The sequence below is a fragment of the Meriones unguiculatus genome, chromosome 21 (genome assembly GCF_030254825.1).
Source record: "Meriones unguiculatus strain TT.TT164.6M chromosome 21, Bangor_MerUng_6.1, whole genome shotgun sequence".
Classification (NCBI taxonomy): Eukaryota; Metazoa; Chordata; class Mammalia; order Rodentia; family Muridae; genus Meriones; species Meriones unguiculatus.
The window spans coordinates 1,577,384-1,865,741 of NC_083368.1; positions in this window are offsets into that span (position 1 = coordinate 1,577,384).

Consider the following 288,358-nt stretch of genomic DNA (forward strand, 5'->3'; position numbering starts at 1 on the left):
ATTATTATAATAGGAAAACTGAAAAGTTATATAACCCTAACCCTAACCCTAACCCTAAGGCCCTAACCCTAACCCTAACCCTAACCCTAACCCTAACACTAACCCTAACACTAACACTAACCCTATCCCTTATCAAGCCCTAACCTAAACCTAACCCTAACCCTAATCCTAACCCTAACCCTAACTTGTTCCTAAAAGGAACAAGTTTCCAAGGAAAGAATGTGAATGAAAAGCACTACTTTGTAAACTGAATCACATGTGTGTCACTCGCTCAATTAGGAATACAGGAAAACCGAAAAGTGTTATCTCGCACTGTACGGCACAGAAACTTGTTTCCATCGAAAGAACAGAAAAGCAAAGCACAACTTTGTAAACTAAATCACATACGTGTCGCCCGTTCAATTATTACAACAGGAAAACTGAAAAGTGATATATCACACTGTACAGCACAGAAACAAGTTTCCAAGAAGAACAGAAACCCAAAGCACTACTTTGTAAACTAAATCACATGGGTGTCGCTCACTCAATTAGGAATACAGGGAAACCGGAAAGTGTTATCTCACACTGTATGGCACAGAAACACGTTTCCAAAGAAAGAACAGAAACGCAAAGCACAACTTTGTAAACTAAATGACATACGTGTCGCCTGTTCAATTATTATAAGAGGAAAACTGAAAAGTGATATAACACACTGTACAGCACAGGAACATGTTTCCATCGAAAGAACAGAAACGCAAAGCACATCTTTGTAAACTAATTCACATATGTGTCGCCTGTTCAATTAATATAACAGGAAAACTGAAAAGTGATATATCACATTGTACAGCACAGGAACAAGTTTCAAATGAAAGAACAAAAAAGAAAATCACTAATTTGTAAACTAAATCACATATGTGTCGCTCACTCCATTAGGATTACAGGAAAACTGAAAAGTAATATATCTCACTGTACAGCACAAGAACAAGTTTACAACGAAAGAATAGAAAAGCAAAGCACTACTTTTAAACAGAATCACGTGTGTCGCTCGCTCAATTAGGAATACAGGAAAACTGAAAAGTGTTATCTCGCACTGTACGGCACAGAAACAAGTTTCCATTGAAAGAACAGAAACGCAAAGCACAACTTTGTAAACTAAATCACATAGGTGTCGCCCGTTCAATTATTACAACAGGAAAACTTAAATGTGATATATCACACTGTACAGCACAGAAACAAGTTTCCAAGAAGAACAGAAACGCAAAGCACAACTTTTTAAACTAAATGAAATACGTGTCGCCTGTTCAATTATTATAAGAGGAAAACTGAAAAGTGATATAACACACTGTACAGCACAGGAACATGTTTCCATCGAAAGAACAGAAACGCAAAGCACAACTTTGTAAACTAATTCACATACGTGTCGCCTGTTCAATTATTGTAACAGGAAAACTGAAAAGTGATATATCACATTGTACAGCACAGGAACAAGTTTCAATTGAAAGAACAAAAAAGAAAATCACTAATTTGTAAAATAAATCACATGTGTGTCGCTCGCTTCATTAGGAATACAGGAAAACTGAAAAGTAATATATCTCACTGTACAGCACAAGAACAAGTTTCCAACGAAAGAACAGAAAAGCAAAGCACTATTTTAAACAGAATCACCTGTGTGTCGCTCGCTCAATTAGGAATACAGGAAAACTGAAAAGTGTTATCTCGCACTGTACGGCACAGAAACAAGTTTCCATTGAAAGAACAGAAACGCAAAGCACAACTTTGTAAACTAATTCACATATGTGTCGCCTGTTCAATTATTATAACAGGAAAACTGAAAAGTGATATAACCCTAACCCTAACCCTAACCCTAAGGCACTAACCCAACCCTAACCCCTAATCCTAACCCTAACCCTAACCCTAACCCTAACTTTAACCCTAACCCCTAACCCTAACCCTAAACCTAACCCTAACCCCTAACCCTAACCCTAACCCTAACCCTAACCCTAACCCTAACGCTATCCCTATCTCTTACCCAGCCCTAACCTAACCCTAACCCTAACCCTAACCCTAACTTGTTCCTAACAGGAACAAGTTTCCAACGAAAGAACAGAAAAGAAAAGCACTACTTTTAAACAGAATCACCTGTGTGTCACTCGCTCAATTAGGAATACAGGAAAACTGAAAAGTGTTATCTCGCACTGTACGGCACAGAAACAAGTTTCCATTGAAAGAACAGAAACGCAAAGCACAACTTTGTAAACTAATTCACATATGTGTCGCCTGTTCAATTATTATAACAGGAAAACTGAAAAGTGATATAACCCTAACCCTAACCCTAACCCTAAGGTCCTAACACAACCCTAACCCCTAACCCTAACCCTAACCCTAACCCTAACCCTAACCCCTAACCCTAACCCTAACCCTAACCCTAACCCTAACCCTAACTTGTTCCTAACAGGAACAAGTTTCCAACGAAAGAATGTAAATGAAAAGCACTACTTTGTAAACTGAATCACATGTGTGTCACTCGCTCAATTAGGAATACAGGAAAACCGAAAAGTGTTATCTCGCACTGTACGGCACAGAAACTAGTTTCCATCGAAAGAACAGAAAAGCAAAGCACAACTTTGTAAACTAAATCACATACGTGTCGCCCGTTCAATTATTACAACAGGAAAACTGAAAAGTGATATATCACACTGTACAGCACAGAAACAAGTTTCCAAGAAGAACAGAAACCCAAAGCACTACTTTGGAAACTAAATCACAAGTGTGTCGCTCGTTCAATTAGGAATACAGGGAAACCGGAAAGTGTTATCTCACACTGTATGGCACAGAATCAAGTTTCCAAAGAAAGAACAGAAACGCAAAGCACAACTTTGTAAACTAAATGAAATACGTGTCGCCTGTTCAATTATTATAAGAGGAAAACTGAAAAGTGATATAACACACTGTACAGCACAGGAACATGTTTCCATCGAAAGAACAGAAACGCAAAGCACAACTTTGTAAACTAATTCACATACGTGTCGCCTGTTCAATTATTGTAACAGGAAAACTGAAAAGTGATATATCACATTGTACAGCACAGGAACAAGTTTCAATTGAAAGAACAAAAAAGAAAATCACTAATTTGTAAACTAAATCACATGTGTGTCGCTCGCTTCATTAGGAATACAGGAAAACTGAAAAGTAATATATCTCACTGTACAGCACAAGAACAAGTTTCCAACGAAAGAACAGAAAAGCAAAGCACTACTTTTAAACAGAATTACTTGTGTGTCGCTCACTCAATTAGGAATACAGGAAAACTGAAAAGTGTTATCTCGCACTGTACGGCACAGAAACAAGTTTCCATTGAAAGAACAGAAACGCAAAGCACAACTTTGTAAACTAATTCACATATGTGTCGCCTGTTCAATTATTATAACAGGAAAACTGAAAAGTGATATAACCCTAACCCTAACCCTAACCCTAAGGCCCTAACCCAACCCTAACCCCTAACCCTAACCCTAACCCTAACCCTAACCCTAAACCCTAACCCTAACCCTAATCCTAACCCTAACCCTAACCCTAACCCTAATGCTAACCCTAACCCTAACCCTAACCCTAACCCTAACTTGTTCCTAACAGGAACAAGTTTCCTAACAGGAACAAGTTTCCAACGAAAGAATGTAAATGAAAAGCACTACTTTGTAAACTGAATCACATGTGTGTCACTCGCTCAATTAGGAATACAGGAAAACCGAAAAGTGTTATCTCGCACTGTACGGAACAGAAACTAGTTTCCATCGAAAGAACAGAAAAGCAAAGCACAACTTTGTAAACTAAATCACATACGTGTCGCCCGTTCAATTATTACAACAGGAGAACTGAAAAGTGATATATAACACTGTACAGCACAGAAATAAGTTTCCAAGAAGAACAGAAACCCAAAGCACTACTTTGTAAACTAAATCACAAGTGTGTCGCTCACTCAATTAGGAATACAGGGAAACCGGAGAGTGTTATCTCACACTGTAAGGCACAGAAACAAGTTTCCAAAGAAAGAACAGAAACGCAAAGCACAACTTTGTAAACTAAAGGAAATACGTGTCGCCTGTTCAATTATTATAACAGGAAAACTGAAAAGTGATATAACACACTGTACACTACAGGAACATGTTTCCATCAAAAGAACAGAAACGCAAAGCACAACTTTATAAACTAATTCACATACGTGTCGCCTGTTCAATTATTATAACAGGAAAACTGAAAAGTGATATAACCCTAACCCTAACCCTAACCCTAACCCTAACCCTAACGCTAACCCTATCCCTTACCCAGCCCTAACCCTAACCCTAACCCTAACCCTAACTTGTTCCTAATAGGAACAAGTTTCCAACGAAAGAACGTAAATGAAAAGCACTACTTTGTAAACTGAATCACATGTGTGTCACTCGCTCAATTAGGAATACAGGAAAACCGAAATGTGTTATATCGCACTGTACGGCACAGGAACTAGTTTCCATCGAAAGAACAGAAAAGCAAAGCACAACTTTGTAAACTAAATCACATACGTGTCTTCCGTTCAATTATTACAACAAGAAAACTGAAAAGTGATATATCAAACTGTACAGCACAGAAACAAGTTTCCAAGAAGAACAGAAACCAAAAGCACTACTTTGTAAACTAAATCACATGTGTGTCGCTCGCTCAATTAGGAATACAGGGAAACCGAAAGTGTTATGTCACACTGTATGGCACAGAAACAAGTTTCCAAAGAAAGAACAGAAACGCAAAGCACAACTTTGTAAACTAATTCACATACGTGTCGCCTGTTCAATTATTATAACAGGAAAACTGAAAAGTGATATAACCCTAACACTAACCCTAACCCTAAGGCCCTAACCCTAACCCTAACCCTAACCCCTAACCCTAACCCTAACCCTAACCCTAACCCTAACCCCTAACCCTAACCCTAACGCTAACCCTATCCCTTACCCAGCCCTAACCTAACCCTAACCCTAACCCTAACCCTAACCCTAACCCTAACCCTAACATGTTCCTAAAAGGAACAAGTTTCCTACGAAAGAATGTAAATGAAAAGCACTACTTTGTAAACTGAATCACATGTGTGTCACTCGCTCAATTAGGAATACAGGAAAACCGAAAAGTGTTATCTCGCACTGTACGGCACAGAAACTAGTTTCCATCGAAAGAACAGAAAAGCAAAGCACAACTTTGTAAACTAAATCACATAGGTGTCGCCCGTTCACTTATTACAACAGGAAAACTTAAAAGTGATATATCACACTGTACAGCACAGAAACAAGTTTCCAAGAAGAACAGAAACCCAAAGCACTACTTTGTAAACTAAATCACAATTGTGTCGCTCGCTCAATTAGGAATACAGGGAAACCGGAAAGTGTTATCTCACACTGTATGGCACAGAAACAAGTTTCCAAAGAAAGAACAGAAACGCAAAGCACAACTTTGTAAACTAATTCACATACGTGTCGCCTGTTCAATTATTATAAGAGGAAAAATGAAAAGTGATATAACACACTGTAAAGCACAGGAACATGTTTCCATCGAAAGAACAGAAACGCAAAGCACAACTTTGTAAACTAATTCACATACGTGTCGCCTGTTCAATTATTGTAACAGGAAAACTGAAAAGTGATATATCACATTGTACAGCACAGGAACAAGTTACAAATGAAAGAACAAAAAAGAAAATCACTAATTTGTAAACTAAATCACATGTGTGTCGCTCTCTTCATTAGGAATACAGGAAAACTGAAAAGTAATATATCTCACTGTACAGCACAAGAACAAGTTTCCAACGAAAGAACAGAAAAGCAAAGAACTACTTTTAAACAGAATCACCTGTGTGTCGCTTGCTCAATTACGAATACAGGAAAACTGAAAAGTGTTATCTCGCACTGTACGGCACAGAAACAAGTTTCCATTGAAAGAACAGAAACGCAAAGCACAACTTTGTAAACTAATTCACATATGTGTCGCCTCTTCAATTATTATAACAGGAAAACTGAAAAGTGATATAACCCTAACCCTAACCCTAACCCTAAGGCCCTAACCCTAACCCTAACCCTAACCCTAACGCTAACCCTATCCCTTACCCAGCCCTAACCCTAACACTAACCCTAACCCTAACCCTAACCCTAACCCTAACCCTAACCCTAACTTGTTCCTAACAGGAACAAGTTTCCAACGAAAGAACGTAAATGAAAAGCACAACTTTGTAAACTGAATCACATGTGTGTCACTCGCTCAATTAGGAATACAGGAAAACCGAAAAGTGTTATCTCGCACTGTACGGCACAGAAACTAGTTTCCATCGAAAGAACAGAAAAGCAAAGCACCACTTTGTAAACTAAATCACATACGTGTCGCCCATTCAGTTATTACAACAGGAAAACTGAAAAGTGATATATCACACTGTACAGCAGAGAAACAATTTTCCATGAAGAACAGAAACCCAAAACACTACTTTGTAAACTAAATCACATGTGTGTCGCTCGCTCAATTAGGAATACAGGGAAACCGAAAGTGTTATCTCACACTGTATGGCACAGAAACAAGTTTCCAAAGAAAGAACAGAAACGCAAAGCACAACTTTGTAAACTAAATGAAATAAGTGTCGCCTGTTCAATTATTATAAGAGGAAAACTGAAAAGTGATATAACACACTGTACAGCACAGGAACATGTTTCCATCAAAAGAACAGAAACGCAAAGCACAACTTTGTAAACTAATTCACATACGTGTCGCCTGTTCAATTATTATAAGAGGAAAAATGAAAAGTGATATAACACACTGTAAAGCACAGGAACATGTTTCCATCGAAAGAACAGAAACGCAAAGCACAACTTTGTAAACTAATTCACATACGTGTCGCCTGTTCAATTATTGTAACAGGAAAACTGAAAAGTGATATATCACATTGTACAGCACAGGAACAAGTTACAAATGAAAGAACAAAAAAGAAAATCACTAATTTGTAAACTAAATCACATGTGTGTCGCTCTCTTCATTAGGAATACAGGAAAACTGAAAAGTAATATATCTCACTGTACAGCACAAGAACAAGTTTCCAACGAAAGAACAGAAAAGCAAAGAACTACTTTTAAACAGAATCACCTGTGTGTCGCTTGCTCAATTACGAATACAGGAAAACTGAAAAGTGTTATCTCGCACTGTACGGCACAGAAACAAGTTTCCATTGAAAGAACAGAAACGCAAAGCACAACTTTGTAAACTAATTCACATATGTGTCGCCTCTTCAATTATTATAACAGGAAAACTGAAAAGTGATATAACCCTAACCCTAACCCTAACCCTAAGGCCCTAACCCTAACCCTAACCCTAACCCTAACGCTAACCCTATCCCTTACCCAGCCCTAACCCTAACACTAACCCTAACCCTAACCCTAACCCTAACCCTAACCCTAACTTGTTCCTAACAGGAACAAGTTTCCAACGAAAGAACGTAAATGAAAAGCACAACTTTGTAAACTGAATCACATGTGTGTCACTCGCTCAATTAGGAATACAGGAAAACCGAAAAGTGTTATCTCGCACTGTACGGCACAGAAACTAGTTTCCATCGAAAGAACAGAAAAGCAAAGCACCACTTTGTAAACTAAATCACATACGTGTCGCCCATTCAGTTATTACAACAGGAAAACTGAAAAGTGATATATCACACTGTACAGCAGAGAAACAATTTTCCATGAAGAACAGAAACCCAAAACACTACTTTGTAAACTAAATCACATGTGTGTCGCTCGCTCAATTAGGAATACAGGGAAACCGAAAGTGTTATCTCACACTGTATGGCACAGAAACAAGTTTCCAAAGAAAGAACAGAAACGCAAAGCACAACTTTGTAAACTAAATGAAATAAGTGTCGCCTGTTCAATTATTATAAGAGGAAAACTGAAAAGTGATATAACACACTGTACAGCACAGGAACATGTTTCCATCAAAAGAACAGAAACGCAAAGCACAACTTTGTAAACTAATTCACATACGTGTCGCCTGTTCAATTATTATAAGAGGAAAAATGAAAAGTGATATAACACACTGTAAAGCACAGGAACATGTTTCCATCGAAAGAACAGAAACGCAAAGCACAACTTTGTAAACTAATTCACATACGTGTCGCCTGTTCAATTATTGTAACAGGAAAACTGAAAAGTGATATATCACATTGTACAGCACAGGAACAAGTTACAAATGAAAGAACAAAAAAGAAAATCACTAATTTGTAAACTAAATCACATGTGTGTCGCTCGCTTCATTAGGAATACAGGAAAACTGAAAAGTAATATATCTCACTGTACAGCACAGGAACAAGTTTCCAACGAAAGAACAGAAAAGCAAAGCACTACTTTTAAACAGAATCACCTGTGTGTCGCTCGCTCAATTAGGAATACAGGAAAACTGAAAAGTGTTATCTCGCACTGTACGGCACAGAAACAAGTTTCCATTGAAAGAACAGAAACGCAAAGCACAACTTTGTAAACTAATTCACATATGTGTCGCCTGTTCAATTATTATAACAGGAAAACTGAAAAGTGATATAACCCTAACCCTAACCCTAACCCTAAGGCCCTAACCCAACCCTAACCCCTAACCCTAACCCTAACCCTAACCCTAACCCTAACCCTAACCCTAACCCTAAACCAAACGCTAACCCTAACCCTAACCCTAACCCTAACCCTAACCCTAACCCTAAACCAAACGCTAACCCTAACCCTAACCCTAACCCTAACCCTAACCCTAACCCTAACTTGTTCCTAACAGGAACAAGTTTCCTAACAGGAACAAGTTTCCAACGAAAGAATGTAAATGAAAAGCACTACTTTGTAAACTGAATCACATGTGTGTCACTCGCTCAATTAGGAATACAGGAAAACCGAAAAGTGTTATCTCGCACTGTACGGCACAGAAACTTGTTTCCATCGAAAGAACAGAAAAGCAAAGCACAACTTTGTAAACTAAATCACATACGTGTCGCCCGTTCAATTATTACAACAGGAAAACTGAAAAGTAATATATCACACTGTACAGCACAGAAACACGTTTCCAAGAAGAACAGAAACCCAAAGCACTACTTTGTAAACTAAATCACAAGTGTGTCGCTCACTCAATTAGGAATACAGGGAAACCGGAAAGTATTATCTCACACTGTATGGCACAGAAACAAGTTTCCAAAGAAAGAAGAGAAACGCAAAGCACAACTTTGTAAACTAAATGACATACGTGTCGCCTGTTCAATTATTATAAGAGGAAAACTGAAAAGTGATATAACACACTGTACAGCACAGGAACATGTTTCCATCGAAAGAACAGAAACGCAAAGCACAACTTTGTAAACTAATTCACATACGTATCGCCTGTTCAATTATTGTAACAGGAAAACTGAAAAGTGATATATCACATTGTACAGCACAAGAACAAGTTTCAATTGAAAGAACAGAAAAGAAAATCACTAATTTGTAAACTAAATCACATGTGTGTCGCTCCCTTCATTAGGAATACAGGAAAACTGAAAAGTAATATATCTCACTGTACAGCACAAGAACAAGTTTCCAACGAAAGAACAGAAAAGCAAAGCACTACTTTTAAACAAAATCACCTGTGTGTCGCTCGCTCAATTAGGAATACAGGAAAACCGAAAAGTGTTATCTCGCACTGTACGGCACAGAAACAAGTTTCCATTGAAAGAACAGAAACGCAAAGCACAACTTTGTAAACTAATTCACATATGTGTCGCCTGTTCAATTATTATAACAGGAAAACTGAAAAGTGATATAACCCTAACCCTAACCCTAACCCTAAGGCCCTAACCCAACCCTAACCCCTAACCCTAACCCTAACCCTAACCCTAACCCTAACCCTAACCCCTAACCCTAACCCTAACCCTAACCCTAACCCTAACCCTAACCCTAACCCTAACTTGTTCCTAACAGGAACAAGTTTCCTAACAGGAACAAGTTTCCAACGAAAGAATGTAAATGAAAAGCACTACTTTGTAAACTGAATCACATGTGTGTCACTCGCTCAATTAGGAATACAGGAAAACCGAAAAGTGTTATATCGCACTGTACGGCACAGAAACTAGTTTCCATCGAAAGAACAGAAAAGCAAAGCACAACTTTGTAAACTAAATCACATACGTGTCGCCCGTTCAATTATTACAACAGGAAAACTGAAAAGTGATATATCACACTGTACAGCACAGAAACAAGTTTCCAAGAAGAACAGAAACCCAAAGCACTACTTTGTAAACTAAATCACAAGTGTGTCGCTCGCTCAATTAGGAATACAGGGAAACCGGAAAGTGTTATCTCACACTGTATGGCACAGAAACAAGTTTCCAAAGAAAGAACAGAAACGCAAAGCAAAACTTTGTAAACTAAATGACATACGTGTCGCCTGTTCAATTATTATAAGAGGAAAACTGAAAAGTGATATAACACACTTTACACTACAGGAACATGTTTCCATCAAAAGAACAGAAACGCAGAGCACAACTTTGTAAACTAATTCACATACGTGTCGCCTGTTCAATTATTATAACAGGAAAACTGAAAAGTGATATAACCCTAACCCTAACCCTAACCCTAAGGCCCTAACCCTAACCCTAACCCTAACCCTAACCCTAACCCCTAACCCTAACCCTAACCCTAACCCTAACCCTAACCCTAACCCTAACTTGTTCCTAACAGGAACACGTTTCCTAACAGGAACAAGTTTCCAACGAAAGAATGTAAATGAAAAGCACTACTTTGTAAACTGAATCACATGTGTGTCACTCGCTCAATTAGGAATACAGGAAAACCGAAAAGTGTTATCTCGCACTGTACGGCACAGAAACTTGTTTCCATCGAAAGAACAGAAAAGCAAAGCACAACATTGTAAACTAAATCACATACGTGTCGCCCATTCAATTATTACAACAGGAAAACTGAAAAGTGATATATCACACTGTACAGCACAGAAAAAATTTTCCAAGAAGAACAGAAACCCAAAACACTACTTTGTAAACTAAATCACATGTGTGTCGCTCGCTCAATTAGGAATACAGGGAAACCGAAAAGTGTTATCTCACACTGTATGGCACAGAAACAAGTTTCCAAAGAAAGATCAGAAACGCAAAGCACAACTTTGTAAACTAACTGAAATACGTGTCGCCTGTTCAATTATTATAAGAGGAAAACTGAAAAGTGATATAACACACTGTACATCACAGGAACATTTTTCCATCAAAAGAACAGAAACGCACAGCACAACTATGTAAACTAATTCACATAGGTGTCGCCTGTACAATTATTATAAGAGGAAAACTGAAATGTGATATAACACACTGTACAGCACAGGAACATGTTTCCATCAAAAGAACAGAAACGCAAAGCACAACTTTGTAAACTTATTCACATACGTGTCGCCTGTTCAATTATTATAAGAGGAAAACTGAAAAGTGATATAACACACTGTACAGCACAGGAACATGTTTCCATCGAAAGAACAGAAACGCAAAGCACAACTTTGTAAACTAATTCACATATATGTCGCCTGTTCAATTATTATAACAGGAAAACTGAAAAGTGATATAACCCTAACCCTAACCCTAACCCTAAGGCCCTAACCCTAACCCTAACCCTAACCCTAACCCTAACCCTAACCCTAACGCTAACCCTATCCCTTACCCAGCCCTAACCCTAACACTAACCCTAACCCTAACCCTAACCCTAACCCTAACCCTAACTTGTTCCTAACAGGAACAAGTTTCCAACGAAAGAACGTAAATGAAAAGCACAACTTTGTAAACTGAATCACATGTGTGTCACTCGCTCAATTAGGAATACAGGAAAACCAAAAAGTGTTATCTCGCACTGTACGGCACAGAAACTAGTTTCCATCGAAAGAACAGAAAAGCAAAGCACCACTTTGTAAACTAAATCACATACGTGTCGCCCATTCAGTTATTACAACAGGAAAACTGAAAAGTGATATATCACACTGTACAGCAGAGAAACAATTTTCCATGAAGAACAGAAACCCAAAACACTACTTTGTAAACTAAATCACATGTGTGTCGCTCGCTCAATTAGGAATACAGGGAAACCGAAAGTGTTATCTCACACTGTATGGCACAGAAACAAGTTTCCAAAGAAAGAATAGAAACGCAAAGCACAACTTTGTAAACTAAATGAAATAAGTGTCGCCTGTTCAATTATTATAAGAGGAAAACTGAAAAGTGATATAACACACTGTACAGCACAGGAACATGTTTCCATCAAAAGAACAGAAATGCAAAGCACAACGTTGTAAACTAATTCACATACGTGTCGCCTGTTCAATTATTATAAGAGGAAAAATGAAAAGTGATATAACACACTGTAAAGCACAGGAACATGTTTCCATCGAAAGAACAGAAACGCAAAGCACAACTTTGTAAACTAATTCACATACGTGTCGCCTGTTCAATTATTGTAACAGGAAAACTGAAAAGTGATATATCACATTGTACAGCACAGGAACAAGTTACAAATGAAAGAACAAAAAAGAAAATCACTAATTTGTAAACTAAATCACATGTGTGTCGCTGGCTTCATTAGGAATACAGGAAAACTGAAAAGTAATATATCTCACTGTACAGCACAAGAACAAGTTTCCAACGAAAGAACAGAAAAGCAAAGCACTACTTTTATACAGAATCACCTGTGTGTCGCTCGCTCAATTAGGAATACAGGAAAACTGAAAAGTGTTATCTCGCACTGTACGGCACAGAAACAAGTTTCCATTGAAAGAACAGAAACGCAAAGCACAACTTTGTAAACTAATTCACATATGTTTCGCCTGTTCAATTATTATAACAGGAAAACTGAAAAGTGATATATCACACTGTACAGCACAGAAACACGTTTCCAAGAAGAACAGAAACCCAAAGCACTACTTTGTAAACTAAATCACAAGTGTGTCGCTCACTCAATTAGGAATACAGGGAAACCGGAAAGTATTATCTCACACTGTATGGCACAGAAACAAGTTTCCAAAGAAAGAAGAGAAACGCAAAGCACAACTTTGTAAACTAAATGACATACGTGTCGCCTGTTCAATTATTATAAGAGGAAAAGTGAAAAGTGATATAACACACTGTACAGCACAGGAACATGTTTCCATCGAAAGAACAGAAACGCAAAGCACAACTTTGTAAACTAATTCACATACGTATCGCCTGTTCAATTATTGTAACAGGAAAACTGAAAAGTGATATATCACATTGTACAGCACAAGAACAAGTTTCAATTGAAAGAACAAAAAAGAAAATCACTAATTTGTAAACTAAATCACATGTGTGTCGCTCGCTTCATTAGGAATACAGGAAAACTGAAAAGTAATATATCTCACTGTACAGCACAAGAACAAGTTTCCAACGAAAGAACAGAAAAGCAAAGCACTACTTTTAAACAGAATCACCTGTGTGTCGCTCGCTCAATTAGGAATACAGGAAAACCGAAAAGTGTTATCTCGCACTGTACGGCACAGAAACAAGTTTCCATTGAAAGAACAGAAACGCAAAGCACAACTTTGTAAACTAAATGACATACGTGTCGCCTGTTCAATTATTATAAGAGGAAAACTGAAAAGTGATATAACACACTTTACACTACAGGAACATGTTTCCATCAAAAGAACAGAAACGCAGAGCACAACTTTGTAAACTAATTCACATACGTGTCGCCTGTTCAATTATTATAACAGGAAAACTGAAAAGTGATATAACCCTAACCCTAACCCTAACCCTAAGGCCCTAACCCTAACCCTAACCCTAACCCTAACCCTAACCCCTAACCCTAACCCTAACCCTAACCCTAACCCTAACCCTAACCCTAACGCTAACCCTATCCCTTACCCAGCCCTAACCTAACCCTAACCCTAACCCTAACCCTAACCCTAACTTGATCCTAAAAGGAACAAGTTTCCAACGAAAGAATGTAAATGAAAAGCACTACTTGGTAAACTGAATCACATGTGTGTCACTCGCTCAATTAGGAATACAGGAAAACCGAAAAGTGTTATATCGCACTGTATGGCACAGAAACTAGTTTCCATCGAAAGAACAGAAAAGCAAAGCACAACTTTGTAAACTAAATCACATACGTGTCGCCCGTTCAATTATGACAACAGGAAAACTGAAAAGTGATATAACCCTAACCCTAACACTAACCCTAAGGCCCTAACCCAACCCTAACCCCTAACCCTAACCCTAACCCTAACCCTAACCCTAACCCTAAACCAAACGCTAACCCTAACCCTAACCCTAACCCTAACCCTAACTTGTTCCTAACAGGAACAAGTCTCCTAACAGGAACAAGTTTCCAACGAAAGAATGTAAATGAAAAGCACTACTTTGTAAACTGAATTACATGTGTGTCACTCGCTCAATTAGGAATACAGGAAAACCGAAAAGTGTTATCTCGCACTGTACGGCACAGAAACTTGTTTCCATCGAAAGAACAGAAAAGCAAAGCACAACTTTGTAAACTAAATCACATACGTGTCGCCCGTTCAATTATTACAACAGGAAAACTGAAAAGTGATATATCACACTGTACAGCACAGAAACACGTTTCCAAGAAGAACAGAAACCCAAAGCACTACTTTGTAAACTAAATCACAAGTGTGTCGCTCACTCAATTAGGAATACAGGGAAACCGGAAAGTATTATCTCACACTGTATGGCACAGAAACAAGTTTCCAAAGAAAGAAGAGAAACGCAAAGCACAACTTTGTAAACTAAATGACATACGTGTCGCCTGTTCAATTATTATAAGAGGAAAACTGAAAAGTGATATAACACACTGTACAGCACAGGAACATGTTTCCATCGAAAGAACAGAAACGCAAAGCACAACTTTGTAAACTAATTCACATACGTATCGCCTGTTCAATTATTGTAACAGGAAAACTGAAAAGTGATATATCACATTGTACAGCACAGGAACAAGTTTCAATTGAAAGAACAAAAAAGAAAATCACTAATTTGTAAACTAAATCACATGTGTGTCGCTCGCTTCATTAGGAATACAGGAAAACTGAAAAGTAATATATCTCACTGTACAGCACAAGAACAAGTTTCCAACGAAAGAACAGAAAAGCAAACCACTACTTTTAAACAGAATCACCTGTGTGTCGCTCGCTCAATTAGGAATACAGGAAAACCGAAAAGTGTTATATCGCACTGTATGGCACAGAAACTAGTTTCCATCGAAAGAACAGAAAAGCAAAGCACAACTTTGTAAACTAAATCACATACGTGTCGCCCGTTCAATTATGACAACAGGAAAACTGAAAAGTGATATAACCCTAACCCTAACACTAACCCTAAGGCCCTAACCCAACCCTAACCCCTAACCCTAACCCTAACCCTAACCCTAACCCTAAACCAAACGCTGACCCTAACCCTAACCCTAACCCTAACCCTAACTTGTTCCTAACAGGAACAAGTTTCCTAACAGGAACAAGTTTCCAACGAAAGAATGTAAATGAAAAGCACTACTTTGTAAACTGAATCACATGTGTGTCACTCGCTCAATTAGGAATACAGGAAAACCGAAAAGTGTTATCTCGCACTGTACGGCACAGAAACTTGTTTCCATCGAAAGAACAGAAAAGCAAAGCACAACTTTGTAAACTAAATCACATACGTGTCGCCCGTTCAATTATTACAACAGGAAAACTGAAAAGTGATATATCACACTGTACAGCACAGAAACACGTTTCCAAGAAGAACAGAAACCCAAAGCACTACTTTGTAAACTAAATCACAAGTGTGTCGCTCACTCAATTAGGAATACAGGGAAACCGGAAATTATTATCTCACACTGTATGGCACAGAAACAAGTTTCCAAAGAAAGAAGAGAAACGCAAAGCACAACTTTGTAAACTAAATGACATACGTGTCGCCTGTTCAATTATTATAAGAGGAAAACTGAAAAGTGATATAACACACTGTACAGCACAGGAACATGTTTCCATCGAAAGAACAGAAACGCAAAGCACAACTTTCTACACTAATTCACATACGTATCGCCTGTTCAATTATTGTAACAGGAAAACTGAAAAGTGATATATCACATTGTACAGCACAGGAACAAGTTTCAATTGAAAGAACAAAAAAGAAAATCACTAATTTGTAAACTAAATCACATGTGTGTCGCTCGCTTCATTAGGAATACAGGAAAACTGAAAAGTAATATATCTCACTGTACAGCACAAGAACAAGTTTCCAACGAAAGAACAGAAAAGCAAAGCACTACTTTTAAACAGAATCACCTGTGTGTCGCTCGCTCAATTAGGAATACAGGAAAACCGAAAAGTGTTATCTCGCACTGTACGGCACAGAAACAAGTTTCGTTTGAAAGAACAGAAACGCAAAGCACAACTTTGTAAACTAATTCACATATGTGTCGCCTGTTCAATTATTAAAACAGGAAAACTGAAAAGTGATATAACCCTAACCCTAACCCTAACCCTAAGGCCCTAACCCAACCCTAACCCCTAACCCTAAACCTAACCCTAACCCTAACCCAAACCCCTAACCCTAACCCTAACCCTAACCCTAACCCTAACCCTAACTTGTTCCTAAAAGGAACAAGTTTCCAACGAAAGAATGTAAATGAAAAGCACTACTTTGTAAACTGAATCACATGTGTGTCACTCGCTCAATTAGGAATACAGGAAAACCGAAAAGTGTTATGTCGCACTGTAAGGCACAGAAACTAGTTTCCATTGAAAGAACAGAAAAGCAAAGCACAACTTTGTAAACTAAATCACATACGTGTCGCCCGTTCAATTATTACAACAGGAAAACTGAAAAGTGATATATCACACTGTACAGCACAGAAACAAGTTTCCAAGAAGAACAGAAACCCAAAGCACTACTTTGTAAACTAAATCACAAGTGTGTCGCTCGCTCAATTAGGAATACAGGGAAACCGGAAAGTGTTATCTCACACTGTACGGCACAGAAACAAGTTTCCAAAGAAAGAACAGAAACGCAAAGCACAACTTTGTAAACGAAATGACATACGTGTCGCCTGTTCAATTATTATAAGAGGAAAACTGAAAAGTGATATAACACACTTTACACTACAGGAACATGTTTCCATCAAAAGAACAGAAACGCAGAGCACAACTTTGTAAACTAATTCACATACGTGTCGCCTGTTCAATTATTATAACAGGAAAACTGAAAAGTGATATAACCCTAACCCTAACCCTAACCCTAAGGCCCTAACCCTAACCCCTAACCCTAACCCTAACCCTAACCCTACCCCTAACCCTAACCCCTAACCCTAACCCTAACCCTAACCCTAACCCTAACCCTAACTTGTTCCTAAAAGGAACAAGTTTCCAACGAAAGAATGTAAATGAAAAGCACTACTTTGTAAACTGAATCACATGTGTGTCACTCGCTCAATTAGGAATACAGGAAAACCGAAAAGTGTTATGTCGCACTGTACGGCACAGAAACTAGTTTCCATCGAAAGAACAGAAAAGCAAAGCACAACTTTGTAAACTAAATCACATACGTGTCGCCCGTTCAATTATTACAACAGGAAAACTGAAAAGTGATATATCACACTGTACAGCACAGAAACAAGTTTCCAAGAAGAACAGAAACCCAAAGCACTACTTTGTAAACTAAATCACAAGTGTGTCGCTCGCTCAATTAGGAATACAGGGAAACCGGAAAGTGTTATCTCACACTTTATGGCACAGAAACAAGTTTCCAAAGAAAGAACAGAAACGCAAAGCACAACTTTGTAAACTAACTGAAATACGTGTCGCCTGTTCAATTATTAGAAGAGGAAAACTGAAAAGTGATATAACACACTGTACATCACAGGAACATGTTTCCATCAAAAGAACAGAAACGCAAAGCACAACTTTGTAAACTAATTCACATACGTGTCGCCTGTTCAATTATTATAACAGGAAAACTGAAAAGTGATATAACCCTAACCCTAACCCTAACCCTAAGGCCCTAACCCTAACCCTAACCCTAACCCTAACCCTAACCCTTACCCCTAACCCTAAACCTAATCCTAACCCTAACCCTAACCCTAACGCTAACCCTATCCCTTACCCAGCCCTAACCTAACCCTAACCCTAACCCTAACCCTAACCCTAACTTGTTCCTAAAAGGAATAATTTTCCAACGAAAGAATGTAAATGAAAAGCACTACTTTGTAAACTGAATCACATGTGTGTCACTCGCTCAATTAGGAATACAGGAAAACCGAAAAGTATTATCTCGCACTGTAATGCACAGAAACTAGTTTCCATCGAAAGAACAGAAAAGCAAAGCACAACTTTGTAAACTAAATCACATACGTGTCGCCCATTCAATTATTACAACAGGAAAACTGAAAGGTGATATATCACACTGTACAGCACAGAAACAATTTTCCAAGAAGAACAGAAACCCAAAACACTACTTTGTAAACTAAATCACATGTGTGTCGCTCGCTCAATTAGGAATACAGGGAAATCGAAAAGTGTTATCTCACACTGTATGGCACAGAAACAAGTTTCCAAAGAAAGAACAGAAACGCAATGCACAACTTTGTAAACTAACTGAAATACGTGTCGCCTGTTCAATTATTAGAAGAGGAAAACTGAAAAGTGATATAACACACTGTACATCACAGGAACATGTTTCCATCAAAAGAACAGAAACGCAAAGCACAACTTTGTAAACTAATTCACATACGTGTCGCCTGTTCAATTATTATAAGAGGAAAACTGAAAAGTGATATAACACACTGTACAGCACAGGAACATGTTTCCATCAAAAGAAGAGAAACGCAAAGCACAACTTTGTAAACTAATTCACATACGTGTCGCCTGTTCAATTATTGTAACAGGAAAACTGAAAAGTGATATATCACATTGTACAGCACAGGAACAAGTTTCAAATGAAAGAACAAAAAAGAAAATCACTAATTTGTAAACTAAATCACATGTGTGTCGCTCGCTTCATTAGGAATACAGGAAAACTGAAAAGTAATATATCTCACTGTACATCACAAGAACAAGTTTCCAACGAAAGAACAGAAAAGCAAAGCACTACTTTTAAACAGAATCACCTGTGTGTCGCTCGCTCAATTAGGAATACAGGAAAACCGAAAAGTGTTATATCGCACTGTATGGCACAGAAACTAGTTTCCATCGAAAGAACAGAAAAGCAAAGCACAACTTTGTAAACTAAATCACATACGTGTCGCCCGTTCAATTATGACAACAGGAAAACTGAAAAGTGATATATCACACTGTACAGCACAGAAATAATTTTCCAAGAAGAACAGAAACCCAAAACACTACTTTGTAAACTAAATCACATGTGTGTCGCTCGCTCAATTAGGAATACAGGGAAACCGAGAAGTGTTATCTCACACTGTATGCAACAGAAACAAGTTTCCAAAGAAAGACCAGAAACGCAAAGCACAACTTTGTAAACTAACTGAAATACGTGTCGCCTGTTCAATTATTAGAAGAGGAAAACTGAAAAGTGATATAACACACTGTACATCACAGGAACATGTTTCCATCAAAAGAACAGAAACGCAAAGCACAACTTTGTAAACTAATTCACATACGTGTCGCCTATTCAATTATTATAACAGGAAAACTGAAAAGTGATATAACCCTAACCCTAACCCTAACCCTAAGGCCCTAACCCTAACCCTAACCCTAACCCTAACCCTAACCCTAACCCCTAACCCTAAACCTAATCCTAACCCTAACCCTAACCCTAACGCTAACCCTATCCCTTACCCAGCCCTAACCTAACCCTAACCCTAACCCTAACCCTAACCCTAACTTGTTCCTAAAAGGAATAATTTTCCAACGAAAGAATGTAAATGAAAAGCACTACTTTGTAAACTGAATCACATGTGTGTCACTCGCTCAATTAGGAATACAGGAAAACCGAAAAGTGTTATCTCGCACTGTAATACACAGAAACTAGTTTCCATCGAAAGAACAGAAAAGCAAAGCCCAACTTTGTAAACTAAATCACATACGTGTCGCCCATTCAATTATTACAACAGGAAAACTGAAAAGTGATATATCACACTGTACAGCACAGAAACAATTTTCCAAGAAGATCAGAAACCCAAAACACTACTTTGTAAACTAAATCACATGGGTGTCGCTCGCTCAATTAGGAATACAGGGAAACCGAAAAGTGTTATCTCACACTGTATGGCACAGAAACAAGTTTCCAAAGAAAGACCAGAAACGCAAAGCACAACTTTGTAAACTAAATGACATACGTGTGGCCTGTTCAATTATTATAAGAGGAAAACTGAAAAGTGATATAACACACTGTACAGCACAGGAACATGTTTTCATCAAAAGAACAGAAACGCAAAGCACAACTTTGTAAACTAATTCACATACGTGTCGCCTGTTCAATTATTATAAGAGGAAAACTGAAAAGTGATATAACACACTGTACAGCACAGGAACATGTTTCCAACGAAAGAACAGAAACGCAAAGCACAACTTTCTACACTAATTCACATACGTGTCGCCTGTTCAATTATTGTAACAGGAAAACTGAAAAGTGATATATCACATTGTACAGCACAGGAACAAGTTTCAAATGAAAGAACAAAAAAGAAAATCACTAATTTGTAAACTAAATCACATGTGTGTCGCTCGCTTCAATAGGAATACAGGAAAACTGAAAAGTAATATATCTCACTGTACAGCACAAGAACAAGTTTCCAACGAAAGAACAGAAAAGCAAAGCACTACTTTTAAACAAAATCACCTGTGTGTCGCTCGCTCAATTAGGAATACAGGAAAACTGAAAAGTGTTATCTCGCACTGTACGGCACAGAAACAAGTTTCCATTGAAAGAACAGAAACGCAAAGCACAACTTTGAAAACTAATTCACATATGTGTCGCCTGTTCAATTATTATAACAGCAAAACTGAAAAGTGATATAACCCTAACCCTAACCCTAACCCTAAGGCCCTAACCCTAACCCTAACCCCTAACCCTAACCCTAACCCTAACCCTAACCCCTAACCCTAACCCTAACCCTAACCCTAACCCTAACGCTGACCCTAACCCTAACCCTAACCCTAACCCTAACCCTAACTTGTTCCTAACAGGAACAAGTTTCCTAACAGGGACAAGTTTCCAACGAAAGAATGTAAATGAAAAGAACTACTTTGTAAACTGAATCACATGTGTGTCACTCGCTCAATTAGGAATACAGGAAAACCGAAAAGTGTTATCTCGCACTGTACGGAACAGAAACTAGTTTCCATCGAAAGAACAGAAAAGCAAAGCACAACTTTGTAAACTAATTCACATACATGTCGCCTGTTCAATTATTATAAGAGGAAAACTGAAAACTGATATAACAAACTGTATAGCACAGGAACATGTTTCCATCGAAAGAACAGAAAAGCAACGCACAACTTTGTAAACTAAATCACATACGTGTCGCCCGTTCAATTATTACAACAGGAAAGCTGAAAAGTGATATATCACACTGTACAGCACAGAAACAAGTTTCCAAGAAGAACAGAAACCCAAAGCACTACTTTGGAAACTAAATCACAAGTGTGTCGCTCGCTCAATTAGGAATAAAGGGAAACCGGAAAGTGTTATCTCACACTGTATGGCACAGAAACAAGTTTCCATTGAAAGAACAGAAACGCAAAGCACAACTTTGTAAACTAATTCACATATGTGTCGCCTGTTCAATTATTATAACAGGAAAACTGAAAAGTGATATAACCCTAACCCTAACCCTAACCCTAAGGCCCTAACCCAACCCTAACCCCTAACCCTAACCCTAACCCTAACCCTAACCCTAACCCTAACCCTAACCCCTAACCCTAACCCTAACCCTAACCCTAACCCTAACCCTAACCCTAACCCTAACTTGTTCCTAACAGGAACAAGTTTCCAACGAAAGAATGTAAATGAAAAGCACTACTTTGTAAACTGAATCACATGTGTGTCACTCGCTCAATTAGGAATACAGGAAAACCGAAAAGTGTTATATCGCACTGTACGGCACAGAAACTAGTTTCCATCGAAAGAACAGAAAAGCAAAGCACAACTTTGTAAACTAAATCACATACGTGTCGCCCGTTCAATTATTACAACAGGAAAACTGAAAAGTGATATATCACACTGTACAGCACAGAAACAAGTTTCCAAGAAGAACAGAAACCCAAAGCACTACTTTGTAAAATTAATCACAAGTGTGTCGCTCGCTCAATTAGGAATACAGGGAAACCGGAAAGTGTTATCTCACACTGCATGGCACAGAAACAAGTTTCCAAAGAAAGAACAGAAACGCAAAGCACAACTTTGTAAACTAATTCACATACGTGTCGCCTGTTCAATTATTATAAGAGGAAAACTGAAAAGTGATATAACACACTGTACAGCACAGGAACATGTTTCCATCCAAAGAACAGAAACGCAATGCACAACTTTGTAAACTAATTCACATACGTGTCACCTGTTCAATTATTATAACAGGAAAACTGAAAAGTGATATATCACATTGTACAGCACAGGAACAAGTTTCAAATGAAAGAACAAAAAAGAAAATCACTAATTTGTAAACTAAATCACATGTGTGTCGCTCGCTCCATTAGGAATACAGGAAAACTGAACAGTAATATATCTCACTGTACAGCACAAGAACAAGTTTCCAACGATAGAACAGAAAAGCAAAGCACTACTTTTAAACAGAATCATCTGTGTGTTGCTCGCTCATTTAGGAATACAGGAAAACTGAAAAGTGTTATCTCAAACTGTACGGCACAGAAACAAGTTTCCATTGAAAGAACAGAAACGCAAAGCACAACTTTGTAAACTAATTCACATATGTGTCGCCTGTTCAATTATTATAACAGGAAAACTGAAAAGTGATATAACCCTAACCCTAACCCTAACCCAAAGACCCTAACCCTAACCCTAACCCTAACCCTAACCCCTAACCCTAACCCTAACCCTAACCCTAACCCTAACCCTAACCCTAACGCTAACCCTATCCCTTACCCAGCCCTAACCCTAACCTTAACCCTAACCCTAACCCTAACCCTAACCCTAACTCTAACCCTAACTCTAACTTGTTCCTAACAGGAACAAGTTTCCAAGGAAAGAACGAAAATGAAAAGCACTACTTTGTAAACTGAATCACATGTGTGTCACTCGCTCAATTAGGAATACAGGAATACCGAAAAGTGTTATATCGCACTTTACGGCACAGAAACTAGTTTCCATCGAAAGAACAGAAAAGCAAAGCACAACTTTGTAAACTAAATCACATACATGTCGCCCGTTCAATTATTACAACAGGAAAACTGAAAAGTGATATATCACACTGTACAGCACAGAAACAAGTTTCCAAGAACAGAAACCAAAAGCACTACTTTGTTAACTAAATCACATGTGTGTCGCTCGCTCAATTAGGAATACAGGGAAACCGAAAAGTGTTATCTCACACTGTATGGCACAGAAACAAGTTTCCAAAGAAAGAACAGAAACGCAAAGCACAACTTTGTAAACTAATTCACATACGTGTCGCCTGTTCAATAATTATAAGAGGAAAACTGAAAAGTGATATAACACACTGTACAGCACAGAAACAAGTTTCCAAGAAGAACAGAAACCCAAAGCACTACTTTGTAAACTAAATCACAAGTGTGTCGCTCACTCAATTAGGAATACAGGGAAACCGGAAAGTGTTATCTCACACTGTATGGCACAGAAACAAGTTTCCAAAGAAAGAACAGAAACGCAAAGCACAACTTTGTAAACTAAATGACATACGTGTCGCCTGTTCAATGAGTATAAGAGGAAAACTGAAAAGTGATATAACACACTGTACAGCACAGGAACATGTTTCCATCGAAAGAACAGAAACGCAAAGCACAACATTGTAAACTAATTCACATACGTGTCGCCTGTTCAATTATTATAACAGGAAAACTGAAAAGTGATATATCACATTGTACAGCACAGGAACAAGTTTCAAATGAAAGAACAAAAAAGAAAATCACTAATTTGTAAACTAAATCACATGTGTGTCGCTCGCTCCATTAGGAATACAGGAAAACTGAACAGTAATATATCTCACTGTACAGCACAAGAACAAGTTTCCAACGAAAGAACAGAAAAGCAAAGCACTACATTTAAACAGAATCACATGTGTGTTGCTCGCTCAATTAGGAATACAGGAAAACTGAAAAGTGTTATCAAGCACTGTACGGCACAGAAACAAGTTTCCATTGAAAGAACAGAAACGCAAAGCACAACTTTGTAAACTAATCACATATGTATCGCCTGTTCAATTATTATAACAGGAAAACTGAAAAGTGATATAACCCTAACTCTAACCCTAACCCTAACGCTAACCCTAACCCTAACCCTAACCCTAACCCTAACCGTAACTTGTTCCTAACAGGAACATGTTTCCTAACAGGGACAAGTTTCCAACGAAAGAATGTAAATGAAAAGCACTACTTTGTAAACTGAATCACATGTGTGTCACTCGCTCAATTAGGAATACAGGAAAACCGAAAAGTGTTATCTCGCACTGTACGGCACAGAAACTAGTTTCCATCGAAAGAACAGAAAAGCAAAGCACAACTTTGTAAACTAATTCACATACGTGTCGCCTGTTCAATTATTATAAGAGGAAAACTGAAAAGTGATATAACACACTGTACAGCACAGGAACATGTTTCCATCGAAAGAACAGAAAAGCAAAGCACAACTTTGTAAACTAAATCACATACGTGTCGCCCGTTCAATTATTACAACAGGAAAACTGAAAAGTGATATATCACACTGTACAGCACAGAAACAAGTTTCCAAGAAGAACAGAAACCCAAAGCACTACTTTGTAAACTAAATCACAAGTGTGTCGCTCACTCAATTAGGAATACAGGGAAACCGGAAATTGTTATCTCACACTGTATGGCACAGAAACAAGTTTCCAAAGAAAGAACAGAAACGCAAAGCACAACTTTGTAAACTAATTCACATACGTGTCGCCTGTTCAATTATTATAACAGGAAAACTGAAAAGTGATATATCACATTGTACAGCACAGGAACAAGTTTCAAATGAAAGAACAAAAATGAAAATCACTAATTTGTAAACTAAATCACATGTGTGTCGCTCGCTCCATTAGGAATACAGGAAAACTGAACAGTAATATATCTCACTGTACAGCACAAGAACAAGTTTCCAACGAAAGAACAGAAAAGCAAAGCACTACTTTTAAACAGAATCACCTGTGTGTTGCTCGCTCAATTAGGAATACAGGAAAACTGAAAAGTGTTATCTCGCACTGTACGGCACAGAAACAAGTTTCCATTGAAAGAACAGAAACGCAAAGCACAACTTTGTAAACTAATTCACATATGTGTCGCCTGTTCAATTATTATAACAGGAAAACTGAAAAGTGATATAACCCTAACCCTAACCCTAACCCTAACGCTAACCCTAACCCTAACCCTAACCCTAACTTGTTCCTAACAGGAACAAGTTTCCTAACAGGGACAAGTTTCCAACGAAAGAATGTAAATGAAAAGCACTACTTTTTAAACTGAATCACATGTGTGTCACTCGCTCAATTAGGAATACAGGAAAACCGAAAAGTGTTATCTCGCACTGTATGGCACAGAAACTAGTTTCCATCGAAAGAACAGAAAAGCAAAGCACAACTTTGTAAACTAATTCACATACGTGTCGCCTGTTCAATTAGTATAAGAGGAAAACTGAAAAGTGATATAACACACTGTACAGCACAGGAATATGTTTTCATCGAAAGAACAGAAAAGAAGCACAACTTTGTAAACTAAATCACATACGTGTCGCCCGTTCAATTATTACAACAGGAAAACTGAAAAGTGATATATCACACTGTACAGCACAGAAACAAGTTTCCAAGAAGAACAGAAACCCAAAGCACTACTTTGTAAACTAAATCACAAGTGTGTCACTCACTCAATTAGGAATACAGGGAAACCGGAAAGTGTTATCTCACACTGTATGGCACAGAAACAAGTTTCCAAAGAAAGAACAGAAATGGAAAGCACAACTTTGTAAACTAAATGACACACGTGTCGCCTGTTTAATTATTATAAGAGGAAAACTGAAAAGTGATATAACACACTGTACAGCACAGGAACATGTTTTCATCAAAAGAACAGAAACGCAAAGCACAACTTTGTAAACTAATTCACATACGTGTCGCCTGTTCAATTATTATAAGAGGAAAACTGAAAAGTGATATAACACACTGTACAGCATAGGAACATGTTTCCATCGAAAGAACAGAAACGCAAAGCACAACTTTGTAAACTAATTCACATACGTGTCGCCTGTTCAATTATTGTAACAGGAAAACTGAAAAGTGATATATCACATTGTACAGCACAGGAACAAGTTTCAAATGAAAGAACAAAAAGGAAAATCACCTATTTGTAAACTAAATCACATGTGTGTCGCTCGCTTCATTAGGAATACAGGAAAACTGAAAAGTAATATATCTCACTGTACAGCACAAGAACAAGTTTCCAACGAAAGAACAGAAAAGCAAAGCACTACTTTTAAACAGAATCACCTGTGTGTCGCTCGCTCAATTAGGAATACAGAAAAACTGAAAAGTGTTATCTCGCACTGTACGGCACAGAAACAAGTTTCCATTGAAAGAACAGAAACGCAAAGCACAACTTTGTAAACTAATTCACATACGTGTCGCCTGTTCAATTATTATAACAGGAAAACTGAAAAGTGATATAACCCTAACCCTAACCCTAACCCTAAGGCCCTAACCCTAACCCTAACCCCTAACCCTAAGCCTAACCCTAACCCTAACCCTAACCATAACCCTAACGCTAACCCTAACCCTAACCCTAACCCTAACCCTAACCCTAACTTGTTCCTAACAGGAACAAGTTTCCTAACAGGGACAAGTTTCCAACGAAAGAATGTAAATGAAAAGCACTACTTTGTAAACTGAATCACATGTGTGTCACTCGCTCAATTAGGAATACAGGAAAACCGAAAAGTGTTATATCGCACTGTACGGCACAGAAACTAGTTTCCATCGAAAGAACAGAAAAGCAAAGCACAACTTTGTAAACTAAATCACATACGTGTCGCCCGTTCAATTATTACAACAGGAAAACTGAAAAGTGATATATCACACTGTACAGCACAGAAACAAGTTTCCAAGAAGAACAGAAACCCAAAGCACTACTTTGTAAACTAAATCACAAGTGTGTCGCTCGCTCAATTAGGAATACAGGGAAACCGGAAAGTGTTATCTCACACTGCATGGCACAGAAACAAGTTTCCAAAGAAAGAACAGAAACGCAAAGCACAACTTTGTAAACTAAATGAAATACGTGTCGCCTGTTCAATTATTATAAGAGGAAAACTGAAAAGTGATATAACACACTTTACACTACAGGAACATGTTTCCATCAAAAGAACAGAAACGCAGAGCACAACTTTGTAAACTAATTCACATACGTGTCGCTTGTTCAATTATTATAACAGGAAAACTGAAAAGTGATATAACCCTAACCCTAACCCTAACCCTAAGGCCCTAACCCTAACCCTAACCCTAACCCTAACCCCTAACCCTAACCCTAACCCTAACCCTAACCCTAACCCTAACCCTAACGCTAACCCTATCCCTTACCCAGCCCTAACCTAACCCTAACCCTAACCCTAACCCTAACCCTAACCCTAACCCTAACCCTAACTTGTTCCTAAAAGGAACAAGTTTCCAACGAAAGAATGTAAATGAAAAGCACTACTTGGTAAACTGAATCACATGTGTGTCACTCGCTCAATTAGGAATACAGGAAAACCGAAAAGTATTATCTCGCACTGTAATGCACAGAAACTAGTTTCCAAAGAAAGAACAGAAACGCAAAGCACAACTTTGTAAACTAATTCACATACGTGTCGCCTGTTCAATTATTATAAGAGGAAAACTGAAAAGTGATATAACACACTGTACAGCACAGGAACATGTTTCCATCCAAAGAACAGAAACGCAATGCACAACTTTGTAAACTAATTCACATACGTGTCACCTGTTCAATTATTATAACAGGAAAACTGAAAAGTGATATATCACATTGTACAGCACAGGAACAAGTTTCAAATGAAAGAACAAAAAAGAAAATCACTAATTTGTAAACTAAATCACATGTGTGTCGCTCGCTCCATTAGGAATACAGGAAATCTGAACAGTAATATATCTCACTGTACAGCACAAGAACAAGTTTCCAACGATAGAACAGAAAAGCAAAGCACTACTTTTAAACAGAATCATCTGTGTGTTGCTCGCTCATTTAGGAATACAGGAAAACTGAAAAGTGTTATCTCAAACTGTACGGCACAGAAACAAGTTTCCATTGAAAGAACAGAAACGCAAAGCACAACTTTGTAAACTAATTCACATATGTGTCGCCTGTTCAATTATTATAACAGAAAAACTGAAAAGTGATATAACCCTAACCCTAACCCTAACCCAAAGACCCTAACCCTAACCCTAACCCTAACCCTAACCCCTAACCCTAACCCTAACCCTAACCCTAACCCTAACCCTAACCCTAACGCTAACCCTATCCCTTACCCAGCCCTAACCCTAACCTTAACCCTAACCCTAACCCTAACCCTAACCCTAACCCTAACTCTAACCCTAACTCTAACTTGTTCCTAACAGGAACAAGTTTCCAAGGAAAGAACGAAAATGAAAAGCACTACTTTGTAAACTGAATCACATGTGTGTCACTCGCTCAATTAGGAATACAGGAATACCGAAAAGTGTTATATCGCACTTTACGGCACAGAAACTAGTTTCCATCGAAAGAACAGAAAAGCAAAGCACAACTTTGTAAACTAAATCACATACATGTCGCCCGTTCAATTACTACAACAGGAAAACTGAAAAGTGATATATCACACTGTACAGCACAGAATCAAGTTTCCAAGAAGAACAGAAACCAAAAGCACTACTTTGTAAACTAAATCACATGTGTGTCGCTCGCTCAATTAGGAATACAGGGAAACCGAAAAGTGTTATCTCACACTGTATGGCACAGAAACAAGTTTCCAAAGAAAGAACAGAAACGGAAAGCACAACTTTGTAAACTAAATGACATACGTGTCGCCTGTTTAATTATTATAAGAGGAAAACTGAAAAGTGATATAACACACTGTACAGCACAGGAAAATGTTTCCATCGAAAGAACAGAAACGCAAAGCACAACTTTGTAAACTAATTCACATATGTGTCGCCTGTTCAATTATTATAACAGGAAAACTGAAAAGTGATATAACCCTAACCCTAACCCTAACCCTAAGGCCCTAACCTTAACCCTAACCCTAACCCTAACCCTAACCCCTAACCCTAACCCTAACCCTAACCCTAAACCTAACGCTAACCCTATCCCTTACCCAGCCCTAACCCTAACCCTAACCCTAACCCTAACCCTAACTCTAACCCTAACCCTAACTTGTTCCTAACAGGCACAAGTTTCCAACGAAAGAACGAAAATGAAAAGCACTACTTTGTAACTGAATCACATGTGTGTCACTCGCTCAATTAGGAATACAGGAATACCGAAAAGTGTTATATCGCACTTTACGGCACAGAAACTAGTTTCCATCGAAAGAACAGAAAAGCAAAGCACAACTTTGCAAACTAAATCACATACATGTCGCCCGTTCAATTACTACAACAGGAAAACTGAAAAGTGATATTTCACACTGTACAGCACAGAAACAAGTTTCCAAGAAGAACAGAAACCAAAAGCACTACTTTGTAAACTAAATCACATGTGTGTCGCTCGCTCAATTAGGAATACAGGGAAACCGAAAAGTGTTATCTCACACTGTATGGCACAGAAACAAGTTTCCAAAGAAAGAACAGAAAGGCTAAGCACAACTTTGTAAACTAAATGAAATACGTGTCGCCTGTTCAATTATTATAAGAGGAAAACTGAAAAGTGATATAACACACTGTACACTACAGGAACATGTTTCCATCAAAAGAACAGAAACGCAAAGCACAACTTTGTAAACTAATTCACATACGTGTTGCCTGTTCAATTATTATAACAGGAAAACTGAAAAGTGATATAACCCTAACCCTAACCCTAACCCTAAGGCCCTAATCCTAACCCTAACCCCTAACCCTAACCCTAAACCTAACCCTAACCCTAACCCCTAACCCTAACCCTAAACCTAACCCTAACCCTAACCCTAACCCTAACCCTAACGCTAACACTAACCCTAACCCTAACCCTAACCCTAACTTGTTCCTATTAGGAAAAAGTTTCCTAACAAGAACAAGTTTCCAACGAAAGAATGTAAATGAAAAGCACTACTTTGTAAACTGAATCACATGTGTGTCACTCGCTCAATTAGGAATACAGGAAAACCGAAAAGTGTTATCTCGCACTGTACGGCACAGAAACTTGTTTCCATCGAAAGAACAGAAAAGCAAAGCACAACTTTGTAAACTAAATCACATACGTGTCGCCCGTTCAATTATTACAACAGGAAAACTGAAAAGTGATATATCACACTGTACAGCACAGAAACACGTTTCCAAGAAGAACAGAAACCCAAAGCACTACTTTGTAAACTAAATCACAAGTGTGTCGCTCACTCAATTAGGAATACAGGGAAACCGGAAAGTGTTATCTCACACTGTATGGCACAGAAACAAGTTTCCAAAGAAAGAACAGAAATGCAAAGCACAACTTTGTAACCTAAATGACATACGTGTCGCCTTTTCAATTATTATAAGAGGAAAACTGAAAAGTGATAGAACACACTGTACAGCACAGGAACATGTTTCCATCAAAAGAACAGAAACGCAAAGCACAACTTTGTAAACTAATTCACATACGTGTCGCCTGTTCAATTATTATAAGAGGAAAACTGAAAAGTGATATAACACACTGTACACTACAGGAACATGTTTCCATCAAAAGAACAGAAACGCAAAGCACAACTTTGTAAACTAATTCACATACGTGTCGCCTGTTCAATTATTATAACAGGAAAACTGAAAAGTGATATAACCCTAACCCTAACCCTAACCCTAAGGCCCTAACCCTAACCCTAAACCTAACCCTAACCCTAACCCCTAACCCTAAACCTAACCCTAACCCTAACCCCTAACTCTAACCCTATCCCTTACCCAGCCCTAACCCTAACCCTAACCCTAACCCTAACTTGTTCCTAACAGGAACAAGTTTCCAACGAAAGAACGTAAATGAAAAGCACTACTTTGTAAACTGAATCACACGTGTGTCACTCGCTCAAATAGGAATACAGGAAAACCGAAAAGTGTTATATCGCACTGTACTGCATAGAAACTAGTTTCCATCGAAAGAACAGAAAAGCAAAGCACAACTTTGTAAACTAAATCACATACGTGTCGCCCGTTCAATTACTACAACAGGAAAACTGAAAAGTGATATATCACATTGTACAGCACAGGAACAAGTTTCAATTGAAAGAACAAAAAAGAAAATCACTAATTTGTAAACTAAATCACATGTGTGTCGCTCGCTTCATTAGGAATACAGGAAAACTGAAAAGTAATATATCTCACTGTACAGCACAAGAACAAGTTTCCAACGAAAGAACAGAAAAGCAAAGCACTACTTTTAAACAGAATCACCTGTGTGTCGCTCGCTCAATTAGGAATACAGGAAAACTGAAAAGTGTTATCTCGCAGTGTACGGCACAGAAACAAGTTTCCATTGAAAGAACAGAAACGCAAAGCACAACTTTGTAAACTAATTCACATATGTGTCGCCTGTTCAATTATTATAACAGGAAAACTGAAAAGTGATATAACCCTAACCCTAACCCTAACCCTAAGGCCCTAACCCAACCCTAACCCCTAACCCTAACCCTAACCCTAACTTTAACCCTAACCCCTAACGCTAACCCTAACCATAACCCTAACCCTAATGCTAACCCTAACCCTAACCCTAACCCTAACCCTAACCCTAACCCTAACCCTAACTTGTTCCTAACAGAAACAAGTTTCCTAACAGGAACAAGTTTCCAACGAAAGAATGTAAATGAAAAGCACTACTTTGTAAACTGAATCACATGTGTGTCACTCGCTCAATTAGGAATACAGGAAAACCGAAAAGTGTTATCTCGCACTGTACGGCACAGAAACTAGTTTCCATCGAAAGAACAGAAAAGCAAAGCACAACTTTGTAAACTAAATAACATACGTGTCGCCCGTTCAATTATTACAACAGGAAAACTGAAAAGTGATATATCACACTGTACAGCACAGAAACAAGTTTCCAAGAAGAACAGAAACCCAAAGCACTACTTTGTAAACTAAATCACAAGTGTGTCGCTCGCTCAATTAGGAATACAGGGAAACCGGAAAGTGTTATCTCACACTGTATGGCACAGAAACAAGTTTCCAAAGAAAGAACAGAAACGCAAAGCACAACTTTGTAAACTAACTGAAATACGTGTCGCCTGTTCAATTATTATAAGAGGAAAACTGAAAAGTGATATAACACACTGTACATCACAGGAACATGTTTCCATCAAAAGAACAGAAACGCAAAGCACAACTTTGTAAACTAATTCACATACGTGTCGCCTGTTCAATTATTATAAGAGGAAAACTGAAAAGTGATATAACACACTGTACAGCACAGGAACATGTTTCCATCGAAAGAACAGAAACGCAAAGCACAAAGTTGTAAACTAATTCACATACGTGTCGCCTGTTCAATTATTGTAACAGGAAAACTAAAAAGTGATATATCACATTGTACAGCACAGGAACAAGTTTCAAATGAAAGAACAAAAAAGAAAATCACTAATGTGTAAACTAAATCACATGTGTGTCGCTCGCTTCATTAGGAATACAGGAAAACTGAAAAGTAATATATCTCACTGTACAGCACAAGAACAAGTTTCCAACGAAAGAACAGAAAAGCAAAGCACTACTTTTAAACAGATCACCTGAGTGTCACTCGCTCAATTAGGAATACAGGAAAACCGAAAAGTGTTATATCGCACTGTACGGCACAGAAACTAGTTTCCATCGAAAGAACAGAAAAGCAAAGCACAACTTTGTAAACTAAATCACATACGTGTCGCCCGTTCAATTATGACAACAGGAAAACTGAAAAGTGATATATCACACTGTACAGCACAGAAACAAGTTTCCAAGAAGAACAGAAATCAAAAGCACTACTTTGTAAACTAAATCACATGTGTGTCGCTCGCTCAATTAGGAATACAGGGAAACCTAAAAGTGTTATCTCACACTGTATGGCACAGAAACAAGTTTCCAAAGAAAGAACAGAAACGGAAAGCACAACTTTGTAAACTAAATGACATACGTGTCGCCTGTTTAATTATTATAAGAGGAAAACTGAAAAGTGATATAACACACTGTACAGCACAGGAACATGTTTCCATCGAAAGAACAGAAATGCAAAGCACAACTTTGTAATCTAATTCACATACGTGTCGCGTGTTCAATTATTATAACAGGAAAACTGAAAAGTGATATAACCCTAACACTAAACCTAACCCTAAGGCCCTAACCCTAACACTAACCCTTATCCCTAACCCTAACCCTAACCATAACCCTAAACCTAACCCCTAACTCTAACCGTAACCCTAACCCTAACGCTAACCCTATCCCTTACCCAGCCCTAACCTAACCCTAACCCTAACCCTAACCCTAACCCTAACTTGTTCCTAACAGGAACAAGTTTCCAACGAAAGAACGTAAATGAAAAGCACTACTTTGTAAACTGAATCACATGTGTGTCGCTCGCTTCATTAGGAATACAGGAAAACTGAAAAGTAATATATCTCACTGTACAGCACAAGAACAAGTTGCCAACGAAAGAACAGAAAAGCAAAGCACTACTTTTAAACAGAATCACCTGTGTGTCGCTCGCTCAATTAGGAATACAGGAAAACTGAAAAGTGTTATCTCGCACTTTACGGCACAGAAACACGTTTCCATTGAAAGAACAGAAACCCAAAGCACAACTTTGTAAACTAATTCACATATGTGTCACCTGTTCAATTATTATAACAGGAAAACTGAAAAGTGATATAACCCTAACCCTAACCCTAACACTAAGGCCCTAACCCAACCCTAACCCCTAACCCTAACCCTAACCCTAACCCTAACCCTAACACTAACCCTAACCCCTAACCCTAACCCTAACCCTAACTCTAACCCTAATGCTAACCCTAACCCTAACGCTAACCCTAACCCTAACCCTAACTTGTTCCTAACAGGAACAAATTTCCAACGAAAGAATGTAAATGAAAAGCACTACTTTGTAAACTGAATCACATGTGTGTCACTCGCTCAATTAGGAATACAGGAAAACCGAAAAGTGTTATATCGCACTGTACGGCACAGAAACTAGTTTCCATCGAAAGAACAGAAAAGCAAAGCACAACTTTGTAAACTAAATCACATACGTGACGCCCGTTCAATTATTACAACAGGAAAACTGAAAAGTGATATATCACACTGTACAGCACAGAAACAAGTTTCCAAGAAGAACAGAAACCAAAAGCACTACTTTGGAAACTAAATCACAAGTGTGTCGCTCGTTCAATTAGGAATACAGGGAAACCGGAAAGTGTTATCTCACACTGTATGGCACAGAAACAAGTTTCCAAAGACAGAACAGAAACGCAAAGCACAACTTTGTAAACTAAATGAAATACGGGTCGCCTGTTCAATTATTATAAGAGGAAAACTGAAAAGTGATATAACACACTGTACAGCACAGGAACATGTTTCCATCAAAAGAACAGAAACGCAAAGCACAACTTTTAAACTAATTCACATACGTGTCGCCTGTTCAATTATTATAAGAGGAAAACTGAAAAGTGATATAACACACTGTACAGCACAGGAACATGTTTCCATCGAAAGAACAGAAACGCAAAGCACAACTTTGTAAACTAATTCACATACGTGTCGCCTGTTCAATTATTGTAACAGGAAAACTGAAAAGTGATATATCACATTGTACAGCACAGGAACAAGTTTCAAATGAAAGAACAAAAAAGAAAATCACTAATTTGTAAACTAAATCACATGTGTGTCGCTCGCTTCATTAGGAATACAGGAAAACTGAACAGTAATATATCTCACTGTACAGCACAAGAACAAGTTTCCAACGAAAGAACAGAAAAGCAAAGCACTACTTTTAAACAGAATCACCTGTGTGTCGCTCGCTCAATTAGGAATACAGGAAAACTGAAAAGTGTTATCTCGCACTTTACGGCACAGAAACAAGTTTCCATTGAAAGAACAGAAACCCAAAGCACAACTTTGTAAACTAATTCACATATGTGCCACCTGTTCAATTATTATAACAGGAAAACTGAAAAGTGATATAACCCTAACCCTAACCCTAACACTAAGGCCCTAACCCAACCCTAACCCCTAACCCTAACCCTAACCCTAACCCTAACACTAACCCTAACCCCTAACCCTAACCCTAACCCTAACTCTAACCCTAATGCTAACCCTAACCCTAACCCTAACCCTAACCCTAACCCTAACCCTAACCCTAACCCTATCCCTTACCCAGCCCTAACCTAACCCTAACCCTAACCCTAACCCTAACCCTAAATTGTTCCTAACAGGAACAAGTTTCCAACGAAAGAACGTAAATGAAAAGCACTACTTTGTAAACTGAATCACATGTGTGTCACTCGCTCAATTAGGAATACAGGAAAACCGAAAAGTGTTATCTCTCACTGTACGGCACAGAAACTAGTTTCCATCGAAAGAACAGAAAAGCAAAGCACAACTTTGTAAACTAAATCACATACGTGTCGCCCATTCAATTATTACAACAGGAAAACTGAAAAGTGATATATCTCACTGTACAGCACAGAAACAATTTTCCAAGAAGAACAGAAACCCAAAACACTACTTTGTAAACTAAATCACATGTGTGTCGCTCGCTCAATTAGGAATACAGGGAAACCGAAAGTGTTATCTCACACTGTATGGCACAGAAACAAGTTTCCAAAGAAAGAACAGAAATGCAAACACGACTTTGTAAACTAAATGACATACGTGTCGCTTGTTTAATTATTATAAGAGGAAAACTGAAAAGTGATATAACACACTGTACAGCACAGGAACATGTTTCCATCGAAAGAACAGAAACGCAAAGCACAACTTTGTAAACTAATTCACATACGTGTCGCCTGTTCAATTATTCTAACAGGAAAACTGAAAAGTGATATATCACATTGTACAGCACAGGAACAAGTTTCAAATGAAAGAACAAAAAAGAAAATCACTAATTTGTAAAGTAAATCACATGTGTGTCGCTCGCTTCATTAGGAATACAGGAAAACTGAAAAGTAATATATCGCACTGTACAGCACAAGAACAAGTTTCCAACGAAAGAACAGAAAAGCAAAGCACTACTTTTAAACAGAATCACCTGTGTGTCGCTCGCTCAATTAGGAATACAGGAAAACTGAAAAGTGTTATCTCGCACTGTACGGCACAGAAACAAGTTTCCATTGAAAGAACAGAAACGCAAAGCACAACTTTGTAAACTAATTCACATATGTGTCGCCTGTTCAATTATTATAACAGGAAAACTGAAAAGTGATATAACCCTAACACTAACCCTAACCCTAAGGCCCTAACCCAACCCTAACCCCTAACCCTAACCCTAACCCTAACCCTAACGCTAACCCTAACCCTAACCCTAACCCTAACCCTAACTTGTTCCTAACAGGAACAAGTTTCCTAACAGGAATAAGTTTCCAACGAAAGAATGTAAATGAAAAGCACTACTTTGTAAACTGAATCACATGTGTGTCACTCGCTCAATTAGGAATACAGGAAATCCGATAAGTGTTATCTCGCACTGTACGGCACAGAAACTAGTTTCCATCGAAAGAACAGAAAAGCAAAGCACAACTTTGTAACCTAAATCACATACGTGTCGCCCGTTCAATTATTACAACAGGAAAACTGAAAAGTGATATATCACACTGTACAGCACAGAAACAAGTTTCCCAGAAGAACAGAAACCCAAAGCACTACTTTGTAAACTAAATCACAAGTGTGTCGCTCACTCAATTAGGAATACAGGGAAACCGGAAAGTGTTATCTCACACTGTATGACACAGAAACAAGTTTCCAAATAAAGAACAGAAACGCAAAGCACAACTTTGTAAACTAATTCACATACGTGTCGTCTGTTCAATTATTATAAGAGGAAAACTGAAAAGTGATATAACACACTGTACAGCACATGTTTCCATCGAAAGAACAGAAACGCAAAGCACAACTTTGTAAACTAATTCACATACGTGTCGCCTGTTCAATTATTATAACAGGAAAACTGAAAAGTGATATATCACATTGTACAGCACAGGAACAAGTTTCAAATGAAAGAACAAAAATGAAAATCACTAATTTGTAAACTAAATCACGTGTGTTTCTCGCTCCATTAGGAATACAGGAAAACTGAACAGTAATATATCTCACTGTACAGCACAAGAACAAGTTTCCAACAAAAGAACAGAAAAGCAAAGCACTACTTTTAAAAAGAATCACCTGTGTGTTGCTCGCTCAATTAGGAATACAGGAAAACTGAAAAGTGTTATCTCGCACTGTACGGCACAGAAACAAGTTTCCATTGAAAGAACAGAAACACAAAGCACAACTTTGTAAACTAATTCACATATGTGTCGCCTGTTCAATTATTATAACATGAAAACTGAAAAGTGATATAACTCTAACCCTAACCCTAACGCTAACCCTAACGCTAACCCTAAGGCCCTAACCCTAACCCTAACCCTAACCCTAACCCTAACTTGTTCCTAACAGGAACAAGTTTCCTACCAGGGACAAGTTTCCAACGAAAGAATGTAAATGAAAAGCACTACTTTGTAAACTGAATCACATGTGTGTCACTCGCTCAATTAGGAATACAGGAAAACCGAAAAGTGATATCTCGCACTGTACGGCACAGAAACTAGTTTCCATCGAAAGAACAGAAAAGCAAAGCACAACTTTGTAAACTAATTCACATACGTGTCGCCTGTTCAATTATTATAAGAGGAAAACTGAAAAGTGTTATCTCACACTGTACGGCACAGAAACAAGTTTCCATTGAAAGAACAGAAACGCAAAGCACAACTTTGTAAACTAATTCACATATGTGTCGCCTGTTCAATTATTATAACAGGAAAACTGAAAAGTGATATAACCCTAACCCTAACCCTAACCCTAAGGCCCTAACCCTAACCCTAACCCTAACCCTAACCCTAACCCCTAACCCTAACCCTAACCCTAACCCTAACCCTAACCCTAACCCTAACCCTAACCCTATCCGTTACCCAGCCCTAATCCTAACCCTAACCCTAACCCTAACCCTAACCCTAACTCTAACCCTAACCGTAACTTGTTCCTAACAGGAACAAGTTTCCAACGAAAGAACGTAAATGAAAAGCACTACTTTGTAAACTGAATCACATGTGTGTCACTTGCTCAATTAGGAATACAGGAATACCGAAAAGTGTTATCTCGCACTGTACGGCACAGAAACTTGTTTCCATCGAAAGAACAGAAAAGCAAAGCACAACTTTGTAAACTAAATCACATACGTGTCGTCCGTTCAATTATTACAACAGGAAAACTGAAAAGTGATATATCACACTGTACAGCACAGAAACACGTTTCCAAGAAGAACAGAAACCCAAAGCACTACTTTGTAAACTAAATCACAAGTGTGTCGCTCGCTCAATTAGGAATACAGGGAAACCAGAAAGTGTTATCTCACACTGTATGGCACAGAAACAAGTTTCCAAAGAAAGAACAGAAATGCAAAGCACAACTTTGTAACCTAAATGACATACGTGTCGCCTTTTCAATTATTATAAGAGGAAAACTGAAAAGTGATAGAACACACTGTACAGCACAGGAACATGTTTCCATCAAAAGAACAGAAACGCAAAGCACAACTTTGTAAACTAATTCACATACGTGTCGCCTGTTCAATTATTATAAGAGGAAAACTGAAAAGTGATATAACACACTGTACACTACAGGAACATGTTTCCATCAAAAGAACAGAAACGCAAAGCACAACTTTGTAAACTAATTCACGTACGTGTCGCCTGTTCAATTATTATAACAGGAAAACTGAAAAGTGATATAACCCTAACCCTAACCCTAACCCTAAGGCCCTAACCCTAACCCTAAACCTAACCCTAACCCTAACCCCTAACCCTAAACCTAACCCTAACCCTAACCCCTAACTCTAAGCCTAACCCTAACCCTAACGCTAACCCTATCCCTTACCCAGCCCTAACCCTAACCCTAACCCTAACCCTAACTTGTTCCTAACAGGAACAAGTTTCCAACGAAAGAACGTAAATGAAAAGCACTACTTTGTAAACTGAATCACACGTGTGTCACTCGCTCAAATAGGAATACAGGAAAACCGAAAAGTGTTATATCGCACTGTACGGCATAGAAACTAGTTTCCATCGAAAGAACAGAAAAGCAAAGCACAACTTTGTAAACTAAATCACATACGTGTCGCCTGTTCAATTACTACAACAGGAAAACTGAAAAGTGATATATCACATTGTACAGCACAGGAACAAGTTTCAATTGAAAGAACAAAAAAGAAAATCACTAATTTGTAAACTAAATCACATGTGTGTCGCTCGCTTCATTAGGAATACAGGAAAACTGAAAAGTAATATATCTCACTGTACAGCACAAGAACAAGTTTCCAACGAAAGAACAGAAAAGCAAAGCACTACTTTTAAACAGAATCACCTGTGTGTCGCTCGCTCAATTAGGAATACAGGAAAACTGAAAAGTGTTATCTCACACTGTACGGCACAGAAACAAGTTTCCATTGAAAGAACAGTAAAGCAAAGCACAACTTTGTAAACTAATTCACATATGTGTCGCCTGTTCAATTATTATAACAGGAAAACTGAAAAGTGATATAACCCTAACCCTAACCCTAACCCTAAGGCCCTAACCCAACCCTAACCCCTAACCCTAACCCTAACCCTAACCCTAACCCTAACCCTAACCCCTAACCCTAACCCTAACCCTAACCTAACCCTAATGCTAACCCTAACCCTAACCCTAACCCTAACCCTAACCCTAACTTGTTCCTAACAGAAACAAGTTTCCTAACAGGAACAAGTTTTCAACGAAAGAATGTAAATGGAAAGCACTACTTTGTAAACTGAATCACATGTGTGTCACTCGCTCAATTAGGAATACAGGAAAACCGAAAAGTGTTATCTCGCACTGTATGGCACAGAAACTAGTTTCCATCGAAAGAACAGAAAAGCAAAGCACAACTTTGTAAACTAAATCACATACGTGTCGCCCGTTCAATTATTACAACAGGAAAACTGAAAAGTGATATATCACACTGTACAGCACAGAAACAAGTTTCCAAGAAGAACCGAAACCCAAAGCACTACTTTGTAAACTAAATCACAAGTGTGTCGCTCGCTCAATTAGGAATACAGGGAAACCGAAAAGTGTTATCTCACACTGTATGGCACAGAAACAAGTTTCCAAAGAAAGAACAGAAACGCAAAGCACAACTTTGTAAACTAAATGAAATATGTGTCGCCTGTTCAATTATTATAAGAGGAAAACTGAAAAGTGATATAACACACTGTACACTACAGGAACATGTTTCCATCAAAAGAACAGAAACGCAAAGCACAACTTTGTAAACTAATTCACATACGTGTCGCCTGTTCAATTATTATAACAGGAAAACTGAAAAGTGATATAACCCTAACCCTAACCCTAACCCTAAGGCCCTAACCCTAACCCTAACCCTAACCCTAACCCCTAACCCTAACCCTAACCCTAACCCTAACCCTAACGCTAACCCTATCCCTTACCCAGCCCTAACCCTAACCCTAACCCTAACCCTAACTTGTTCCTAACAGGAACAAGTTTCCAACGAAAGATCGTAAATGAAAAGCACTACTTTGTAAACTGAATCACATGTCTGTCACTCGCTCAATTAGGATTACAGGAAAACCGAAAAGTGTTATATCGCACTGTACGGCACAGAAACTAGTTTCCATCGAAAGAACAGAAAAGCAAAGCACAACTTTGTAAACTAAATCACATACGTGTCGCCCGTTCAATTATGACAACAGGAAAACTGAAAAGTGATATATCACACTGTACAGCACAGAAACAAGTTTCCAAGAAGAACAGAAATCAAAAGCACTACTTTGTAAACTAAATCACATGTGTGTCGCTCGCTCAATTAGGAATACAAGGAAACCTAAAAGTGTTATCTCACACTGTATGGCACAGAAACAAGTTTCCAAAGAAAGAACAGAAACGGAAAGCACAACTTTGTAAACTAAATGACATACGTGTCGCCTGTTTAATTATTATAAGAGGAAAACTGAAAAGTGATATAACACACTGTACAGCACAGGAACATGTTTCCATCGAAAGAACAGAAATGCAAAGCACAACTTTGTAATCTAATTCACATACGTGTCGCGTGTTCAATTATTATAACAGGAAAACTGAAAAGTGATATAACCCTAACACTAACCCTAACCCTAAGGCCCTAACCCTAACACTAACCCTTATCCCTAACCCTAACCCTAACCATAACCCTAAACCTAACCCCTAACTCTAACCCTAACCCTAACCCTAACGCTAACCCTATCCCTTACCCAGCCCTAACCTAACCCTAACCCTAACCCTAACCCTAACCCTAACCCTAACTTGTTCCTAACAGGAACAAGTTTCCAACGAAAGAACGTAAATGAAAAGCACTACTTTGTAAACTGAATCACATGTGTGTCGCTCGCTTCATTAGGAATACAGGAAAACTGAAAAGTAATATATCTCACTGTACAGCACAAGAACAAGTTTCCAACGAAAGAACAGAAAAGCAAAGCACTACTTTTAAACAGAATCACCTGTGTGTCGCTCGCTCAATTAGGAATACAGGAAAACTGAAAAGTGTTATCTCGCACTTTACGGCACAGAAACAAGTTTCCACTGAAAGAACAGAAACCCAAAGCACAACTTTGTAAACTAATTCACATATGTGTCACCTGTTCAATTATTATAACAGGAAAACTGAAAAGTGATATAACCCTAACCCTAACCCTAACACTAAGGCCCTAACCCAACCCTAACCCCTAACCCTAACCCTAACCCTAACCCTAACACTAACCCTAACCCCTAACCCTAACCCTAACCCTAACTCTAACCCTAATGCTAACCCTAACCCTAACCCTAACCCTAACCCTAACCGTAACCCTAACTTGTTCCTAACAGGAACAAATTTCCAACGAAAGAATGTAAATGAAAAGCACTACTTTGTAAACTGAATCACATATGTGTCACTCGCTCAATTAGGAATACAGGAAAACCGAAAAGTGTTATATCGCACTGTACGGCACAGAAACTAGTTTCCATCGAAAGAACAGAAAAGCAAAGCACAACTTTGTAAACTAATTCACATACGTGTCGCCTGTTCAATTATTATAAGAGGAAAACTGAAAAGTGATATAACACACTGTACAGCACAGGAACATGTTTCCATCGAAAGAACAGAAACGCAAAGCACAACATTGTAAACTAATTCACATACGTGTCGCCTGTTCAATTATTGTAACAGGAAAACTGAAAAGTGATATATCACATTGTACAGCACAGGAACAAGTTTCAAATGAAAGAACAAAAAAGAAAATCACTAACTTGTAAACTAAATCACATGTGTGTCGCTCGCTTCATTAGGAATACAGGAAAACTGAAAAGTAATATATCTCACTGTACAGCACAAGAACAAGTTTCCAACGAAAGAACAGAAAAGCAAAGCACTACTTTTAAACAGAATCACCTGTGTGTCGCTCGCTAAATTAGGAATACAGGAAAACTGAAAAGTGTTATCTCGCACTGTACGGCACAGAAACAAGTTTCCATTGAAAGAACAGAAACACAAAGCACAACTTTGTAAACTAATTCACATACGTGTCGCCTGTTCAATTATTATAACAGGAAAACTGAAAAGTGATATAACCCTAACCCTAACCCTAACCCTAATCCTAATCCTAACCCTAAAATAATTCACATACGTGTCGCCTGTTCAATCATTATAACAGGAAAACTGAAAAGTGATATAACCCTAACCCTAACCCTAAGGCCCTAACCCTAACCCTAACCCCTAACCCTATCCCTAACGCTAACCCTAACCCTAACCCTAACCCCTAACCCTAACCCTAACCTTAACCCTAACCCTAACGCTAACCCTAACCCTAACCCTAACCCTAACCATAACCCTAACTTGTTCCTAACAGGAAAAGTTTCCTAACAGGAACAAGTTTCCAACGAAAGAATGTAAATTGAAAGCACTACTTTGTAAACTGAATCACATGTGTGTCACTCGCTCAATTAGGAATACAGGAAAACCGAAAAGTGTTATCTCGCACTGTACGGCACAGAAACTTGTTTCCATCGAAAGAACAGAAAAGCAAAGCACAACTTTGTAAACTAAATCACATACGTGTCGCCCGTTCAATTATTACAACAGGAAAACTGAAAAGTGATATATCACACTGTACAGCACAGAAACACGTTTCCAAGAAGAACAGAAACCCAAAGCACTACTTTGTAAACTAAATCACAAGTGTGTCGCTCACTCAATTAGGAATACAGGGAAACCGGAAAGTGTTATCTCACACTGTATGGCACAGAAACAAGTTTCCAAAGAAAGAACAGAAACGCAAAGCACAACTTTGTAAACTAAATGACATACGTGTCGCCTGTTCAATTATTATAAGAGGAAAACTGAAAAGTGATAGAACACACTGTACAGCACAGGAACATGTTTCCATCGAAAGAACAGAAACGCAAAGCACAACTTTGTAAACTAATTCACATACGTGTCTCCTGTTCAATTATTGTAACAGGAAAACTGAATAGTGATATATCACATTGTACAGCACAGGAACAAGTGTCAAATGAAAGAACAAAAAAGAAAATCACTAATTTGTAAACTAAATCACATGTGTGTCGCTCGCTCCATTAGGAATACAGGAAAACTGAACAGTAATATATCTCACTGTACAGCACAAGAACAAGTTTCCAACGAAAGAACAGAAAAGCAAAGCACTACTTTTAAAGAGCATCACCTGTGTGTCGCTCGCTCAATTAGGAATACAGGAAAACTGAAAAGTGTTATCTCGCACTGTATGGCACAGAAACAAGTTTCTATTGAAAGAACAGAAACGCAAAGCACAACTTTGTAAACTAATTCACATATGTGTCGCCTGTTAAATTATTATAACAGGAAAACTGAAAAGTGATATAACCCTAACCCTAACCCTAACCCTAGCCCTAAGGCCCTAACCCTAACCCTAACCCTAACCGTAACCCTAACCCTAACCCTAACACCTAACCCTAACCCTAACCCTAACCCTAACCCTAACACTAACCCTATCCCTTACCCAGCCCTAACCCTAACCCTAACCCTAACCCTAACCCTAACCCTAACTTGTTCCTAACAGGAACAAGTTTCCAACTAAAGAACGTAAATGAAAAGCATTACTTTGTAAACTGAATCACATGTATGTCACTCGCTCAATTAGGAATAAAGGAAAACCGAAAAGTGTTATATCGCACTGAACGGCACAGAAACTAGTTTCCATCGAAAGAACAGAAAAGCAAAGCACAACTTTGTAAACTAAATCACATACGTGTCGCCCGTTCAATTATTACAACAGGAAAACTGAAAAGTGATATATCACACTGTACAGCACAGAAACAAGTTTCCAAGAAGAACAGAAACCAAAAGCACTACTTTGTAAACTAAATCACATGTGTGTCGCTCGCTCAATTAGGAATACAGGGAAAACGAAAAGTGTTATCTCACACTGTATGGCACAGAAACAAGTTTCCAAAGAAAGAACAGAAACGCAAAGCACAACTTTGTAAACTAAATGAAATACGTGTCGCCTGTTCAATTATTATAAGAGGAAAACTGAAAAGTGATATAACACACTGTACAGCACAGGAACATGTTTCCATCGAAAGAACAGAAACGAAAGCACAACTTTGTAAACTAATTCACATACGTGTCGCCTGTTCAATTATTGTAACAGGAAAACTGAAAAGTGATATATCAAATTGTACAGCACAGGAACAAGTTTCAAATGAAAGAACAAAAAAGAAAATCACTAATTTGTAAACTAAATCACATGTGTGTCGCTCGCTTCATTAGGAATACAGGAAAACTGAAAAGTGTTATCTCGCACTGTACGGCACAGAAACAAGTTTCCAAAGAAAGAACAGAAACGCAAAGCACAACTTTGTAAACTAAATGACATACGTGTCGCCTGTTCAATTATTATAACAGGAAAACTGAAAAGTGATATAACCCTAACACTAACCCTAACCCTAACCCTAACCCTAATCCTAACCCTAACCCTAAACTAATTCACATACGTGTCGCCTGTTCAATCATTATAACAGGAAAACTGAAAAGTGATATAACCCTAACCCTAACCCTAACCCTAAGGCCCTAACCCTAACACTAACCCCTAACCCTATCCCTAACCCTAACCCTAACCCTAACCCCTAACCCTAACCCTAACCCTAACCCTAACCCTAACGCTAACCCTAACCCTAACCCTAACCCTAACCCTAACCCTAACTTGTTCCTAACAGGAACAAGTTTCCTAACAGGAACAAGTTTCCAACGAAAGAATGTAAATGAAAACACTACTTTGTAAACTGAATCACATGTGTGTCACTCGCTCAATTAGGAATACAGGAAAACCGAAAAGTGTTATCTCGCACTGTACGGCACGGAAACTTGTTTCCATCGAAAGAACAGAAAAGCAAAGCACAACTTTGTAAACTAAATCACATACGTGTCGCCCGTTCAATTATTACAACAGGAAAACTGAAAAGTGATATATCACACTGTACAGCACAGAAACACGTTTCCAAGAAGAACAGAAACCCAAAGCACTACTTTGTGAACTAAATCACAAGTGTGTCGCTCACTCAATTAGGAATACAGGGAAACCGGAAAGTGTTATCTCACACTGTATGGCACAGAAACATGTTTCCAAAGAAAGAACAGAAACGCAAAGCACAACTTTGTAAACTAAATGACATACGTGTCGCCTGTTCAATTATTATAAGAGGAAACCTGAAAAGTGATATATCACATTGTACAGCACAGGAACAAGTTTCAAATGAAAGAACAAAAAAGAAAATCACTAATTTGTAAACTAAATCACATGTGTGTCGCTCGCTTCATTAGGAATACAGGAAAACTGAAAAGTAATATATATCAATGTACAGCACAAGAACAAGTTTCCAACGAAAGAACAGAAAAGCAAAGCACTACTTTTAAACAGAATCACCTGTGTGTCGCTCGCTCAATTAGGAATACAGGAAAACTGAAAAGTGTTATCTCGCACTGTACGGCACAGAAACAAGTTTCCATTGAAAGAACAGAAACGCAAAGCACAACTTTGTAAACTAATTCACATATGTGTCGCCTGTTCAATTATTATAACAGGAAAACTGAAAAGTGATATAACCCTAACCCTAACCCTAACCCTAAGGCACTAACCCAACCCTAACCCCTAACCCTAACCCTAACCCTAACCCTAACCCTAACCCTAACCCTAACCCTAACGCTAACCCTAACCCTAACCCTAACCCTAACCCTAACCCTAACCCTAACTTGTTCCTAACAGGAACAAGTTTCCTAACAGGAACAAGTTTCCAACGAAAGATTGTAAATGAAAAGCACTACTTTGTAAACTGAATCACATGTGTGTCACTCGCTCAATTAGGAATACAGGAAAACCGAAAAGTGTTATCTCGCACTTTACGGCACAGAAACTAGCTTCCATCGAAAGAACAGAAAAGCAAAGCACAACTTTGTAAACTAAATCACATAAGTGTCGCCCGTTCAATTATTACAACAGGAAAACTGAAAAGTGATATATCACACTGTACACCACAGAAACAAGTTTCCAAGAAGAACAGAAACCCAAAGCACTACTTTGTAAACTAATTCACATGTGTGTCTCTCGCTCAATTAGGAATACAGGGAAACCCGAAAAGAGTTATCTCACACTGTATGGCACAGAAACAAGTTTCCAAAGAAAGAACAGAAACGCAAAGCACAACTTTGTAAACTAAATGCCATACGTGTCGCCTGTTCAATTATTATAAGAGGAAAACTGAAAAGTGATATAACACACTGTACAGCACAGGAACATGTTTCCATCGAAAGAACAGAAACGCAAAGCACAACTTTGTAAACTAATTCACATACGTGTCGCCTGTTCAATTATTATAACAGGAAAACTGAAAAGTGATATATCACATTGTACAGCACAGGAACAAGTTTCAAATGAAAGAACAAAAAAGAAAATCACTAATTTGTAAACTAAATCACATGTGTGTCGCTCACTCCATTAGGATTACAGGAAAACTGAAAAGTAATATATCTCACTGTACAGCACAAGAACAAGTTTCCAACGAAAGAACAGAAAAGCAAAGCACTACTTTTAAACAGAAATCACCTGTGTGTCGCTCGCTCAATTAGGAATACAGGAAAACTGAAAAGTGTTATCTCGCACTGTACTGCACAGAAAAAAGTTTCCATTGAAAGAAAAGAAACGCAAAGCGCAACTTTGTAAACTAATTCACATATGTATCGCCTGTTCAATTATTATAACAGGAAAACTGAAAAGTGATATAACGATAACCCTAACCCTAACCCTAAGGCCCTAACCCTAGCCCTAACCCCTAACCCTAACCCTAACCCTAACCCTAATCCTAACCCTAACCCTAACCCCTAACCCTAACCCTAACCCTAACGCTAACCCTATCCCTTACCCAGCCCTAACCTAACCCTAACCCTAACACTAACCCTAACCCTAACCCTAACCCTAACCCTAACCCTAACCCTAAACCTAACTTGTTCCTATCCAACGAAAGAACGTAAATGAAAAGCACTACTTTTTAAACTGAATCACATGTGTGTCACTCGCTCAATTAGGAATTCAGGAAAACCGAAAAGTGTTATTTCGCACTGTACGGCACAGAAACTAGTTTCCATCGAAAGAACAGAAAAGCAAAGCACAACTTTGTAAACTAAATCACATACGTCTCGCCCGTTCAATTATTACAACAGGAAAACTGAAAAGTGATATATCACACTGTACAGCACAGACACAAGTTTCCAAGAAGAACAGAAACCCAAAGCACTACTTTGTAAACTAAATCACATGTGTGTCGCTCGCTCAATTAGGAATACAGGGAAACAGAAAAGTGTTATCTCACACTGTATGGCACAGAAACAAGTTTCCAAAGAAAGAACAGAAACGGAAAGCACAACTTTGTAAACTAAATGACATACGTGTCGCCTGTTCAATTATTATAAGAGGAAAACTGAAAAGTGATTTAACACACTGTACAGCACAGTAACATGTTTCCATCGAAAGAACAGAAACGCAAAGCAAAACTTTGTAAACTAATTCACATACGTGTTGCCTGTTCAATTATTATAACAGGAAAACTGAAAAGTGATATATCACATTGTACAGCACAAGAACAAGTTTCCAACGAAAGAACTGAAAAGCAAAGCACTACTTTTAAACAGAATCACCTCTGTGTCGCTCGCTCAATTAGGAATACAGGAAAACTGAAAAGTGTTATCTCGCACTGTACGGCACAGAAACAAGTTTCCATTGAAAGAACAGAAACGCAAAGCACAACTTTGTAAACTAATTCACATATGTGTCGCCTGTTCAATTATTATAACAGGAAAACTGAAAAGTGATATAACCCTAACCCTAACCCTAACCCTAAGGCCCTAACCCTAATCCTATCCCTAACCCTAACCCTAAGCCCTAACCCCTAACCCTAACCCTAACCCTAACCCTAACCCTAACCCTAACCCTAACGCTAACCCTATCCCTTACCCAGGCCTAACCTAACCCTAACCCTAACCCTAACCCTAACACTAACCCTAACCCGAACCCTAACCCTAACTTGTTCCTAACAGGAACAAGTTTCCAACGAAAGAACGTAAATGAAAAGCACTACTTTGTAAAGTGAATCACATTTGTGTCACTCGCTCAATTAGGAATACAGGAAAACAGAAAAGTGTTATCTCGCACTGTACGGCACAGAAAGTAGTTTCCATCGAAAGAACAGAAAAGCAAAGCATAACTTTGTAAACTAAATCACATACGTGTCGCCCGTTCAATTATTACAACAGGAAAACTGAAAAGTGATATATCACACTGTACAGCAGAGAAACAATTTTCCAAGAAGAACAGAAACCCAAAGCACTACTTTGTAAACTAATTCACATGTGTGTCGCTCGCTCAATTAGGAATACAGGGAAACCGAAAAGTGTTATCTCACACTGTATGGTACAGAAACAAGTTTCCAAAGAAAGAACGGAATCGGAAAGCACAACTTTGTAAACTAAATGACATACGTGTTGCCTGTTCAATTGTTATAAGAGGAAAACTGAAAAGTGATATAACACACTGTACAGCACAGGAACATGTTTCCATCGAAAGAACAGAAACGCAAAGCACAACTTTGTAAACTAATTCACACACGTGTCACCTGTTCAATTATTATAACAGGAAAACTGAAAAGTGATATAACCCTAAACCTAACCCTAACCCTAAGGCCCTAACCCTAACCCTAACCCTAACCCCTAACCCTAACCCTGACCCTAACCCTAACCCTAACCCTATCCCTAACCCCTAACCCTAACCCTAACCCTAACCCTAACCTTAACCCTAAAGCTAACCCTATCCCTTACCCAGCCCTAACCTAACCCTAACCCTAACCCTAACCCTAACTTGTTCCTATCAGGAACAAGTTTCCAACGAAAGAACGTAAATGAAAAGCACTACTTTGTAAACTGAACCACATGTGTGTCCCTCGCTCAATTAGGAATACAGGAAAACCGAAAAGTGTTATGTCGCACTGTACGGCACAGAAACTAGTTTCCATCGAAAGAACAGAAAAGCAAAGCACAACTTTGTAAACTAAATCACATACGTGTCGCCCGTTCAATTATTACAACAGGAAAACTGAAAAGTGATATATCACACTGTACAGCACAGAAACAAGTTTCCAAGAAGAACAGAAACCAAAAGCACTACTTTGTAAACTAAATCACATGTGTGTCGCTCGCTCAATTAGGAACAGAGGGAAACCGAAAAGTGTTATCTCACACTGTATGGCACAGAAACAAGTTTCCAAAGAAAGAACAGAAAAGCAAAGCACTACTTTGTAAACTAAATGACATACGTGTTGCCTTTCAATTATTATAAGAGGAAAACTGAAAAGTGATATACACACTGTACAGCACAGGAACATGTTTCCATCGAAAGAACAGAAACGCAAAGCACAACTTTGTAAACTAATTCACATACGTGTAGCCTGTTCAATTATTATAACAGGAAAACTGAAAAGTGATATAACCCTAAACCTAACCCTAACCCTAAGGCCCTAACCCTAACCCTAACCCTAACCCTAACCCTAACCCTAACCCCTAACCCTAACCCTAACCCTAACCCTAACCCTAACCCTAACCCCTAACCCTAACCCTAAACCTAACCCTAACCCTAACCCTAACTTAACCCTAACGCTAACCCTATCCCTTACCCAGCCCTAACCTAACCCTAACCCTAACCCTAACCCTAACCCTAACCCTAACCCTAACTTGTTCCTAACAGGAACAAGTTACCAACGAAAGAACGTAAATGAAAAGCACTACTTTGTAAAGTGAACCACATGTGTGTCACTCGCTCAATTAGGAATACAGGAAAACCGAAAAGTGTTATCTCGCACTGTATGGCACAGAAACTAGTTTCCATCGAAAGAACAGAAAAGCAAAGCACAACTTTGTAAACTAAATCACATACGTGTCGCCCGTTCAATTATTACAACAGGAAAACTTAAAAGTGATATATCACACTGTACAGCACAGAAACAAGTTTCCAAGAAGAACAGAAACCCAAAGCACTACTTTGTAAACTAAATCAGAAGTGTGTCGCTCACTCAATTAGGGATACAGGGAAACCGGAAAGTGTTATCTCACACTGTATGGCACAGAAACAAGTTTCCAAAGAAAGAACAGAAAAGCAAAGCACTACTTTTAAACAGAATCACCTGTGTGTCGCTCGCTCAATTAGGAATACAGGAAAACTGAAAATTGTTATCTCGCACTGTACGGCACAGAAACAAGTTTCCATTGAAAGAACAGAAACGCAAAGCACAACTTTGTAAACTAATTCACATATGTGTCGCCTGTTCAATTATTATAACAGGAAAACTGAAAAGTGATATAACCCTAACCCTAACACTAACCCTATGGCTCTAACGCTAACCCTAACCCTAACCCTAACCCCTAACCCTAACACTAACCCTAACCCTAACCCTAAACCTAACCCTAACACTACCCCTATCCCTTACCCAGCCCTAACCTAACCCTAACCCTAACCCTAAACCTAACCCTAACTTGTTCCTAACAGGAACAAGTTTCCAACGAAAGAATGTAAATGAAAAGCACTACTTTGTAAAGTGAATCACATGTGTGTCGCTCGCTCCATTAAGAATACAGGAAAACTGAACAGTAATATATCTCACTGTACAGCACAAGAACAAGTTTCCAATGAAAGAACAGAAAAGCAAAGCACTACTTTTAAACAGAATCACCTGTGTGTCGCTCGCTCAATTAGGTATACAGGAAAACTGAAAAGTGTTATCTCGCACTGTAAGGCACAGAAACAAGTTTCCATTGAAAGAACAGAAACGCAAAGCACAACTTTGTAAACTAATTCACATATGTGTTGCCTGTTCAATTATTATAACAGGAAAATTGAAAAGTGATATAACCCTAACCCTAACCCTAACCCTAAGGCCCTAACCCTAACCCTAACCCCTAACCCTAACCCTAACCCTAACCCTAACCCCTAACCCTAACCCTAACCCTAACCCTAACCCTAATTCTAACCTTAAACCTAACGCTAACCCTATCCCTTACCCAGCCCTAACCTAACCCTAACCCTAACCCTAACCCTAACTTGTTTCTAACAGTAACAAGTTTCCAACGAAAGAACGTAAATGAAAAGCACTACTTTGTAAACTGAGTCACATGTGTGTCACTCGCTCAATTAGGAATACAGCAAAACCGAAAAGTGTTATCTCGCACTGTACGGCACAGAAACTAGTTTCCATCGAAAGAATAGAAAAGCAAAGCACAACTTTGTAAACTAAATCACATAAGTGTCGCCCGTTCAATTATTACAACAGGAACACTGAAAAGTGATATATCACACTGTACAGCACAGAAACAAGTTTCCAAGAAGAACAGAAACCCAAAGCACTACTTTGTAAACTAAATCACATGTGTGTCGCTCGCTCAATTAGGAATACAGGGAAACCGAAAAGTGTTATCTCACACTGTATGGCACAGAAACAAGTTTCCAAAGAAAGAACAGAAACGGAAAGCACAACGTTGTAAACTAAATGACATACGTGTCGCCTGTTCAATTATTATAAGAGGAAAACTGAAAAGTGATGTAACACACTGTACAGCACAGGAACATGTTTCCATCGAAAGAACAGAAACCCAAAGCACAACTTTGTAAACTAATTCACATACGTGTCGCCTGTTCAATTATTATAATAGGAAAACTGAAAAGTGATATAACCCTAACCCTAACCCTAACCCTAAGGCCCTAACCCTAACCCTAACCCTAACCCTAACCCTAACCCTAACCCTAACTTGTTCCTAACAGGAACAAGTTTCCAACGAAAGAATGTGAATGAAAAGCACTACTTTGTAAAGTGAACCACATGTGTGTCACTCGCTCAATTAGGAATACAGGAAAACCGAAAAGTGTTATCTCGCACTTTACGGCACAGAAACTAGTTTCTATCGAAAGAACAGAAAAGCAACGCACAACTTTGTAAACTAAATCACATACGTGTCACCTGTTCAATTATTACAACAGGAAAACTGAAAAGTGATATAACCCTAACCCTAACCCTAACCCTAAAGCCCTAACCCTAACCCTAACCCTAAGGCCCTAACCCTAACCCTAACCCTAACCACTAACCCTAACCCTATCACTAACCCTAACCCCTAACCCTAACCCTAACCCTAACCCTAACCCTAACCCTAACGCTAACCCTATCCCTTACCCAGCCCTAACCCTAACCCTAACCCTAACCCTAATCCTAACCCTAACCCTAACTTGGTCCTAACAGGAACAAATTTCCAACGAAAGATCGTAAATGAAAAGCACTACTTTGTAAACTGAATCACATGTGTGTCACTCGCTCAATTAGGAATACAGGAAAACCGAAAAGTGTTATATCGCACTGTATGGCACAGAAACTAGTTTCCATCGAAAGAACAGAAAAGCAAAGCACAACTTTGTAAACTAAATCACATACGTGTCGCCCGTTCAATTATTACAACAGGAAAACTGAAAAGTGATATATCACACTGTACACCACAGAAAAAAGTTTCCAAGAAGAACAGAAACCCAAAGCACTACTTTGTAAACTAATTCACATGTGTGTCGCTCGCTCAATTAGGAATACAGGGAAACTGAAAAGTGTTATCTCACACTGTATGGCACAGAAACAAGTTTCCAAAGAAAGAACAGAAACGCAAAGCACAACTTTGTAATCTAAATGACATACGTGTCGCCTGTTCAATTATTATAAGAGGAAAACTGAAAAGTGATGTAACACACTGTACAGCACAGGAACATGTTTCCATCGAAAGAACAGAAACGCAAAGCACAACTTTGTAAACTAATTCACATACGTGTCGCCTGTTCAATTATTATAACAGGAAAACTGAAAAGTGATATATCACATTTTACAGCACAGGAACAAGTTTCAAATGAAAGAACAAAAATGAAAATCACTAATTTGTAATCTAAATCACATATGTGTCGCTCACTCCATTAGGATTACAGGAAAACTGAAAAGTAATATATCTCACTGTACAGCACAAGAACAAGTTTACAACGAAAGAACAGAAAAGCAAAGCACTACTTTTAAACAGAATCACCTGTGTGTCGCTCGCTCAATTAGGAATACAGGAAAACTGAAAATTGTTATCTCGCACTGTACGGCACAGAAACAAGTTTCCATTGAAAGAACAGAAACGCAAAGCACAACTTTGTAAACTAATTCACATATGTGTTGCCTGTTCAATTATTATAACAGGAACACTGAAAAGTGTTATATCACACTGTACAGCACAGAAACAAGTTTCCAAGAAGAACAGAAACCCAAAGCACTACTTTGTAAACTAAATCACATGTGTGTTGCTCGCTCATTTAGGAATACAGGGAAACCGGAAAGTGTTATCTCACACTGTATGGCACAGAAACAAGTTTCCAAAGAAAGAATAGAAACGCAAAGCACAACTTTGTAAACTAAATGACATACGTGTCGCCTGTTTAATTATTATAAGAGGAAAACTGAAAAGTGATATAACACACTGTACAGCACAGGAAAATGTTTCCATTGAAAGAACAGAAACACAAAGCACAACTTTGTAAACTAATTCACATACGTGTCGCCTGTTCAATTATTATAACAGGAAAACTGAAAAGTGATATAACCCTAACCCTAACCCTAACCCTAAGGCCCTAACCCTAACCCTAACCCTAAGGCCCTAACCCTAACTCTAACCCTAACCCCTAACCCTAAACCTAACCCTAACCCTAACCCCTAACCCTAACCCTAACCCTAACCCTAACCCTAACCCTAACCCTAACGCTAACCCTATCCCTTACCCAGCCCTAACCCTAACCGTAACCCTAACCCTAACCCTAACCCTAACCCTAACCCTAACCCTAACTTGTTCCTAACAGGAACAAGTTTCCAACGAAAGATCGTAAATGAAAAGCACTACTTTGTAAACTAAATCACATGTGTGTCACTCGCTCAATTAGGAATACAGGAAAACCGAAAAGTGTTATCTCGCACTGTACGGCACAGAAACTAGTTTCCATCGAAAGAACAGAAAAGCAAAGCACAACTTTGTAAACTAAATCACATACGTGTCGCCCGTTCAATTATTACAACAGGAAAACTGAAAAGTGATATATCACACTGTACAGCACAGAAACAAGTTTCCAAGAAGAACAGAAACAGATTGCTGGGTTTTGTTTACGTATCCATTCTGTTAATCTGTGTCTTTTTATTGGAGAGTTGAGTCCATTGATGTTGAGAGAGATTAATGACCAGTGGCTGTTAGATCTCTTGATTTTGATGTTGGCTGTGGTCATCAGGTTGTGTGTTTGGTTGCTTTTTGTTTTACTGAAGTGAGGTTATTTATTTCCTGTGTTTTCTTGAATGTAGCTAGCTTTCTTGGGTTGTATTTTCCCTTCCAGTGTCTTCTGTAATGCTGGATTTGTTTGTAGGTATTGTTGAAATTTGTTTTTGTCATTGAATATCTTGTTTTCTCCATCTATGAGGACTGAGAGTTTTGCTGGGTATAGTAGCCTGGGCTGACATCTGTGTTCTCTTAGGGTCTGCATGATATCTGTCCAGGCCCTTCTGGCTTTCATAGTCTCTGTTGAAAAGTCAGGTGTGATTCTAATGGGTTTGCCATTATATGTTACTTGGCCTTTTTCCCTTGTAGCTTTTAGTATTTTTTCTTTGTTCTGTATACTTACTGTTTTGATTATTATGTGGCGGGAGGATTTTCTTTTCTGGTCAAATTTGCTGGGTGTTCTGTAGGCCTCATGTATTCTAATTGGCCTCTCCTTTAGCTTGGGGAAATTTTCTTCAATGATTTTGTTGAAAATATTTTCTGGGCCTTGGAGAAGGGAGTCTTCTTTTTCCTCTATACCTATTATTCTTAGGTTTTGTCTTTTCATATTGTCTTGCATTTCTTGGACGGTCTGTGTCAGGAATTTTTCAGATTTAACATTTTCTTTGACAGATACATCGATTTCTTCCATTGTATCTTCTACACCTGAGATTCTTTCTTCCATCTCTTGTAGTCTGTTGGTTATGCTTACCTCTGTAGTTCCTGTTTTCTTCCCTAGATTCTTCCTTTCCATTATTTCTTCCATTTGTGTTTTCTTTAATTTTTCCAATTCTATCTTCAGGTCTTGAGTTGTTTTGTTTACTTCCTTCACCTGTCTGATTGTACTTTCCTGTTTTTCTTTTAGTTCCTTCAACTCTGTTTCTTTCATTTCATTCAGTGTTTTAAGCATTTCCTTTCTAAAGGCCATAAACTGTTTGGCTGCAGCTTCCTCTATTTCTTTACGGATGGCAATATTCTGTTTGAGTTTATCTTCCTCTATGTCTTTACGAATCTTATTTGTTTCCTCTGTTATCATCTTCATGAGCATACTTGTTAGGTCATCTTCTTGGATTTCAGTTATGGTGGGGTGTCCAGGGCTACTTGCCCCTGGGTAACTGGGTTCTGGAGATGCCATATTGCTCTGTCTTTTGTTGCTTGAGCTTTTACGCTGGCCTCTACCCATTGTGTTATCTTAGGAGTTTGGGGTTATTTTCTGGTGGTTCCTGGGGATCCTGTGGTGGAGAGAATCCCCTTTGCAGAAAGCTGGATTTTCCTGAAGGATGTCTTCTCAGCTTTTTGGGTATAGTCCCTGGATGGCTGGTGTTTTTTCAGGAGTTGCTCACCTCAGGGATATAGACCTGAGTGGTAACTGTGGTCTTTGTTAGTCGAGAGGGTTCTCCTCTCACCCAGGGAAGTCCTGAGGGCAGCTGCCCTGTTTCTGGGTTTCTTGTTGCAAATTTAATGATCAGCTGCTGTGACCCAGTTGGACATCAGGCGTGCCTCAACTGTTTGTGCTTGTGTCTGGAGCACAGCTGAGTGCTGGCGCCTCGGCCCTACTAGACTACTAGACTTTTTCTAGGGAAGGATTGGGTGATTTAGATCAGTACAGTTTCCTTCCTTCCCCGTGGATTCTCTGGAGACACGGACTCCTAGTGTTTTTTTTTTGCCCTGGTGCACAGTGCTCAGTGTCCGCCAGCTTGCTGGCCACAGAAATTTGCCTGTGCCTGGAGCACAGCTGTGTGATGGCGGCTCAGTCTCTGCCAGCTGTCTGGTGCGCAGAAACTGCCTGTGTCTGCCTTTGTGGCTTTTGGGAGTCTGAGTGGCTCCCTAAGCTGGGTAATTTTCCGGGGACCTTTTCAGGTTGGGGGTGAGCTGAGTGCTCTGAGATCAGACCCGCCGTTTCTATCTCTGGCGGCGAATCAGGCGCGCAGGCAGGCAGGGCTCTGTGCGGGAACCTGGGTCCCCGGCTCTGGCTCCGGGCTGGCTCCTGGGGTGCCCGTGGAACCCGCCCGAGTCTTTTCCAGGGGATGTCTGGGTGACCTAAGGCCGGTCCCAATCGTTTCCTGTACCCTGGGGTTATCTCTCGACTGAAAATTCCAGTCTCTGATAGTGTGGTGCCCAAGGTTCAGTCTGGGACCGTGACCAGAGACACTGGCTTGTGGCTCTGGGCTGGGGCTGGGGCTGGCGGCCGGCAGCCAAGCGTCTGGCGGAACCGGGATCTCTTCCGCGGTTTAGCCGGGTGAGTTAAAAGCTGATTGAATCCCCCACCATGGGATATCCTCTCACCTGGGAAACACAATGACTGTGTTTTATGGGCGAGAGTTCTGATTGCTGTTCACTGTGCTGATCCTGCTGTGCTGCTGCTCAGAATGAGAGTCCTCCCTGCGCCGCCATCTTGCCCCTCCCCTCCAGCACTACTTTTAAACAGAATCACCTGTGTGTTACTCGCTCAATTAGGAATACAGGAAAACTGAAAAGTGTTATCTCAAACTGTACGGCACAGAAACAAGTTTCCATTGAAAGAACAGAAACGCAAAGCACAACTTTGTAAACTAATTCACATATGTGTCGCCTGTTCAAATTATTATAACAGGAAAACTGAAAAGTGATATAACCCTAAACCTAACCCTAACCCAAAGGCCCTAACCCTAACCCTAACCCTAACCCTAACCCTAACCCCTAACCCTAACCCTAACCCTAACCCTAACCCTAACCCTAACGCTAACGCTAACCCTATCCCTTACCCAGCCCTAACCCTAACCCTAACCCTAACCCTAACCCTAACCCTAACTCTAACTTGTTCCTAACAGGAACAGGTTTCCAAGGAAAGAACGTAAATGAAAAGCACTACTTTGTAAACTGAATCACATGTGTGTCACTCGCTCAATTAGGAATACAGGAATACCGAAAAGTGTTATATCGCACTATATGGCACAGAAACTAGTTTCCATCGAAAGAACAGAAAAGCAAAGCACAACTTTGTAAACTAAATCACATACATGTCGCCCGTTCAATTATTACAACAGGAAAACTGAAAAGTGATATATCACACTGTACAGCACAGAAACAAGTTTCCAAGAAGAACAGAAACCAAAAGCACTACTTTGTTAACTAAATCACATGTGTGTCGCTCGCTCAATTAGGAATACAGGGAAACTGAAAAGTGTTATCTCACACTGTATGGCACAGAAACAAGTTTCCAAAGAAAGAACAGAAACGCAAAGCACAACTTTGTAAACTAATTCACATACGTGTCGCCTGTTCAATTACTATAACAGGAAAACTGAAAAGTGATATATCACATTGTACAGCACAGGTACAAGTTTCAAATGAAAGAACAAAAAAGAAAATCACTAATTTGTAAACTAAATCACATGTGTGTCGCTCGCTCCATTAGGAATACAGGAACACTGAGCAGTAATATATCTCACTGTACAGCACAAGAACAAGTTTCCAACGAAAGAACAGAAAAGCAAAGCACTACTTTTAAACAGAATCACCTGTGTGTTGCTCGCTCAATTAGGAATAAAGGAAATCTGAAAAGTGTTATCTCGCACTGTACGGCACAGAAACTAGTTTCCATTGAAAGAACAGAAAAGCAAAGCACAACTTTGTAAACTAATTCACATACGTGTCGCCTGTTCAATTATTATAAGAGGAAAACTGAAAAGTGATATAACACACTGTACAGCACAGGAATATGTTTTCATCGAAAGAACAGAAAAGAAGCACAACTTTGTAAACTAAATCACATACGTGTCGCCCGTTCAATTATTACAACAGGAAAACTGAAAAGTGATATATCACACTGTACAGCACAGAAACAAGTTTCCAAGAAGAACAGAAACCCAAAGCACTACTTTGTAAACTAAATCACAAGTGTGTCGCTCACTCAATTAGGAATACAGGGAAACCGGAAAGTATTATCTCACACTGTATGGCACAGAAACAAGTTTCCAAAGAAAGAACAGAAACGGAAAGCACAACTTTGTAAACTAAATGACACACGTGTCGCCTGTTTAATTATTATAAGAGGAAAACTGAAAAGTGATATAACACACTGTACAGCACAGGAACATGTTTTCATCAAAAGAACAGAAACGCAAAGCACAACTTTGTAAACTAATTCACATACGTGTCGCCTGTTCAATTATTATAAGAGGAAAACTGAAAAGTGATATAACACACTGTACAGCACAGGAACCTGTTTCCATCGAAAGAACAGAAACGCAAAACACAACTTTGTAAACTAATTCACATACATGTCGCCTGTTCAATTATTGTAACAGGAAAACTGAAAAGTGATATATCACATTGTACAGCACAGGAACAAGTTTCAAATGAAAGAACAAAAAAGAAAATCACCTATTTGTAAATTAATCACATGTGTGTAGCTCGCTTCATTAGGAATACAGGAAAACTGAAAAGTAATATATCTCACTGTACAGCACAAGAACAAGTTTCCAACGAAAGAACAGAAAAGCAAAACACTACTTTTAAACAGAATCACCTGTGTGTCGCTCGCTCAATTAGGAATACAGAAAAACTGAAAAGTGTTATCTCGCACTGTACGGCACAGAAACAAGTTTCCATTGAAAGAACAGAAACGCAAAGCACAACTTTGTAAACTAATTCACATATGTGTCGCCTGTTCAATTATTATAACAGGAAAACTGAAAAGTGATATAACCCTAACCCTAACCCTAACCCTAAGGCCCTAACCCTAACCCTAACCCCTAACCCTAACCCTAACCCTAACCTGTAACCCTAACCCTAACCCTAACCCTAACCCTAACCCTAACCCTAACCCTAACGCTAACCCTAACCCTAACCCTAACCCTAACCCTAACCCTAACTTGTTCCTAACAGGAACAAGTTTCCTAACAGGGACAAGTTTCCAACGAAAGAATGTAAATGAAAAGCACTACTTTGTAAACTGAATCACATGTGTGTCACTCGCTCAATTAGGAATACAGGAATACCGAAAAGTGTTATATCGCACTTTACGGCACAGAAACTAGTTTCCATCGAAAGAACAGAAAAGCAAAGCACAACTTTGTAAACTAAATCACATACGTGTCGCCCGTTCAATTATTACAACAGGAAAACTGAAAAGTGATATATCACACTGTACAGCACAGAAACAAGTTTCCAAGAAGAACAGAAACCAAAAGCACTACTTTGTTAACTAAATCACATGTGTGTCGCTCGCTCAATTAGGAATACAGGGAAACCGAAAGGTGTTATCTCACACTATATGGCACAGAAACAAGTTTCCAAAGAAAGAACAGAAACGCAAAGCACAACTTTGTAAACTAATTCACATACGTGTCGCCTGTTCAATTATTATAAGAGGAAAACTGAAAAGTGATATAACACACTGTACAGCACAGGAACATGTTTCCATCGAAAGAACAGAAACGCAAAGCACAACTTTGTAAACTAATTCACATACGTGTCGCCTGTTCAATTATTATAACAGGAAAACTGAAAAGTGATATATCACACTGTACAGCACAGAAACAAGTTTCCAAGAAGAACAGAAACCCAAAGCACTACTTTGTAAACTAAATCACAAGTGTGTCGCTCACTCAATTAGGAATACAGGGAAACCGGAAAGTGTTATCTCACACTGTATGGCACAGAAACAAGTTTCCAAAGAAAGAAGAGAAACGCAAAGCACAACTTTGTAAACTAAATGACATACGTGTCGCCTGTTCAATGAGTATAAGAGGAAAACTCAAAAGTGATATAACACACTGTACAGCACAGGAACATGTTTCCATCGAAAGAACAGAAACGCAAAGCACAACTTTGTAAACTAATTCACATACGTGTCGCCTGTTCAATTATTATAACAGGAAAACTGAAAAGTGATATATCACATTGTACAGCACAGGAACAAGTTTCAAATGAAAGAACAAAAAAGAAAATCACTAATTTGTAAACTAAATCACATGTGTGTCGCTCGCTCCATTAGGAATACAGGAAAACTGAACAGTAATATATCTCACTGTACAGCACAAGAACAAGTTTCCAACGAAAGAACAGAAAATCAAAGCACTACTTTTAAACAGAATCACCTGTGTGTTGCTCGCTCAATTAGGAATACAGGAAAACTGAAAAGTGTTATCTCGCACTGTACGGCCCAGAAACAAGTTTCCATTGAAAGAACAGAAACACAAAGCACAACTTTGTAAACTAATTCACATATGTGTCGCCTGTTCAATTATTATAACAGAAAAACTGAAAAGTGATATAACCCTGACCCTAACCCTAACCCTAACGCTAACCCTAACCCTAACCCTAACCCTAACCCTAACCCTAAACCTAACTTGTTCCTAACAGGAACAAGTTTCCTAACAGGGACAATTTTCCAACGAAAGAATGTAAATGAAAAGCACTACTTTGTAAACTGAATCACATGTGTGTCACTCGCTCAATTAGGAATACAGGAAAACCGAAAAGTGTTATCTCGCACTGTACGGCACAGAAACAAGTTTCCATCGAAAGAACAGAAAAGCAAAGCACAACTTTGTAAACTAATTCACATACGTGTCGCCTGTTCAATTATTATAAGAGTAAAACTGAAAAGTGATATAACACACTGTACAGCACAGGAATATGTTTTCATCGAAAGAACAGAAAAGAAGCACAACTTTGTAAACTAAATCACATACGTGTCGCCCGTTCAATTATTACAACAGGAAAACTGAAAAGTGATATATCACACTGTACAGCACAGAAACAAGTTTCCAAGAAGAACAGAAACCCAAAGCACTACTTTGTAAACTAAATCACAAGTGTGTCGCTCACTCAATTAGAAATACAGGGAAACCGGAAAGTGTTATCTCACACTGTATGGCACAGAAACAAGTTTCCAAAGAAAGAACAGAAACGGAAAGCACAACTTTGTAAACTAAATGACACACGTGTCGCCTGTTTAATTATTATAAGAGGAAAACTGAAAAGTGATATAACAAACTGTACAGCACAGGAACATGTTTTCATCAAAAGAACAGAAACGCAAAGCACAACTTTGTAAACTAATTCACATACGTGTCGCCTGTTCAATTATTATAAGAGGAAAACGGAAAAGTGATATAACACACTGTACAGCACAGGAACATGTTTCCATCGAAAGAACAAAAAAGAAAATCACCTATTTGTGAACTAAATCAAATGTGTGTCGCTCGCTTCATTAGGAATACAGGAAAACTGAAAAGTAATATATCTCACTGTACAGCACAAGAACAAGTTTCCAACGAAAGAACAGAAAAGCAAAGCACTACTTTTAAACAGAATCACCTGTGTGTCGCTCGCTCAATTAGGAATACAGAAAAACTGAAAAGTGTTATCTCGCACTTTATGGCACAGAAACAAGTTTCCATTGAAAGAACAGAAACGCAAAGCACAACTTTGTAAACTAATTCACATATGTGTCGCCTGTTCAATTATTATAACAGGAAAACTGAAAAGTGATATAACCCTAACCTTAACCCTAACCCTAAGGCCCTAACCCTAACCCTAACCCCTAACCCTAACCCTAACCCTAACCCTAACCTGTAACCCTAACCCTAACCCTAACCCTAACGCTAACCCTAACCTTAACCCTAACCCTAACCCTAACTTGTTCCTAACAGGAACAAGTTTCCTAACAGGGACAAGTTTCCAACGAAAGAATGTAAATGAAAAGCACTACTTTGTAAACTGAATCACATGTGTGTCACTCGCTCAATTAGGAATACAGGAAAACCGAAAAGTGTTATCTCGCACTGTACGGCACAGAAACTAGTTTCCATCGAAAGAACAGAAAAGCAAAGCACAACCTTGTAAACTAATTCACATACGTGTCGCCTGTTCAATTATTATAAGAGGAAAACTGAAAAGTGATATAACACACTGTACAGCACAGGAATATGTTTTCTTCGAAAGAACAGAAAAGCAAAGCACAACTTTGTAAACTAAATCGCATACGTGTCGCCCGTTCAATTATTACAACAGGAAAACTGAAAAGTGATATATATCACACTGTACAGCACAGAAACAAGTTTCCAAGAAGAACAGAAACCCAAAGCACTACTTTGTAAACTAAATCACAAGTGTGTCGCTCACTCAATTAGGAATACAGGGAAACCGGAAAGTGTTATCTCACAATGTATGGCACAGAAACAAGTTTCCAAAGAAAGAACAGAAACGCAAAGCACAACTTTGTAAACTAATTCACATACGTGTCGCCTGTTCAATTATTATAAGAGGAAAACTGAAAAGTGATATAACACACTGTACAGCACAGGAACATGTTTCCATCGAAAGAACAGAAACGCAAAGCACAACTTTGTAAACTAATTCACATACGTGTCGCCTGTTCAATTATTATAACAGGAAAACTGAAAAGTGATATATCACATTGTACAGCACAGGAACAAGTTTCAAATGAAAGAACAAAAAAGAAAATCACTAATTTGTAAACTAAATCACATGTGTGTCGCTCGCTCCATTAGGAATACAGGAAAACTGAACAGTAATATATCTCACTGAACAGCACAAGAAGAAGTTTCCAACGAAAGAACAGAAAAGCAAAGCACTACTTTTAAACAGAATCACCTGTGTGTTGCTCGCTCAATTAGGAATACAGGAAAACTGAAAAGTGTTATCTCGCACTCTACGGCCCAGAAACAAGTTTCCATTGAAAGAACAGAAACGCAAAGCACAACTTTGTAAACTAATTCACATATGTGTCGCCTGTTCAATTATTATAACAGGAAAACTGAAAAGTGATATAACCCTAACCCTAACCCTAACCCTAACGCTAACCCTAACCCTAACCCTAACCCTAACCCTAACCCTAACTTGTTCCTAACAGAAACAAGTTTCCTAACAGGGACAAGTTTTCAACGAAAGAATGTAAATGAAAAGCACTACTTTGTAAACTGAATCACATGTGTGTCACTCGCTCAATTAGGAATACAGGAAAACCGAAAAGTGTTATCTCGCACTGTACGGCACAGAAACTAGTTTCCATCGAAAGAACAGAAAAGCAAAGCACAACCTTGTAAACTAATTCACATACGTGTCGCCTGTTCAATTATTATAAGAGGAAAACTGAAAAGTGATATATCACACTGTACAGCACAGAAACAAGTTTCCAAGAAGAACAGAAACCCAAAGCACTACTTTGTAAACTAAATCACAAGTGTGTCGCTCACTCAATTAGGAATACAGGGAAACCGGAAAGTGTTATCTCACAATGTATGGCACAGAAACAAGTTTCCAAAGAAAGAACAGAAACGCAAAGCACAACTTTGTAAACTAATTCACATACGTGTCGCCTGTTCAATTATTATAACAGGAAAACTGAAAAGTGATATATCACATTGTACAGCACAGGAACAAGTTTCAAATGAAAGAACAAAAAAGAAAATCACTAATTTGTAAACTAAATCACATGTGTGTCGCTCGCTCCATTAGGAATACAGGAAAACTGAACAGTAATATATCTCACTGAACAGCACAAGAAGAAGTTTCCAACGAAAGAACAGAAAAGCAAAGCACTACTTTTAAACAGAATCACCTGTGTGTTGCTCGCTCAATTAGGAATACAGGAAAACTGAAAAGTGTTATCTCGCACTCTACGGCCCAGAAACAAGTTTCCATTGAAAGAACAGAAACGCAAAGCACAACTTTGTAAACTAATTCACATATGTGTCGCCTGTTCAATTATTATAACAGGAAAACTGAAAAGTGATATAACCCTAACCCTAACCCTAACCCTAACGCTAACCCTAACCCTAACCCTAACCCTAACCCTAACCCTAACCCTAACCCTAACTTGTTCCTAACAGGAACAAGTTTCCTAACAGGGACAAGTTTCCAACGAAAGAATGTAAATGAAAACACTACTTTGTAAACTGAATCACATGTGTGTCACTCGCTCAATTAGGAATACAGGAAAACCGAAAAGTGTTATCTCGCACTGTACGGCACAGAAACTAGTTTCCATCGAAAGAACAGAAAAGCAAAGCACAACTTTGTAAACTAATTCACATACGTGTCGCCTGTTCAATTATTATAAGAGGAAAAGTGATATAACACACAGTACAGCACAGGAATATGTTTTCATCAAAAGAACAGAAAAGAAGCACAACTTTGTAAACTAAATCACATACGTGTCGCCCGTTCAATTATTACAACAGGAAAACTGAAAAGTGATATATCACACTGTACAGCACAGAAACAAGTTTCCAAGAAGAACAGAAACCCAAAGCACTACTTTGTAAACTAAATCACAAGTGTGTCGCTCACTCAATTAGGAATACAGGAAAACCGGAAAGTGTTATCTCACACTGTATGGCACAGAAACAAGTTTCCAAAGAAAGAACAGAAACGCAAAGCACAACTTTGTAAACTAAATGACACACGTGTCGCCTGTTTAATTATTATAAGAGGAAAACTGAAAAGTGATATAACACACTGTACAGCACAGGAACATGTTTTCATCAAAAGAACAGAAACGCAAAGCACAACTTTGTAAACTAATTCACATACGTGTCGCCTGTTCAATTATTATAAGAGGAAAACTGAAAAGTGATATAACACACTGTACAGCACAGGAACATGTTTCCATCGAAAGAACAGAAACGCAAAGCACAACTTTGTAAACTAATTCACATACGTGTCGCCTGTTCAATTATTGTAACAGGAAAACTGAAAAGTGATATATCACATTGTACAGCACAGGAACAAGTTTCAAATGAAAGAACAAAAAAGAAAATCACCTATTTGTAAACTAAATCAAATGTGTGTTGCTCGCTTCATTAGGAATACAGGAAAACTGAAAAGTAATATATCTCACTGTACAGCACAAGAACAAGTTTCCAACGAAAGAACAGAAAAGCAAAGCACTACTTTTAAACAGAATCACCTGTGTGTCGCTCGCTCAATTAGGAATACAGAAAAACTGAAAAGTGTTATCTCGCACTGTACGGCACAGAAACAAGTTTCCATTGAAAGAACAGAAACGCAAAGCACAACTTTGTAAACTAATTCACATATGTGTCGCCTGTTCAATTATTATAACAGGAAAACTGAAAAGTGATATAACCCTAACCCTAACCCTAACCCTAAGGCCCTAACCCTAACACTAACCCCTAACCCTAACCCTAACCCTAACCCTAACCTGTAACCCTAACCCTAACCCTAACCCTAACCCTAACCCTAACCCTAACGCTAACCCTAACCCTAACCCTAACCCTAACCCTAACTTGTTCCTAACAGAAACAAGTTTCCTAACAGGGACAAGTTTTCAACGAAAGAATGTAAATGAAAAGCACTACTTTGTAAACTGAATCACATGTGTGTCACTCGCTCAATTAGGAATACAGGAAAACCGAAAAGTGTTATCTCGCACTGTACGGCACAGAAACTAGTTTCCATCAAAAGAACAGAAAAGCAAAGCACAACCTTGTAAACTAATTCACATACGTGTCGCCTGTTCAATTATTATAAGAGGAAAACTGAAAAGTGATATATCACACTGTACAGCACAGAAACAAGTTTCCAAGAAGAACAGAAACCCAAAGCACTACTTTGTAAACTAAATCACAAGTGTGTCGCTCACTCAATTAGGAATACAGGGAAACCGGAAAGTGTTATCTCACAATGTATGGCACAGAAACAAGTTTCCAAAGAAAGAACAGAAACGCAAAGCACAACTTTGTAAACTAATTCACATACGTGTCGCCTGTTCAATTATTATAAGAGGAAAACTGAAAAGTGATATAACACACTGTACAGCACAGGAACATGTTTCCATCGAAAGAACAGAAACGCAAAGCACAACTTTGTAAACTAATTCACATACGTGTCGCCTGTTCATTTATTATAACAGGAAAACTGAAAAGTGATATATCACATTGTACAGCACAGGAACAAGTTTCAAATGAAAGAACAAAAAAAAAAAATCACTAATTTGTAAACTAAATCACATGTGTGTCGCTTGCTCCATTAGGAATACAAGAAAACTGAACAGTAATATATCTCACTGTACAGCACAAGAACAAGTTTCCAACGATAGAACAGAAAAGCAAAGCACTACTTTTAAACAGAATCACCTGTGTGTTGCTCGCTCAATTAGGAATACAGGAAAACTGAAAAGTGTTATCTCGCACTGTACGGCACAGAAACAAGTTTCCATTGAAAGAACAGAAACGCAAAGCACAACTTTGTAAACTAAATCACATACGTGTCACCTGTTCAATTATTATAACAGGAAAACTGAAAAGTGATATATCACATTGTACAGCACAGGAACAAGTTTCAAATGAAAGAACAAAAAAGAAAATCACTAATTTGTAAACTAAATCACATGTGTGTCGCTCGCTCCATTAGGAATACAGGAAAACTGAACAGTAATATATCTCACTGAACAGCACAAGAAGAAGTTTCCAACGAAAGAACAGAAAAGCAAAGCACTACTTTTAAACAGAATCACCTGTGTGTTGCTCGCTCAATTAGGAATACAGGAAAACTGAAAAGTGTTATCTCGCACTCTACGGCCCAGAAACAAGTTTCCATTGAAAGAACAGAAACGCAAAGCACAACTTTGTAAACTAATTCACATATGTGTCGCCTGTTCAATTATTATAACAGGAAAACTGAAAAGTGATATAACCCTAACCCTAACCCTAACCCTAACGCTAACCCTAACCCTAACCCTAACCCTAACCCTAACCCTAACTTGTTCCTAACAGAAACAAGTTTCCTAACAGGGACAAGTTTTCAACGAAAGAATGTAAATGAAAAGCACTACTTTGTAAACTGAATCACATGTGTGTCACTCGCTCAATTAGGAATACAGGAAAACCGAAAAGTGTTATCTCGCACTGTACGGCACAGAAACTAGTTTCCATCGAAAGAACAGAAAAGCAAAGCACAACCTTGTAAACTAATTCACATACGTGTCGCCTGTTCAATTATTATAAGAGGAAAACTGAAAAGTGATATATCACACTGTACAGCACAGAAACAAGTTTCCAAGAAGAACAGAAACCCAAAGCACTACTTTGTAAACTAAATCACAAGTGTGTCGCTCACTCAATTAGGAATACAGGGAAACCGGAAAGTGTTATCTCACAATGTATGGCACAGAAACAAGTTTCCAAAGAAAGAACAGAAACGCAAAGCACAACTTTGTAAACTAATTCACATATGTGTCGCCTGTTCAATTATTATAACAGGAAAACTGAAAAGTGATATATCACATTGTACAGCACAGGAACAAGTTTCAAATGAAAGAACAAAAAAGAAAATCACTAATTTGTAAACTAAATCACATGTGTGTCGCTCGCTCCATTAGGAATACAGGAAAACTGAACAGTAATATATCTCACTGAACAGCACAAGAAGAAGTTTCCAACGAAAGAACAGAAAAGCAAAGCACTACTTTTAAACAGAATCACCTGTGTGTTGCTCGCTCAATTAGGAATACAGGAAAACTGAAATGTGTTATCTCGCACTCTACGGCCCAGAAACAAGTTTCCATTGAAAGAACAGAAACGCAAAGCACAACTTTGTAAACTAATTCACATATGTGTCGCCTGTTCAATTATTATAACAGGAAAACTGAAAAGTGATATAACCCTAACCCTAACCCTAACCCTAACGCTAACCCTAACCCTAACCCTAACCCTAACTCTAACCCTAACCCTAACTTGTTCCTAACAGGAACAAGTTTCCTAACAGGGACAAGTTTCCAACGAAAGAATGTAAATGAAAACACTACTTTGTAAACTGAATCACATGTGTGTCACTCGCTCAATTAGGAATACAGGAAAACCGAAAAGTGTTATCTCGCACTGTACGGCACAGAAACTAGTTTCCATCGAAAGAACAGAAAAGCAAAGCACAACTTTGTAAACTAATTCACATACGTGTCGCCTGTTCAATTATTATAAGAGGAAAACTGAAAAGTGATATAACACACAGTACAGCACAGGAATATGTTTTCATCAAAAGAACAGAAAAGAAGCACAACTTTGTAAACTAAATCACATACGTGTCGCCCGTTCAATTATTACAACAGGAAAACTGAAAAGTGATATATCACACTGTACAGCACAGAAACAAGTTTCCAAGAAGAACAGAAACCCAAAGCACTACTTTGTAAACTAAATCACAAGTGTGTCGCTCACTCAATTAGGAATACAGGAAAACCGGAAAGTGTTATCTCACACTGTATGGCACAGAAACAAGTTTCCAAAGAAAGAACAGAAACGGAAAGCACAACTTTGTAAACTAAATGACACACGTGTCGCCTGTTTAATTATTATAAGAGGAAAACTGAAAAGTGATATAACACACTGTACAGCACAGGAACATGTTTTCATCAAAAGAACAGAAACGCAAAGCACAACTTTGTAAACTAATTCACATACGTGTCGCCTGTTCAATTATTATAAGAGGAAAACTGAAAAGTGATATAACACACTGTACAGCACAGGAACATGTTTCCATCGAAAGAACAGAAACGCAAAGCCCAACTTTGTAAACTAATTCACATACGTGTCGCCTGTTCAATTATTGTAACAGGAAAACTGAAAAGTGATATATCACATTGTACAGCACAGGAACAAGTTTCAAATGAAAGAACAAAAAAGAAAATCACCTATTTGTAAACTAAATCAAATGTGTGTTGCTCGCTTCATTAGGAATACAGGAAAACTGAAAAGTAATATATCTCACTGTACAGCACAAGAACAAGTTTCCAACGAAAGAACAGAAAAGCAAAGCACTACTTTTAAACAGAATCACCTGTGTGTCGCTCGCTCAATTAGGAATACAGAAAAACTGAAAAGTGTTATCTCGCACTGTACGGCACAGAAACAAGTTTCCATTGAAAGAACAGAAACGCAAAGCACAACTTTGTAAACTAATTCACATATGTGTCGCCTGTTCAATTATTATAACAGGAAAACTGAAAAGTGATATAACCCTAACCCTAACCCTAACCCTAAGGCCCTAACCCTAACACTAACCCCTAACCCTAACCCTAACCCTAACCCTAACCTGTAACCCTAACCCTAACCCTAACCCTAACCCTAACCCTAACCCTAACGCTAACCCTAACCCTAACCCTAACCCTAACCCTAACTTGTTCCTAACAGAAACAAGTTTCCTAACAGGGACAAGTTTTCAACGAAAGAATGTAAATGAAAAGCACTACTTTGTAAACTGAATCACATGTGTGTCACTCGCTCAATTAGGAATACAGGAAAACCGAAAAGTGTTATCTCGCACTGTACGGCACAGAAACTAGTTTCCATCAAAAGAACAGAAAAGCAAAGCACAACCTTGTAAACTAATTCACATACGTGTCGCCTGTTCAATTATTATAAGAGGAAAACTGAAAAGTGATATATCACACTGTACAGCACAGAAACAAGTTTCCAAGAAGAACAGAAACCCAAAGCACTACTTTGTAAACTAAATCACAAGTGTGTCGCTCACTCAATTAGGAATACAGGGAAACCGGAAAGTGTTATCTCACAATGTATGGCACAGAAACAAGTTTCCAAAGAAAGAACAGAAACGCAAAGCACAACTTTGTAAACTAATTCACATACGTGTCGCCTGTTCAATTATTATAAGAGGAAAACTGAAAAGTGATATAACACACTGTACAGCACAGGAACATGTTTCCATCGAAAGAACAGAAACGCAAAGCACAACTTTGTAAACTAATTCACATACGTGTCGCCTGTTCATTTATTATAACAGGAAAACTGAAAAGTGATATATCACATTGTACAGCACAGGAACAAGTTTCAAATGAAAGAACAAAAAAAAAATCACTAATTTGTAAACTAAATCACATGTGTGTCGCTTGCTCCATTAGGAATACAAGAAAACTGAACAGTAATATATCTCACTGTACAGCACAAGAACAAGTTTCCAACGATAGAACAGAAAAGCAAAGCACTACTTTTAAACAGAATCACCTGTGTGTTGCTCGCTCAATTAGGAATACAGGAAAACTGAAAAGTGTTATCTCGCACTGTACGGCACAGAAACAAGTTTCCATTGAAAGAACAGAAACGCAAAGCACAACTTTGTAAACTAATTCACATATGTGTCGCCTGTTCAATTATTATAACAGGAAAACTGAAAAGTGATATAACCCTAACCCTAACCCTAACCCAAAGGCCCTAACCCTAACCCTAACCCTAACCCTAACCCCTAACCCTAACCCTAACCCTAACCCTAACCCTAACGCTAACCCTATCCCTTACCTAGCCCTAACCCTAACCCTAACCCTAACCCTAACCCTAACCCTAACTCTAACCCTAACTCTAACTTGTTCCTAACAGGAACAAGTTTCCAAGGAAAGAACGTAAATGAAAAGCACTACTTTGTAAACTGAATCACATGTGTGTCACTCGCTCAATTAGGAATACAGGAATACCGAAAAGTGTTATATCGCACTTTACGGCACAGAAACTAGTTACCATCGAAAGAACAGAAAAGCAAAGCACAACTTTGTAAACTAAATCACATACATGTCGCCCGTTCAATTATTACAACAGGAAAACTGAAAAGTGATATATCACACTGTACAGCACAGAAACAAGTTTCCAAGAAGAACAGAAACCCAAAGCACTACTTTGTAAACTAAATCACAAGTGTGTCGCTCACTCAATTAGGAATACAGGGAAACCGGAAAGTGTTATCTCACACTGTATGGCACAGAAACAAGTTTCCAAAGAAAGAACAGAAACGGAAAGCACAACTTTGTAAACTAAATGACACACGTGTCGCCTGTTTAATTATTATAAGAGGAAAACTGAAAAGTGATATAACACACTGTACAGCACAGGAACATGTTTTCATCAAAAGAACAGAAACGCAAAGCACAACTTTGTAAACTAATTCACATACGTGTCGCCTGTTCAATTATTATAAGAGGAAAACTGAAAAGTGATATAACACACTGTACAGCACAGGAACATTTTTCCATCGAAAGAACAGAAAGGCAAAGCAGAACTTTGTAAACTAATTCACATACGTGTCGCCTGTTCAATTATTGTAACAGGAAAACTGAAAAGTGATATATCACATTGTACAGCACAGGAACAAGTTTCAAATGAAAGAACAAAAAAGAAAATCACCTATTTGTAAACTAAATCAAATGTGTGTCGCTCGCTTCATTAGGAATACAGGAAAACTGAAAAGTAATATATCTCACTGTACAGCACAAGAACAAGTTTCCAACGAAAGAACAGAAAAGCAAAGCACTACTTTTAAACAGAATCACCTGTGTGTCGCTCGCTCAATTAGGAATACAGAAAAACTGAAAAGTGTTATCTCGCACTGTACGGCACAGAAACAAGTTTCCATTGAAAGAACAGCAACGCAAAGCACAACTTTGTAAACTAATTCACATATGTGTCGCCTGTTCAATTATTATAACAGGAAAACTGAAAAGTGATATAACCCTAACCCTAACCCTAACCCTAACCCTAACCCTAACCCTAACCCTAACTTGTTCCTAACAGGAACAAGTTTCCTAACAGGGACAAGTTTCCAACGAAAGAATGTAAATGAAAACACTACTTTGTAAACTGAATCACATGTGTGTCACTCGCTCAATTAGGAATACAGGAAAACCGAAAAGTGTTATCTCGCACTGTACGGCACAGAAACTAGTTTCCATCGAAAGAACAGAAAAGCAAAGCACAACTTTGTAAACTAATTCACATACGTGTCGCCTGTTCAATTATTATAAGAGGAAAACTGAAAAGTGATATAACACACTGTACAGCACAGGAATATGTTTTCATCAAAAGAACAGAAAAGAAGCACAACTTTGTAAACTAAATCACATACGTGTCGCCCGTTCAATTATTACAACAGGAAAACTGAAAAGTGATATATCACACTGTACAGCACAGAAACAAGTTTCCAAGAAGAACAGAAACCCAAAGCACTACTTTGTAAACTAAATCACAAGTGTGTCGCTCACTCAATTAGGAATACAGGGAAACCGGAAAGTGTTATCTCACACTGTATGGCACAGAAACAAGTTTCCAAAGAAAGAACAGAAACGGAAAGCACAACTTTGTAAACTAAATGACACACGTGTCGCCTGTTTAATTATTATAAGAGGAAAACTGAAAAGTGATATAACACACTGTACAGCACAGGAACATGTTTTCATCAAAAGAACAGAAACGCAAAGCACAACTTTGTAAACTAATTCACATACGTGTCGCCTGTTCAATTATTATAAGAGGAAAACTGAAAAGTGATATAACACACTGTACAGCACAGGAACATTTTTCCATCGAAAGAACAGAAAGGCAAAGCAGAACTTTGTAAACTAATTCACATACGTGTCGCCTGTTCAATTATTGTAACAGGAAAACTGAAAAGTGATATATCACATTGTACAGCACAGGAACAAGTTTCAAATGAAAGAACAAAAAAGAAAATCACCTATTTGTAAACTAAATCAAATGTGTGTCGCTCGCTTCATTAGGAATACAGGAAAACTGAAAAGTAATATATCTCACTGTACAGCACAAGAACAAGTTTCCAACGAAAGAACAGAAAAGCAAAGCACTACTTTTAAACAGAATCACCTGTGTGTCGCTCGCTCAATTAGGAATACAGAAAAACTGAAAAGTGTTATCTCGCACTGTACGGCACAGAAACAAGTTTCCATTGAAAGAACAGCAACGCAAAGCACAACTTTGTAAACTAATTCACATATGTGTCGCCTGTTCAATTATTATAACAGGAAAACTGAAAAGTGATATAACCCTAACCCTAACCCTAACCCTAACCCTAACCCTAACCCTAACCCTAACTTGTTCCTAACAGGAACAAGTTTCCTAACAGGGACAAGTTTCCAACGAAAGAATGTAAATGAAAACACTACTTTGTAAACTGAATCACATGTGTGTCACTCGCTCAATTAGGAATACAGGAAAACCGAAAAGTGTTATCTCGCACTGTACGGCACAGAAACTAGTTTCCATCGAAAGAACAGAAAAGCAAAGCACAACTTTGTAAACTAATTCACATACGTGTCGCCTGTTCAATTATTATAAGAGGAAAACTGAAAAGTGATATAACACACTGTACAGCACAGGAATATGTTTTCATCAAAAGAACAGAAAAGAAGCACAACTTTGTAAACTAAATCACATACGTGTCGCCCGTTCAATTATTACAACAGGAAAACTGAAAAGTGATATATCACACTGTACAGCACAGAAACAAGTTTCCAAGAAGAACAGAAACCCAAAGCACTACTTTGTAAACTAAATCACAAGTGTGTCGCTCACTCAATTAGGAATACAGGGAAACCGGAAAGTGTTATCTCACACTGTATGGCACAGAAACAAGTTTCCAAAGAAAGAACAGAAACGGAAAGCACAACTTTGTAAACTAAATGACACACGTGTCGCCTGTTTAATTATTATAAGAGGAAAACTGAAAAGTGATATAACACACTGTACAGCACAGGAACATGTTTTCATCAAAAGAACAGAAACGCAAAGCACAACTTTGTAAACTAATTCACATACGTGTCGCCTGTTCAATTATTATAAGAGGAAAACTGAAAAGTGATATAACACACTGTACAGCACAGGAACATGTTTCCATCGAAAGAACAGAAACGCAAAGCACAACTTTGTAAACTAATTCACATACGTGTCGCCTGTTCAATTATTGTAACAGGAAAACTGAAAAGTGATATATCACATTGTACAGCACAGGAACAAGTTTCAAATGAAAGAACAAAAAAGAAAATCACCTATTTGTAAACTAAATCAAATGTGTGTCGCTCGCTTCATTAGGAATACAGGAAAACTGAAAAGTAATATATCTCACTGTACAGCACAAGAACAAGTTTCCAACGAAAGAACAGAAAAGCAAAGCACTACTTTTAAACAGAATCACCTGTGTGTCGCTCGCTCAATTAGGAATACAGAAAAACTGAAAAGTGTTATCTCGCACTGTACGGCACAGAAACAAGTTTCCATTGAAAGAACAGAAACGCAAAGCACAACTTTGTAAACTAATTCACATATGTGTCGCCTGTTCAATTATTATAACAGGAAAACTGAAAAGTGATATAACCCTAACCCTAACCCTAAGGCCCTAACCCTAACCCTAACCCCTAACCCTAACCCTAACCCTAACCCTAACCTGTAACCCTAACCCTAACCCTAACCCTAACCCTAACCCTAACCCTAACGCTAACCCTAACCCTAACCCTAAACCTAACCCTAACTTGTTCCTAACAGAAACAAGTTTCCTAACAGGGACAAGTTTCCAACGAAAGAATGTAAATGAAAAGCACTACTTTGTAAACTGAATCACATGTGTGTCACTCGCTCAATTAGGAATACAGGAAAACCGAAAAGATAAATCTCGCACTGTACGGCACAGAAACTAGTTTCCATCGAAAGAACAGAAAAGCAAAGCACAACCTTGTAAACTAATTCACATACGTGTCGCCTGTTCAATTATTATAAGAGGAAAACTGAAAAGTGATATAACACACTGTACAGCACAGGAATATGTTTTCATCGAAAGAACAGAAAAGCAAAGCACAACTTTGTAAACTAAATCGCATACGTGTCGCCCGTTCAATTATTACAACAGGAAAACTGAAAAGTGATATATCACACTGTACAGCACAGAAACAAGTTTCCAAGAAGAACAGAAACCCAAAGCACTACTTTGTAAACTAAATCACAAGTGTGTCGCTCACTCAATTAGGAATACAGGGAAACCGGAAAGTGTTATCTCACAATGTATGGCACAGAAACAAGTTTCCAAAGAAAGAACAGAAACGCAAAGCACAACTTTGTAAACTAATTCACATACGTGTCGCCTGTTCAATTATTATAAGAGGAAAACTGAAAAGTGATATAACACACTGTACAGCACAGGAACATGTTTCCATCGAAAGAACAGAAACGCAAAGCACAACTTTGTAAACTAATTCACATACGTGTCGCCTGTTCAATTATTATAACTGGAAAACTGAAAAGTGATATATCACATTGTACAGCACAGGAACAAGTTTCAAATGAAAGAACAAAAAAGAAAATCACTAATTTGTAAACTAAATCACATGTGTGTCGCTCGCTCCATTAGGAATACAGGAAAACTGAACAGTAATATATCTCACTGTACAGCACAAGAACAAGTTTCCAACGATAGAACAGAAAAGCAAAGCACTACTTTTAAACAGAATCACCTGTGTGTTGCTCGCACAATTAGGAATACAGGAAAACTGAAAAGTGTTATCTCGCACTGTACGGCACAGAAACAAGTTTCCATTGAAAGAACAGAAACGCAAAGCACAACTTTGTAAACTAATTCACATATGTGTCGCCTGTTCAATTATTATAACAGGAAAACTGAAAAGTGATATAACCCTAACCCTAACCCTAACCCTAAGGCCCTAACCCTAACCCTAACCCCTAACCCTAACCCTAACCCTAACCCTAACCTGTAACCCTAACCCTAACCCTAACCCTAACCCTAACCCTAACGCTAACCCTAACCCTAACCCTAACCCTAACCCTAACTTGTTCCTAACAGAAACAAGTTTCCTAACAGGGACAAGTTTCCAACGAAAGAATGTAAATGAAAAGCACTACTTTGTAAACTGAATCACATGTGTGTCACTCGCTCAATTAGGAATACAGGAAAACTGAAAAGTGTTATCTCGCACTGTACAGCACAGAAACTAGTTTCCATCGAAAGAACAGAAAAGCAAAGCACAACCTTGTAAACTAATTCACATACGTGTCGCCTGTTCAATTATTATAAGAGGAAAACTGAAAAGTGATATAACACACTGTACAGCACAGGAATATGTTTTCATCGAAAGAACAGAAAAGCAAAGCACAACTTTGTAAACTAAATCGCATACGTGTCGCCCGTTCAATTATTACAACAGGAAAACTGAAAAGTGATATATCACACTGTACAGCACAGAAACAAGTTTCCAAGAAGAACAGAAACCCAAAGCACTACTTTGTAAACTAAATCACAAGTGTGTCGCTCACTCAATTAGGAATACAGGGAAACCGGAAAGTGTTATCTCACAATGTATGGCACAGAAACAAGTTTCCAAAGAAAGAACAGAAACGCAAAGCACAACTTTGTAAACTAACTCACATACGTGTCGCCTGTTCAATTATTATAAGAGGAAAACTGAAAAGTGATATAACACACTGTACAGCACAGGAACATGTTTCCATCGAAAGAACAGAAACGCAAAGCACAACTTTGTAAACTAATTCACATACGTGTCGCCTGTTCAATTATTATAACTGGAAAACTGAAAAGTGATATATCACATTGTACAGCACAGGAACAAGTTTCAAATGAAAGAACAAAAAAGAATATCACTAATTTGTAAACTAAATCACATGTGTGTCGCTCGCTCCATTAGGAATACAGGAAAACTGAACAGTAATATATCTCACTGTACAGCACAAGAACAAGTTTCCAACGATAGAACAGAAAAGCAAAGCACTACTTTTAAACAGAATCACCTGTGTGTTGCTCGCTCAATTAGGAATACAGGAAAACTGAAAAGTGTTATCTCGCACTGTATGGCACAGAAACAAGTTTCCATTGAAAGAACAGAAACGCAAAGCACAACTTTGTAAACTAATTCACATATGTGTCGCCTGTTCAATTATTATAACAGGAAAACTGAAAAGTGATATAACCCTAACCCTAACCCTAACCCAAAGGCCCTAACCCTAACCCTAACCCTAACCCTAACCCCTAACCCTAACCCTAACCCTAACCCTAACCCTAACGCTAACCCTATCCCTTACCTAGCCCTAACCCTAACCCTAACCCTAACCCTAACCCTAACCCTAACTCTAACCCTAACTCTAACTTGTTCCTAACAGGAACAAGTTTCCAAGGAAAGAACGTAAATGAAAAGCACTACTTTGTAAACTGAATCACATGTGTGTCACTCGCTCAATTAGGAATACAGGAATACCGAAAAGTGTTATATCGCACTTTACGGCACAGAAACTAGTTACCATCGAAAGAACAGAAAAGCAAAGCACAACTTTGTAAACTAAATCACATACATGTCGCCCGTTCAATTATTACAACAGGAAAACTGAAAAGTGATATATCACACTGTACAGCACAGAAACAAGTTTCCAAGAAGAACAGAAACCCAAAGCACTACTTTGTAAACTAAATCACAAGTGTGTCGCTCACTCAATTAGGAATACAGGGAAACCGGAAAGTGTTATCTCACACTGTATGGCACAGAAACAAGTTTCCAAAGAAAGAACAGAAACGGAAAGCACAACTTTGTAAACTAAATGACACACGTGTCGCCTGTTTAATTATTATAAGAGGAAAACTGAAAAGTGATATAACACACTGTACAGCACAGGAACATGTTTTCATCAAAAGAACAGAAACGCAAAGCACAACTTTGTAAACTAATTCACATACGTGTCGCCTGTTCAATTATTATAAGAGGAAAACTGAAAAGTGATATAACACACTGTACAGCACAGGAACATGTTTCCATCGAAAGAACAGAAAGGCAAAGCAGAACTTTGTAAACTAATTCACATACGTGTCGCCTGTTCAATTATTGTAACAGGAAAACTGAAAAGTGATATATCACATTGTACAGCACAGGAACAAGTTTCAAATGAAAGAACAAAAAAGAAAATCACCTATTTGTAAACTAAATCAAATGTGTGTCGCTCGCTTCATTAGGAATACAGGAAAACTGAAAAGTAATATATCTCACTGTACAGCACAAGAACAAGTTTCCAACGAAAGAACAGAAAAGCAAAGCACTACTTTTAAACAGAATCACCTGTGTGTTGCTCGCACAATTAGGAATACAGGAAAACTGAAAAGTGTTATCTCGCACTGTACGGCACAGAAACAAGTTTCCATTGAAAGAACAGAAACGCAAAGCACAACTTTGTAAACTAATTCACATATGTGTCGCCTGTTCAATTATTATAACAGGAAAACTGAAAAGTGATATAACCCTAACCCTAACCCTAACCCTAAGGCCCTAACCCTAACCCTAACCCCTAACCCTAACCCTAACCCTAACCCTAACCCTAACCTGTAACCCTAACCCTAACCCTAACCCTAACCCTAACCCTAACCCTAACGCTAACCCTAACCCTAACCCTAACCCTAACCCTAACTTGTTCCTAACAGAAACAAGTTTCCTAACAGGGACAAGTTTCCAACGAAAGAATGTAAATGAAAAGCACTACTTTGTAAACTGAATCACATGTGTGTCACTCGCTCAATTAGGAATACAGGAAAACCGAAAAGTGTTATCTCGCACTGTACAGCACAGAAACTAGTTTCCATCGAAAGAACAGAAAAGCAAAGCACAACCTTGTAAACTAATTCACATACGTGTCGCCTGTTCAATTATTATAAGAGGAAAACTGAAAAGTGATATAACACACTGTACAGCACAGGAATATGTTTTCATCGAAAGAACAGAAAAGCAAAGCACAACTTTGTAAACTAAATCGCATACGTGTCGCCCGTTCAATTATTACAACAGGAAAACTGAAAAGTGATATATCACACTGTACAGCACAGAAACAAGTTTCCAAGAAGAACAGAAACCCAAAGCACTACTTTGTAAACTAAATCACAAGTGTGTCGCTCACTCAATTAGGAATACAGGGAAACCGGAAAGTGTTATCTCACAATGTATGGCACAGAAACAAGTTTCCAAAGAAAGAACAGAAACGCAAAGCACAACTTTGTAAACTAACTCACATACGTGTCGCCTGTTCAATTATTATAAGAGGAAAACTGAAAAGTGATATAACACACTGTACAGCACAGGAACATGTTTCCATCGAAAGAACAGAAACGCAAAGCACAACTTTGTAAACTAATTCACATACGTGTCGCCTGTTCAATTATTATAACTGGAAAACTGAAAAGTGATATATCACATTGTACAGCACAGGAACAAGTTTCAAATGAAAGAACAAAAAAGAATATCACTAATTTGTAAACTAAATCACATGTGTGTCGCTCGCTCCATTAGGAATACAGGAAAACTGAACAGTAATATATCTCACTGTACAGCACAAGAACAAGTTTCCAACGATAGAACAGAAAAGCAAAGCACTACTTTTAAACAGAATCACCTGTGTGTTGCTCGCTCAATTAGGAATACAGGAAAACTGAAAAGTGTTATCTCGCACTGTACGGCACAGAAACAAGTTTCCATTGAAAGAACAGAAACGCAAAGCACAACTTTGTAAACTAATTCACATATGTGTCGCCTGTTCAATTATTATAACAGGAAAACTGAAAAGTGATATAACCCTAACCCTAACCCTAACCCAAAGGCCCTAACCCTAACCCTAACCCTAACCCTAACCCCTAACCCTAACCCTAACCCTAACCCTAACCCTAACGCTAACCCTATCCCTTACCTAGCCCTAACCCTAACCCTAACCCTAACCCTAACCCTAACCCTAACTCTAACCCTAACTCTAACTTGTTCCTAACAGGAACAAGTTTCCAAGGAAAGAACGTAAATGAAAAGCACTACTTTGTAAACTGAATCACATGTGTGTCACTCGCTCAATTAGGAATACAGGAATACCGAAAAGTGTTATATCGCACTTTACGGCACAGAAACTAGTTACCATCGAAAGAACAGAAAAGCAAAGCACAACTTTGTAAACTAAATCACATACATGTCGCCCGTTCAATTATTACAACAGGAAAACTGAAAAGTGATATATCACACTGTACAGCACAGAAACAAGTTTCCAAGAAGAACAGAAACCCAAAGCACTACTTTGTAAACTAAATCACAAGTGTGTCGCTCACTCAATTAGGAATACAGGGAAACCGGAAAGTGTTATCTCACACTGTATGGCACAGAAACAAGTTTCCAAAGAAAGAACAGAAACGGAAAGCACAACTTTGTAAACTAAATGACACACGTGTCGCCTGTTTAATTATTATAAGAGGAAAACTGAAAAGTGATATAACACACTGTACAGCACAGGAACATGTTTTCATCAAAAGAACAGAAACGCAAAGCACAACTTTGTAAACTAATTCACATACGTGTCGCCTGTTCAATTATTATAAGAGGAAAACTGAAAAGTGATATAACACACTGTACAGCACAGGAACATGTTTCCATCGAAAGAACAGAAAGGCAAAGCAGAACTTTGTAAACTAATTCACATACGTGTCGCCTGTTCAATTATTGTAACAGGAAAACTGAAAAGTGATATATCACATTGTACAGCACAGGAACAAGTTTCAAATGAAAGAACAAAAAAGAAAATCACCTATTTGTAAACTAAATCAAATGTGTGTCGCTCGCTTCATTAGGAATACAGGAAAACTGAAAAGTAATATATCTCACTGTACAGCACAAGAACAAGTTTCCAACGAAAGAACAGAAAAGCAAAGCACTACTTTTAAACAGAATCACCTGTGTGTCGCTCGCTCAATTAGGAATACAGAAAAACTGAAAAGTGTTATCTCGCACTGTACGGCACAGAAACAAGTTTCCATTGAAAGAACAGCAACGCAAAGCACAACTTTGTAAACTAATTCACATATGTGTCGCCTGTTCAATTATTATAACAGGAAAACTGAAAAGTGATATAACCCTAACCCTAACCCTAACCCTAACCCTAACCCTAACCCTAACCCTAACCCTAACTTGTTCCTAACAGGAACAAGTTTCCTAACAGGGACAAGTTTCCAACGAAAGAATGTAAATGAAAACACTACTTTGTAAACTGAATCACATGTGTGTCACTCGCTCAATTAGGAATACAGGAAAACCGAAAAGTGTTATCTCGCACTGTACGGCACAGAAACTAGTTTCCATCGAAAGAACAGAAAAGCAAAGCACAACTTTGTAAACTAATTCACATACGTGTCGCCTGTTCAATTATTATAAGAGGAAAACTGAAAAGTGATATAACACACTGTACAGCACAGGAATATGTTTTCATCAAAAGAACAGAAAAGAAGCACAACTTTGTAAACTAAATCACATACGTGTCGCCCGTTCAATTATTACAACAGGAAAACTGAAAAGTGATATATCACACTGTACAGCACAGAAACAAGTTTCCAAGAAGAACAGAAACCCAAAGCACTACTTTGTAAACTAAATCACAAGTGTGTCGCTCACTCAATTAGGAATACAGGGAAACCGGAAAGTGTTATCTCACACTGTATGGCACAGAAACAAGTTTCCAAAGAAAGAACAGAAACGGAAAGCACAACTTTGTAAACTAAATGACACACGTGTCGCCTGTTTAATTATTATAAGAGGAAAACTGAAAAGTGATATAACACACTGTACAGCACAGGAACATGTTTTCATCAAAAGAACAGAAACGCAAAGCACAACTTTGTAAACTAATTCACATACGTGTCGCCTGTTCAATTATTATAACTGGAAAACTGAAAAGTGATATATCACATTGTACAGCACAGGAACAAGTTTCAAATGAAAGAACAAAAAAGAATATCACTAATTTGTAAACTAAATCACATGTGTGTCGCTCGCTCCATTAGGAATACAGGAAAACTGAACAGTAATATATCTCACTGTACAGCACAAGAACAAGTTTCCAACGATAGAACAGAAAAGCAAAGCACTACTTTTAAACAGAATCACCTGTGTGTTGCTCGCTCAATTAGGAATACAGGAAAACTGAAAAGTGTTATCTCGCACTGTACGGCACAGAAACAAGTTTCCATTGAAAGAACAGAAACGCAAAGCACAACTTTGTAAACTAATTCACATATGTGTCGCCTGTTCAATTATTATAACAGGAAAACTGAAAAGTGATATAACCCTAACCCTAACCCTAACCCAAAGGCCCTAACCCTAACCCTAACCCTAACCCTAACCCCTAACCCTAACCCTAACCCTAACCCTAACCCTAACGCTAACCCTATCCCTTACCTAGCCCTAACCCTAACCCTAACCCTAACCCTAACCCTAACCCTAACTCTAACCCTAACTCTAACTTGTTCCTAACAGGAATAAGTTTCCAAGGAAAGAACGTAAATGAAAAGCACTACTTTGTAAACTGAATCACATGTGTGTCACTCGCTCAATTAGGAATACAGGAATACCGAAAAGTGTTATATCGCACTTTACGGCACAGAAACTAGTTACCATCGAAAGAACAGAAAAGCAAAGCACAACTTTGTAAACTAAATCACATACATGTCGCCCGTTCAATTATTACAACAGGAAAACTGAAAAGTGATATATCACACTGTACAGCACAGAAACAAGTTTCCAAGAAGAACAGAAACCCAAAGCACTACTTTGTAAACTAAATCACAAGTGTGTCGCTCACTCAATTAGGAATGCAGGGAAACCGGAAAGTGTTATCTCACACTGTATGGCACAGAAACAAGTTTCCAAAGAAAGAACAGAAACGGAAAGCACAACATTGTAAACTAAATGACACACGTGTCGCCTGTTTAATTATTATAAGAGGAAAACTGAAAAGTGATATAACACACTGTACAGCACAGGAACATGTTTTCATCAAAAGAACAGAAACGCAAAGCACAACTTTGTAAACTAATTCACATACGTGTCGCCTGTTCAATTATTATAAGAGGAAAACTGAAAAGTGATATAACACACTGTACAGCACAGGAACATGTTTCCATCGAAAGAACAGAAAGGCAAAGCAGAACTTTGTAAACTAATTCACATACGTGTCGCCTGTTCAATTATTGTAACAGGAAAACTGAAAAGTGATATATCACATTGTACAGCACAGGAACAAGTTTCAAATGAAAGAACAAAAAAGAAAATCACCTATTTGTAAACTAAATCAAATGTGTGTCGCTCGCTTCATTAGGAATACAGGAAAACTGAAAAGTAATATATCTCACTGTACAGCACAAGAACAAGTTTCCAACGAAAGAACAGAAAAGCAAAGCACTACTTTTAAACAGAATCACCTGTGTGTCGCTCGCTCAATTAGGAATACAGAAAAACTGAAAAGTGTTATCTCGCACTGTACGGCACAGAAACAAGTTTCCATTGAAAGAACAGCAACGCAAAGCACAACTTTGTAAACTAATTCACATATGTGTCGCCTGTTCAATTATTATAACAGGAAAACTGAAAAGTGATATAACCCTAACCCTAACCCTAACCCTAACCCTAACCCTAACCCTAACCCTAACCCTAACTTGTTCCTAACAGGAACAAGTTTCCTAACAGGGACAAGTTTCCAACGAAAGAATGTAAATGAAAACACTACTTTGTAAACTGAATCACATGTGTGTCACTCGCTCAATTAGGAATACAGGAAAACCGAAAAGTGTTATCTCGCACTGTACGGCACAGAAACTAGTTTCCATCGAAAGAACAGAAAAGCAAAGCACAACTTTGTAAACTAATTCACATACGTGTCGCCTGTTCAATTATTATAAGAGGAAAACTGAAAAGTGATATAACACACTGTACAGCACAGGAATATGTTTTCATCAAAAGAACAGAAAAGAAGCACAACTTTGTAAACTAAATCACATACGTGTCGCCCGTTCAATTATTACAACAGGAAAACTGAAAAGTGATATATCACACTGTACAGCACAGAAACAAGTTTCCAAGAAGAACAGAAACCCAAAGCACTACTTTGTAAACTAAATCACAAGTGTGTCGCTCACTCAATTAGGAATACAGGGAAACCGGAAAGTGTTATCTCACACTGTATGGCACAGAAACAAGTTTCCAAAGAAAGAACAGAAACGGAAAGCACAACTTTGTAAACTAAATGACACACGTGTCGCCTGTTTAATTATTATAAGAGGAAAACTGAAAAGTGATATAACACACTGTACAGCACAGGAACATGTTTTCATCAAAAGAACAGAAACGCAAAGCACAACTTTGTAAACTAATTCACATACGTGTCGCCTGTTCAATTATTATAAGAGGAAAACTGAAAAGTGATATAACACACTGTACAGCACAGGAACATGTTTCCATCGAAAGAACAGAAAGGCAAAGCAGAACTTTGTAAACTAATTCACATACGTGTCGCCTGTTCAATTATTGTAACAGGAAAACTGAAAAGTGATATATCACATTGTACAGCACAGGAACAAGTTTCAAATGAAAGAACAAAAAAGAAAATCACCTATTTGTAAACTAAATCAAATGTGTGTCGCTCGCTCCATTAGGAATACAGGAAAACTGAAAAGTAATATATCTCACTGTACAGCACAAGAACAAGTTTCCAACGAAAGAACAGAAAAGCAAAGCACTACTTTTAAACAGAATCACCTGTGTGTTGCTCGCACAATTAGGAATACAGGAAAACTGAAAAGTGTTATCTCGCACTGTACGGCACAGAAACAAGTTTCCATTGAAAGAACAGAAACGCAAAGCACAACTTTGTAAACTAATTCACATATGTGTCGCCTGTTCAATTATTATAACAGGAAAACTGAAAAGTGATATAACCCTAACCCTAACCCTAACCCTAAGGCCCTAACCCTAACCCTAACCCCTAACCCTAACCCTAACCCTAACCCTAACCCTAACCTGTAACCCTAACCCTAACCCTAACCCTAACCCTAACCCTAACCCTAACGCTAACCCTAACCCTAACCCTAACCCTAACCCTAACTTGTTCCTAACAGAAACAAGTTTCCTAACAGGGACAAGTTTCCAACGAAAGAATGTAAATGAAAAGCACTACTTTGTAAACTGAATCACATGTGTGTCACTCGCTCAATTAGGAATACAGGAAAACCGAAAAGTGTTATCTCGCACTGTACAGCACAGAAACTAGTTTCCATCGAAAGAACAGAAAAGCAAAGCACAACCTTGTAAACTAATTCACATACGTGTCGCCTGTTCAATTATTATAAGAGGAAAACTGAAAAGTGATATAACACACTGTACAGCACAGGAATATGTTTTCATCGAAAGAACAGAAAAGCAAAGCACAACTTTGTAAACTAAATCGCATACGTGTCGCCCGTTCAATTATTACAACAGGAAAACTGAAAAGTGATATATCACACTGTACAGCACAGAAACAAGTTTCCAAGAAGAACAGAAACCCAAAGCACTACTTTGTAAACTAAATCACAAGTGTGTCGCTCACTCAATTAGGAATACAGGGAAACCGGAAAGTGTTATCTCACAATGTATGGCACAGAAACAAGTTTCCAAAGAAAGAACAGAAACGCAAAGCACAACTTTGTAAACTAATTCACATACGTGTCGCCTGTTCAATTATTATAACTGGAAAACTGAAAAGTGATATATCACATTGTACAGCACAGGAACAAGTTTCAAATGAAAGAACAAAAAAGAATATCACTAATTTGTAAACTAAATCACATGTGTGTCGCTCGCTCCATTAGGAATACAGGAAAACTGAACAGTAATATATCTCACTGTACAGCACAAGAACAAGTTTCCAACGATAGAACAGAAAAGCAAAGCACTACTTTTAAACAGAATCACCTGTGTGTTGCTCGCTCAATTAGGAATACAGGAAAACTGAAAAGTGTTATCTCGCACTGTACGGCACAGAAACAAGTTTCCATTGAAAGAACAGAAACGCAAAGCACAACTTTGTAAACTAATTCACATATGTGTCGCCTGTTCAATTATTATAACAGGAAAACTGAAAAGTGATATAACCCTAACCCTAACCCTAACCCAAAGGCCCTAACCCTAACCCTAACCCTAACCCTAACCCCTAACCCTAACCCTAACCCTAACCCTAACCCTAACGCTAACCCTATCCCTTACCTAGCCCTAACCCTAACCCTAACCCTAACCCTAACCCTAACCCTAACTCTAACCCTAACTCTAATTTGTTCCTAACAGGAACAAGTTTCCAAGGAAAGAACGTAAATGAAAAGCACTACTTTGTAAACTGAATCACATGTGTGTCACTCGCTCAATTAGGAATACAGGAATACCGAAAAGTGTTATATCGCACTTTACGGCACAGAAACTAGTTACCATCGAAAGAACAGAAAAGCAAAGCACAACTTTGTAAACTAAATCACATACATGTCGCCCGTTCAATTATTACAACAGGAAAACTGAAAAGTGATATATCACACTGTACAGCACAGAAACAAGTTTCCAAGAAGAACAGAAACCCAAAGCACTACTTTGTAAACTAAATCACAAGTGTGTCGCTCACTCAATTAGGAATACAGGGAAACCGGAAAGTGTTATCTCACACTGTATGGCACAGAAACAAGTTTCCAAAGAAAGAACAGAAACGGAAAGCACAACATTGTAAACTAAATGACACACGTGTCGCCTGTTTAATTATTATAAGAGGAAAACTGAAAAGTGATATAACACACTGTACAGCACAGGAACATGTTTTCATCAAAAGAACAGAAACGCAAAGCACAACTTTGTAAACTAATTCACATACGTGTCGCCTGTTCAATTATTATAAGAGGAAAACTGAAAAGTGATATAACACACTGTACAGCACAGGAACATGTTTCCATCGAAAGAACAGAAAGGCAAAGCAGAACTTTGTAAACTAATTCACATACGTGTCGCCTGTTCAATTATTGTAACAGGAAAACTGAAAAGTGATATATCACATTGTACAGCACAGGAACAAGTTTCAAATGAAAGAACAAAAAAGAAAATCACCTATTTGTAAACTAAATCAAATGTGTGTCGCTCGCTTCATTAGGAATACAGGAAAACTGAAAAGTAATATATCTCACTGTACAGCACAAGAACAAGTTTCCAACGAAAGAACAGAAAAGCAAAGCACTACTTTTAAACAGAATCACCTGTGTGTCGCTCGCTCAATTAGGAATACAGAAAAACTGAAAAGTGTTATCTCGCACTGTACGGCACAGAAACAAGTTTCCATTGAAAGAACAGCAACGCAAAGCACAACTTTGTAAACTAATTCACATATGTGTCGCCTGTTCAATTATTATAACAGGAAAACTGAAAAGTGATATAACCCTAACCCTAACCCTAACCCTAACCCTAACCCTAACCCTAACCCTAACTTGTTCCTAACAGGAACAAGTTTCCTAACAGGGACAAGTTTCCAACGAAAGAATGTAAATGAAAACACTACTTTGTAAACTGAATCACATGTGTGTCACTCGCTCAATTAGGAATACAGGAAAACCGAAAAGTGTTATCTCGCACTGTACGGCACAGAAACTAGTTTCCATCGAAAGAACAGAAAAGCAAAGCACAACTTTGTAAACTAATTCACATACGTGTCGCCTGTTCAATTATTATAAGAGGAAAACTGAAAAGTGATATAACACACTGTACAGCACAGGAATATGTTTTCATCAAAAGAACAGAAAAGAAGCACAACTTTGTAAACTAAATCACATACGTGTCGCCCGTTCAATTATTACAACAGGAAAACTGAAAAGTGATATATCACACTGTACAGCACAGAAACAAGTTTCCAAGAAGAACAGAAACCCAAAGCACTACTTTGTAAACTAAATCACAAGTGTGTCGCTCACTCAATTAGGAATACAGGGAAACCGGAAAGTGTTATCTCACACTGTATGGCACAGAAACAAGTTTCCAAAGAAAGAACAGAAACGGAAAGCACAACTTTGTAAACTAAATGACACACGTGTCGCCTGTTTAATTATTATAAGAGGAAAACTGAAAAGTGATATAACACACTGTACAGCACAGGAACATGTTTTCATCAAAAGAACAGAAACGCAAAGCACAACTTTGTAAACTAATTCACATACGTGTCGCCTGTTCAATTATTATAAGAGGAAAACTGAAAAGTGATATAACACACTGTACAGCACAGGAACATGTTTCCATCGAAAGAACAGAAAGGCAAAGCAGAACTTTGTAAACTAATTCACATACGTGTCGCCTGTTCAATTATTGTAACAGGAAAACTGAAAAGTGATATATCACATTGTACAGCACAGGAACAAGTTTCAAATGAAAGAACAAAAAAGAAAATCACCTATTTGTAAACTAAATCAAATGTGTGTCGCTCGCTCCATTAGGAATACAGGAAAACTGAAAAGTAATATATCTCACTGTACAGCACAAGAACAAGTTTCCAACGAAAGAACAGAAAAGCAAAGCACTACTTTTAAACAGAATCACCTGTGTGTTGCTCGCACAATTAGGAATACAGGAAAACTGAAAAGTGTTATCTCGCACTGTACGGCACAGAAACAAGTTTCCATTGAAAGAACAGAAACGCAAAGCACAACTTTGTAAACTAATTCACATATGTGTCGCCTGTTCAATTATTATAACAGGAAAACTGAAAAGTGATATAACCCTAACCCTAACCCTAACCCTAAGGCCCTAACCCTAACCCTAACCCCTAACCCTAACCCTAACCCTAACCCTAACCCTAACCTGTAACCCTAACCCTAACCCTAACCCTAACCCTAACCCTAACCCTAACGCTAACCCTAACCCTAACCCTAACCCTAACCCTAACTTGTTCCTAACAGAAACAAGTTTCCTAACAGGGACAAGTTTCCAACGAAAGAATGTAAATGAAAAGCACTACTTTGTAAACTGAATCACATGTGTGTCACTCGCTCAATTAGGAATACAGGAAAACCGAAAAGTGTTATCTCGCACTGTACAGCACAGAAACTAGTTTCCATCGAAAGAACAGAAAAGCAAAGCACAACCTTGTAAACTAATTCACATACGTGTCGCCTGTTCAATTATTATAAGAGGAAAACTGAAAAGTGATATAACACACTGTACAGCACAGGAATATGTTTTCATCGAAAGAACAGAAAAGCAAAGCACAACTTTGTAAACTAAATCGCATACGTGTCGCCCGTTCAATTATTACAACAGGAAAACTGAAAAGTGATATATCACACTGTACAGCACAGAAACAAGTTTCCAAGAAGAACAGAAACCCAAAGCACTACTTTGTAAACTAAATCACAAGTGTGTCGCTCACTCAATTAGGAATACAGGGAAACCGGAAAGTGTTATCTCACAATGTATGGCACAGAAACAAGTTTCCAAAGAAAGAACAGAAACGCAAAGCACAACTTTGTAAACTAATTCACATACGTGTCGCCTGTTCAATTATTATAACTGGAAAACTGAAAAGTGATATATCACATTGTACAGCACAGGAACAAGTTTCAAATGAAAGAACAAAAAAGAATATCACTAATTAGTAAACTAAATCACATGTGTGTCGCTCGCTCCATTAGGAATACAGGAAAACTGAACAGTAATATATCTCACTGTACAGCACAAGAACAAGTTTCCAACGATAGAACAGAAAAGCAAAGCACTACTTTTAAACAGAATCACCTGTGTGTTGCTCGCTCAATTAGGAATACAGGAAAACTGAAAAGTGTTATCTCGCACTGTACGGCACAGAAACAAGTTTCCATTGAAAGAACAGAAACGCAAAGCACAACTTTGTAAACTAATTCACATATGTGTCGCCTGTTCAATTATTATAACAGGAAAACTGAAAAGTGATATAACCCTAACCCTAACCCTAACCCAAAGGCCCTAACCCTAACCCTAACCCTAACCCTAACCCCTAACCCTAACCCTAACCCTAACCCTAACCCTAACGCTAACCCTATCCCTTACCTAGCCCTAACCCTAACCCTAACCCTAACCCTAACCCTAACCCTAACTCTAACCCTAACTCTAACTTGTTCCTAACAGGAACAAGTTTCCAAGGAAAGAACGTAAATGAAAAGCACTACTTTGTAAACTGAATCACATGTGTGTCACTCGCTCAATTAGGAATACAGGAATACCGAAAAGTGTTATATCGCACTTTACGGCACAGAAACTAGTTACCATCGAAAGAACAGAAAAGCAAAGCACAACTTTGTAAACTAAATCACATACATGTCGCCCGTTCAATTATTACAACAGGAAAACTGAAAAGTGATATATCACACTGTACAGCACAGAAACAAGTTTCCAAGAAGAACAGAAACCCAAAGCACTACTTTGTAAACTAAATCACAAGTGTGTCGCTCACTCAATTAGGAATACAGGGAAACCGGAAAGTGTTATCTCACACTGTATGGCACAGAAACAAGTTTCCAAAGAAAGAACAGAAACGGAAAGCACAACTTTGTAAACTAAATGACACACGTGTCGCCTGTTTAATTATTATAAGAGGAAAACTGAAAAGTGATATAACACACTGTACAGCACAGGAACATGTTTTCATCAAAAGAACAGAAACGCAAAGCACAACTTTGTAAACTAATTCACATACGTGTCGCCTGTTCAATTATTATAAGAGGAAAACTGAAAAGTGATATAACACACTGTACAGCACAGGAACATGTTTCCATCGAAAGAACAGAAAGGCAAAGCAGAACTTTGTAAACTAATTCACATACGTGTCGCCTGTTCAATTATTGTAACAGGAAAACTGAAAAGTGATATATCACATTGTACAGCACAGGAACAAGTTTCAAATGAAAGAACAAAAAAGAAAATCACCTATTTGTAAACTAAATCAAATGTGTGTCGCTCGCTTCATTAGGAATACAGGAAAACTGAAAAGTAATATATCTCACTGTACAGCACAAGAACAAGTTTCCAACGAAAGAACAGAAAAGCAAAGCACTACTTTTAAACAGAATCACCTGTGTGTCGCTCGCTCAATTAGGAATACAGAAAAACTGAAAAGTGTTATCTCGCACTGTACGGCACAGAAACAAGTTTCCATTGAAAGAACAGCAACGCAAAGCACAACTTTGTAAACTAATTCACATATGTGTCGCCTGTTCAATTATTATAACAGGAAAACTGAAAAGTGATATAACCCTAACCCTAACCCTAACCCTAACCCTAACCCTAACCCTAACCCTAACCCTAACTTGTTCCTAACAGGAACAAGTTTCCTAACAGGGACAAGTTTCCAACGAAAGAATGTAAATGAAAACACTACTTTGTAAACTGAATCACATGTGTGTCACTCGCTCAATTAGGAATACAGGAAAACCGAAAAGTGTTATCTCGCACTGTACGGCACAGAAACTAGTTTCCATCGAAAGAACAGAAAAGCAAAGCACAACTTTGTAAACTAATTCACATACGTGTCGCCTGTTCAATTATTATAAGAGGAAAACTGAAAAGTGATATAACACACTGTACAGCACAGGAATATGTTTTCATCAAAAGAACAGAAAAGAAGCACAACTTTGTAAACTAAATCACATACGTGTCGCCCGTTCAATTATTACAACAGGAAAACTGAAAAGTGATATATCACACTGTACAGCACAGAAACAAGTTTCCAAGAAGAACAGAAACCAAAAGCACTACTTTGGAAACTAAATCACAAGTGTGTCGCTCGTTCAATTAGGAATACAGGGAAACCGGAAAGTGTTATCTCACACTGTATGGCACAGAAACAAGTTTCCAAAGAAAGAACAGAAACGGAAAGCACAACTTTGTAAACTAAATGACACACGTGTCGCCTGTTTAATTATTATAAGAGGAAAACTGAAAAGTGATATAACACACTGTACAGCACAGGAACATGTTTTCATCAAAAGAACAGAAACGCAAAGCACAACTTTGTAAACTAATTCACATACGTGTCGCCTGTTCAATTATTATAAGAGGAAAACTGAAAAGTGATATAACACACTGTACAGCACAGGAACATGTTTCCATCGAAAGAACAGAAACGCAAAGCACAACTTTGTAAACTAATTCACATACGTGTCACCTGTTCAATTATTGTAACAGGAAAACTGAAAAGTGATATATCACATTGTACAGCACAGGAACAAGTTTCAAATGAAAGAACAAAAAAGAAAATCACCTATTTGTAAACTAAATCAAATGTGTGTCGCTCGCTTCATTAGGAATACAGGAAAACTGAAAAGTAATATATCTCACTGTACAGCACAAGAACAAGTTTCCAACGAAAGAACAGAAAAGCAAAGCACTACTTTTAAACAGAATCACCTGTGTGTCGCTCGCTCAATTAGGAATACAGAAAAACTGAAAAGTGTTATCTCGCACTGTACGGCACAGAAACAAGTTTCCATTGAAAGAACAGAAACGCAAAGCACAACTTTGTAAACTAATTCACATATGTGTCGCCTGTTCAATTATTATAACAGGAAAACTGAAAAGTGATATAACCCTAACCCTAACCCTAACCCTAAGGCCCTAACCCTAACTCTAACCCCTAACCCTAACCCTAACCCTAACCCTAACCTGTAACCCTAACCCTAACCCTAACCCTAACCCTAACCCTAACGCTAACCCTAACCCTAACCCTAAACCTAACCCTAACTTGTTCCTAACAGAAACAAGTTTCCTAACAGGGACAAGTTTCCAACGAAAGAATGTAAATGAAAAGCACTACTTTGTAAACTGAATCACATGTGTGTCACTCGCTCAATTAGGAATACAGGAAAACCGAAAAGATAAATCTCGCACTGTACGGCACAGAAACTAGTTTCCATCGAAAGAACAGAAAAGCAAAGCACAACCTTGTAAACTAATTCACATACGTGTCGCCTGTTCAATTATTATAAGAGGAAAACTGAAAAGTGATATAACACACTGTACAGCACAGGAATATGTTTTCATCGAAAGAACAGAAAAGCAAAGCACAACTTTGTAAACTAAATCGCATACGTGTCGCCCGTTCAATTATTACAACAGGAAAACTGAAAAGTGATATATCACACTGTACAGCACAGAAACAAGTTTCCAAGAAGAACAGAAACCCAAAGCACTACTTTGTAAACTAAATCACAAGTGTGTCGCTCACTCAATTAGGAATACAGGGAAACCGGAAAGTGTTATCTCACAATGTATGGCACAGAAACAAGTTTCCAAAGAAAGAACAGAAACGCAAAGCACAACTTTGTAAACTAATTCACATACGTGTCGCCTGTTCAATTATTATAAGAGGAAAACTGAAAAGTGATATAACACACTGTACAGCACAGGAACATGTTTCCATCGAAAGAACAGAAACGCAAAGTACAACTTTGTAAACTAATTCACATACGTGTCGCCTGTTCAATTATTATAACTGGAAAACTGAAAAGTGATATATCACATTGTACAGCACAGGAACAAGTTTCAAATGAAAGAACAAAAAAGAAAATCACTAATTTGTAAACTAAATCACATGTGTGTCGCTCGCTCCATTAGGAATACAGGAAAACTGAACAGTAATATATCTCACTGTACAGCACAAGAACAAGTTTCCAACGATAGAACAGAAAAGCAAAGCACTACTTTTAAACAGAATCACCTGTGTGTTGCTCGCACAATTAGGAATACAGGAAAACTGAAAAGTGTTATCTCGCACTGTACGGCACAGAAACAAGTTTCCATTGAAAGAACAGAAACGCAAAGCACAACTTTGTAAACTAATTCACATATGTGTCGCCTGTTCACTTATTATAACAGGAAAACTGAAAAGTGATATAACCCTAACCCTAACCCTAACCCTAAGGCCCTAACCCTAACCCTAACCCCTAACCCTAACCCTAACCCTAACCCTAACCCTAACCTGTAACCCTAACCCTAACCCTAACCCTAACCCTAACCCTAACCCTAACGCTAACCCTAACCCTAACCCTAACCCTAACCCTAACTTGTTCCTAACAGAAACAAGTTTCCTAACAGGGACAAGTTTCCAACGAAAGAATGTAAATGAAAAGCACTACTTTGTAAACTGAATCACATGTGTGTCACTCGCTCAATTAGGAATACAGGAAAACCGAAAAGTGTTATCTCGCACTGTACAGCACAGAAACTAGTTTCCATCGAAAGAACAGAAAAGCAAAGCACAACCTTGTAAACTAATTCACATACGTGTCGCCTGTTCAATTATTATAAGAGGAAAACTGAAAAGTGATATAACACACTGTACAGCACAGGAATATGTTTTCATCGAAAGAACAGAAAAGCAAAGCACAACTTTGTAAACTAAATCGCATACGTGTCGCCCGTTCAATTATTACAACAGGAAAACTGAAAAGTGATATATCACACTGTACAGCACAGAAACAAGTTTCCAAGAAGAACAGAAACCCAAAGCACTACTTTGTAAACTAAATCACAAGTGTGTCGCTCACTCAATTAGGAATACAGGGAAACCGGAAAGTGTTATCTCACAATGTATGGCACAGAAACAAGTTTCCAAAGAAAGAACAGAAACGCAAAGCACAACTTTGTAAACTAACTCACATACGTGTCGCCTGTTCAATTATTATAAGAGGAAAACTGAAAAGTGATATAACACACTGTACAGCACAGGAACATGTTTCCATCGAAAGAACAGAAACGCAAAGCACAACTTTGTAAACTAATTCACATACGTGTCGCCTGTTCAATTATTATAACTGGAAAACTGAAAAGTGATATATCACATTGTACAGCACAGGAACAAGTTTCAAATGAAAGAACAAAAAAGAATATCACTAATTTGTAAACTAAATCACATGTGTGTCGCTCGCTCCATTAGGAATACAGGAAAACTGAACAGTAATATATCTCACTGTACAGCACAAGAACAAGTTTCCAACGATAGAACAGAAAAGCAAAGCACTACTTTTAAACAGAATCACCTGTGTGTTGCTCGCTCAATTAGGAATACAGGAAAACTGAAAAGTGTTATCTCGCACTGTACGGCACAGAAACAAGTTTCCATTGAAAGAACAGAAACGCAAAGCACAACTTTGTAAACTAATTCACATATGTGTCGCCTGTTCAATTATTATAACAGGAAAACTGAAAAGTGATATAACCCTAACCCTAACCCTAACCCAAAGGCCCTAACCCTAACCCTAACCCCTAACCCTAACCCTAACCCTAACCCTAACCCTAACGCTAACCCTAACCCTAACCCTAACCCTAACTTGTTCCTAACAGAAACAAGTTTCCTAACAGGGACAAGTTTCCAACGAAAGAATGTAAATGAAAAGCACTACTTTGTAAACTGAATCACATGTGTGTCACTCGCTCAATTAGGAATACAGGAAAACCGAAAAGTGTTATCTCGCACTTTACGGCACAGAAACTAGTTTCCATCGAAAGAACAGAAAAGCAAAGCACAACCTTGTAAACTAATTCACATACGTGTCGCCTGTTCAATTATTATAAGAGGAAAACTGAAAAGTGATATAACACACTGTACAGCACAGGAATATGTTTTCATCGAAAGAACAGAAAAGCAAAGCACAACTTTGTAAACTAAATCGCATACGTGTCGCCCGTTCAATTATTACAACAGGAAAACTGAAAAGTGATATATCACACTGTACAGCACAGAAACAAGTTTCCAAGAAGAACAGAAACCCAAAGCACTACTTTGTAAACTAAATCACAAGTGTGTCGCTCACTCAATTAGGAATACAGGGAAACCGGAAAGTGTTATCTCACAATGTATGGCACAGAAACAAGTTTCCAAAGAAAGAACAGAAACGCAAAGCACACCTTTGTAAACTAATTCACATACGTGTAGCCTGTTCAATTATTATAAGAGGAAAACTGAAAAGTGATATAACACACTGTACAGCACAGGAACATGTTTCCATCGAAAGAACAGAAACGCAAAGCACAACTTTGTAAACTAATTCACATACGTGTCGCCTGTTCAATTATTATAACAGGAAAACTGAAAAGTGATATATCACATTGTACAGCACAGGAACAAGTTTCAAATGAAAGAACAAAAAAGAAAATCACTAATTTGTAAACTAAATCACATGTGTGTCGCTCGCTCCATTAGGAATACAGGAAAACTGAACAGTAATATATCTCACTGTACAGCACAAGAACAAGTTTCCAACGATAGAACAGAAAAGCAAAGCACTACTTTTAAACAGAATCACCTGTGTGTTGCTCGCTCAATTAGGAATACAGGAAAACTGAAAAGTGTTATCTCGCACTGTACGGCACAGAAACAAGTTTCCATTGAAAGAACAGAAACGCAAAGCACAACTTTGTAAACTAATTCACATATGTGTCGCCTGTTCAATTATTATAACAGGAAAACTGAAAAGTGATATAACCCTAACCCTAACCCTAACCCTAAGGCCCTAACCCTAACTCTAACCCCTAACCCTAACCCTAACCCTAACCCTAACCTGTAACCCTAACCCTAACCCTAACCCTAACCCTAACCCTAACGCTAACCCTAACCCTAACCCTAAACCTAACCCTAACTTGTTCCTAACAGAAACAAGTTTCCTAACAGGGACAAGTTTCCAACGAAAGAATGTAAATGAAAAGCACTACTTTGTAAACTGAATCACATGTGTGTCACTCGCTCAATTAGGAATACAGGAAAACCGAAAAGATAAATCTCGCACTGTACGGCACAGAAACTAGTTTCCATCGAAAGAACAGAAAAGCAAAGCACAACCTTGTAAACTAATTCACATACGTGTCGCCTGTTCAATTATTATAAGAGGAAAACTGAAAAGTGATATAACACACTGTACAGCACAGGAATATGTTTTCATCGAAAGAACAGAAAAGCAAAGCACAACTTTGTAAACTAAATCGCATACGTGTCGCCCGTTCAATTATTACAACAGGAAAACTGAAAAGTGATATATCACACTGTACAGCACAGAAACAAGTTTCCAAGAAGAACAGAAACCCAAAGCACTACTTTGTAAACTAAATCACAAGTGTGTCGCTCACTCAATTAGGAATACAGGGAAACCGGAAAGTGTTATCTCACAATGTATGGCACAGAAACAAGTTTCCAAAGAAAGAACAGAAACGCAAAGCACAACTTTGTAAACTAATTCACATACGTGTCGCCTGTTCAATTATTATAAGAGGAAAACTGAAAAGTGATATAACACACTGTACAGCACAGGAACATGTTTCCATCGAAAGAACAGAAACGCAAAGCACAACTTTGTAAACTAATTCACATACGTGTCGCCTGTTCAATTATTATAACTGGAAAACTGAAAAGTGATATATCACATTGTACAGCACAGGAACAAGTTTCAAATGAAAGAACAAAAAAGAAAATCACTAATTTGTAAACTAAATCACATGTGTGTCGCTCGCTCCATTAGGAATACAGGAAAACTGAACAGTAATATATCTCACTGTACAGCACAAGAACAAGTTTCCAACGATAGAACAGAAAAGCAAAGCACTACTTTTAAACAGAATCACCTGTGTGTTGCTCGCACAATTAGGAATACAGGAAAACTGAAAAGTGTTATCTCGCACTGTACGGCACAGAAACAAGTTTCCATTGAAAGAACAGAAACGCAAAGCACAACTTTGTAAACTAATTCACATATGTGTCGCCTGTTCACTTATTATAACAGGAAAACTGAAAAGTGATATAACCCTAACCCTAACCCTAACCCTAAGGCCCTAACCCTAACCCTAACCCCTAACCCTAACCCTAACCCTAACCCTAACCCTAACCTGTAACCCTAACCCTAACCCTAACCCTAACCCTAACCCTAACCCTAACGCTAACCCTAACCCTAACCCTAACCCTAACCCTAACTTGTTCCTAACAGAAACAAGTTTCCTAACAGGGACAAGTTTCCAACGAAAGAATGTAAATGAAAAGCACTACTTTGTAAACTGAATCACATGTGTGTCACTCGCTCAATTAGGAATACAGGAAAACCGAAAAGTGTTATCTCGCACTGTACAGCACAGAAACTAGTTTCCATCGAAAGAACAGAAAAGCAAAGCACAACCTTGTAAACTAATTCACATACGTGTCGCCTGTTCAATTATTATAAGAGGAAAACTGAAAAGTGATATAACACACTGTACAGCACAGGAATATGTTTTCATCGAAAGAACAGAAAAGCAAAGCACAACTTTGTAAACTAAATCGCATACGTGTCGCCCGTTCAATTATTACAACAGGAAAACTGAAAAGTGATATATCACACTGTACAGCACAGAAACAAGTTTCCAAGAAGAACAGAAACCCAAAGCACTACTTTGTAAACTAAATCACAAGTGTGTCGCTCACTCAATTAGGAATACAGGGAAACCGGAAAGTGTTATCTCACAATGTATGGCACAGAAACAAGTTTCCAAAGAAAGAACAGAAACGCAAAGCACAACTTTGTAAACTAACTCACATACGTGTCGCCTGTTCAATTATTATAAGAGGAAAACTGAAAAGTGATATAACACACTGTACAGCACAGGAACATGTTTCCATCGAAAGAACAGAAACGCAAAGCACAACTTTGTAAACTAATTCACATACGTGTCGCCTGTTCAATTATTATAACAGGAAAACTGAAAAGTGATATAACCCTAACCCTAACCCTAACCCAAAGGCCCTAACCCTAACCCTAACCCCTAACCCTAACCCTAACCCTAACTCTAACCCTAACTCTAACTTGTTCCTAACAGGAACAAGTTTCCAAGGAAAGAACGTAAATGAAAAGCACTACTTTGTAAACTGAATCACATGTGTGTCACTCGCTCAATTAGGAATACAGGAATACCGAAAAGTGTTATATCGCACTTTACGGCACAGAAACTAGTTACCATCGAAAGAACAGAAAAGCAAAGCACAACTTTGTAAACTAAATCACATACGTGTCGCCCGTTCAATTATTACAACAGGAAAACTGAAAAGTGATATATCACACTGTACAGCACAGAAACAAGTTTCCAAGAAGAACAGAAACCCAAAGCACTACTTTGTAAACTAAATCACAAGTGTGTCGCTCACTCAATTAGGAATACAGGGAAACCGGAAAGTGTTATCTCACACTGTATGGCACAGAAACATGTTTCCAAAGAAAGAACAGAAACGGAAAGCACAACTTTGTAAACTAAATGACACACGTGTCGCCTGTTTAATTATTATAAGAGGAAAACTGAAAAGTGATATAACACACTGTACAGCACAGGAACATGTTTTCATCAAAAGAACAGAAACGCAAAGCACAACTTTGTAAACTAATTCACATACGTGTCGCCTGTTCAATTATTATAAGAGGAAAACTGAAAAGTGATATAACACACTGTACAGCACAGGAACATGTTTCCATCGAAAGAACAGAAACGCAAAGCACAACTTTGTAAACTAATTCACATACGTGTCGCCTGTTCAATTATTATAACAGGAAAACTGAAAAGTGATATATCACATTGTACAGCACAGGAACAAGTTTCAAATGAAAGAACAAAAAAGAAAATCACTAATTTGTAAACTAAATCACATGTGTGTCGCTCGCTCCATTAGGAATACAGGAAAACTGAACAGTAATATAACTCACTGTACAGCACAAGAACAAGTTTCCAACGATAGAACAGAAAAGCAAAGCACTACTTTTAAACAGAATCACCTGTGTGTTGCTCGCTCAATTAGGAATACAGGAAAACTGAAAAGTGTTATCTCAAACTGTACGGCACAGAAACAAGTTTCCATTGAAAGAACAGAAACGCAAAGCACAACTTTGTAAACTAATTCACATATGTGTCGCCTGTTCAATTATTATAACAGCAAAACTGAAAAGTGATATAACCCTAACCCTAACCCTAACCCAAAGGCCCTAACCCTAACCCTAACCCTAACCCCTAACCCTAACCCTAACCCTAACCCTAACCCTAACCCTAACCCTAACGCTAACCCTATCCCTTACCCAGCCCTAAACCTAACCCTAACCCTAACCCTAACCCTAACCCTAACCCTAACTCTAACTTGTTCCTAACAGGAACAAGTTTCCAAGGAAAGAACGTAAATGAAAAGCACTACTTTGTAAACTGAATCACATGTGTGTCACTCGCTCAATTAGGAATACAGGAATACCGAAAAGTGTTATCTCGCACTGTATGGCACAGAAACTAGTTTCCATCGAAAGAACAGAAAAGCAAATCACAACCTTGTAAACTAATTCACATACGTGTCGCCTGTTCAATTATTATAAGAGGAAAACTGAAAAGTGATATAACACACTGTACAGCACAGGAATATGTTTTCATCGAAAGAACAGAAAAGCAAAGCACAACTTTGTAAACTAAATCGCATACGTGTCGCCCGTTCAATTATTACAACAGGAAAACTGAAAAGTGATATATCACACTGTACAGCACAGAAACAAGTTTCCAAGAAGAACAGAAACCCAAAGCACTACTTTGTAAACAAAATCACAAGTGTGTCGCTCACTCAATTAGGAATACAGGGAAACCGGAAAGTGTTATCTCACAATGTATGGCACAGAAACAAGTTTCCAAAGAAAGAACAGAAACGCAAAGCACAACTTTGTAAACTAATTCACATACGTGTCGCCTGTTCAATTATTATAAGAGGAAAACTGAAAAGTGATATAACACACTGTACAGCACAGGAACATGTTTTCATCGAAAGAACAGAAAGGCAAAGCAGAACTTTGTAAACTAATTCACATACGTGTCGCCTGTTCAATTATTGTAACAGGAAAACTGAAAAGTGATATATCACATTGTACAGCACAGGAACAAGTTTCAAATGAAAGAACAAAAAAGAAAATCACCTATTTGTAAACTAAATCAAATGTGTGTCGCTCGCTTCATTAGGAATACAGGAAAACTGAAAAGTAATATATCTCACTGTACAGCACAAGAACAAGTTTCCAACGAAAGAACAGAAAAGCAAAGCACTACTTTTAAACAGAATCACCTGTGTGTCGCTCGCTCAATTAGGAATACAGAAAAACTGAAAAGTGTTATCTCGCACTGTACGGCACAGAAACAAGTTTCCATTGAAAGAACAGAAACGCAAAGCACAACTTTGTAAACTAATTCACATACGTGTCGCCTGTTCAATTATTATAACAGGAAAACTGAAAAGTGATATAACCCTAACCCTAACCCTAACCCTAACGCTAACCCTAACCCTAACCCTAACCCTAACCCTAACCCTAACCCTAACCCTAACTTGTTCCTAACAGGAACAAGTTTCCTAACAGGGACAAGTTTCCAACGAAAGAATGTAAATGAAAACACTACTTTGTAAACTGAATCACATGTGTGTCACTCGCTCAATTAGGAATACAGGAAAACCGAAAAGTGTTATCTCGCACTGTACGGCACAGAAACTAGTTTCCATCGAAAGAACAGAAAAGCAAAGCACAACTTTGTAAACTAATTCACATACGTGTCGCCTGTTCAATTATTATAAGAGGAAAACTGAAAAGTGATATAACACATTGTACAGCACAGGAATATGTTTTCATCAAAAGAACAGAAAAGAAGCACAACTTTGTAAACTAAATCACATACGTGTCGCCCGTTCAATTATTACAACAGGAAAACTGAAAAGTGATATATCACACTGTACAGCACAGAAACAAGTTTCCAAGAAGAACAGAAACCCAAAGCACTACTTTGTAAACTAAATCACAAGTGTGTCGCTCACTCAATTAGGAATACAGGAAAACCGGAAAGTGTTATCTCACACTGTATGGCACAGAAACAAGTTTCCAAAGAAAGAACAGAAACGGAAAGCACAACTTTGTAAACTAAATGACACACGTGTCGCCTGTTTAATTATTATAAGAGGAAAACTGAAAAGTGATATAACACACTGTACAGCACAGGAACATGTTTTCATCAAAAGAACAGAAACGCAAAGCACAACTTTGTAAACTAATTCACATACGTGTCGCCTGTTCAATTATTTTAAGAGGAAAACTGAAAAGTGATATAACACACTGTACAGCACAGGAACATGTTTCCATCGAAAGAACAGAAACGCAAAGCACAACTTTGTAAACTAATTCACATACGTGTCGCCTGTTCAATTATTGTAACAGGAAAACTGAAAAGTGATATATCACATTGTACAGCACAGGAACAAGTTTCAAATGAAAGAACAAAAAAGAAAATCACCTATTTGTAAACTAAATCAAATGTGTGTCGCTCGCTTCATTAGGAATACAGGAAAACTGAAAAGTAATATATCTCACTGTACAGCACAAGAACAAGTTTCCAACGAAAGAACAGAAAAGCAAAGCACTACTTTTAAACAGAATCACCTGTGTGTCGCTCGCTCAATTAGGAATACAGAAAAACTGAAAAGTGTTATCTCGCACTGTACGGCACAGAAACAAGTTTCCATTGAAAGAACAGAAACGCAAAGCACAACTTTGTAAACTAATTCACATATGTGTCGCCTGTTCAATTATTATAACAGGAAAACTGAAAAGTGATATAACCCTAACCCTAACCCTAACCCTAAGGCCCTAACCCTAACCCTAACCCCTAACCCTAACCCTAACCCTAACCCTAACCTGTAACCCTAACCCTAACCCTAACCCTAACCCTAACCCTAACGCTAATCCTAACCCTAACCCTAACCCTAACCCTAACCCTAACTTGTTCCTAACAGAAACAAGTTTCCTAACAGGGACAAGTTTCCAACGAAAGAATGTAAATGAAAAGCACTACTTTGTAAACTGAATCACATGTGTGTCACTCGCTCAATTAGGAATACAGGAAAACCGAAAAGTGTTATCTCGCACTGTACGGCACAGAAACTAGTTTCCATCGAAAGAACAGAAAAGCAAAGCACAACCTTGTAAACTAATTCACATACGTGTCGCCTGTTCAATTATTATAAGAGGAAAACTGAAAAGTGATATAACACACTGTACAGCACAGGAATATGTTTTCATCGAAAGAACAGAAAAGCAAAGCACAACTTTGTAAACTAAATCGCATACGTGTCGCCCGTTCAATTATTACAACAGGAAAACTGAAAAGTGATATATCACACTGTACAGCACAGAAACAAGTTTCCAAGAAGAACAGAAACCCAAAGCACTACTTTGTAAACTAAATCACAAGTGTGTCGCTCACTCAATTAGGAATACAGGGAAACCGGAAAGTGTTATCTCACAATGTATGGCACAGAAACAAGTTTCCAAAGAAAGAACAGAAACGCAAAGCACAACTTTGTAAACTAATTCACATACGTGTCGCCTGTTCAATTATTATAAGAGGAAAACTGAAAAGTGATATAACACACTGTACAGCACAGGAACATGTTTCCATCGAAAGAACAGAAACGCAAAGCACAACTTTGTAAACTAATTCACATACGTGTCGCCTGTTCAATTATTATAACAGGAAAACTGAAAAGTGATATATCACATTGTACAACACAGGAACAAGTTTCAAATGAAAGAACAAAAAAGAAAATCACTAATTTGTAAACTAAATCACATGTGTGTCGCTCGCTCCATTAGGAATACAGGAAAACTGAACAGTAATATATCTCACTGTACAGCACAAGAACAAGTTTCCAACGAAAGAACAGAAAAGCAAAGCACTACTTTTAAACAGAATCACCTGTGTGTCGCTCGCTCAATTAGGAATACAGAAAAACTGAAAAGTGTTATCTCGCACTGTACGCCACAGAAACAAGTTTCCATTGAAAGAACAGAAACGCAAAGCACAACTTTGTAAACTAATTCACATACGTGTCGCCTGTTCAATTATTATAACAGGAAAACTGAAAAGTGATATAACCCTAACCCTAACCCTAACCCTAACGCTAACCCTAACCCTAACCCTAACCCTAACCCTAACCCTAACCCTAACTTGTTCCTAACAGGAACAAGTTTCCTAACAGGGACAAGTTTCCAACGAAAGAATGTAAATGAAAACACTACTTTGTAAACTGAATCACATGTGTGTCACTCGCTCAATTAGGAATACAGGAAAACCGAAAAGTGTTATCTCGCACTGTACGGCACAGAAACTAGTTTCCATCGAAAGAACAGAAAAGCAAAGCACAACTTTGTAAACTAATTCACATACGTGTCGCCTGTTCAATTATTATAAGAGGAAAACTGAAAAGTGATATAACACACTGTACAGCACAGGAATATGTTTTCATCAAAAGAACAGAAAAGAAGCACAACTTTGTAAACTAAATCACATACGTGTCGCCCGTTCAATTATTACAACAGGAAAACTGAAAAGTGATATATAACACTGTACAGCACAGAAACAAGTTTCTAAGAAGAACAGAAACCCAAAGCACTACTTTGTAAACTAAATCACAAGTGTGTCGCTCACTCAATTAGGAATACAGGGAAACCGGAAAGTGTTATCTCACACTGTATGGCACAGAAACAAGTTTCCAAAGAAAGAACAGAAACGGAAAGCACAACTTTGTAAACTAAATGACACACGTGTCGCCTGTTTAATTATTATAAGAGGAAAACTGAAAAGTGATATAACACACTGTACAGCACAGGAACATGTTTTCATCAAAAGAACAGAAACGCAAAGCACAACGTTGTAAACTAATTCACATACGTGTCGCCTGTTCAATTATTATAAGAGGAAAACTGAAAAGTGATATAACACACTGTACAGCACAGGAACATGTTTCCATCGAAAGAACAGAAACGCAAAGCACAACTTTGTAAACTAATTCACATACGTGTCGCCTGTTCAATTATTGTAACAGGAAAACTTAAAAGTGATATATCACATTGTACAGCACAGGAACAAGTTTCAAATGAAAGAACAAAAAAGAAAATCACCTATTTGTAAACTAAATCAAATGTGTGTCGCTCGCTTCATTAGGAATACAGGAAAACTGAAAAATAATATATCTCACTGTACAGCACAAGAACAAGTTTCCAACGAAAGAACAGAAAAGCAAAGCACTACTTTTAAAGAGAATCACCTGTGTGTCGCTCGCTCAATTAGGAATACAGGAAAACTGAAAAGTGTTATCTCGCACTGTACGGCACAGAAACTAGTTTCCATCGAAAGAACAGAAAAGCAAAGCACAACCTTGTAAACTAATTCACATACGTGTCGCCTGTTCAATTATTATAAGAGGAAAACTGAAAAGTGATATAACACACTGTACAGCACAGGAATACGTTTTCATCGAAAGAACAGAAAAGCAAAGCACAACTTTGTAAACTAAATCGCATACGTGTCGCCCATTCAATTATTACAACAGGAAAACTGAAAAGTGATATATCACACTGTACAGCACAGAAACAAGTTTCCAAGAAGAACAGAAACCCAAAGCACTACTTTGTAAACTAAATCACAAGTGTGTCGCTCACTCAATTAGGAATACAGGGAAACCGGAAAGTGTTATCTCACAATGTATGGCACAGAAACAAGTTTCCAAAGAAAGAACAGAAACGCAAAGCACAACTTTGTAAACTAATTCACATACGTGTCGCCAGTTCAATTATTATAAGAGGAAAACTGAAAAGTGATATAACACACTGTACAGCACAGGAACATGTTTCCATCGAAAGAACAGAAACGCAAAGCACAACTTTGTAAACTAATTCACATACGTGTCGCCAGTTCAATTATTATAACAGGAAAACTGAAAAGTGATATATCACATTGTACAGCACAGGAACAAGTTTCAAATGAAAGAACAAAAACGAAAATCACTAATTTGTAAACTAAATCACATGTGTGTCGCTCGCTCCATTAGGAATACAGGAAAACTGAACAGTAATATATCTCACTGTACAGCACAAGAACAAGTTTCCAACGATAGAACAGAAAAGCAAAGCACTACTTTTAAACAGAATCACCTGTGTGTTGCTCGCTCCATTAGGAATACAGGAAAACTGAAAAGTGTTATCTGAAACTGTACGGCACAGAAACAAGTTTCCAAAGAAAGAACAGAAACGCAAAGCACAACTTTGTAAACTAATTCACATACGAGTCGCCTGTTCAATTATTATAAGAGGAAAACTGAAAAGTGATATAACACACTGTACAGCACAGGAACATGTTTCCATCGAAAGAACAGAAACGCAAAGCACAACTTTGTAAACTAATTCACATACGTGTCGCCTGTTCAATTATTATAACAGGAAAACTGAAAAGTGATATATCACATTGTACAGCACAGGAACAAGTTTCAAATGAAAGAACAAAAAAGAAAATCACTAATTTGTAAACTAAATCACATGTGTGTCGCTCGCTCCATTAGGAATACAGGAAAACTGAACAGTAATATATCTCACTGTACAGCACAAGAACAAGTTTCCAACGAAAGAACAGAAAAGCAAAGCACTACTTTTAAACAGAATCACCTGTGTGTCGCTCGCTCAATTAGGAATACAGAAAAACTGAAAAGTGTTATCTCGCACTGTACGGCACAGAAACAAGTTTCCATTGAAAGAACAGAAACGCAAAGCACAACTTTGTAAACTAATTCACATACGTGTCGCCTGTTCAATTATTATAACAGGAAAACTGAAAAGTGATATAACCCTAACCCTAACCCTAACGCTAACCCTAACCCTAACCCTAACCCTAACCCTAACCCTAACCCTAACTTGTTCCTAACAGGAACAAGTTTCCTAACAGGGACAAGTTTCCAACGAAAGAATGTAAATGAAAACACTACTTTGTAAACTGAATCACATGTGTGTCACTCGCTCAATTAGGAATACAGGAAAACCGAAAAGTGTTATCTCGCACTGTACGGCACAGAAACTAGTTTCCATCGAAAGAACAGAAAAGCAAAGCACAACTTTGTAAACTAATTCACATACGTGTCGCCTGTTCAATTATTATAAGAGGAAAACTGAAAAGTGATATAACACACTGTACAGCACAAGAATATGTTTTCATCAAAAGAACAGAAAAGAAGCACAACTTTGTAAACTAAATCACATACGTGTCGCCCGTTCAATTATTACAACAGGAAAACTGAAAAGTGATATATCACACTGTACAGCACAGAAACAAGTTTCCAAGAAGAACAGAAACCCAAAGCACTACTTTGTAAACTAAATCACAAGTGTGTCGCTCACTCAATTAGGAATACAGGGAAACCGGAAAGTGTTATCTCACACTGTATGGCACAGAAACAAGTTTCCAAAGAAAGAACAGAAACGGAAAGCACAACTTTGTAAACTAAATGACACACGTGTCGCCTGTTTAATTATTATAAGAGGAAAACTGAAAAGTGATATAACACACTGTACAGCACAGGAACATGTTTTCATCAAAAGAACAGAAACGCAAAGCACAACTTTTTAAACTAATTCACATACGTGTCGCCTGTTCAATTATTATAAGAGGAAAACTGAAAAGTGATATAACACACTGTACAGCACAGGAACATGTTTCCATCGAAAGAACAGAAAGGCAAAGCAGAACTTTGTGAACTAATTCACATACGTGTCGCCTGTTCAATTATTGTAACAGGAAAACTGAAAAGTGATATATCACATTGTACAGCACAGGAACAAGTTTCAAATGAAAGAACAAAAAAGAAAATCACCTATTTGTAAACTAAATCAAATGTGTGTCGCTCGCTTCATTAGGAATACAGGAAAACTGAAAAGTAATATATCTCACTGTACAGCACAAGAACAAGTTTCCAACGAAAGAACAGAAAAGCAAAGCACTACTTTTAAACAGAATCACCTGTGTGTCGCTCGCTCAATTAGGAATACAGAAAAACTGAAAAGTGTTATCTCGCACTGTACGGCACAGAAACAAGTTTCCATTGAAAGAACAGAAACGCAAAGCACAACTTTGTAAACTAATTCACATATGTGTCGCCTGTTCAATTATTATAACAGGAAAACTGAAAAGTGATATAAGCCTAACCCTAACCCTAACCCTAAGGCCCTAACCCTAACCCTAACCCCTAACCCTAACCCTAACCCTAACCCTAACCTGTAACCCTAACCCTAACCCTAACCCTAACCCTAACCCTAACCCTAACGCTAACCCTAACCCTAACCCTAACCCTAACCCTAACTTGTTTCTAACAGAAACAAGTTTCCTAACAGGGACAAGTTTCCAACGAAAGAATGTAAATGAAAAGCACTACTTTGTAAACTGAATCACATGTGTGTCACTCACTCAATTAGGAATACAGGAAAACCGAAAAGTGTTATCTCACACTGTACCGCACAGAAACTAGTTTCCATCGAAAGAACAGAAAAGCAAAGCACAACCTTGTAAACTAATTCACATACGTGTCGCCTGTTCAATTATTATAAGAGGAAAACTGAAAAGTGATATAACACACTGTACAGCACAGGAATATGTTTTCATCGAAAGAACAGAAAAGCAAAGCACAACTTTGTAAACTAAATCGCATACGTGTCGCCCGTTCAATTATTACAACAGGAAAACTGAAAAGTGATATATCACACTGTACAGCACAGAAACAAGTTTCCAAGAAGAACAGAAACCCAAAGCACTACTTTGTAAACTAAATCACAAGTGTGTCGCTCACTCAATTAGGAATACAGGGAAACCGGAAAGTGTTATCTCACAATGTATGGCACAGAAACAAGTTTCCAAAGAAAGAACAGAAAGGCAAAGCAGAACTTTGTGAACTAATTCACATACGTGTCGCCTGTTCAATTATTGTAACAGGAAAACTGAAAAGTGATATATCACATTGTACAGCACAGGAACAAGTTTCAAATGAAAGAACAAAAAAGAAAATCACCTATTTGTAAACTAAATCAAATGTGTGTCGCTCGCTTCATTAGGAATACAGGAAAACTGAAAAGTAATATATCTCACTGTACAGCACAAGAACAAGTTTCCAACAAAAGAACAGAAAAGCAAAGCACTACTTTTAAACAGAATCACCTGTGTGTCGCTCGCTCAATTAGGAATACAGAAAAACTGAAAAGTGTTATCTCGCACTGTACGGCACAGAAACAAGTTTCCATTGAAAGAACAGAAACGCAAAGCACAACTTTGTAAACTAATTCACATATGTGTCGCCTGTTCAATTATTATAACAGGAAAACTGAAAAGTGATATAACCCTAACCCTAACCCTAACCCTAAGGCCCTAACCCTAACCCTAAACCCTAACCCTAACCCTAACCCTAACCCTAACCTGTAACCCTAACCCTAACCCTAACCCTAACCCTAACCCTAACTCTAACCCTAACCCTAACCCTAACCCTAACCCTAACTTGTTCCTAACAGGAACAAGTTTCCTAACAGGGACAAGTTTCCAACGAAAGAATGTAAATGAAAAGCACTACTTTGTAAACTGAATCACATGTGTGTCACTCGCTCAATTAGGAATACAGGAAAACCGAAAAGTGTTATCTCGCACTGTACGGCACAGAAACTAGTTTCCATCGAAAGAACAGAAAAGCAAAGCACAACCTTGTAAACTAATTCACATACGTGTCGCCTGTTCAATTATTATAAGAGGAAAACTGAAAAGTGATATAACACACTGTACAGCACAGGAATATGTTTTCATCGAAAGAACAGAAAAGCAAAGCACAACTTTGTAAACTAAATCGCATACGTGTCGCCCGTTCAATTATTACAACAGGAAAACTGAAAAGTGATATATCACACTGTACAGCACAGAAACAAGTTTCCAAGAAGAACAGAAACCCAAAGCACTACTTTGTAAACTAAATCACAAGTGTGTCGCTCACTCAATTAGGAATACAGGGAAACCGGAAAGTGTTATCTCACAATGTATGGCACAGAAACAAGTTTCCAAAGAAAGAACAGAAACACAAAGCACAACTTTGTAAACGAATTCACATACGTGTCGCCTGTTCAATTATTATAAGAGGAAAACTGAAAAGTGATATAACACACTGTACAGCACAGGAACATGTTTCCATCGAATTAACAGAAACGCAAAGCACAACTTTGTAAACTAATTCACATACGTGTCGCCTGTTCAATTATTATAACAGGAAAACTGAAAAGTGATATATCACATTGTACAGCACAGGAACAAGTTTCAAATGAAAGAACAAAAAAGAAAATCAGTAATTTGTAAACTAAATCACATGTATGTCGCTCGCTCCATTAGGAATACAGGAAAACTGAACAGTAATATATCTCACTGTACAGCACAAGAACAAGTTTCCAACGAAAGAACAGAAAAGCAAAGCACTACTTTTAAACAGAATCACCTGTGTGTTGCTCGCTCAATTAGGAATACAGGAAAACTGAAAAGTGTTATCTCGCACTGTACGGCCCAGAAACAAGTTTCCATTGAAAGAACAGAAACGCAAAGCACAACTTTGTAAACTAATTCACATATGTGTCGCCTGTTCAATTATTATATCAGGAAAACTGAAAAGTGATATAACCCTAACCCTAACCCTAATGCTAACCCTAACCCTAACCCTAACCCTAACCCTAACCCTAACCCTAACCCCTAAACCTAACCCTAACCCTAACCCTAACCCTAACCCTAACCCTAACGCTAACCCTATCCCTTACCCAGCCCTAACCCTAACCTTAACCCTAACCCTAACCCTAACCCTAACCCTAACTCTAACCCTAACTCTAACTTGTTCCTAACAGGAACAAGTTTCCAAGGAAAGAACGTAAATGAAAAGCACTACTTTGTAAACTGAATCACATGTGTGTCACTCGCTCAATTAGGAATACAGGAATACCAAAAAGTGTTATATCGCACTTTACGGCACAGAAACTAGTTACCATCGAAAGAACAGAAAAGCAAAGCACAACTTTGTAAACTAAATCACATACATTTCGCCCGTTCAATTATTACAACAGGAAAACTGAAAAGTGATATATCACACTGTACAGCACAAAAACAAGTTTCCAAGAAGAACAGAAACCCAAAGCACTACTTTGTAAACTAAATCACAAGTGTGTCGCTCACTCAATTAGGAATACAGGGAAACCGGAAAGTGTTATCTCACACTGTATGGCACAGAAACAAGTTTCCAAAGAAAGAACAGAAACGCAAAGCACAACTTTGTAAACTAATTCACATACGTGTCGCCTGTTCAATTATTATAACAGGAAAACTGAAAAGTGATATAACCCTAACCCTAACCCTAACCCAAAGACCCTAACCCTAACCCTAACCCTAACCCTAACCCTAACCCTAACCCCTAACCCTAACCCTAACCCTAACCCTAACCCTATCCCTTACCCAGCCCTAACCCTAACCCTAACCCTAACCCTAACCCTAACTCTAACCCTAACTCTAACTTGTTCCTAACAGGAACAAGTTTCCAAGGAAAGAACGTAAATGAAAAGCACTACTTTGTAAACTGAATCACATGTGTGTCACTCGCTCAATTAGGAATACAGGAAAACCGAAAAGTGTTATCTCACACTGTATGGCACAGAAACAAGTTTCCAAAGAAAGAACAGAAACGGAAAGCACAACTTTGTAAACTAAATGGCACACGTGTCGCCTGTTTAATTATTATAAGAGGAAAACTGAAAAGTGATATAACACACTGTACAGCACAGGAACATGTTTTCATCAAAAGAACAGAAACGCAAAGCACAACTTTGTAAACTAATTCACATACGTGTCGCCTGTTCAATTATTATAAGAGGAAAACTGAAAAGTGATATAACACACTGTACAGCACAGGAACATGTTTCCATCGAAAGAACAGAAACGCAAAGCACAACTTTGTAAACTAATTCACATACGTGTCGCCTGTTCAATTATTGTAACAGGAAAACTGAAAAGTGATATATCACATTGTACAGCACAGGAACAAGTTTCAAATGAAAGAACAAAAAAGAAAATCAGTAATTTGTAAACTAAATCACATGTGTGTCGCTCGCTCCATTAGGAATACAGGAAAACTGAACAGTAATATATCTCACTGTACAGCACAAGAACAAGTTTCCAACGAAAGAACAGAAAAGCAAAGCACTACTTTTAAACAGAATCACCTGTGTGTTGCTTGCTCAATTAGGAATACAGGTTAACTGAAAAGTGTTATCTCGCACTGTACGGCCCAGAAACAAGTTTCCATTGAAAGAACAGAAACGCAAAGCACAACTTTGTAAACTAATTCACATATGTGTCGCCTGTTCAATTATTATAACAGGAAAACTGAAAAGTGATATAACCCTAACCCTAACCCTAACCCAAAGGCCCTAACCCTAACCCTAACCCTAACCCTAACCGTAACCCCTAACCCTAACCCTAACCCTAACCCTAACGCTAACCCTATCCCTTACCCAGCCCTAAACCTAACCCTAACCCTAACCCTAACCCTAACCCTAACCCTAACTCTAACTTGTTCCTAACAGGAACAAGTTTCCAAGGAAAGAACGTAAATGAAAAGCACTATTTTGTAAACTGAATCACATGTGTGTCACTCGCTCAATTAGGAATACAGGAATACCGAAAAGTGTTATATCGCACTTTACGGCACAGAAACTAGTTACCATCGAAAGAACAGAAAAGCAAAGCACAACTTTGTAAACTAAATCACATACATGTCGCCCGTTCAATTATTACAACAGGAAAACTGAAAAGTGATATATCACACTGTACAGCACAGAAACAAGTTTCCAAGAAGAACAGAAACCCAAAGCACTACTTTGTAAACTAAATCACAAGTGTGTCGCTCACTCAATTAGGAATACAGGGAAACCGGAAAGTGTTATCTCACACTGTATGGCACAGAAACAAGTTTCCAAAGAAAGAACAGAAACGGAAAGCACAACTTTGTAAACTAAATGACACACGTGTCGCCTGTTTAATTATTGTAAGAGGAAAACTGAAAAGTGATATAACACACTGTACAGCACAGGAACATGTTTTCATCAAAAGAACAGAAACGCAAAGCACAACTTTGTAAACTAATTCACATACGTGTCGCCTGTTCAATTATTATAAGAGGAAAACTGAAAAGTGATATAACACACTGTACAGCACAGGAACATGTTTCCATCGAAAGAACAGAAAGGCAAAGCAGAACTTTGTGAACTAATTCACATACGTGTCGCCTGTTCAATTATTGTAACAGAAAAACTGAAAAGTGATATATCACATTGTACAGCACAGGAACAAGTTTCAAATGAAAGAACAAAAAAGAAAATCACCTATTTGTAAACTAAATCAAATGTGTGTCGCTCGCTTCATTAGGAATACAGGAAAACTGAAAAGTAATATATCTCACTGTACAGCACAAGAACAAGTTTCCAACGAAAGAACAGAAAAGCAAAGCACTATATTAAACAGAATCACCTGTGTGTCGCTCGCTCAATTAGGAATACAGAAAAACTGAAAAGTGTTATCTCGCACTGTACGGCACAGAAACAAGTTTCCATTGAAAGAAGAGAAACGCAAAGCACAACTTTGTAAACTAATTCACATATGTGTCGCCTGTTCAATTATTATAACAGGAAAACTGAAAAGTGATATAACCCTAACCCTAACCCTAACCCTAAGGCCCTAACCCTAACCCTAACCCCTAACCCTAACCCTAACCCTAACCCTAACCCTAACCTGTAACCCTAACCCTAACCCTAAACCTAACCCTAACCCTAATGCTAACCCTAACCCTAACCCTAACCCTAACCCCAACCCTAACCCTAACTTGTTCCTAACAGGAACAAGTTTCCTAACAGGGACAAGTTTCCAACGAAAGAATGTAAATGAAAAGCACTACTTTGTAAACTGAATCACATGTGTGTCACTCGCTCAATTAGGAATACAGGAAAACCGAAAAGTGTTATCTCGCACTGTACGGCACAGAAACTAGTTTCCATCGAAAGAACAGAAAAGCAAAGCACAACCTTGTAAACTAATTCACATACGTGTCGCCTGTTCAATTATTATAAGAGGAAAACTGAAAAGTGATATAACACACTGTACAGCACAGGAATATGTTTTCATCGAAAGAACAGAAAAGCAAAGCACAACTTTGTAAACTAAATCGCATACGTGTCGCCCGTTCAATTATTACAACAGGAAAACTGAAAAGTGATATATCACACTGTACAGCACAGAAACAAGTTTCCAAGAAGAACAGAAACCCAAAGCACTACTTTGTAAACTAAATCACAAGTGTGTCGCTCACTCAATTAGGAATACAGGGAAACCGGAAAGTGTTATCTCACAATGTATGGCACAGAAACAAGTTTCCAAAGAAAGAACAGAAACGCAAAGCACAACTTTGTAAACTAAATGACATACGTGTCGCCTGTTCAATTATTATAAGAGGAAAACTGAAAAGTGATATAACACACTGTACAGCACAGGAACATGTTTCCATCGAAAGAACAGAAACGCAAAGAACAACTTTGTAAACTAATTCACATACGTGTTGCCTGTTCAATTATTATAACAGGAAAACTGAAAAGTGATATATCACATTGTACAGCACAGGAACAAGTTTCAAATGAAAGAACAAAAAAGAAAATCACTAATTTGTAAACTAAATCACATGTGTGTCGCTCGCTCCATTAGGAATACAGGAAAACTGAACAGTAATATATCTCACTGTACAGCACAAGAACAAGTTTCCAACGATAGAACAGAAAAGCAAAGCACTACTTTTAAACAGAATCACCTGTGTGTTGCTCGCTCAATTAGGAATACAGGAAAACTGAAAAGTGTTATCTCGCACTGTACGGCACAGAAACAAGTTTCCATTGAAAGAACAGAAACGCAAAGCACAACTTTGTAAACTAATTCACATATGTGTCGCCTGTTCAATTATTATAACAGGAAAACTGAAAAGTGATGTAACCCTAACCCTAACCCTAACCCAAAGGCCCTAACCCTAACCCTAACCCTAACCCTAACCCTAACCCCTAAACCTAACCCTAACCGTAACCCTAACCCTAACGCTAACCCTATCCCTTACCCAGCCCTAACCCTAACCTTAACCCTAACCCTAACCCTAACCCTAACCCTAACCCTAACTTGTTCCTAACAGGAACAAGTTTCCTAACAGGGACAAGTTTCCAAGGAAAGAACGTAAATGAAAAGCACTACTTTGTAAACTGAATCACATGTGTGTCACTCGCTCAATTAGGAATACAGGAATACCGAAAAGTGTTATATCGCACTTTAAGGCACAGAAACTAGTTACCATCGAAAGAACAGAAAAGCAAAGCACAACTTTGTAAACTAAATCACATACATGTCGCCCGTTCAATTATTACAACAGGAAAACTGAAAAGTGATATATCACACTGTACAGCACAGAAACAAGTTTCCAAGAAGAACAGAAACCCAAAGCACTACTTTGTAAACTAAATCACAAGTGTGTCGCTCACTCAATTAGGAATACAGGGAAACCGGAAAGTGTTATCTCACACTGTATGGCACAGAAACAAGTTTCCAAAGAAAGAACAGAAACGGAAAGCACAACTTTGTAAACTAAATGACACACGTGTCGCCTGTTTAATTATTATAAGAGGAAAACTGAAAAGTGATATAACACACTGTACAGCACAGGAACATGTTTTCATCAAAAGAACAGAAACGCAAAGCACAACTTTGTAAACTAATTCACATACGTGTCGCCTGTTCAATTATTATAAGAGGAAAACTGAAAAGTGATATAACACACTGTACAGCACAGGAACATGTTTCCATCGAAAGAACAGAAAGGCAAAGCAGTACTTTGTGAACTAATTCACATACGTGTCGCCTGTTCAATTATTGTAACAGGAAAACTGAAAAGTGATATATCACATTGTACAGCACAGGAACAAGTTTCAAATGAAAGAACAAAAAAGAAAATCACCTATTTGTAAACTAAATCAAATGTGTGTCACTCGCTTCATTAGGAATACAGGAAAACTGAAAAGTAATATATCTCACTGTACAGCACAAGAACAAGTTTCCAACAAAAGAACAGAAAAGCAAAGCACTACTTTTAAACAGAATCACCTGTGTGTCGCTCGCTCAATTAGGAATACAGAAAAACTGAAAAGTGTTATCTCGCACTGTACGGCACAGAAACAAGTTTCCATTGAAAGAACAGAAACGCAAAGCACAACTTTGTAAACTAATTCACATATGTGTCGCCTGTTCAATTATTATAACAGGAAAACTGAAAAGTGATATAACCCTAACCCTAACCCTAACCCTAAGGCCCTAACCCTAACCCTAAACCCTAACCCTAACCCTAACCCTAACCCTAACCTGTAACCCTAACCCTAACCCTAACCCTAACCCTAACCCTAACCCTAACTCTAACCCTAACCCTAACCCTAACCCTAACCCTAACTTGTTCCTAACAGGAACAAGTTTCCTAACAGGGACAAGTTTCCAACGAAAGAATGTAAATGAAAAGCACTACTTTGTAAACTGAATCACATGTGTGTCACTCGCTCAATTAGGAATACAGGAAAACCGAAAAGTGTTATCTCGCACTGTACGGCACAGAAACTAGTTTCCATCGAAAGAACAGAAAAGCAAAGCACAACCTTGTAAACTAATTCACATACGTGTCGCCTGTTCAATTATTATAAGAGGAAAACTGAAAAGTGATATAACACACTGTACAGCACAGGAATATGTTTTCATCGAAAGAACAGAAAAGCAAAGCACAACTTTGTAAACTAAATCGCATACGTGTCGCCCGTTCAATTATTACAACAGGAAAACTGAAAAGTGATATATCACACTGTACAGCACAGAAACAAGTTTCCAAGAAGAACAGAAACCCAAAGCACTACTTTGTAAACTAAATCACAAGTGTGTCGCTCACTCAATTAGGAATACAGGGAAACCGGAAAGTGTTATCTCACAATGTATGGCACAGAAACAAGTTTCCAAAGAAAGAACAGAAACACAAAGCACAACTTTGTAAACGAATTCACATACGTGTCGCCTGTTCAATTATTATAAGAGGAAAACTGAAAAGTGATATAACACACTGTACAGCACAGGAACATGTTTCCATCGAATTAACAGAAACGCAAAGCACAACTTTGTAAACTAATTCACATACGTGTCGCCTGTTCAATTATTATAACAGGAAAACTGAAAAGTGATATATCACATTGTACAGCACAGGAACAAGTTTCAAATGAAAGAACAAAAAAGAAAATCAGTAATTTGTAAACTAAATCACATGTATGTCGCTCGCTCCATTAGGAATACAGGAAAACTGAACAGTAATATATCTCACTGTACAGCACAAGAACAAGTTTCCAACGAAAGAACAGAAAAGCAAAGCACTACTTTTAAACAGAATCACCTGTGTGTTGCTCGCTCAATTAGGAATACAGGAAAACTGAAAAGTGTTATCTCGCACTGTACGGCCCAGAAACAAGTTTCCATTGAAAGAACAGAAACGCAAAGCACAACTTTGTAAACTAATTCACATATGTGTCGCCTGTTCAATTATTATATCAGGAAAACTGAAAAGTGATATAACCCTAACCCTAACCCTAATGCTAACCCTAACCCTAACCCTAACCCTAACCCTAACCCTAACCCCTAAACCTAACCCTAACCCTAACCCTAACCCTAACCCTAACGCTAACCCTATCCCTTACCCAGCCCTAACCCTAACCTTAACCCTAACCCTAACCCTAACCCTAACCCTAACTCTAACCCTAACTCTAACTTGTTCCTAACAGGAACAAGTTTCCAAGGAAAGAACGTAAATGAAAAGCACTACTTTGTAAACTGAATCACATGTGTGTCACTCGCTCAATTAGGAATACAGGAATACCAAAAAGTGTTATATCGCACTTTACGGCACAGAAACTAGTTACCATCGAAAGAACAGAAAAGCAAAGCACAACTTTGTAAACTAAATCACATACATTTCGCCCGTTCAATTATTACAACAGGAAAACTGAAAAGTGATATATCACACTGTACAGCACAAAAACAAGTTTCCAAGAAGAACAGAAACCCAAAGCACTACTTTGTAAACTAAATCACAAGTGTGTCGCTCACTCAATTAGGAATACAGGGAAACCGGAAAGTGTTATCTCACACTGTATGGCACAGAAACAAGTTTCCAAAGAAAGAACAGAAACGCAAAGCACAACTTTGTAAACTAATTCACATACGTGTCGCCTGTTCAATTATTATAACAGGAAAACTGAAAAGTGATATAACCCTAACCCTAACCCTAACCCAAAGACCCTAACCCTAACCCTAACCCTAACCCTAACCCTAACCCTAACCCCTAACCCTAACCCTAACCCTAACCCTAACCCTATCCCTTACCCAGCCCTAACCCTAACCCTAACCCTAACCCTAACCCTAACCCTAACTCTAACCCTAACTCTAACTTGTTCCTAACAGGAACAAGTTTCCAAGGAAAGAACGTAAATGAAAAGCACTACTTTGTAAACTGAATCACATGTGTGTCACTCGCTCAATTAGGAATACAGGAAAACCGAAAAGTGTTATCTCACACTGTATGGCACAGAAACAAGTTTCCAAAGAAAGAACAGAAACGGAAAGCACAACTTTGTAAACTAAATGGCACACGTGTCGCCTGTTTAATTATTATAAGAGGAAAACTGAAAAGTGATATAACACACTGTACAGCACAGGAACATGTTTTCATCAAAAGAACAGAAACGCAAAGCACAACTTTGTAAACTAATTCACATACGTGTCGCCTGTTCAATTATTATAAGAGGAAAACTGAAAAGTGATATAACACACTGTACAGCACAGGAACATGTTTCCATCGAAAGAACAGAAACGCAAAGCACAACTTTGTAAACTAATTCACATACGTGTCGCCTGTTCAATTATTGTAACAGGAAAACTGAAAAGTGATATATCACATTGTACAGCACAGGAACAAGTTTCAAATGAAAGAACAAAAAAGAAAATCAGTAATTTGTAAACTAAATCACATGTGTGTCGCTCGCTCCATTAGGAATACAGGAAAACTGAACAGTAATATATCTCACTGTACAGCACAAGAACAAGTTTCCAACGAAAGAACAGAAAAGCAAAGCACTACTTTTAAACAGAATCACCTGTGTGTTGCTTGCTCAATTAGGAATACAGGTTAACTGAAAAGTGTTATCTCGCACTGTACGGCCCAGAAACAAGTTTCCATTGAAAGAACAGAAACGCAAAGCACAACTTTGTAAACTAATTCACATATGTGTCGCCTGTTCAATTATTATAACAGGAAAACTGAAAAGTGATATAACCCTAACCCTAACCCTAACCCAAAGGCCCTAACCCTAACCCTAACCCTAACCCTAACCGTAACCCCTAACCCTAACCCTAACCCTAACCCTAACGCTAACCCTATCCCTTACCCAGCCCTAAACCTAACCCTAACCCTAACCCTAACCCTAACCCTAACCCTAACTCTAACTTGTTCCTAACAGGAACAAGTTTCCAAGGAAAGAACGTAAATGAAAAGCACTATTTTGTAAACTGAATCACATGTGTGTCACTCGCTCAATTAGGAATACAGGAATACCGAAAAGTGTTATATCGCACTTTACGGCACAGAAACTAGTTACCATCGAAAGAACAGAAAAGCAAAGCACAACTTTGTAAACTAAATCACATACATGTCGCCCGTTCAATTATTACAACAGGAAAACTGAAAAGTGATATATCACACTGTACAGCACAGAAACAAGTTTCCAAGAAGAACAGAAACCCAAAGCACTACTTTGTAAACTAAATCACAAGTGTGTCGCTCACTCAATTAGGAATACAGGGAAACCGGAAAGTGTTATCTCACACTGTATGGCACAGAAACAAGTTTCCAAAGAAAGAACAGAAACGGAAAGCACAACTTTGTAAACTAAATGACACACGTGTCGCCTGTTTAATTATTGTAAGAGGAAAACTGAAAAGTGATATAACACACTGTACAGCACAGGAACATGTTTTCATCAAAAGAACAGAAACGGAAAGCACAACTTTGTAAACTAATTCACATACGTGTCGCCTGTTCAATTATTATAAGAGGAAAACTGAAAAGTGATATAACACACTGTACAGCACAGGAACATGTTTCCATCGAAAGAACAGAAAGGCAAAGCAGAACTTTGTGAACTAATTCACATACGTGTCGCCTGTTCAATTATTGTAACAGAAAAACTGAAAAGTGATATATCACATTGTACAGCACAGGAACAAGTTTCAAATGAAAGAACAAAAAAGAAAATCACCTATTTGTAAACTAAATCAAATGTGTGTCGCTCGCTTCATTAGGAATACAGGAAAACTGAAAAGTAATATATCTCACTGTACAGCACAAGAACAAGTTTCCAACGAAAGAACAGAAAAGCAAAGCACTATATTAAACAGAATCACCTGTGTGTCGCTCGCTCAATTAGGAATACAGAAAAACTGAAAAGTGTTATCTCGCACTGTACGGCACAGAAACAAGTTTCCATTGAAAGAAGAGAAACGCAAAGCACAACTTTGTAAACTAATTCACATATGTGTCGCCTGTTCAATTATTATAACAGGAAAACTGAAAAGTGATATAACCCTAACCCTAACCCTAACCCTAAGGCCCTAACCCTAACCCTAACCCCTAACCCTAACCCTAACCCTAACCCTAACCCTAACCTGTAACCCTAACCCTAACCCTAAACCTAACCCTAACCCTAATGCTAACCCTAACCCTAACCCTAACCCTAACCCCAACCCTAACCCTAACTTGTTCCTAACAGGAACAAGTTTCCTAACAGGGACAAGTTTCCAACGAAAGAATGTAAATGAAAAGCACTACTTTGTAAACTGAATCACATGTGTGTCACTCGCTCAATTAGGAATACAGGAAAACCGAAAAGTGTTATCTCGCACTGTACGGCACAGAAACTAGTTTCCATCGAAAGAACAGAAAAGCAAAGCACAACCTTGTAAACTAATTCACATACGTGTCGCCTGTTCAATTATTATAAGAGGAAAACTGAAAAGTGATATAACACACTGTACAGCACAGGAATATGTTTTCATCGAAAGAACAGAAAAGCAAAGCACAACTTTGTAAACTAAATCGCATACGTGTCGCCCGTTCAATTATTACAACAGGAAAACTGAAAAGTGATATATCACACTGTACAGCACAGAAACAAGTTTCCAAGAAGAACAGAAACCCAAAGCACTACTTTGTAAACTAAATCACAAGTGTGTCGCTCACTCAATTAGGAATACAGGGAAACCGGAAAGTGTTATCTCACAATGTATGGCACAGAAACAAGTTTCCAAAGAAAGAACAGAAACGCAAAGCACAACTTTGTAAACTAAATGACATACGTGTCGCCTGTTCAATTATTATAAGAGGAAAACTGAAAAGTGATATAACACACTGTACAGCACAGGAACATGTTTCCATCGAAAGAACAGAAACGCAAAGAACAACTTTGTAAACTAATTCACATACGTGTTGCCTGTTCAATTATTATAACAGGAAAACTGAAAAGTGATATATCACATTGTACAGCACAGGAACAAGTTTCAAATGAAAGAACAAAAAAGAAAATCACTAATTTGTAAACTAAATCACATGTGTGTCGCTCGCTCCATTAGGAATACAGGAAAACTGAACAGTAATATATCTCACTGTACAGCACAAGAACAAGTTTCCAACGATAGAACAGAAAAGCAAAGCACTACTTTTAAACAGAATCACCTGTGTGTTGCTCGCTCAATTAGGAATACAGGAAAACTGAAAAGTGTTATCTCGCACTGTACGGCACAGAAACAAGTTTCCATTGAAAGAACAGAAACGCAAAGCACAACTTTGTAAACTAATTCACATATGTGTCGCCTGTTCAATTATTATAACAGGAAAACTGAAAAGTGATGTAACCCTAACCCTAACCCTAACCCAAAGGCCCTAACCCTAACCCTAACCCTAACCCTAACCCTAACCCCTAAACCTAACCCTAACCGTAACCCTAACCCTAACGCTAACCCTATCCCTTACCCAGCCCTAACCCTAACCTTAACCCTAACCCTAACCCTAACCCTAACCCTAACCCTAACTTGTTCCTAACAGGAACAAGTTTCCTAACAGGGACAAGTTTCCAAGGAAAGAACGTAAATGAAAAGCACTACTTTGTAAACTGAATCACATGTGTGTCACTCGCTCAATTAGGAATACAGGAATACCGAAAAGTGTTATATCGCACTTTAAGGCACAGAAACTAGTTACCATCGAAAGAACAGAAAAGCAAAGCACAACTTTGTAAACTAAATCACATACATGTCGCCCGTTCAATTATTACAACAGGAAAACTGAAAAGTGATATATCACACTGTACAGCACAGAAACAAGTTTCCAAGAAGAACAGAAACCCAAAGCACTACTTTGTAAACTAAATCACAAGTGTGTCGCTCACTCAATTAGGAATACAGGGAAAACGGAAAGTGTTATCTCACACTGTATGGCACAGAAACAAGTTTCCAAAGAAAGAACAGAAACGGAAAGCACAACTTTGTAAACTAAATGACACACGTGTCGCCTGTTTAATTATTATAAGAGGAAAACTGAAAAGTGATATAACACACTGTACAGCACAGGAACATGTTTTCATCAAAAGAACAGAAACGCAAAGGACAACTTTGTAAACTAATTCACATACGTGTCGCCTGTTCAATTATTATAAGAGGAAAACTGAAAAGTGATATAACACACTGTACAGCACAGGAACATGTTTCCATCGAAAGAACAGAAAGGCAAAGCAGTACTTTGTGAACTAATTCACATACGTGTCGCCTGTTCAATTATTGTAACAGGAAAACTGAAAAGTGATATATCACATTGTACAGCACAGGAACAAGTTTCAAATGAAAGAACAAAAAAGAAAATCACCTATTTGTAAACTAAATCAAATGTGTGTCACTCGCTTCATTAGGAATACAGGAAAACTGAAAAGTAATATATCTCACTGTACAGCACAAGAACAAGTTTCCAACAAAAGAACAGAAAAGCAAAGCACTACTTTTAAACAGAATCACCTGTGTGTCGCTCGCTCAATTAGGAATACAGAAAAACTGAAAAGTGTTATCTCGCACTGTACGGCACAGAAACAAGTTTCCATTGAAAGAACAGAAACGCAAAGCACAACTTTGTAAACTAATTCACATATGTGTCGCCTGTTCAATTATTATAACAGGAAAACTGAAAAGTGATATAACCCTAACCCTAACCCTAACCCTAAGGCCCTAACCCTAACCCTAAACCCTAACCCTAACCCTAACCCTAACCCTAACCTGTAACCCTAACCCTAACCCTAACCCTAACCCTAACCCTAACCCTAACTCTAACCCTAACCCTAACCCTAACCCTAACCCTAACTTGTTCCTAACAGGAACAAGTTTCCTAACAGGGACAAGTTTCCAACGAAAGAATGTAAATGAAAAGCACTACTTTGTAAACTGAATCACATGTGTGTCACTCGCTCAATTAGGAATACAGGAAAACCGAAAAGTGTTATCTCGCACTGTACGGCACAGAAACTAGTTTCCATCGAAAGAACAGAAAAGCAAAGCACAACCTTGTAAACTAATTCACATACGTGTCGCCTGTTCAATTATTATAAGAGGAAAACTGAAAAGTGATATAACACACTGTACAGCACAGGAATATGTTTTCATCGAAAGAACAGAAAAGCAAAGCACAACTTTGTAAACTAAATCGCATACGTGTCGCCCGTTCAATTATTACAACAGGAAAACTGAAAAGTGATATATCACACTGTACAGCACAGAAACAAGTTTCCAAGAAGAACAGAAACCCAAAGCACTACTTTGTAAACTAAATCACAAGTGTGTCGCTCACTCAATTAGGAATACAGGGAAACCGGAAAGTGTTATCTCACAATGTATGGCACAGAAACAAGTTTCCAAAGAAAGAACAGAAACACAAAGCACAACTTTGTAAACGAATTCACATACGTGTCGCCTGTTCAATTATTATAAGAGGAAAACTGAAAAGTGATATAACACACTGTACAGCACAGGAACATGTTTCCATCGAATTAACAGAAACGCAAAGCACAACTTTGTAAACTAATTCACATACGTGTCGCCTGTTCAATTATTATAACAGGAAAACTGAAAAGTGATATATCACATTGTACAGCACAGGAACAAGTTTCAAATGAAAGAACAAAAAAGAAAATCAGTAATTTGTAAACTAAATCACATGTATGTCGCTCGCTCCATTAGGAATACAGGAAAACTGAACAGTAATATATCTCACTGTACAGCACAAGAACAAGTTTCCAACGAAAGAACAGAAAAGCAAAGCACTACTTTTAAACAGAATCACCTGTGTGTTGCTCGCTCAATTAGGAATACAGGAAAACTGAAAAGTGTTATCTCGCACTGTACGGCCCAGAAACAAGTTTCCATTGAAAGAACAGAAACGCAAAGCACAACTTTGTAAACTAATTCACATATGTGTCGCCTGTTCAATTATTATATCAGGAAAACTGAAAAGTGATATAACCCTAACCCTAACCCTAATGCTAACCCTAACCCTAACCCTAACCCTAACCCTAACCCTAACCCCTAAACCTAACCCTAACCCTAACCCTAACCCTAACCCTAACGCTAACCCTATCCCTTACCCAGCCCTAACCCTAACCTTAACCCTAACCCTAACCCTAACCCTAACCCTAACTCTAACCCTAACTCTAACTTGTTCCTAACAGGAACAAGTTTCCAAGGAAAGAACGTAAATGAAAAGCACTACTTTGTAAACTGAATCACATGTGTGTCACTCGCTCAATTAGGAATACAGGAATACCAAAAAGTGTTATATCGCACTTTACGGCACAGAAACTAGTTACCATCGAAAGAACAGAAAAGCAAAGCACAACTTTGTAAACTAAATCACATACATTTCGCCCGTTCAATTATTACAACAGGAAAACTGAAAAGTGATATATCACACTGTACAGCACAAAAACAAGTTTCCAAGAAGAACAGAAACCCAAAGCACTACTTTGTAAACTAAATCACAAGTGTGTCGCTCACTCAATTAGGAATACAGGGAAACCGGAAAGTGTTATCTCACACTGTATGGCACAGAAACAAGTTTCCAAAGAAAGAACAGAAACGCAAAGCACAACTTTGTAAACTAATTCACATACGTGTCGCCTGTTCAATTATTATAACAGGAAAACTGAAAAGTGATATAACCCTAACCCTAACCCTAACCCAAAGACCCTAACCCTAACCCTAACCCTAACCCTAACCCTAACCCCTAACCCTAACCCTAACCCTAACCCTAACCCTATCCCTTACCCAGCCCTAACCCTAACCCTAACCCTAACCCTAACCCTAACCCTAACTCTAACCCTAACTCTAACTTGTTCCTAACAGGAACAAGTTTCCAAGGAAAGAACGTAAATGAAAAGCACTACTTTGTAAACTGAATCACATGTGTGTCACTCGCTCAATTAGGAATACAGGAAAACCGAAAAGTGTTATCTCACACTGTATGGCACAGAAACAAGTTTCCAAAGAAAGAACAGAAACGGAAAGCACAACTTTGTAAACTAAATGGCACACGTGTCGCCTGTTTAATTATTATAAGAGGAAAACTGAAAAGTGATATAACACACTGTACAGCACAGGAACATGTTTTCATCAAAAGAACAGAAACGCAAAGCACAACTTTGTAAACTAATTCACATACGTGTCGCCTGTTCAATTATTATAAGAGGAAAACTGAAAAGTGATATAACACACTGTACAGCACAGGAACATGTTTCCATCGAAAGAACAGAAACGCAAAGCACAACTTTGTAAACTAATTCACATACGTGTCGCCTGTTCAATTATTGTAACAGGAAAACTGAAAAGTGATATATCACATTGTACAGCACAGGAACAAGTTTCAAATGAAAGAACAAAAAAGAAAATCAGTAATTTGTAAACTAAATCACATGTGTGTCGCTCGCTCCATTAGGAATACAGGAAAACTGAACAGTAATATATCTCACTGTACAGCACAAGAACAAGTTTCCAACGAAAGAACAGAAAAGCAAAGCACTACTTTTAAACAGAATCACCTGTGTGTTGCTTGCTCAATTAGGAATACAGGTTAACTGAAAAGTGTTATCTCGCACTGTACGGCCCAGAAACAAGTTTCCATTGAAAGAACAGAAACGCAAAGCACAACTTTGTAAACTAATTCACATATGTGTCGCCTGTTCAATTATTATAACAGGAAAACTGAAAAGTGATGTAACCCTAACCCTAACCCTAACCCAAAGGCCCTAACCCTAACCCTAACCCTAACCCTAACCCTAACCCCTAAACCTAACCCTAACCGTAACCCTAACCCTAACGCTAACCCTATCCCTTACCCAGCCCTAACCCTAACCTTAACCCTAACCCTAACCCTAACCCTAACCCTAACCCTAACTTGTTCCTAACAGGAACAAGTTTCCTAACAGGGACAAGTTTCCAAGGAAAGAACGTAAATGAAAAGCACTACTTTGTAAACTGAATCACATGTGTGTCACTCGCTCAATTAGGAATACAGGAATACCGAAAAGTGTTATATCGCACTTTAAGGCACAGAAACTAGTTACCATCGAAAGAACAGAAAAGCAAAGCACAACTTTGTAAACTAAATCACATACATGTCGCCCGTTCAATTATTACAACAGGAAAACTGAAAAGTGATATATCACACTGTACAGCACAGAAACAAGTTTCCAAGAAGAACAGAAACCCAAAGCACTACTTTGTAAACTAAATCACAAGTGTGTCGCTCACTCAATTAGGAATACAGGGAAACCGGAAAGTGTTATCTCACACTGTATGGCACAGAAACAAGTTTCCAAAGAAAGAACAGAAACGGAAAGCACAACTTTGTAAACTAAATGACACACGTGTCGCCTGTTTAATTATTATAAGAGGAAAACTGAAAAGTGATATAACACACTGTACAGCACAGGAACATGTTTTCATCAAAAGAACAGAAACGCAAAGCACAACTTTGTAAACTAATTCACATACGTGTCGCCTGTTCAATTATTATAAGAGGAAAACTGAAAAGTGATATAACACACTGTACAGCACAGGAACATGTTTCCATCGAAAGAACAGAAAGGCAAAGCAGTACTTTGTGAACTAATTCACATACGTGTCGCCTGTTCAATTATTGTAACAGGAAAACTGAAAAGTGATATATCACATTGTACAGCACAGGAACAAGTTTCAAATGAAAGAACAAAAAAGAAAATCACCTATTTGTAAACTAAATCAAATGTGTGTCACTCGCTTCATTAGGAATACAGGAAAACTGAAAAGTAATATATCTCACTGTACAGCACAAGAACAAGTTTCCAACAAAAGAACAGAAAAGCAAAGCACTACTTTTAAACAGAATCACCTGTGTGTCGCTCGCTCAATTAGGAATACAGAAAAACTGAAAAGTGTTATCTCGCACTGTACGGCACAGAAACAAGTTTCCATTGAAAGAACAGAAACGCAAAGCACAACTTTGTAAACTAATTCACATATGTGTCGCCTGTTCAATTATTATAACAGGAAAACTGAAAAGTGATATAACCCTAACCCTAACCCTAACCCTAAGGCCCTAACCCTAACCCTAAACCCTAACCCTAACCCTAACCCTAACCCTAACCTGTAACCCTAACCCTAACCCTAACCCTAACCCTAACCCTAACCCTAACTCTAACCCTAACCCTAACCCTAACCCTAACCCTAACTTGTTCCTAACAGGAACAAGTTTCCTAACAGGGACAAGTTTCCAACGAAAGAATGTAAATGAAAAGCACTACTTTGTAAACTGAATCACATGTGTGTCACTCGCTCAATTAGGAATACAGGAAAACCGAAAAGTGTTATCTCGCACTGTACGGCACAGAAACTAGTTTCCATCGAAAGAACAGAAAAGCAAAGCACAACCTTGTAAACTAATTCACATACGTGTCGCCTGTTCAATTATTATAAGAGGAAAACTGAAAAGTGATATAACACACTGTACAGCACAGGAATATGTTTTCATCGAAAGAACAGAAAAGCAAAGCACAACTTTGTAAACTAAATCGCATACGTGTCGCCCGTTCAATTATTACAACAGGAAAACTGAAAAGTGATATATCACACTGTACAGCACAGAAACAAGTTTCCAAGAAGAACAGAAACCCAAAGCACTACTTTGTAAACTAAATCACAAGTGTGTCGCTCACTCAATTAGGAATACAGGGAAACCGGAAAGTGTTATCTCACAATGTATGGCACAGAAACAAGTTTCCAAAGAAAGAACAGAAACACAAAGCACAACTTTGTAAACGAATTCACATACGTGTCGCCTGTTCAATTATTATAAGAGGAAAACTGAAAAGTGATATAACACACTGTACAGCACAGGAACATGTTTCCATCGAATTAACAGAAACGCAAAGCACAACTTTGTAAACTAATTCACATACGTGTCGCCTGTTCAATTATTATAACAGGAAAACTGAAAAGTGATATATCACATTGTACAGCACAGGAACAAGTTTCAAATGAAAGAACAAAAAAGAAAATCAGTAATTTGTAAACTAAATCACATGTATGTCGCTCGCTCCATTAGGAATACAGGAAAACTGAACAGTAATATATCTCACTGTACAGCACAAGAACAAGTTTCCAACGAAAGAACAGAAAAGCAAAGCACTACTTTTAAACAGAATCACCTGTGTGTTGCTCGCTCAATTAGGAATACAGGAAAACTGAAAAGTGTTATCTCGCACTGTACGGCCCAGAAACAAGTTTCCATTGAAAGAACAGAAACGCAAAGCACAACTTTGTAAACTAATTCACATATGTGTCGCCTGTTCAATTATTATATCAGGAAAACTGAAAAGTGATATAACCCTAACCCTAACCCTAATGCTAACCCTAACCCTAACCCTAACCCTAACCCTAACCCTAACCCCTAAACCTAACCCTAACCCTAACCCTAACCCTAACCCTAACGCTAACCCTATCCCTTACCCAGCCCTAACCCTAACCTTAACCCTAACCCTAACCCTAACCCTAACCCTAACTCTAACCCTAACTCTAACTTGTTCCTAACAGGAACAAGTTTCCAAGGAAAGAACGTAAATGAAAAGCACTACTTTGTAAACTGAATCACATGTGTGTCACTCGCTCAATTAGGAATACAGGAATACCAAAAAGTGTTATATCGCACTTTACGGCACAGAAACTAGTTACCATCGAAAGAACAGAAAAGCAAAGCACAACTTTGTAAACTAAATCACATACATTTCGCCCGTTCAATTATTACAACAGGAAAACTGAAAAGTGATATATCACACTGTACAGCACAAAAACAAGTTTCCAAGAAGAACAGAAACCCAAAGCACTACTTTGTAAACTAAATCACAAGTGTGTCGCTCACTCAATTAGGAATACAGGGAAACCGGAAAGTGTTATCTCACACTGTATGGCACAGAAACAAGTTTCCAAAGAAAGAACAGAAACGCAAAGCACAACTTTGTAAACTAATTCACATACGTGTCGCCTGTTCAATTATTATAACAGGAAAACTGAAAAGTGATATAACCCTAACCCTAACCCTAACCCAAAGACCCTAACCCTAACCCTAACCCTAACCCTAACCCTAACCCCTAACCCTAACCCTAACCCTAACCCTAACCCTAACCCTATCCCTTACCCAGCCCTAACCCTAACCCTAACCCTAACCCTAACCCTAACCCTAACTCTAACCCTAACTCTAACTTGTTCCTAACAGGAACAAGTTTCCAAGGAAAGAACGTAAATGAAAAGCACTACTTTGTAAACTGAATCACATGTGTGTCACTCGCTCAATTAGGAATACAGGAAAACCGAAAAGTGTTATCTCACACTGTATGGCACAGAAACAAGTTTCCAAAGAAAGAACAGAAACGGAAAGCACAACTTTGTAAACTAAATGGCACACGTGTCGCCTGTTTAATTATTATAAGAGGAAAACTGAAAAGTGATATAACACACTGTACAGCACAGGAACATGTTTTCATCAAAAGAACAGAAACGCAAAGCACAACTTTGTAAACTAATTCACATACGTGTCGCCTGTTCAATTATTATAAGAGGAAAACTGAAAAGTGATATAACACACTGTACAGCACAGGAACATGTTTCCATCGAAAGAACAGAAACGCAAAGCACAACTTTGTAAACTAATTCACATACGTGTCGCCTGTTCAATTATTGTAACAGGAAAACTGAAAAGTGATATATCACATTGTACAGCACAGGAACAAGTTTCAAATGAAAGAACAAAAAAGAAAATCAGTAATTTGTAAACTAAATCACATGTGTGTCGCTCGCTCCATTAGGAATACAGGAAAACTGAACAGTAATATATCTCACTGTACAGCACAAGAACAAGTTTCCAACGAAAGAACAGAAAAGCAAAGCACTACTTTTAAACAGAATCACCTGTGTGTTGCTTGCTCAATTAGGAATACAGGTTAACTGAAAAGTGTTATCTCGCACTGTACGGCCCAGAAACAAGTTTCCATTGAAAGAACAGAAACGCAAAGCACAACTTTGTAAACTAATTCACATATGTGTCGCCTGTTCAATTATTATAACAGGAAAACTGAAAAGTGATATAACCCTAACCCTAACCCTAACCCAAAGGCCCTAACCCTAACCCTAACCCTAACCCTAACCGTAACCCCTAACCCTAACCCTAACCCTAACCCTAACGCTAACCCTATCCCTTACCCAGCCCTAAACCTAACCCTAACCCTAACCCTAACCCTAACCCTAACCCTAACTCTAACTTGTTCCTAACAGGAACAAGTTTCCAAGGAAAGAACGTAAATGAAAAGCACTATTTTGTAAACTGAATCACATGTGTGTCACTCGCTCAATTAGGAATACAGGAATACCGAAAAGTGTTATATCGCACTTTACGGCACAGAAACTAGTTACCATCGAAAGAACAGAAAAGCAAAGCACAACTTTGTAAACTAAATCACATACATGTCGCCCGTTCAATTATTACAACAGGAAAACTGAAAAGTGATATATCACACTGTACAGCACAGAAACAAGTTTCCAAGAAGAACAGAAACCCAAAGCACTACTTTGTAAACTAAATCACAAGTGTGTCGCTCACTCAATTAGGAATACAGGGAAACCGGAAAGTGTTATCTCACACTGTATGGCACAGAAACAAGTTTCCAAAGAAAGAACAGAAACGGAAAGCACAACTTTGTAAACTAAATGACACACGTGTCGCCTGTTTAATTATTGTAAGAGGAAAACTGAAAAGTGATATAACACACTGTACAGCACAGGAACATGTTTTCATCAAAAGAACAGAAACGCAAAGCACAACTTTGTAAACTAATTCACATACGTGTCGCCTGTTCAATTATTATAAGAGGAAAACTGAAAAGTGATATAACACACTGTACAGCACAGGAACATGTTTCCATCGAAAGAACAGAAAGGCAAAGCAGAACTTTGTGAACTAATTCACATACGTGTCGCCTGTTCAATTATTGTAACAGAAAAACTGAAAAGTGATATATCACATTGTACAGCACAGGAACAAGTTTCAAATGAAAGAACAAAAAAGAAAATCACCTATTTGTAAACTAAATCAAATGTGTGTCGCTCGCTTCATTAGGAATACAGGAAAACTGAAAAGTAATATATCTCACTGTACAGCACAAGAACAAGTTTCCAACGAAAGAACAGAAAAGCAAAGCACTATATTAAACAGAATCACCTGTGTGTCGCTCGCTCAATTAGGAATACAGAAAAACTGAAAAGTGTTATCTCGCACTGTACGGCACAGAAACAAGTTTCCATTGAAAGAAGAGAAACGCAAAGCACAACTTTGTAAACTAATTCACATATGTGTCGCCTGTTCAATTATTATAACAGGAAAACTGAAAAGTGATATAACCCTAACCCTAACCCTAACCCTAAGGCCCTAACCCTAACCCTAACCCCTAACCCTAACCCTAACCCTAACCCTAACCCTAACCTGTAACCCTAACCCTAACCCTAAACCTAACCCTAACCCTAATGCTAACCCTAACCCTAACCCTAACCCTAACCCCAACCCTAACCCTAACTTGTTCCTAACAGGAACAAGTTTCCTAACAGGGACAAGTTTCCAACGAAAGAATGTAAATGAAAAGCACTACTTTGTAAACTGAATCACATGTGTGTCACTCGCTCAATTAGGAATACAGGAAAACCGAAAAGTGTTATCTCGCACTGTACGGCACAGAAACTAGTTTCCATCGAAAGAACAGAAAAGCAAAGCACAACCTTGTAAACTAATTCACATACATGTCGCCCGTTCAATTATTACAACAGGAAAACTGAAAAGTGATATATCACACTGTACAGCACAGAAACAAGTTTAAAGAAGAACAGAAACCCAAAGCACTACTTTGTAAACTAAATCACAAGTGTGTCGCTCACTCAATTAGGAATACAGGGAAACCGGAAAGTGTTATCTCACAATGTATGGCACAGAAACAAGTTTCCAAAGAAAGAACAGAAACGCAAAGCACAACTTTGTAAACTAATTCACATACGTGTCGCCTGTTCAATTATTATAAGAGGAAAACTGAAAAGTGATATAACACACTCTACAGCACAGGAACATGTTTCCATCGAAAGAACAGAAACGCAAAGCACAACTTTGTAAACTAATTCACATACGTGTCGCCTGTTCAATTATTATAACAGGAAAACTGAAAAGTGATATATCACATTGTACAGCACAGGAACAAGTTTCAAATGAAAGAACAAAAAAGAAAATCAGTAATTTGTAAACTAAATCACATGTGTGTCGCTCGCTCCATTAGGAATACAGGAAAACTGAACAGTAATATATCTCACTGTACAGCACAAGAACAAGTTTCCAACGAAAGAACAGAAAAGCAAAGCACTACTTTTAAACAGAATCACCTGTGTGTTGCTCGCTCAATTAGGAATACAGGAAAACTGAAAAGTGTTATCTCGCACTGTACGGCCCAGAAACAAGTTTCCATTGAAAGAACAGAAACGCAAAGCACAACTTTGTAAACTAATTCACATATGTGTCGCCTGTTCAATTATTATAACAGGAAAACTGAAAAGTGATATAACCCTAACCCTAACCCTAACCCAAAGGCCCTAACCCTAACCCTAACCCTAACCCTAACCCTAACCCCTAACCCTAACCCTAACCCTAACCCTAAACCTAACCCTAACCCTAACCCTAACGCTAACCCTATCCCTTACCCAGCCCTAAACCTAACCCTAACCATAACCCTAACCCTAACCCTAACCCTAACCCTAACTCTAACCCTAACTCTAACTTGTTCCTAACAGGAACAAGTTTCCAAGGAAAGAACGTAAATGAAAAGCACTACTTTGTAAACTGAATCACATGTGTGTCACTCGCTCAATTAGGAATACAGGAATACCGAAAAGTGTTATATCGCACTTTACGGCACAGAAACTAGTTTCCATCGAAAGAACAGAAAAGCAAAGCACAACTTTGTAAACTAAATCACATACATGTCGCCCGTTCAATTATTACAACAGGAAAACTGAAAAGTGATATATCACACTGTACAGCACAGAAACAAGTTTCCAAGAAGAACAGAAACCCAAAGCACTACTTTGTAAACTAAATCACAAGTGTGTCGCTCACTCAATTAGGAATACAGGGAAACCGGAAAGTGTTATCTCACACTGTATGGCACAGAAACAAGTTTCCAAAGAAAGAACAGAAACGGAAAGCACAACTTTGTAAACTAAATGACACACGTGTCGCCTGTTTAATTATTATAAGAGGAAAACTGAAAAGTGATATAACACACTGTACAGCACAGGAACATGTTTTCATCAAAAGAACAGAAACGCAAAGCACAACTTTGTAAACTAATTCACATACGTGTCGCCTGTTCAATTATTATAAGAGGAAAACTGAAAAGTGATATAACACACTGTACAGCACAGGAACATGTTTCCATCGAAAGAACAGAAAGGCAAAGCAGTACTTTGTGAACTAATTCACATACGTGTCGCCTGTTCAATTATTGTAACAGGAAAACTGAAAAGTGATATATCACATTGTACAGCACAGGAACAAGTTTCAAATGAAAGAACAAAAAAGAAAATCACCTATTTGTAAACTAAATCAAATGTGTGTCGCTCGCTTCATTAGGAATACAGGAAAACTGAAAAGTAATATATCACACTATACAGCACAAGAACAAGTTTCCAACGAAAGAACAGAAAAGCAAAGCACTACTTTTAAACAGAATCACCTGTGTGTCGCTCGCTCAATTAGGAATACAGAAAAACTGAAAAGTGTTATCTCGCACTGTATGGCACAGAAACAAGTTTCCATTGAAAGAACAGAAACGCAAAGCACAACTTTGTAAACTAATTCACATATGTGTCGCCTGTTCAATTATTATAACAGGAAAACTGAAAAGTGATATAACCCTAACCCTAACCCTAACCCTAAGGCCCTAACCCTAACCCTAAACCCTAACCCTAACCCTAACCCTAACCCTAACCTGTAACCCTAACCCTAACCCTAACCCTAACCCTAACCCTAACTCTAACCCTAACCCTAACCCTAACCCTAACCCTAACTTGTTCCTAACAGGAACAAGTTTCCTAACAGGAACAAGTTTCCAACGAAAGAATGTAAATGAAAAGCACTACTTTGTAAACTGAATCACATGTGTGTCACTCGCTCAATTAGGAATACAGGAAAACCGAAAAGTGTTATCTCGCACTGTACGGCACAGAAACTAGTTTCCATCGAAAGAACAGAAAAGCAAAGCACAACCTTGTAAACTAATTCACATACGTGTCGCCTGTTCAATTATTATAAGAGGAAAACTGAAAAGTGATATAACACACTGTACAGCACAGGAATATGTTTTCATCGAAAGAACAGAAAAGCAAAGCACAACTTTGTAAACTAAATCGCATACGTGTCGCCCGTTCAATTATTACAACAGGAAAACTGAAAAGTGATATATCACACTGTACAGCACAGAAACAAGTTTCCAAGAAGAACAGAAACCCAAAGCACTACTTTGTAAACTAAATCACAAGTGTGTCGCTCACTCAATTAGGAATACAGGGAAACCGGAAAGTGTTATCTCACAATGTATGGCACAGAAACAAGTTTCCAAAGAAAGAACAGAAACGCAAAGCACAACTTTGTAAACTAATTCACATACGTGTCGCCTGTTCAATTATTATAAGAGGAAAACTGAAAAGTGATATAACACACTGTACAGCACAGGAACATGTTTCCATCGAAAGAACAGAAACGCAAAGCACAACTTTGTAAACTAATTCACATACGTGTCGCCTGTTCAATTATTATAACAGGAAAACTGAAAAGTGATATATCACATTGTACAGCACAGGAACAAGTTTCAAATGAAAGAACAAAAAAGAAAATCACCTATTTGTAAACTAAATCACATGTATGTCGCTCGCTCCATTAGGAATACAGGAAAACTGAACAGTAATATATCTCACTGTACAGCACAAGAACAAGTTTCCAACGAAAGAACAGAAAAGCAAAGCACTACTTTTAAACAGAATCACCTGTGTGTTGCTCGCTCAATTAGGAATACAGGAAAACTGAAAAGTGTTATCTCGCACTGTACGGCCCAGAAACAAGTTTCCATTGAAAGAACAGAAACGCAAAGCACAACTTTGTAAACTAATTCACATATGTGTCGCCTGTTCAATTATTATAACAGGAAAACTGAAAAGTGATATAACCCTAACCCTAACCCTAATGCTAACCCTAACCCTAACCCTAACCCTAACCCTAACCCCTAAACCTAACCCTAACCCTAACCCTAACCCTAACCCTAACCCTAACGCTAACCCTATCCCTTACCCAGCCCTAACCCTAACCTTAACCCTAACCCTAACCCTAACCCTAACTCTAACCCTAACTCTAACTTATTCCTAACAGGAACAAGTTTCCAAGGAAAGAACGTAAATGAAAAGCACTACTTTGTAAACTGAATCACATGTGTGTCACTCGCTCAATTAGGAATACAGGAATACCGAAAAGTGTTATATCGCACTTTACGGCACAGAAACTAGTTACCATCGAAAGAATAGAAAAGCAAAGCACAACTTTGTAAACTAAATCACATACATTTCGCCCGTTCAATTATTACAACAGGAAAACTGAAAAGTGATATATCACACTGTACAGAACAAAAACAAATTTCCAAGAAGAACAGAAACCCAAAGCACTACTTTGTAAACTAAATCACAAGTGTGTCGCTCACTCAATTAGGAATACAGGGAAACCGGAAAGTGTTATCTCACACTGTATGGCACAGAAACAAGTTTCCAAAGAAAGAACAAAAACGCAAAGCACAACTTTGTAAACTAATTCACATACGTGTCGCCTGTTCAATTATTATAACAGGAAAACTGAAAAGTGATATAACCCTAACCCTAACCCTAACCCAAAGACCCTAACCCTAACCCTAACCCTAACCCTAACCCTAACCCTAACCCCTAACCCTAACCCTAACCCTAACGCTAACCCTAACCCTATCCCTTACCCAGCCCTAACCCTAAACCTAACCCTAACCCTAACCCTAACTCTAACCCTAACTCTAACTTGTTCCTAACAGGAACAAGTTTCCAAGGAAAGAACGTAAATGAAAAGCACTACTTTGTAAACTGAATCACATGTGTGTCACTCGCTCAATTAGGAATACAGGAAAACCGAAAAGTGTTATCTCTCACTGTACGGCACAGAAACTAGTTACCATCGAAAGAACAGAAAAGCAAAGCACAACTTTGTAAACTAAATCACATACATTTCGCCCGTTCAATTATTACAACAGGAAAACTGAAAAGTGATATATCACACTGTACAGCACAAAAACAAGTTTCCAAGAAGAACAGAAACCCAAAGCACTACTTTGTAAACTAAATCACAAGTGTGTCGCTCACTCAATTAGGAATACAGGGAAACCGGAAAGTGTTATCTCACACTGTATGGCACAGAAACAAGTTTCCAAAGAAAGAACAGAAACGCAAAGCACAACTTTGTAAACTAATTCACATACGTGTCGCCTGTTCAATTATTATAACAGGAAAACTGAAAAGTGATATAACCCTAACCCTAACCCTAACCCAAAGACCCTAACCCTAACCCTAACCCTAACCCTAACCCTAACCCTAACCCCTAACCCTAACCCTAACCCTAACCCTAACCCTATCCCTTACCCAGCCCTAACCCTAACCCTAACCCTAACCCTAACCCTAACCCTAACTCTAACCCTAACTCTAACTTGTTCCTAACAGGAACAAGTTTCCAAGGAAAGAACGTAAATGAAAAGCACTACTTTGTAAACTGAATCACATGTGTGTCACTCGCTCAATTAGGAATACAGGAAAACCGAAAAGTGTTATCTCACACTGTATGGCACAGAAACAAGTTTCCAAAGAAAGAACAGAAACGGAAAGCACAACTTTGTAAACTAAATGGCACACGTGTCGCCTGTTTAATTATTATAAGAGGAAAACTGAAAAGTGATATAACACAATGTACAGCACAGGAACATGTTTTCATCAAAAGAACAGAAACGCAAAGCACAACTTTGTAAACTAATTCACATACGTGTCGCCTGTTCAATTATTATAAGAGGAAAACTGAAAAGTGATATAACACACTGTACAGCACAGGAACATGTTTCCATCGAAAGAACAGAAACGCAAAGCACAACTTTGTAAACTAATTCACATACGTGTCGCCTGTTCAATTATTGTAACAGGAAAACTGAAAAGTGATATATCACATTGTACAGCACAGGAACAAGTTTCAAATGAAAGAACAAAAAAGAAAATCAGTAATTTGTAAACTAAATCACATGTGTGTCGCTCGCTCCATTAGGAATACAGGAAAACTGAACAGTAATATATCTCACTGTACAGCACAAGAACAAGTTTCCAACGAAAGAACAGAAAAGCAAAGCACTACTTTTAAACAGAATCACCTGTGTGTTGCTTGCTCAATTAGGAATACAGGTTAACTGAAAAGTGTTATCTCGCACTGTACGGCCCAGAAACAAGTTTCCATTGAAAGAACAGAAACGCAAAGCACAACTTTGTAAACTAATTCACATATGTGTCGCCTGTTCAATTATTATAACAGGAAAACTGAAAAGTGATATAACCCTAACCCTAACCCTAACCCAAAGGCCCTAACCCTAACCCTAACCCTAACCCTAACCGTAACCCTAACCGTAACCCCTAACCCTAACCCTAACCCTAACCCTAACGCTAACCCTATCCCTTACCCAGCCCTAAACCTAACCCTAACCCTAACCCTAACCCTAACCCTAACCCTAACCCTAACTCTAACTTGTTCCTAACAGGAACAAGTTTCCAAGGAAAGAACGTAAATGAAAAGCACTACTTTGTAAACTGAATCACATGTGTGTCACTCGCTCAATTAGGAATACAGGAATACCGAAAAGTGTTATATCGCACTTTACGGCACAGAAACTAGTTACCATCGAAAGAACAGAAAAGCAAAGCACAACTTTGTAAACTAAATCACATACATGTCGCCCGTTCAATTATTACAACAGGAAAACTGAAAAGTGATATATCACACTGTACAGCACAGAAACAAGTTTCCAAGAAGAACAGAAACCCAAAGCACTACTTTGTAAACTAAATCACAAGTGTGTCGCTCACTCAATTAGGAATACAGGGAAACCGGAAAGTGTTATCTCACACTGTATGGCACAGAAACAAGTTTCCAAAGAAAGAACAGAAACGGAAAGCACAACTTTGTAAACTAAATGACACACGTGTCGCCTGTTTAATTATTGTAAGAGGAAAACTGAAAAGTGATATAACACACTGTACAGCACAGGAACATGTTTTCATCAAAAGAACAGAAACGCAAAGCACAACTTTGTAAACTAATTCACATACGTGTCGCCTGTTCAATTATTATAAGAGGAAAACTGAAAAGTGATATAACACACTGTACAGCACAGGAACATGTTTCCATCGAAAGAACAGAAAGGCAAAGCAGAACTTTGTGAACTAATTCACATACGTGTCGCCTGTTCAATTATTGTAACAGAAAAACTGAAAAGTGATATATCACATTGTACAGCACAGGAACAAGTTTCAAATGAAAGAACAAAAAAGAAAATCACCTATTTGTAAACTAAATCAAATGTGTGTCGCTCGCTTCATTAGGAATACAGGAAAACTGAAAAGTAATATATCTCACTGTACAGCACAAGAACAAGTTTCCAACGAAAGAACAGAAAAGCAAAGCACTATATTAAACAGAATCACCTGTGTGTCGCTCGCTCAATTAGGAATACAGAAAAACTGAAAAGTGTTATCTCGCACTGTACGGCACAGAAACAAGTTTCCATTGAAAGAAGAGAAACGCAAAGCACAACTTTGTAAACTAATTCACATATGTGTCGCCTGTTCAATTATTATAACAGGAAAACTGAAAAGTGATATAACCCTAACCCTAACCCTAACCCTAAGGCCCTAACCCTAACCCTAACCCCTAACCCTAACCCTAACCCTAACCCTAACCCTAACCTGTAACCCTAACCCTAACCCTAAACCTAACCCTAACCCTAATGCTAACCCTAACCCTAACCCTAACCCTAACCCCAACCCTAACCCTAACTTGTTCCTAACAGGAATAAGTTTCCTAACAGGGACAAGTTTCCAACGAAAGAATGTAAATGAAAAGCACTACTTTGTAAACTGAATCACATGTGTGTCACTCGCTCAATTAGGAATACAGGAAAACCGAAAAGTGTTATCTCGCACTGTACGGCACAGAAACTAGTTTCCATCGAAAGAACAGAAAAGCAAAGCACAACCTTGTAAACTAATTCACATACATGTCGCCCGTTCAATTATTACAACAGGAAAACTGAAAAGTGATATATCACACTGTACAGCACAGAAACAAGTTTAAAGAAGAACAGAAACCCAAAGCACTACTTTGTAAACTAAATCACAAGTGTGTCGCTCACTCAATTAGGAATACAGGGAAACCGGAAAGTGTTATCTCACAATGTATGGCACAGAAACAAGTTTCCAAAGAAAGAACAGAAACGCAAAGCACAACTTTGTAAACTAATTCACATACGTGTCGCCTGTTCAATTATTATAAGAGGAAAACTGAAAAGTGATATAACACACTCTACAGCACAGGAACATGTTTCCATCGAAAGAACAGAAACGCAAAGCACAACTTTGTAAACTAATTCACATACGTGTCGCCTGTTCAATTATTATAACAGGAAAACTGAAAAGTGATATATCACATTGTACAGCACAGGAACAAGTTTCAAATGAAAGAACAAAAAAGAAAATCAGTAATTTGTAAACTAAATCACATGTGTGTCGCTCGCTCCATTAGGAATACAGGAAAACTGAACAGTAATATATCTCACTGTACAGCACAAGAACAAGTTTCCAACGAAAGAACAGAAAAGCAAAGCACTACTTTTAAACAGAATCACCTGTGTGTTGCTTGCTCAATTAGGAATACAGGAAAACTGAAAAGTGTTATCTCGCACTGTACGGCCCAGAAACAAGTTTCCATTGAAAGAACAGAAACGCAAAGCACAACTTTGTAAACTAATTCACATATGTGTCGCCTGTTCAATTATTATAACAGGAAAACTGAAAAGTGATATAACCCTAACCCTAACCCTAACCCAAAGGCCCTAACCCTAACCCTAACCCTAACCCTAACCCTAACCCTAACCCCTAACCCTAACCCTAACCCTAACCCTAAACCTAACCCTAACCCTAACCCTAACGCTAACCCTATCCCTTACCCAGCCCTAAACCTAACCCTAACCATAACCCTAACCCTAACCCTAACCCTAACCCTAACTCTAACCCTAACTCTAACTTGTTCCTAACAGGAACAAGTTTCCAAGGAAAGAACGTAAATGAAAAGCACTACTTTGTAAACTGAATCACATGTGTGTCACTCGCTCAATTAGGAATACAGGAATACCGAAAAGTGTTATATCGCACTTTACGGCACAGAAACTAGTTTCCATCGAAAGAACAGAAAAGCAAAGCACAACTTTGTAAACTAAATCACATACATGTCGCCCGTTCAATTATTACAACAGGAAAACTGAAAAGTGATATATCACACTGTACAGCACAGAAACAAGTTTCCAAGAAGAACAGAAACCCAAAGCACTACTTTGTAAACTAAATCACAAGTGTGTCGCTCACTCAATTAGGAATACAGGGAAACCGGAAAGTGTTATCTCACACTGTATGGCACAGAAACAAGTTTCCAAAGAAAGAACAGAAACGGAAAGCACAACTTTGTAAACTAAATGACACACGTGTCGCCTGTTTAATTATTATAAGAGGAAAACTGAAAAGTGATATAACACACTGTACAGCACAGGAACATGTTTTCATCAAAAGAACAGAAACGCAAAGCACAACTTTGTAAACTAATTCACATACGTGTCGCCTGTTCAATTATTATAAGAGGAAAACTGAAAAGTGATATAACACACTGTACAGCACAGGAACATGTTTCCATCGAAAGAACAGAAAGGCAAAGCAGTACTTTGTGAACTAATTCACATACGTGTCGCCTGTTCAATTATTGTAACAGGAAAACTGAAAAGTGATATATCACATTGTACAGCACAGGAACAAGTTTCAAATGAAAGAACAAAAAAGAAAATCACCTATTTGTAAACTAAATCAAATGTGTGTCGCTCGCTTCATTAGGAATACAGGAAAACTGAAAAGTAATATATCTCACTGTACAGCACAAGAACAAGTTTCCAACGAAAGAACAGAAAAGCAAAGCACTACTTTTAAACAGAATCACCTGTGTGTCGCTCGCTCAATTAGGAATACAGAAAAACTGAAAAGTGTTATCTCGCACTGTATGGCACAGAAACAAGTTTCCATTGAAAGAACAGAAACGCAAAGCACAACTTTGTAAACTAATTCACATATGTGTCGCCTGTTCAATTATTATAACAGGAAAACTGAAAAGTGATATAACCCTAACCCTAACCCTAACCCTAAGGCCCTAACCCTAACCCTAAACCCTAACCCTAACCCTAACCCTAACCCTAACCTGTAACCCTAACCCTAACCCTAACCCTAACCCTAACTCTAACCCTAACCCTAACCCTAACCCTAACCCTAACTTGTTCCTAACAGGAACAAGTTTCCTAACAGGAACAAGTTTCCAACGAAAGAATGTAAATGAAAAGCACTACTTTGTAAACTGAATTACATGTGTGTCACTCGCTCAATTAGGAATACAGGAAAACCGAAAAGTGTTATCTCGCACTGTACGGCACAGAAACTAGTTTCCATCGAAAGAACAGAAAAGCAAAGCACAACCTTGTAAACTAATTCACATACGTGTCGCCTGTTCAATTATTATAAGAGGAAAACTGAAAAGTGATATAACACACTGTACAGCACAGGAATATGTTTTCATCGAAAGAACAGAAAAGCAAAGCACAACTTTGTAAACTAAATCGCATACGTGTCGCCCGTTCAATTATTACAACAGGAAAACTGAAAAGTGATATATCACACTGTACAGCACAGAAACAAGTTTCCAAGAAGAACAGAAACCCAAAGCACTACTTTGTAAACTAAATCACAAGTGTGTCGCTCACTCAATTAGGAATACAGGGAAACCGGAAAGTGTTATCTCACAATGTATGGCACAGAAACAAGTTTCCAAAGAAAGAACAGAAACGCAAAGCACAACTTTGTAAACTAATTCACATACGTGTCGCCTGTTCAATTATTATAAGAGGAAAACTGAAAAGTGATATAACACACTGTACAGCACAGGAACATGTTTCCATCGAAAGAACAGAAACGCAAAGCACAACTTTGTAAACTAATTCACATACGTGTCGCCTGTTCAATTATTATAACAGGAAAACTGAAAAGTGATATATCACATTGTACAGCACAGGAACAAGTTTCAAATGAAAGAACAAAAAAGAAAATCACCTATTTGTAAACTAAATCACATGTATGTCGCTCGCTCCATTAGGAATACAGGAAAACTGAACAGTAATATATCTCACTGTACAGCACAAGAACAAGTTTCCAACGAAAGAACAGAAAAGCAAAGCACTACTTTTAAACAGAATCACCTGTGTGTTGCTCGCTCAATTAGGAATACAGGAAAACTGAAAAGTGTTATCTCGCACTGTACGGCCCAGAAACAAGTTTCCATTGAAAGAACAGAAACGCAAAGCACAACTTTGTAAACTAATTCACATATGTGTCGCCTGTTCAATTATTATAACAGGAAAACTGAAAAGTGATATAACCCTAACCCTAACCCTAATGCTAACCCTAACCCTAACCCTAACCCTAACCCTAACCCCTAAACCTAACCCTAACCCTAACCCTAACCCTAACCCTAACCCTAACGCTAACCCTATCCCTTACCCAGCCCTAACCCTAACCTTAACCCTAACCCTAACCCTAACCCTAACTCTAACCCTAACTCTAACTTATTCCTAACAGGAACAAGTTTCCAAGGAAAGAACGTAAATGAAAAGCACTACTTTGTAAACTGAATCACATGTGTGTCACTCGCTCAATTAGGAATACAGGAATACCGAAAAGTGTTATATCGCACTTTACGGCACAGAAACTAGTTACCATCGAAAGAATAGAAAAGCAAAGCACAACTTTGTAAACTAAATCACATACATTTCGCCCGTTCAATTATTACAACAGGAAAACTGAAAAGTGATATATCACACTGTACAGAACAAAAACAAATTTCCAAGAAGAACAGAAACCCAAAGCACTACTTTGTAAACTAAATCACAAGTGTGTCGCTCACTCAATTAGGAATACAGGGAAACCGGAAAGTGTTATCTCACACTGTATGGCACAGAAACAAGTTTCCAAAGAAAGAACAAAAACGCAAAGCACAACTTTGTAAACTAATTCACATACGTGTCGCCTGTTCAATTATTATAACAGGAAAACTGAAAAGTGATATAACCCTAACCCTAACCCTAACCCAAAGACCCTAACCCTAACCCTAACCCTAACCCTAACCCTAACCCTAACCCCTAACCCTAACCCTAACCCTAACCCTAACCCTAACCCTATCCCTTACCCAGCCCTAACCCTAACCCTAACCCTAACCCTAACCCTAACTCTAACCCTAACTCTAACTTGTTCCTAACAGGAACAAGTTTCCAAGGAAAGAACGTAAATGAAAAGCACTACTTTGTAAACTGAATCACATGTGTGTCACTCGCTCAATTAGGAATACAGGAAAACCGAAAAGTGTTATCTCTCACTGTACGGCACAGAAACTAGTTTCCATCGAAAGAACAGAAAATCAAAGCACAACTTTGTAAACTAAATCACATACGTGTCGCCCGTTCAATTACTACAACAGGAAAACTGAAAAGTGATATATCACACTGTACAGCACAGAAACAAGTTTCCAAGAAGAACAGAAACCCAAAGCACTACTTTGTAAACTAAATCACAAGTGTGTCGCTCACTCAATTAGGAATACAGGGAAACCGGAAAGTGTTATCTCACACTGTATGGCACAGAAACAAGTTTCCAAAGAAAGAACAGAAACGCAAAGCACAACTTTGTAAACTAAATGACATACGTGTCGCCTGTTCAATGAGTATAAGAGGAAAACTGAAAAGTGATATAACACACTGTACAGCACAGGAACATGTTTCCATCGAAAGAACAGAAACGCAAAGCACAACTTTGTAAACTAATTCACATACGTGTCGCCTGTTCAATTATTATAACAGGAAAACTGAAAAGTGATATATCACATTGTACAGCACAGGAACAAGTTTCAAATGAAAGAACAAAAAAGAAAATCACTAATTTGTAAACTAAATCACATGTGTGTCGCTCGCTCCATTAGGAATACAGGAAAACTGAACAGTAATATATCTCACTGTACAGCACAAGAACAAGTTTCCAACGAAAGAACAGAAAAGCAAAGCACTACTTTTAAACAGAATCACCTGTGTGTTGCTCGCTCAATTAGGAATACAGGAAAACTGAAAAGTGTTATCTCGCACTGTACGGCACAGAAACAAGTTTCCAATGAAAGAACAGAAACGCAAAGCACAACTTTGTAAACTAATTCACATATGTGTCGCCTGTTCAATTATTATAACAGGAAAACTGAAAAGTGATATAACCCTAACCCTAACCCTAACCCTAAGGCCCTAACCCTAACCCTAACCCCTAACCCTAACCCTAACCCTAACCCTAACCTGTAACCCTAACCCTAACCCTAACCCTAACCCTAACCCTAACCCTAACGCTAACCCTAACCCTAACCCTAACCCTAACCCTAACTTGTTCCTAACAGAAACAAGTTTCCTAACAGGGACGAGTTTCCAACGAAAGAATGTAAATGAAAAGCACTACTTTGTAAACTGAATCACATGTGTGTCACTCGCTCAATTAAAAATACAGGAAAACCGAAAAGTGTTATCTCGCACTGTACGGCACAGAAACTAGTTACCATCGAAAGAACAGAAAAGCAAAGCACAACTTTGTAAACTAAATCACATACATGTCGCCCGTTCAATTATTACAACAGGAAAACTGAAAAGTGATATATCACACTGTACAGCACAGAAACAAGTTTCCAAGAAGAACAGAAACCCAAAGCACTACTTTGTAAACTAAATCACAAGTGTGTCGCTCACTCAATTAGGAATACAGGGAAACCGGAAAGTGTTATCTCACACTGTATGGCACAGAAACAAGTTTCCAAAGAAAGAACAGAAACGGAAAGCACAACTTTGTAAACTAAATGACACACGTGTCGCCTGTTTAATTATTGTAAGAGGAAAACTGAAAAGTGATATAACACACTGTACAGCACAGGAACATGTTTTCATCAAAAGAACAGAAACGCAAAGCACAACTTTGTAAACTAATTCACATACGTGTCGCCTGTTCAATTATTATAAAAGGAAAACTGAAAAGTGATATAACACACTGTACAGCACAGGAACATGTTTCCATCGAAAGAACAGAAAGGCAAAGCAGAACTTTGTGAACTAATTCACATACGTGTCGCCTGTTCAATTATTGTAACAGAAAAACTGAAAAGTGATATATCACATTGTACAGCACAGGAACAAGTTTCAAATGAAAGAACAAAAAAGAAAATCACCTATTTGTAAACTAAATCAAATGTGTGTCGCTCGCTTCATTAGGAATACAGGAAAACTGAAAAGTAATATATCTCACTGTACAGCACAAGAACAAGTTTCCAACGAAAGAACAGAAAAGCAAAGCACTATATTAAACAGAATCACCTGTGTGTCGCTCGCTCAATTAGGAATACAGAAAAACTGAAAAGTGTTATCTCGCACTGTACGGCACAGAAACAAGTTTCCATTGAAAGAAGAGAAACGCAAAGCACAACTTTGTAAACTAATTCACATATGTGTCGCCTGTTCAATTATTATAACAGGAAAACTGAAAAGTGATATAACCCTAACCCTAACCCTAACCCTAAGGCCCTAACCCTAACCCTAACCCCTAACCCTAACCCTAACCCTAACCCTAACCCTAACCTGTAACCCTAACCCTAACCCTAAACCTAACCCTAACCCTAATGCTAACCCTAACCCTAACCCTAACCCTAACCCCAACCCTAACCCTAACTTGTTCCTAACAGGAATAAGTTTCCTAACAGGGACAAGTTTCCAACGAAAGAATGTAAATGAAAAGCACTACTTTGTAAACTGAATCACATGTGTGTCACTCGCTCAATTAGGAATACAGGAAAACCGAAAAGTGTTATCTCGCACTGTACGGCACAGAAACTAGTTTCCATCGAAAGAACAGAAAAGCAAAGCACAACCTTGTAAACTAATTCACATACATGTCGCCCGTTCAATTATTACAACAGGAAAACTGAAAAGTGATATATCACACTGTACAGCACAGAAACAAGTTTAAAGAAGAACAGAAACCCAAAGCACTACTTTGTAAACTAAATCACAAGTGTGTCGCTCACTCAATTAGGAATACAGGGAAACCGGAAAGTGTTATCTCACAATGTATGGCACAGAAACAAGTTTCCAAAGAAAGAACAGAAACGCAAAGCACAACTTTGTAAACTAATTCACATACGTGTCGCCTGTTCAATTATTATAAGAGGAAAACTGAAAAGTGATATAACACACTCTACAGCACAGGAACATGTTTCCATCGAAAGAACAGAAACGCAAAGCACAACTTTGTAAACTAATTCACATACGTGTCGCCTGTTCAATTATTATAACAGGAAAACTGAAAAGTGATATATCACATTGTACAGCACAGGAACAAGTTTCAAATGAAAGAACAAAAAAGAAAATCAGTAATTTGTAAACTAAATCACATGTGTGTCGCTCGCTCCATTAGGAATACAGGAAAACTGAACAGTAATATATCTCACTGTACAGCACAAGAACAAGTTTCCAACGAAAGAACAGAAAAGCAAAGCACTACTTTTAAACAGAATCACCTGTGTGTTGCTCGCTCAATTAGGAATACAGGAAAACTGAAAAGTGTTATCTCGCACTGTACGGCCCAGAAACAAGTTTCCATTGAAAGAACAGAAACGCAAAGCACAACTTTGTAAACTAATTCACATATGTGTCGCCTGTTCAATTATTATAACAGGAAAACTGAAAAGTGATATAACCCTAACCCTAACCCTAACCCAAAGGCCCTAACCCTAACCCTAACCCTAACCCTAACCCTAACCCCTAACCCTAACCCTAACCCTAACCCTAAACCTAACCCTAACCCTAACCCTAACGCTAACCCTATCCCTTACCCAGCCCTAAACCTAACCCTAACCATAACCCTAACCCTAACCCTAACCCTAACCCTAACTCTAACCCTAACTCTAACTTGTTCCTAACAGGAACAAGTTTCCAAGGAAAGAACGTAAATGAAAAGCACTACTTTGTAAACTGAATCACATGTGTGTCACTCGCTCAATTAGGAATACAGGAATACCGAAAAGTGTTATATCGCACTTTACGGCACAGAAACTAGTTTCCATCGAAAGAACAGAAAAGCAAAGCACAACTTTGTAAACTAAATCACATACATGTCGCCCGTTCAATTATTACAACAGGAAAACTGAAAAGTGATATATCACACTGTACAGCACAGAAACAAGTTTCCAAGAAGAACAGAAACCCAAAGCACTACTTTGTAAACTAAATCACAAGTGTGTCGCTCACTCAATTAGGAATACAGGGAAACCGGAAAGTGTTATCTCACACTGTATGGCACAGAAACAAGTTTCCAAAGAAAGAACAGAAACGGAAAGCACAACTTTGTAAACTAAATGACACACGTGTCGCCTGTTTAATTATTATAAGAGGAAAACTGAAAAGTGATATAACACACTGTACAGCACAGGAACATGTTTTCATCAAAAGAACAGAAACGCAAAGCACAACTTTGTAAACTAATTCACATACGTGTCGCCTGTTCAATTATTATAAGAGGAAAACTGAAAAGTGATATAACACACTGTACAGCACAGGAACATGTTTCCATCGAAAGAACAGAAAGGCAAAGCAGTACTTTGTGAACTAATTCACATACGTGTCGCCTGTTCAATTATTGTAACAGGAAAACTGAAAAGTGATATATCACATTGTACAGCACAGGAACAAGTTTCAAATGAAAGAACAAAAAAGAAAATCACCTATTTGTAAACTAAATCAAATGTGTGTCGCTCGCTTCATTAGGAATACAGGAAAACTGAAAAGTAATATATCTCACTGTACAGCACAAGAACAAGTTTCCAACGAAAGAACAGAAAAGCAAAGCACTACTTTTAAACAGAATCACCTGTGTGTCGCTCGCTCAATTAGGAATACAGAAAAACTGAAAAGTGTTATCTCGCACTGTATGGCACAGAAACAAGTTTCCATTGAAAGAACAGAAACGCAAAGCACAACTTTGTAAACTAATTCACATATGTGTCGCCTGTTCAATTATTATAACAGGAAAACTGAAAAGTGATATAACCCTAACCCTAACCCTAACCCTAAGGCCCTAACCCTAACCCTAAACCCTAACCCTAACCCTAACCCTAACCCTAACCTGTAACCCTAACCCTAACCCTAACCCTAACCCTAACTCTAACCCTAACCCTAACCCTAACCCTAACCCTAACTTGTTCCTAACAGGAACAAGTTTCCTAACAGGAACAAGTTTCCAACGAAAGAATGTAAATGAAAAGCACTACTTTGTAAACTGAATTACATGTGTGTCACTCGCTCAATTAGGAATACAGGAAAACCGAAAAGTGTTATCTCGCACTGTACGGCACAGAAACTAGTTTCCATCGAAAGAACAGAAAAGCAAAGCACAACCTTGTAAACTAATTCACATACGTGTCGCCTGTTCAATTATTATAAGAGGAAAACTGAAAAGTGATATAACACACTGTACAGCACAGGAATATGTTTTCATCGAAAGAACAGAAAAGCAAAGCACAACTTTGTAAACTAAATCGCATACGTGTCGCCCGTTCAATTATTACAACAGGAAAACTGAAAAGTGATATATCACACTGTACAGCACAGAAACAAGTTTCCAAGAAGAACAGAAACCCAAAGCACTACTTTGTAAACTAAATCACAAGTGTGTCGCTCACTCAATTAGGAATACAGGGAAACCGGAAAGTGTTATCTCACAATGTATGGCACAGAAACAAGTTTCCAAAGAAAGAACAGAAACGCAAAGCACAACTTTGTAAACTAATTCACATACGTGTCGCCTGTTCAATTATTATAAGAGGAAAACTGAAAAGTGATATAACACACTGTACAGCACAGGAACATGTTTCCATCGAAAGAACAGAAACGCAAAGCACAACTTTGTAAACTAATTCACATACGTGTCGCCTGTTCAATTATTATAACAGGAAAACTGAAAAGTGATATATCACATTGTACAGCACAGGAACAAGTTTCAAATGAAAGAACAAAAAAGAAAATCACCTATTTGTAAACTAAATCACATGTATGTCGCTCGCTCCATTAGGAATACAGGAAAACTGAACAGTAATATATCTCACTGTACAGCACAAGAACAAGTTTCCAACGAAAGAACAGAAAAGCAAAGCACTACTTTTAAACAGAATCACCTGTGTGTTGCTCGCTCAATTAGGAATACAGGAAAACTGAAAAGTGTTATCTCGCACTGTACGGCCCAGAAACAAGTTTCCATTGAAAGAACAGAAACGCAAAGCACAACTTTGTAAACTAATTCACATATGTGTCGCCTGTTCAATTATTATAACAGGAAAACTGAAAAGTGATATAACCCTAACCCTAACCCTAATGCTAACCCTAACCCTAACCCTAACCCTAACCCTAACCCCTAAACCTAACCCTAACCCTAACCCTAACCCTAACCCTAACCCTAACCCTAACGCTAACCCTATCCCTTACCCAGCCCTAACCCTAACCTTAACCCTAACCCTAACCCTAACCCTAACTCTAACCCTAACTCTAACTTATTCCTAACAGGAACAAGTTTCCAAGGAAAGAACGTAAATGAAAAGCACTACTTTGTAAACTGAATCACATGTGTGTCACTCGCTCAATTAGGAATACAGGAATACCGAAAAGTGTTATATCGCACTTTACGGCACAGAAACTAGTTACCATCGAAAGAATAGAAAAGCAAAGCACAACTTTGTAAACTAAATCACATACATTTCGCCCGTTCAATTATTACAACAGGAAAACTGAAAAGTGATATATCACACTGTACAGAACAAAAACAAATTTCCAAGAAGAACAGAAACCCAAAGCACTACTTTGTAAACTAAATCACAAGTGTGTCGCTCACTCAATTAGGAATACAGGGAAACCGGAAAGTGTTATCTCACAATGTATGGCACAGAAACAAGTTTCCAAAGAAAGAACAGAAACGGAAAGCACAACTTTGTAAACTAAATGACACACGTGTCGCCTGTTTAATTATTATAAGAGGAAAACTGAAAAGTGATATAACACACTGTACAGCACAGGAACATGTTTTCATCAAAAGAACAGAAACGCAAAGCACAACTTTGTAAACTAATTCACATACGTGTCGCCTGTTCAATTATTATAAGAGGAAAACTGAAAAGTGATATAACACACTGTACAGCACAGGAACATGTTTCCATCGAAAGAACAGAAAGGCAAAGCAGAACTTTGTGAACTAATTCACATACGTGTCGCCTGTTCAATTATTGTAACAGAAAAACTGAAAAGTGATATATCACATTGTACAGCACAGGAACAAGTTTCAAATGAAAGAACAAAAAAGAAAATCACCTATTTGTAAACTAAATCAAATGTGTGTCGCTCGCTTCATTAGGAATACAGGAAAACTGAAAAGTAATATATCTCACTGTACAGCACAAGAACAAGTTTCCAACGAAAGAACAGAAAAGCAAAGCACTATATTAAACAGAATCACCTGTGTGTCGCTCGCTCAATTAGGAATACAGAAAAACTGAAAAGTGTTATCTCGCACTGTACGGCACAGAAACAAGTTTCCATTGAAAGAAGAGAAACGCAAAGCACAACTTTGTAAACTAATTCACATATGTGTCGCCTGTTCAATTATTATAACAGGAAAACTGAAAAGTGATATAACCCTAACCCTAACCCTAACCCTAAGGCCCTAACCCTAACCCTAACCCCTAACCCTAACCCTAACCCTAACCCTAACCCTAACCTGTAACCCTAACCCTAACCCTAAACCTAACCCTAACCCTAATGCTAACCCTAACCCTAACCCTAACCCTAACCCCAACCCTAACCCTAACTTGTTCCTAACAGGAATAAGTTTCCTAACAGGGACAAGTTTCCAACGAAAGAATGTAAATGAAAAGCACTACTTTGTAAACTGAATCACATGTGTGTCACTCGCTCAATTAGGAATACAGGAAAACCGAAAAGTGTTATCTCGCACTGTACGGCACAGAAACTAGTTTCCATCGAAAGAACAGAAAAGCAAAGCACAACCTTGTAAACTAATTCACATACATGTCGCCCGTTCAATTATTACAACAGGAAAACTGAAAAGTGATATATCACACTGTACAGCACAGAAACAAGTTTAAAGAAGAACAGAAACCCAAAGCACTACTTTGTAAACTAAATCACAAGTGTGTCGCTCACTCAATTAGGAATACAGGGAAACCGGAAAGTGTTATCTCACAATGTATGGCACAGAAACAAGTTTCCAAAGAAAGAACAGAAACGCAAAGCACAACTTTGTAAACTAATTCACATACGTGTCGCCTGTTCAATTATTATAAGAGGAAAACTGAAAAGTGATATAACACACTCTACAGCACAGGAACATGTTTCCATCGAAAGAACAGAAACGCAAAGCACAACTTTGTAAACTAATTCACATACGTGTCGCCTGTTCAATTATTATAACAGGAAAACTGAAAAGTGATATATCACATTGTACAGCACAGGAACAAGTTTCAAATGAAAGAACAAAAAAGAAAATCAGTAATTTGTAAACTAAATCACATGTGTGTCGCTCGCTCCATTAGGAATACAGGAAAACTGAACAGTAATATATCTCACTGTACAGCACAAGAACAAGTTTCCAACGAAAGAACAGAAAAGCAAAGCACTACTTTTAAACAGAATCACCTGTGTGTTGCTCGCTCAATTAGGAATACAGGAAAACTGAAAAGTGTTATCTCGCACTGTACGGCCCAGAAACAAGTTTCCATTGAAAGAACAGAAACGCAAAGCACAACTTTGTAAACTAATTCACATATGTGTCGCCTGTTCAATTATTATAACAGGAAAACTGAAAAGTGATATAACCCTAACCCTAACCCTAACCCAAAGGCCCTAACCCTAACCCTAACCCTAACCCTAACCCTAACCCCTAACCCTAACCCTAACCCTAACCCTAAACCTAACCCTAACCCTAACCCTAACGCTAACCCTATCCCTTACCCAGCCCTAAACCTAACCCTAACCATAACCCTAACCCTAACCCTAACCCTAACCCTAACTCTAACCCTAACTCTAACTTGTTCCTAACAGGAACAAGTTTCCAAGGAAAGAACGTAAATGAAAAGCACTACTTTGTAAACTGAATCACATGTGTGTCACTCGCTCAATTAGGAATACAGGAATACCGAAAAGTGTTATATCGCACTTTACGGCACAGAAACTAGTTTCCATCGAAAGAACAGAAAAGCAAAGCACAACTTTGTAAACTAAATCACATACATGTCGCCCGTTCAATTATTACAACAGGAAAACTGAAAAGTGATATATCACACTGTACAGCACAGAAACAAGTTTCCAAGAAGAACAGAAACCCAAAGCACTACTTTGTAAACTAAATCACAAGTGTGTCGCTCACTCAATTAGGAATACAGGGAAACCGGAAAGTGTTATCTCACACTGTATGGCACAGAAACAAGTTTCCAAAGAAAGAACAGAAACGGAAAGCACAACTTTGTAAACTAAATGACACACGTGTCGCCTGTTTAATTATTATAAGAGGAAAACTGAAAAGTGATATAACACACTGTACAGCACAGGAACATGTTTTCATCAAAAGAACAGAAACGCAAAGCACAACTTTGTAAACTAATTCACATACGTGTCGCCTGTTCAATTATTATAAGAGGAAAACTGAAAAGTGATATAACACACTGTACAGCACAGGAACATGTTTCCATCGAAAGAACAGAAAGGCAAAGCAGTACTTTGTGAACTAATTCACATACGTGTCGCCTGTTCAATTATTGTAACAGGAAAACTGAAAAGTGATATATCACATTGTACAGCACAGGAACAAGTTTCAAATGAAAGAACAAAAAAGAAAATCACCTATTTGTAAACTAAATCAAATGTGTGTCGCTCGCTTCATTAGGAATACAGGAAAACTGAAAAGTAATATATCTCACTGTACAGCACAAGAACAAGTTTCCAACGAAAGAACAGAAAAGCAAAGCACTACTTTTAAACAGAATCACCTGTGTGTCGCTCGCTCAATTAGGAATACAGAAAAACTGAAAAGTGTTATCTCGCACTGTATGGCACAGAAACAAGTTTCCATTGAAAGAACAGAAACGCAAAGCACAACTTTGTAAACTAATTCACATATGTGTCGCCTGTTCAATTATTATAACAGGAAAACTGAAAAGTGATATAACCCTAACCCTAACCCTAACCCTAAGGCCCTAACCCTAACCCTAAACCCTAACCCTAACCCTAACCCTAACCCTAACCTGTAACCCTAACCCTAACCCTAACCCTAACCCTAACTCTAACCCTAACCCTAACCCTAACCCTAACCCTAACTTGTTCCTAACAGGAACAAGTTTCCTAACAGGAACAAGTTTCCAACGAAAGAATGTAAATGAAAAGCACTACTTTGTAAACTGAATTACATGTGTGTCACTCGCTCAATTAGGAATACAGGAAAACCGAAAAGTGTTATCTCGCACTGTACGGCACAGAAACTAGTTTCCATCGAAAGAACAGAAAAGCAAAGCACAACCTTGTAAACTAATTCACATACGTGTCGCCTGTTCAATTATTATAAGAGGAAAACTGAAAAGTGATATAACACACTGTACAGCACAGGAATATGTTTTCATCGAAAGAACAGAAAAGCAAAGCACAACTTTGTAAACTAAATCGCATACGTGTCGCCCGTTCAATTATTACAACAGGAAAACTGAAAAGTGATATATCACACTGTACAGCACAGAAACAAGTTTCCAATAAGAACAGAAACCCAAAGCACTACTTTGTAAACTAAATCACAAGTGTGTCGCTCACTCAATTAGGAATACAGGGAAACCGGAAAGTGTTATCTCACAATGTATGGCACAGAAACAAGTTTCCAAAGAAAGAACAGAAACGCAAAGCACAACTTTGTAAACTAATTCACATACGTGTCGCCTGTTCAATTATTATAAGAGGAAAACTGAAAAGTGATATAACACACTGTACAGCACAGGAACATGTTTCCATCGAAAGAACAGAAACGCAAAGCACAACTTTGTAAACTAATTCACATACGTGTCGCCTGTTCAATTATTATAACAGGAAAACTGAAAAGTGATATATCACATTGTACAGCACAGGAACAAGTTTCAAATGAAAGAACAAAAAAGAAAATCACCTATTTGTAAACTAAATCACATGTATGTCGCTCGCTCCATTAGGAATACAGGAAAACTGAACAGTAATATATCTCACTGTACAGCACAAGAACAAGTTTCCAACGAAAGAACAGAAAAGCAAAGCACTACTTTTAAACAGAATCACCTGTGTGTTGCTCGCTCAATTAGGAATACAGGAAAACTGAAAAGTGTTATCTCGCACTGTACGGCCCAGAAACAAGTTTCCATTGAAAGAACAGAAACGCAAAGCACAACTTTGTAAACTAATTCACATATGTGTCGCCTGTTCAATTATTATAACAGGAAAACTGAAAAGTGATATAACCCTAACCCTAACCCTAATGCTAACCCTAACCCTAACCCTAACCCTAACCCTAACCCCTAAACCTAACCCTAACCCTAACCCTAACCCTAACCCTAACCCTAACGCTAACCCTATCCCTTACCCAGCCCTAACCCTAACCTTAACCCTAACCCTAACCCTAACCCTAACTCTAACCCTAACTCTAACTTATTCCTAACAGGAACAAGTTTCCAAGGAAAGAACGTAAATGAAAAGCACTACTTTGTAAACTGAATCACATGTGTGTCACTCGCTCAATTAGGAATACAGGAATACCGAAAAGTGTTATATCGCACTTTACGGCACAGAAACTAGTTACCATCGAAAGAATAGAAAAGCAAAGCACAACTTTGTAAACTAAATCACATACATTTCGCCCGTTCAATTATTACAACAGGAAAACTGAAAAGTGATATATCACACTGTACAGAACAAAAACAAATTTCCAAGAAGAACAGAAACCCAAAGCACTACTTTGTAAACTAAATCACAAGTGTGTCGCTCACTCAATTAGGAATACAGGGAAACCGGAAAGTGTTATCTCACACTGTATGGCACAGAAACAAGTTTCCAAAGAAAGAACAAAAACGCAAAGCACAACTTTGTAAACTAATTCACATACGTGTCGCCTGTTCAATTATTATAACAGGAAAACTGAAAAGTGATATAACCCTAACCCTAACCCTAACCCAAAGACCCTAACCCTAACCCTAACCCTAACCCTAACCCTAACCCTAACCCCTAACCCTAACCCTAACCCTAACCCTAACCCTAACCCTATCCCTTACCCAGCCCTAACCCTAACCCTAACCCTAACCCTAACCCTAACTCTAACCCTAACTCTAACTTGTTCCTAACAGGAACAAGTTTCCAAGGAAAGAACGTAAATGAAAAGCACTACTTTGTAAACTGAATCACATGTGTGTCACTCGCTCAATTAGGAATACAGGAAAACCGAAAAGTGTTATCTCTCACTGTACGGCACAGAAACTAGTTTCCATCGAAAGAACAGAAAATCAAAGCACAACTTTGTAAACTAAATCACATACGTGTCGCCCGTTCAATTACTACAACAGGAAAACTGAAAAGTGATATATCACACTGTACAGCACAGAAACAAGTTTCCAAGAAGAACAGAAACCCAAAGCACTACTTTGTAAACTAAATCACAAGTGTGTCGCTCACTCAATTAGGAATACAGGGAAACCGGAAAGTGTTATCTCACACTGTATGGCACAGAAACAAGTTTCCAAAGAAAGAACAGAAACGCAAAGCACAACTTTGTAAACTAAATGACATACGTGTCGCCTGTTCAATGAGTATAAGAGGAAAACTGAAAAGTGATATAACACACTGTACAGCACAGGAACATGTTTCCATCGAAAGAACAGAAACGCAAAGCACAACTTTGTAAACTAATTCACATACGTGTCGCCTGTTCAATTATTATAACAGGAAAACTGAAAAGTGATATATCACATTGTACAGCACAGGAACAAGTTTCAAATGAAAGAACAAAAAAGAAAATCACTAATTTGTAAACTAAATCACATGTGTGTCGCTCGCTCCATTAGGAATACAGGAAAACTGAACAGTAATATATCTCACTGTACAGCACAAGAACAAGTTTCCAACGAAAGAACAGAAAAGCAAAGCACTACTTTTAAACAGAATCACCTGTGTGTTGCTCGCTCAATTAGGAATACAGGAAAACTGAAAAGTGTTATCTCGCACTGTACGGCACAGAAACAAGTTTCCAATGAAAGAACAGAAACGCAAAGCACAACTTTGTAAACTAATTCACATATGTGTCGCCTGTTCAATTATTATAACAGGAAAACTGAAAAGTGATATAACCCTAACCCTAACCCTAACCCTAAGGCCCTAACCCTAACCCTAACCCCTAACCCTAACCCTAACCCTAACCCTAACCTGTAACCCTAACCCTAACCCTAACCCTAACCCTAACCCTAACCCTAACGCTAACCCTAACCCTAACCCTAACCCTAACCCTAACTTGTTCCTAACAGAAACAAGTTTCCTAACAGGGACGAGTTTCCAACGAAAGAATGTAAATGAAAAGCACTACTTTGTAAACTGAATCACATGTGTGTCACTCGCTCAATTAAAAATACAGGAAAACCGAAAAGTGTTATCTCGCACTGTACGGCACAGAAACTAGTTTCCATCGAAAGAACAGAAAAGCAAAGCACAACCTTGTAAACTAATTCACATACGTGTCGCCTGTTCAATTATTATAAGAGGAAAACTGAAAAGTGATATAACACACTGTACAGCACAGGAATATGTTTTCATTGAAAGAACAGAAAAGCAAAGGACAACTTTGTAAACTAAATCGCATACGTGTAGCCTGTTCAATTATTACAACAGGAAAACTGAAAAGTGATATATCACACTGTACAGCACAGAAACAAGTTTCCAAGAAGAACAGAAACCCAAAGCACTACTTTGTAAACTAAATCACAAGTGTGTCGCTCACTCAATTAGGAATACAGGGAAACCGGAAAGTGTTATCTCACAATGTATGGCACAGAAACAAGTTTCCAAAGAAAGAACAGAAACGCAAAGCACAACTTTGTAAACTAATTCACATACGTGTCGCCTGTTCATTTATTATAAGAGGAAAACTGAAAAGTGATATAACACACTGTACAGCACAGGAACATGTTTCCATCGAAAGAACAGAAATGCAAAGAACAACTTTGTAAACTAATTCACATACGTGTCGCCTGTTCAATTATTATAACAGGAAAACTGAAAAGTGATATATCACATTGTACAGCACAGGAACAAGTTTCAAATGAAAGAACAAAAAAGAAAATCACTAATTTGTAAACTAAATCACATGTGTGTCGCTCGCTACATTAGGAATACAGGAAAACTGAACAGTAATATATCTCACTGTACAGCACAAGAACAAGTTTCCAACGATAGAACAGAAAAGCAAAGCACTACTTTTAAACAGAATCACCTGTGTGTTGCTCGCTCAATTAGGAATACAGGAAAACTGAAAAGTGTTATCTCAAACTGTACGGCACAGAAACAAGTTTCCATTGAAAGAACAGAAACGCAAAGCACAACTTTGTAAACTAATTCACATATGTGTCGCCTGTTCAATTATTATAACAGGAAAACTGAAAAGTGATATAACCCTAACCCTAACCCTAACCCAAAGGCCCTAACCCTAACCCTAACCCTAACCCTAACCCTAACCCTAACCCCTAAACCTAACCCTAACCCTAACCCTAACCCTAACGCTAACCCTATCCCTTACCCAGCCCTAACCCTAACCTTAACCCTAACCCTAACCCTAACCCTAACCCTAACTCTAACCCTAACTCTAACTTGTTCCTAACAGGAACAAGTTTCCAAGGAAAGAACGTAAATGAAAAGCACTACTTTGTAAACTGAATCACATGTGTGTCACTCGCTCAATTAGGAATACAGGAATACCGAAAAGTGTTATATCGCACTTTACGGCACAGAAACTAGTTACCATCGAAAGAACAGAAAAGCAAAGCACAACTTTGTAAACTAAATCACATACATGTCGCCCGTTCAATTATTACAACAGGAAAACTGAAAAGTGATATATCACACTGTACAGCACAAAAACAAGTTTCCAAGAAGAACAGAAACCCAAAGCACTACTTTGTAAACTAAATCACAAGTGTGTCGCTCACTCAATTAGGAATACAGGGAAACCGGAAAGTGTTATCTCACACTGTATGGCACAGAAACAAGTTTCCAAAGAAAGAACAGAAACGCAAAGCACAACTTTGTAAACTAATTCACATACGTGTCGCCTGTTCAATTATTATAACAGGAAAACTGAAAAGTGATATAACCCTAACCCTAACCCTAACCCAAAGACCCTAACCCTAACCCTAACCCTAACCCTAACCCTAACCCTAACCCCTAACTCTAACCCTAACCCTAACCCTAACCCTAACCCTATCCCTTACCCAGCCCTAACCCTAACCCTAACCCTAACCCTAACCCTAACCCTAAGGCCCTAACCCTAACTCTAACCCCTAACCCTAACCCTAACCCTAACCCTAACCTGTAACCCTAACCCTAACCCTAACCCTAACCCTAACCCTAACGCTAACCCTAACCCTAACCCTAACCCTAACCCTAACCCTAACCCTAACTTGTTCCTAACAGAAACAAGTTTCCTAACAGGGAGGAGTTTCCAACGAAAGAATGTAAATGAAAAGCACTACTTTGTAAACTGAATCACATGTGTGTCACTCGCTCAATTAGGAATACAGGAAAACCGAAAAGTGTTATCTCGCACTGTACGGCACAGAAACTAGTTTCCATCGAAAGAACAGAAAAGCAAAGCACAACCTTGTAAACTAATTCACATACGTGTCGCCTGTTCAATTATTATAAGAGGAAAACTGAAAAGTGATATAACACACTGTACAGCACAGGAATATGTTTTCATCGAAAGAACAGAAAAGCAAAGCACAACTTTGTAAACTAAATCGCATACGTGTCGCCCGTTCAATTATTACAACAGGAAAACTGAAAAGTGATATATCACACTGTACAGCACAGAAACAAGTTTCCAAGAAGAACAGAAACCCAAAGCACTACTTTGTAAACTAAATCACAAGTGTGTCGCTCACTCAATTAGGAATACAGGGAAACCGGAAAGTGTTATCTCACAATGTATGGCACAGAAACAAGTTTCCAAAGAAAGAACAGAAACGCAAAGCACAACTTTGTAAACTAAATGACATACGTGTCGCCTGTTCAATTATTATAAGAGGAAAACTGAAAAGTGATATAACACACTGTACAGCACAGGAACATGTTTCCATCGAAAGAACAGAAACGCAAAGAACAACTTTGTAAACTAATTCACATACGTGTCGCCTGTTCAATTATTATAACAGGAAAACTGAAAAGTGATATATCACATTGTACAGCACAGGAACAAGTTTCAAATGAAAGAACAAAAAAGAAAATCACTAATTTGTAAACTAAATCACATGTGTGTCGCTCGCTCCATTAGGAATACAGGGAAACTGAACAGTAATATATCTCACTGTACAGCACAAGAACAAGTTTCCAACGATAGAACAGAAAAGCAAAGCACTACTTTTAAACAGAATCACCTGTGTGTTGCTCGCTCAATTAGGAATACAGGAAAACTGAAAAGTGTTATCTCGCACTGTACGGCCCAGAAACAAGTTTCCATTGAAAGAACAGAAACGCAAAGCACAACTTTGTAAACTAATTCACATATGTGTCGCCTGTTCAATTATTATATCAGGAAAACTGAAAAGTGATATAACCCTAACCCTAACCCTAATGCTAACCCTAACCCTAACCCTAACCCTAACCCTAACCCTAACCCCTAAACCTAACCCTAACCCTAACCCTAACCCTAACCCTAACGCTAACCCTATCCCTTACCCAGCCCTAACCCTAACCTTAACCCTAACCCTAACCCTAACCCTAACCCTAACTCTAACCCTAATTCTAACTTGTTCCTAACAGGAACAAGTTTCCAAGGAAAGAACGTAAATGAAAAGCACTACTTTGTAAACTGAATCACATGTGTGTCACTCGCTCAATTAGGAATACAGGAATACCAAAAAGTGTTATATCGCACTTTAAGGCACAGAAACTAGTTACCATCGAAAGAACAGAAAAGCAAAGCACAACTTTGTAAACTAAATCACATACATTTCGCCCGTTCAATTATTACAACAGGAAAACTGAAAAGTGATATATCACACTGTACAGCACAAAAACAAGTTTCCAAGAAGAACAGAAACCCAAAGCACTACTTTGTAAACTAAATCACAAGTGTGTCGCTCACTCAATTAGGAATACAGGGAAACCGGAAAGTGTTATCTCACACTGTATGGCACAGAAACAAGTTTCCAAAGAAAGAACAGAAACGCAAAGCACAACTTTGTAAACTAATTCACATACGTGTCGCCTGTTCAATTATTATAACAGGAAAACTGAAAAGTGATATAACCCTAACCCTAACCCTAACCCAAAGACCCTAACCCTAACCCTAACCCTAACCCTAACCCTAACCCCTAACCCTAAACCTAACCCTAACCCTAACCCTAACCCTATCCCTTACCCAGCCCTAACCCTAACCCTAACCCTAACCCTAACCCTAACCCTAACTCTAACCCTAACTCTAACTTGTTCCTAACAGGAACAAGTTTCCAAGGAAAGAACGTAAATGAAAAGCACTACTTTGTAAACTGAATCACATGTGTGTCACTCGCTCAATTAGGAATACAGGAAAACCGAAAAGTGTTATCTCTCACTGTACGGCACAGAAACTAGTTTCCATCGAAAGAACAGAAAATCAAAGCACAACTTTGTAAACTAAATCACATACGTGTCGCCCGTTCAATTACTACAACAGGAAAACTGAAAAGTGATATATCACACTGTACAGCACAGAAACAAGTTTCCAAGAAGAACAGAAACCCAAAGCACTACTTTGTATACTAAATCACAAGTGTTTCGCTCACTCAATTAGGAATACAGGGAAACCGGAAAGTGTTATCTCACACTGTATGGCACAGAAACAAGTTTCCAAAGAAAGAACAGAAACGCAAAGCACAACTTTGTAAACTAAATGACATACGTGTCGCCTGTTCAATGAGTATAAGAGGAAAACTGAAAAGTGATATAACACACTGTACAGCACAGGAACATGTTTCCATCGAAAGAACAGAAACGCAAAGCACAACTTTGTAAACTAATTCACATACGTGTCGCCTGTTCAATTATTATAACAGGAAAACTGAAAAGTGATATATCACATTGTACAGCACAGGAACAAGTTTCAAATGAAAGAACAAAAAAGAAAATCACTAATTTGTAAACTAAATCACATGTGTGTCGCTCCCTCCATTAGGAATACAGGAAAACTGAACAGTAATATATCTCACTGTACAGCACAAGAACAAGTTTCCAACGAAAGAACAGAAAAGCAAAGCAGTACTTTTAAACAGAATCACCTGTGTGTTGCTCGCTCAATTAGGAATACAGGAAAACTGAAAAGTGTTATCTCGCACTGTACGGCACAGAAACAAGTTTCCATTGAAAGAACAGAAACGCAAAGCACAACTTTGTAAACTAATTCACATATGTGTCGCCTGTTCAATTATTATAACAGGAAAACTGAAAAGTGATATAACCCTAACCCTAACCCTAACCCTAAGGCCCTAACCCTAACCCTAACCCCTAACCCTAACCCTAACCCTAACCCTAACCTGTAACCCTAACCCTAACCCTAACCCTAACCCTAACCCTAACCCTAACGCTAACCCTAACCCTAACCCTAACCCTAACCCTAACTTGTTCCTAACAGAAACAAGTTTCCTAACAGGGACGAGTTTCCAACGAAAGAATGTAAATGAAAAGCACTACTTTGTAAACTGAATCACATGTGTGTCACTCGCTCAATTAAAAATACAGGAAAACCGAAAAGTGTTATCTCGCACTGTACGGCACAGAAACTAGTTTCCATCGAAAGAACAGAAAAGCAAAGCACAACCTTGTAAACTAATTCACATACGTGTCGCCTGTTCAATTATTATAAGAGGAAAACTGAAAAGTGATATAACACACTGTACAGCACAGGAATATGTTTTCATCGAAAGAACAGAAAAGCAAAGCACAACTTTGTAAACTAAATCGCATACGTGTCGCCCGTTCAATTATTACAACAGGAAAACTGAAAAGTGATATATCACACTGTACAGCACAGAAACAAGTTTCCAAGAAGAACAGAAACCCAAAGCACTACTTTGTAAACTAAATCACAAGTGTGTCGCTCACTCAATTAGGAATACAGGGAAACCGGAAAGTGTTATCTCACAATGTATGGCACAGAAACAAGTTTCCAAAGAAAGAACAGAAACGCAAAGCACAACTTTGTAAACTAATTCACATACGTGTCGCCTGTTCAATTATTATAAGAGGAAAACTGAAAAGTGATATAACACACTGTACAGCACAGGAACATGTTTCCATCGAAAGAACAGAAACGCAAAGAACAACTTTGTAAACTAATTCACATACGTGTCGCCTGTTCAATTATTATAACAGGAAAACTGAAAAGTGATATATCACATTGTACAGCACAGGAACAAGTTTCAAATGAAAGAACAAAAAAGAAAATCACTAATTTGTAAACTAAATCACATGTGTGTCGCTCGCTCCATTAGGAATACAGGAAAACTGAACAGTAATATATCTCACTGTACAGCACAAGAACAAGTTTCCAACGATAGAACAGAAAAGCAAAGCACTACTTTTAAACAGAATCACCTGTGTGTTGCTCGCTCAATTAGGAATACAGGAAAACTGAAAAGTGTTATCTCAAACTGTACGGCACAGAAACAAGTTTCCATTGAAAGAACAGAAACGCAAAGCACAACTTTGTAAACTAATTCACATATGTGTCGCCTGTTCAATTATTATAACAGGAAAACTGAAAAGTGATATAACCCTAACCCTAACCCTAACCCAAAGGCCCTAACCCTAACCCTAACCCTAACCCTAACCCTAACCCTAACCCCTAAACCTAACCCTAACCCTAACCCTAACCCTAACGCTAACCCTATCCCTTACCCAGCCCTAACCCTAACCTTAACCCTAACCCTAACCCTAACCCTAACCCTAACTCTAACCCTAACTCTAACTTGTTCCTAACAGGAACAAGTTTCCAAGGAAAGAACGTAAATGAAAAGCACTACTTTGTAAACTGAATCACATGTGTGTCACTCGCTCAATTAGGAATACAGGAATACCGAAAAGTGTTATATCGCACTTTACGGCACAGAAACTAGTTACCATCGAAAGAACAGAAAAGCAAAGCACAACTTTGTAAACTAAATCACATACATGTCGCCCGTTCAATTATTACAACAGGAAAACTGAAAAGTGATATATCACACTGTACAGCACAAAAACAAGTTTCCAAGAAGAACAGAAACCCAAAGCACTACTTTGTAAACTAAATCACAAGTGTGTCGCTCACTCAATTAGGAATACAGGGAAACCGGAAAGTGTTATCTCACACTGTATGGCACAGAAACAAGTTTCCAAAGAAAGAACAGAAACGCAAAGCACAACTTTGTAAACTAATTCACATACGTGTCGCCTGTTCAATTATTATAACAGGAAAACTGAAAAGTGATATAACCCTAACCCTAACCCTAACCCAAAGACCCTAACCCTAACCCTAACCCTAACCCTAACCCCTAACCCTAACCCTAACCCTAACCCTAACCCTAACCCTATCCCTTACCCAGCCCTAACCCTAACCCTAACCCTAACCCTAACCCTAACTCTAACCCTAACTCTAACTTGTTCCTAACAGGAACAAGTTTCCAAGGAAAGAACGTAAATGAAAAGCACTACTTTGTAAACTGAATCACATGTGTGTCACTCGCTCAATTAGGAATACAGGAAAACCGAAAAGTGTTATCTCTCACTGTACGGCACAGAAACTAGTTTCCATCGAAAGAACAGAAAATCAAAGCACAACTTTGTAAACTAAATCACATACGTGTCGCCCGTTCAATTACTACAACAGGAAAACTGAAAAGTGATATATCACACTGTACAGCACAGAAACAAGTTTCCAAGAAGAACAGAAACCCAAAGCACTACTTTGTAAACTAAATCACAAGTGTGTCGCTCACTCAATTAGGAAAACAGGGAAACCGGAAAGTGTTATCTCACACTGTATGGCACAGAAACAAGTTTCCAAAGAAAGAACAGAAACGCAAAGCACAACTTTGTAAACTTAATGACATACGTGTCGCCTGTTCAATGAGTATAAGAGGAAAACTGAAAAGTGATATAACACACTGTACAGCACAGGAACATGTTTCCATCGAAAGAACAGAAACGCAAAGCACAACTTTGTAAACTAATTCACATACGTGTCGCCTGTTCAATTATTATAACAGGAAAACTGAAAAGTGATATATCACATTGTACAGCACAGGAACAAGTTTCAAATGAAAGAACAAAAAAGAAAATCACTAATTTGTAAACTAAATCACATGTGTGTCGCTCGCTCCATTAGGAATACAGGGAAACTGAACAGTAATATATCTCACTGTACAGCACAAGAACAAGTTTCCAACGATAGAACAGAAAAGCAAAGCACTACTTTTAAACAGAATCACCTGTGTGTTGCTCGCTCAATTAGGAATACAGGAAAACTGAAAAGTGTTATCTCGCACTGTACGGCCCAGAAACAAGTTTCCATTGAAAGAACAGAAACGCAAAGCACAACTTTGTAAACTAATTCACATATGTGTCGCCTGTTCAATTATTATATCAGGAAAACTGAAAAGTGATATAACCCTAACCCTAACCCTAATGCTAACCCTAACCCTAACCCTAACCCTAACCCTAACCCTAACCCTAACCCCTAAACCTAACCCTAACCCTAACCCTAACCCTAACACTAACGCTAACCCTATCCCTTACCCAGCCCTAACCCTAACCTTAACCCTAACCCTAACCCTAACCCTAACCCTAACTCTAACCCTAACTCTAACTTGTTCCTAACAGGAACAAGTTTCCAAGGAAAGAACGTAAATGAAAAGCACTACTTTGTAAACTGAATCACATGTGTGTCACTCGCTCAATTAGGAATACAGGAATACCAAAAAGTGTTATATCGCACTTTAAGGCACAGAAACTAGTTACCATCGAAAGAACAGAAAAGCAAAGCACAACTTTGTAAACTAAATCACATACATTTCGCCCGTTCAATTATTACAACAGGAAAACTGAAAAGTGATATATCACACTGTACAGCACAAAAACAAGTTTCCAAGAAGAACAGAAACCCAAAGCACTACTTTGTAAACTAAATCACAAGTGTGTCGCTCACTCAATTAGGAATACAGGGAAACCGGAAAGTGTTATCTCACACTGTATGGCACAGAAACAAGTTTCCAAAGAAAGAACAGAAACGCAAAGCACAACTTTGTAAACTAATTCACATACGTGTCGCCTGTTCAATTATTATAACAGGAAAACTGAAAAGTGATATAACCCTAACCCTAACCCTAACCCAAAGACCCTAACCCTAACCCTAACCCTAACCCTAACCCTAACCCCTAACCCTAACCCTAACCCTAACCCTAACCCTATCCCTTACCCAGCCCTAACCCTAACCCTAACCCTAACCCTAACCCTAACCCTAACTCTAACCCTAACTCTAACTTGTTCCTAACAGGAACAAGTTTCCAAGGAAAGAACGTAAATGAAAAGCACTACTTTGTAATCTGAATCACATGTGTGTCACTCGCTCAATTAGGAATACAGGAAAACCGAAAAGTGTTATCTCTCACTGTACGGTACAGAAACTAGTTTCCATCGAAAGAACAGAAAATCAAAGCACAACTTTGTAAACTAAATCACATACGTGTCGCCCGTTCAATTACTACAACAGGAAAACTGAAAAGTGATATATCACACTGTACAGCACAGAAACAAGTTTCCAAGAAGAACAGAAACCCAAAGCACTACTTTGTATACTAAATCACAAGTGTTTCGCTCACTCAATTAGGAATACAGGGAAACCGGAAAGTGTTATCTCACACTGTATGGCACAGAAACAAGTTTCCAAAGAAAGAACAGAAACGCAAAGCACAACTTTGTAAACTAAATGACATACGTGTCGCCTGTTCAATGAGTATAAGAGGAAAACTGAAAAGTGATAGAACACACTGTACAGCACAGGAACATGTTTCCATCGAAAGAACAGAAACGCAAAGCACAACTTTGTAAACTAATTCACATACGTGTCGCCTGTTCAATTATTATAACAGGAAAACTGAAAAGTGATATATCACATTGTACAGCACAGGAACAAGTTTCAAATGAAAGAACAAAAAAGAAAATCACTAATTTGTAAACTAAATCACATGTGTGTCGCTCGCTCCATTAGGAATACAGGAAAACTGAACAGTAATATATCTCACTGTACAGCACAAGAACAAGTTTCCAACGAAAGAACAGAAAAGCAAAGCACTACTTTTAAACAGAATCACCTGTGTGTTGCTCGCTCAATTAGGAATACAGGAAAACTGAAAAGTGTTATCTCGCACTGTACGGCACAGAAACAAGTTTCCATTGAAAGAACAGAAACGCAAAGCACAACTTTGTAAACTAATTCACATATGTGTCGCCTGTTCAATTATTATAACAGGAAAACTGAAAAGTGATATAACCCTAACCCTAACCCTAACCCTAAGGCCCTAACCCTAACCCTAACCCCTAACCCTAACCCTAACCCTAACCCTAACCTGTAACCCTAACCCTAACCCTAACCCTAACCCTAACCCTAACCCTAACGCTAACCCTAACCCTAACCCTAACCCTAACCCTAACTTGTTCCTAACAGAAACAAGTTTCCTAACAGGGACGAGTTTCCAACGAAAGAATGTAAATGAAAAGCACTACTTTGTAAACTGAATCACATGTGTGTCACTCGCTCAATTAAAAATACAGGAAAACCGAAAAGTGTTATCTCGCACTGTACGGCACAGAAACTAGTTTCCATCGAAAGAACAGAAAAGCAAAGCACAACCTTGTAAACTAATTCACATACGTGTCGCCTGTTCAATTATTATAAGAGGAAAACTGAGAAGTGATATAACACACTGTACAGCACAGGAATATGTTTTCATCGAAAGAACAGAAAAGCAAAGCACAACTTTGTAAACTAAATCGCATACGTGTCGCCCGTTCAATTATTACAACAGGAAAACTGAAAAGTGATATATCACACTGTACAGCACAGAAACAAGTTTCCAAGAAGAACAGAAACCCAAAGCACTACTTTGTAAACTAAATCACAAGTGTGTCGCTCACTCAATTAGGAATACAGGGAAACCGGAAAGTGTTATCTCACAATGTATGGCAGAGAAACAAGTTTCCAAAGAAAGAACAGAAACGCAAAGCACAACTTTGTAAACTAATTCACATACGTGTCGCCTGTTCAATTATTATAAGAGGAAAACTGAAAAGTGATATAACACACTGTACAGCACAGGAACATGTTTCCATCGAAAGAACAGAAACGCAAAGAACAACTTTGTAAACTAATTCACATACGTGTCGCCTGTTCAATTATTATAACAGGAAAACTGAAAAGTGATATATCACATTGTACAGCACAGGAACAAGTTTCAAATGAAAGAACAAAAAAGAAAATCACTAATTTGTAAACTAAATCACATGTGTGTCGCTCGCTCCATTAGGAATACAGGAAAACTGAACAGTAATATATCTCACTGTACAGCACAAGAACAAGTTTCCAACGATAGAACAGAAAAGCAAACCACTACTTTTAAACAGAATCACCTGTGTGTTGCTCGCTCAATTAGGAATACAGGAAAACTGAAAAGTGTTATCTCAAACTGTACGGCACAGAAACAAGTTTCCATTGAAAGAACAGAAACGCAAAGCACAACTTTGTAAACTAATTCACATATGTGTCGCCTGTTCAATTATTATAACAGGAAAACTGAAAAGTGATATAACCCTAACCCTAACCCTAACCCAAAGGCCCTAACCCTAACCCTAACCCTAACCCTAACCCTAACCCTAACCCCTAAACCTAACCCTAACCCTAACCCTAACCATAACGCTAACCCTATCCCTTACCCAGCCCTAACCCTAACCTTAACCCTAACCCTAACCCTAACCCTAACCCTAACTCTAACCCTAACTCTAACTTGTTCCTAACAGGAACAAGTTTCCAAGGAAAGAACGTAAATGAAAAGCACTACTTTGTAAACTGAATCACATGTGTGTCACTCGCTCAATTAGGAATACAGGAATACCGAAAAGTGTTATATCGCACTTTACGGCACAGAAACTAGTTACCATCGAAAGAACAGAAAAGCAAAGCACAACTTTGTAAACTAAATCACATACATGTCGCCCGTTCAATTATTACAACAGGAAAACTGAAAAGTGATATATCACACTGTACAGCACAAAAACAAGTTTCCAAGAAGAACAGAAACCCAAAGCACTACTTTGTAAACTAAATCACAAGTGTGTCGCTCACTCAATTAGGAATACAGGGAAACCGGAAAGTGTTATCTCACACTGTATGGCACAGAAACAAGTTTCCAAAGAAAGAACAGAAACGCAAAGCACAACTTTGTAAACTAATTCACATACGTGTCGCCTGTTCAATTATTATAACAGGAAAACTGAAAAGTGATATAACCCTAACCCTAACCCTAACCCAAAGACCCTAACCCTAACCCTAACCCTAACCCTAACCCTAACCCCTAACCCTAACCCTAACCCTAACCCTAACCCTAACCCTATCCCTTACCCAGCCCTAACCCTAACCCTAACCCTAACCCTAACCCTAACTCTAACCCTAACTCTAACTTGTTCCTAACAGGAACAAGTTTCCAAGGAAAGAACGTAAATGAAAAGCACTACTTTGTAAACTGAATCACATGTGTGTCACTCGCTCAATTAGGAATACAGGAAAACCGAAAAGTGTTATCTCTCACTGTACGGCACAGAAACTAGTTTCCATCGAAAGAACAGAAAATCAAAGCACAACTTTGTAAACTAAATCACATACGTGTCGTCCGTTCAATTACTACAACAGGAAAACTGAAAAGTGATATATCACACTGTACAGCACAGAAACAAGTTTCCAAGAAGAACAGAAACCCAAAGCACTACTTTGTAAACTAAATCACAAGTGTGTCGCTCACTCAATTAGGAATACAGGGAAACCGGAAAGTGTTATCTCACACTGTATGGCACAGAAACAAGTTTCCAAAGAAAGAACAGAAACGCAAAGCACAACTTTGTAAACTAAATGACATACGTGTCGCCTGTTCAATGAGTATAAGAGGAAAACTGAAAAGTGATATAACACACTGTACAGCACAGGAACATGTTTCCATCGAAAGAACAGAAACGCAAAGCACAACTTTGTAAACTAATTCACATACGTGTCGCCTGTTCAATTATTATAACAGGAAAACTGAAAAGTGATATATCACATTGTACAGCACAGGAACAAGTTTCAAATGAAAGAACAAAAAAAGAAAATCACTAATTTGTAAACTAAATCACATGTGTGTCGCTCGCTCCATTAGGAATACAGGAAAACTGAACAGTAATATATCTCACTGTACAGCACAAGAACAAGTTTCCAACGAAAGAACAGAAAAGCAAAGCACTACTTTTAAACAGAATCACCTGTGTGTTGCTCGCTCAATTAGGAATACAGGAAAACTGAAAAGTGTTATCTCGCACTGTACGGCACAGAAACAAGTTTCCATTGAAAGAACAGAAACGCAAAGCACAACTTTGTAAACTAATTCACATATGTGTCGCCTGTTCAATTATTATAACAGGAAAACTGAAAAGTGATATAACCCTAACCCTAACCCTAACCCTAAGGCCCTAACCCTAACCCTAACCCCTAACCCTAACCCTAACCCTAACCTGTAACCCTAACCCTAACCCTAACCCTAACCCTAACCCTAACCCTAACCCTAACGCTAACCCTAACCCTAACCCTAACCCTAACCCTAACTTGTTCCTAACAGAAACAAGTTTCCTAACAGGGACAAGTTTCCAACGAAAGAATGTAAATGAAAAGCACTACTTTGTAAACTGAATCACATGTGTGTCACTCGCTCAATTAGGAATACAGGAAAACCGAAAAGTGTTATCTCGCACTGTACGGCACAGAAACTAGTTTCCATCGAAAGAACAGAAAAGCAAAGCACAACTTTGTAAACTAAATGTCACACGTGTCGCCTGTTTAATTATTATAAGAGGAAAACTGAAAAGTGATATAACAAACTGTACAGCACAGGAACATGTTTTCATCAAAAGAACAGAAACGCAAAGCACAACTTTGTAAACTAATTCACATACGTGTCACCTGTTCAATTATTATAAGAGGAAAACTGAAAAGTGATATAACACACTGTACAGCACAGGAACATGTTTCCATCGAAAGAACAGAAAGGCAAAGCAGTACTTTGTGAACTAATTCACATACGTGTCGCCTGTTCAATTATTGTAACAGGAAAACTGAAAAGTGATATATCACATTGTACAGCACAGGAACAAGTTTCAAATGAAAGAACAAAAAAGAAAATCGCCTATTTGTAAACTAAATCAAATGTGTGTCGCTCGCTTCATTAGGAATACAGGAAAACTGAAAAGTAATATATCTCACTGTACAGCACAAGAACAAGTTTCCAACGAAAGAACAGAAAAGCAAAGCACTACTTTTAAACAGAATCACCTGTGTGTCGCTCGCTCAATTAGGAATACAGAAAAACTGAAAAGTGTTATCTCGCACTGTACGGCACAGAAACAAGTTTCCATTGAAAGAACAGAAACGCAAAGCACAACTTTGTAAACTAATTCACATATGTGTCGCCTGTTCAATTATTATAACAGGAAAACTGAAAAGTGATATAACCCTAACCCTAACCCTAACCCTAAGGCCCTAACCCTAACCCTAAACCCTAACCCTAACCCTAACCCTAACCCTAACCTGTAACCCTAACCCTAACCCTAACCCTAACCCTAACCCTAACTTGTTCCTAACAGGAACAAGTTTCCTAACAGGGACAAGTTTCCAACGAAAGAATGTAAATGAAAAGCACTACTTTGTAAACTGAATCACATGTGTGTCACTCGCTCAATTAGGAATACAGGAAAACCGAAAAGTGTTATCTCGCACTGTACGGCACAGAAACTAGTTTCCATCGAAAGAACAGAAAAGCAAAGCACAACCGTGTAAACTAATTCACATACGTGTCGCCTGTTCAATTATTATAAGAGGAAAACTGAAAAGTGATATAACACACTGTACAGCACAGGAATATGTTTTCATCAAAAGAACAGAAAAGCAAAGCACAACTTTGTAAACTAAATCGCATACGTGTCGCCCGTTCAATTATTACAACAGGAAAACTGAAAAGTGATATATCACACTGTACAGCACAGAAACAAGTTTCCAAGAAGAACAGAAACCCAAAGCACTACTTTGTAAACTAAATCACAAGTGTGTCGCTCACTCAATTAGGAATACAGGGAAACCGGAAAGTGTTATCTCACAATGTATGGCACAGAAACAAGTTTCCAAAGAAAGAACAGAAACGCAAAGCACAACTTTGTAAACTAATTCACATACGTGTCGCCTGTTCAATTATTATAAGAGGAAAACTGAAAAGTGATATAACACACTGTACAGCACAGGAACATGTTTCCATCGAAAGAACAGAAACGCAAAGCACAACTTTGTAAACTAATTCACATACGTGTCGCCTGTTCAATTATTATAACAGGAAAACTGAAAAGTGATATATCACATTGTACAGCACAGGAACAAGTTTCAAATGAAAGAACAAAAAAGAAAATCAGTAATTTGTAAACTAAATCACATGTGTGTCGCTCGCTCCATTAGGAATACAGGAAAACTGAACAGTAATATATCTCACTGTACAGCACAAGAACAAGTTTCCAACAAAAGAACAGAAAAGCAAAGCACTACTTTTAAACAGAATCACCTGTGTGTTGCTCGCTCAATTAGGAATACAGGAAAACTGAAAAGTGTTATCTCGCACTGTACGGCCCAGAAACAAGTTTCCATTGAAAGAACAGAAACGCAAAGCACAACTTTGTAAACTAATTCACATATGTGTCGCCTGTTCAATTATTATAACAGGAAAACTGAAAAGTGATATAACCCTAACCCTAACCCTAATGCTAACCCTAACCCTAACCCTAACCCTAACCCTAACCCTAACCCTAACCCTAACCCTAACTTGTTCCTAACAGGAACAAGTTTCCTAACAGGGACAAGTTTCCAACGAAAGAATGTAAATGAAAAGCACTACTTTGTAAACTGAATCACATGTGTGTCACTCGCTCAATTAGGAATACAGGAAAACCGAAAAGTGTTATCTCGCACTGTACGGCACAGAAACTAGTTTCCATCGAAAGAACAGAAAAGCAAAGCACAACCTTGTAAACTAATTCACATACGTGTCGCCTGTTCAATTATTATAAAAGGAAAACTGAAAAGTGATATAACACACTGTACAGTACAGGAATATGTTTTCATCGAAAGAACAGAAAAGCAAAGCACAACTTTGTAAACTAAATCACAAGTGTGTCGCTCACTCAATTAGGAATGCAGGGAAACCGGAAAGTGTTATCTCACAATGTATGGCACAGAAACAAGTTTCCAAAGAAAGAACAGAAACGCAAAGCACAACTTTGTAAACTAATTCACATACGTGTCGCCTGTTCAATTATTATAACAGGAAAACTGAAAAGTGATATATTACATTGTACAGCACAGGAACAAGTTTCAAATGAAAGAACAAAAAAGAAAATCACTAATTTGTAAACTAAATCACATGTGTGTCGCTCGCTCCATTAGGAATACAGGAAAACTGAACAGTAATATATCTCACTGTACAGCACAAGAACAAGTTTCCAACGATAGAACAGAAAAGCAAAGCATTACTTTTAAACAGAATCACCTGTGTGTTGCTCGCTTAATTAGGAATACAGGAAAACTGAAAAGTGTTATCTCAAACTGTACGGCACAGAAACAAGTTTCCATTGAAAGAACAGAAACGCAAAGCACATCTTTGTAAACTAATTCACATATGTGTCGCCTGTTCAATTATTATAACAGGAAAACTGAAAAGTGATATAACCCTAACCCTAACCCTAACCCAAAGACCCTAACCCTAACCCTAACCCTAACCCTAACCCTAACCCCTAAACCTAACCCTAACCCTAACCCTAACCCTAACGCTAACCCTATCCCTTACCCAGCCCTAACCCTAACCTTAACACTAACCCTAACCCTAACCCTAACCCTAACTCTAACCCTAACTCTAACTTGTTCCTAACAGGAACAAGTTTCCAAGGAAAGAACGTAAATGAAAAGCACTACTTTGTAAACTGAATCACATGTGTGTCACTCGCTCAATTAGGAATACAGGAATACCGAAAAGTGTTATATCGCACTTTACGGCACAGAAACTAGTTACCATCGAAAGAACAGAAAAGCAAAGCACAACATTGTAAACTAAATCACATACATGTCGCCCGTTCAATTATTACAACAGGAAAACTGAAAAGTGATATATCACACTGTACAGCACAAAAACAAGTTTCCAAGAAGAACAGAAACCCAAAGCACTACTTTGTAAACTAAATCACAAGTGTGTCGCTCACTCAATTAGGAATACAGGGAAACCGGAAAGTGTTATCTCACACTGTATGGCACAGAAACAAGTTTCCAAAGAAAGAACAGAAACGCAAAGCACAACTTTGTAAACTAATTCACATACGTGTCGCCTGTTCAATTATTATAACAGGAAAACTGAAAAGTGATATATTACATTGTACAGCACAGGAACAAGTTTCAAATGAAAGAACAAAAAAGAAAATCACTAATTTGTAAACTAAATCACATGTGTGTCGCTCGCTCCATTAGGAATACAGGAAAACTGAACAGTAATATATCTCACTGTACAGCACAAGAACAAGTTTCCAACGATAGAACAGAAAAGCAAAGCATTACTTTTAAACAGAATCACCTGTGTGTTGCTCGCTTAATTAGGAATACAGGAAAACTGAAAAGTGTTATCTCAAACTGTACGGCACAGAAACAAGTTTCCATTGAAAGAACAGAAACGCAAAGCACATCTTTGTAAACTAATTCACATATGTGTCGCCTGTTCAATTATTATAACAGGAAAACTGAAAAGTGATATAACCCTAACCCTAACCCTAACCCAAAGACCCTAACCCTAACCCTAACCCTAACCCTAACCCTAACCCCTAAACCTAACCCTAACCCTAACCCTAACCCTAACGCTAACCCTATCCCTTACCCAGCCCTAACCCTAACCTTAACACTAACCCTAACCCTAACCCTAACCCTAACTCTAACCCTAACTCTAACTTGTTCCTAACAGGAACAAGTTTCCAAGGAAAGAACGTAAATGAAAAGCACTACTTTGTAAACTGAATCACATGTGTGTCACTCGCTCAATTAGGAATACAGGAATACCGAAAAGTGTTATATCGCACTTTACGGCACAGAAACTAGTTACCATCGAAAGAACAGAAAAGCAAAGCACAACATTGTAAACTAAATCACATACATGTCGCCCGTTCAATTATTACAACAGGAAAACTGAAAAGTGATATATCACACTGTACAGCACAAAAACAAGTTTCCAAGAAGAACAGAAACCCAAAGCACTACTTTGTAAACTAAATCACAAGTGTGTCGCTCACTCAATTAGGAATACAGGGAAACCGGAAAGTGTTATCTCACACTGTATGGCACAGAAACAAGTTTCCAAAGAAAGAACAGAAACGCAAAGCACAACTTTGTAAACTAATTCACATACGTGTCGCCTGTTCAATTATTATAACAGGAAAACTGAAAAGTGATATAACCCTAACCCTAACCCTAACCCAAAGACCCTAACCCTAACCCTAACCCTAACCCTAACCCTAACCCCTAACCCTAACCCTAACCCTAACCCTAACCCTAACCCTATCCCTTACCCAGCCCTAACCCTAACCCTAACCCTAACCCTAACCCTAACCCTAACCCTAACTCTAACCCTAACTCTAACTTGTTCCTAACAGGAACAAGTTTCCAAGGAAAGAACATAAATGAAAAGCACTACTTTGTAAACTGAATCACATGTGTGTCACTCGCTCAATTAGGAATACAGGAAAACCGAAAAGTGTTATCTCTCACTTTACGGCACAGAAACTAGTTTCCATCGAAAGAACAGAAAATCAAAGCACAACTTTGTAAACTAAATCACATACGTGTCGCCCGTTCAATTACTACAACAGGAAAACTGAAAAGTGATATATCACACTGTACAGCACAGAAACAAGTTTCCAAGAAGAACAGAAACCCAAAGCACTACTTTGTAAACTAAATCACAAGTGTGTCGCTCACTCAATTAGGAATACAGGGAAACCGGAAATTATTATCTCACACTGTATGGCACAGAAACAAGTTTCCAAAGAAAGAACAGAAACGCAAAGCACAACTTTGTAAACTAAATGACATACGTGTCGCCTGTTCAATGAGTATAAGAGGAAAACTGAAAAGTGATATAACACACTGTACAGCACAGGAACATGTTTCCATCGAAAGAACAGAAACGCAAAGCACAACTTTGTAAACTAATTCACATACGTGTCGCCTGTTCAATTATTATAACAGGAAAACTGAAAAGTGATATATCACATTGTACAGCACAGGAACAAGTTTCAAATGAAAGAACAAAAAAGAAAATCACTAATTTGTAAACTAAATCACATGTGTGTCGCTTGCTCCATTAGGAATACAGGAAAACTGAACAGTAATATATCTCACTGTACAGCACAAGAACAAGTTTCCAACGATAGAACAGAAAAGCAAAGCACTACTTTTAAACAGAATCACCTGTGTGTTGCTCGCTTAATTAGGAATACAGGAAAACTGAAAAGTGTTATCTCAAACTGTACGGCACAGAAACAAGTTTCCATTGAAAGAACAGAAACGCAAAGCACAACTTTGTAAACTAATTCACATATGTGTCGCCTGTTCAATTATTATAACAGGAAAACTGAAAAGTGATATAACCCTAACCCTAACCCTAACCCAAAGACCCTAACCCTAACCCTAACCCTAACCCTAACCCTAACCCCTAAACCTAACCCTAACCCTAACCCTAACCCTAACCCTAACGCTAACCCTATCCCTTACCCAGCCCTAACCCTAACCTTAACCCTAACCCTAACCCTAACCCTAACCCTAACTCTAACCCTAACTCTAACTTGTTCCTAACAGGAAAAGTTTCCAAGGAAAGAACGTAAATGAAAAGCACTACTTTGTAAACTGAATCACATGTGTGTCACTCGCTCAATTAGGAATACAGGAATACCGAAAAGTGTTATATCGCACTTTACGGCACAGAAACTAGTTACCATCGAAAGAACAGAAAAGCAAAGCACAACATTGTAAACTAAATCACATACATGTCGCCCGTTCAATTATTACAACAGGAAAACTGAAAAGTGATATATCACACTGTACAGCACAAAAACAAGTTTCCAAGAAGAACAGAAACCCAAAGCACTACTTTGTAAACTAAATCACAAGTGTGTCGCTCACTCAATTAGGAATACAGGGAAACCGGAAAGTGTTATCTCACACTGTATGGCACAGAAACAAGTTTCCAAAGAAAGAACAGAAACGCAAATCACAACTTTGTAAACTAATTCACATACGTGTCGCCTGTTCAATTATTATAACAGGAAAACTGAAAAGTGATATAACCCTAACCCTAACCCTAACCCAAAGACCCTAACCCTAAACCTAACCGTAACCCTAACCCTAACCCCTAACCCTAACCCTAACCCTAACCCTAACCCTAACCCTATCCCTTACCCAGCCCTAACCCTAACCCTAACCCTAACCCTAACCCTAACTCTAACCCTAACTCTAACTTGTTCCTAACAGGAACAAGTTTCCAAGGAAAGAACGTAAATGAAAAGCACTACTTTGTAAACTGAATCACATGTGTGTCACTCGCTCAATTAGGAATACAGGAAAACCGAAAAGTGTTATCTCTCACTGTACGGCACAGAAACTAGTTTCCATCGAAAGAACAGAAAATCCAAGCACAACTTTGTAAACTAAATCACATACGTGTCGCCCGTTCAATTACTACAACAGGAAAACTGAAAAGTGATATATCACACTGTACAGCACAGAAACAAGTTTCCAAGAAGAACAGAAACCCAAAGCACTACTTTGTAAACTAAATCACAAGTGTGTCGCTCGCTCAATTAGGAATACAGGGAAACCGGAAAGTGTTATCTCACACTGTATGGCACAGAAACAAGTTTCCAAAGAAAGAACAGAAACGCAAAGCAAAACTTTGTAAACTAAATGACATACGTGTCGCCTGTTCAATTATTATAAGAGGAAAACTGAAAAGTGATATAACACACTTTACACTACAGGAACATGTTTCCATCAAAAGAACAGAAACGCAGAGCACAACTTTGTAAACTAATTCACATACGTGTCGCCTGTTCAATTATTATAACAGGAAAACTGAAAAGTGATATAACCCTAACCCTAACCCTAACCCTAAGGCCCTAACCCTAACCCTAACCCTAACCCTAACCCTAACCCCTAACCCTAACCCTAACCCTAACCCTAACCCTAACCCTAACCCTAACGCTAACCCTATCCCTTACCCAGCCCTAACCTAACCCTAACCCTAACCCTAACCCTAACCCTAACTTGATCCTAAAAGGAACAAGTTTCCAACGAAAGAATGTAAATGAAAAGCACTACTTGGTAAACTGAATCACATGTGTGTCACTCGCTCAATTAGGAATACAGGAAAACCGAAAAGTGTTATATCGCACTGTATGGCACAGAAACTAGTTTCCATCGAAAGAACAGAAAAGCAAAGCACAACTTTGTAAACTAAATCACATACGTGTCGCCCGTTCAATTATGACAACAGGAAAACTGAAAAGTGATATAACCCTAACCCTAACACTAACCCTAAGGCCCTAACCCAACCCTAACCCCTAACCCTAACCCTAACCCTAACCCTAACCCTAACCCTAAACCAAACGCTAACCCTAACCCTAACCCTAACCCTAACCCTAACTTGTTCCTAACAGGAACAAGTTTCCTAACAGGAACAAGTTTCCAACGAAAGAATGTAAATGAAAAGCACTACTTTGTAAACTGAATTACATGTGTGTCACTCGCTCAATTAGGAATACAGGAAAACCGAAAAGTGTTATCTCGCACTGTACGGCACAGAAACTTGTTTCCATCGAAAGAACAGAAAAGCAAAGCACAACTTTGTAAACTAAATCACATACGTGTCGCCCGTTCAATTATTACAACAGGAAAACTGAAAAGTGATATATCACACTGTACAGCACAGAAACACGTTTCCAAGAAGAACAGAAACCCAAAGCACTACTTTGTAAACTAAATCACAAGTGTGTCGCTCACTCAATTAGGAATACAGGGAAACCGGAAAGTATTATCTCACACTGTATGGCACAGAAACAAGTTTCCAAAGAAAGAAGAGAAACGCAAAGCACAACTTTGTAAACTAAATGACATACGTGTCGCCTGTTCAATTATTATAAGAGGAAAACTGAAAAGTGATATAACACACTGTACAGCACAGGAACATGTTTCCATCGAAAGAACAGAAACGCAAAGCACAACTTTGTAAACTAATTCACATACGTATCGCCTGTTCAATTATTGTAACAGGAAAACTGAAAAGTGATATATCACATTGTACAGCACAGGAACAAGTTTCAATTGAAAGAACAAAAAAGAAAATCACTAATTTGTAAACTAAATCACATGTGTGTCGCTCGCTTCATTAGGAATACAGGAAAACTGAAAAGTAATATATCTCACTGTACAGCACAAGAACAAGTTTCCAACGAAAGAACAGAAAAGCAAACCACTACTTTTAAACAGAATCACCTGTGTGTCGCTCGCTCAATTAGGAATACAGGAAAACCGAAAAGTGTTATATCGCACTGTATGGCACAGAAACTAGTTTCCATCGAAAGAACAGAAAAGCAAAGCACAACTTTGTAAACTAAATCACATACGTGTCGCCCGTTCAATTATGACAACAGGAAAACTGAAAAGTGATATAACCCTAACCCTAACACTAACCCTAAGGCCCTAACCCAACCCTAACCCCTAACCCTAACCCTAACCCTAACCCTAACCCTAACCCTAAACCAAACGCTAACCCTAACCCTAACCCTAACCCTAACCCTAACTTGTTCCTAACAGGAACAAGTTTCCTAACAGGAACAAGTTTCCAACGAAAGAATGTAAATGAAAAGCACTACTTTGTAAACTGAATCACATGTGTGTCACTCGCTCAATTAGGAATACAGGAAAACCGAAAAGTGTTATCTCGCACTGTACGGCACAGAAACTTGTTTCCATCGAAAGAACAGAAAAGCAAAGCACAACTTTGTAAACTAAATCACATACGTGTCGCCCGTTCAATTATTACAACAGGAAAACTGAAAAGTGATATATCACACTGTACAGCACAGAAACACGTTTCCAAGAAGAACAGAAACCCAAAGCACTACTTTGTAAACTAAATCACAAGTGTGTCGCTCACTCAATTAGGAATACAGGGAAACCGGAAATTATTATCTCACACTGTATGGCACAGAAACAAGTTTCCAAAGAAAGAAGAGAAACGCAAAGCACAACTTTGTAAACTAAATGACATACGTGTCGCCTGTTCAATTATTATAAGAGGAAAACTGAAAAGTGATATAACACACTGTACAGCACAGGAACATGTTTCCATCGAAAGAACAGAAACGCAAAGCACAACTTTCTAAACTAATTCACATACGTATCGCCTGTTCAATTATTGTAACAGGAAAACTGAAAAGTGATATATCACATTGTACAGCACAGGAACAAGTTTCAATTGAAAGAACAAAAAAGAAATTCACTAATTTGTAAACTAAATCACATGTGTGTCGCTCGCTTCATTAGGAATACAGGAAAACTGAAAAGTAATATATCTCACTGTACAGCACAAGAACAAGTTTCCAACGAAAGAACAGAAAAGCAAAGCACTACTTTTAAACAGAATCACCTGTGTGTCGCTCGCTCAATTAGGAATACAGGAAAACCGAAAAGTGTTATCTCGCACTGTACGGCACAGAAACAAGTTTCCATTGAAAGAACAGAAACGCAAAGCACAACTTTGTAAACTAATTCACATATGTGTCGCCTGTTCAATTATTAAAACAGGAAAACTGAAAAGTGATATAACCCTAACCCTAACCCTAACCCTAAGGCCCTAACCCAACCCTAACCCCTAACCCTAACCCTAACCCTAACCCTAACCCAAACCCCTAACCCTAACCCTAACCCTAACCCTAACCCTAACCCTAACCCTAACCCTAACTTGTTCCTAAAAGGAACAAGTTTCCAACGAAAGAATGTAAATGAAAAGCACTACTTTGTAAACTGAATCACATGTGTGTCACTCGCTCAATTAGGAATACAGGAAAACCGAAAAGTGTTATGTCGCACTGTAAGGCACAGAAACTAGTTTCCATTGAAAGAACAGAAAAGCAAAGCACAACTTTGTAAACTAAATCACATACGTGTCGCCCGTTCAATTATTACAACAGGAAAACTGAAAAGTGATATATCACACTGTACAGCACAGAAACAAGTTTCCAAGAAGAACAGAAACCCAAAGCACTACTTTGTAAACTAAATCACAAGTGTGTCGCTCGCTCAATTAGGAATACAGGGAAACCGGAAAGTGTTATCTCACACTGTATGGCACAGAAACAAGTTTCCAAAGAAAGAACAGAAACGCAAAGCACAACTTTGTAAACGAAATGACATACGTGTCGCCTGTTCAATTATTATAAGAGGAAAACTGAAAAGTGATATAACACACTTTACACTACAGGAACATGTTTCCATCAAAAGAACAGAAACGCAGAGCACAACTTTGTAAACTAATTCACATACGTGTCGCCTGTTCAATTATTATAAAAGGAAAACTGAAAAGTGATATAACCCTAACCCTAACCCTAACCCTAAGGCCCTAACCCTAACCCCTAACCCTAACCCTAACCCTAACCCTAACCCTAACCCTAACCCTAACCCCTAACCCTAACCCTAACCCTAACCCTAACCCTAACCCTAACCCTAACTTGTTCCTAAAAGGAACAAGTTTCCAACGAAAGAATGTAAATGAAAAGCACTACTTTGTAAACTGAATCACATGTGTGTCACTCGCTCAATTAGGAATACAGGAAAACCGAAAAGTGTTATGTCGCACTGTACGGCACAGAAACTAGTTTCCATCGAAAGAACAGAAAAGCAAAGCACAACTTTGTAAACTAAATCACATACGTGTCGCCCGTTCAATTATTACAACAGGAAAACTGAAAAGTGATATATCACACTGTACAGCACAGAAACAAGTTTCCAAGAAGAACAGAAACCCAAAGCACTACTTTGTAAACTAAATCACAAGTGTGTCGCTCGCTCACTTAGGAATACAGGGAAACCGGAAAGTGTTATCTCACACTTTATGGCACAGAAACAAGTTTCCAAAGAAAGAACAGAAACGCAAAGCACAACTTTGTAAACTAAATGACATACGTGTCGCCTGTTCAATTATTATAAGAGGAAAACTGAAAAGTGATATAACACACTTTACACTACAGGAACATGTTTCCATCAAAAGAACAGAAACGCAGAGCACAACTTTGTAAACTAATTCACATACGTGTCGCCTGTTCAATTATTATAACAGGAAAACTGAAAAGTGATATAACCTTAACCCTAACCCTAACCCTAAGGCCCTAACCCTAAACCTAACCCTAACCCTAACCCTAACCCCTAACCCTAACCCTAACCCTAACCCTAACCCTAACCCTAACGCTAACCCTATCCCTTACCCAGCCCTAACCTAACCCTAACCCTAACCCTAACCCTAACCCTAACCCTAACTTGTTCCTAAAAGGAACAAGTTTCCAACGAAAGAATGTAAATGAAAAGCACTACTTGGTAAACTGAATCACATGTGTGTCACTCGCTCAATTAGGAATACAGGAAAACCGAAAAGTATTATCTCGCACTGTAATGCACAGAAACTAGTTTCCATCGAAAGAACAGAAAAGCAAAGCACAACTTTGTAAACTAAATCACATACGTGTCGCCCATTCAATTATTACAACAGGAAAACTGAAAAGTGATATATCACACTGTACAGCACAGAAACAATTTTCCAAGAAGAACAGAAACCCAAAACACTACTTTGTAAACTAAATCACATGTGTGTCGCTCGCTCAATTAGGAATACAGGGAAACCGGAAAGTGTTATCTCACACTGTATGGCACAGAAACAAGTTTCCAAAGAAAGAACAGAAACGCAAAGCACAACTTTGTAAACTAACTGAAATACGTGTCGCCTGTTCAATTATTATAAGAGGAAAACTGAAAAGTGATATAACACACTGTACAGCACAGGAACATGTTTCCATCGAAAGAACAGAAACGCAAAGCACAACTTTGTAAACTAATTCACATACGTGTCGCCTGTTCAATTATTGTAACAGGAAAACTAAAAAGTGATATATCACATTGTACAGCACAGGAACAAGTTTCAAATAAAAGAACAAAAAAGAAAATCACTAATTTGTAAACTAAATCACATGTGTGTCGCTCGCTTCATTAGGAATACAGGAAAACTGAAAAGTAATATATCTCACTGTACAGCACAAGAACAAGTTTCCAACGAAAGAACAGAAAAGCAAAGCACTACTTTTAAACAGAATCACCTGTGTGTCGCTCGCTCAATTAGGAATACAGGAAAACCGAAAAGTGTTATATCGCACTGTATGGCACAGAAACTAGTTTCCATCGAAAGAACAGAAAAGCAAAGCACAACTTTGTAAACTAAATCACATACGTGTCGCCCGTTCAATTATGACAACAGGAAAACTGAAAAGTGATATATCACACTGTACAGCACAGAAATAATTTTCCAAGAAGAACAGAAACCCAAAACACTACTTTGTAAACTAAATCACATGTGTGTCGCTCGCTCAATTAGGAATACAGGGAAACCGAGAAGTGTTATCTCACACTGTATGCAACAGAAACAAGTTTCCAAAGAAAGACCAGAAACGCAAAGCACAACTTTGTAAACTAACTGAAATACGTGTCGCCTGTTCAATTATTAGAAGAGGAAAACTGAAAAGTGATATAACACACTGTACATCACAGGAACATGTTTCCATCAAAAGAACAGAAACGCAAAGCACAACTTTGTAAACTAATTCACATACGTGTCGCCTGTTCAATTATTATAACAGGAAAACTGAAAAGTGATATAACCCTAACCCTAACCCTAACCCTAAGGCCCTAACCCTAACCCTAACCCTAACCCTAACCCTAACCCTTACCCCTAACCCTAAACCTAATCCTAACCCTAACCCTAACCCTAACGCTAACCCTATCCCTTACCCAGCCCTAACCTAACCCTAACCCTAACCCTAACCCTAACCCTAACTTGTTCCTAAAAGGAATAATTTTCCAACGAAAGAATGTAAATGAAAAGCACTACTTTGTAAACTGAATCACATGTGTGTCACTCGCTCAATTAGGAATACAGGAAAACCGAAAAGTATTATCTCGCACTGTAATGCACAGAAACTAGTTTCCATCGAAAGAACAGAAAAGCAAAGCACAACTTTGTAAACTAAATCACATACGTGTCGCCCATTCAATTATTACAACAGGAAAACTGAAAGGTGATATATCACACTGTACAGCACAGAAACAATTTTCCAAGAAGAACAGAAACCCAAAACACTACTTTGTAAACTAAATCACATGTGTGTCGCTCGCTCAATTAGGAATACAGGGAAATCGAAAAGTGTTATCTCACACTGTATGGCACAGAAACAAGTTTCCAAAGAAAGAACAGAAACGCAATGCACAACTTTGTAAACTAACTGAAATACGTGTCGCCTGTTCAATTATTAGAAGAGGAAAACTGAAAAGTGATATAACACACTGTACATCACAGGAACATGTTTCCATCAAAAGAACAGAAACGCAAAGCACAACTTTGTAAACTAATTCACATACGTGTCGCCTGTTCAATTATTATAAGAGGAAAACTGAAAAGTGATATAACACACTGTACAGCACAGGAACATGTTTCCATCAAAAGAAGAGAAACGCAAAGCACAACTTTGTAAACTAATTCACATACGTGTCGCCTGTTCAATTATTGTAACAGGAAAACTGAAAAGTGATATATCACATTGTACAGCACAGGAACAAGTTTCAAATGAAAGAACAAAAAAGAAAATCACTAATTTGTAAACTAAATCACATGTGTGTCGCTCGCTTCATTAGGAATACAGGAAAACTGAAAAGTAATATATCTCACTGTACAGCACAAGAACAAGTTTCCAACGAAAGAACAGAAAAGCAAAGCACTACTTTTAAACAGAATCACCTGTGTGTCGCTCGCTCATTAGGAATACAGGAAAACTGAAAAATGTTATCTCGCACTGTACGGCACAGAAACAAGTTTCCATTGAAAGAACAGAAACGCAAAGCACAACTTTGTAAACTAATTCACATATGTGTCGCCCGTTCAATTATTATAACAGGAAAACTGAAAAGTGATATAACCCTAATCCTAACGCTAACCCTAAGGCCCTAACCCAACCCTAACCCCTAACCCTAACCCTAACCCTAACCCTAACCCTAACCCCTAACCCAAACCCTAACCCTAACCCTAACCCTAACCCTAACCCTAACTTGTTCCTAACACTACCTAATAGGAACAAGTTTCCTAACAGGAACAAGTTTCCAACAAAAGAATGTAAATGAAAAGCACTACTTTGTAAACTGAATCACATGTGTGTCACTCGCTCAATTAGGAATACAGGAAAACCGAAAAGTGTTATATCGCACTGTACGGCACAGAAACTAGTTTCCATCGAAAGAACAGAAAAGCAAAGCACAACTTTGTAAACTAAATCACATACTTGTCGCCCGTTCAATTATTACAACAGGAAAACTGAAAAGTGATATATCACACTGTACAGCACAGAAACAAGTTTCCAAGAAGAACAGAAACCCAAAGCACTACTTTGTAAACTAAATCACAAGTGTGTCGCTCGCTCAATTAGGAATACAGGGAAACCGGAAAGTGTTATCTCACACTGTATGGCACAGAAACAAGTTTCCAAAGAAAGAACAGAAACGCAAAGCACAACTTTGTAAACTAAATGAAATACGTGTCGCCTGTTCAATTATTATAAGAGGAAAACTGAAAAGTGATATAACACACTTTACACTACAGGAACATGTTTCCATCAAAAGAACAGAAACGCAGAGCACAACTTTGTAAACTAATTCACATACGTGTCGCTTGTTCAATTATTATAACAGGAAAACTGAAAAGTGATATAACCCTAACCCTAACCCTAACCCTAAGGCCCTAACCCTAACCCTAACCCTAACCCCTAACCCTAACCCTAACCCTAACCCTAACCCTAACCCTAACGCTAACCCTATCCCTTACCCAGCCCTAACCTAACCCTAACCCTAACCCTAACCCTAACCGTAACCCTAACCCTAACCCTAACTTGTTCCACAAGTTTCCAACGAAAGAATGTAAATGAAAAGAACTACTTGGTAAACTGAATCACATGTGTGTCACTCGCTCAATTAGGAATACAGGAAAACCGAAAAGTATTATCTCGCACTGTAATGCACAGAAACTAGTTTCCATCGAAAGAACAGAAAAGCAAAGCACAACTTTGTAAACTAAATCACATACGTGTCGCCCATTCAATTATTACAACAGGAAAACTGAAAAGTGATATATCACACTGTACAGCACAGAAACAATTTTCCAAGAAGAACAGAAACCCAAAACACTACTTTGTAAACTAAATCACATGTGTGTCGCTCGCTCAATTAGGAATACAGGGAAACCGAAAAGTGTTATCTCACACTGTATGGCACAGAAACAAGTTTCCAAAGAAAGAACAGAAACGCAAAGCACAACTTTGTAAACTAACTGAAATACGTGTCGCCTGTTCAATTATTATAAGAGGAAAACTGAAAAGTGATATAACACACTGTACATCACAGGAACATGTTTCCATGAAAAGAACAGAAACGCACAGCACAACTATGTAAACTAATTCACATAGGTGTCGCCTGTACAATTATTATAAGAGGAAAACTGAAAAGTGATATAACACATTGTACAGCACAGGAACATGTTTCCATCGAAAGAACAGAAACGCAAAGCACAACTTTGTAAACTAATTCACATACGTGTCGCCTGTTCAATTATTGTAACAGGAAAACTAAAAAGTGATATATCACATTGTACAGCACAGGAACAAGTTTCAAATGAAAGAACAAAAAAGAAAATCACTAATTTGTAAACTAAATCACATGTGTGTCGCTCGCTTCATTAGGAATACAGGAAAACTGAAAAGTAATATATCTCACTGTACAGCACAAGAACAAGTTTCCAACGAAAGAACAGAAAAGCAAAGCACTACTTTTAAACAGAATCACCTGTGTGTCGCTCGCTCAATTAGGAATACAGGAAAACCGAAAAGTGTTATATCGCACTGTATGGCACAGAAACTAGTTTCCATCGAAAGAACAGAAAAGCAAAGCACAACTTTGTAAACTAAATCACATACGTGTCGCCCGTTCAATTATGACAACAGGAAAACTGAAAAGTGATATATCACACTGTACAGCACAGAAATAATTTTCCAAGAAGAACAGAAACCCAAAACACTACTTTGTAAACTAAATCACATGTGTGTCGCTCGCTCAATTAGGAATACAGGGAAACCGAGAAGTGTTATCTCACACTGTATGCAACAGAAACAAGTTTCCAAAGAAAGACCAGAAACGCAAAGCACAACTTTGTAAACTAACTGAAATACGTGTCGCCTGTTCAATTATTAGAAGAGGAAAACTGAAAAGTGATATAACACACTGTACATCACAGGAACATGTTTCCATCAAAAGAACAGAAACGCAAAGCACAACTTTGTAAACTAATTCACATACGTGTCGCCTGTTCAATTATTATAACAGGAAAACTGAAAAGTGATATAACCCTAACCCTAACCCTAACCCTAAGGCCCTAACCCTAACCCTAACCCTAACCCTAACCCTTACCCCTAACCCTAAACCTAATCCTAACCCTAACCCTAACCCTAACGCTAACCCTATCCCTTACCCAGCCCTAACCTAACCCTAACCCTAACCCTAACCCTAACCCTAACTTGTTCCTAAAAGGAATAATTTTCCAACGAAAGAATGTAAATGAAAAGCACTACTTTGTAAACTGAATCACATGTGTGTCACTCGCTCAATTAGGAATACAGGAAAACCGAAAAGTATTATCTCGCACTGTAATGCACAGAAACTAGTTTCCATCGAAAGAACAGAAAAGCAAAGCACAACTTTGTAAACTAAATCACATACGTGTCGCCCATTCAATTATTACAACAGGAAAACTGAAAGGTGATATATCACACTGTACAGCACAGAAACAATTTTCCAAGAAGAACAGAAACCCAAAACACTACTTTGTAAACTAAATCACATGTGTGTCGCTCGCTCAATTAGGAATACAGGGAAATCGAAAAGTGTTATCTCACACTGTATGGCACAGAAACAAGTTTCCAAAGAAAGAACAGAAACGCAATGCACAACTTTGTAAACTAACTGAAATACGTGTCGCCTGTTCAATTATTAGAAGAGGAAAACTGAAAAGTGATATAACACACTGTACATCACAGGAACATGTTTCCATCAAAAGAACAGAAACGCAAAGCACAACTTTGTAAACTAATTCACATACGTGTCGCCTGTTCAATTATTATAAGAGGAAAACTGAAAAGTGATATAACACACTGTACAGCACAGGAACATGTTTCCATCAAAAGAAGAGAAACGCAAAGCACAACTTTGTAAACTAATTCACATACGTGTCGCCTGTTCAATTATTGTAACAGGAAAACTGAAAAGTGATATATCACATTGTACAGCACAGGAACAAGTTTCAAATGAAAGAACAAAAAAGAAAATCACTAATTTGTAAACTAAATCACATGTGTGTCGCTCGCTTCATTAGGAATACAGGAAAACTGAAAAGTAATATATCTCACTGTACAGCACAAGAACAAGTTTCCAACGAAAGAACAGAAAAGCAAAGCACTACTTTTAAACAGAATCACCTGTGTGTCGCTCGCTCATTAGGAATACAGGAAAACTGAAAAATGTTATCTCGCACTGTACGGCACAGAAACAAGTTTCCATTGAAAGAACAGAAACGCAAAGCACAACTTTGTAAACTAATTCACATATGTGTCGCCCGTTCAATTATTATAACAGGAAAACTGAAAAGTGATATAACCCTAATCCTAACGCTAACCCTAAGGCCCTAACCCAACCCTAACCCCTAACCCTAACCCTAACCCTAACCCTAACCCTAACCCCTAACCCAAACCCTAACCCTAACCCTAACCCTAACCCTAACCCTAACTTGTTCCTAACACTACCTAATAGGAACAAGTTTCCTAACAGGAACAAGTTTCCAACAAAAGAATGTAAATGAAAAGCACTACTTTGTAAACTGAATCACATGTGTGTCACTCGCTCAATTAGGAATACAGGAAAACCGAAAAGTGTTATATCGCACTGTACGGCACAGAAACTAGTTTCCATCGAAAGAACAGAAAAGCAAAGCACAACTTTGTAAACTAAATCACATACTTGTCGCCCGTTCAATTATTACAACAGGAAAACTGAAAAGTGATATATCACACTGTACAGCACAGAAACAAGTTTCCAAGAAGAACAGAAACCCAAAGCACTACTTTGTAAACTAAATCACAAGTGTGTCGCTCGCTCAATTAGGAATACAGGGAAACCGGAAAGTGTTATCTCACACTGTATGGCACAGAAACAAGTTTCCAAAGAAAGAACAGAAACGCAAAGCACAACTTTGTAAACTAAATGAAATACGTGTCGCCTGTTCAATTATTATAAGAGGAAAACTGAAAAGTGATATAACACACTTTACACTACAGGAACATGTTTCCATCAAAAGAACAGAAACGCAGAGCACAACTTTGTAAACTAATTCACATACGTGTCGCTTGTTCAATTATTATAACAGGAAAACTGAAAAGTGATATAACCCTAACCCTAACCCTAACCCTAAGGCCCTAACCCTAACCCTAACCCTAACCCCTAACCCTAACCCTAACCCTAACCCTAACCCTAACGCTAACCCTATCCCTTACCCAGCCCTAACCTAACCCTAACCCTAACCCTAACCCTAACCCTAACCCTAACCCTAACCCTAACTTGTTCCACAAGTTTCCAACGAAAGAATGTAAATGAAAAGAACTACTTGGTAAACTGAATCACATGTGTGTCACTCGCTCAATTAGGAATACAGGAAAACCGAAAAGTATTATCTCGCACTGTAATGCACAGAAACTAGTTTCCATCGAAAGAACAGAAAAGCAAAGCACAACTTTGTAAACTAAATCACATACGTGTCGCCCATTCAATTATTACAACAGGAAAACTGAAAAGTGATATATCACACTGTACAGCACAGAAACAATTTTCCAAGAAGAACAGAAACCCAAAACACTACTTTGTAAACTAAATCACATGTGTGTCGCTCGCTCAATTAGGAATACAGGGAAACCGAAAAGTGTTATCTCACACTGTATGGCACAGAAACAAGTTTCCAAAGAAAGAACAGAAACGCAAAGCACAACTTTGTAAACTAACTGAAATACGTGTCGCCTGTTCAATTATTATAAGAGGAAAACTGAAAAGTGATATAACACACTGTACATCACAGGAACATGTTTCCATGAAAAGAACAGAAACGCACAGCACAACTATGTAAACTAATTCACATAGGTGTCGCCTGTACAATTATTATAAGAGGAAAACTGAAAAGTGATATAACACATTGTACAGCACAGGAACATGTTTCCATCGAAAGAACAGAAACGCAAAGCACAACTTTGTAAACTAATTCACATACGTGTCGCCTGTTCAATTATTGTAACAGGAAAACTAAAAAGTGATATATCACATTGTACAGCACAGGAACAAGTTTCAAATGAAAGAACAAAAAAGAAAATCACTAATTTGTAAACTAAATCACATGTGTGTCGCTCGCTTCATTAGGAATACAGGAAAACTGAAAAGTAATATATCTCACTGTACATCACAAGAACAAGTTTCCAACGAAAGAACAGAAAAGCAAAGCACTACTTTTAAACAGAATCACCTGTGTGTCGCTCGCTCAATTAGGAATACAGGAAAACCGAAAAGTGTTATATCGCACTGTATGGCACAGAAACTAGTTTCCATCGAAAGAACAGAAAAGCAAAGCACAACTTTGTAAACTAAATCACATACGTGTCGCCCGTTCAATTATGACAACAGGAAAACTGAAAAGTGATATATCACACTGTACAGCACAGAAATAATTTTCCAAGAAGAACAGAAACCCAAAACACTACTTTGTAAACTAAATCACATGTGTGTCGCTCGCTCAATTAGGAATACAGGGAAACCGAGAAGTGTTATCTCACACTGTATGCAACAGAAACAAGTTTCCAAAGAAAGACCAGAAACGCAAAGCACAACTTTGTAAACTAACTGAAATACGTGTCGCCTGTTCAATTATTAGAAGAGGAAAACTGAAAAGTGATATAACACACTGTACATCACAGGAACATGTTTCCATCAAAAGAACAGAAACGCAAAGCACAACTTTGTAAACTAATTCACATACGTGTCGCCTGTTCAATTATTATAACAGGAAAACTGAAAAGTGATATAACCCTAACCCTAACCCTAACCCTAAGGCCCTAACCCTAACCCTAACCCTAACCCTAACCCTAACCCTAACCCCTAACCCTAAACCTAATCCTAACCCTAACCCTAACCCTAACGCTAACCCTATCCCTTACCCAGCCCTAACCTAACCCTAACCCTAACCCTAACCCTAACCCTAACCCTAACTTGTTCCTAAAAGGAATAATTTTCCAACGAAAGAATGTAAATGAAAAGCACTACTTTGTAAACTGAATCACATGTGTGTCACTCGCTCAATTAGGAATACAGGAAAACCGAAAAGTGTTATCTCGCACTGTAATGCACAGAAACTAGTTTCCATCGAAAGAACAGAAAAGCAAAGCACAACTTTGTAAACTAAATCACATACGTGTCGCCCATTCAATTATTACAACAGGAAAACTGAAAAGTGATATATCACACTGTACAGCACAGAAACAATTTTCCAAGAAGATCAGAAACCCAAAACACTACTTTGTAAACTAAATCACATGGGTGTCGCTCGCTCAATTAGGAATACAGGGAAACCGAAAAGTGTTATCTCACACTGTATGGCACAGAAACAAGTTTCCAAAGAAAGACCAGAAACGCAAAGCACAACTTTGTAAACTAAATGACATACGTGTGGCCTGTTCAATTATTATAAGAGGAAAACTGAAAAGTGATATAACACACTGTACAGCACAGGAACATGTTTTCATCAAAAGAACAGAAACGCAAAGCACAACTTTGTAAACTAATTCACATACGTGTCGCCTGTTCAATTATTATAAGAGGAAAACTGAAAAGTGATATAACACACTGTACAGCACAGGAACATGTTTCCAACGAAAGAACAGAAACGCAAAGAACAACTTTGTAAACTAATTCACATACGTGTCGCCTGTTCAATTATTGTAACAGGAAAACTGAAAAGTGATATATCACATTGTACAGCACAGGAACAAGTTTCAAATGAAAGAACAAAAAAGAAAATCACTAATTTGTAAACTAAATCACATGTGTGTCGCTCGCTTCAATAGGAATACAGGAAAACTGAAAAGTAATATATCTCACTGTACAGCACAAGAACAAGTTTCCAACGAAAGAACAGAAAAGCAAAGCACTACTTTTAAACAGAATCACCTGTGTGTCGCTCGCTCATTAGGAATACAGGAAAACTGAAAAATGTTATCTCGCACTGTACGGCACAGAAACAAGTTTCCATTGAAAGAACAGAAACGCAAAGCACAACTTTGTAAACTAATTCACATATGTGTCGCCCGTTCAATTATTATAACAGGAAAACTGAAAAGTGATATAACCCTAATCCTAACGCTAACCCTAAGGCCCTAACCCAACCCTAACCCCTAACCCTAACCCTAACCCTAACCCTAACCCTAACCCCTAACCCAAACCCTAACCCTAACCCTAACCCTAACCCTAACCCTAACTTGTTCCTAACACTACCTAATAGGAACAAGTTTCCTAACAGGAACAAGTTTCCAACAAAAGAATGTAAATGAAAAGCACTACTTTGTAAACTGAATCACATGTGTGTCACTCGCTCAATTAGGAATACAGGAAAACCGAAAAGTGTTATATCGCACTGTACGGCACAGAAACTAGTTTCCATCGAAAGAACAGAAAAGCAAAGCACAACTTTGTAAACTAAATCACATACTTGTCGCCCGTTCAATTATTACAACAGGAAAACTGAAAAGTGATATATCACACTGTACAGCACAGAAACAAGTTTCCAAGAAGAACAGAAACCCAAAGCACTACTTTGTAAACTAAATCACAAGTGTGTCGCTCGCTCAATTAGGAATACAGGGAAACCGGAAAGTGTTATCTCACACTGTATGGCACAGAAACAAGTTTCCAAAGAAAGAACAGAAACGCAAAGCACAACTTTGTAAACTAAATGAAATACGTGTCGCCTGTTCAATTATTATAAGAGGAAAACTGAAAAGTGATATAACACACTTTACACTACAGGAACATGTTTCCATCAAAAGAACAGAAACGCAGAGCACAACTTTGTAAACTAATTCACATACGTGTCGCTTGTTCAATTATTATAACAGGAAAACTGAAAAGTGATATAACCCTAACCCTAACCCTAACCCTAAGGCCCTAACCCTAACCCTAACCCTAACCCCTAACCCTAACCCTAACCCTAACCCTAACCCTAACCCTAACGCTAACCCTATCCCTTACCCAGCCCTAACCTAACCCTAACCCTAACCCTAACCCTAACCGTAACCCTAACCCTAACCCTAACTTGTTCCACAAGTTTCCAACGAAAGAATGTAAATGAAAAGAACTACTTGGTAAACTGAATCACATGTGTGTCACTCGCTCAATTAGGAATACAGGAAAACCGAAAAGTATTATCTCGCACTGTAATGCACAGAAACTAGTTTCCATCGAAAGAACAGAAAAGCAAAGCACAACTTTGTAAACTAAATCACATACGTGTCGCCCATTCAATTATTACAACAGGAAAACTGAAAAGTGATATATCACACTGTACAGCACAGAAACAATTTTCCAAGAAGAACAGAAACCCAAAACACTACTTTGTAAACTAAATCACATGTGTGTCGCTCGCTCAATTAGGAATACAGGGAAACCGAAAAGTGTTATCTCACACTGTATGGCACAGAAACAAGTTTCCAAAGAAAGAACAGAAACGCAAAGCACAACTTTGTAAACTAACTGAAATACGTGTCGCCTGTTCAATTATTATAAGAGGAAAACTGAAAAGTGATATAACACACTGTACATCACAGGAACATGTTTCCATGAAAAGAACAGAAACGCACAGCACAACTATGTAAACTAATTCACATAGGTGTCGCCTGTACAATTATTATAAGAGGAAAACTGAAAAGTGATATAACACATTGTACAGCACAGGAACATGTTTCCATCGAAAGAACAGAAACGCAAAGCACAACTTTGTAAACTAATTCACATACGTGTCGCCTGTTCAATTATTGTAACAGGAAAACTAAAAAGTGATATATCACATTGTACAGCACAGGAACAAGTTTCAAATGAAAGAACAAAAAAGAAAATCACTAATTTGTAAACTAAATCACATGTGTGTCGCTCGCTTCATTAGGAATACAGGAAAACTGAAAAGTAATATATCTCACTGTACAGCACAAGAACAAGTTTCCAACGAAAGAACAGAAAAGCAAAGCACTACTTTTAAACAGAATCACCTGTGTGTCGCTCGCTCAATTAGGAATACAGGAAAACCGAAAAGTGTTATATCGCACTGTATGGCACAGAAACTAGTTTCCATCGAAAGAACAGAAAAGCAAAGCACAACTTTGTAAACTAAATCACATACGTGTCGCCCGTTCAATTATGACAACAGGAAAACTGAAAAGTGATATATCACACTGTACAGCACAGAAATAATTTTCCAAGAAGAACAGAAACCCAAAACACTACTTTGTAAACTAAATCACATGTGTGTCGCTCGCTCAATTAGGAATACAGGGAAACCGAGAAGTGTTATCTCACACTGTATGCAACAGAAACAAGTTTCCAAAGAAAGACCAGAAACGCAAAGCACAACTTTGTAAACTAACTGAAATACGTGTCGCCTGTTCAATTATTAGAAGAGGAAAACTGAAAAGTGATATAACACACTGTACATCACAGGAACATGTTTCCATCAAAAGAACAGAAACGCAAAGCACAACTTTGTAAACTAATTCACATACGTGTCGCCTGTTCAATTATTATAACAGGAAAACTGAAAAGTGATATAACCCTAACCCTAACCCTAACCCTAAGGCCCTAACCCTAACCCTAACCCTAACCCTAACCCTTACCCCTAACCCTAAACCTAATCCTAACCCTAACCCTAACCCTAACGCTAACCCTATCCCTTACCCAGCCCTAACCTAACCCTAACCCTAACCCTAACCCTAACCCTAACTTGTTCCTAAAAGGAATAATTTTCCAACGAAAGAATGTAAATGAAAAGCACTACTTTGTAAACTGAATCACATGTGTGTCACTCGCTCAATTAGGAATACAGGAAAACCGAAAAGTATTATCTCGCACTGTAATGCACAGAAACTAGTTTCCATCGAAAGAACAGAAAAGCAAAGCACAACTTTGTAAACTAAATCACATACGTGTCGCCCATTCAATTATTACAACAGGAAAACTGAAAGGTGATATATCACACTGTACAGCACAGAAACAATTTTCCAAGAAGAACAGAAACCCAAAACACTACTTTGTAAACTAAATCACATGTGTGTCGCTCGCTCAATTAGGAATACAGGGAAATCGAAAAGTGTTATCTCACACTGTATGGCACAGAAACAAGTTTCCAAAGAAAGAACAGAAACGCAATGCACAACTTTGTAAACTAACTGAAATACGTGTCGCCTGTTCAATTATTAGAAGAGGAAAACTGAAAAGTGATATAACACACTGTACATCACAGGAACATGTTTCCATCAAAAGAACAGAAACGCAAAGCACAACTTTGTAAACTAATTCACATACGTGTCGCCTGTTCAATTATTATAAGAGGAAAACTGAAAAGTGATATAACACACTGTACAGCACAGGAACATGTTTCCATCAAAAGAAGAGAAACGCAAAGCACAACTTTGTAAACTAATTCACATACGTGTCGCCTGTTCAATTATTGTAACAGGAAAACTGAAAAGTGATATATCACATTGTACAGCACAGGAACAAGTTTCAAATGAAAGAACAAAAAAGAAAATCACTAATTTGTAAACTAAATCACATGTGTGTCGCTCGCTTCATTAGGAATACAGGAAAACTGAAAAGTAATATATCTCACTGTACAGCACAAGAACAAGTTTCCAACGAAAGAACAGAAAAGCAAAGCACTACTTTTAAACAGAATCACCTGTGTGTCGCTCGCTCATTAGGAATACAGGAAAACTGAAAAGTGTTATCTCGCACTGTACGGCACAGAAACAAGTTTCCATTGAAAGAACAGAAACGCAAAGCACAACTTTGAAAACTAATTCACATATGTGTCGCCTGTTCAATTATTATAACAGCAAAACTGAAAAGTGATATAACCCTAACCCTAACCCTAACCCTAAGGCCCTAACCCTAACCCTAACCCCTAACCCTAACCCTAACCCTAACCCTAACCCCTAACCCTAACCCTAACCCTAACCCTAAACTTAACGCTGACCCTAACCCTAACCCTAACCCTAACCCTAACCCTAACCCTAACTTGTTCCTAACAGGAACAAGTTTCCTAACAGGGACAAGTTTCCAACGAAAGAATGTAAATGAAAAGAACTACTTTGTAAACTGAATCACATGTGTGTCACTCGCTCAATTAGGAATACAGGAAAACCGAAAAGTGTTATCTCGCACTGTACGGAACAGAAACTAGTTTCCATCGAAAGAACAGAAAAGCAAAGCACAACTTTGTAAACTAATTCACATACATGTCGCCTGTTCAATTATTATAAGAGGAAAACTGAAAACTGATATAACAAACTGTATAGCACAGGAACATGTTTCCATCGAAAGAACAGAAAAGCAAAGCACAACTTTGTAAACTAAATCACATACGTGTCGCCCGTTCAATTATTACAACAGGAAAGCTGAAAAGTGATATATCACACTGTACAGCACAGAAACAAGTTTCCAAGAAGAACAGAAACCCAAAGCACTACTTTGGAAACTAAATCACAAGTGTGTCGCTCGCTCAATTAGGAATAAAGGGAAACCGGAAAGTGTTATCTCACACTGTATGGCACAGAAACAAGTTTCCATTGAAAGAACAGAAACGCAAAGCACAACTTTGTAAACTAATTCACATATGTGTCGCCTGTTCAATTATTATAACAGGAAAACTGAAAAGTGATATAACCCTAACCCTAACCCTAACCCTAAGGCCCTAACCCAACCCTAACCCCTAACCCTAACCCTAACCCTAACCCTAACCCTAACCCCTAACCCTAACCCTAACCCTAACCCTAACCCTAACCCTAACCCTAACTTGTTCCTAACAGGAACAAGTTTCCAACGAAAGAATGTAAATGAAAAGCACTACTTTGTAAACTGAATCACATGTGTGTCACTCGCTCAATTAGGAATACAGGAAAACCGAAAAGTGTTATATCGCACTGTACGGCACAGAAACTAGTTTCCATCGAAAGAACAGAAAAGCAAAGCACAACTTTGTAAACTAAATCACATACGTGTCGCCCGTTCAATTATTACAACAGGAAAACTGAAAAGTGATATATCACACTGTACAGCACAGAAACAAGTTTCCAAGAAGAACAGAAACCCAAAGCACTACTTTGTAAAATTAATCACAAGTGTGTCGCTCGCTCAATTAGGAATACAGGGAAACCGGAAAGTGTTATCTCACACTGCATGGCACAGAAACAAGTTTCCAAAGAAAGAACAGAAACGCAAAGCACAACTTTGTAAACTAAATGAAATACGTGTCGCCTGTTCAATTATTATAAGAGGAAAACTGAAAAGTGATATAACACACTTTACACTACAGGAACATGTTTCCATCAAAAGAACAGAAACGCAGAGCACAACTTTGTAAACTAATTCACATACGTGTCGCTTGTTCAATTATTATAACAGGAAAACTGAAAAGTGATATAACCCTAACCCTAACCCTAACCCTAAGGCCCTAACCCTAACCCTAACCCTAACCCTAACCCTAACCCCTAACCCTAACCCTAACCCTAACCCTAACCCTAACCCTAACCCTAACCCTAACGCTAACCCTATCCCTTACCCAGCCCTAACCTAACCCTAACCCTAACCCTAACCCTAACCCTAACCCTAACCCTAACTTGTTCCTAAAAGGAACAAGTTTCCAACGAAAGAATGTAAATGAAAAGCACTACTTGGTAAACTGAATCACATGTGTGTCACTCGCTCAATTAGGAATACAGGAAAACCGAAAAGTATTATCTCGCACTGTAATGCACAGAAACTAGTTTCCAAAGAAAGAACAGAAACGCAAAGCACAACTTTGTAAACTAATTCACATACGTGTCGCCTGTTCAATTATTATAAGAGGAAAACTGAAAAGTGATATAACACACTGTACAGCACAGGAACATGTTTCCATCCAAAGAACAGAAACGCAATGCACAACTTTGTAAACTAATTCACATACGTGTCACCTGTTCAATTATTATAACAGGAAAACTGAAAAGTGATATATCACATTGTACAGCACAGGAACAAGTTTCAAATGAAAGAACAAAAAAGAAAATCACTAATTTGTAAACTAAATCACATGTGTGTCGCTCGCTCCATTAGGAATACAGGAAAACTGAACAGTAATATATCTCACTGTACAGCACAAGAACAAGTTTCCAACGATAGAACAGAAAAGCAAAGCACTACTTTTAAACAGAATCATCTGTGTGTTGCTCGCTCATTTAGGAATACAGGAAAACTGAAAAGTGTTATCTCAAACTGTACGGCACAGAAACAAGTTTCCATTGAAAGAACAGAAACGCAAAGCACAACTTTGTAAACTAATTCACATATGTGTCGCCTGTTCAATTATTATAACAGGAAAACTGAAAAGTGATATAACCCTAACCCTAACCCTAACCCAAAGACCCTAACCCTAACCCTAACCCTAACCCTAACCCCTAACCCTAACCCTAACCCTAACCCTAACCCTAACCCCTAACCCTAACCCTAACCCTAACCCTAACCCTAACCCTAACCCTAACCCTAACGCTAACCCTATCCCTTACCCAGCCCTAACCCTAACCTTAACCCTAACCCTAACCCTAACCCTAACCCTAACTCTAACCCTAACTCTAACTTGTTCCTAACAGGAACAAGTTTCCAAGGAAAGAACGAAAATGAAAAGCACTACTTTGTAAACTGAATCACATGTGTGTCACTCGCTCAATTAGGAATACAGGAATACCGAAAAGTGTTATATCGCACTTTACGGCACAGAAACTAGTTTCCATCGAAAGAACAGAAAAGCAAAGCACAACTTTGTAAACTAAATCACATACATGTCGCCCGTTCAATTATTACAACAGGAAAACTGAAAAGTGATATATCACACTGTACAGCACAGAAACAAGTTTCCAAGAAGAACAGAAACCAAAAGCACTACTTTGTTAACTAAATCACATGTGTGTCGCTCGCTCAATTAGGAATACAGGGAAACCGAAAAGTGTTATCTCACACTGTATGGCACAGAAACAAGTTTCCAAAGAAAGAACAGAAACGCAAAGCACAACTTTGTAAACTAATTCACATACGTGTCGCCTGTTCAATAATTATAAGAGGAAAACTGAAAAGTGATATAACACACTGTACAGCACAGAAACAAGTTTCCAAGAAGAACAGAAACCCAAAGCACTACTTTGTAAACTAAATCACAAGTGTGTCGCTCACTCAATTAGGAATACAGGGAAAACTGAAAAGTGATATAACACACTGTACGGCACAGGAACATGTTTCCATCGAAAGAACAGAAACGCAAAGCACAACTTTGTAAACTAATTCACATACGTGTCGCCTGTTCAATTATTATAACAGGAAAACTGAAAAGTGATATATCACATTGTACAGCACAGGAACAAGTTTCAAATGAAAGAACAAAAAAGAAAATCACTAATTTGTAAACTAAATCACATGTGTGTCGCTCGCTCCATTAGGAATACAGGAAAACTGAACAGTAATATATCTCACTGTACAGCACAAGAACAAGTTTCCAACGAAAGAACAGAAAAGCAAAGCACTACATTTAAACAGAATCACATGTGTGTTGCTCGCTCAATTAGGAATACAGGAAAACTGAAAAGTGTTATCAAGCACTGTACGGCACAGAAACAAGTTTCCATTGAAAGAACAGAAACGCAAAGCACAACTTTGTAAACTAATCACATATGTATCGCCTGTTCAATTATTATAACAGGAAAACTGAAAAGTGATATAACCCTAACCCTAACCCTAACCCTAACGCTAACCCTAACCCTAACCCTAACCCTAACCCTAACCGTAACTTGTTCCTAACAGGAACATGTTTCCTAACAGGGACAAGTTTCCAACGAAAGAATGTAAATGAAAAGCACTACTTTGTAAACTGAATCACATGTGTGTCACTCGCTCAATTAGGAATACAGGAAAACCGAAAAGTGTTATCTCGCACTGTACGGCACAGAAACTAGTTTCCATCGAAAGAACAGAAAAGCAAAGCACAACTTTGTAAACTAATTCACATACGTGTCGCCTGTTCAATTATTATAAGAGGAAAACTGAAAAGTGATATAACACACTGTACAGCACAGGAACATGTTTCCATCGAAAGAACAGAAAAGCAAAGCACAACTTTGTAAACTAAATCACATACGTGTCGCCCGTTCAATTATTACAACAGGAAAACTGAAAAGTGATATATCACACTGTACAGCACAGAAACAAGTTTCCAAGAAGAACAGAAACCCAAAGCACTACTTTGTAAACTAAATCACAAGTGTGTCGCTCACTCAATTAGGAATACAGGGAAACCGGAAATTGTTATCTCACACTGTATGGCACAGAAACAAGTTTCCAAAGAAAGAACAGAAACGCAAAGCACAACTTTGTAAACTAATTCACATACGTGTCGCCTGTTCAATTATTATAACAGGAAAACTGAAAAGTGATATATCACATTGTACAGCACAGGAACAAGTTTCAAATGAAAGAACAAAAAAGAAAATCACTAATTTGTAAACTAAATCACATGTGTGTCGCTCGCTCCATTAGGAATACAGGAAAACTGAACAGTAATATATCTCACTGTACAGCACAAGAACAAGTTTCCAACGAAAGAACAGAAAAGCAAAGCACTACTTTTAAACAGAATCACCTGTGTGTTGCTCGCTCAATTAGGAATACAGGAAAACTGAAAAGTGTTATCTCGCACTGTACGGCACAGAAACAAGTTTCCATTGAAAGAACAGAAACGCAAAGCACAACTTTGTAAACTAATTCACATATGTGTCGCCTGTTCAATTATTATAACAGGAAAACTGAAAAGTGATATAACCCTAACCCTAACCCTAACCCTAACGCTAACCCTAACCCTAACCCTAACCCTAACTTGTTCCTAACAGGAACAAGTTTCCTAACAGGGACAAGTTTCCAACGAAAGAATGTAAATGAAAAGCACTACTTTTTAAACTGAATCACATGTGTGTCACTCGCTCAATTAGGAATACAGGAAAACCGAAAAGTGTTATCTCGCACTGTACGGCACAGAAACTAGTTTCCATCGAAAGAACAGAAAAGCAAAGCACAACTTTGTAAACTAATTCACATACGTGTCGCCTGTTCAATTAGTATAAGAGGAAAACTGAAAAGTGATATAACACACTGTACAGCACAGGAATATGTTTTCATCGAAAGAACAGAAAAGAAGCACAACTTTGTAAACTAAATCACATACGTGTCGCCCGTTCAATTATTACAACAGGAAAACTGAAAAGTGATATATCACACTGTACAGCACAGAAACAAGTTTCCAAGAAGAACAGAAACCCAAAGCACTACTTTGTAAACTAAATCACAAGTGTGTCGCTCACTCAATTAGGAATACAGGGAAACCGGAAAGTGTTATCTCACACTGTATGGCACAGAAACAAGTTTCCAAAGAAAGAACAGAAATGGAAAGCACAACTTTGTAAACTAAATGACACACGTGTCGCCTGTTTAATTATTATAAGAGGAAAACTGAAAAGTGATATAACACACTGTACAGCACAGGAACATGTTTTCATCAAAAGAACAGAAACGCAAAGCACAACTTTGTAAACTAATTCACATACGTGTCGCCTGTTCAATTATTATAAGAGGAAAACTGAAAAGTGATATAACACACTGTACAGCATAGGAACATGTTTCCATCGAAAGAACAGAAACGCAAAGCACAACTTTGTAAACTAATTCACATACGTGTCGCCTGTTCAATTATTGTAACAGGAAAACTGAAAAGTGATATATCACATTGTACAGCACAGGAACAAGTTTCAAATGAAAGAACAAAAAGGAAAATCACCTATTTGTAAACTAAATCACATGTGTGTCGCTCGCTTCATTAGGAATACAGGAAAACTGAAAAGTAATATATCTCACTGTACAGCACAAGAACAAGTTTCCAACGAAAGAACAGAAAAGCAAAGCACTACTTTTAAACAGAATCACCTGTGTGTCGCTCGCTCAATTAGGAATACAGAAAAACTGAAAAGTGTTATCTCGCACTGTACGGCACAGAAACAAGTTTCCATTGAAAGAACAGAAACGCAAAGCACAACTTTGTAAACTAATTCACATACGTGTCGCCTGTTCAATTATTATAACAGGAAAACTGAAAAGTGATATAACCCTAACCCTAACCCTAACCCTAAGGCCCTAACCCTAACCCTAACCCCTAACCCTAAGCCTAACCCTAACCCTAACCCTAACCATAACCCTAACGCTAACCCTAACCCTAACCCTAACCCTAACCCTAACCCTAACCCTAACTTGTTCCTAACAGGAACAAGTTTCCTAACAGGGACAAGTTTCCAACGAAAGAATGTAAATGAAAAGCACTACTTTGTAAACTGAATCACATGTGTGTCACTCGCTCAATTAGGAATACAGGAAAACCGAAAAGTGTTATATCGCACTGTACGGCACAGAAACTAGTTTCCATCGAAAGAACAGAAAAGCAAAGCACAACTTTGTAAACTAAATCACATACGTGTCGCCCGTTCAATTATTACAACAGGAAAACTGAAAAGTGATATATCACACTGTACAGCACAGAAACAAGTTTCCAAGAAGAACAGAAACCCAAAGCACTACTTTGTAAAATTAATCACAAGTGTGTCGCTCGCTCAATTAGGAATACAGGGAAACCGGAAAGTGTTATCTCACACTGCATGGCACAGAAACAAGTTTCCAAAGAAAGAACAGAAACGCAAAGCACAACTTTGTAAACTAAATGAAATACGTGTCGCCTGTTCAATTATTATAAGAGGAAAACTGAAAAGTGATATAACACACTTTACACTACAGGAACATGTTTCAATCAAAAGAACAGAAACGCAGAGCACAACTTTGTAAACTAATTCACATACGTGTCGCTTGTTCAATTATTATAACAGGAAAACTGAAAAGTGATATAACCCTAACCCTAACCCTAACCCTAAGGCCCTAACCCTAACCCTAACCCTAACCCTAACCCTAACCCCTAACCCTAACCCTAACCCTAACCCTAACCCTAACGCTAACCCTATCCCTTACCCAGCCCTAACCTAACCCTAACCCTAACCCTAACCCTAACCCTAACCCTAACTTGTTCCTAAAAGGAACAAGTTTCCAACGAAAGAATGTAAATGAAAAGCACTACTTGGTAAACTGAATCACATGTGTGTCACTCGCTCAATTAGGAATACAGGAAAACCGAAAAGTATTATCTCGCACTGTAATGCACAGAAACTAGTTTCCAAAGAAAGAACAGAAACGCAAAGCACAACTTTGTAAACTAATTCACATACGTGTCGCCTGTTCAATTATCATAAGAGGAAAACTGAAAAGTGATATAACACACTGTACAGCACAGGAACATGTTTCCATCCAAAGAACAGAAACGCAATGCACAACTTTGTAAACTAATTCACATACGTGTCACCTGTTCAATTATTATAACAGGAAAACTGAAAAGTGATATATCACATTGTACAGCACAGGAACAAGTTTCAAATGAAAGAACAAAAAAGAAAATCACTAATTTGTAAACTAAATCACATGTGTGTCGCTCGCTCCATTAGGAATACAGGAAAACTGAACAGTAATATATCTCACTGTACAGCACAAGAACAAGTTTCCAACGATAGAACAGAAAAGCAAAGCACTACTTTTAAACAGAATCATCTGTGTGTTGCTCGCTCATTTAGGAATACAGGAAAACTGAAAAGTGTTATCTCAAACTGTACGGCACAGAAACAAGTTTGCATTGAAAGAACAGAAACGCAAAGCACAACTTTGTAAACTAATTCACATATGTGTCGCCTGTTCAATTATTATAACAGGAAAACTGAAAATTGATATAACCCTAACCCTAACCCTAACCCAAAGACCCTAACCCTAACCCTAACCCTAACCCTAACCCCTAACCCTAACCCTAACCCTAACCCTAACCCTAACCCTAACTTGTTCCTAAAAGGAATAATTTTCCAACGAAAGAATGTAAATGAAAAGCACTACTTTGTAAACTGAATCACATGTGTGTCACTCGCTCAATTAGGAATACAGGAAAACCGAAAAGTATTATCTCGCACTGTAATGCACAGAAACTAGTTTCCATCGAAAGAACAGAAAAGCAAAGCACAACTTTGTAAACTAAATCACATACGTGTCGCCCATTCAATTATTACAACAGGAAAACTGAAAGGTGATATATCACACTGTACAGCACAGAAACAATTTTCCAAGAAGAACAGAAACCCAAAACACTACTTTGTAAACTAAATCACATGTGTGTCGCTCGCTCAATTAGGAATACAGGGAAATCGAAAAGTGTTATCTCACACTGTATGGCACAGAAACAAGTTTCCAAAGAAAGAACAGAAACGCAATGCACAACTTTGTAAACTAACTGAAATACGTGTCGCCTGTTCAATTATTAGAAGAGGAAAACTGAAAAGTGATATAACACACTGTACATCACAGGAACATGTTTCCATCAAAAGAACAGAAACGCAAAGCACAACTTTGTAAACTAATTCACATACGTGTCGCCTGTTCAATTATTATAAGAGGAAAACTGAAAAGTGATATAACACACTGTACAGCACAGGAACATGTTTCCATCAAAAGAAGAGAAACGCAAAGCACAACTTTGTAAACTAATTCACATACGTGTCGCCTGTTCAATTATTGTAACAGGAAAACTGAAAAGTGATATATCACATTGTACAGCACAGGAACAAGTTTCAAATGAAAGAACAAAAAAGAAAATCACTAATTTGTAAACTAAATCACATGTGTGTCGCTCGCTTCATTAGGAATACAGGAAAACTGAAAAGTAATATATCTCACTGTACAGCACAAGAACAAGTTTCCAACGAAAGAACAGAAAAGCAAAGCACTACTTTTAAACAGAATCACCTGTGTGTCGCTCGCTCATTAGGAATACAGGAAAACTGAAAAATGTTATCTCGCACTGTACGGCACAGAAACAAGTTTCCATTGAAAGAACAGAAACGCAAAGCACAACTTTGTAAACTAATTCACATATGTGTCGCCCGTTCAATTATTATAACAGGAAAACTGAAAAGTGATATAACCCTAATCCTAACGCTAACCCTAAGGCCCTAACCCAACCCTAACCCCTAACCCTAACCCTAACCCTAACCCTAACCCTAACCCCTAACCCAAACCCTAACCCTAACCCTAACCCTAACCCTAACCCTAACTTGTTCCTAACACTACCTAATAGGAACAAGTTTCCTAACAGGAACAAGTTTCCAACAAAAGAATGTAAATGAAAAGCACTACTTTGTAAACTGAATCACATGTGTGTCACTCGCTCAATTAGGAATACAGGAAAACCGAAAAGTGTTATATCGCACTGTACGGCACAGAAACTAGTTTCCATCGAAAGAACAGAAAAGCAAAGCACAACTTTGTAAACTAAATCACATACTTGTCGCCCGTTCAATTATTACAACAGGAAAACTGAAAAGTGATATATCACACTGTACAGCACAGAAACAAGTTTCCAAGAAGAACAGAAACCCAAAGCACTACTTTGTAAACTAAATCACAAGTGTGTCGCTCGCTCAATTAGGAATACAGGGAAACCGGAAAGTGTTATCTCACACTGTATGGCACAGAAACAAGTTTCCAAAGAAAGAACAGAAACGCAAAGCACAACTTTGTAAACTAAATGAAATACGTGTCGCCTGTTCAATTATTATAAGAGGAAAACTGAAAAGTGATATAACACACTTTACACTACAGGAACATGTTTCCATCAAAAGAACAGAAACGCAGAGCACAACTTTGTAAACTAATTCACATACGTGTCGCTTGTTCAATTATTATAACAGGAAAACTGAAAAGTGATATAACCCTAACCCTAACCCTAACCCTAAGGCCCTAACCCTAACCCTAACCCTAACCCCTAACCCTAACCCTAACCCTAACCCTAACCCTAACGCTAACCCTATCCCTTACCCAGCCCTAACCTAACCCTAACCCTAACCCTAACCCTAACCCTAACCCTAACCCTAACCCTAACTTGTTCCACAAGTTTCCAACGAAAGAATGTAAATGAAAAGAACTACTTGGTAAACTGAATCACATGTGTGTCACTCGCTCAATTAGGAATACAGGAAAACCGAAAAGTATTATCTCGCACTGTAATGCACAGAAACTAGTTTCCATCGAAAGAACAGAAAAGCAAAGCACAACTTTGTAAACTAAATCACATACGTGTCGCCCATTCAATTATTACAACAGGAAAACTGAAAAGTGATATATCACACTGTACAGCACAGAAACAATTTTCCAAGAAGAACAGAAACCCAAAACACTACTTTGTAAACTAAATCACATGTGTGTCGCTCGCTCAATTAGGAATACAGGGAAACCGAAAAGTGTTATCTCACACTGTATGGCACAGAAACAAGTTTCCAAAGAAAGAACAGAAACGCAAAGCACAACTTTGTAAACTAACTGAAATACGTGTCGCCTGTTCAATTATTATAAGAGGAAAACTGAAAAGTGATATAACACACTGTACATCACAGGAACATGTTTCCATGAAAAGAACAGAAACGCACAGCACAACTATGTAAACTAATTCACATAGGTGTCGCCTGTACAATTATTATAAGAGGAAAACTGAAAAGTGATATAACACATTGTACAGCACAGGAACATGTTTCCATCGAAAGAACAGAAACGCAAAGCACAACTTTGTAAACTAATTCACATACGTGTCGCCTGTTCAATTATTGTAACAGGAAAACTAAAAAGTGATATATCACATTGTACAGCACAGGAACAAGTTTCAAATGAAAGAACAAAAAAGAAAATCACTAATTTGTAAACTAAATCACATGTGTGTCGCTCGCTTCATTAGGAATACAGGAAAACTGAAAAGTAATATATCTCACTGTACATCACAAGAACAAGTTTCCAACGAAAGAACAGAAAAGCAAAGCACTACTTTTAAACAGAATCACCTGTGTGTCGCTCGCTCAATTAGGAATACAGGAAAACCGAAAAGTGTTATATCGCACTGTATGGCACAGAAACTAGTTTCCATCGAAAGAACAGAAAAGCAAAGCACAACTTTGTAAACTAAATCACATACGTGTCGCCCGTTCAATTATGACAACAGGAAAACTGAAAAGTGATATATCACACTGTACAGCACAGAAATAATTTTCCAAGAAGAACAGAAACCCAAAACACTACTTTGTAAACTAAATCACATGTGTGTCGCTCGCTCAATTAGGAATACAGGGAAACCGAGAAGTGTTATCTCACACTGTATGCAACAGAAACAAGTTTCCAAAGAAAGACCAGAAACGCAAAGCACAACTTTGTAAACTAACTGAAATACGTGTCGCCTGTTCAATTATTAGAAGAGGAAAACTGAAAAGTGATATAACACACTGTACATCACAGGAACATGTTTCCATCAAAAGAACAGAAACGCAAAGCACAACTTTGTAAACTAATTCACATACGTGTCGCCTGTTCAATTATTATAACAGGAAAACTGAAAAGTGATATAACCCTAACCCTAACCCTAACCCTAAGGCCCTAACCCTAACCCTAACCCTAACCCTAACCCTAACCCTAACCCCTAACCCTAAACCTAATCCTAACCCTAACCCTAACCCTAACGCTAACCCTATCCCTTACCCAGCCCTAACCTAACCCTAACCCTAACCCTAACCCTAACCCTAACCCTAACTTGTTCCTAAAAGGAATAATTTTCCAACGAAAGAATGTAAATGAAAAGCACTACTTTGTAAACTGAATCACATGTGTGTCACTCGCTCAATTAGGAATACAGGAAAACCGAAAAGTGTTATCTCGCACTGTAATGCACAGAAACTAGTTTCCATCGAAAGAACAGAAAAGCAAAGCCCAACTTTGTAAACTAAATCACATACGTGTCGCCCATTCAATTATTACAACAGGAAAACTGAAAAGTGATATATCACACTGTACAGCACAGAAACAATTTTCCAAGAAGATCAGAAACCCAAAACACTACTTTGTAAACTAAATCACATGGGTGTCGCTCGCTCAATTAGGAATACAGGGAAACCGAAAAGTGTTATCTCACACTGTATGGCACAGAAACAAGTTTCCAAAGAAAGACCAGAAACGCAAAGCACAACTTTGTAAACTAAATGACATACGTGTGGCCTGTTCAATTATTATAAGAGGAAAACTGAAAAGTGATATAACACACTGTACAGCACAGGAACATGTTTTCATCAAAAGAACAGAAACGCAAAGCACAACTTTGTAAACTAATTCACATACGTGTCGCCTGTTCAATTATTATAAGAGGAAAACTGAAAAGTGATATAACACACTGTACAGCACAGGAACATGTTTCCAACGAAAGAACAGAAACGCAAAGAACAACTTTGTAAACTAATTCACATACGTGTCGCCTGTTCAATTATTGTAACAGGAAAACTGAAAAGTGATATATCACATTGTACAGCACAGGAACAAGTTTCAAATGAAAGAACAAAAAAGAAAATCACTAATTTGTAAACTAAATCACATGTGTGTCGCTCGCTTCAATAGGAATACAGGAAAACTGAAAAGTAATATATCTCACTGTACAGCACAAGAACAAGTTTCCAACGAAAGAACAGAAAAGCAAAGCACTACTTTTAAACAAAATCACCTGTGTGTCGCTCGCTCAATTAGGAATACAGGAAAACTGAAAAGTGTTATCTCGCACTGTACGGCACAGAAACAAGTTTCCATTGAAAGAACAGAAACGCAAAGCACAACTTTGAAAACTAATTCACATATGTGTCGCCTGTTCAATTATTATAACAGCAAAACTGAAAAGTGATATAACCCTAACCCTAACCCTAACCCTAAGGCCCTAACCCTAACCCTAACCCCTAACCCTAACCCTAACCCTAACCCTAACCCCTAACCCTAACCCTAACCCTAACCCTAAACTTAACGCTGACCCTAACCCTAACCCTAACCCTAACCCTAACCCTAACCCTAACTTGTTCCTAACAGGAACAAGTTTCCTAACAGGGACAAGTTTCCAACGAAAGAATGTAAATGAAAAGAACTGCTTTGTAAACTGAATCACATGTGTGTCACTCGCTCAATTAGGAATACAGGAAAACCGAAAAGTGTTATCTCGCACTGTACGGAACAGAAACTAGTTTCCATCGAAAGAACAGAAAAGCAAAGCACAACTTTGTAAACTAATTCACATACATGTCGCCTGTTCAATTATTATAAGAGGAAAACTGAAAACTGATATAACAAACTGTATAGCACAGGAACATGTTTCCATCGAAAGAACAGAAAAGCAAAGCACAACTTTGTAAACTAAATCACATACGTGTCGCCCGTTCAATTATTACAACAGGAAAGCTGAAAAGTGATATATCACACTGTACAGCACAGAAACAAGTTTCCAAGAAGAACAGAAACCCAAAGCACTACTTTGGAAACTAAATCACAAGTGTGTCGCTCGCTCAATTAGGAATAAAGGGAAACCGGAAAGTGTTATCTCACACTGTATGGCACAGAAACAAGTTTCCATTGAAAGAACAGAAACGCAAATCACAACTTTGTAAACTAATTCACATATGTGTCGCCTGTTCAATTATTATAACAGGAAAACTGAAAAGTGATATAACCCTAACCCTAACCCTAACCCTAAGGCCCTAACCCAACCCTAACCCCTAACCCTAACCCTAACCCTAACCCTAACCCTAACCCCTAACCCTAACCCTAACCCTAACCCTAACCCTAACCCTAACTTGTTCCTAACAGGAACAAGTTTCCAACGAAAGAATGTAAATGAAAAGCACTACTTTGTAAACTGAATCACATGTGTGTCACTCGCTCAATTAGGAATACAGGAAAACCGAAAAGTGTTATATCGCACTGTACGGCACAGAAACTAGTTTCCATCGAAAGAACAGAAAAGCAAAGCACAACTTTGTAAACTAAATCACATACGTGTCGCCCGTTCAATTATTACAACAGGAAAACTGAAAAGTGATATATCACACTGTACAGCACAGAAACAAGTTTCCAAGAAGAACAGAAACCCAAAGCACTACTTTGTAAAATTAATCACAAGTGTGTCGCTCGCTCAATTAGGAATACAGGGAAACCGGAAAGTGTTATCTCACACTGCATGGCACAGAAACAAGTTTCCAAAGAAAGAACAGAAACGCAAAGCACAACTTTGTAAACTAAATGAAATACGTGTCGCCTGTTCAATTATTATAAGAGGAAAACTGAAAAGTGATATAACACACTTTACACTACAGGAACATGTTTCCATCAAAAGAACAGAAACGCAGAGCACAACTTTGTAAACTAATTCACATACGTGTCGCTTGTTCAATTATTATAACAGGAAAACTGAAAAGTGATATAACCCTAACCCTAACCCTAACCCTAAGGCCCTAACCCTAACCCTAACCCTAACCCCTAACCCTAACCCTAACCCTAACCCTAACCCTAACCCTAACGCTAACCCTATCCCTTACCCAGCCCTAACCTATCCCTAACCCTAACCCTAACCCTAACCCTAACCCTAACCCTAACTTGTTCCTAAAAGGAACAAGTTTCCAACGAAAGAATGTAAATGAAAAGCACTACTTGGTAAACTGAATCACATGTGTGTCACTCGCTCAATTAGGAATACAGGAAAACCGAAAAGTATTATCTCGCACTGTAATGCACAGAAACTAGTTTCCAAAGAAAGAACAGAAACGCAAAGCACAACTTTGTAAACTAATTCACATACGTGTCGCCTGTTCAATTATTATAAGAGGAAAACTGAAAAGTGATATAACACACTGTACAGCACAGGAACATGTTTCCATCCAAAGAACAGAAACGCAATGCACAACTTTGTAAACTAATTCAAATACGTGTCACCTGTTCAATTATTATAACAGGAAAACTGAAAAGTGATATATCACATTGTACAGCACAGGAACAAGTTTCAAATGAAAGAACAAAAAAGAAAATCACTAATTTGTAAACTAAATCACATGTGTGTCGCTCGCTCCATTAGGAATACAGGAAAACTGAACAGTAATATATCTCACTGTACAGCACAAGAACAAGTTTCCAACGATAGAACAGAAAAGCAAAGCACTACTTTTAAACAGAATCATCTGTGTGTTGCTCGCTCATTTAGGAATACAGGAAAACTGAAAAGTGTTATCTCAAACTGTACGGCACAGAAACAAGTTTCCATTGAAAGAACAGAAACGCAAAGCACAACTTTGTAAACTAATTCACATATGTGTCGCCTGTTCAATTATTATAACAGGAAAACTGAAAAGTGATATAACCCTAACCCTAACCCTAACCCAAAGACCCTAACCCTAACCCTAACCCTAACCCTAACCCCTAACCCTAACCCTAACCCTAACCCTAACCCCTAACCCTAACCCTAACCCTAACCCTAACCCTAACCCTAACCCTAACCCTAACGCTAACCCTATCCCTTACCCAGCCCTAACCCTAACCTTAACCCTAACCCTAACCCTAACCCTAACCCTAACTCTAACCCTAACTCTAACTTGTTCCTAACAAGTTTCCAAGGAAAGAACGAAAATGAAAAGCACTACTTTGTAAACTGAATCACATGTGTGTCACTCGCTCAATTAGGAATACAGGAATACCGAAAAGTGTTATATCGCACTTTACGGCACAGAAACTAGTTTCCATCGAAAGAACAGAAAAGCAAAGCACAACTTTGTAAACTAAATCACATACATGTCGCCCGTTCAATTATTACAACAGGAAAACTGAAAAGTGATATATCACACTGTACAGCACAGAAACAAGTTTCCAAGAAGAACAGAAACCAAAAGCACTACTTTGTTAACTAAATCACATGTGTGTCGCTCGCTCAATTAGGAATACAGGGAAACCGAAAAGTGTTATCTCACACTGTATGGCACAGAAACAAGTTTCCAAAGAAAGAACAGAAACGCAAAGCACAACTTTGTAAACTAATTCACATACGTGTCGCCTGTTCAATAATTATAAGAGGAAAACTGAAAAGTGATATAACACACTGTACAGCACAGAAACAAGTTTCCAAGAAGAACAGAAACCCAAAGCACTACTTTGTAAACTAAATCACAAGTGTGTCGCTCACTCAATTAGGAATACAGGGAAAACTGAAAAGTGATATAACACACTGTACGGCACAGGAACATGTTTCCATCGAAAGAACAGAAACGCAAAGCACAACTTTGTAAACTAATTCACATACGTGTCGCCTGTTCAATTATTATAACAGGAAAACTGAAAAGTGATATATCACATTGTACAGCACAGGAACAAGTTTCAAATGAAAGAACAAAAAAGAAAATCACTAATTTGTAAACTAAATCACATGTGTGTCGCTCGCTCCATTAGGAATACAGGAAAACTGAACAGTAATATATCTCACTGTACAGCACAAGAACAAGTTTCCAACGAAAGAACAGAAAAGCAAAGCACTACATTTAAACAGAATCACATGTGTGTTGCTCGCTCAATTAGGAATACAGGAAAACTGAAAAGTGTTATCAAGCACTGTACGGCACAGAAACAAGTTTCCATTGAAAGAACAGAAACGCAAAGCACAACTTTGTAAACTAATCACATATGTATCGCCTGTTCAATTATTATAACAGGAAAACTGAAAAGTGATATAACCCTAACCCTAACCCTAACCCTAACGCTAACCCTAACCCTAACCCTAACCCTAACCCTAACCGTAACTTGTTCCTAACAGGAACATGTTTCCTAACAGGGACAAGTTTCCAACGAAAGAATGTAAATGAAAAGCACTACTTTGTAAACTGAATCACATGTGTGTCACTCGCTCAATTAGGAATACAGGAAAACCGAAAAGTGTTATCTCGCACTGTACGGCACAGAAACTAGTTTCCATCGAAAGAACAGAAAAGCAAAGCACAACTTTGTAAACTAATTCACATACGTGTCGCCTGTTCAATTATTATAAGAGGAAAACTGAAAAGTGATATAACACACTGTACAGCACAGGAACATGTTTCCATCGAAAGAACAGAAAAGCAAAGCACAACTTTGTAAACTAAATCACATACGTGTCGCCCGTTCAATTATTACAACAGGAAAACTGAAAAGTGATATATCACACTGTACAGCACAGAAACAAGTTTCCAAGAAGAACAGAAACCCAAAGCACTACTTTGTAAACTAAATCACAAGTGTGTCGCTCACTCAATTAGGAATACAGGGAAACCGGAAATTGTTATCTCACACTGTATGGCACAGAAACAAGTTTCCAAAGAAAGAACAGAAACGCAAAGCACAACTTTGTAAACTAATTCACATACGTGTCGCCTGTTCAATTATTATAACAGGAAAACTGAAAAGTGATATATCACATTGTACAGCACAGGAACAAGTTTCAAATGAAAGAACAAAAAAGAAAATCACTAATTTGTAAACTAAATCACATGTGTGTCGCTCGCTCCATTAGGAATACAGGAAAACTGAACAGTAATATATCTCACTGTACAGCACAAGAACAAGTTTCCAACGAAAGAACAGAAAAGCAAAGCACTACTTTTAAACAGAATCACCTGTGTGTTGCTCGCTCAATTAGGAATACAGGAAAACTGAAAAGTGTTATCTCGCACTGTACGGCACAGAAACAAGTTTCCATTGAAAGAACAGAAACGCAAAGCACAACTTTGTAAACTAATTCACATATGTGTCGCCTGTTCAATTATTATAACAGGAAAACTGAAAAGTGATATAACCCTAACCCTAACCCTAACCTTAACGCTAACCCTAACCCTAACCCTAACCCTAACTTGTTCCTAACAGGAACAAGTTTCCTAACAGGGACAAGTTTCCAACGAAAGAATGTAAATGAAAAGCACTACTTTTTAAACTGAATCACATGTGTGTCACTCGCTCAATTAGGAATACAGGAAAACCGAAAAGTGTTATCTCGCACTGTAAGGCACAGAAACTAGTTTCCATCGAAAGAACAGAAAAGCAAAGCACAACTTTGTAAACTAATTCACATACGTGTCGCCCGTTCAATTAGTATAAGAGGAAAACTGAAAAGTGATATATCACACTGTACAGCACAGAAACAAGTTTCCAAGAAGAACAGAAACCCAAAGCACTACTTTGTAAACTAAATCACAAGTGTGTCGCTCACTCAATTAGGAATACAGGGAAACCGGAAAGTGTTATCTCACACTGTATGGCACAGAAACAAGTTTCCAAAGAAAGAACAGAAATGGAAAGCACAACTTTGTAAACTAAATGACACACGTGTCGCCTGTTTAATTATTATAAGAGGAAAACTGAAAAGTGATATAACACACTGTACAGCACAGGAACATGTTTTCATCAAAAGAACAGAAACGCAAAGCACAACTTTGTAAACTAATTCACATACGTGTCGCCTGTTCAATTATTATAAGAGGAAAACTGAAAAGTGATATAACACACTGTACAGCATAGGAACATGTTTCCATCGAAAGAACGGAAACGCAAAGCACAACTTTGTAAACTAATTCACATACGTGTCGCCTGTTCAATTATTGTAACAGGAAAACTGAAAAGTGATATATCACATTGTACAGCACAGGAACAAGTTTCAAATGAAAGAACAAAAAGGAAAATCACCTATTTGTAAACTAAATCACATGTGTGTCGCTAGCTTCATTAGGAATACAGGAAAACTGAAAAGTAATATATCTCACTGTACAGCACAAGAACAAGTTTCCAACGAAAGAACAGAAAAGCAAAGCACTACTTTTAAACAGAATCACCTGTGTGTCGCTCGCTCAATTAGGAATACAGAAAAACTGAAAAGTGTTATCTCGCACTGTACGGCACAGAAACAAGTTTCCATTGAAAGAACAGAAACGCAAAGCACAACTTTGTAAACTAATTCACATACGTGTCGCCTGTTCAATTATTATATCAGGAAAACTGAAAAGTGATATAACCCTAACCCTAACCCTAACCCTAAGGCCCTAACCCTAACCCTAACCCCTAACCCTAAGCCTAACCCTAACCCTAACCCTAACCATAACCCTAACGCTAACCCTAACCCTAACCCTAACCCTAACCCTAACCCTAACCCTAACTTGTTCCTAACAGGAACAAGTTTCCTAACAGGGACAAGTTTCCAACGAAAGAATGTAAATGAAAAGCACTACTTTGTAAACTGAATCACATGTGTGTCACTCGCTCAATTAGGAATACAGGAAAACCGAAAAGTGTTATATCGCACTGTACGGCACAGAAACTAGTTTCCATCGAAAGAACAGAAAAGCAAAGCACAACTTTGTAAACTAAATCACATACGTGTCGCCCGTTCAATTATTACAACAGGAAAACTGAAAAGTGATATATCACACTGTACAGCACAGAAAAAAGTTTCCAAGAAGAACAGAAACCCAAAGCACTACTTTGTAAAATTAATCACAAGTGTGTCGCTCGCTCAATTAGGAATACAGGGAAACCGGAAAGTGTTATCTCACACTGCATGGCACAGAAACAAGTTTCCAAAGAAAGAACAGAAACGCAAAGCACAACTTTGTAAACTAAATGAAATACGTGTCGCCTGTTCAATTATTATAAGAGGAAAACTGAAAAGTGATATAACACACTTTACACTACAGGAACATGTTTCCATCAAAAGAACAGAAACGCAGAGCACAACTTTGTAAACTAATTCACATACGTGTCGCTTGTTCAATTATTATAACAGGAAAACTGAAAAGTGATATAACCCTAACCCTAACCCTAACCCTAAGGCCCTAACCCTAACCCTAACCCTAACCCTAACCCTAACCCCTAACCCTAACCCTAACCCTAACCCTAACCCTAACGCTAACCCTATCCCTTACCCAGCCCTAACCTAACCCTAACCCTAACCCTAACCCTAACCCTAACCCTAACTTGTTCCTAAAAGGAACAAGTTTCCAACGAAAGAATGTAAATGAAAAGCACTACTTGGTAAACTGAATCACATGTGTGTCACTCGCTCAATTAGGAATACAGGAAAACCGAAAAGTATTATCTCGCACTGTAATGCACAGAAACTAGTTTCCAAAGAAAGAACAGAAACGCAAAGCACAACTTTGTAAACTAATTCACATACGTGTCGCCTGTTCAATTATCATAAGAGGAAAACTGAAAAGTGATATAACACACTGTACAGCACAGGAACATGTTTCCATCCAAAGAACAGAAACGCAATGCACAACTTTGTAAACTAATTCACATACGTGTCACCTGTTCAATTATTATAACAGGAAAACTGAAAAGTGATATATCACATTGTACAGCACAGGAACAAGTTTCAAATGAAAGAACAAAAAAGAAAATCACTAATTTGTAAACTAAATCACATGTGTGTCGCTCGCTCCATTAGGAATACAGGAAAACTGAACAGTAATATATCTCACTGTACAGCACAAGAACAAGTTTCCAACGATAGAACAGAAAAGCAAAGCACTACTTTTAAACAGAATCATCTGTGTGTTGCTCGCTCATTTAGGAATACAGGAAAACTGAAAAGTGTTATCTCAAACTGTACGGCACAGAAACAAGTTTCCATTGAAAGAACAGAAACGCAAAGCACAACTTTGTAAACTAATTCACATATGTGTCGCCTGTTCAATTATTATAACAGGAAAACTGAAAATTGATATAACCCTAACCCTAACCCTAACCCAAAGACCCTAACCCTAACCCTAACCCTAACCCTAACCCCTAACCCTAACCCTAACCCTAACCCTAACCCTAACCCTAACCCTAACCCTAACCCTAACGCTAACCCTATCCCTTACCCAGCCCTAACCCTAACCTTAACCCTAACCCTAACCCTAACCCTAACCCTAACTCTAACCCTAACTCTAACTTGTTCCTAACAGGAACAAGTTTCCAAGGAAAGAACGAAAATGAAAAGCACTACTTTGTAAACTGAATCACATGTGTGTCACTCGCTCAATTAGGAATACAGGAATACCGAAAAGTGTTATATCGCACTTTACGGCACAGAAACTAGTTTCCATCGAAAGAACAGAAAAGCAAAGCACAACTTTGTAAACTAAATCACATACATGTCGCCCGTTCAATTATTACAACAGGAAAACTGAAAAGTGATATATCACACTGTACAGCACAGAAACAAGTTTCCAAGAAGAACAGAAACCAAAAGCACTACTTTGTTAACTAAATCACATGTGTGTCGCTCGCTCAATTAGGAATACAGGGAAACCGAAAAGTGTTATCTCACACTGTATGGCACAGAAACAAGTTTCCAAAGAAAGAACAGAAACGCAAAGCACAACTTTGTAAACTAATTCACATACGTGTCGCCTGTTCAATAATTATAAGAGGAAAACTGAAAAGTGATATAACACACTGTACAGCACAGAAACAAGTTTCCAAGAAGAACAGAAACCCAAAGCACTACTTTGTAAACTAAATCACAAGTGTGTCGCTCACTCAATTAGGAATACAGGGAAACCGGAAAGTGTTATCTCACACTGTATGGCACAGAAACAAGTTTCCAAAGAAAGAACAGAAACGCAAAGCACAACTTTGTAAACTAAATGACATACGTGTCGCCTGTTCAATGAGTATAAGAGGAAAACTGAAAAGTGATATAACACACTGTACAGCACAGGAACATGTTTCCATCGAAAGAACAGAAACGCAAAGCACAACTTTGTAAACTAATTCACATACGTGTCGCCTGTTCAATTATTATAACAGGAAAACTGAAAAGTGATATATCACATTGCACAGCACAGGAACAAGTTTCAAATGAAAGAACAAAAAAGAAAATCACTAATTTGTAAACTAAATCACATGTGTGTCGCTCGCTCCATTAGGAATACAGGAAAACTGAACAGTAATATATCTCACTGTACAGCACAAGAACAAGTTTCCAACGAAAGAACAGAAAAGCAAAGCACTACATTTAAACAGAATCACATGTGTGTTGCTCGCTCAATTAGGAATACAGGAAAACTGAAAAGTGTTATCAAGCACTGTACGGCACAGAAACAAGTTTCCATTGAAAGAACAGAAACGCAAAGCACAACTTTGTAAACTAATTCACATATGTATCGCCTGTTCAATTATTATAACAGGAAAACTGAAAAGTGATATAACCCTAACCCTAACCCTAACCCTAACGCTAACCCTAACCCTAACCCTAACCCTAACCCTAACCGTAACTTGTTCCTAACAGGAACATGTTTCCTAACAGGGACAAGTTTCCAACGAAAGAATGTAAATGAAAAGCACTACTTTGTAAACTGAATCACATGTGTGTCACTCGCTCAATTAGGAATACAGGAAAACCGAAAAGTGTTATCTCGCACTGTACGGCACAGAAACTAGTTTCCATCTAAAGAACAGAAAAGCAAAGCACAACTTTGTAAACTAATTCACATACGTGTCGCCTGTTCAATTATTATAAGAGGAAAACTGAAAAGTGATATAACACACTGTACAGCACAGGAACATGTTTCCATCGAAAGAACAGAAAAGCAAAGCACAACTTTGTAAACTAAATCACATACGTGTCGCCCGTTCAATTATTACAACAGGAAAACTGAAAAGTGATATATCACACTGTACAGCACAGAAACAAGTTTCCAAGAAGAACAGAAACCCAAAGCACTACTTTGTAAACTAAATCACAAGTGTGTCGCTCACTCAATTAGGAATACAGGGAAACCGGAAATTGTTATCTCACACTGTATGGCACAGAAACAAGTTTCCAAAGAAAGAACAGAAACGCAAAGCACAACGTTGTAAACTAATTCACATACGTGTCGCCTGTTCAATTATTATAACAGGAAAACTGAAAAGTGATATATCACATTGTACAGCACAGGAACAAGTTTCAAATGAAAGAACAAAAAAGAAAATCACTAATTTGTAAACTAAATCACATGTGTGTCGCTCGCTCCATTAGGAATACAGGAAAACTGAACAGTAATATATCTCACTGTACAGCACAAGAACAAGTTTCCAACGAAAGAACAGAAAAGCAAAGCACTACTTTTAAACAGAATCACCTGTGTGTTGCTCGCTCAATTAGGAATACAGGAAAACTGAAAAGTGTTATCTCGCACTGTACGGCACAGAAACAAGTTTCCATTGAAAGAACAGAAACGCAAAGCACAACTTTGTAAACTAATTCACATATGTGTCGCCTGTTCAATTATTATAACAGGAAAACTGAAAAGTGATATAACCCTAACCCTAACCCTAACCCTAACGCTAACCCTAACCCTAACCCTAACCCTAACTTGTTCCTAACAGGAACAAGTTTCCTAACAGGGACAAGTTTCCAACGAAAGAATGTAAATGAAAAGCACTACTTTTTAAACTGAATCACATGTGTGTCACTCGCTCAATTAGGAATACAGGAAAACCGAAAAGTGTTATCTCGCACTGTACGGCACAGAAACTAGTTTCCATCGAAAGAACAGAAAAGCAAAGCACAACTTTGTAAACTAATTCACATACGTGTCGCCTGTTCAATTAGTATAAGAGGAAAACTGAAAAGTGATATAACACACTGTACAGCACAGGAATATGTTTTCATCGAAAGAACAGAAAAGAAGCACTACTTTGTAAACTAAATCACATACGTGTCGCCCGTTCAATTATTACAACAGGAAAACTGAAAAGTGATATATCACACTGTACAGCACAGAAACAAGTTTCCAAGAACAGAAACCCAAAGCACTACTTTGTAAACTAAATCACAAGTGTGTCGCTCACTCAATTAGGAATACAGGGAAACCGGAAAGTGTTATCTCACACTGTATGGCACAGAAACAAGTTTCCAAAGAAAGAACAGAAACAGAAAGCACAACTTTGTAAACTAAATGACACACGTGTCGCCTGTTTAATTATTATAAGAGGAAAACTGAAAAGTGATATAACACACTGTACAGCACAGGAACATGTTTTCATCAAAAGAACAGAAACGCAAAGCACAACTTTGTAAACTAATTCACATACGTGTCGCCTGTTCAATTATTATAAGAGGAAAACTGAAAAGTGATATAACACACTGTACAGCATAGGAACATGTTTCCATCGAAAGAACAGAAACGCAAAGCACAACTTTGTAAACTAATTCACATACGTGTCGCCTGTTCAATTATTGTAACAGGAAAACTGAAAAGTGATATATCACATTGTACAGCACAGGAACAAGTTTCAAATGAAAGAACAAAAAGGAAAATCACCTATTTGTAAACTAAATCACATGTGTGTCGCTCGCTTCATTAGGAATACAGGAAAACTGAAAAGTAATATATCTCACTGTACAGCACAAGAACAAGTTTCCAACGAAAGAACAGAAAAGCAAAGCACTACTTTTAAACAGAATCACCTGTGTGTCGCTCACTCAATTAGGAATACAGAAAAACTGAAAAGTGTTATCTCGCACTGTACGGCACAGAAACAAGTTTCCATTGAAAGAACAGAAACGCAAAGCACAACTTTGTAAACTAATTCACATACGTGTCGCCTGTTCAATTATTATAACAGGAAAACTGAAAAGTGATATAACCCTAACCCTAACCCTAACCCTAAGGCCCTAACCCTAACCCTAACCCCTAACCCTAAGCCTAACCCTAACCCTAACCCTAACCCTAACTTGTTCCTAACAGGAACAAGTTTCCTAACACGGACAAGTTTCCAACGAAAGAATGTAAATGAAAAGCACTACTTTGTAAACTGAATCACATGTGTGTCACTCGCTCAATTAGGAATACAGGAAAACCGAAAAGTGTTATCTCGCACTGTACGGCCCAGAAACTAGTTTCCATCGAAAGAACAGAAAAGCAAAGCACAACTTTGTAAACTAATTCACATACGTGTCGCCTGTTCAATTATTATAAGAGGAAAACTGAAAAGTGATATAACACACTGTACAGCACAGGAATATGTTTTCATCGAAAGAACAGAAAAGCAAAGCACAACTTTGTAAACTAAATCGCATACGTGTCGCCCGTTCAATTATTACAACAGGAAAACTGAAAAGTGATATATCACACTGTACAGCACAGAAACAAGTTTCCAAGAAGAACAGAAACCCAAAGCACTACTTTGTAAACTAAATCACAAGTGTGTCGCTCACTCAATTAGGAATACAGGGAAACCGGAAAGTGTTATCTCACACTGTATGGCACAGAAACAAGTTTCCAAAGAAAGAACAGAAACGCAAAGCACAACTTTGTAAACTAAATGACATACGTGTCGCCTGTTCAATGAGTATAAGAGGAAAACTGAAAAGTGATATAACACACTGTACAGCACAGGAACATGTTTCCATCGAAAGAACAGAAACGCAAAGCACAACTTTGTAAACTAATTCACATACGTGTCGCCTGTTCAATTATTATAACAGGAAAACTGAAAAGTGATATATCACATTGTACAGCACAGGAACAAGTTTCAAATGAAAGAACAAAAAAAGAAAATCACTAATTTGTAAACTAAATCACATGTGGGTCGCTCGCTCCATTAGGAATACAGGAAAACTGAACAGTAATATATCTCACTGTACAGCACAAGAACAAGTTTCCAACGAAAGAACAGAAAGGTAAAGCACTACTTTTAAACAGAATCACCTGTGTGTCGCTCGCTCAATTAGGAATACAGAAAAACTGAAAAGTGTTATCTCGCACTGTATGGCACAGAAACAAATTTCCATTGAAAGAACAGAAACGCAAAGCACAACTTTGTAAACTAATTCACATATGTGTCGCCAGTTCAATTATTATAACAGAAAAACTGAAAAGTGATATAACCCTAACCCTAACCCTAACCCTAAGGCCCTAACCATAACCCTAACCCCTAACCCTAACCCTAACCCTAACCCTAACCCTAACCCTAACCCTAACCATAACCCTAACGCTAACCCTAACCCTAACCCTAACCCTAACCCTAACCCTAACCCTAACTTGTTCCTAACAGGAACAAGTTTCCTAACAGGGACAAGTTTCCAACGAAAGAATGTAAATGAAAAGCACTACTTTGTAAACTGAATCACATGTGTGTCACTCGCTCAATTAGGAATACAGGAAAACCGAAAAGTGTTATCTCGCACTGTACGGCCCAGAAACTAGTTTCCATCGAAAGAACAGAAAAGCAAAGCACAACTTTGTAAAGTAATTCACATACGTGTCGCCTGTTCAATTATTATAAGAGGAAAACTGAAAAGTGATATAACACACTGTACAGCACAGAAACAAGTTTCCAAGGAGAACAGAAACCCAAAGCACTACTTTGTAAACTAAATCACAAGTGTGTCGCTCACTCAATTAGGAATACAGGGAAACCGGAAAGTGTTATCTCACACTGTATGGCACAGAAACAAGTTTCCAAAGAAAGAACAGAAACGCAAAGCACAAATTTGTAAACTAATTCACATACGTGTCGCCTGTTCAATTATTATAAGAGGAAAACTGAAAAGTGATATAACACACTGTACAGCACAGGAACATGTTTCCATCGAAAGAACAGAAACGCAAAGCACAACTTTGTAAACTAATTCACATACGTGTCGCCTGTTCAATTATTATAACAGGAAAACTGAAAAGTGATATATCACATTGTACAGCACAGGAACAAGTTTCAAATGAAAGAACAAAAAAGAAAATCACTAATTTGTAAACTAAATCACATGTGTGTCGCTCGCTCCATTAGGAATACAGGACAACTGAACAGTAATATATCTCACTGTACAGCACAAGAACAAGTTTCCAAAGATAGAACAGAAAAGCAAAGCACTACTTTTAAACAGAATCACCTGTGTGTTGCTCGCTCAATTAAGAATACAGGAAAACTGAAAAGTGTTATCTCAAACTGTACGGGACAGAAACAAGTTTCCATTGAAAGAACAGAAACGCAAAGCACAACTTTGTAAACTAATTCACATATGTGTCGCCTGTTCAATTATTATAACAGGAAAACTGAAAAGTGATATAACCCTAACCCTAACCCTAACCCAAAGGCCCTAACCCTAACCCTAACCCTAACCCTAACCCTAACCCTAACCCCTAACCCTAACACTAACCCTAACCCTAACCCTAACCCTAACTCTAACCCTAACTCTAACTTGTTCCTAACAGGAACAAGTTTCCAAAAAAAGAACGTAAATGAAAAGCACTACTTTGTAAACTGAATCACATGTGTGTCACTCGCTCAATTAGGAATACAGGAATACCGAAAAGTGTTATATTGCACTTTACGGCACAGAAACTAGTTTCCATCGAAAGAACAGAAAAGCAAAGCACAACTTTGTAAACTAAATCACATACATGTCGCCCGTTCAATTATTACAACAGGAAAACTGAAAAGTGATATATCACACTGTACAGCACAGAAACGAGTTTCCAAGAAGAACAGAAACCAAAAGCACTACTTTGTTAACTAAATCACATGTGTGTCGCTCGCTCAATTAGGAATACAGGGAAACCGAAAAGTGTTATCTCACACTGTATGGCACAGAAACAAGTTTCCAAAGAAAGAACAGAAACGCAAAGCACAACTTTGTAAACTAATTCACATACGTGTCGCCTGTTCAATAATTATAAGAGGAAAACTGAAAAGTGATATAACACACTGTACAGCACAGAAACAAGTTTCCAAGAAGAACAGAAACCCAAAGCACTACTTTGTAAACTAAATCACAAGTGTGTCGCTCACTCAATTAGGAATACAGGGAAACCGGAAAGTGTTATCTCACACTGTATGGCACAGAAACAAGTTTCCAAAGAAAGAACAGAAACGCAAAGCACAACTTTGTAAACTAAATGACATACGTGTCGCCTGTTCAATGAGTATAAGAGGAAAACTGAAAAGTGATATAACACACTGTACAGCACAGGAACATGTTTCCATCGAAAGAACAGAAACGCAAAGCACAACTTTGTAAACTAATTCACATACGTGTCGCCTGTTCAATTATTATAACAGGAAAACTGAAAAGTGATATATCACATTGTACAGCACAGGAACAAGTTTCAAATGAAAGAACAAAAAAGAAAATCACTAATTTGTAAACTAAATCACATGTGTGTCGCTCGCTCCATTAGGAATACAGGAAAACTGAACAGTAATATATCTCACTGTACAGCACAAGAACAAGTTTCCAACGAAAGAACAGAAAAGCAAAGCACTACTTTTAAACAGAATCACCTGTGTGTTGCTCGCTCAATTAGGAATACAGGAAAACTGAAAAGTGTTATCTCGCACTGTACGGCACAGAAACAAGTTTCCATTGAAAGAACAGAAACGCAAAGCACAACTTTGTAAACTAATTCACATATGTGTCGCCTGTTCAATTATTATAACAGGAAAACTGAAAAGTGATATAACCCTAACCCTAACCGTAACCCTAACGCTAACCCTAACCCTAACCCTAACCCTAACTTGTTCCTAACAGGAACAAGTTTCCTAACAGGGACAAGTTTCCAAGGAAAGAATGTAAATGAAAAGCACTACTTTTTAAACTGAATCACATGTGTGTCACTCGCTCAATTAGGAATACAGGAAAACCGAAAAGTGTTATCTCGCACTGTACGGCACAGAAACTAGTTTCCATCGAAAGAACAGAAAAGCAAAGCCCAACTTTGTAAACTAATTCACATACGTGTCGCCTGTTCAATTAGTATAAGAGGAAAACTGAAAAGTGATATAACACACTGTACAGCACAGGAATATGTTTTCATCGAAAGAACAGAAAAGAAGCACAACTTTGTAAACTAAATCACATACGTGTCGCCCGTTCAATTATTACAACAGGAAAACTGAAAAGTGATATATCACACTGTACAGCACAGAAACAAGTTTCCAAGAAGAACAGAAACCCAAAGCACTACTTTGTAAACTAAATCACAAGTGTGTCGCTCACTCAATTAGGAATACAGGGAAACCGGAAAGTGTTATCTCACACTGTATGGCACAGAAACAAGTTTCCAAAGAAAGAACAGAAGCAGAAAGCACAACTTTGTAAAGTAATTGACACACGTGTCGCCTGTTAAATTATTATAAGAGGAAAACTGAAAAGTGATATAACACACTGTACAGCACAGGAACATGTTTCCATTGAAAGAACAGAAACGCAAAGCACAACTTTGTAAACTAATTCACATACGTGTCGCCTGTTCAATTATCGTAACAGGAAAACTGAAAAGTGATATATCACATTGTACAGCACAGGAACAAGTTTCAAATGAAAGAACAAAAAAGAAAATCACCTATTTGTAAACTAAATCACATGTGTGTTGCTCGCTTCATTAGGAATACAGGAAAACTGAACAGTAATATATCTCACTGTACAGCACAAGAACAAGTTTCCAACGAAGGAACAGAAAAGCAAAGCACTACTTTTAAACAGAATCACCTGTGTGTCGCTCGCTCAATTAGGAATACAGAAAAACTGAAAAGTGTTATCTCGCACTGTACGGCACAGAAACAACTTTCCATTGAAAGAACAGAAACGCAAAGCACAACTTTGTAAACTAATTCACATACGTGTCGCCTGTTCAATTATTATAACAGGAAAACTGAAAAGTGATATAACCCTAACCCTAACCCTAACCCTAAGGCCCTAACCCTAACCCTAACCCCTAACCCTAACCCTAACCCTAAACCTAACCCTAACCCTAACCCTAACGCTAACCCTAACCCTAACCCTAACCCTAACCCTAACCCTAACTTGTTCCTAACAGGAACAAGTTTCCTAACAGGGACAAGTTTCCAACGAAAGAATGTAAATGAAAAGCACTACTTTGTAAACTGAATCACATGTGTGTCACTCGCTCAATTAGGAAGACAGGAAAACCGAAAAGTGTTATCTCGCACTGTACGGCCCAGAAACTAGTTTCCATCGAAAGAACAGAAAAGCAAAGCACAACTTTGTAAACTAATTCACATACGTGTCGCCTGTTCAATTATTATAAGAGGAAAACTGAAAAGTGATATAACACACTGTACAGCACAGGAATATGTTTTCATCGAAAGAACAGAAAAGCAAAGCACAACTTTGTAAACTAAATCGCATACGTGTCGCCCGTTCAATTATTACAACAGGAAAACTGAAAAGTGATATATCACACTGCACAGCACAGAAACAAGTTTCCAAGAAGAACAGAAACCCAAAGCACTACTTTGTAAACTAAATCACAAGTGTGTCGCTCACTCAATTAGGAATACAGGGAAACCGAAAAGTGTTATCTCACACTGTATGGCACAGAAACAAGTTTCCAAAGAAAGAACAGAAACGCAAAGCACAACTTTGTAAACTAAATGACATACGTGTCGCCTGTTCAATGAGTATAAGAGGAAAACTGAAAAGTGATATAACACACTGTACAGCACAGGAACATGTTTCCATCAAAAGAACAGAAACGCAAAGCACAACTTTGTAAACTAATTCACATACGTGTCGCCTGTTCAATGAGTATAAGAGGAAAACTGAAAAGTGATATAACACACTGTACAGCACAGGAACATGTTTCCATTGAAAGAACAGAAACGCAAAGCACAACTTTGTAAACTAATTCACATACGTGTCGCCTGTTCAATTATTATAACAGGAAAACTGAAAAGTGATATATCACGTTGTACAGCACAGGAACAAGTTTCAAATGAAAGAACAAAAAAGAAAATCACTAATTTGTAAACTAAATCACATATGTGTCGCTCGCTCGATTAGGAATACAGGAAAACTGAACAGTCATATATCTCACTGTACAGCACAAGAACAAGTTTCCAACGAAAGAACAGAAAAGCAAAGCACTACTTTTAAACAGAATCACCTGTGTGTTGCTCGCTCAATTAGGAATACAGGAAAACTGAAAAGTGTTATCTCGCACTGTACGGCACAGAAACAAGTTTCCATTGAAAGAACAGAAACGCAAAGCACAACTTTGTAAACTAATTCACATATGTGTCGCCTGTTCAATTATTATAACAGGAAAACTGACAAGTGATATAACCCTAACCCTAACCCTAACCCTAACGCTAACCCTAACCCTAACCCTAACCCTAACCCTAACCCTAACCCTAACCCTAACCCTAACTTGTTCCTAACAGGAACAAGTTTCCTAACAGGGACAAGTTTCCAAGGAAAGAATGTAAATGAAAAGCACTACTTTTTAAACTGAATCACATGTGTGTCACTCGCTCAATTAGGAATACAGGAAAACCGAAAAGTGTTATCTCGCACTGTACGGCACAGAAACTAGTTTCCATCGAAAGAACAGAAAAGCAAAGCACAACTTTGTAAACTAATTCACATACGTGTCGCCTGTTCAATTATTATAAGTGGAAAACTGAAAAGTGATATAACACACTGTATAGCACAGGAATTTGTTTTCATCGAAAGAACAGAAAAGAAGCACAACTTTGTAAACTAAATCACATACGTGTCGCCCGTTCAATTATTACAACAGGAAAACTGAAAAGTGATATATCACACTGTACAGCACAGGAACAAGTTTCCAAGAAGAACAGAAACCAAAAGCACTACTTTGTTAACTAAATCACATGTGTGTCGCTCACTCAATTAGGAATACAGGGAAACCGGAAAGTGTTATCTCACACTGTATGGCACAGAAACAAGTTTCCAAAGAAAGAACAGAAACGCAAAGCACAACTTTGTAAACTAATTCACATACGTGTCGCCTGTTCAATTATTATAAGAGGAAAACTGAAAAGTGATATAACACACTGTACAGCACAGGAACATGTTTCCATCGAAAGAACAGAAACGCAAAGCACAACTTTGTAAACAAATTCACATACGTGTCGCCTGTTCAATTATTATAACAGGAAAACTGAAAAGTGATATATCACATTGTACAGCACAGGAACAAGTTTCAAATGAAAGAACAAAAAAGAAAATCACTAATTTGTAAACTAAATCACATGTGTGTCGCTCGCTCCATTAGGAATACAGGAAAACTGAACTGTAATATATCTCACTGTACAGCATAAGAACAAGTTTCCAACGATAGAACAGAAAAGCAAAGCACTACTTTTAAACAGAATCACCTGTGTGTTGCTCGCTCAATTAGGAATACAGGAAAACTGAAAAGTGTTATCTCAAACTGTACAGCACAGAAACAAGTTTTCATTGAAAGAACAGAAACGCAAAGCACAACTTTGTAAACTAATTCACATATGTGTCGCCTGTTCAATTATTATAACAGGAAAACTGAAAAGTGATATAACCCTAACCCTAACCCTAACCCAAAGGCCCTAACCCTAACCCTAACCATAACCCTAACCCTAACCCCTAACCCTAACCCTAACCCTAACCCTAACCCTAACACTAACCCTATTCCTTACCCAGCCCTAACCCTAACCCTAACCCTAACCCTAACCCTAACCCTAACTCTAACCCTAACTCTAACTTGTTCCTAACAGGAACAAGTTTCCAAGGAAAGAACGTAAATGAAAAGCACTACTTTGTAAACTGAATCACATGTGTGTCACTCGCTCAATTAGGAATACAGGAATACCGAAAAGTGTTATATCGCACTTTACGGCACAGAAACTAGTTTCCATCGAAAGAACAGAAAAGCAAAGCACAACTTTGTAAACTAAATCACATACATGTCGCCCGTTCAATTATTACAACAGGAAAACTGAAAAGTGATATATCACACTGTACAGCACAGAAACAAGTTTCCAAGAAGAACAGAAACCAAAAGCACTACTTTGTTAACTAAATCACATGTGTGTCGCTCGCTCAATTAGGAATACAGGGAAACCGAAAAGTGTTATCTCACACTGTATGGCACAGAAACAAGTTTCCAAAGAAAGAACAGAAACGGAAAGCACAACTTTGTAAACTAAATGACATACGTGTCGCCTGTTTAATTATTATAAGTGGAAAACTGAAAAGTGATATAACACACCATACAGCACAGGAACATGTTTCCATCGAAAGAACAGAAACGCAAAGCACAACTTTGTAAATTAATTCACATATGTGTCGCCTGTTCAATTATTATAACAGGAAAACTGAAAAGTGATATAACCCTAACACTAACCCTAACCCTAAGGCCCTAACCCTAACTCTAACCCTAACCCTAACCCTAAATTGTTCTTAAAGGAACAAGTTTCCAACGAAAGAATGTAAATGAAAAGCACTACTTTGTAAACTGAATCACATGTGTGTCACTCGCTCAATTAGGAATACAGGAAAACCGAAAAGTGTTATCTCGCACTGTAATGCACAGAAACTAGTTTCCATCGAAAGAACAGAAAAGCAAAGCACAACTTTGTAAACTAAATCACATACGTGTCGCCCATTCAATTATTACAACAGGAAAACTGAAAAGTGATATATCACACTGTACAGCACAGAAACAAGTTTCCAAGAAGATCAGAAACCCAAAACATTACTTTGTAAACTAAATCACATGGGTGTCGCTCGCTCAATTAGGAATAAAGGGAAACCGAAAAGTGTTATCTCACACTGTATGGCACAGAAACAAGTTTCCAAAGAAAGAACAGAAACGGAAAGCACAACTTTGTAAACTAAATGACACACGTGTCGCCTGTTTAATTATTATAAGAGGAAAACTGAAAAGTGATATAACACACTGTACAGCACAGGAACATGTTTCCATCGAAAGAACAAAAACGCAAAGCACAACTTTGTAAACTAATTCACATACGTGTCGCCTGTTCAATTATTGTAACAGGAAAACTGAAAAGTGATATATCACATTGTACAGCACAGGAACAAGTTTCAAATGAAAGAACAAAAAAGAAAATCACCTATTTGTAAACTAAATCACATGTGTGTCGCTCGCTTCATTAGGAATACTGGAAAACTGAAAGTAATATATCTCACTGAACAGCACAAGAACAAGTTTCCAACGAAAGAACAGAAAAGCAAAGCACTACTTTTAAACAGAATCACCTGTGTGTCGCTCGCTCAATTAGGAATACAGAAAAACTGAAAAGTGTTATCTCGCAATGTACGGCACAGAAACAAGTTTCCATTGAAAGAACAGAAACGCAAAGCACAACTTTGTAAACTAATTCACATATGTGTCGCCTGTTCAATTATTATAACAGGAAAACTGAAAAGGGATATAACCCTAACCCTAACCCTAACCCTAAGGCCCTAACCCTAACCCTAACCCCTAACCCTAACCCTAACCCTAACCCGTAACCCTAACCCTAACCCTAACCCTAACCCTAACCCTAACCCTAACCCTAACTTGTTCCTAACAGGAACAAGTTTCCTAACAGGGACAAGTTTCCAACGAAAGAATGTAAATGAAAAGCACTACTTTGTAAACTGAATCACATGTGTGTCACTCGCTCAATTAGGAATACAGGAAAACCGAAAAGTGTTATCTCGCACTGTATGGCATAGAAACTAGTTTCCATCGAAAGAACAGAAAAGCAAAGCACAACTTTTTAAACTAAATCACATACGTGTCGCCTGTTCAATTATTATAACAGGAAAACTGAAAAGTGATATATCACATTGTACAGCACAGGAACAAGTTTCAAATGAAAGAACAAAAAAGAAAATCACAAATTTGTAAACTAAATCACATGTGTGTCGCTCGCTCCATTAGGAATACAGGAAAACTGAACAGTAATATATCTCACTGTACAGCACAAGAACAAGTTTCCAACGATAGAACAGAAAAGCAAAGCACTACTTTTAAACAGAATCACCTGTGTGTTGCTCACTCAATTAGGAATACAGGAAAACTGAAAAGTGTTATCTCACACTGTACGGCACAGAAACAAGTTTCCATTGAAAGAACAGAAACGCAAAGCACAACTTTGTAAACTAATTCACATATGTGGCGCCTGTTCAATTATTATAACAGGAAAACTGAAAAGTGATATAACCCTAACCCTAACCCTAACCCTAAGGCCCTAACCCTAACCCTAACCCTAACCCTAACCCTAACCCCTAACCCTAATCCTAACCCTAACCCTAACCCTAACGCTAACCCTATCCCTTACCCAGCCCTAACCCTAACCCTAACCCTAACCCTAACCCTAACCCTAACCCTAACTTGTTCCTAACAGGAACAAGTTTCCAACGAAAGAACGTAAATGAAAAGCACTACTTTGTAAACTGAATCACATGTGTGTCACTCGCTCAATTAGGAATACAGGAATACCGAAAAGTGTTATATCGCACTTTTAGGCACAGAAACTAGTTTCCATCGAAAGAACAGAAAAGCAAAGCACAACTTTGTAAACTAAATCACATACATGTCGCCCGTTCAATTATTACAACAGGAAAACTGAAAAGTGATATATCACAGTGTAGAGCACAGAAACAAGTTTCCAAGAAGAACAGAAACCAAAAGCACTACTTTGTTAACTAAATCACATGTGTGTCGCTCGCTCAATTAGGAATACAGGGAAACCGAAAAGTGTTATCTCACACTGTATGGCACAGAGACAAGTTTCCAAAGAAAGAACAGAAACGGAAAGCACAACTTTGTAAACTAAATGACATACGTGTCGCCTGTTTAATTATTATAAGTGGAAAACTGAAAAGTGATATATCACACCGTACAGCACAGGAACATGTTTCCATCGAAAGAACAGAAACGCAAAGCACAACTTTGTAAACTAATTCACATACGTGTCGCCTGTTCAATTATTATAACAGGAAAACTGAAAAGTGATATAACCCTAACACTAACCCTAACCCTAAGGCCCTAACCCTAACTCTAACCCTAACCCTAACCCTAACTTGTTCCCAACGAAAGAATGTAAATGAAAAGCACTACTTTGTAAACTGAATCACATGTGTGTCACTCGCTCAATTAGGAATACAGGAAAACTGAACAGTAATATATCTCACTGTACAGCACAAGAACAAGTTTCCAACGATAGAACAGAAAAGCAAAGCACTACTTTTAAACAGAATCACCTGTGTGTTGCTCGCTCAATTAGGAATACAGGAAAACTGAAAAGTGTTATCTCACACTGTACGGCACAGAAACAAGTTTCCATTGAAAGAACAGAAACGCAAAGCACAACTTTGTAAACTAATTCACATATGTGGCGCCTGTTCAATTATTATAACATGAAAACTGAAAAGTGATATAACCCTAACCCTAACCCTAACCCTAAGGCCCTAACCCTAACCCTAACCCTAACCATAACCCTAACCCCTAACCCTAACCCTAACCCTAACCCTAACCCTAACCCTAACTCTAACCCTATCCCTTACCCAGCCCTAACCCTAACCCTAACCCTAACCCTAACCCTAACCCTAATTCTAACCCTAAGCCTAACTTGTTCCTAACAGGAACAAGTTTCCAACGAAAGAACGTAAATGAAAAGCACTACTTTGTAAACTGAATCACATGTGTGTCACTCGCTCAATTAGGAATACAGGAATAGCGAAAAGTGTTATATCGCACTTTACGGCACCGAAACTAGTTTCCATCGAAAGAACAGAAAAGCAAAGCACAACTTTGTAAACTAAATCACATACATGTCGCCCGTTCAATTATTACAACAGGAAAACTGAAAAGTGATATATCACACTGTACAGCACAGAAACAAGTTTCCAAGAAGAACAGAAACCAAAAGCACTACTTTGTAAACTAAATCACATGTGTGTCGCTCGCTCAATTAGGAATATAGGGAAACCGAAAAGTGTTATCTCACACTGTATGGCACAGAAACAAGTTTCCAAAGAAAGAACAGAAACGCAAAGCACAACTTTGTAAACTAAATGACATACGTGTCGCCTGTTCAATTATTATAAGAGGAAAACTGAAAAGTGATATAACACACTGTACAGCACAGGAACATGTTTCCATCGAAAGAACAGAAACGCAAAGCACAACTTTGTAAATTAATTCACATATGTGTCGCCTGTTCAATTATTATAACAGGAAAACTGAAAAGTGATATAACCCTAACACTAACCCTAACCCTAAGGCCCTAACCCTAACTCTAACCCTAACCCTAACCCTAAATTGTTCTTAAAGGAACAAGTTTCCAACGAAAGAATGTAAATGAAAAGCACTACTTTGTAAACTGAATCACATGTGTGTCACTCGCTCAATTAGGAATACAGGAAAACCGAAAAGTGTTATCTCGCACTGTAATGCACAGAAACTAGTTTCCATCGAAAGAACAGAAAAGCAAAGCACAACTTTGTAAACTAAATCACATACGTGTCGCCCATTCAATTATTACAATAGGAAAACTGAAAAGTGATATATCACACTGTACAGCACAGAAACAAGTTTCCAAGAAGATCAGAAACCCAAAACATTACTTTGTAAACTAAATCACATGGGTGTCGCTCGCTCAATTAGGAATAAAGGGAAACCGAAAAGTGTTATCTCACACTGTATGGCACAGAAACAAGTTTCCAAAGAAAGAACAGAAACGGAAAGCACAACTTTGTAAACTAAATGACACACGTGTCGCCTGTTTAATTATTATAAGAGGAAAACTGAAAAGTGATATAACACACTGTACAGCACAGGAACATGTTTCCATCGAAAGAACAAAAACCGAAAGCACAACTTTGTAAACTAATTCACATACGTGTCGCCTGTTCAATTATTGTAACAGGAAAACTGAAAAGTGATATATCACATTGTACAGCACAGGAACAAGTTTCAAATGAAAGAACAAAAAAGAAAATCACCTATTTGTAAACTAAATCACATGTGTGTCGCTCGCTTCATTAGGAATACTGGAAAACTGAAAGTAATATATCTCACTGAACAGCACAAGAACAAGTTTCCAACGAAAGAACAGAAAAGCAAAGCACTACTTTTAAACAGAATCACCTGTGTGTCGCTCGCTCAATTAGGAATACAGAAAAACTGAAAAGTGTTATCTCGCAATGTACGGCACAGAAACAAGTTTCCATTGAAAGAACAGAAACGCAAAGCACAACTTTGTAAACTAATTCACATATGTGTCGCCTGTTCAATTATTATAACAGGAAAACTGAAAAGGGATATAACCCTAACCCTAACCCTAACCCTAAGGCCCTAACCCTAACCCTAACCCCTAACCCTAACCCTAACCCTAACCCGTAACCCTAACCCTAACCCTAACCCTAACCCTAACCCTAACCCTAACCCTAACCCTAACTTGTTCCTAAAAGGAACAAGTTTCCTAACAGGGACAAGTTTCCAACGAAAGAATGTAAATGAAAAGCACTACTTTGTAAACTGAATCACATGTGTGTCACTCGCTCAATTAGGAATACAGGAAAACCGAAAAGTGTTATCTCGCACTGTATGGCATAGAAACTAGTTTCCATCGAAAGAACAGAAAAGCAAAGCACAACTTTTTAAACTAAATCACATACGTGTCGCCTGTTCAATTATTATAACAGGAAAACTGAAAAGTGATATATCACATTGTACAGCACAGGAACAAGTTTCAAATGAAAGAACAAAAAAGAAAATCACAAATTTGTAAACTAAATCACATGTGTGTCGCTCGCTCCATTAGGAATACAGGAAAACTGAACAGTAATATATCTCACTGTACAGCACAAGAACAAGTTTCCAACGATAGAACAGAAAAGCAAAGCACTACTTTTAAACAGAATCACCTGTGTGTTGCTCACTCAATTAGGAATACAGGAAAACTGAAAAGTGTTATCTCACACTGTACGGCACAGAAACAAGTTTCCATTGAAAGAACAGAAACGCAAAGCACAACTTTGTAAACTAATTCACATATGTGGCGCCTGTTCAATTATTATAACAGGAAAACTGAAAAGTGATATAACCCTAACCCTAACCCTAACCCTAAGGCCCTAACCCTAACCCTAACCCTAACCCTAACCCTAACCCCTAACCCTAATCCTAACCCTAACCCTAACCCTAACGCTAACCCTATCCCTTACCCAGCCCTAACCCTAACCCTAACCCTAACCCTAACCCTAACTCTAACCCTAACCCTAACTTGTTCCTAACAGGAACAAGTTTCCAACGAAAGAACGTAAATGAAAAGCACTACTTTGTAAACTGAATCACATGTGTGTCACTCGCTCAATTAGGAATACAGGAATACCGAAAAGTGTTATATCGCACTTTTAGGCACAGAAACTAGTTTCCATCGAAAGAACAGAAAAGCAAAGCACAACTTTGTAAACTAAATCACATACATGTCGCCCGTTCAATTATTACAACAGGAAAACTGAAAAGTGATATATCACAGTGTAGAGCACAGAAACAAGTTTCCAAGAAGAACAGAAACCAAAAGCACTACTTTGTTAACTAAATCACATGTGTGTCGCTCGCTCAATTAGGAATACAGGGAAACCGAAAAGTGTTATCTCACACTGTATGGCACAGAGACAAGTTACCAAAGAAAGAACAGAAACGGAAAGCACAACTTTGTAAACTAAATGACATACGTGTCGCCTGTTTAATTATTATAAGTGGAAAACTGAAAAGTGATATAACACACCGTACAGCACAGGAACATGTTTCCATCGAAAGAACAGAAACGCAAAGCACAACTTTGTAAACTAATTCACATACGTGTCGCCTGTTCAATTATTATAACAGGAAAACTGAAAAGTGATATAACCCTAACACTAACCCTAACCCTAAGGCCCTAACCCTAACTCTAACCCTAACCCTAACCCTAACTTGTTCCCAACGAAAGAATGTAAATGAAAAGCACTACTTTGTAAACTGAATCACATGTGTGTCACTCGCTCAATTAGGAATACAGGAAAACTGAACAGTAATATATCTCACTGTACAGCACAAGAACAAGTTTCCAACGATAGAACAGAAAAGCAAAGCACTACTTTTAAACAGAATCACCTGTGTGTTGCTCGCTCAATTAGGAATACAGGAAAACTGAAAAGTGTTATCTCACACTGTACGGCACAGAAACAAGTTTCCATTGAAAGAACAGAAACGCAAAGCACAACTTTGTAAACTAATTCACATATGTGGCGCCTGTTCAATTATTATAACATGAAAACTGAAAAGTGATATAACCCTAACCCTAACCCTAACCCTAAGGCCCTAACCCTAACCCTAACCCTAACCATAACCCTAACCCCTAACCCTAACCCTAACCCTAACCCTAACCCTAACTCTAACCCTATCCCTTACCCAGCCCTAACCCTAACCCTAACCCTAACCCTAACCCTAACCCTAATTCTAACCCTAAGCCTAACTTGTTCCTAACAGGAACAAGTTTCCAACGAAAGAACGTAAATGAAAAGCACTACTTTGTAAACTGAATCACATGTGTGTCACTCGCTCAATTAGGAATACAGGAATAGCGAAAAGTGTTATATCGCACTTTACGGCACCGAAACTAGTTTCCATCGAAAGAACAGAAAAGCAAAGCACAACTTTGTAAACTAAATCACATACATGTCGCCCGTTCAATTATTACAACAGGAAAACTGAAAAGTGATATATCACACTGTACAGCACAGAAACAAGTTTCCAAGAAGAACAGAAACCAAAAGCACTACTTTGTAAACTAAATCACATGTGTGTCGCTCGCTCAATTAGGAATATAGGGAAACCGAAAAGTGTTATCTCACACTGTATGGCACAGAAACAAGTTTCCAAAGAAAGAACAGAAACGCAAAGCACAACTTTGTAAACTAAATGACATACGTGTCGCCTGTTCAATTATTATAAGAGGAAAACTGAAAAGTGATATAACACACTGTACAGCACAGGAACATGTTTCCATCGAAAGAACAGAAACGCAAAGCACAACTTTGTAAACTAATTCACATACGTGTCGCCTGTTCAATTATTATAACAGGAAAACTGAAAAGTGATATATCACATTGTACAGCACAGGAACAAGTTTCAAATGAAAGAACAAAAAAGAAAATCACTAATTTGTAAATTAAATCACATGTGTGTCGCTCGCTCCATTAGGAATACAGGTAAACTGAACAGTAATATATCTCACTGTACAGCACAAGAACAAGTTCCCAATGAAAGAACAGAAAAGCAAAGCACTACTTTTAAACAGAATCACCTGTGTGTTGCTCGCTCAATTAGGAATACAGGAAAACTGAAAAGTGTTATCTCGCACTGTACGGCACAGAAACAAGTTTCCATTGAAAGAACAGAAACGCAAAGCACAACTTTGTAAACTAATTCACATATGTGTCGCCTGTTCAATTATTATAACAGGAAAACTGAAAAGTGATATAACCCTAACCCTAACCCTAACCCTAACGCTAACCCTAACCCTAACCCTAACCCTAACCCTAACCCCTAACCCTAACCCTAACCCTAACCCTAACCGTAACGCTAACCCTATCCCTTACCCAGCCCTAACCCTAACCCTAACCCTAACCCTAACCCTAACTCTAACCCTAACCCTAACTTGTTCCTAACAGGAACAAGTTTCCAACGAAAGAACGTAAATGAAAAGCACTACTTTGTAAACTGAATCACATGTGTGTCACTCGCTCAATTAGGAATACAGGAATACCGAAAAGTGTTATATCGCACTTTTAGGCACAGAAACTAGTTTCCATCGAAAGAACAGAAAAGCAAAGCACAACTTTGTAAACTAAATCACATACATGTCGCCCGTTCAATTATTACAACAGGAAAACTGAAAAGTGATATATCACAGTGTAGAGCACAGAAACAAGTTTCCAAGAAGAACAGAAACCAAAAGCACTACTTTGTTAACTAAATCACATGTGTGTCGCTCGCTCAATTAGGAATACAGGGAAACCGATAAGTGTTATCTCACACTGTATGGCACAGAAACAGGTTTCCAAAGAAAGAACAGAAACGGAAAGCACAACTTTGTAAACTAAATGACATACGTGTCGCCTGTTTAATTATTATAAGTGGAAAACTGAAAAGTGATATAACACACCGTACAGCACAGGAACATGTTTCCATCGAAAGAACAGAAACGCAAAGCACAACTTTGTAAACTAATTCACATACGTGTCGCCTGTTCAATTATTATAACAGGAAAACTGAAAAGTGATATATCACATTGTACAGCACAGGAACAAGTTTCAAATGAAAGAACAAAAAAGAAAATCACCTATTTGTAAACTAAATCACATGTGTGTCGCTCGCTTCATTAGGAATACTGGAAAACTGAAAGTAATATATCTCACTGAACAGCACAAGAACAAGTTTCCAACGAAAGAACAGAAAAGCAAAGCACTACTTTTAAACAGAATCACCTGTGTGTCGCTCACTCAATTAGGAATACAGAAAAACTGAAAAGTGTTATCTCGCACTGTACGGCACAGAAACAAGTTTCCATTGAAAGAACAGAAACGCAAAGCACAACTTTGTAAACTAATTCACATATGTGTCGCCTGTTCAATTATTATAACAGGAAAACTGAAAAGGGATATAACCCTAACCCTAACCCTAACCCTAAGGCCCTAACCCTAACCCTAACCCCTAACCCTAACCCTAACCCTAACCCGTAACCCTAACCCTAACCCTAACCCTAACCCTAACGCTAACCCTAACCCTAACCCTAACCCTAACCCTAACCCTAACCCTAACCCTAACTTGTTCCTAACAGGAACAAGTTTCCTAACAGGGACAAGTTTCCAACGAAAGAATGTAAATGAAAAGCACTACTTTGTAAACTGAATCACATGTGTGTCACTCGCTCAATTAGGAATACAGGAAAACCGAAAAGTGTTATCTCGCACTGTATGGCACAGAAACTAGTTTCCATCGAAAGAACAGAAAAGCAAAGCACAACTTTGTAAACTAAATCACATACGTGTCGCCTGTTCAATTATTATAACAGGAAAACTGAAAAGTGATATATCACATTGTACAGCACAGGAACAAGTTTCAAATGAAAGAACAAAAAAGAAAATCACTAATTTGTAAACTAAATCACATGTGTGTCGCTCGCTCCATTAGGAATACAGGAAAACTGAACAGTAATATATCTCACTGTACAGCACAAGAACAAGTTTCCAACGATAGAACAGAAAAGCAAAGCACTACTTTTAAACAGAATCACCTGTGTGTTGCTCGCTCAATTAGGAATACAGGAAAACTGAAAAGTGTTATCTCACACTGTACGGCACAGAAACAAGTTTCCATTGAAAGAACAGAAACGCAAAGCACAACTTTGTAAACTAATTCACATATGTGGCGCCTGTTCAATTATTATAACATGAAAACTGAAAAGTGATATAACCCTAACCCTAACCCTAACCCTAAGGCCCTAACCCTAACCCTAACCCTAACCATAACCCTAACCCCTAACCCTAACCCTAACCCTAACCCTAACCCTAACTCTAACCCTATCCCTTACCCAGCCCTAACCCTAACCCTAACCCTAACCCTAACCCTAATTCTAACCCTAAGCCTAACTTGTTCCTAACAGGAACAAGTTTCCAACGAAAGAACGTAAATGAAATGCACTACTTTGTAAACTGAATCACATGTGTGTCACTCGCTCAATTAGGAATACAGGAATAGCGAAAAGTGTTATATCGCACTTTACGGCACCGAAACTAGTTTCCATCGAAAGAACAGAAAAGCAAAGCACAACTTTGTAAACTAAATCACATACATGTCGCCCGTTCAATTATTACAACAGGAAAACTGAAAAGTGATATATCACACTGTACAGCACAGAAACAAGTTTCCAAGAAGAACAGAAACCAAAAGCACTACTTTGTAAACTAAATCACATGTGTGTCGCTCGCTCAATTAGGAATATAGGGAAACCGAAAAGTGTTATCTCACACTGTATGGCACAGAAACAAGTTTCCAAAGAAAGAACAGAAACACAAAGCACAACTTTGTAAACTAAATGACATACGTGTCGCCTGTTCAATTATTATAAGAGGAAAACTGAAAAGTGATATAACACACTGTACAGCACAGGAACATGTTTCCATCGAAAGAACAGAAACGCAAAGCACAACTTTGTAAACTAATTCACATACGTGTCGCCTGTTCAATTATTATAACAGGAAAACTGAAAAGTGATATAACCCTAACCCTAACCCTAACCCTAACGCTAACCCTAACCCTAACCCTAACCCTAACCCTAACCCTAACCCTAACCCCTAACCCTAACCCTAACCCTAACCCTAACCGTAACGCTAACCCTAACCCTTACCCAGCCCTAACCCTAACCCTAACCCTAACCCTAACCCTAACCCTAACTCTAACCCTAACCCTAACTTGTTCCTAACAGGAACAAGTTTCCAACGAAAGAACGTAAATAAAAAGCACTACTTTGTAAACTGAATCACATGTGTGTCACTCGCTCAATTAGGAATACAGGAATACCGAAAAGTGTTATCTCGCACTGTACGGCACAGAAACTAGTTTCCATCGAAAGAACAGAAAAGCAAAGCACAACTTTGCAAACTAAATCACATACATGTCGCCCGTTCAATTACTACAACAGGAAAACTGAAAAGTGATATATCACACTGTACAGCACAGAAACAAGTTTCCAAGAAGAACCGAAACCAAAAGCACTACTTTGTAAACTAAATCACATGTGTGTCGCTCGCTCAATTAGGAATACAGGGAAACCGAAAAGTGTTATCTCACACTGTATGGCACAGAAACAAGTTTCCAAAGAAAGTACAGAAACGGAAAGCACAACTTTGTAAACTAAATGACATACGTGTCGCCTGTTTAATTATTATAAGAGGAAAACTGAAAAGTGATATAACACACTGTACAGCACAGGAACATGTTTCCATCGAAAGAACAGAAACGCAAAGCACAACTTTGTAAACTAATTCACATACGTGTTGCCTGTTCAATTATTATTACAGGAAAACTGAAAAGTGATATAACCCTAACACTAACCCTAACTCTAAGGCCCTAACCCTAACACTAACCCTAACCCCTAACCCTAACCCTAACCCTAACCCTAACCCTAACCCCTAACCCTAAACCTAACCCTAACCCTAACGCTAACCCTATCCCTTACCCAGCCCTAACCCTAACCCTAACCCTAACCCTAACCCTAACCCTAACCCTAACTTGTTCCTAACAGGAACAAGTTTCCACGAAAGAACGTAAATGAAAAGCACTACTTTGTAAACTGAATCACATATGTGTCACTCGCTCAATTAGGAATACAGGAAAACCGAAAAGTGTTATCTCGCACTGTAATGCACAGAAACTAGTTTTCATCGAAAGAACAGAAAAGCAAAGCACAACTTTGTAAACTAAATCAGATACGTGTCGCCCATTCAATTATTACAGCAGGAAAACTGAAAAGTGATATATCACACTGTACAGCACAGAAACAATTTTCCAAGAAGATCAGAAACCCAAAACACTACTTTGTAAACTAAATCACATGTGTGTCGCTCGCTCAATTAGGAATACAGGGAAACCGAAAAGTGTTATCTCACACTGTATGGCACAGAAACAAGTTTCCAAAGAAAGAACAGAAACGCAAAGCACAACTTTGTAAACTAAATGAAATACGTGTCGCCTGTTCAATTATTATAAGAGGAAAACTGAAAAGTGATATAACACACTGTACAGCACAGGAACATGTTTCCATCAAAAGAACAGAAACGCAAAGCACAACATTGTAAACGAATTCACATACGTGTCGCCTGTTCAATTATTATAAGAGGAAAACTGAAAAGTGATATAACACACTGTACAGCACAGGAACATGTTTCCATCGAAAGAACAGAAACGCAAAACACAACTTTGTAAACTAATTCACATACGTGTCGCCTGTTCAATTATTGTAACAGGAAAACTGAAAAGTGATATATCACATTGTACAGCACAGGAACAAGTTTCAAATGAAAGAACAAAAAAGAAAATCACTAATTTGTACACTAAATCACATGTGTGTCGCTCGCTTCATTAGGAATACAGGAAAACTGAAAAGTAATATATCTCACTGTACAGCACAAGAACAAGTTTCCAACGAAAGAACAGAAAAGCAAAGCACTACTTTTAAACAGAATCACCTCTGTGTCGCTCGCTCAATTAGGAATACAGGAAAACTGAAAAGTGTTATCTCGCACTTTATGGCACAGAAACAAGTTTCCATTGAAAGAACAGAAACGCAAAGCACAACTTTGTAAACTAATTCACATACGTGTCGCCTGTTCAATTATTATAACAGGAAAACTGAAAAGTGATATAACCCTAACACTAACCCTAACCCTAACCCCTAACCCTAAACCTAACCCTAACCCTAACGCTAACCCTATCCCTTACCCAGCCCTAACCCTAACCCTAACCCTAACCCTAACCCTAACCCTAACCCTAACTTGTTCCTAACAGGAACAAGTTTCCACGAAAGAACGTAAATGAAAAGCACTACTTTGTAAACTGAATCACATGTGTGTCACTCGCTCAATTAGGAATACAGGAAAACCGAAAAGTGTTATCTCGCACTGTAATGCACAGAAACTAGTTTTCATTGAAAGAACAGAAAAGCAAAGCACAACTTTGTAAACTAAATCAGATACGTGTCGCCCATTCAATTATTACAGCAGGAAAACTGAAAAGTGATATATCACACTGTACAGCACAGAAACAATTTTCCAAGAAGATCAGAAACCCAAAACACTACTTTGTAAACTAAATCACATGTGTGTCGCTCGCTCAATTAGGAATACAGGGAAACCGAAAAGTGTTATCTCACACTGTATGGCACAGAAACAAGTTTCCAAAGAAAGAACAGAAACGCAAAGCACAACTTTGTAAACTAAATGACATACGTGTCGCCTGTTCAATTTTTATAAGAGGAAAACTGAAAAGTGATATAACACACTGTACAGCACAGGAACATGTTTCCATCAAAAGAACAGAAACGCAAAGCACAACTTTGTAAACTAATTCACATACGTGTCGCCTGTTCAATTATTATAACAGGAAAACTGAAAAGTGATATATCACATTGTACAGCACAGGAACAAGTTTCAAATGAAAGAACAAAAAAGAAAATCACTAATTTGTAAATTAAATCACATGTGTGTCGCTTGCTCCATTAGGAATACAGGAAAACTGAACAGTAATATATCTCACTGTACAGCACAAGAACAAGTTCCCAATGAAAGAACAGAAAAGCAAAGCACTACTTTTAAACAGAATCACCTGTGTGTTGCTCGCTCAATTAGGAATACAGGAAAACTGAAAAGTGTTATCTCGCACTGTACGGCACAGAAACAAGTTTCCATTGAAAGAACAGAAACGCAAAGCACAACTTTGTAAACTAATTCACATATGTGTCGCCTGTTCAATTATTATAACAGGAAAACTGAAAAGTGATATAACCCTAACCCTAACCCTAACCCTAACGCTAACTCTAACCCTAACCCTAACCCTAACCCTAACCCTAACCCTAACCCCTAACCCTAACCCTAACCCTAACCCTAACCCTAACCGTAACGCTAACCCTAACCCTTACCCAGCCCTAACCCTAACCCTAACCCTAACCCTAACCCTAACTCTAACCCTAACCCTAACTTGTTCCTAACAGGAACAAGTTTCCAACGAAAGAACGTAAATAAAAAGCACTACTTTGTAAACTGAATCACATGTGTGTCACTCGCTCGATTAGGAATACAGGAATACCGAAAAGTGTTATCTCGCACTGTACGGCACAGAAACTAGTTTCCATCGAAAGAACAGAAAAGCAAAGCACAACTTTGCAAACTAAATCACATACATGTCGCCCGTTCAATTACTACAACAGGAAAACTGAAAAGTGATATATCACACTGTACAGCACAGAAACAAGTTTCCAAGAAGAACCGAAACCAAAAGCACTACTTTGTAAACTAAATCACATGTGTGTCGCTCGCTCAATTAGGAATACAGGGAAACCGAAAAGTGTTATCTCACACTGTATGGCACAGAAACAAGTTTCCAAAGAAAGAACAGAAACGCAAATCACAACTTTGTAAACTAAATGAAATACGTGTCGCCTGTTCAATTATTATAAGAGGAAAACTGAAAAGTGATATAACACACTGTACAGCACAGGAACATGTTTCCATCAAAAGAACAGAAACGCAAAGCACAACATTGTAAACGAATTCACATACGTGTCGCCTGTTCAATTATTATAAGAGGAAAACTGAAAAGTGATATAACACACTGTACAGCACAGGAACATTTTTCCATCGAAAGAACAGAAACGCAAAACACAACTTTGTAAACTAATTCACATACGTGTCGCCTGTTCAATTATTGTAACAGGAAAACTGAAAAGTGATATATCACATTGTACAGCACAGGAACAAGTTTCAAATGAAAGAACAAAAAAGAAAATCACTAATTTTTACACTAAATCACATGTGTGTCGCTCGCTTCATTAGGAATACAGGAAAACTGAAAAGTAATATATCTCACTGTACAGCACAAGAACAAGTTTCCAACGAAAGAACAGAAAAGCAAAGCACTACTTTTAAACAGAATCACCTGTGTGTCGCTCGCTCAATTAGGAATACAGGAAAACTGAAAAGTGTTATCTCGCACTGTACGGCACAGAAACAAGTTTCCATTGAAAGAACAGAAACGCAAAGCACAACTTTGTAAACTAATTCACATACGTGTCGCCTGTTCAATTATTATAACAGGAAAACTGAAAAGTGATATAACCCTAACACTAACCCTAACCCTAAGGCCCTAACCCTAACACTAACCCTATCCCTTACCCAGCCCTAACCTAACCCTAACCCTAACCCTAACCCCTAACCCTAACCCTAACCCTAACCCTAACCCTAACGGTAACCCTAACCCTTACCCAGCCCTAACCCTAACCCTAACCCTAACCCTAACCCTAACTCTAACCCTAACCCTAACTTGTTCCTAACAGGAACAAGTTTCCAATGAAAGAACGTAAATAAAAAGCACTACTTTGTAAACTGAATCACATGTGTGTCACTCGCTCAATTAGGAATACAGGAATACAGAAAAGTGTTATCTCGCACTGTCCGGCACAGAAACTAGTTTCCATTGAAAGAACAGAAAAGCAAAGCACAACTTTGCAAACTAAATCACATACATGTCGCCCGTTCAATACTACAACAGGAAAACTGAAAAGTGATATATCACACTGTACAGCACAGAAACAAGTTTCCAAGAAGAACCGAAACCAAAAGCACTACTTTGTAAACTAAATCACATGTGTGTCGCTCGCTCAATTAGGAATACAGGGAAACCGAAAAGTGTTATCTCACACTGTATGGCACAGAAACAAGTTTCCAAAGAAAGAACAGAAACGGAAAGCACAACTTTGTAAACTAAATGACATACGTGTCGCCTGTTTAATTATTATAAGAGGAAAACTGAAAAGTGATATAACACACTGTACAGCACAGGAACATGTTTCCATCGAAAGAACAGAAACGCAAAGCACAACTTTGTAAACTAATTCACATACGTGTTGCCTGTTCAATTATTATTACAAGAAAACTGAAAAGTGATATAACCCTAACACTAACCCTAACTCTAAGGCCCTAACCCTAACACTAACCCTAACACCTAACCCTAACCCTAACCCTAACCCTAACCCTAACCCCTAACCCTAAACCTAACCCTAACCCTAACGCTAACCCTATCCCTTACCCAGCCCTAACCCTAACCCTAACCCTAACCCCAACCCTAACCCTAACTTGTTCCTAACAGGAACAAGTTTCCACGAAAGAACGTAAATGAAAAGCACTACTTTGTAAACTGAATCACATGTGTGTCACTCGCTCAATTAGGAATACAGGAAAACCGAAAAGTGTTATCTCGCACTGTAATGCACAGAAACTAGTTTTCATCGAATGAACAGAAAAGCAAAGCACAACTTTGTAAACTAAATCAGATACGTGTCGCCCATTCAATTATTACAGCAGGAAAACTGAAAAGTGATATATCACACTGTACAGCACAGAAACAATTTTCCAAGAAGATCAGAAACCCAAAACACTACTTTGTAAACTAAATCACATGTGTGTCGCTCGCTCAATTAGGAATACAGGGAAACCGAAAAGTGTTATCTCACACTGTATGGCACAGAAACAAGTTTCCAAAGAAAGAACAGAAACGCAAAGCACAACTTTGTAAACTAAATGAAATACGTGTCGCCTGTTCAATTATTATAAGAGGAAAACTGAAAAGTGATATAACACACTGTACAGCACAGGAACATGTTTCCATCAAAAGAACAGAAACGCAAAGCACAACATTGTAAACGAATTCACATACGTGTCGCCTGTTCAATTATTATAAGAGGAAAACTGAAAAGTGATATAACACACTGTACAGCACAGGAACATGTTTCCATCGAAAGAACAGAAACGCAAAACACAACTTTGTAAACTAATTCACATACGTGTCGCCTGTTCAATTATTGTAACAGGAAAACTGAAAAGTGATATATCACATTGTACAGCACAGGAACAAGTTTCAAATGAAAGAACAAAAAAGAAAATCACTAATTTGTACACTAAATCACATGTGTGTCGCTCGCTTCATTAGGAATACAGGAAAACTGAAAAGTAATATATCTCACTGTACAGCACAAGAACAAGTTTCCAACGAAAGAACAGAAAAGCAAAGCACTACTTTTAAACAGAATCACCTCTGTGTCGCTCGCTCAATTAGGAATACAGGAAAACTGAAAAGTGTTATCTCGCACTGTACGGCACAGAAACAAGTTTCCATTGAAAGAACAGAAACGCAAAGCACAACTTTGTAAACTAATTCACATACGTGTCGCCTGTTCAATTATTATAACAGGAAAACTGAAAAGTGATATAACCCTAACACTAACCCTAACCCTAAGGCACTAACCCTAACCCCTAACCCTAACCCTAACCCTAACCCTAACCCCTAACCCTAACCCTAACCCTATCCCTTACCCAGCCCTAACCTAACCCTAACCCTAACCCTAACCCTAACCCTAAATTGTTCCTAACAGGAACAAGTTTCCAACGAAAGAACGTAAATGAAAAGCACTACTTTGTAAACTGAATCACATGTGTGTCACTCGCTCAATTAGGAATACAGGAATACAGAAAAGTGTTATCTCGCACTGTACGGCACAGAAACTAGTTTCCATTGAAAGAACAGAAAAGCAAAGCACAACTTTGCAAACTAAATCACATACGTGTCGCCCATTCAATTATTACAACAGGAAAACTGAAAAGTGATATATCACACTGTACAGCACAGAAACAATTTTCAAAGAAGAACAGAAACCCAAAACACTACTTTGTAAACTAAATCACATGTGTGTCGCTCGCTCAATTAGGAATACAGGGAAACCGAAAGTGTTATCTCACACTGTATGGCACAGAAACAAGTTTCCAAAGAAAGAACAGAAACGCAAAGCACAACTTTGTAAACTAATTCACATACGTGTCGCCTGTTCAATTATTATAAGAGGAAAACTGAAAAGTGATATAACACACTGTACAGGACAGGAACATGTTTCCATCGAAAGAACAGAAACGCAAAGCACAACTTTGTAAACTAATTCACATACGTGTCGCCTGTTCAATTATTATAACAGGAAAACTGAAAAGTGATATATCACATTGTACAGCACAGGAACAAGTTTCAAATGAAAGAACAAATAAGAAAATCTCTAATTTGTAAACTAAGTCACATGTGTGTTGCTCGCTCCATTAGGAATACAGGAAAACAGAAAAGTAATATATCTCACTGTACAGCACAAGAACAAGTTTCCAACGATAGAACAGAAAAGCAAAGCACTACTTTTAAACAGAATCACCTGTGTGTTGCTCGCTCAATTAGGAATACAGGAAAACTGAAAAGTGTTATCTCACACTGTACGGCACAGAAACAAGTTTCCATTGAAAGAACAGAAACGCAAAGCACAACTTTGTAAACTAATTCACATATGTGTCGCCTGTTCAATTATCATAACAGGAAAACTGAAAAGTGATATAACCCTAACCCTAACCCTAACCCTACGGCCCTAACCCTAACCCTAACCCTAACCCCTAACCCTAACCCTAACCCTAACCCTAACCCCTAACCCTAACCCTAACCCTAACCCTAACCCTAACCCCTAACCCTAACCCTAACCCTAACCCTAACCCTAACACTAACTCTAACCCTTACCCAGCCCTAACCCTAACCCTAACCCTAACCCTAACCCTAACTCTAACCCTAACCCTAACTTGTTCCTAACAGGAACAAGTTTCCAACGAAAGAACGTAAATAAAAAGCACTACTTTGTAAACTGAATCACATGTGTGTCACTCGCTCAATTAGGAATACAGGAATACCGAAAAGTGTTATCTCGCACTGTACGGCACAGAAACTAGTTTCCATCGAAAGAACAGAAAAGCAAAGCACAACTTTGCAAACTAAATCACATACATGTCGCCCGTTCAATTACTACAACAGGAAAACTGAAAAGTGATATATCACACTGTACAGCACAGAAACAAGTTTCCAAGAAGAACCGAAACCAAAAGCACTACTTTGTAAACTAAATCACATGTGTGTCGCTTGCTCAATTAGGAATACAGGGAAACCGAAAAGTGTTATCTCACACTGTATGGCACAGAAACAAGTTTCCAAAGAAAGAACAGAAACGGAAAGCACAACTTTGTAAACTAAATGACATACGTGTCGCCTGTTTAATTATTATAAGAGGAAAACTGAAAAGTGATATAACACACTGTACAGCACAGGAACATGTTTCCATCGAAAGAACAGAAACGCAAAGCACAACTTTGTAAACTAATTCACATACGTGTCGCCTGTTCAATTATTATTACAGGAAAACTGAAAAGTGATATAACCCTAACACTAACCCTAACTCTAAGGCCCTAACCCTAACACTAACCCTAACCCCTAACCCTAACCCTAACCCTAACCCTAACCCTAACCCCTAACCCTAAACCTAACCCTAACCCTAACGCTAACCCTATCCCTTACCCAGCCCTAACCCTAACCCTAACCCTAACCCTAACCCTAACCCTAACTTGTTCCTAACAGGAACAAGTTTCCACGAAAGAACGTAAATGAAAAGCACTACTTTGTAAACTGAATCACATATGTGTCACTCGCTCAATTAGGAATACAGGAAAACCGAAAAGTGTTATCTCGCACTGTAATGCACAGAAACTAGTTTTCATCGAAAGAACAGAAAAGCAAAGCACAACTTTGTAAACTAAATCAGATACGTGTCGCCCATTCAATTATTACAGCAGGAAAACTGAAAAGTGATATATCACACTGTACAGCACAGAAACAATTTTCCAAGAAGATCAGAAACCCAAAACACTACTTTGTAAACTAAATCACATGTGTGTCGCTCGCTCAATTAGGAATACAGGGAAACCTAAAAGTGTTATCTCACACTGTATGGCACAGAAACAAGTTTCCAAAGAAAGAACAGAAACGCAAAGCACAACTTTGTAAACTAAATGAAATACGTGTTGCCTGTTCAATTATTATAAGAGGAAAACTGAAAAGTGATATAACACACTGTACAGCACAGGAACATGTTTCCATCAAAAGAACAGAAACGCAAAGCACAACTTTGTAAACGAATTCACATACGTGTCGCCTGTTCAATTATTATAAGAGGAAAACTGAAAAGTGATATAACACACTGTACAGCACAGGAACATTTTTCCATCGAAAGAACAGAAACGCAAAACACAACTTTGTAAACTAATTCACATACGTGTCGCCTGTTAAATTATTGTAACAGGAAAACTGAAAAGTGATATATCACATTGTACAGCACAGGAACAAGTTTCAAATGAAAGAACAAAAAAGAAAATCACTAATTTGTACACTAAATCACATGTGTGTCGCTCGCTTCATTAGGAATACAGGAAAACTGAAAAGTAATATATCTCACTGTACAGCACAAGAACAAGTTTCCAAAGAAAGAACAGAAAAGCAAAGCACTACTTTTAAACAGAATCACCTGTGTGTCGCTCGCTCAATTACGAATACAGGAAAACTGAAAAGTGTTATCTCGCACTGTACGGCACAGAAACAAGTTTCCATTGAAAGAACAGAAACGCAAAGCACAACTTTGTAAACTAATTCACATATATGTCGCCTGTTCAATTATTATAACAGGAAAACTGAAAAGTGATATAACCCTAACCCTAACCCTAACCCTAAGGCCCTAACCCTTACCCTAACCCTAACCCTAACCCTAACGCTAACCCTATCCCTTACCCAGCCCTAACCCTAACACTAACCCTAACCCTAACCCTAACCCTAACCCTAACCCTAACTTGTTCCTAACAGGAACAAGTTTCCAACGAAAGAACGTAAATGAAAACCACAACTTTGTAAACTGAATCACATGTGTGTCACTCGCTCAATTAGGAATACAGGAAAACCGAAAAGTGTTATCTCGCACTGTACGGCACAGAAACTAGTTTCAATCGAAAGAACAGAAAAGCAAAGCACCACTTTGTAAACTAAATCACATACGTGTCGCCCATTCAGTTATTACAACAGGAAAACTGAAAAGTGATATATCACACTGTACAGCAGAGAAACAATTTTCCATGAAGAACAGAAACCCAAAACACTACTTTGTAAACTAAATCACATGTGTGTCGCTCGCTCAATTAGGAATACAGGGAAACCGAAAGTGTTATCTCACACTGTATGGCACAGAAACAAGTTTCCAAAGAAAGAACAGAAACGCAAAGCACAACTTTGTAAACTAAATGAAATAAGTGTCGCCTGTTCAATTATTATAAGAGGAAAAATGAAAAGTGATATAACACACTGTACAGCACAGGAACATGTTTCCATCAAAAGAACAGAAACGCAAAGCACAACTTTGTAAACTAATTCACATACGTGTCGCCTCTTCAATTATTATAAGAGGAAAAATGAAAAGTGATATAACACACTGTAAAGCACAGGAACATGTTTCCATCGAAAGAACAGAAACGCAAAGCACAACTTTGTAAACTAATTCACATACGTGTCGCCTGTTCAATTATTGTAACAGGAAAACTGAAAAGTGATATATCACATTGTACAGCACAGGAACAATTTACAAATGAAAGAACAAACAAGAAAATCACTAATTTGTAAACTAAATCACATGTGTGTCACTCGCTCAATTAGGAATACAGGAAAACCGAAAAGTGTTATCTCGCACTGTACAGCACAGAAACTTGTTTCCATCGAAAGAACAGAAAAGCAAAGCACAACTTTGTAAACTAAATCACATACGTGTCGCCCGTTCAATTATTACAACAGGAAAACTGAAAAGTGATATATCACACTGTACAGCACAGAAACACGTTTCCAAGAAGAACAGAAACCCAAAGCACTACTTTGTAAACTAAATCACAAGTGTGTCGCTCACTCAATTAGGAATACAGGGAAACCGGAAAGTATTATCTCACACTGTATGGCACAGAAACAAGTTTCCAAAGAAAGAAGAGAAACGCAAAGCACAACTTTGTAAACTAAATGACATACGTGTCGCCTGTTCAATTATTATAAGAGGAAAACTGAAAAGTGATATAACACACTGTACAGCACAGGAACATGTTTCCATCGAAAGAACAGAAACGCAAAGCACAACTTTGTAAACTAATTCACATACGTATCGCCTGTTCAATTATTGTAACAGGAAAACTAAAAAGTGATATATCACATTGTACAGCACAGGAACAAGTTTCAATTGAAAGAACAAAAAAGAAAATCACTAATTTGTAAACTAAATCACATGTGTGTCGCTCGCTTCATTAGGAATACAGGAAAACTGAAAAGTAATATATCTCACTGTACAGCACAAGAACAAGTTTCCAACGAAAGAACAGAAAAGCAAAGCACTACTTTTAAACAGAATCACCTGTGTGTTGCTCGCTCAATTAGGAATACAGGAAAACCGAAAAGTGTTATCTCGCACTGTACGGCACAGAAACAAGTTTCCATTGAAAGAACAGAAACGCAAAGCACAACTTTGTAAACTAATTCACATATGTGTCGCCTGTTCAATTATTATAACAGGAAAACTGAAAAGTGATATAACCCTAACCCTAACCCTAACCCTAAGGCCCTAACCCAACCCTAACCCCTAACCCTAACCCTAACCCTAACCCTAACCCTAACCCTAACCCTAACCCCTAACCCTAACCCTAACCCTAACCCTAACCCTAACCCTAACCCTAACCCTAACTTGTTCCTAACAGGAACAAGTTTCCTAACAGGAACAAGTTTCCAACGAAAGAATGTAAATGAAAAGCACTACTTTGTAAACTGAATCACATGTGTGTCACTCGCTCAATTAGGAATACAGGAAAACCGAAAAGTGTTATGTCACACTGTACGGCACAGAAACTAGTTTCCATCGAAAGAACAGAAAAGCAAAGCACAACTTTGTAAACTAAATCACATACGTGTCGCCCGTTCAATTATTACAACAGGAAAACTGAAAAGTGATATATCACACTGTACAGCACAGAAACAAGTTTCCAAGAAGAACAGAAACCCAAAGCACTACTTTGTAAACTAAATCACAAGTGTGTCGCTCGCTCAATTAGGAATACAGGGAAACCGGAAAGTGTTATCTCACACTGTATGGCACAGAAACAAGTTTCCAAAGAAAGAACAGAAACGCAAAGCACAACTTTGTAAACGAAATGACATACGTGTCGCCTGTTCAATTATTATAAGAGGAAAACTGAAAAGTGATATAACACACTTTACACTACAGGAACATGTTTCCATCAAAAGAACAGAAACGCAGAGCACAACTTTGTAAACTAATTCACATACGTGTCGCCTGTTCAATTATTATAACAGGAAAACTGAATAGTGATATAACCTTAACCCTAACCCTAACCCTAAGGCCCTAACCCTAACCCTAACCCTAACCCTAACCCTAACCCCTAACCCTAACCCTAACCCTAACCCTAACCCTAACCCTAACCCTAACGCTAACCCTATCCCTTACCCAGCCCTAACCTAACCCTAACCCTAACCCTAACCCTAACCCTAACCCTAACTTGTTCCTAAAAGGAACAAGTTTCCAACGAAAGAATGTAAATGAAAAGCACTACTTGGTAAACTGAATCACATGTGTGTCACTCGCTCAATTAGGAATACAGGAAAACCGAAAAGTATTATCTCGCACTGTAATGCACAGAAACTAGTTTCCATCGAAAGAACAGAAAAGCAAAGCACAACTTTGTAAACTAAATCACATACGTGTCGCCCATTCAATTATTACAACAGGAAAACTGAAAATTGATATATCACACTGTACAGCACAGAAACAATTTTCCAAGAAGAACAGAAACCCAAACACTACTTTGTAAACTAAATCACAAGTGTGTCGCTCGCTCAATTAGGAATACAGGGAAACCGAAAAGTGTTATCTCACACTGTATGGCACAGAAACAAGTTTCCAAAGAAAGAACAGAAACGCAAAGCACAACTTTGTAAACTAACTGAAATACGTGTCGCCTGTTCAATTATTATAAGAGGAAAACTGAAAAGTGATATAACACACTGTACATCACAGGCACATGTTTCCATGAAAAGAACAGAAACGCACAGCACAACTATGTAAATTAATTCACATAGGTGTCGCCTGTACAATTATTATAAGAGGAAAACTGAAAAGTGATATAACACACTGTACAGCACAGGAACATGTTTCCATCGAAAGAACAGAAACGCAAAGCACAACTTTGTAAACTAATTCACATACGTGTCGCCTGTTCAATTATTGTAACAGGAAAACTAAAAAGTGATATATCACATTGTACAGCACAGGAACAAGTTTCAAATGAAAGAACAAAAAAGAAAATCACTAATTTGTAAACTAAATCACATGTGTGTTGCTCGCTTCATTAGGTATACAGGAAAACTGAAAAGTAATATATCTCACTGTACAGCACAAGAACAAGTTTCCAACGAAAGAACAGAAAAGCAAACCACTACTTTTAAACAGAATCACCTGTGTGTTGCTCGCTCAATTAGGAATACAGGAAAACCGAAAAGTGTTATATCGCACTGTATGGCACAGAAACTAGTTTCCATCGAAAGAACAGAAAAGCAAAGCACAACTTTGTAAACTAAATCACATACGTGTCGCCCGTTCAATTATGACAACAGGAAAACTGAAAAGTGATATAACCCTAACCCTAACACTAACCCTAAGGCCCTAACCCAACCCTAACCCCTAACCCTAACCCTAACCCTAACCCTAACCCTAACCCTAACCCTAAACCAAACGCTAACCCTAACCCTAACCCTAACCCTAACCCTAACTTGTTCCTAACAGGAACAAGTTTCCTAACAGGAACAAGTTTCCAACGAAAGAATGTAAATGAAAAGCACTACTTTGTAAACTGAATCACATGTGTGTCACTCGCTCAATTAGGAATACAGGAAAACCGAAAAGTGTTATCTCGCACTGTACGGCACAGAAACTTGTTTCCATCGAAAGAACAGAAAAGCAAAGCACAACTTTGTAAACTAAATCACATACGTGTCGCCCGTTCAATTATTACAACAGGAAAACTGAAAAGTGATATATCACACTGTACAGCACAGAAACACGTTTCCAAGAAGAACAGAAACCCAAAGCACTACTTTGTAAACTAAATCACAAGTGTGTCGCTCACTCAATTAGGAATACAGGGAAACCGGAAAGTATTATCTCACACTGTATGGCACAGAAACAAGTTTCCAAAGAAAGAAGAGAAACGCAAAGCACAACTTTGTAAACTAAATGACATACGTGTCGCCTGTTCAATTATTATAAGAGGAAAACTGAAAAGTGATATAACACACTGTACAGCACAGGAACATGTTTCCATCGAAAGAACAGAAACGCAAAGCACAACTTTGTAAACTAATTCACATACGTATCGCCTGTTCAATTATTGTAACAGGAAAACTGAAAAGTGATATATCACATTGTACAGCACAGGAACAAGTTTCAATTGAAAGAACAAAAAAGAAAATCACTAATTTGTAAACTAAATCACATGTGTGTCGCTCGCTTCATTAGGAATACAGGAAAACTGAAAAGTAATATATCTCACTGTACAGCACAAGAACAAGTTTCCAACGAAAGAACAGAAAAGCAAACCACTACTTTTAAACAGAATCACCTGTGTGTCGCTCGCTCAATTAGGAATACAGGAAAACCGAAAAGTGTTATATCGCACTGTATGGCACAGAAACTAGTTTCCATCGAAAGAACAGAAAAGCAAAGCACAACTTTGTAAACTAAATCACATACGTGTCGCCCGTTCAATTATGACAACAGGAAAACTGAAAAGTGATATAACCCTAACCCTAACACTAACCCTAAGGCCCTAACCCAACCCTAACCCCTAACCCTAACCATAACCCTAACCCTAACCCTAACCCTAACCCTAAACCAAACGCTAACCCTAACCCTAACCCTAACCCTAACCCTAAACCAAACGCTAACCCTAACCCTAACCCTAACCCTAACACTAACTTGTTCCTAACAGGAACAAGTTTCCTAACAGGAACAAGTTTCCAACGAAAGAATGTAAATGAAAAGCACTACTTTGTAAACTGAATCACATGTGTGTCACTCGCTCAATTAGGAATACAGGAAAACCGAAAAGTGTTATCTCGCACTGTACGGCACAGAAACTTGTTTCCATCGAAAGAACAGAAAAGCAAAGCACAACTTTGTAAACTAAATCACATACGTGTCGCCCGTTCAATTATTACAACAGGAAAACTGAAAAGTGATATATCACACTGTACAGCACAGAAACACGTTTCCAAGAAGAACAGAAACCCAAAGCACTACTTTGTAAACTAAATCACAAGTGTGTCGCTCACTCAATTAGGAATACAGGGAAACCGGAAAGTATTATCTCACACTGTATGGCACAGAAACAAGTTTCCAAAGAAAGAAGAGAAACGCAAAGCACAACTTTGTAAACTAAATGACATACGTGTCGCCTGTTCAATTATTATAAGAGGAAAACTGAAAAGTGATATAACACACTGTACAGCACAGGAACATGTTTCCATCAAAAGAACAGAAACGCAAAGCACAACTTTGTAAACGAATTCACATACGTGTCGCCTGTTCAATTATTATAAGAGGAAAACTGAAAAGTGATATAACACACTGTACAGCACAGGAACATTTTTCCATCGAAAGAACAGAAACGCAAAACACAACTTTGTAAACTAATTCACATACGTGTCGCCTGTTCAATTATTGTAACAGGAAAACTGAAAAGTGATATATCACATTGTACAGCACAGGAACAAGTTTCAAATGAAAGAACAAAAAAGAAAATCACTAATTTGTACACTAAATCACATGTGTGTCGCTCGCTTCATTAGGAATACAGGAAAACTGAAAAGTAATATATCTCACTGTACAGCACAAGAACAAGTTTCCAACGAAAGAACAGAAAAGCAAAGCACTACTTTTAAACAGAATCACCTGTGTGTCGCTCGCTCAATTAGGAATACAGGAAAACTGAAAAGTGTTATCTCGCACTGTACGGCATAGAAACAAGTTTCCATTGAAAGAACAGAAACGCAAAGCACAACTTTGTAAACTAAATGACATACGTGTCGCCTGTTCAATTATTATAAGAGGAAAACTGAAAAGTGATATAACACACTGTACAGCACAGGAACATGTTTCCATCAAAAGAACAGAAACGCAAAGCACAACTTTGTAAACTAATTCACATACGTGTCGCCTGTTCAATTATTATAACAGGAAAACTGAAAAGTGATATAACCCTAACACTAACCCTAACCCTAACCCCTAACCCTAAACCTAACCCTAACCCTAACGCTAACCCTATCCCTTACCCAGCCCTAACCCTAACCCTAACCCTAACCCTAACCCTAACCCTAACCCTAACTTGTTCCTAACAGGAACAAGTTTCCACGAAAGAACGTAAATGAAAAGCACTACTTTGTAAACTGAATCACATGTGTGTCACTCGCTCAATTAGGAATACAGGAAAACCGAAAAGTGTTATCTCGCACTGTAATGCACAGAAACTAGTTTTCATCGAAAGAACAGAAAAGCAAAGCACAACTTTGTAAACTAAATCAGATACGTGTCGCCCATTCAATTATTACAGCAGGAAAACTGAAAAGTGATATATCACACTGTACAGCACAGAAACAATTTTCCAAGAAGATCAGAAACCCAAAACACTACTTTGTAAACTAAATCACATGTGTGTCGCTCGCTCAATTAGGAATACAGGGAAACCGAAAAGTGTTATCTCACACTGTATGGCACAGAAACAAGTTTCCAAAGAAAGAACAGAAACGCAAAGCACAACTTTGTAAACTAAATGACATACGTGTCGCCTGTTCAATTATTATAAGAGGAAAACTGAAAAGTGATATAACACACTGTACAGCACAGGAACATGTTTCCATCGAAAGAACAGAAACGCAAAGCACAACTTTGTAAACTAATTCACATACGTGTCGCCTGTTCAATTATTATAACAGGAAAACTGAAAAGTGATATATCACATTGTACAGCACAGGAACAAGTTTCAAATGAAAGAACAAAAAAGAAAATCACTAATTTGTAAATTAAATCACATGTGTGTCGCTCGCTCCATTAGGAATACAGGAAAACTGAACAGTAATATATCTCACTGTACAGCACAAGAACAAGTTCCCAATGAAAGAACAGAAAAGCAAAGCACTACTTTTAAACAGAATCACCTGTGTGTTGCTCGCTCAATTAGGAATACAGGAAAACTGAAAAGTGTTATCTCGCACTGTACGGCACAGAAACAAGTTTCCATTGAAAGAACAGAAACGCAAAGCACAACTTTGTAAACTAATTCACATATGTGTCGCCTGTTCAATTATTATAACAGGAAAACTGAAAAGTGATATAACCCTAACCCTAACCCTAACCCTAACCCTAACGCTAACTCTAACCCTAACCCTAACCCTAACCCTAACCCTAACCCCTAACCCTAACCCTAACCCTACCCCTAACCCTAACCATAACGCTAACCCTAACCCTTACCCAGCCCTAACCCTAACCCTAACCCTAACCCTAACCCTAACCCTAACCCTAACCCTAACCCCTAACCCTAACCCTAACCCTAACCCTAACCCCTAACCCTAAACCTAACCCTAACCCTAACGCTAACCCTATCCCTTACCCAGCCCTAACCCTAACCCTAACCCTAACCCTAACCCTAACCCTAACCCTAACTTGTTCCTAACAGGAACAAGTTTCCACGAAAGAACGTAAATGAAAAGCACTACTTTGTAAACTGAATCACATATGTGTCACTCGCTCAATTAGGAATACAGGAAAACCGAAAAGTGTTATCTCGCACTGTAATGCACAGAAACTAGTTTTCATCGAAAGAACAGAAAAGCAAAGCACAACTTTGTAAACTAAATCAGATACGTGTCGCCCATTCAATTATTACAGCAGGAAAACTGAAAAGTGATATATCACACTGTACAGCACAGAAACAATTTTCCAAGAAGAACAGAAACCCAAAACACTACTTTGTAAACTAAATCACATGTGTGTCGCTCGCTCAATTAGGAATACAGGGAAACCGAAAAGTGTTATCTCACACTGTATGGCACAGAAACAAGTTTCCAAAGAAAGAACAGAAACGCAAAGCACAACTTTGTAAACTAAATGAAATACGTGTCGCCTGTTCAATTATTATAAGAGGAAAACTGAAAAGTGATATAACACACTGTACAGCACAGGAACATGTTTCCATCAAAAGAACAGAAACGCAAAGCACAACTTTGTAAACGAATTCACATACGTGTCGCCTGTTCAATTATTATAAGAGGAAAACTGAAAAGTGATATAACACACTGTACAGCACAGGAACATGTTTCCATCGAAAGAACAGAAACGCAAAACACAACTTTGTAAACTAATTCACATACGTGTCGCCTGTTCAATTATTGTAACAGGAAAACTGAAAAGTGATATATCACATTGTACAGCACAGGAACAAGTTTCAAATGAAAGAACAAAAAAGAAAATCACTAATTTGTACACTAAATCACATGTGTGTCGCTCGCTTCATTAGGAATACAGGAAAACTGAAAAGTAATATATCTCACTGTACAGCACAAGAACAAGTTTCCAACGAAAGAACAGAAAAGCAAAGCACTATTTTTAAACAGAATCACCTGTGTGTCGCTCGCTCAATTAGGAATACAGGAAAACTGAAAAGTGTTATCTCGCACTGTACGGCACAGAAACAAGTTTCCATTGAAAGAACAGAAACGCAAAGCACAACTTTGTAAAATAATTCACATACGTGTCGCCTGTTCAATTATTATAACAGGAAAACTGAAAAGTGATATAACCCTAACACTAACCCTAACCCTAAGGCCCTAACCCTAACACTAACCCTAACCCCTAACCCTAACCCTAACCCTAACCCTAACCCTAACACTAACCCTAACCCCTAACCCTAACCCTAACCCTATCCCTTACCCAGCCCTAACCTAACCCTAACCCTAACCCTAACCCTAACCCTAAATTGTTCCTAACAGGAACAAGTTTCCAACGAAAGAACGTAAATGAAAAGCACTACTTTGTAAACTGAATCACATGTGTGTCACTCGCTCAATTAGGAATACAGGAAAACCGAAAAGTGTTATCTCGCACTGTACGGCACAGAAACTATTTTCCATCGAAAGTACAGAAAAGCAAAGCACAACTTTGCAAACAAAATCACATACATGTCGCCCGTTCAATTACTACAACAGGAAAACTGAAAAGTGATATATAACACTGTACAGCACAGAAACAAGTTTCCAAGAAGAACCGAAACCAAAAGCACTACTTTGTAAACTAAATCACATGTGTGTCGCTCGCTCAATTAGGAATACAGGGAAACCGAAAAGTGTTATCTCACACTGTATGGCACAGAAACAAGTTTCCAAAGAAAGAACAGGAACGGAAAGCACAACTTTGTAAACTAATTCACATACGTGTTGCCTGTTCAATTATTATTACAGGAAAGCTGAAAAGTGATATAACCCTAACACTAACCCTAACTCTAAGGCCCTATCCCTAACACTAACCCTAACCCCTAACCCTAACCCTAACCCTAACCCTAACCCTAACCCCTAACCCTAAACCTAACCCTAACCCTAACGTTAACCCTATCCCTTACCCAGCCCTAACCCTAACCCTAACCCTAACCCTAACCCTAACCCTAACCCTAACTTGTTCCTAACAGGAACAAGTTTCCACGAAAGAACGTAAATGAAAAGCACTACTTTGTAAACTGAATCACATATGTGTCACTCGCTCAATTAGGAATACAGGAAAACCGAAAAGTGTTATCTCGCACTGTAATGCACAGAAACTAGTTTTCATCGAAAGAACAGAAAAGCAAAGCACAACTTTGTAAACTAAATCAGATACGTGTCGCCCATTCAATTATTACAGTAGGAAAACTGAAAAGTGATATATCACACTGTACAGCACAGAAACAATTTTCCAAGAAGATCAGAAACCCAAAACACTACTTTGTAAACTAAATCACATGTGTGTCGCTCGCTCAATTAGGAATACAGGGAAACCGAAAAGTGTTATCTCACACTGTATGGCACAGAAACAAGTTTCCAAAGAAAGAACAGAAACGCAAAGCACAACTTTGTAAACTAAATGAAATACGTGTCGCCTGTTCAATTACTATAAGAGGAAAACTGAAAAGTGATATAACACACTGTACAGCACAGGAACATGTTTCCATCAAAAGAACAGAAACGCAAAGCACAACTTTGTAAACGAATTCACATACGTGTCGCCTGTTCAATTATTATAAGAGGAAAACTGAAAAGTGATATAACACACTGTACAGCACAGGAACATGTTTCCATCGAAAGAACAGAAACGCAAAACACAACTTTGTAAACTAATTCACATACGTGTCGCCTGTTCAATTATTGTAACAGGAAAACTGAAAAGTGATATATCACATTGTACAGCACAGGAACAAGTTTCAAATGAAAGAACAAAAAAGAAAATCACTAATTTGTACACTAAATCACATGTGTGTCGCTCGCTTCATTAGGAATACAGGAAAACTGAAAAGTAATATATCTCACTGTACAGCACAAGAACAAGTTTCCAACGAAAGAACAGAAAAGCAAAGCACTACTTTTAAACAGAATCACCTCTGTGTCGCTCGCTCAATTAGGAATACAGGAAAACTGAAAAGTGTTATCTCGCACTGTACGGCACAGAAACAAGTTTCCATTGAAAGAACAGAAACGCAAAGCACAACTTTGTAAACTAATTCACATACGTGTCGCCTGTTCAATTATTATAACAGGAAAACTGAAAAGTGATATAACCCTAACAATAACCCTAACCCTAAGGCACTAACCCTAACCCCTAACCCTAACCCTAACCCTAACCCTAACCCCTAACCCTAACCCTAACCCTATCCCTTACCCAGCCCTAACCTAACCCTAACCCTAACCCTAACCCTAACCCTAAATTGTTCCTAACAGGAACAAGTTTCCAACAAAAGAACGTAAATGAAAAGCACTACTTTGTAAACTGAATCACATGTGTGTCACTCGCTCAATTTGGAATACAGGAAAACCGAAAAGTGTTATCTCGCACTGTACGGCACAGAAACTAGTTTCCATCGAAAGAACAGAAAAGCAAAGCACAACTTTGTAAACTAAATCACATACGTGTCGCCCATTCAATTATTACAACAGGAAAACTGAAAAGTGATATATCACACTGTACAGCACAGAAACAATTTTCCAAGAAGAACAGAAACCCAAAACACTACTTTGTAAACTAAATCACATGTGTGTCGCTCGCTCAATTAGGAATACAGGGAAACCGAAAGTGTTATCTCACACTGTATGGCACAGAAACAAGTTTCCAAAGAAAGAACAGAAACGCAAAGCACAACTTTGTAAACTAATTCACATACGTGTCGCCTGTTCAATTATTATAAGAGGAAAACTGAAAAGTGATATAACCCTAACACTAACCCTAACCCTAAGGCCCTAACCCTAACACTAACCCTAACCCCTAACCCTAACCCTAACCCTAACCCTAACCCTAACCCTAACACTAACCCTAACCCCTAACCCTAACCCTAACCCTATCCCTTACCCAGCCCTAACTTAACCCTAACCCTAACCCTAACCCTAACCCTAACCCTAAATTGTTCCTAACAGGAACAAGTTTCCAACGAAAGAACGTAAATGAAAAGCACTACTTTGTAATTTGAATCACATGTGTGTCACTCACTCAATTAGGAATACAGGAAAACCGAAAAGTGTCATCTCGCACTGTACGGCACAGAAACTATTTTCCATCGAAAGAACAGAAAAGCAAAGCACAACTTTGCAAACTAAATCACATACATGTCGCCCGTTCAATTACTACAACAGGAAAACTGAAAAGTGATATATAACACTGTACAGCACAGAAACAAGTTTCCAAGAAGAACCGAAACCAAAAGCACTACTTTGTAAATTAAATCACATGTGTGTCGCTCGCTCAATTAGGAATACAGGGAAACCGAAAAGTGTTATCTCACACTGTATGGCACAGAAACAAGTTTCCAAAGAAAGAAAAGAAACGGAAAGCACAACTTTGTAAACTAAATGACATACGTGTCGCCTGTTTAATTATTATAAGAGGAAAACTGAAAAGTGATATAACACACTGTACAGCACAGGAACATGTTTCCATCGAAAGAACAGAAACGCAAAGCACAACTTTGTAAACTAATTCACATACGTGTTGCCTGTTCAATTATTATTACAGGAAAACTGAAAAGTGATATAACCCTAACACTAACCCTAACTCTAAGGCCCTAACCCTAACACTAACCCTAACCCCTAACCCTAACCCTAACCCTAACCCTACCCTAACCCCTAACCCTAAAACTAACCCTAACCCTAACGCTAACCCTATCCCTTACCCAGCCCTAACCCTAACCCTAACCCTAACCCTAACCCTAACCCTAACTTGTTCCTAACAGGAACAAGTTTCCACGAAAGAACGTAAATGAAAAGCACTACTTTGTAAACTGAATCACATATGTGTCACTCGCTCAATTAGGAATACAGGAAAACCGAAAAGTGTTATCTCGCACTGTAATGCACAGAAACTAGTTTTCATCGAAAGAACAGAAAAGCAAAGCACAACTTTGTAAACTAAATCAGATACGTGTCGCCCATTCAATTATTACAGCAGGAAAACTGAAAAGTGACATATCACACTGTACAGTACAGAAACAATTTTCCAAGAAGTTCAGAAACCCAAAACACTACTTTGTAAACTAAATCACATGTGTGTCGCTCGCTCAATTAGGAATATAGGGAAACCGAAAAGTGTTATCTCACACTGTATGGCACAGAAACAAGTTTCCAAAGAAAGAACAGAAACGCAAAGCACAACTTTGTAAACTAAATGAAATACGTGTTGCCTGTTCAATTATTATAAGAGGAAAACTGAAAAGTGATATAACACACTGTACAGCACAGGAACATGTTTCCATCGAAAGAACAGAAACGCAAAACACAACTTTGTAAACTAATTCACATACGTGTCGCCTGTTCAATTATTGTAACAGGAAAACTGAAAAGTGATATATCACATTGTACAGCACAGGAACAAGTTTCAAATGAAAGAACAAAAAAGAAAATCACTAATTTGTACACTAAATCACATGTGTGTCGCTCGCTTCATTAGGAATACAGGAAAACTGAAAAGTAATATATCTCACTGTACAGCACAAGAACAAGTTTCCAACGAAAGAACAGAAAAGCAAAGCACTACTTTTAAACAGAATCACCTCTGTGTCGCTCGCTCAATTAGGAATACAGGAAAACTGAAAAGTGTTATCTCGCACTGTACGGCACAGAAACAAGTTTCCATTGAAAGAACAGAAACGCAAAGCACAACTTTGTAAACTAATTCACATACGTGTCGCCTGTTCAATTATTATAACAGGAAAACTGAAAAGTGATATAACCCTAACACTAACCCTAACCCTAAGGCACTAACCCTAACCCCTAACCCTAACCCTAACCCTAACCCTAACCCCTAACCCTAACCCTAACCCTATCCCTTACCCAGCCCTAACCTAACCCTAACCCTAACCCTAACCCTAACCCTAAATTGTTCCTAACAGGAACAAGTTTCCAACGAAAGAACGTAAATGAAAAGCACTACTTTGTAAACTGAATCACATGTGTGTCACTCGCTCAATTTGGAATACAGGAAAACCGAAAAGTGTTATCTCGCACTGTACGGCACAGAAACTAGTTTCCATCGAAAGAACAGAAAAGCAAAGCACAACTTTGTAAACTAAATCACATACGTGTCGCCCATTCAATTATTACAACAGGAAAACTGAAAAGTGATATATCACACTGTACAGCACAGAAACAATTTTCCAAGAAGAACAGAAACCCAAAACACTACTTTGTAAACTAAATCACATGTGTGTCGCTCGCTCAATTAGGAATACAGGGAAACCGAAAGTGTTATCTCACACTGTATGGCACAGAAACAAGTTTCCAAAGAAAGAACAGAAACGCAAAGCACAACTTTGTAAACTAATTCACATACGTGTCGCCTGTTCAATTATTATAAGAGGAAAACTGAAAAGTGATATAACACACTGTACAGCACAGGAACATGTTTCCATCGAAAGAACAGAAACGCAAAGCACAACTTTGTAAACTAATTCACATACGTGTCGCCTGTTCAATTATTATAACAGGAAAACTGAAAAGTGATATATCACATTGTACAGCACAGGAACAAGTTTCAAATGAAAGAACAAATAAGAAAATCTCTAATTTGCAAACTAAGTCACATGTGTGTTGCTCGCTCCATTAGGAATACAGGAAAACTGAAAAGTAATATATCTCACTGTACAGCACAAGAACAAGTTTCCAACGATAGAACAGAAAAGCAAAGCACTACTTTTAAACAGAATCACCTGTGTGTTGCTCGCTCAATTAGGAATACAGGAAAACTGAAAAGTGTTATCTCACACTGTACGGCACAGAAACAAGTTTCCATTGAAAGAACAGAAACGCAAAGCACAACTTTGTAAACTAATTCACATATGTGTCGCCTGTTCAATTATCATAACAGGAAAACTGAAAAGTGATATAACCCTAACCCTAACCCTAACCCTAAGGCCCTAACCCTAACCCTAACCCTAACCCCTAACCCTAACCCTAACCCTAACCCCTAACCCTAACCCTAACCCTAACCCTAACCCCTAAGCCTAACCCTAACCCTAACCCTAACCCTAACCCTAACACTAACCCTAACCCTTACCCAGCCCTAACCCTAACCCTAACCCTAACCCTAACTCTAACCCTAACCCTAACTTGTTCCTAACAGGAACAAGTTTCCAACGAAAGAACGTAAATAAAAAGCACTACTTTGTAAACTGAATCACATGTGTGTCACTCGCTCAATTAGGAATACAGGAATACCGAAAAGTGTTATCTCGCACTGTACGGCACAGAAACTACTTTCCATTGAAAGAACAGAAAAGCAAAGCACAACTTTGCAAACTAAATCACATACATGTCGCCCGTTCAATTACTACAACAGGAAAACTGAAAAGTGATATATCACACTGTACAGCACAGAAACAAGTTTCCAAGAAGAACCGAAACCAAAAGCACTACTTTGTAAACTAAATCACATGTGTGTCGCTTGCTCAATTAGGAATACAGGGAAACCGAAAAGTGTTATCTCACACTGTATGGCACAGAAACAAATTTCCAAAGAAAGAACAGAAACGGAAAGCACAACTTTGTAAACTAAATGACATACGTGTCGCCTGTTTAATTATTATAAGAGGAAAACTGAAAAGTGATATAACACACTGTACAGCACAGTAACATGTTTCCATCGAAAGAACAGAAACGCAAAACACAACTTTGTAAACTAATTCACATACGTGTCGCCTGTTCAATTATTGTAACAGGAAAACTGAAAAGTGATATATCACATTGTACAGCACAGGAAAAAGTTTCAAATGAAAGAACAAAAAAGAAAATCACTAATTTGTACACTAAATCACATGTGTGTCGCTCGCTTCATTAGGAATACAGGAAAACTGAAAAGTAATATATCTCACTGTACAGCACAAGAACAAGTTTCCAACGAAAGAACAGAAAAGCAAAGCACTACTTTTAAAAAGAATCACCTCTGTGTCGCTCGCTCAATTAGGAATACAGGAAAACTGAAAAGTGTTATCTCGCACTGTACGGCACAGAAACAAGTTTCCATTGAAAGAACAGAAACGCAAAGCAAAACTTTGTAAACTAATTCACATACGTGTCGCCTGTTCAATTATTATAACAGGAAAACTGAAAAGTGATATAACCCTAACACTAACCCTAACCCTAAGGCACTAACCCTAACCCCTAACCCTAACCCTAACCCTAACCCTAACCCTAACCCTAACCCCTAACCCTAACCCTAACCCTATCCCTTACCCAGCCCTAACCTAACCCTAACCCTAACCCTAACCCTAACCCTAAATTGTTCCTAACAGGAACAAGTTTCCAACAAAAGAACGTAAATGAAAAGCACTACTTTGTAAACTGAATCACATGTGTGTCACTCGCTCAATTTGGAATACAGGAAAACCGAAAAGTGTTATCTCGCACTGTACGGCACAGAAACTAGTTTCCATCGAAAGAACAGAAAAGCAAAGCACAACTTTGTAACCTAAATCACATACGTGTCGCCCATTCAATTATTACAACAGGAAAACTGAAAAGTGATATATCACACTGTACAGCACAGAAACAATTTTCCAAGAAGAACAGAAACCCAAAACACTACTTTGTAAACTAAATCACATGTGTGTCGCTCGCTCAATTAGGAATACAGGGAAACCGAAAGTGTTATCTCACACTGTATGGCACAGAAACAAGTTTCCAAAGAAAGAACAGAAACGCAAAGCACAACTTTGTAAACTAATTCACATACGTGTCGCCTGTTCAATTATTATAAGAGGAAAACTGAAAAGTGATATAACCCTGACCCTAACCCTAACCCTAAGGCCCTAACCCTAACACTAACCCTAACCCCTAACCCTAACCCTAACCCTAACCCTAACCCTAACCCTAACACTAACCCTAACCCCTAACCCTAACCCTAACCCTATCCCTTACCCAGCCCTAACCTAACCCTAACCCTAACCCTAACCCTAAATTGTTCCTAACAGGAACAAGTTTCCAACGAAAGAACGTAAATGAAAAGCACTACTTTGTAATTTGAATCACATGTGTGTAACTCGCTCAATTAGGAATACAGGAAAACCGAAAAGTGTTATCTCGCACTGTATGGCACAGAAACTATTTTCCATCGAAAGAACAGAAAAGCAAAGCACAACTTTGCAAACTAAATCACATACATGTCGCCCGTTCAATTACTACAACAGGAAAACTGAAAAGTGATATATAACACTGTACAGCACAGAAACAAGTTTCCAAGAAGAACCGAAACCAAAAGCACTACTTTGTAAACTAAATCACATGTGTGTCGCTCGCTCAATTAGGAATACAGGGAAACCGAAAAGTGTTATCTCACACTGTATGGCACAGAAACAAGTTTCCAAAGAAAGAAAAGAAACGGAAAGCACAACTTTGTAAACTAAATGACATACGTGTCGCCTGTTTAATTATTATAAGAGGAAAACTGAAAAGTGATATAACACACTGTACAGCACAGGAACATGTTTCCATCGAAAGAACAGAAACGCAAAGCACAACTTTGTAAACTAATTCACATACGTGTTGTCTGTTCAATTATTATTACAGGAAAACTGAAAAGTGATATAACCCTAACACTAACCCTAACTCTAAGGCCCTAACCCTAACACTAACCCTAACCCCTAACCCTAACCCTAACCCTAACCCTAACCCTAACCCCTAACCCTAAACCTAACCCTAACCCTAACGCTAACCCTATCCCTTACCCAGCCCTAACCCTAACCCTAACCCTAACCCTAACCCTAACCCTAACCCTAACTTGTTCCTAACAGGAACAAGTTTCCACGAAAGAACGTAATTGAAAAGCACTACTTTGTAAACTGAATCACATATGTGTCACTCGCTCAATTAGGAATACAGGAAAACCGAAAAGTGTTATCTCGCACTGTAATGCACAGAAACTAGTTTTCATCGAAAGAACAGAAAAGCAAAGCACAACTTTGTAAACTAAATCAGATACGTGTCGCCCATTCAATTATTACAGCAGGAAAACTGAAAAGTGACATATCACACTGTACAGCACAGAAACAATTTTCCAAGAAGATCAGAAACCCAAAACACTACTTTGTAAACTAAATCACATGTGTGTCGCTCGCTCAATTAGGAATATAGGGAAACCGAAAAGTGTTATCTCACACTGTATGGCACAGAAACAAGTTTCCAAAGAAAGAACAGAAACGCAAAGCACAACTTTGTAAACTAAATGAAATACGTGTCGCCTGTTCAATTATTATAACAGGAAAACTGAAAAGTGATATAACACACTGTACAGCACAGGAACATGTTTCCATCAAAAGAACAGAAACGCAAAGCACAACTTTGTAAACGAATTCACATACGTGTCGCCTGTTCAATTATTATAAGAGGAAAACTGAAAAGTGATATAACACACTGTACAGCACAGGAACATGTTTCCATCGAAAGAACAGAAACGCAAAACACAACTTTGTAAACTAATTCACATACGTGTCGCCTGTTCAATTATTGTAACAGGAAAACTGAAAAGTGATATATCACATTGTACAGCACAGGAACAAGTTTCAAATGAAAGAACAAAAAAGAAAATCACTAATTTGTACACTAAATCACATGTGTGTCGCTCGCTTCATTAGGAATACAGGAAAACTGAAAAGTAATATATCTCACTGTACAGCACAAGAACAAGTTTCCAACGAAAGAACAGAAAAGCAAAGCACTACTTTTAAACAGAATCACCTCTGTGTCGCTCGCTCAATTAGGAATACAGGAAAACTGAAAAGTGTTATCTCGCACTGTACGGCACAGAAACAAGTTTCCATTGAAAGAACAGAAACGCAAAGCACAACTTTGTAAACTAATTCACATACGTGTCGCCTGTTCAATTATTATAACAGGAAAACTGAAAAGTGATATAACCCTAACACTAACCCTAACCCTAAGGCACTAACCCTAACCCCTAACCCTAACCCTAACCCTAACCCTAACCCTAACCCCTAACCCTAACCCTAACCCTATCCCTTACCCAGCCCTAACCTAACCCTAACCCTAACCCTAACCCTAACCCTAAATTGTTCCTAACAGGAACAAGTTTCCAACGAAAGAATGTAAATGAAAAGCACTACTTTGTAAACTGAATCACATGTGTGTCACTCGCTCAATTTGGAATACAGGAAAACCGAAAAGTGTTATCTCGCACTGTACGGCACAGAAACTAGTTTCCATCGAAAGAACAGAAAAGCAAAGCACAACTTTGTAAACTAAATCACATACGTGTCGCCCATTCAATTATTACAACAGGAAAACTGAAAAGTGATATATCACACTGTACAGCACAGAAACAATTTTCCAAGAAGAACAGAAACCCAAAACACTACTTTGTAAACTAAATCACATGTGTGTCGCTCGCTCAATTAGGAATACAGGGAAACCGAAAGTGTTATCTCACACTGTATGGCACAGAAACAAGTTTCCAAAGAAAGAACAGAAACGCAAACACGACTTTGTAAACTAAATGACATACGTGTCGCTTGTTTAATTATCATAAGAGGAAAACTGAAAAGTGATATAACACACTGTACAGCACAGGAACATGTTTCCATCGAAAGAACAGAAACGCAAAACACAACTTTGTAAACTAATTCACATACGTGTCGCCTGTTCAATTATTGTAACAGGAAAACTGAAAAGTGATATATCACATTGTACAGCACAGGAACAAGTTTCAAATGAAAGAACAAAAAAGAAAATCACTAATTTGTACACTAAATCACATGTGTGTCGCTCGCTTCATTAGGAATACAGGAAAACTGAAAAGTAATATATCTCACTGTACAGCACAAGAACAAGTTTCCAACGAAAGAACAGAAAAGCAAAGCACTACTTTTAAACAGAATCACCTCTGTGTCGCTCGCTCAATTAGGAATACAGGAAAACTGAAAAGTGTTATCTCGCACTGTACGGCACAGAAACAAGTTTCCATTGAAAGAACAGAAACGCAAAGCACAACTTTGTAAACTAATTCACATACGTGTCGCCTGTTCAATTATTATAACAGGAAAACTGAAAAGTGATATAACCCTAACACTAACCCTAACCCTAAGGCACTAACCCTAACCCCTAACCCTAACCCTAACCCTAACCCTAACCCTAACCCCTAACCCTAACCCTAACCCTATCCCTTACCCAGCCCTAACCTAACCCTAACCCTAACCCTAACCCTAACCCTAAATTGTTCCTAACAGGAACAAGTTTCCAACGAAAGAACGTAAATGAAAAGCACTACTTTGTAAACTGAATCACATGTGTGTCACTCGCTCAATTTGGAATACAGGAAAACCGAAAAGTGTTATCTCGCACTGTACGGCACAGAAACTAGTTTCCATCGAAAGAACAGAAAAGCAAAGCACAACTTTGTAAACTAAATCACATACGTGTCGCCCATTCAATTATTACAACAGGAAAACTGAAAAGTGATATATCACACTGTACAGCACAGAAACAATTTTCCAAGAAGAACAGAAACCCAAAACACTACTTTGTAAACTAAATCACATGTGTGTCGCTCGCTCAATTAGGAATACAGGGAAACCGAAAGTGTTATCTCACACTGTATGGCACAGAAACAAGTTTCCAAAGAAAGAACAGAAACGCAAAGCACAACTTTGTAAACTAATTCACATACGTGTCGCCTGTTCAATTATTATAAGAGGAAAACTGAAAAGTGATATAACACACTGTACAGCACAGGAACATGTTTCCATCGAAAGAACAGAAACGCAAAGCACAACTTTGTAAACTAATTCACATACGTGTCGCCTGTTCAATTATTGTAACAGGAAAACTGAAAAGTGATATATCACATTGTACAGCACAGGAACAAGTTTCAAATGAAAGAACAAAAAAGAAAATCACTAATTTGTAAAGTAAATCACATGTGTGTCGCTCGCTTCATTAGGAATACAGGAAAACTGAAAAGTAATATATCGCACTGTACAGCACAAGAACAAGTTTCCAACGAAAGAACATAAAAACAAAGCACTACTTTTAAACAGAATCACCTGTGTGTCGCTCGCTCAATTAGGAATACAGGAAAACTGAAAAGTGTTATCTCGCACTGTACGGCACAGAAACAAGTTTCCATTGAAAGAACAGAAACGCAAAGCACAACTTTGTAGACTAATTCACATATGTGTCGCCTGTTCAATTATTATAACAGGAAAACTGAAAAGTGATATAACCCTAACACTAACCCTAACCCTAAGGCCCTAACCCAACCCTAACCCCTAACCCTAACCCTAACCCTAACCCTAACCCTAACCCTAACCCCTAACCCTAACCCTAACCCTATCCCTTACCCAGCCCTAACCTAACCCTAACCCTAACCCTAACCCTAACCCTAAATTGTTCCTAACAGGAACAAGTTTCCTAACAGGAATAAGTTTCCAACGAAAGAATGTAAATGAAAAGCACTACTTTGTAAACTGAATCACACATGTGTCACTCGCTCAATTAGGAATACAGGAAATCCGAAAAGTGTTATCTCGCACTGTACGGCACAGAAACTAGTTTCCATCGAAAGAACAGAAAAGCAAAGCACAACTTTGTAAACTAAATCACATACGTGTCGCCCGTTCAATTATTACAACAGGAAAACTGAAAAGTGATATATCACACTGTACAGCACAGAAACATGTTTCCCAGAAGAACAGAAACCCAAAGCACTACTTTGTAAACTAAATCACAAGTGTGTCGCTCACTCAATTAGGAATACAGGGAAACCGGAAAGTGTTATCTCACACTGTATGACACAGAAACAAGTTTCCAAATAAAGAACAGAAACGCAAAACACAACTCTGTAAACTAATTCACATACGTATCGTCTGTTCAATTATTATAAGAGGAAAACTGAAAAGTGATATAACACACTGTACAGCACAGGAACATGTTTCCATCGAAAGAAAAGAAACGCAAAGCACAACTTTGTAAACTAATTCACATACGTGTCGCCTGTTCAATTATTATAACAGGAAAACTGAAAAGTGATATATCACATTGTACATCACAGGAACAAGTTTCAAATGAAAGAACAAAAAAGAAAATCACTAATTTGTAAACTAAATCACGTGTGTCGCTCGCTCCATTAGGAATACAGGAAAACTGAACAGTAATATATCTCACTGTACAGCACAAGAACAAGTTTCCAACGAAAGAACAGAAAAGCAAAGCACTACTTTTAAACAGAATCACCTGTGTGTTGCTCGCTCAATTAGGAATACAGGAAAACTGAAAAGTGTTATCTCGCACTGTACGGCACAGAAACAAGTTTCCATTGAAAGAACAGAAACGCAAAGCACAACTTTGTAAACTAATTCACATATGTGTCGCCTGTTCAATTATTATAACATGAAAACTGAAAAGTGATATAACCCTAAGCCTAACCCTAACCCTAACGCTAACCCTAACGCTAACTCTAAGGCCCTAACCCTAACCCTAACCCTAATCCTAACCCTAACTTGTTCCTAAGAGGAACAAGTTTCCTACCAGGGACAAGTTTCCAACGAAAGAATGTAAATGAAAAGCACTACTTTGTAAACTGAATCACATGTGTGTCACTCGCTCAATTAGGAATACAGGAAAACCGAAAAGTGTTATCTCGCACTGTACGGCACAGAAACTAGTTTCCATCGAAAGAACAGAAAAGCAAAGCACAACTTTGTAAACTAATTCACATACGTGTCGCCTGTTCAATTATTATAAGAGGAAAACTGAAAAGTGTTATCTCACACTGTACGGCACAGAAACAAGTTTCCATTGAAAGAACAGAAACGCAAAGCACAACTTTGTAAACTAATTCACATATGTGTCGCCTGTTCAATTATTATAACAGGAAAACTGAAAAGTGATATAACCCTAACCCTAACCCTAACCCTAAGGCCCTAACCCTAACCCTAACCCTAACCCTAACCCTAACCCCTAACCCTAACCCTAACCCTAACCCTAACCCTAACGCTAACCCTATCCCTTACCCAGCCCTAATCCTAACCCTAACCCTAACCCTAACCCTAACCCTAACTCTAACCCTAACCGTAACTTGTTCCTAACAGGAACAAGTTTCCAACGAAAGAATGTAAATGAAAAGCACTACTTTGTAAACTGAATCACATGTGTGTCACTCGCTCAATTAGGAATACAGGAATACCGAAAAGTGTTATATCGCACTTTACGGCACAGAAACTAGTTTCCATCGAAAGAACAGAAAAGCAAAGCACAACTTTGTATACTAAATCACATACATGTCGCCCGTTCAATTACTACAACAGGAAAACTGAAAAGTGATATATCACACTGTACAGCACAGAAACAAGTTTCCAAGAAGAACAGAAACCAAAAGCACTACTTTGTAAACTAAATGAAATACGTGTCGCCTGTTCAATTATTATAAGAGGAAAACTGAAAAGTGATATAACACACTGTACAGCACAGGAACATGTTTCCATCGAAAGAACAGAAAAGCAAAGCACAACTTTGTATACTAAATCACATACATGTCGCCCGTTCAATTACTACAACAGGAAAACTGAAAAGTGATATATCACATTGTACAGCACAGGAACAAGTTTCAAATGAAAGAACAAAAAAGAAAATCACTAATTTGTAAACTAAATCACATGTGTGTCGCTCGCTTCATTAGGAATACAGGAAAACTGAAAAGTAATATATCTCACTGTACAGCACAAGAACAAGTTTCCAACGAAAGAACAGAAAAGCAAAGCACTACTTTTAAACAGAATCACCTGTGTGTCGCTCGCTCAATTAGGAATACCGGAAAAGTGAAAAGTGTTATCTCGCACTGTACGGCACAGAAACAAGTTTCCATTGAAAGAACAGAAACGCAAAGCACAACTTTGTAAAATAATTCACATACGTGTCGCCTGTTCAATTATTATAACAGGAAAACTGAAAAGTGATATAACCCTAACACTAACCCTAACCCTAAGGCCCTAACCCTAACACTAACCCCTAACCCTAACCCTAACCCTATCCCTTACCCAGCCCTAACCTAACCCTAACCCTAACCCTAACCCTAACCCTAACCCTAACCCTAAATTGTTCCTAACAGGAACAAGTTTCCAACGAAAGAACGTAAATGAAAAGCACTACTTTGTAAACTGAATCACATGTGTGTCACTCTGTCAATTAGGAATACAGGAAAACCAAAAAGTGTTATCTCGCACTGTACGGCACAGAAACTAGTTTCCATAGAAAGAACAGAAAAGCAAAGCACAACTTTGCAAACTAAATCACATACGTGTCGCCCGTTCAATTATTACAACAGGAAAACTGAAAAGTGATATATCACACTGTACAGCAAAGAAACAAGTTTCCCAGAAGAACAGAAACCCAAAGCACTACTTTGTAAACTAAATCACAAATGTGTCGCTCACTCAATTAGGAATACAGGGAAACCGGAAAGTGTTATCTCACACTGTATGGCACAGAAACAAGTTTCCGAAGAAAGAACAGAAACGCAAAGCAAAACTTTGTAAACTAATTCACATACGTGTCGTCTGTTCAATTATTATAAGAGGAAAACTGAAAAGTGATATAACACACTGTACAGCACAGGAACATGTTTCCATCGAAAGAACAGAAACGCAAAGCACAACTTTGTAAACTAATTCACATACGTGTCGCCTGTTCAATTATTATAACAGGAAAACTGAAAAGTGATATATCACATTGTACAGCACAGGAACAAGTTTCAAATGAAAGAACAAAAAAGAAAATCACTAATTTGTAAACTAAATCACGTGTGTCGCTCGCTCCATTAGGAATACAGGAAAACTGAACAGTAATATATCTCACTGTACAGCACAAGAACAAGTTTCCAACAAAAGAACAGAAAAGCAAAGCACTACTTTTAAACAGAATCACCTGTGTGTTGCTCGCTCAATTAGGAATACAGGAAAACTGAAAAGTGTTATCTCGCACTGTACGGCACAGAAACAAGTTTCCTTTGAAAGAACAGAAACGCAAAGCACAACTTTGTAAACTAATTCACATATGTGTCGCCTGTTCAATTATTATAACAGGAAAACTGAACAGTGATATAACCCTAACCCTAACCCTAACCCTAACGCTAACCCTAACCCTAACCATAACCCTAACCCTAACCCTAACTTGTTCCTAACAGGAACAAGTTTCCTACCAGGGACAAGTTTCCAACGAAAGAATGTAAATGAAAAGCACTACTTTGTAAACTGAATTCCATGTGTGTCATTCGCTCAATTAGGAATACAGGAAAACCGAAAAGTGTTATCTCGCACTGTACGGCACAGAAACTAGTTTCCATCGAAAGAACAGAAAAGCAAAGCACAACTTTGTAAACTAATTCACATACGTGTCGCCTGTTCAATTATTATAAGAGGAAAACTGAAAAGTGATATAACACACTGTACAGCACAGGAATATGTTTTCATCGAAAGAACAGAAAAGCAAAGTACAACTTAGTAAACTAAATCACATACGTGTCGCCCGTTCAATTATTACAACAGGAAAACTGAAAAGTGATATATCACACTGTACAGCACAGAAACAAGTTTCCAAGAAGAACAGAAACCCAAAGCACTACTTTGTAAACTAAATCACAAGTGTGTCACTCACTCAATTAGGAATACAGGGAAACCGGAAAGTGTTATCTCACACTGTATGGCACAGAAACAAGTTTCCAAAGAAAGAACAGAAACGCAAAGCACACCTTTGTAAACTAATTCACATACGTGTCGCCTGTTCAATTATTATAAGAGGAAAACTGAAAAGTGATATAACACACTGTACAGCACAGGAACATGTTTCCATCGAAAGAACAGAAACGCAAAGCACAACTTTGTAAACTAATTCACATACGTGTCGCCTGTTCAATTATTATAACAGGAAAACTGAAAAGTGATATATCACATTGTACAGCACAGGAACAAGTTTCAAATGAAAGAACAAATAAGAAAATCTCTAATTTGCAAACTAAGTCACATGTGTGTTGCTCGCTCCATTAGGAATACAGGAAAACTGAAAAGTAATATATCTCACTGTACAGCACAAGAACAAGTTTCCAACGATAGAACAGAAAAGCAAAGCACTACTTTTAAACAGAATCACCTGTGTGTTGCTCGCTCAATTAGGAATACAGGAAAACTGAAAAGTGTTATCTCACACTGTACGGCACAGAAACAAGTTTCCATTGAAAGAACAGAAACGCAAAGCACAACTTTGTAAACTAATTCACATATGTGTCGCCTGTTCAATTATTATAACAGGAAAACTGAAAAGTGATATAACCCTAACCCTAACCCTAACCCTAAGGCCCTAACCCTAACCCTAACCCTAACCCTAACCCTAAACCTAACCCCTAACCCTAACCCTAACCCTAACCCTAACCCTAACGCTAACACTATCCCTTACCCAGCCCTAACCCTAACCCTAACCCTAACCCTAACTCTAACCCTAACCCTAACTTGTTCCTAACAGGCACAAGTTTCCAACGAAAGAACGAAAATGAAAAGCACTACTTTGTAAACTGAATCACATGTGTGTCACTCGCTCAATTAGGAATACAGGAATACCGAAAAGTGTTATATCACACTGTATGGCACAGAAACTAGTTTCCATCGAAAGAACAGAAAACCAAAGCACAACTTTGCAAACTAAATCACATACATGTCGCCCGTTCAATTACTACAACAGGAAAACTGAAAAGTGATATATCACACTGTACAGCACAGAAACAAGTTTCCAAGAAGAACAGAAACCAAAAGCACTACTTTGTAAACTAAATCACATGTGTGTCGCTCGCTCAATTAGGAATACAGGGAAACCGAAAAGTGTTATCTCACACTGTATGGCACAGAAACAAGTTTCCAAAGAAAGAACAGAAACGGAAAGCACAACTTTGTAAACTAAATGACATACGTGTCGCCTGTTTAATTATTATAAGAGGAAAACTGAAAAGTGATATAACACACTGTACAGCACAGGAAAATGTTTCCATCGAAAGAACAGAAACGCAAAGCACAACTTTGTAAACTAATTCACATACGTGTTGCCTGTTCAATTATTATTACAGGAAAACTGAAAAGTGATATAACCCTAACACTAACCCTAACTCTAAGGCCCTAACCCTAACACTAACCCTAACCCCTAACCCTAACCCTAACCCTAACCCCTAACCCTAAACCTAACCCTAACCCTAACGCTAACCCTATCCCTTACCCAGCCCTAACCCTAACCCTAACCCTAACCCTAACCCTAACCCTAACCCTAACTTGTTCCTAACAGGAACAAGTTTCCACGAAAGAACGTAAATGAAAAGCACTACTTTGTAAACTGAATCACATGTGTGTCACTCGCTCAATTAGGAATACAGGAAAACCGAAAAGTGTTATCTCGCACTGTAATGCACAGAAACTAGTTTTCATCGAAAGAACAGAAAAGCAAAGCACAACTTTGTAAACTAAATCACATACGTGTCGCCCATTCAATTATTACAACAGGAAAACTGAAAAGTGATATATCACACTGTACAGCACAGAAACAATTTTCCAAGAAGAACAGAAACCCAAAACACTACTTTGTAAACTAAATCACATGTGTGTCGCTCGCTCAATTAGGAATACAGGGAAACCGAAAAGTGTTATCTCACACTGTATGGCACAGAAACAAGTTTCCAAAGAAAGAACAGAAACGCAAAGCACAACTTTGTAAACTAAATGAAATACGTGTCGCCTGTTCAATTATTATAAGAGGAAAACTGAAAAGTGATATAACACACTGTACAGCACAGGAACATGTTTCCATCAAAAGAACAGAAACGCAAAGCACAACTTTGTAAACGAATTCACATACGTGTCGCCTGTTCAATTATTATAAGAGGAAAACTGAAAAGTGATATAACACACTGTACGGCACAGGAACATGTTTCCATCGAAAGAACAGAAACGCAAAACACAACTTTGTAAACTAATTCACATACGTGTCGCCTGTTCAATTATTGTAACAGGAAAACTGAAAAGTGATATATCACATTGTACAGCACAGGAACAAGTTTCAAATGAAAGAACAAAAAAGAAAATCACTAATTTGTAAACTAAATCACGTGTGTCGCTCGCTCCATTAGGAATACAGGAAAACTGAACAGTAATATATCTCACTGTACAGCACAAGAACAAGTTTCCAACGAAAGAACAGAAAAGCAAAGCACTACTTTTAAACAGAATCACCTGTGTGTTGCTCGCTCAATTAGGAATACAGGAAAACTGAAAAGTGTTATCTCGCACTGTATGGCACAGAAACAAGTTTCCTTTGAAAGAACAGAAACACAAAGCACAACTTTGTAAACTAATTCACATATGTGTCGCCTGTTCAATTATTATAACAGGAAAACTGAAAAGTGATATAACCCTAACCCTAACCCTAACCCTAACGCTAACCCTAACCCTAACCCTAACCCTAACCCTAACCCTAACCCTAACCCTAACTTGTTCCTAACAGGAACAAGTTTCCTACCAGGGACAAGTTTCCAACGAAAGAATGTAAATGAAAAGCACTACTTTGTAAACTGAATCACATGTGTGTCACTCGTTCAATTAGGAATACAGGAAAACCGAAAAGTGTTATCTCGCACTGTGCGGCACAGAAACTAGTTTCCATCGAAAGAACAGAAAAGCAAAGCACAACTTTGTAAACTAAATCACATACGTGTCGCCCGTTCAATTATTACAACAGGAAAACTGAAAAGTGATATATCACACTGTACAGCACAGAAACAAGTTTCCAAGAAGAACAGAAACCCAAAGCACTACTTTGTAAACTAAATCACAAGTGTGTCACTCACTCAATTAGGAATACAGGGAAACCGGAAAGTGTTATCTCACACTGTATGGCACAGAAACAAGTTTCCAAAGAAAGAACAGAAACGCAAAGCACAACTTTGTAAACTAATTCACATACGTGTCGCCTGTTCAATTATTATAAGAGGAAAACTGAAAAGTGATATAACACACTGTACAGCACAGGAACATGTTTCCATCGAAAGAACAGAAACGCAAAGCACAACTTTGTAAACTAATTCACATACGTGTCGCCTGTTCAATTATTATAACAGGAAAACTGAAAAGTGATATATCACATTGTACAGCACAGGAACAAGTTTCAAATGAAAGAACAAAAAAGAAAATCACTAATTTGTAAACTAAATCACATGTGTGTCGCTCGCTCCATTAGGAATACAGGAAAACTGAACAGTAATATATCTCACTGTACAGCACAAGAACAAGTTTCCAACGATAGAACAGAAAAGCAAAGCACTACTTTTAAACAGAATCACCTGTGTGTCGCTCGCTCAATTAGGAATATAGGAAAACTGAAAAGTGTTATCTCACACTGTACGGCACAGAAACAAGTTTCCATTGAAAGAACAGAAACGCAAAGCACAACTTTGTAAACTAATTCACATATGTGTCGCCTGTTCAATTATTATAACAGGAAAACTGAAAAGTGATATAACCCTAACCCTAACCCTAACCCTAAGGCCCTAACCCTAACCCTAACCCTAACCCTAACCCTAACCCCTAACCCTAACCCTAACCCTAACCCTAAACCTAACGCTAACCCTATCCCTTACCCAGCCCTAACCCTAACCCTAACCCTAACCCTAACCCTAACCCTAACTCTAACCCTAACCCTAACTTGTTCCTAACAGGCACAAGTTTCCAACGAAAGAACTAAAATGAAAAGCACTACTTTGTAACTGAATCACATGTGTGTCACTCGCTCAATTAGGAATACAGGAATACCGAAAAGTGTTATATCGCACTGTATGGCACAGAAACTAGTTTCCATCGAAAGAACAGAAAACCAAAGCACAACTTTGCAAACTAAATCACATACATGTCGCCCGTTCAATTACTACAACAGGAAAACTGAAAAGTGATATATCACACTGTACAGCACAGAAACAAGTTTCCAAGAAGAACAGAAACCAAAAGCACTACTTTGTAAACTAAATCACAAGTGTGTCGCTCGCTCAATTAGGAATACAGGGAAACCGAAAAGTGTTATCTCACACTGTATGGCACAGAAACAAGTTTCCAAAGAAAGAACAGAAACGGAAAGCACAACTTTGTAAACTAAATGACATACGTGTCGCCTGTTTAATTATTATAAGAGGAAAACTGAAAAGTGATATAACACACTGTACAGCACAGGAAAATGTTTCCATCGAAAGAACAGAAACGCAAAGCACAACTTTGTAAACTAATTCACATACGTGTTGCCTGTTCAATTATTATTACAGGAAAACTGAAAAGTGATATAACCCTAACACTAACCCTAACTCTAAGTCCCTAACCCTAACACTAACCCTAACCCCTAACCCTAACCCTAACCCTAACCCTAACCCCTAACCCTAAACCTAACCCTAACCCTAACGCTAACCCTATCCCTACCCAGCCCTAACCCTAACCCTAACCCTAACCCTAACCCTAACCCTAACCCTAACTTTTTCCTAACAGGAACAAGTTTCCACGAAAGAACGTAAATGAAAAGCACTACTTTGTAAACTGAATCACATGTGTGTCACTCGCTCAATTAGGAATACAGGAAAACCGAAAAGTGTTATCTCGCACTGTAATGCACAGAAACTAGTTTTCATCGAAAGAACAGAAAAGCAAAGCACAACTTTGTAAACTAAATCACATACGTGTCGCCCATTCAATTATTACAACAGGAAAACTGAAAAGTGATATATCACACTGTACAGCACAGAAACAATTTTCCAAGAAGAACAGAAACCCAAAACACTACTTTGTAAACTAAATCACATGTGTGTCGCTCGCTCAATTAGGAATACAGGGAAACCGAAAAGTGTTATCTCACACTGTATGGCACAGAAACAAGTTTCCAAAGAAAGAACAGAAACGCAAAGCACAACTTTGTAAACTAAATGAAATACGTGTCGCCTGTTCAATTATTATAAGAGGAAAACTGAAAAGTGATATAACACACTGTACAGCACAGGAACATGTTTCCATCAAAAGAACAGAAACGCAAAGCACAACTTTGTAAACGAATTCACATACGTGTCGCCTGTTCAATTATTATAAGAGGAAAACTGAAAAGTGATATAACACACTGTACACTACAGGAACATGTTTCCATCAAAAGAACAGAAACGCAAAGCACAACTTTGTAAACTAATTCACATACGTGTCGCCTGTTCAATTATTATAACAGGAAAACTGAAAAGTGATATAACCCTAACCCTAACCCTAACCGTAAGGCCCTAACCCTAACCCTAAACCTAACCCTAACCCTAACCCCTAACCCTAAACCTAACCCTAACCCTAACCCCTAACTCTAACCCTAACCCTAACCCTAACCCTAACGCTAACCCTATCCCTTACCCAGCCCTAACCCTAACCCTAACCCTAACCCTAACTTGTTCCTAACAGGAACAAGTTTCCAACGAAAGAACGTAAATGAAAAGCACTACTTTGTAAACTGAATCACACCTGTGTCACTCGCTCAAATAGGAATACAGGAAAACCGAAAAGTGTTATATTGCACTGTACGGCATAGAAACTAGTTTCCATCGAAAGAACAGAAAAGCAAAGCACAACTTTGTAAACTAAATCACATACGTGTCGCCCGTTCAATTACTACAACAGGAAAACTGAAAAGTGATATATCACATTGTACAGCACAGGAACAAGTTTCAATTGAAAGAACAAAAAAGAAAATCACTAATTTGTAAACTAAATCACATGTGTGTCGCTCGCTTCATTAGGAATACAGGAAAACTGAAAAGTAATATATCTCACTGTACAGCACAAGAACAAGTTTCCAACGAAAGAACAGAAAAGCAAAGCACTACTTTTAAACAGAATCACCTGTGTGTCGCTCGCTCAATTAGGAATACAGGAAAACTGAAAAGTGTTATCTCGCACTGTACGGCACAGAAACAAGTTTCCATTGAAAGAACAGAAACGCAAAGCACAACTTTGTAAACTAATTCACATATGTGTCGCCTGTTCAATTATTATAACAGGAAAACTGAAAAGTGATATAACCCTAACCCTAACCCTAACCCTAAGGCCCTAACCCAACCCTAACCCCTAACCCTAACCCTAACCCTAACCCTAACCCCTAACCCTAACCCTAACCCTAACCCTAACCCTAACCCTAATGCTAACCCTAACCCTAACCCTAACCCTAACCCTAACCCTAACTTGTTCCTAACAGAAACAAGTTTCCTAACAGGAACAAGTTTCCAACGAAAGAATGTAAATGAAAAGCACTACTTTGTAAACTGAATCACATGTGTGTCACTCGCTCAATTAGGAATACAGGAAAACCGAAAAGTGTTATCTCGCACTGTACGGCACAGAAACTAGTTTCCATCGAAAGAACAGAAAAGCAAAGCACAACTTTGTAAACTAAATCACATACGTGTCGCCCGTTCAATTATTACAACAGGAAAACTGAAAAGTGATATATCACACTGTACAGCACAGAAACAAGTTTCCAAGAAGAACAGAAACACAAAGCACTACTTTGTAAACTAAATCACAAGTGTGTTGCTCGCTCAATTAGGAATACAGGGAAACCGGAAAGTGTTATCTCACACTGTATGGCACAGAAACAAGTTTCCAAAGAAAGAACAGAAACGCAAAGCAAAACTTTGTAAACTAAATGAAATATGTGTCGCCTGTTCAATTATTATAAGAGGAAAACTGAAAAGTGATATAACACACTGTACACTACAGGAACATGTTTCCATCAAAAGAACAGAAACGCAAAGCACAACTTTGTAAACTAATTCACATACGTGTCGCCTGTTCAATTATTATAACAGGAAAACTGAAAAGTGATATAACCCTAACCCTAACCCTAACCCTAAGGCCCTAACCCTAACCCTAACCCTAACCCTAACCCCTAACCCTAACCGTAACCCTAACCCTAACCCTAACCCTAACGCTAACCCTATCCCTTACCCAGCCCTAACCCTAACCCTAACCCTAACCCTAACTTGTTCCTAACAGGAACAAGTTTCCAACGAAAGATCGTAAATGAAAAGCACTACTTTGTAAACTGAATCACATGTCTGTCACTCGCTCAATTAGGAATACAGGAAAACCGAAAAGTGTTATATCGCACTGTACGGCACAGAAACTAGTTTCCATCGAAAGAACAGAAAAGCAAAGCACAACTTTGTAAACTAAATCACATACGTGTCGCCCGTTCAATTATTACAACAGGAAAACTGAAAAGTGATATATCACACTGTCCAGCACAGAAACAAGTTTCCAAGAAGAACAGAAACCAAAAGCACTACTTTGTAAACTAAATCACATGTGTGTCGTTCGCTCAATTAGGAATACAGGGAAACCGAAATGTGTTATCTCACACTGTATGGCACAGAAACAAGTTTCCAAAGAAAGAACAGAAACGCAAAGCACAACTATGTAAACTAAATGACATACATGTCGCCTGTTTAATTATTATAAGAGCAAAACTGAAAAGTGATATAACACACTGTACAGCACAGGAACATGTTTCCATCGAAAGAACAGAAACGCAAAGCACAACTTTTTAAACTAATTCACATACGTGTCGCCTGTTCAATTATTATAACAGGAAAACTGAAAAGTGATATAACCCTAACACTAACCCTAACCCTAAGGCCCTAACCCTAACACTAACCCTAACCCCTAACCCTAACCCTAACCCTAACCCTAACCCTAACCCCTAAACCTAACCCTAACCCTAACGCTAACCCTATACCTTACCCAGCCCTAACCTAACCCTAACCCTAACCCTAACCCTAACCCTAACCCTAACCCTAACTTGTTCCTAAAAGGAACAAGTTTCCAACGAAAGAATGTAAATGAAAAGCACTACTTTGTAAACTGAATCACATGTGTGTCACTCGCTCAATTAGGAATACAGGAAAACCGAAAAGTATTATCTCGCACTGTAATGCACAGAAACTAGTTTCCATCGAAAGAACAGAAAAGCAAAGCACAACTTTGTAAACTAAATCACATACGTGTCGCCCATTCAATTATTACAACAGGAAAACTGAAAACTGATATATCACACTGTACAGCACAGAAACAATTTTCCAAGAAGAACAGAAACCCAAAACACTACTTTGTAAACTAAATCACATGTGTGTCGCTCGCTCAATTAGGAATACAGGGAAACCGAAAAGTGTTATCTCACACTGTATGGCACAGAAACAAGTTTCCAAAGAAAGAACAGAAACGCAAAGCACAACTTTGTAAACTAACTGAAATACGTGTCGCCTGTTCAATTATTTTAAGAGGGAAACTGAAAAGTGATATAACACACTGTACATCACAGGAACATGTTTCCATCAAAAGAACAGAAACGCAAAGCACAACTTTGTAAACTAATTCACATACGTGTCGCCTGTTCAATTATTATAAGAGGAAAACTGAAAAGTGATATAACACACTGTACAGCACAGGAACATGTTTCCATCGAAAGAACAGAAACGCAAAGCACAACGTTTTAAACTAATTCACATACGTGTCGCCTGTTCAATTATTGTAACAGGAAAACTAAAAAGTGATATATCACATTGTACAGCACAGGAACAAGTTTCAAATGAAAGAACAAAAAAGAAAATCACTAATATGTAAACTAAATCACATGTGTGTCGCTCGCTTCATTAGGAATACAGGAAAACTGAAAAGTAATATATCTCACTGTACAGCACAAGAACAAGTTTCCAACGAAAGAACAGAAAAGCAAAGCACTACTTTTAAACAGATCACCTGAGTGTCACTCGCTCAATTAGGAATACAGGAAAACCGAAAAGTGTTATATCGCACTGTACGGCACAGAAACTAGTTTCCATCGAAAGAACAGAAAAGCAAAGCACAACTTTGTAAACTAAATCACATACGTGTCGCCCGTTCAATTATTACAACAGGAAAACTGAAAAGTGATATATCACACTGTACAGCACAGAAACAAGTTTCCAAGAAGAACAGAAACCCAAAGCACTACTTTGTAAACTAAATCACAAGTGTGTCGCTCACTCAATTAGGAATACAGGGAAACCGGAAAGTGTTATCTCACACTGTATGGCACAGAAACAAGTTTC